This window comes from Siphateles boraxobius, unplaced genomic scaffold (assembly GCF_051911475.1).
Source record: "Siphateles boraxobius isolate OS27281-9 unplaced genomic scaffold, OSU_SipBor_1 110, whole genome shotgun sequence".
NCBI lineage: Eukaryota > Metazoa > Chordata > Actinopteri > Cypriniformes > Leuciscidae > Siphateles > Siphateles boraxobius.
Genome location: NW_027508712.1, coordinates 522,335 through 810,692, shown reverse-complemented (window position 1 = coordinate 810,692; position 288,358 = coordinate 522,335). Strand labels below are relative to the sequence as shown.

The 288,358-nt window shown below is 41.0% G+C and overlaps 8 protein-coding genes and 2 long non-coding RNA genes across 12 annotated transcripts in view; 5 read left to right on the top strand and 5 right to left on the bottom strand.

The window, feature by feature from the left end:
• The window catches only part of LOC143704978 (syntaxin-12-like), a 12,242-nt gene extending 686 nt beyond the window's left edge, over nt 1-11,556 (top strand). The window contains exons 2-5 of the mRNA XM_077197456.1: nt 23-119; nt 10,081-10,153; nt 10,249-10,331; nt 10,416-11,556. Coding sequence (XP_077053571.1) covers nt 39-119; nt 10,081-10,153; nt 10,249-10,331; nt 10,416-10,508 — 330 coding nt within the window. The 5' untranslated portion in view covers nt 23-38 and the 3' untranslated portion in view covers nt 10,509-11,556. The remainder of the gene's footprint in view (nt 1-22; nt 120-10,080; nt 10,154-10,248; nt 10,332-10,415) is intronic.
• Nucleotides 11,557-22,628: 11,072 nt separating this feature from the next.
• On the top strand, nt 22,629-30,465 carry popdc3 (popeye domain cAMP effector 3). Its single transcript, XM_077197473.1, has 3 exons — nt 22,629-23,289; nt 29,034-29,142; nt 29,217-30,465. Exons 1-3 carry the CDS (start codon nt 22,790-22,792, stop codon nt 29,508-29,510), a joined length of 903 nt encoding a protein of 300 aa, XP_077053588.1. The 5' UTR covers nt 22,629-22,789; the 3' UTR covers nt 29,511-30,465.
• Nucleotides 30,466-30,831: 366 nt separating this feature from the next.
• Nucleotides 30,832-71,540, top strand: LOC143705198 (popeye domain-containing protein 1). 2 transcript variants are annotated; one of them, XM_077197471.1, is made up of 8 exons: nt 30,832-31,080; nt 31,940-32,155; nt 40,308-40,432; nt 45,039-45,226; nt 45,313-45,421; nt 46,905-47,072; nt 57,637-57,778; nt 65,490-71,540. In XM_077197471.1, exons 2-8 carry the CDS (start codon nt 31,948-31,950, stop codon nt 65,600-65,602), a joined length of 1,053 nt encoding a protein of 350 aa, XP_077053586.1. In that variant the 5' UTR covers nt 30,832-31,080; nt 31,940-31,947; the 3' UTR covers nt 65,603-71,540. The 2 variants fall into 2 exon arrangements, with proteins under 2 accessions (XP_077053586.1, XP_077053587.1); XM_077197472.1 differs by lacking the exon at nt 65,490-71,540 and adding an exon at nt 59,824-59,852 and having other exon boundaries at nt 30,833-31,080.
• A 3,149-nt stretch (nt 71,541-74,689) lies between these two features.
• Nucleotides 74,690-264,590, bottom strand: LOC143705368 (NACHT, LRR and PYD domains-containing protein 12-like). Its single transcript, XM_077197483.1, has 8 exons — nt 263,518-264,590; nt 257,954-258,127; nt 255,183-255,353; nt 174,976-175,149; nt 171,969-172,139; nt 90,780-90,808; nt 86,766-86,907; nt 74,690-74,943 (listed from the first exon to the last, which is right to left on the bottom strand). Exons 1-8 carry the CDS (start codon nt 264,588-264,590, stop codon nt 74,865-74,867), a joined length of 2,013 nt encoding a protein of 670 aa, XP_077053598.1. The 3' UTR covers nt 74,690-74,864.
• LOC143705256 (popeye domain-containing protein 1-like) lies at nt 138,493-146,834 on the top strand. The gene is made up of 3 exons (XM_077197476.1): nt 138,493-138,684; nt 144,639-144,780; nt 146,806-146,834. The coding sequence occupies exons 1-3, from the start codon at nt 138,493-138,495 to the stop codon at nt 146,826-146,828; spliced, it is 357 nt and encodes a 118-aa protein (XP_077053591.1). The 3' UTR covers nt 146,829-146,834.
• On the bottom strand, nt 161,672-163,182 carry LOC143705182 (uncharacterized). Of its 2 annotated transcripts, XR_013192125.1 has the most exons (3): nt 163,112-163,182; nt 162,807-162,980; nt 161,672-161,925 (listed from the first exon to the last, which is right to left on the bottom strand). It is a non-coding gene; the product is annotated as an uncharacterized LOC143705182 (long non-coding RNA). The 2 variants fall into 2 exon arrangements; XR_013192119.1 differs by lacking the exon at nt 161,672-161,925 and having other exon boundaries at nt 162,524-162,980.
• LOC143705240 (popeye domain-containing protein 1-like) lies at nt 220,864-236,465 on the top strand. Its single transcript, XM_077197475.1, has 3 exons — nt 220,864-221,055; nt 227,010-227,151; nt 234,921-236,465. The coding sequence occupies exons 1-3, from the start codon at nt 220,864-220,866 to the stop codon at nt 235,031-235,033; spliced, it is 447 nt and encodes a 148-aa protein (XP_077053590.1). The 3' UTR covers nt 235,034-236,465.
• Nucleotides 264,591-267,399: 2,809 nt separating the features above from the next.
• Nucleotides 267,400-269,043, bottom strand: LOC143705352 (uncharacterized). Its single transcript, XM_077197482.1, has 4 exons — nt 268,702-269,043; nt 268,569-268,590; nt 268,380-268,466; nt 267,400-267,719 (listed from the first exon to the last, which is right to left on the bottom strand). Exons 1-4 carry the CDS (start codon nt 269,041-269,043, stop codon nt 267,400-267,402), a joined length of 771 nt encoding a protein of 256 aa, XP_077053597.1.
• LOC143705336 (verrucotoxin subunit beta-like) lies at nt 269,027-274,512 on the bottom strand. Its single transcript, XM_077197481.1, has 4 exons — nt 274,451-274,512; nt 273,869-273,888; nt 270,015-270,220; nt 269,027-269,980 (listed from the first exon to the last, which is right to left on the bottom strand). Exons 1-4 carry the CDS (start codon nt 274,510-274,512, stop codon nt 269,183-269,185), a joined length of 1,086 nt encoding a protein of 361 aa, XP_077053596.1. The 3' UTR covers nt 269,027-269,182.
• A 3,535-nt stretch (nt 274,513-278,047) lies between these two features.
• LOC143704967 (uncharacterized) lies at nt 278,048-278,649 on the bottom strand. The gene is made up of 3 exons (XR_013191910.1): nt 278,575-278,649; nt 278,336-278,435; nt 278,048-278,178 (listed from the first exon to the last, which is right to left on the bottom strand). It is a non-coding gene; the product is annotated as an uncharacterized LOC143704967 (long non-coding RNA).
• Between the last annotated feature and the right edge of the window lie 9,709 nt (nt 278,650-288,358).

Here is a 288,358-nt window from a genome sequence, read left to right as displayed (position 1 = left end):
CTGATTGAATTTATTTGAAAAGACATGAAGGGTGGCGAATGCAGACAGATGAGGAGCCTGTCACTGAAGAGGACCTGGAGCTTATTAAAGAGAGAGAGACCAATATACGTCAGCTGGAGGTGAGTGAGCACTTCATGTATGACATCAGCGTACCAAAATTATATCTTCTTCAAGACCCTTATGCATTCAAGATAATCTGGGATAAAATCAGTGGTGGATCGTCACAGCGTCCCCAACACTTATTTGGAAAATGGGAGAAGAATAATTTAATTTTTAATTCCTAGTTATTCATTTCATGTCTCAGAATGTGTACCATAAAATGTTACCGAATTACTCTTTTCTTTGATCGTGTCAGATATGCCAATGTAATTACAACCGTTCGGAAAATGATTCAATATGGCGAGTCTGAGTGAATAGAGAAGTGGACACTGGACAGGACACAAAATCAATAGCCAGATCTTTTTCCCTCCATTGGTAAAAAAAACAAATTATGGATTTTTTTTCCATTCATTTCTCCCATAGGGATTAAAAAAGCTAGCTAATAGGAGAATCACAACATTACAAACTTTGATTTGAAGCAAAACAAGTATTAGAAAATCTGAAAAAAATACAAAGATTTAAGACTGTGAACTTTTCAGAGCTTAGGAAGACTCGATTACGTCATTTGCAGTGCTTCGTGGGAGTGGGTGGAGCTAAAGAGCTCTTTTGACATGTTTTGCTTGTCACGACTCTCTGATTAGTGGAATTTTCTGTACTGCATCATGGGCAATGTAGTGTTTCACCATGAATTCTGCTGAAACATCTCTACCTTATGGTTTTGATAATTTGCCTGTCTTTTGGATTACGATCATGGATCGCCCTAATAATCAGGTGCATTTGGATCCTGAACCTGTGTGTCTCTGAGCAGTTTGTGACGGAAGACTTTGCCACAAATGGATTCAGCAGTCACTCTAGTCCGCCTTCGCAAAGGAACTCGCTCACTCAAGGACCACATCCTGGACTTTCTGGACATTGCTAATTTCACTGATTTCCCAGACTTTGCTCTCATTGATTATGCCTGCTATGGATTTAACAAGCCGTTACAATCTACGCTGATCTGTGATGCCACATCAGAGCCTTCAGCCGTCATGGATGCCACGCCAGAGTCTTCAGCCGTCATGGATGCCAAGCCAGAGTTCTCAACCGTCATGGATGCCAGGCCAGAGTTATCAGCCGTCATGGATGCCACGCCAGAGTCTTCAGCCGTCATGGATGCCAGGCCAGAGTTCTCAACCGTCATGGATGCCAGGCCAGAGTTATCAGCCGTCATGGATGCCACGCCAGAGTCTTCAGCCGTCATGGATGCCAGGCCAGAGTTCTCAACCGTCATGGATGACAGGCCAGAGTTATCAGCCGTCATGGATGCCACGCCAGAGTCTTCAGCCGTCATGGATGCCAAGCCAGAGTTCTCAACCGTCATGGATGCCACGCCAGAGTCTTCAGCCGTCATGGATGCCAGGCCAGAGTTCTCAACCGTCATGGATGCCAGGCCAGAGTTCTCAACCATCATGGATGCCAGGCCAGAATTCTCAACCGTCATGGATGCCAGGCCGGAGTCTTCAGTCATCATGGACACCAGGCCAGAGATCTCAACCGTCATGGATGCCAGGCCAGAGTTCTCAACTGTCATCATGGCCAGAGTTCAGGCCAGAGTTCTCAACCGCCATCATGGACGCCACGCCAGAGTTCTCAACCGTCATGGATGCCAGGTCAGAGTTCTCAACCGTTATAATGGACGCCAGGCCAGAGTTCTCATCCGCCATCATGGACGCAAGGCCAGAGTTCTCAACCGTCATGGATGCCAGGTCAGAGTTCTCAACCATCATCATGGACGCCAAGCCAGAGTTCTCAACCGTCATCATGGATGCCAGGCCAGAATTCTCAAGCATCATGGATGCCAGGCCAGAGTCTTCGGCCATCATGGACGCCAGGTTATCCCTGATCTCTCTGTCTGCCCTGATACAACCATGGAGGTTATCCCTGATCTCTCTGTCTGCCCTGATACAACCATGGAGGTTATCCCTGATCTCTCTGTCTGCCCTGATACAACCATGGAGGTTATCCCTGATCTCTCTGTCTGCCCTGATACAACCATGGAGGTTATCCCTGATCTCTCTGTCTGCCCTGATACTACCACAGTGGTTAACCCTGATCTCTCTGTCTACCCTGATACAACCATGGAGGTTATCGCTGATCTCTCTGTCTGCCCTGATACAACCATGGAGGTTATCCCTGATCTCTCTGTCTGCCCTGATACAACCATGGAGGTTATCCCTGATCTCTCTGTCTGCCCTGATACAACCATGGAGGTTATCCCTGATCTCTCTGTCTGCCCTGCTACTACCACAGTGGTTAACCCTGATCTCACTGTCTACCCTGATACAACCATGGAGGTTATCGCTGATCTCTCTGTCTGCCCTGATACAAGCATGGAGGTTATCCCTGATCTCTCTGTTTGCCTGATACAACCATGGAGGTTATCCCTGATCTCTCTGTATGCCCTGATACAACCATGGAGGTTATCCCTGATCTCTCTGTATGCCCTGATACAACCACAAAGGTTATCCCTTATCTCCCTGTATGCCCTGATACAACCACAGAGGTTATCCCTGATCTCTCTGTATCCCCTGATACAAGCATGGAGGTTATCCCTGATCTCTCTGTACGCCCTGATACAACCACAGAGGTTATCCCTGATCTCCCTGTATGCCCTGATACAACCACAGAGGTTATTCCTGATCTCTCTGTTTGCCCTGATACAACCATGGAGGTTATCCCTGATCTCTCTGTCTGCCCTGATACAACCATGGACGTTATCGCTGATCTCTCTGTCTGCCCTGATACAACCATGGAGGTTATCCCTGATCTCTCTGTCTGCTCTGATACTACCACAGTGGTTATCCCTGATCTCTCTGTCTGCCCTGATACAACCATGGAGGTTATCCCTGATCTCTCTGTCTGCCCTAATACAACCATGGAGGTTATCCCTGATCTCAATGTTTGCCCTGATACTACCATGGAGGTTATCCCTGATCTCTCTGTATGCCCTGATACAACCATGGAGGTTATCCCTGATCTCTCTGTATGCCCTAATACAACCACAGAGGTTATCCCTGATCTCTCTCTGTATGCCCTGTTACAACCACAGAGGTTATCCCTGATCTCCCTGTATACCCTGATACAACCATGGAGGTTATCCCTGATCTCTCTGTATGCCCTGATACAACCATGGAGGTTACCCCTGATCTCCCTGTATGCCCTGATACAGCCATGGAGGTTATCCCTGATCTCTCTATTTGCCCTGATACAACCATGGAGGTTATCCCTGATCTCTCTGTATGCCCTGATACAACCATGGAGATTATCCCTGATCTCTCTGTATGCCCTGATACAACCATGGAGGTTTTCCCTTATCTCTCTGTATGCCCTAATACAACCATGGAGGTTAATAATAATAAATAATACATCACACTTGTATCGCGCTTTTCAGGACACTCAAAGACGCTTCACATGAAGAATAAAAAGGGGATTTTAAGAAAAAGCTAGTTTGAACAGGTTGGTTTTGAGTACTGATTTGAATATTTGAAGTGAATCAGAGTTTCTTATGGATGTGGGTAGTGAGTTCCAAAGGGTGGGGGCAGCAATAGCAAAAGCTCGATCCCCCAAGGTCCGGCGGTTTGTGTGGATGATCGGGGTAAGGCGGTTTGTACCAGATGAACGGAGGTGGCGGGTGGATTGATACGGTACCAGAAGCTCAGTGAGGTAGGGCGGGGCCAGGTGATGGAGGGACTTGTAGGTGAGGAGGAGGAGCTAATATTTAATGCGGTAATGAACAGGTAGCCAATGGAGCTGCTGGAGAACGGGGGTGATGTGTTCCCGGGACCGGGTGTGGGTGAGGAGGTGGGCGGCTGAATTCTGAATGTATTGTAGTTTTTGTAGTTGATTGGTAGGAAGTCCGTAGAGAAGGCAATTGCAGTAGTCAAGTCTTGAAGTTATGAGGGCGTGAATTAGGATTTCAGCTGTTGACAGGGTGAGGGAGGGGCGAAAACGGGCAATGTTGCGGAGGTGGAAAAAGGATAGTTTGGTGATATGGTTGATGTGTGTTCGGTATGAGAGGGCGGAGTCCATTATGATACCAAGGTTTCGAAGGAGGGGGAGACATTCTGTCCGTCGATAAGGAGAGTAAAGTTCTGAATAGAAGAGAGGAATGATTTTGGGCCGGTGATAAGGAGTTCTGTTTTGTTGCTGTTGAGTTTAAGAAAGTTATTGTCCATCCAGGTCTTTATGTCGGAAATACAATCGGTGATGGTGGAGAGGATAGCCGGGGTGATGGATTTGGTGGATATGTAGAGTTGGGTATCATCGGCGTAGCAATGAAAATGGAGTCCATGGTGACGGATGATCTGACCGAGGGGAAGCCTGTAGATGGTGAAAAGGAGGGGACCGAGAACGTAACCTTGGGGGACGCCATGGGGTACAGGGGAGGTGTGCGAGTTGCAGTTGTTAACAGAGACAAAGTGGTGAAGGTCAGAGAGGTAGGAGGTGAGCCAAAGAAGTGCTGTGCCAGAGATGCCAATAGATATAAGACGATGGAGGAGGACAGTATGGTCTATAGTGTCAAATGCAGCGGAGGTCGAGGAGAAGGAGGATGGATATGGAACCAGAGTCGGCAGCAATGAGGAGATCATTCGTGACTTTAAGAAGGGCTGTTTCTGTGCTGTGGTGTGGACGGAATCTGGATTGAAATGTTTTGAAGAGTTGAGAGGAGTGGAGATATTGGTGGAGTTGTGTGATGATGGCGCGTTCCAGAATTTTTTAGAGTAACAGGAGATTGGAAATGGGTCTGAAGTTTTCCAGATTGTCAGTGTCCAGACCAGGTTTTTTTTAGGAGGGGTGTGATGGACGCAAGTTTTAGCAGAGATGGAACGGATCCAGACATGGGGGAAGTGTTAATGATAATGGTGATAAGAGTGTAATTTCTGTGGACCGGGATGTGTGGACACTTTGGTACATATGCTGTGGGGCTGTCCAGATGTGCAAAAATTCTGGGATGGGGTGCTTGATGTTTTGAAAAAGGCTTCGAGGATTTGTATCCCCAAAGATCCTGTTATTTTATTATTGAATGACAATTCTCAATATCCTCTATGTGAGAAGGTATGGAAATTCTGGTTAGTTGCCATGACTGCTGCAAAGAAGTTACTGGTTCAACGTTGGAAACCTCCACATGACCTTTCTATTAAACATTGGCCTCACTCCTTATTGGAGATATTATACCTGGAGCTGTCATCTGCACGGACCAATCACACTAACCCTAGGACTTTTTCGATGTGGAAGAACTGGATATCTACAGTCAAGAAATTCTTGTCTACTTAATCTGCAGCTACTTATGGGTGTTGTCATTAACCTTATTTTATTTGTCTTTCTCTAAATTAATTTTATTTTATCCCTTGTTAATCGGATACTGCTCAATGTCCCGAAGTGCAATGGGGTGGGTGCGGGAAGGGGTGGGGGTTAGAGGGGAATTAGTAGTTATATAAGTTTTTCTTTCTTATTTTACAAAATATTGTCAAACTTTTTCAAAATAAATAAAAACACTAAATTACAAAAATAAAAATAATGGTGATAAGAGGGATGAGGATTTGTTGACAGGTTTTAAAGAGGGGTGAGGGGATCGTGTCAAGCAGGCAGTTAGAGAATTTCATAGTTGAAAGGAGTTTGGAGGTGTCAGAGGTAGACCGAGGAGAGAAAGAGGAAAAACTGTGGAGTGTGAGGGGAGTAAGTTGATATTCAGGGAGAGCGGAAGTGGAGGAAGTGGATGTTAGTGTATGGTATGGATTTTGGTGTGGTAGGATGACAGGAAGTTATTGCATTTGTCTGTAGTGAATGTGGAGGTTATATTGTATATTGTTATATTGTGAATAGGTGAGGTCAGTTTTGCAAATGTGGAGAATAGGGTGCGGGCGTCGGAAGAATTTGAGTGGATGAGTTGTTAGTAGTTAGACCGGGCATTTTTGAGAGCAGAATTGTATGTGGTTATGGCGTGTTTATAGGCTTGGGGATGAACATTGAGACCGGATTTTTTATGGATCCTATCAAGTTGTCTTTTTTCTTCTTTGAGAATGTGCAGATCTGGGATGTACCAGGGTGCAGAGTTGGAGAAGGAGACTGAGGCAGTTTTAAGGGGGGCTATTTGGTTGAGGCAGGTGGAGTGTGTGTGGTTGTAGAAGTTGACTAGATCAAAGGCAATTGGATCAGAGGGAAGCGAAGAAGTAGAGATGGCATGGGATATGGAGGAGGTGAGAGAGATGGGACTAATGGATTTCAGGTTTCGAAATGTAGTTGTTCTAGTGTGTTTAATGGTAGGAGAGGGGGTAATGATATCCAAAGTGATGGCCAGATGATCAGAAATTGTGAGGTCGGTCAATGAAAGGTTTTGTATAGTGAGAGGGGGTGTGGAACAGACCAGGTCCAGGATATGTCCATGATTATGTGTAGGTGAAGTGACATGCTGAGTGAGGTTGAGGCAGTTTAAAATGTCCAAAAAGTCAGATGTGAATTTTGCTTCCGGAGAGTTGATATGAATGTTGAAGTCACCAATGAGGAGAACGGACGGTGAAATAGAGGACAGCTGAGTTACAAAGTAAGTGAAATTGGAAAGAAATGATGGGCAAGTTTTGGGAGGGTGGTAGATGACTGCCGCAGTGAGTGATTGGGAACCAGGAAGCCTGAAAGCCAAGTGTTCAAATGAGGATACAACCGGGATGGGGATGGGGTGGATCGAAATAACGCTGCGGTAAATCACTGCAATGCCACCTCCTCGCCGGTCCAGACGGGGGTTGAAAAATGAAGGAGTATCCAGGTGGGGTGGTCTGATTTAATGCAATGTAGTCCATGGGTTTGTGCCAGGTTTCAGTAACACAGAGAAAATCCAATTTATTGTCAATGATGAATTCACAGAGGAGCAGGCTTTTATTGTTGAGTGATCTAGTATTGAATAGCGCTGTCTTAAGAAGCTTTTGTTGTGAAATCCAAGTGGTGGAAGTTGTGACGGGCAGGAGGTTAGATGAAGTCACGTGAAGAGTGCGCGGATGACATATGCGGATGTTGTGGTTGCGCCGGTGTCCAGGCGGGAGTGAACTACGGCTGGACCAAAAAGATGGAATACTGTTTTCAGCACTGAAGTAGTAGGAAAGATTGCGACAGGAGCCTCGGTGGATATAAGGGCGACGACGGAGAAGACAATGTTGTTGCAAAGTAGAGATGATGTCCAGTGAAGGAGGTGCGCGGTGGTTGAATCTGAGAAGCTGCAACGACGTGTATCGAAGCGCCATGGTCAGAGCTGTAGATGACAAGAGCCACAGAGAGGCAAGCAGGAAGGTCATAAACAGTAGCCGCATAGCTGACAGGCTGCTCCGGAGTGCAGGCCGGCCAGTAGCCGGGCTGTAATCCACTGCTCGAGCAGAACACAGCGGGGATGGGCCAAAAGCAACCCCGGGAGCTGGCTAGTTGGTGGTCACAACAGAATCACAACGTGACAGGCAGCAGATGCGGCGACCAGGCAAAGACACAGTCCAGATCTTGAGGCAGGAACAGATACCATCGGTACCAAAGAAGTCAGTAGGTAAAACCGTTTTGTTGCAAACAAACTTTTTCGTCCAGAGTGAGAAGCGGCAGCCAAAAGGCGACAGCGTCCTCTCACCGGAAGTTTTTTTCCGGTGATTTCATCCCTGATTATTGTAGGTGATTATAGGTTATCCCTGATCTCCCTGTATGCCCTGATACAACCATGGAGATTATCCCTGATCTCTCTGTCTGCCCTGATACAACCATGGAGGTTATCCTTGATCTCTCTGTATGCCCTGATACAACCACAGAGGTTATCCCTGATCGTCCCTGTATGCCCTGATTCAACCACAGAGGTTATCCCTGATCTCTCTGTTTGCCCTGATACAACCATGGAGGTTATCCCTGATCGTCCCTGTATGCCCTGATACAACAACAGAGGTTATCCCGAATCTCTCTGTTTGCCCTGATACAACCATGGAGGTTATCCCTGATCTCTCTGTATGCCCTGATACAACCATGGAGATTATCCCTGATCTCTCTCTATGCCCTGATACAACCATGGAGGTTATCCCTGATCTCCCTGTATGGCCTGATACAACCATGGATGTTATCCCTGATCTCTCTGTCTGCCCTGATACAACCATGGAGGTTATCCCTGATCTCCCTGTATGCCCTGATACAACCACAGAGGTTATCCCTGATCTCTCTGTCTGCCCTGATACAACCATAGAGGTTTTCCCTGATCTCTCTGTATGCCCTGATACAACCATGGAGGTCGTCCATGATCTCCCTGCCTTTCCTGTAATGGCCACAGAGGCCATTACTGAACTCCCCGCCTACTTTGACACGCCCCCAGAGGCCAAACCCTAACCTCTCTGTGCTCTTTGCTCCAGTTCCGCCAGCTCTACTGTGGTGGTCACTAGTCCAGCCTGCTCCACTGTGGTTGTCCTCAGCTACACCTTGGTGGTCTACATCCCCGCCAGCTCTCCTTTAGTTGTCGCCACCTCCACCTGCTCCGCCGTGGTGGTCGTCTACTCTGCTGTGTTGATGTCCTGCTCTGCTGTTGGAATCTGCAGTACCATCTTCTCTGCTGTGGTGGTCATCTGCTCCACGTTGGTAGTCACCAGTCCCATGGACCTGGCCCTCGGGCCCCCCTCTGCTCCACCTCCCTCTTGGATGTCTGTCACTGTTTGAGGAGCGTCTGGAATACTCTCGTTAAGGTGTGGCTATGTCTCATCCACCGGCTGGAGTGTCCATAATCTCCACCAGAGGGCACTCCTCTCGACTCCTGGGTTATCTCATCATGAACTTCCCATTACTTCCCATTGCTTGGACTTATTTTGTTCTCTGCCAATGTAGCCTCATGTTTTCTCTCACTCATTTCTCACTGAGTGCTCGCTCTGGTTTCCCGTGTCATGGTTTTTGATCTTCTGTCTGGTTTTCTGGATTTTCCTGTTTTTCCTGTGTTTTCTACCCTGTTGTTATCTGGATTGTTTGCCCTATGGTTTTGAAAATGTGCCTGTCTTTTGGATTATGATTTTGGATTGCCCCAATAAACAGCTGCATTTGGATCCTCAACCTGTGTGTCTCTGAGCAGTTTGTGACAGGTATATAAACCACCAACTTAGCAACTTTTCAGACCCCTTTAGTGACAAATTTTTGTTAAAAAGACTACCCAGACAGCAACATAGTGTCGGCCCAGAATCCCAGATACATGTGGATTCCGTGTGTACCAGATGTGGGCCGGATCTGGGCTGACACTATGTTGCTGTCTGGGTAGTCGCTTTAAAAAAAAAAAAAAAGTCAGACACTGTCTGGTAAATTGAAAATCTAGCAAAATTTTGAACTGCTGGTTAACATGTAGTCAATCACTATATCATAATTGTTCCGTTGTCTGACAGAAAATAGGCAAATGATAACAGCTTTATTGTAGATTCGGCTATAATATTAAAATACAGTATATGAGCACAGATTAGCAGAGAAAACGGTTGCTGCACTGCGTCATCTAGAGACATTTAACGACTTTTTGAGCAGGCTTTAGCCTTTTGAAAATAGTTGGCCACACTGATCAGCCAATCAGCATAGAGACGTTATTTACGTGATAATAGTTTGCACTGCTCTCACTGATAATCTAGCAACTATCGTACAACTACTGTAAATAAAAAAAATTGTAAATTAGTCAATTTACCAAGCAGCCCCTACTAATTAAAAATAAATGAAGACCCCACCCAGACAGCAACATAGTGTCGGCCCAGATCCGGCCCACATCTGGTACGCGTGGAATCCACATGTATGTTGCTGTCTGAGCAAGTTTAAACAGCTGCATTTGGATCCTCAACCTGTGTGTCTCTGAGCAGTAACAATATAACTTGGTGTTATTTTAACGCACACTTCAATACACTGTCGTCACTTATTGATAATGGTAATTGAGTGATGATTGTACAATGTCTCAACTGCCTTCTGCTCTTGATTCAGTCAGACATCATGGATGTGAATCAGATCTTCAAGGATCTCGCAGTCATGATCCATGACCAAGGTGACATGATAGGTGGGTTAGACTAGTTCTCTCTCTCTTCATTTTTCTGCACAGGTTCAGTCGTTCACACATGTTAAAGCCTGCTTTCCTTATGTCATCATACACAGATAGCATTGAAGCTAACGTGGAGAGCGCAGAGGTGCATGTGGAGCGAGGGACCGAGCAGATCCAACACGCCGCGTACTATCAGGTATGACCATCACACAAGATGCTATGTTAACGTCTCCGTGCTGGTAGAGACTGTTCATGACTGTGTGTTTTTTTTCCTTTTAAGAGAAAATCCCGCAAGAGGATGTGTATTCTGGCTCTTGTCATGTCGCTAGTGGCAACCATCTTTGCTATAATCATTTGGCAAGCAATCAGATAAGATGAGAGCTGAAGCTGACAGGAGTACTGGATCCTGCTCCGGTGTTGTGTGTGAGTGTGTGTGTGTGTGTGTGTGTGTGTGTGTGTGTGTGTGTGTGTGTGTGTGTGTGTGTGTGTGTGTGTGTGTGTGTGTGTGTGTGTGTGTGTGTGTGTGTGTGTGTGTGAAAGTGAGAGTGTCACACCTCTCTGGGACAGTCTTGATTATGATTGCAGCGGCTGAAGTGTGTGTAGAGGGAGTGTGTAGGAGTTGGAGACTCTGCATTGTTTCTTAGCTCAAGCCTTAGTTTGATACTTCACACGTGCACAAATTTTGTTAATTCCTTCATTTTACATAGTTATAAAATAAAATCATTGTGTCTTTAAGAGAACAAAGATAGTCATCATAAGAGAGAGAGAGAGAGAGAGAGAGAGAGAGAGAGAGAGACTATACTTTTCCCTTCAATCTTTTTCATTTCCTGCTCCAGAGATAATTTTTGCAGAAAACATGAGAACAAAGAAAATGTGAGTTGGTGGTCCTGAAATGTGTGTGTGTGTGTGTGTGTGTGTGTGTGTGTGTGTGTGTGTGTGTGTGTGTGTGTGTGTGTGTGTGTGTGTGTGTGTGTGTGTGTGTTTGTGTGTGTGTGTGTGTGTGTGTGTGTGTGTGTGTGTGTGTGTGTGTGTGTGTGTGTGTGTGTGTGTGTGTGTGTGTGTGTGTGTGTGTGTGTGTGTGTGTGTGTAAATCTGCACTCATGTGTTAAACACTGATAGTAAGAGAACAGTTTATATATAATATGTTTGTCTGTGAATTGTATGGAGCAAATACAGTACAGCATTAAAACAAGATTCAGTTTGCATGAATGTAATTCCTTTTACAACTTGTATTTTGTTGCAGGTCTTGGTAAATTTTTCTCTGAAATTATGCAAAATACACACTCTTAAGAAATATTTATTTCTTTAAATTAACTAAAAGAAACTGTTTTAATGTTGTGTATGATTTGATGACAGTGCTTTGATTCTCACAAGTAAATGTATTTCTTGGTATTACATAATAAAGATCAAATAAGTTTTAATACATTGTTCTTCAGCTCTTATCTACTTATGTGTATTTCAGTTGATCAGAGAAAGAAATGTTGTTGATGATCCTGACTTTACACTCCAAAAGTGCCATTATAAAGTAGAAACGAAATAAATAACAATATAGCATTTTAAAGTTTGGGGTCATATATATATATATATACTTTTATTCATCAAGATGCTGTTCTTTTGAACTTTCTGTTTATCAAAGTATGACGTTTTCCACAAAAATCTGAAGCAGCATAACTGTTTTCAACATTGATAATAATCATACATGTTTCTTGAGCATCAAATCATCATATTATAGTGATTTCTGAAGGATCATGTGACACTGAAGACTGGAGTAATGATGCTGAAAATTCAGCTTTGATCACAGGAATAAATGACACTTTACTATATATTCACATAGAAAACAGCTGATTTACATTATAATAATATTTTACTATTTTTACAGTATTTGTGAATAAATGCAGCTTTGGTGAGCAGAAGAGACTCTTTCAAAAATCTCACTTTTGAAAAGAAGTGCAGGTTATATCCTTCAAATATGGGTTTTACTTGTAATGCTTTTATTTCCAAGGCCTCCATAAGCTTTACAAATCAGAAAAATATATTATTATTTACATGATAAATAATAATAAAAAATGTCTTGGTCCTATATTCTTAGAAATGAACTGATGTAAGTAGGACAGCAAAGCGCCATATAACTGTTCAGCCACCAGGTGGCGCACAATAGACATCAGTGACCGGCTCCTCAGGGGTCAAAGGTCACCATTACTCAAGTTGTGCTCTGTTGCTCAGATCTGTTTCAGCATCACAAATTATAATAATAACTGAAGTTAATGCTGATTTGAAGAGCCTGTTGAAGTTATTTTCGAGTGGTTCTTGTGCGTCATTAATAATATGCATGATCAGTCGAACACCCCCACTGTCCTCCACTGATTAACACCACTGACCCTCACACTCCTCACACACGGCATTCTGGGACAGTCTTGATTATGATTGCAGCGGCTGAAGTGTGTGTAGAGGGAGTGTGTAGGAGTTGGAGACTCTGCATTGTTTCTTAGCTCAAGCCTTAGTTTGATACTTCACACGTGCACAAATTTCCTTAATTTCATGTAAAATTATTTTCATTTGACCTCTGACCATTTCAACATTTATATCAGCCATCAGATTTCAGGAATAGGGAATTGGTTTGGCTGTGACTCATTTTACACAGTTATAAAATAACATCATTGTGTCTTTAAGAGAACAAAGATAGTCATCATAAGAGAGAGAGAGAGAGAGAGAGAGAGAGAGAGACTATACTTTTCCCTTCAATCTTTTTCATTTCCTGCTCCAGAGATTTTGCAGAAAACATGAGAACAAAGGAAATGTGAGTCGGTGGTCCTGAAATGTGTGTGTGTGTTTTGTGTGTGTGTGTGTGTGTGTGTGTGTGTGTGTGTGTGTGTGTGTGTGTGTGTGTGCGCGTGCGCGTGCGCGTGTGCGTGTGCGTGTGTGTGTGCGCGTGCGCGTGCGCGTGCGCGTGCGCGTGCGTGTGCGTGTGTGTGTGTGTGTGTGTGCGCGTGCGCGTGCGCGTGTGCGTGTGCGTGTGCGTGTGCGTGTGTGTGTGTGTGTGTGTGTGTGTGTGTGTGTGTGTGTGTGTGTGTGCGCGTGCGCGTGCGTGTGTGCGTGTGCGTGTGTGCGCGGATGTGAGTTTAATTAAGTTATTCCAAATAAAAACTACAGATTTTTAAATCGATGTTACATTAAATGAGACAAAGTAAAATTAAAATTAATATGCAGCATATATTCCAGGCTTATCGTACCATTTCCCCCTCAATTGCATGCTAGTAAAACCATTAATTTGATACCATATTGTTACCCATTTCATTATGTGTATCACTGTATGAATACGCAGGATTTACTCATTTGAAGTGTGTTTCTCTGAGGAAGATCATCAGTACATCAGCTTGAGATCATGTGTCATGAAGAGTGGCATGGGTTACACACACACACACACACACACTCTTGTACATCTATCTTTATGAGGACATTCATTGACACAATGCAATCTCTACCCGCTTACCCTAACCCACAACTAAGTGCTTAACCCGAACCCTTACCCTAAACCTAATTATAACCTAATTATAACCTTATCCCTAAACCCAAGTCTTGACCCTCAGACAGGTGTTTAAAGGGGTCTCAGAAAGTGAGGACCGGCCAAAATGTCCTCACTTTACTCTCTTTGTCCTCACTCCAATGGTCTAAAACTCAAACTGGTCCTCACAAAGATAGTTGTACACGTACACACACACACACACACACACATCTGTGTGATGGTGTCGTGTTGTATTATATTCACACACTCTTGTCTAAACTCAACACATGTGTCTCCGACTCTGACACAAAACTTCACTGTGCAACAGAAATATGACCGAGCAAACATTGCAATATTACGGTCAAGGTTTGTGTAAATGAAGCTCATATGCCAAAAGGGGAAAACATCAAGCGGGACAAATTACGCTATTATATTTCCAATGTCCATGATCACAGTATATCTCTAATTGAATGTCATTATATGTGTATATCAGGGTTATTATAGTAAAAAGATAAAAATAACTTTCATTATTTTCATTACTCGAAATAGTCTTTAACTGAAATAAAATAAAATACGAAAAAAACTTAAATATTTCTAATTTTCAAAAATAATAATAAAAACTATAAAAACTAATAAAAAAAAGACATTTAAAAAATTTAAAACATAAAAATATGATTAATATATACAGAAACTAATAGTAACTCAATGACACTAAAATCACACGGTTGTAAACACATATACCATACAAAGGTACATGGGAAAAGATTTTCTCATTTTGCCATATCCAGGCGTGTATTAAAGCATTATTCGGCAGAGACGCTCCACTTGCGCTGTCAGAGATATTTTAGGACATGATAAGATGTGATGTAAGAAACACTGAGGATCGCACAGGTTTCAGGGTGGTGTTGTATTTCTCTCTCAGCGAAGGTGTCCTCGGTCCCGAGACTCAGAGCTGTTCTGTAGATTAATGACCGAACAGGTGCTTCATCTGTCACTGAAACACACACACACACACACACACACACACACACACACACACACACACACACACACACACACACACACACACACACACACACACACACACACACACACACACACACATACACACACACACACACACACTCTGATGCTGCCGAAGTGTTTCATTATCATGGAAGTTCTGGATACAATTTGCAGACCTCACATCACAATTGCTATGCATACACACACACACACACACACACACACACACACACACACACACACACACACACACACACACACACACACACACACACACACAGGATCTATGACCTCTGGAAGCATCTCTTTCAGTAGTTTAGTCGGTATAGGGTCTAACATACATGTTGTCGATTTAGATGATTTGACGAGTTGAGAAAATTCTTCCTCTCCTATAGCAATAAATGAATCTAATGTTTCGTCAGTGAGACTACACTGCACTGCCTGATGCGAGACTGTAGTAGACGGTTGCATAGTTATAATTTTCTCCCTGATATTATCAATCTTATAAGTAAGACGTTTATAAAGTCATTACTGCTGTGCTGCTTGGAAACGTCTGGGCTAGAAGTTTAGCCACTGTTTCAAATAAATACTTTTTTTTTTTTTTTGTTTATATTCTTCTAATAGGGTTGAAAAATAAGCAGATCTAGCAGCTTTTAAAGCCTCTCTATAAGCAATCATGCTCTCTTTCCATGAAATGCAAACACCTCTAGTTTTGTTTTCTTCCAGTTGCGCTCCATTTTTCTGGCTGCTCTCTTAAGGGATCACTCTATTCTATTATGCTCTAAGGAATATTATTAATACATTTATTAAGAAAAGGTTTGCTAAAAACACCTGTGATTCTTATATGTTCCAACAGAATATTGTAAGGGACATATATGCTGCAAAATCCACATATATAAATTGCATAATATTAATGTATTTTTAATCATATATGTCATATACTGTATGTCCTATGTACAAAAGCCATATTTTATTGATGTAAAAATTTAGTTGATGTAAAAAATAATGCTAATTTAAGATTCATGTCCAGCATATATCTTAATGTATTAAAGTATTAGCTCACTTTCAAACTCACCCTGATGTCATCAAAGATATCCATGTCTCTCTTTCTCAAAATTTTTCTACACAGAATGGACTTCAATGGCAACCAACTATTCAAATGTTCAAAGTTTCAAAAGTTTCAAATGTATATATATATATTTTTTTTTTTTAGAAAATGACCGATCGTTTCACTGGATAAGACCCTTATTTCTCGACTGGGATCGTGTCGAGACTTTGAAGCTACATTGAGACGGACATTTGAATCTTCTTTGAACATTTGAATATTTGGTTACCATTGAAGTCCATTCTGTGTAGAAAAATCCTAGAAAAATTTATTTTCGACTGAAGAAAGAAAGACATGGGTATCTTTGAATGACATCAGGGTGAGTAAATTATCAGAATGTTTTTTTTTATTTTTAAAGTGAACTAATAAAACACAGTGCAGTTTACCAATCAGTGTAAGGCTGCAGTTCATGCTCTTGCTCTTATCTTGTGGAGCCTTTGCCAAGTCAATCATGGTCATATACTGTTAATCAACATTAGATGAAACACAACATTTAAAACTACACACACAAGCACACATTTTAATTACAAAAAATATTTATTAGAGTGTATTCTACAAGATACAGTTGAATATTTTACATATCAATAGTTTTTTATTTTAAATTCTGCATCACTAGATTTCATTTTCATTTGTGACAATTTCTCTAAACTTTATCACAGTACTAAGTACTTCTTAACCTAGTACGAACATAAAACTTTGCACCGAGTGGCTAAGGCTAACCAGGCTTGGTGTTTAAAGACTGTACAGACTAGAACCTGGTGATAATAAGATTTAACAGATAACATGAGAGAATCATGGGCACAAACATAAAAAATAATTATAGCTTTGTTGCTATTTGGTATAACTAGATTTTCTGTGTTTCTTACCACTCATTTTGAATTTGTCCAGTCAAATTACTTTACAAAAGAAATTTTTATTTTTATTTTTTACTTAAAATTAGTTTTCAAACCAATTGTTTTCATGATTTGACAGGTAGATGTTTTCTTGCTGTTTAATTTTCTAATCACCTGTCCAACATCACAGCCACAAAAAGGGAACACATATTCTTCCGGCGGCTGACTATTAGTGAGATTTCTTAAGGTGGGTGTCTTAATTTATTCTTAAAGGGTTAGTTCACCCAAAATGGAAATTCTGTCATTAATTACTCACCCTCATGTCGTTCCAAACATGTAAGAATTTCTTTCATCTTCACAACACAAATGAAGATATTTGACTACTGTTAGCAACTTGACACAACTGATCCACTCGTATCCTGCAACTCTTCTTCATCAGCTGAATGTTGTTGACTCGAGCACTGCTGTACTGTTGCAGAGTCGAAGGTACTGAATCAACTTCACTGACACAGGACTTACATTCACTGACATGTTCAGGATTTGAAGTATTACAGACCATTTGATAAGCAGCTTTCATATAATTCTGATGACAGAAACGCCTATAGTGTGCATTCATTGTTTATTTTAAAGGTTAACCTATGATGTAAAGGGGCTTGTTCGTTAATAAAATAAATAGTTTGTTAAAACCACTGTTTGCATTTTGCCTTTATTTTTTACTTTACAATGAACAGAATTCCGCTATAATCCCAGACTAAGGTTACGATTTAACTTTCTGGATTGTTTTGAAATAAAGTTTTGAAAGAGTAATATAGAGTGATGTGTTTATTTCAAAGTGAATTTATTCTTTTCAGATTAAATGATTTGTCAATTTATTTTACAGTTCTTTAAAGTATGTAATGCAGAACCCTAATAAGAAAAACTGGTAACTCCTTTAGTGTTGTTTTTCTTTGTAAAAAGGTATTCTATCAACACCAGGATGGTGTAATACTCGACTCCTAAGGCTGAGAAGAATTCCATGATGAATGATTTTCATCTTCTTTTAAAGTGTTAGGTCGACACCCGAACAGTGTAGAACTGTAACTCTGCCAGTGTTTGCTACAAAGCTGCACCCAGCTCTGTAACAGTGTTGTTGTTCTCTGCATTGGTGGTCATATTTTACTCTTATTGTTCATATTGTAACACTGTGTTGCGAGAGGAAACACTTTTGAAAGTGTTGAGATTTCAAATTTACTGTCCAAATCCTGAAGGAAAATGACCAGTCCTCATAAAGGACAGAGATATTTTGACACTACATCCTCCAACCAGCTTCTGCACTGTACAATTTCCAAATTTTCAAACTTCATATAAGTGATGTTGGTCATCTAAACATGAAATCTGTATGATACACTTTATATAACACGTATAAAAAAATGACACAAAATGTGTATAAATCCTATATGACTTTAATTTGACTAGCATATGATTCAATATAAGAACTTTAAATGATTTGTGTATGAATATCGGTGTTTTCTATTAATACCATACACAACTGCATACTTTTGTCATGTACAACTCATATAAGACTTTTTACAGTATTCATATATGACGCAAAAATCCCCTATAAGTTGTATGTGTGTCTGATTTTGTATAGGACATGTATTGGTCTTACATGAAACACATAAGGTAATTCTGACCAATTTAAGTAAGGAGGATATATGGTTAGTGTATATGAACCATGCAGGTTTTTTTTCATATGGGAAGCGATCTTTAGTGGCAGAAGTGATAGGTCTAACATATTTGTAACACGGAGTTGGCTTTGCTGTCTTGGCTAAATGAAGTTTACACGAGACTAGATAATGATCTGAGATGTCGTCGCTCTGCTGCAGAATTTCAACAGCATCAACATTGATTCCATGTGACAATATTAGATCTAAAGTATGATTACGACAATGAGTAGGTCCTGACACGTGTTGGCTAACTCCAATAGAGTTAAGAATGTCTTTAAATGCCAATCCCAATGCATCTTTTTCATTATCTACATGTATATTAAAATCCCCAACAATTAGGACTTTATCTGCAGCCAGTATTTGTTACAGAACAGAGGACCCAGAGACAGAAGAACAGGTGATAGTTTATTTTGCATCAATGGGCAAACAAACAGGTAAATGGCCAACACAAGGGAGAGGAGAGCCCAGGACACAGACGCTGGAGAGGATCGATGGAGAAGAACGTAGAAGATGATCGCTGGAGGTACACAGAAAAAGACACGGGAGATAAAGGTCCTACAGGTTTCACAAACTCGGGTAAAACGAGACTAGACCATGAGGGAAGGTGAGTGGTTTTATGGTGAAGTTAATGAGGGAGGTCGCTGACAGGTGCAGGTGATTGTGAAGGAGGTGCAGGTGTGGGCAAAGGAGGACTCTGACAGGACTAACTCTGATAGAAAATCAGCAAATTCTTTGATAAAGTCTGTATGGTGCCCTGGTGGCCTGTATACAGTAGCCAGCACAAATGTCCAGCGGGATTTTTCATTTACACTAGAAGTGTTACATTAAGCACCAACACTTCAAAATAATTATATTTAAAACAAGACTTCTCAGTAATTACAGCAACACCTCCCTCTTTCAGATGAGACTCATGTTTACAACAGTAATCTTGGGGGGAGGACTCATTTATAGTAATGTAATCGTTTGGTTTTAGCCAGTTTCTGTCAAACACAGCACATCTACAGTAGGTTATAATCTGTAATCATATCATATCATTAACAATTAGCGCTTTTGAAGTAAGGGATCGAATATTTAGCAACCCGAGCTTTATCATTTGTTCATCTGTATTATATCTGTTTTTTATTTGTTGAACATCAATTACGTTCTTACCCTTAAATGGGTTTGGGAGGTTTTTGGGGGACAGACACAGTCTCTATATGATGATATCTAGGTGAAAGAGTCTATGTGATGGGATTTATCTGACTAAATCCCTCATTGCTGACAGAGAATGCTATACTATACATGTGACACAAAGTGCAAGTGACAATAACAAGAGAAGACATTACTCACTGTGTTTGTTGACTGATCCTACTCACCACAGTTGTTTAATAGACTAATTCAATAGGCGCGAGTGCGCAAGAGAAAAAAAGACGATTTAGTTAAAAGCTAGCGATGTCAGATTAATGTGATAGGCAATATTAGACAATATCTAATATATGTTGATGAGTAAATTATATTTAGCAATATAAACAACAAGGAATGATAGTAAAATAGAGATTCAAAACAGAAAGTTACGGAGCATACAGACACAAACCAGCAGCAAGGCAGACACACACAAACACACTCTCTCTCTCACACACACACACACACACACACACACACACACACACACACACACACACACACACACACACACACACACACACACACACACACACACACACACACACACACACACACATATACTCTCTCTCTCTCACACACACACACACACACACACACACACACACACACACACACACACACACACACACACACACACAAAAGGGTGTGGGGTGAGGATCTATATATAGATGTGCTGGTGTCTAATAGCCAGTTCATGTCTGACCCTCCAACACACTCTCTCAACAACACACTCAGCTCTGAACAACACACTCTACTACGATCTCCATGTTCATACAGAGGAAAAGCACAGAGATTCAGAGAATGCCATGTTTATTAGCACTTCCGCTGATCCCTGAGTCTGTAGAGACGGTTTGTCCTCAATTTCCTCCTCAGGTGAAGTGTGTTTTACCCCAGAATGTGAATGAAGGGCACCTTCAGCTGCCAGACAGTGGAGTGGGGTGTGTGTGTGTGTCCTGTTAACCAGGAGTTATTTTCAAACCAGAACAAAACCGAAACACCCTGATGTGTCTCTCAAGGAGAAAAGTAGCGTCCCGGTGTCATGATCTCATGCCTCATTACTGAGATGTTTCAGCCAAAAACACTGCCTGACATTCTCCTTTACACCTGAAGCAAAGTCCTTGAAAAATGTTGAATTGTACATCCAACCTTTATTAACAAACAAATGTGTTTATATGTTTTGTATGTAATTTTGGGGGTATAAAGCACTCGATTTACTTCATTACTATTCTCAAGTAGCCTATTTGGGGAATTGGGAATATTTTGTGATGTAAATTCCATTCCAAATCGATGAATTGTTGAATAATACTTAACAATTACAAAAAGGTTTTGTCAGTTGAAAAGGTTTTAAATGTAATATATTAAGGGTTTCAGGCATGGGACCATAACAGTTTTTGTTTTATTCTCAGAAAATCTCATGGATCTTTCTTTATATAGACACCAAAAGAAATTTAAATAACCATGGGCATGAAATATTCCATTATTTTTAATAGAGCAAGGAATTCATTAAAGTCACAAAAATTAAAGTCCCCTAGAGTCAATCATTTTATCCCTTAAAACTCATCTCTGATCACCAAAATTATATATTTAAAACCTTCATGCCTTAAAATATCTTGAATGTAACTCGACACCCTTGCCTCATTTAGTATGCACGGTTCTATTTATATGCAAATGAGCCCCGCCTCCACTCAGTCACTCACTCAGAGATCCACTCGTTGACGATCACACGTTGATCTGATTGGTTACAAGGTAGTTTGTGACGTCAGAAACACCAGCGATTTCAAACCTTGTTTTTGAGACTGTCTTTGGTTCACTGCAGTTTTAAGGAGAAAATACTCAGCAATGCTGTCGACTTATGAACTTACACATGGTTTGTCTTAAAGCATATTAAAAACACCACATAGACACATAAACAACATTAAAAGCTGGATTTTTACCACAGGGGGACTTTAAGAATGAATAAACCCATGTTGTTGGCTATCAATAAGATTAAGATAATAGAGTAACTAGTCATTTTGTTTATTCTAAATTAGAACATTAACCATAAGCATGATTTTTTGATGCACTTTGTTAAACAACAACAGACAAATCGTCCAAGGGTTTCGCATGTCTGATTGACGGTATGCGAACGCCTCTCCGTGAGCCGGTGTCTGAAGCATGTGTGCAACACACCGATGAAACTGGCCTTCGAAGTGGCCATGTGATGACAGGTCAGCGAGTTCGCGAGACTAGAAAACAGACACACGAACACACACAATCAGACTTTAATTGTCTGAAGGAAGACACACAGGTGTGTGTGCGGTATGGCAAAGCAATGCAGCATTGAGTTCCCTTCTCAGGGAACCAGAAGCAAACTTTGTTGTATTATTGGGCCGACAACTTTACAATGGACAATGGAATTGGGCCGACACTTTATCAAAAATAAATTATAGGCTAAATAATCATGAACACAATGACGGGGTGAAATGGGCTGTAATGCATGGGGCACCAGGTAAAATCACAATGAAAATAGTATTTTCTTTATTTGTCTTTATTTATTATATTTGCAATGAACGGGTACATTTACATCATTAAAAATGGGTGTCTCAACTGCATGGTACTGTCTCAACTGTACCACATACAGTTGAGACAAAGTTGAGACAAAAAGCATCTTATTTTTATGAGCTAATTGTGGTAAATATAAACTACTTATGGGTATTATTGATTGATAATATCTTAGTCTACAAGCTAATGAAATGTCATGTGGCATGTCATGTGGAAATTCACTTTTCAGTATTTATCTATTTTTGTGTGAAAAATACTATTTTGTAGTATTTCGAATTAATGGTCTTAAAATATTATTAGTTTAAAAAAAATCCCAAAAATAAATAAATCACTTGTTCACATTTGGAGCCCCTATTGAGTGGCGCCCCTAGCATTTGCCTATTCGCCTATGCCACGGGCTGGCCCTGTTGACAGCCCTATAACTTCATTCACTGCTACATAATTCAAGCTGATTTAAATCATGCCATCATACTAAAATTAGATCTAATATTCCAAAAGTATTCACAACTTTTGGGATTTCAGGAGAAACATCTCAGACAGTCACACACACTCGAACAACTGAGAACTTGAAATCCATTACGTTTCCAAAAATGTGCGCAGTAAAACTGTCCTGTGTGTGTCTGCAGGCTCGGGTTTCTGTGTGTGTGTGTGTGTGTGTGTGTGTGGGTCTGTGTACAGCAGACCAAATATCTGAGAGAGAGAGAGAGAGAGAGAGAGAGAGAGAGAGAGAGAGAGAGAGAGAGAGAGAGAGAGAGAGAGAAATATATACAGCGCGCGTGTTGATTCTTCTTTCCCATCATGGATCCTTTGACTAATTTCCCAGAGAATAACGCGACCGAGTCTCTGGAATATCCAGTGTGCTCAGAATGGAAGGAAAATCCCGAAGGATCAATGTTTCATCTCGCTCATATCCTGCTGGTTTTAGGGTTCATGGGAGGCAGTGGCTTTTATGGATTACTCTACATGTTCTGCTTCTTATCGCTGGGGTTTTTGTGCTGCTCGATCTGGTCGTGGTCCGACCCGTGCACGAGCGACTCGTTCTCGTGGACCTTCGCGCTCTTCGCCTTCAGTCTCGCGCAGGTCGTGCACGTGTCCTACCGACTGAGAAGAGTCACTTTCGAGAAGGAGTTTCAGGATCTCTACGATTACATGTTCAAAAAGCTGGGGGTGTCCTTAATTAACTTTGGGAAGATCGTTGAGTGTTGTGACGGCGATATCCACACTATAGACAAAGAGCAATGCTTCGCCATAGAGGGCAAAACCCCGATCGACAAACTCTCAGTTCTGCTCTCAGGCAGGTGAGTATTAAAGGAGTAGTTCGCTTTAAAATGAACATTAGCCCATGATTTACTCTCCCTCAAGTCATCTGTATATGACTTTCTTCTTTCAGACTAATACAATCAGAGTTGTATTAATAAACACCCTGACGCTTCCGAGCTTTATAATGGCAGTGGATTACAACCATTGCAACCATCAGATTGAAGCTTAAAAGAGTGCATCTATCCATGATAAAAGTCCACCTGTCCATCATAAAAGTGTATCTATCATCATAAAAGTGCATCTGTCCATCATAAAAGTGCATCTATCTATCATAAAAGTGCATCTATCCATCATAAAAGTGCATCTGTCCATCATAAAAGTGTATCTATCCATCATAAAAGTGCATCTATCCATCATAAAAGTGCATCTGTCCATCATAAAAGTGCATCTGTCCATCATAAAAGTGCATCTATCCATCATAAAAGTGCATCTGTCCATCATAAAAGTGCATCTATCCATCATAAAAGTGCATCTATCCATCATAAAAGTGCATCTATTCATCATAAAAGTGCATCTGTGCATCACAAAAATTGCATCTATCCATCATAAAAGTGCATCTATCCATCATAAAAGTGCATCTGTCCATCATAAAAGTGAATCTATCATCATAAAAGTGCATCTATCCATCATAAAAGTGCATCTATCTATCATAAAAGTGCATCTGTCCATCATAAAAGTGCATCTGTCCATCATAAAAGTGCATCTATCCATCATAAAAGTGCATCTATCTATCATAAAAGTGCATCTATCCATCATAAAAGTGCATCTATCTATCATAAAAGTGCATCTGTCCATCATAAAAGTGCATCTATCCATCATAAAAGTGCATCTGTCCATCATAAAAGTGCATCTGTCCATCATAAAAGTGCATCTGTCCATCATAAAAGTGCATCTATCCATCATAAAAGTGCATCTATCCATCATAAAAGTGCATCTATCTATCATAAAAGTGCATCTGTCCATCATAAAAGTGCATCTATCCATCATAAAAGTGCATCTATCCATCATAAAAGTGCATCTGTCCATCATAAAAGTGCATCTATCTATCATAAAAGTGCATCTGTCCATCATAAAAGTGTATCTATCCATCATAAAAGTGCATCTATCCATCATAAAAGTGCATCTGTCCATCATAAAAGTGCATCTGTCCATCATAAAAGTGCATCTATCCATCATAAAAGTGCATCTGTCCATCATAAAAGTGCATCTATCCATCATAAAAGTGCATCTATCCATCATAAAAGTGCATCTATTCATCATAAAAGTGCATCTGTGCATCACAAAAATTGCATCTATCCATCATAAAAGTGCATCTATCCATCATAAAAGTGCATCTGTCCATCATAAAAGTGAATCTATCATCATAAAAGTGCATCTATCCATCATAAAAGTGCATCTATCTATCATAAAAGTGCATCTGTCCATCATAAAAGTGCATCTGTCCATCATAAAAGTGCATCTATCCATCATAAAAGTGCATCTATCTATCATAAAAGTGCATCTATCCATCATAAAAGTGCATCTGTCCATCATAAAAGTGCATCTGTCCATCATAAAAGTGCATCTATCCATCATAAAAGTGCATCTGTCCATCATAAAAGTGCATCTATCCATCATAAAAGTGCATCTGTCCATCATAAAAGTGCATCTATCTATCATAAAAGTGCATCTGTCCATCATAAAAGTGCATCTATCCATCATAAAAGTGCATCTGTCCATCATAAAAGTGCATCTGTCCATCATAAAAGTGCATCTGTCCATCATAAAAGTGCATCTATCCATCATAAAAGTGCATCTGTCCATCATAAAAGTGCATCTATCCATCATAAAAGTGCATCTATCCATCATAAAAGTGCATCTGTCCATCATAAAAGTGCATCTGTCCATCATAAAAGTGCATCTATCCATCATAAAAGTGCATCTGTCCATCATAAAAGTGCATCTATCCATCATAAAAGTGCATCTATCCATCATAAAAGTGCATCTATTCATCATAAAAGTGCATCTGTGCATCACAAAAATTGCATCTATCCATCATAAAAGTGCATCTATCCATCATAAAAGTGCATCTGTCCATCATAAAAGTGAATCTATCATCATAAAAGTGCATCTATCCATCATAAAAGTGCATCTGTCCATCATAAAAGTGCATCTGTCCATCATAAAAGTGCATCTATCCATCATAAAAGTGCATCTATCTATCATAAAAGTGCATCTATCCATCATAAAAGTGCATCTATCTATCATAAAAGTGCATCTGTCCATCATAAAAGTGCATCTATCCATCATAAAAGTGCATCTGTCCATCATAAAAGTGCATCTGTCCATCATAAAAGTGCATCTGTCCATCATAAAAGTGCATCTATCCATCATAAAAGTGCATCTATCCATCATAAAAGTGCATCTATCTATCATAAAAGTGCATCTGTCCATCATAAAAGTGCATCTATCCATCATAAAAGTGCATCTATCCATCATAAAAGTGCATCTGTCCATCATAAAAGTGCATCTATCTATCATAAAAGTGCATCTGTCCATCATAAAAGTGCATCTATCCATCACAAAAGTGCATCTGTCCATCATAAAAGTGCATCTATCTATCATAAAAGTGCATCTCTCCATCATAAAAGTGCATCTATCCATCATAAAAGTGCATCTATCCATCATAAAAGTGCATCTATCCATCATAAAAGTGCATCTATCCGTCATAAAAGTGCATCTGTCCATCATAAAAGTGCATCTGTCCATCATAAAAGTGCATCTGTCCATCATAAAAGTGCATCTATCCATCATAAAAGTGCATCTGTTCATCATAAAAGTGCATCTGTTCATCATAAAAGTGCATCTATCCATCATAAAAGTGCATCTGTCCATCATAAAAGTGCATCTGTTCATCATAAAAGTGCATCTGTCCATCATAAAAGTGCATCTATCCATCATAAAAGTGCATCTATCCATCATAAAAGTGCATCTATCCATCATAAAAGTGGATCTGTCCATCATAAAAGTGCATATGTCATCATAAAAGTGGATCTGTCCATCATAAAAGTGCATATGTCATCATAAAAGTGGATCTGTCCATCATAAAAGTGCATCTATCCGTCATAAAAGTGCATCTATCCATCATAAAAGTGCATCTATCCATCATAAAAGTGGATCTGTCCATCATAAAAGTGCATATGTCATCATAAAAGTGGATCTGTCCATCATAAAAGTGCATATGTAATCATAAAAGTGGATCTGTCCATCATAAAAGTGCATATGTCATCATAAAAGTGCATCTGTCCATCATAAAAGTGCATCTATCCGTCATAAAAGTGCATTTGTCCATCATAAAAGTGCATCTGTCCATCATAAAAGTGCATCTGTCCATCATAAAAGTGCATCTGTCCATCATAAAAGTGCATATGTCCATCATAAAAGTGCATATGTCCATCATAAAAGTGCATCTGTCCATCATAAAACTGCTCCACAGGCACGGGGGGGTTAATAAAGGTCTTCTGAAGAGAAGTCATGCGTTTGCGTAAGCAAAATATCCATATTTATCACATTACAAAGTAAATTTCTAGCTTCCGGCCAAACGAACATACACAGTCTTCTTTACGCTTAAAGCGCAACTTACGCAACTAGGGGCGTAAAGTGAAAGTGAAAGTGACACATGATGGCCAAGTATGGTAACCCATACTTGCAATTTGACCTCTGCATTTAACCCATCCAAGTAAGTGCACACACATTAGGAGCAGAGTAGTGAGAAGTGAACACACACACTGCAAACGTGGATACACACACCCGGAGCAGCGGGCAGCCTTGAGTGGCGCCCGGGGAGCGATTGGGGGTTAGGTGCCTTGCTCAAGGACACCTCAGTCATATTCCTGCCGGTACTGGAATCGAACCAGCAACCAGTCCAACTCTGTTACCATTAGGCCATGACTGCCCCACTGGTAACGATACCCTCATGTCACGATTCGAGACATATCACGATACTGAACTCATGATACGATATTATTGCGATACTCCAAGACATATGATAAAAGTTTAACAAAACATTTACTGTTGATTAAATGAATAGGATGGACTTGGTGCTGAATCCCAAAGCACAGGACAATAGAGACACCAGAATAAACATATTCATGATTCTGAAGCTGAAAACACAGAATTATTTTAGACGAATATGCTTGCACTCTGTCACTCACTAGATATATTTAAAATAATGTAGGCCATTTATTACTGGTAACATCAGACATCTGACATTATCAGGACCCACTAATATTCCCCCATTACATTATTATACATTATATTCAACATTATATATAGAAGATTAATGTAGTACTGACACTAAAACTCTTTAAAAAAACTAAAACACTTTTTTCTAATTTTCTAATTTTCATATTGAGTGAACTATACACAATACAGATTGTCACTATCCACGATACGTATTGTTGCCTTTTTGTATTGCGATATATTGTTACACCCCTATACGCAACTCATGATGTCAGAAGTAGTGTAGTGTAGGTCATGGCGTATTGAAATATCAGCACTGCGTCACATTACTCGTTTAGGGGTGTTGGATATTGACAAAAAATTGTATCTTCATATTTTCTTTGGATTTTATCGATAACAATAGTTAGACTATATTTTGCTGTGTGTGTTTATTGTATTGGTACTTTGACAGGTTTAGGACTGCTGTGAACAGATCCTTAAGTTTTTTATATTCCTCATATTGTGTGCGGTGGTCAGTTTGGAGCAGTGACAGAAATCATCTTTTCCAATAAGTTTAAATCGCTTTTTTACCTTTTATAGGATTTATTTTTTACCTTTTTAAAGATATTTTTTAACCTATTTAAAAGAATGCATCATATTTTGTGTCAAATTCTTACATTTAATCAGTTAAGACACAATAGGACGGTTACAGCAACATAGTGTCGGCCCAGATGTGGCCCGGATCTGGGCCGACACTATGTTGCTGTCTAGGAAATGAAATCAGTATCAACAAAATTCATCTTTGCAATGCACAGCATTTCCACAGACTGTTTAATTTATTTATTTACTTATTTATTTACCATTTAACCTGCAGTTACACATGCATAAATAATGTTTTGATGTTTTAAACATAAAACGTTGAATATTAATATATTGAAATGATTTAAAAACAACTACAAAAATACTATAAAAGTGAAATTAAAACCGCCAGTAGATGGCAGCAAGTCACTGTTAATGAGTGAGTCATTGAATCGTTCATTCAGTAATGAAACACAGAAACAGTCCTGTGTCTTTGTTTGGAACTAATTCCGTTGGTGAAATAGAGCAAAAACAGGCGATATTGTGTCTAGAATGTAAGTCAATTCTTGTTTATTAACTTCTTGTTTATTGAACTGTTGGATAAAATTAATATAAATCATGCTGATACTATCTGGAGACAAAAACGGCACTCTTTTTGTGATTTCGGTTAACTATATTAAATGATATAAATATATACAGAGGTATTTTTGCCCCTTATCTTGAATATTGGGTGCATTTAAATGCATTTTAATAGACTAGATCACAGTGAAAGTGTGCACTCTCATGCGCAAGCACAAACCTATACTAGACATCATGTAGTGTATGCGTGCGCGCTCTAGGTGTGTTTCTGTAAAGTATAGCCTACATACTCGATAATGACACATCACTCATTGTTAAAACAACTATCATTATAGTATTATAGTATAATCTCTCTCTACAATAGGATCCGGGTGACGGTGAACGGGGAGTTCTTGCACTTCATCCATCCATTTCAGTTCCTGGACTCGCCCGAGTGGGATTCCCTCAGACCCTCAGAAGAAGGATTTTTCCAGGTGAATGATTATTAAGTAGCTGATATTATGCGTTCCCACTGTGTGGTTTGTAACGGCCGTGTTGTGTTGTTCAGGTGACGTTGCGTGCGGACACGCGCTCCAGGTTCGTGTCGTGGCGAAGGAAGAAGCTGTACCTGCTGTTCGCGCGCCACCGCTACATCGCCAAGATCTTCGCGCTGCTCGTGCGCAACGACATCGCGGAGAAACTCTTCTCTCTGAACGACAGGGCTTTCGACGCGCGCGGGTTCCGCTATGATCTGCGGTTACCGAGCTTCTGTCACGCGCCAGAGCCGGCAGGAGAAGACACGGGTGAATCCTGTCGAGTGCTGGAAGAGAGTGAAGCCAAACCGGTGCAGAGAGACTCATGAGAAGCGCGCGCGCCACATTTATATACAGTAGTCTTAATCGATGGTCGTTATTACTTTCGGTCATGCATTGTTTTGTTTTGTTTTTTAATCTTAAATGCACTTGGGATGTTTTCCCCAAATAATCTTGTCCTTGTTGTTTATTGTTTAGATTGTTTCTCAGAAATCATTTACTGCACCTTTAAAGCGACAAAAATGATTCAGTCAAGTGGTTTTCTCTTTGTCTTTTGTACTTTAATTAAAGGTGCTCGAAGCGATGTCACGCGTTTTTTAGGGCAAAACATTTTTTGTCACATACAACAACCATCTCCTCACTATCCGCTAGCTGCCTGTCCCCTGAACACACTGTAAGAAAACACGGTCTCTGCAGACACCCCAGGCTCCACAAGCGGCAACAAAAACAAACTGGGCTTACCCGCACCACGAAACATAACAAACTGTTCCAGCCAATAACCGACAGGAAGGGTTTGGGGGCGGGGTTTGGGGGGTTAGTGCACGGATGAGGAGGAGGGAGGGTCTAGCTAGCCTTCGTTTTGTTTGACAATTCTTTAAACGTCAACAAGAAGTGATGTCACCCGACATCGCTTAGAGCACCTTTAACATTAATGACACAGACAGCAGTAAGTTAATTAGGCTGCTGTCACTTTAAGACCTGACACGCATCCGATTATCTCTATTTTAAGGCTATTTTAAGATTATTTTTTTTCAAGGAAACAGCTTTTAATATGTCATTCTGATGATCAAATATGAGTTTCATGGGATGCACTTTGGATGTTTTCCCCCCAAAAAAGTTGTCCTTGTTTTATTTAATTGTAAAATTATAACCATCACGAGAATCAGCTGTTCTGAAGGAGAAGTGGTTGCGCGTTGTGTGTCTGTATTTGTGGAAACGTTGTGTTTGGATGGATGAGATTCACTTTCAGCATTTAGCTGAATATATTTATAAGCTCTAAAATTAGTTTCCTCTGTGTTATACATCATCTAACGTCCGTCATATGAAACGGAACACTGTAACTGATTTGAGATTGTTCTGTTTCACTAGTTTTTTGTTTTTGCTTTACACACGAACTGTGCTTTTCAGGACTGACTTGAAAATTGCGTTGGGTGTGTGTGAGAGAGTGTGAGCGTGTTTCATGAATGTGAGAGAGTGTGTTGGGGGTAGTGTATGTGTGTGTGAGAGAGAGTGTGTGTTTGGGGGGGGGGGGGCTGAGTGTGTGGGCCTGTTGGTTAGTATGTATGTGTGTGTGAGAGAGAGAGTGTGTGTTTGGGGGGGGGGGGCTGAGTGTGTGGGCCTGGGGGTTAGTATGTATGTGTGTGTAAATTAGATTAGATAAACCTACTAAATAGTCTATTGAGGAAAAACAGACGCCCTCTAGCGGCGGAGTCGCGTGCACGCGCAGAGGAGTGGCCGCTTGGTTTGTGCCCATTTTAAGTCAATGCCTGTCATTGCGCTCCTCTCACACACACATACACACACACACACACACACACACACACACACACACACACACTGTTATCTTCTGCTGGACATTCCTCCAGACCGCGCACATTACAGCTTCAACCGACAACTCCGGTGAGTAGACAATACTGTAATTAATATTATAATAACATATTTTAAAGTGCCATCGATCTTCCTTTAACTGGATCTGTGTGAAATTCACACGGAGTACAGCAGATAAACGTGCGTGTCCGTAGAGAGTTTACTACTAGAGGTCAGTGACTGTGGCATTGCTCGATCGGCAAATCTCCAGGATAGTTCTCTGCGCGTTCTCGGTTTGTGACTTTTCACGTCACTAATTATTGCGGTGCGCAGACTGTCATTTATAGCATTATGCACGCAAGATAAATGTTTGCTAAGTTGAATCAATTTATACCAAGCAACGAGAACAATTTAACATGAAACGCACACTCTTGTATAATATTCATTACTTCAATGAGCTCAATGTCTCTGCCTTAAATTATTACATTGTTTAAATTAATATATTTTTAGTTAACTGTGATTTTGTACATTTCTGAAATTCATGATTTAGACAGTTACCTCTGATAACAGATCACTAAATTGTATTGTGGACTCATGCATTTTCTGTAAAGCTGCTTTGAAACGATGTGTACTGTGAAAAGCGCTATACAAATAAATGTGAATTGAATAAAAGTACCACCTTAAATCCAACGAAACCTCTTCTGTAAGGGACCATGTCGTGTTTTTTGCTTCATGAATGTGTCAGTTGTAAATATATGTGTGTTATCCACGGAAGATAAATGTTTGCGAAGTTGAATCAATTTAGATCAAGCCACGAGAACCATTTAACACGAAACACACACTCTTGTGTAATAAAACGCACCATAAAACCACTTCTGTAAGGAACCATTCTGATGTGTTTTGTGCTTTATGCATGTGTGAGTTGTAACAGTTTTCTGCATCTCCTCTCCAGCTCGAGAGATGTCCGTGTCTCTGTCCTACACTTCATCTCCACTGCTCTCCAGCGTGCCCGCGCTCGCCGGTGACGCGAACGCCACGTCATGCCAGGACTGGGACCAGTCTCATCACCTGCTGTTCCACCTGGCCCACCTGAGCCTCGGGGCGGGTCTGCTGATCCCCACCACCCTCACACTGCACATGATCCTGCTCAGACTGCTGCTGATCACGGGTACAGCGCGCGCTCCCGTGCACACAACTTACAACACTGCACGCTCCCGTGCATACGACACTACTTTCTGAAGTTAGAACATTGCATTTTATTAACATGAAAATCAAAAATGCCATTCAAATGCACTAAAACAATTTTATAATTTAGAAGTAAAATATAGTAAAAGGGATAGTTCACCCCAAAAATGAAAATTAGCCCATGATTTACTCGCCCTCAAGTCATCCTTGGTGTATATAACATCCTCTCAGACGAATACAATCACAGTTATATTAAAAAATGTCCTGGCTCTTCCGAGCTTTATAATGGCAGTGAATGGGCGTTTTTGTTTTGAAGTCCATAAAAGTGCATCTGTCCATCATAAAAGTGCATCTATCCATCATAAAAGTGCATCTATCCATCATAAAAGCGCATCTATCCGTCATAAAAGTGCATCTATCCGTCATAAAAGCGCATCTATCCATCATAAAAGTGCATCTATCCATCATAAAAGCGCATCTATCCATCATAAAAGTGCATCTATCCATCATAAAAGCGCATCTATCCATCATAAAAGTGCATCTATCCGTCATAAAAGCGCATCTATCCATCATAAAAGTGCATCTATCCATCATAAAAGCGCATCTATCCGTCATAAAAGTGCATCTATCCATCATAAAAGCGCATCTATCCATCATAAAAGTGCATCTATCCATCATATAAGTGCATCTATCCGTCATAAAAGTGCATCTATCCATCATAAAAGTCTATCTATCCATCATAAAAGCGCATCTATCCATCATAAAAGTGCATCTATCCATCATAAAAGCGCATCTATCCATCATAAAAGTGCATCTATCCATCATATAAGTGCATCTATCCGTCATATAAGTGCATCTATCCATCATAAAAGTGCATCTATCCATCATAAAAGTCTATCTATCCATCATAAAAGCGCATCTATCCATCATAAAAGTGCATCTATCCGTCATAAAAGTGCATCTATCCATCATAAAAGTCTATCTATCCATCATAAAAGCGCATCTATCCATCATAAAAGTGCATCTATCCGTCATAAAAGTGCATCTATCCATCATAAAAGCGCATCTATCCGTCATAAAAGCGCATCTATCCATCATAAAAGTGCATCTATCCATCATAAAAGTGCATCTATCCATCATAAAAGCGCATCTATCCATCATAAAAGTGCATCTATCCGTCATAAAAGCGCATCTATCCATCATAAAAGCACATCTATCCGTCATAAAAGCGCATCTATCCATCATAAAAGCGCATCTATCCATCATAAAAGCGCATCTATCCATCATAAAAGTGCATCTATCCATCATAAAAGTGCATCTATCCGTCATAAAAGCACATCTATCCGTCATAAAAGCGCATCTATCCATCATAAAAGCACATCTATCCGTCATAAAAGCGCATCTATCCATCATAAAAGCGCATCTATCCATCATAAAAGCGGATCTATCCATCATAAAAGCGCATCTATCCATCATAAAAGTGCATCTCTCCATCATAAAAGTGCATCTATCCATCATAAAAGTGCATCTATCCATCATAAAAGCACATCTATCCGTCATAAAAGCGCATCTATCCATCATAAAAGCGCATCTATCCATCATAAAAGCGCATCTCTCCATCATAAAAGTGCATCTATCCATCATAAAAGCGCATCTATCCATCATAAAAGTGCATCTATCCGTCATAAAAGCGCATCTATCCATCATAAAAGTGCATCTATCCGTCATAAAAGTGCATCTATCCATCATAAAAGTGCATCTATCCATCATAAAAGCGCATCTATCCGTCATAAAAGTGCATCTATCCATCATAAAAGTGCATCTATCCGTCATAAAAGTGCATCTATCCGTCATAAAAGTGCATCTGTCCATCATAAAATTGCATCTATCCATCATAAAAGTGCATCTATCCATCATAAAAGTGCATCTATCCGTCATAAAAGTGCATCTATCCATCATAAAAGTTCATCTGTCCATCATAAAAGTGCATCTATCCATCATAAAAGTGCATCTATCCGTCATAAAAGTGCATCTATCCGTCATAAAAGCGCATCTATCCATCATAAAAGTGCATCTGTCCATCATAAAAGTGCATCTATCCATCATAAAAGTGCATCTATCCGTCATAAAAGCGCATCTATCCATCATAAAAGTGCATCTGTCCATCATAAAAGTGCATCTATCCATCATAAAAGTGCATCTATCCATCATAAAAGTGCATCTATCCGTCATAAAAGTGCATCTATCCGTCATAAAAGTGCATCTGTCCATCATAAAATTGCATCTATCCATCATAAAAGTGCATCTATCCATCATAAAAGTGCATCTATCCGTCATAAAAGTGCATCTATCCGTCATAAAAGCGCATCTATCCATCATAAAAGTGCATCTATCCATCATAAAAGTGCATCTATCCATCATAAAAGCGCATCTATCCATCATAAAAGTGCATCTATCCATCATAAAAGTGCATCTATCCGTCATAAAAGTGCATCTGTCCATCATAAAAGCGCATCTATCCGTCATAAAAGTGCATCTATCCATCATAAAAGTGCATCTATCCATCATAAAAGTGCATCTATCCGTCATAAAAGTGCATCTATCCATCATAAAAGTGCATCTATCCATCATAAAAGCGCCTCTATCCATCATAAAAGTGCATCTATCCATCATAAAAGTGCATCTATCCATCATAAAAGTGCATCTATCCGTCATAAAAGTGCATCTATCCATCATAAAAGTGCATCTATCCATCATAAAAGTGCATCTATCCGTCATAAAAGTGCATCTATCCATCATAAAAGCGCATCTATCCGTCATAAAAGCGCATCTATCCATCATAAAAGTGCATCTATCCATCATAAAAGTGCATCTATCCATCATAAAAGCGCATCTATCCGTCATAAAAGTGCATCTATCCATCATAAAAGTGCATCTATCCATCATAAAAGTGCATCTATCCATCATAAAAGTGCATCTATCCGTCATAAAAGTGCATCTATCCATCATAAAAGCGCATCTATCCGTCATAAAAGTGCATCTATCCATCATAAAAGTGCATCTATCCATCATAAAAGTGCATCAATCCGTCATAAAAGTGCATCTGTCCATCATAAAAGTGCATCTATCCGTCATAAAAGTGCATCTGTCCATCATAAAAGTGCATCTATCCGTCATAAAAGTGCATCTATCCGTCATAAAAGCGCATCTATCCGTCATAAAAGCGCATTTGTCCATCATAAAATTGCATCTATCCATCATAAAAGTGCATCTATCCATCATAAAAGTGCATCTATCCATCATAAAAGCGCATCTATCCGTCATAAAAGCGCATCTATCCATCATAAAAGTGCATCTGTCCATCATAAAAGCGCATCTATCCGTCATAAAAGCGCATCTATCCATCATAAAAGTGCATCTGTCCATCATAAAAGCGCATCTATCCATCATAAAAGTGCATCTATCCGTCATAAAAGTGCATCTATCCATCATAAAAGCGCATCTATCCGTCATAAAAGCGCATCTATCCATCATAAAAGCGCATCTATCCGTCATAAAAGCGCATCTATCCATCATAAAAGTGCATCTATCCATCATAAAAGCGCATCTATCCATCATAAAAGTGCATCTATCCATATTTAACACGTTACAAAGTAAAATTCTAGCTTCCGGCCAAACGAACATACACAGTCTACTGAAACAGTTTTATTATTTAGAAATAATAAAATATAGTAAAGGCTCTTTCACACCAAGGACGATAACGATAAAGATATAGTTCTAAAAATCGTTCTCAATATTAAAGAATAGCAGAGTTCACACCACAGCTATAACGATTACGATATAGAGAAACAAAATCTTTGGGATCACTTTCAGAACGCTTTTCTCCAGCTTTCAAACGATAAAACACTGACAGCCAATCAGAATTGATTCTAATTTAAAGGGCTCGCGCATTTAAAATGACAGATGAAATTGTGGAGAAATTAATCGTCGAGATGCAGAAAAATCGAGAAGTCCAGCACTGTTTGACAAGTCAAGCCCCTTTTCAAGAAAATGGATACTGAAAACAATCGTTAATACCCTCTGAATGAACAGAAGCAGGGGTGCCGCTAAGGGGGGAAAAGTTAGGACGATTCTAAGGGCCCACACACTTTTGGGGCCCCCAGAGATCGATTTTATTAATGGAATGGGTGGGGTAGGGGGCCCAACCTCATATTCTTTCATAGGGCCCAACATTTCTAGCCGCGCCCCTGAAAAGAAGTATTACCTCAGGTATCAGCGCTCGTTTACACTACATTGTCTTGCTTCCTTTGCAGTTGCGGTGAAGAAGACTAACGTTAGGTGTTGTTTTTATTCCACTATATTGACTTAATTCACTGTTAGATTATTAGCTCGATTACACTAGCGTCACTCAAAACACAGCATGCTGAGGACATCCGTGGGTTAAAACCGTGTAAATGCAACAAGAACAGCAAAAACATGTTCAATGACGTTTTACACACTGGAACATGCAAAGATAGTTATTGTTATAGTTATCGTTCTTGGTGTGAACGCCCCTTAAGAGGTTTAGATATGATTCCGGCTCGCTGCAGAACATTATAGTTCCATAAGGTTTATTGCAGGTAATTTCATTTAATTCAGATTAATCGTGAACAGATCATCTTTAAATGTACTTTTAAAAACATGTGATAGTATAAGGTGAGGGAATACACAAAACTAGTAACAATTATGTTTTCAGTAATTGAAATAAACTGAAATGAAATAAAGAAAATATTAATATTAATTAGAAAAAATATTTACATGTAATATACAAATATTAACATTAACATATTTTGAAAGTCTAAATGAATGTTACAATACAAAATTCATTTGTATTAATGGAAAAAAGTATGTCCCTTTAATAAAAAAAGAAAAGTGTATTTCCTATGCAAGCTTTGTAGTCTGATGAGGTTTTCTCAGAGGTGTGTATCTGATCATGTATCTCTGATGCTGTGTCTCTGAGGGTGTGTGTCTCTGATGGTGTGTGTCTCTGATGCTGTGTCTCTGATGGTGTGTGTCTCTGATGGTGTGTGTCTCTGATGCTGTGTCTCTGATGGTGTGTGTCTCTGATGGTGTGTGTATCTGATGGTGTGTGTCTCTGATGCTGTGTCTCTGAGGGTGTGTGTCTCTGATGGTGTGTGTCTCTGATGGTGTGTGTCTCTGATGGTGTGTGTCTCTGATGGTGTGTGTCTGATGGTGTGTGTCTCTGATGGTGTGTGTATCTGATGCTGTGTCTCTGATGGTGTGTGTCTCTGATGGTGTGTGTCTCTGATGGTGTGTGTCTCTGATGGTGTGTGTCTCTGATGGTGTGTGTCTGATGGTGTGTGTCTCTGATGGTGTGTGTCTCTGATGGTGTGTGTCTCTGATGGTGTGTGTCTCTGATGGTGTGTGTCTCTGATGGTGTGTGTCTCTGATGGTGTGTGTCTCTGAGGGTGTGTGTCTCTGATGGTGTGTGTCTGATGGTGTGTGTCTCTGATGGTGTGTGTCTCTGATGGTGTGTGTCTGATGGTGTGTGTCTCTGATGGTGTGTGTCTCTGATGGTGTGTGTATCTGATGGTGTGTGTCTCTGATGGAGTGTGTCTGATGGTGTGTGACTCTGATGGTGTGTGTCTCTGATGGTGTGTCTCTGATGGTGTGTGTCTCTGATGGTGTGTGTATCTGATTGTGTGTGTCTCTGATGGAGTGTGTCTGATGGTGTGTGTCTCTGATGGTGTGTGTCTCTGATGGTGTGTGTCTCTGATGGTGTGTGTATCTGATGCTGTGTGTCTGATGGAGTGTGTCTGATGGAGTGTGTCTGATGGTGTGTGTCTCTGATGGTGTGTGTCTCTGATGGTGTGTGTCTCTGATGGTGTGTGTCTCTGATGGTGTGTGTATCTGATGCTGTGTGTCTGATGGAGTGTGTCTCTGATGGTGTGTCTCTGATGGTGTGTGTCTCTGATGGTGTGTCTCTGATGGTGTGTCTCTGATGGTGTGTGTCTCGATGGTGTGTGTCTGATGGAGTGTGTCTCTGATGGAGTGTCTCTGATGGTGTGTCTCTGATGGAGTGTGTATCTGATGGAGTGTGTGTCTGATGGTGTGTGTCTCTGATGGTGTGTGTCGATGGTGTGTGTCTCTGATGGTGTGTGTCTCTGATGGTGTGTGTCTCTGATGGTGTGTGTCTCTGATGGTGTGTGTCTGATGGTGTGTGTCTCTGATGGTGTGTGTCTCTGATGGTGTGTATCTAATGGTGTGTATCTGATGGTGTGTGTCTCTGATGGTGTGTCTCTGATGGTGTGGTCTCTGATGGTGTGTATCTGATGGTGTGTGTATCTGATGGTGTGTGTCTCTGATGGTGTGTGTCTCTGATGGTGTGTGTCTGATGGTCTGTGTGTCTGATGGTGTGTGTGTCTGATGGTGTGTGGCTCTGATGGTGTGTGTCTCTGATGGTGTGTGTCTCTGATAGTGTGTGTCTCTGATAGTGTGTGTCTCTGATTGTGTGTGTCTCTGATGGTGTGTATCTGATGGTGTGTGTCTCTGATGGTGTGTATCTGATGGTGTGTGTCTCTGATGGTGTGTATCTGATGGTGTGTGTCTCTGATGGTGTGTATCTGATGGTGTGTATCTGATGGTGTGTGTATCTGATGGTGTGTCTCAGACGGTGTGTGTATCTGATGGTGTGTCTCTGATGGTGTGTGTATCTGATGGTGTGTATCTGATGGTGTGTATCTGATGGTGTGTATCTGATGGTGTGTCTCTGATGGTGTGTGTATCTGATGGTGTGTGTCTCTGATGGTGTGTCTCTGATGGTGTGTGTCTCTGATGGTGTGTGTCTCTGATGGTGTGTGTCTGATGGAGTGTGTCTCTGATGGTGTGTATCTGATGGTGTGTGTCTCTGATGGTGTGTATCTGATGGTGTGTGTCTCTGATGGTGTGTATCTGATGGTGTGTATCTGATGGTGTGTGTCTGATGGTGTGTGTCTCTGATGGTGTGTATCTGATGGTGTGTGTCTCTGATGGTCTGTATCTGATGGTGTGTGTCTCTGATGGTGTGTATCTGATGGTGTGTATCTGATGGTGTGTGTATCTGATGGTGTGTCTCAGACGGTGTGTGTATCTGATGGTGTGTCTCTGATGGTGTGTGTATCTGATGGTGTGTATCTGATGGTGTGTATCTGATGGTGTGTATCTGATGGTGTGTCTCTGATGGTGTGTGTATCTGATGGTGTGTGTCTCTGATGGTGTGTGTATCTGATGGTGTGTGTCTCTGATGGTGTGTGTCTCTGATGGTGTGTCTCTGATGGTGTGTGTCTCTGATGGTGTGTGTCTCTGATGGTGTTTGTATCTGATGGTGTGTGTCTCTGATGGTGTGTCTCTGATGGTGTGTGTATCTGATGGTGTGTGTCTCTGATGGTGTGTCTCTGATGGTGTGTGTCTCTGATGGTGTGTCTCTGATGGTGTGTGTCTCTGATGGTGTGTGTATCTGATGGTGTGTATCTGATGGTGTGTGTGTGTCTGATGGTGTGTGTCTCTGATGGTGTGTGTCTCTGATGGTGTGTGTCTCTGATGGTGTTTGTATCTGATGGTGTGTGTATCTGATGGTGTGTGTCTCTGATGGTGTGTCTCTGATGGTGTGTGTCTCTGATGGTGTGTGTATCTGATGGTGTGTGTCTCTGATGGTGTGTATCTGATGGTGTGTGTCTCTGATGGTGTGTGTCTCTGATGGTGTGTCTCTGATGGTGTGTGTATCTGATGGTGTGTATCTGATGGTGTGTGTATCTGATAGTGTGTATCTGATGGTGTGTGTGTCTGATGGTGTGTATCTGATGGTGTGTGTATCTGATGGTGTGTGTATCTGATAGTGTGTATCTGATGGTGTGTGTGTCTGATGGTGTGTATCTGATGGTGTGTGTCTCTGATGGTGTGTGTATCTGATGGTGTGTATCTGATGGTGTGTGTATCTGATAGTGTGTATCTGATGGTGTGTGTGTCTGATGGTGTGTCTCTGATGGTGTGTCTCTGATGGTGTGTGTATCTGATGGTGTGTATCTGATGGTGTGGGTGTCTGATGGTGTGTATCTGATGGTGTGTGTATCTGATGGTGTGTGTGTGTCTGATCTCAGGCTGTGCTCTGCTCATCGCCTGGGCCTCGCTCTACAGGTGCACTCTGGATGTGATGGTGTGGAACGTGGTGTTCCTGCTGGTCAACTTCATGCACTTCTTCTTTCTGCTTTATAAACGCAGACCGGTGAGTTTAAGCTTGATATCACTGATACACTCACAGCTTCTTTTATCCCATCACATTATATTTATTAATAAATTAGGTATTATTCGAAGGCTTAAACCCTCAGTATTCATCCTGTTAACACTGATTTAAAACGGTACATTAAAGGGATATATTTCACCCAAAAAATATACAATTCTTTCAGTAATTACTCTCCCTCATGTTGTTCAACCCCGTAAGACCTTCGTTCATCTTCGCAACACAAATTAAGATATTTGTGATTAAATCTGAGAGCTGGATCACTCCTCCATAGGCTTCTAAGGGATTGAAACTTGTTCCCCGAAAAGTTATTAAAGACATCGTTAAAATAGTCCGAGTGACTACAGTGGCTCAATCTTAAGTTTATCAAACGACGAGAATACTTTTTGTGCGCAAAAACCAACAAAAATAACGACTTTATATCAACTATTCATTTCCTTCTCTGTGGGCGTCGAGTGAGTTCACTAGTGTAACAGCGCAGCGCTTCTGTGTTGTACGTCTGACACACATCACACACATGATCAGCGTCGTCCAATAGTGAGCCTACGTGTGACGTAGAACTACGCAATCACACTACGCAATCACACTACGCTATCACACTACGCTATCACACTACGCTATCACACTACGCTATCACACTACGCAATCACACTACGCTATCACACTACGTTATCACACTACGCTATCACACTACGCTATCACACTACGCTATCACACTACACTATCGCACTACGCTATCACACTACACTATCACACTACGCTATCACACTACGCTATCACACTACGCTATCACACTACGTTATCACACTACGCTATCACACTACACTATCACACTACGCTATCACACTACGTTATCACACTACCCTATCACACTATGCTATCACACTACACTATCGCACTACGCTATCACACTACACTATCACACTACGCTATCACACTACGCTATCACACTACGCTATCACACTACGTTATCACACTACGCTATCACACTACGCTATCACACTACCCTATCACACTAAGCTATCACACTACGCTATCGCACTACGCTATCACACTACCCTATCACACTAAGCTATCACACTACGCTATCACACTACGCTATCACACTACGCTATCACACTAAGCTATCACACTACGCTATCACACTACGCTATCACACTACGTTATCACACTACGCTATCACACTACCCTATCACACTAAGCTATCACACTACGCTATCACACTACGCTATCACACTACGCTATCACACTACGCTATCACACTACGCAATCACACTACGCTATCACACTATGCTAACTGACTCGAGGTCCACAGAGAAGGAAATGAATAGTTGAAATAAAGTCGTTATTTTTGCATCATTTTTTGCGCTCTCTACCTCTCTGTCATGCGCGCGCTGTTTGAACATACATATTCACATAGACTTGTGAAAACCGGGACATATTCACATAGCCATTTGAAAACCGGGACATATTCACATAGCCATTTGAAAACCGGGACATATTCACATAGCCATTTGAAAACCGGGACATTCAGTGTCCCGGGAGAGTGTATAAATTTCCCGGCAGCTGGTTTAGTCCAAAAATGCGCAGTTCTTTGGGAGTTGGGTCTGTTCGAGGCTGGATCACGTTATCACCAAGCGGGTAATCCATCAGCCGGAAACTGAAGCCTCGCGGGAGCCGCCATTGTAGGAGACCATCACCTGCTGTTAGCATTCCATTGACTCCCATTCATTATGGCGTCATTTTGACAGCGAATAACTTTACATCTGAGGTGTCCAAAGACTTCATTTGTCCATTATTTATTTCTAAAGAAACACGACAATGTATAAAAGGCTCCATTACTTTGTATCTTACATTATGGCCCCGTAGAAGCCGTTTTTGTAAAAATAGGCTAACGATTGCGTCATAACCACGCGACTCTCTGTCGCACTTTAGAGACATTACCGTATAGACAGGAGAAGCTCGCAGGCAATCTTTTACTGTCTATGAGGCAATCGGGGGGAGATAGAGGCATAAAGTCAAGGGAGAAGCCCATAGATAGAGAGTCCATAAAAGCAACGGGACAAAACATTTCAACAACGTTTTTGAGGAATTAGGTGATTCAGATTTGTCTTGGCACAGCTAGTAGAAGATGTAAACTGTCAGACTGTCGTCAATCTCAGTTTGAGCCTGCGCAGTCGCTCAGACATCAGGAAGTGAGTGCACTAATCGGGCTTCAGATTTCTCCGTTGAAATCAAGGGGGTCGCTGTGTCTATTTCTTTTACTGTCTATGGTTATTACCACAAACGAACCGCTCCAGAGTTCGTTTGAAAGCGTACCGAGAATTCAGAGATTCAGAGAAACACGTGATCAACGAAAAACGAAGGCTCGCTTTTTTTCCAGTAACGTGAATGCTTCACTTTGCGTGTCAGAATGTTTGAACCCAGACCACGACTCTACAGGTTTGTGGAAGTTTAAGTCCATGTACTATCATTTTTTAAAGATATAAATGAGCTTATAGCCTATGTGATCATATATTCTGCCATATACACAGCATAGAAACCATAAAATAATTATACCACCATTTACTTGCATAAAGCAACTCTGTTGGTATTTTTATAATAAGTATTAATATAATTGTTACATTTAATTTATTGCCACACCTTAATATGTGAATTATATTATCAGAAAACTCGGTTATATGGCTGCTGTAAATTTCACCTGCCACAAGATGGCGCTGTTTTTGACACTCTTGATGCTTCGAATCTTTCGAAAGCCTCAGTGCTTTATGCGGCTTCAGTTGCCGATCCCTACAACAAACTCTAGTGCGATTCCCCCGAACTAAATGAGTCAGGTGTGAAAGCACCCTCAGAAACACCAAACCAACATTAGAGATGCTGCGATGTGATTGGTCCGCTGGTTACTCCAGTTATCCAATCACAGCTGACGCTGAGGCAAAGTCACATGAGTTTGTTGTTGCTAATCAAGGGAAATATTCGGTAAATGTTTCCACCATAGTTTATGTGCATGTCTTCTTATCAGATAAAAAAAATGATCTGCCCCAATTGATTGCATACGTTATTTATGCGCATTATTAAATCTATCTTGGCATTTCCATCCAGCGTTTTTCTTATTTAATGCGATATCCCAAAATTAGCACAAAAATAGGTGGATGGAAACCTGGCTAATGTAAGTTTGCAGAAATAAATTTTGCGATTATTTTAAGAGTATCTAATGCTATAATCTAATGTAACCGTTAATGGAAAGCATTAGGGGTGTGTGATATGTATTGTCTTTGATAGTATTGTAATTATTGTTTAATGATATGTGACCTGACATTATTGAGAGTGCATGCTTTCACTGCCGTTAGAATTACTCCACAATTCAAGATATACAGGGATTTTCCCCAATGAGATAAAAAAATGTATCCGCTTCAAGTTGTTCATACGCATTTTTAAGTTTATGTGCATCTTGACGTTTCCATCCTGCGTTTTTATGCTATATACCAAAATGAGCATAAAAACCCAGACCGAAATATGGTGTCGGCCCAGATCCGGCCCACATCCGGTATGTGGACGGATCTGGGAATAGGTGGATTGAAACAGAGCTTATGTCTCTCTTCATGAGTGGGAATTACAATTTCTGTACAGTAGCTGGATAGCAGTGGTGTAACAATAAATCACAATACAAAAATTCATCAATATGTGTCGTGGATAGTGACAATATGTATTGAACTATACTCCCAAAATAAAAGTTTTCAGAGTTTTTGTATCAGTACTACATTAAACTACTATAAAATAATGTTGTATATAATGTATAATAATGCAATGAGGGAATATTTGTGGGCCCTGATAATGCCAAATATCTGATGTTGCCAGTAAAAAGTGGCCGACATTATTTTAAATATTCAGTCAGGCCAATCACAGGCGTATCTGTTGAGCGCATGAACGCAACGGCCAATCACAGGTGTTTAAATTAGTCATACGTTTCTGACTGAGATTTGGTCTTCTTATAGCAAACGGTAAATACACAATGTAAAGAAGAGACTAGGGCTGTAACAATATATCGCAATACAAATATGCAGCCATATGTATCGTGGATAGGGACAATATGTATTGTGTATCGTTCACACAAAATAAAAATTACAGTGAGAGAAAAAATTCAACTTTTCAAAGTTTTAATGTCAGTACTACATTAAACAACTATAAATATAATGTTGAATATAATGTATAAGAATGCAGTGGGGGAATATTAGTGTGTCCCGATAATGTCAGATGTCTGATGTTACCAGTAAAAAGTGTCCGACATTATTTTAAATATATCCAGTCAGAGTGCAAGCATATTCGTCTAAAATAATTCTGTATTTTCAGCTTCAGAATCATGAATATGTTTATTCTGGTGTCTCTATTGTCCTGTTCATTGGGTTTCCAGCACCAAACACACACAATGTAAAACCAAATTTAGCATTTTAATCAACCGTACATTTTTTGTCAACCTTTTATCATATGTCTTGGAGTCTCGCAATACTATGGTATTGTGAGTTCAGTATCGAGATGTTCCCTGTGAGTGATTCTGCTGAACTCTACATGTTTGTCTGCGGCTTCCCTCCAGATTAAGATCGACCGGGAGCTGAAGTCGGTGTACAAGCGCATGTTCGAGCCTCTACACGTACGAGAAGCTCTGTTTCAGAGACTCACCGGCCAGTTCTGCACCATCCAGACCCTGAAGAAGAGCCAGATCTACGCCGCTGAAGACAAGACGTCTGTGGACGAGCGCCTCAGCATCCTCCTCAAGGGAAAGTGCGTGCGTTACTGCACTACCAGTGTAGAATCCTATAAAACTGTATGTTGCATGACGTATGTCCACGTTTCCACACTCCACACAGGATGAAGGTTTCGTACCGCGGGCATTTCCTGCACAATATTTACACCAACGCCTTCATCGACTCTCCTGAGTTCAGGTCGACTCAGTTGAACAGGGGAGAGAGGTTTCAGGTAAGACTGATATTTAAATATAACATTGAATCTGTGCTTCTTGTTATTACCACAGCATTTGGCAGTTTGCAGTCAAACCAAAAACTATTCAGACACCAGATATAATTTTTTATATTGTTTTACTAGTGTGTGCAGGACACTATAGTTCATTTATGTAAGTGACAAGAGCAAAATAAAGTAAACTGTGACATATTATACACAAAAATTCTTCATTCAGTGACTACCAGTAACATTTGTAAATATTTGGGACCAAAAATGATTGGGACACTTTGAGCTGATCATGTTTTGCTGAAGTGTTTTTTCTTTAATAACTAATGCAGCTTTTTACACCACAGACTGAACAACATGAAGCATTGCTTGGTAACTGGTTGAGCTAAACTGGTATTATCTAATTGTGTAGTTAAATTTAACAGCTGACAGATATTCAACATAATTCATGTGTGAGACAGTCTAACAGAAGGATGATTTAATAACTCTTGAGTTCTTGTCATATTTTATTACCATTTTCTAAACTATAGCGAATAAACTGTTATGTCTGAATAAATTTGGTTTAACTGTATGTATCATATTGCATAATATATATTGTAAAAGAACCCAGACAGCAACATAGTGTCGGCCCAGATCCGGCCCACATCTGGTATGCGTGGAATCCGCATGTGGGCCGGCACTATATATATATGTATATATATATATACACATATACATATGTGACGGTATCATATTCCTAACATTTCTGGTCATTTTGAGGAAGAGGAAACTAATACCAGGGTTCGTACAGATTCTGTAAAATAAAATTGCAGGACTTTCAAGAGTTTTCAAGCACTACTTTTCTGGTTTTGCAGGACTACAATCAGAGATGTCACTTATTAAATAATAACTTTATTATCTTTCAAATTCTAAAAAAGTAAATGGATAAATGAAAATAAACTAATAAAACAAAATGGTACAAATAAAGTGCAGCACATGCAATAACAGTGGTAACTTTAACCATTGACAGGACACTATGACAAAGATATCGCTTTCTTATTCAAACTGATTGTTTTTCTCATGAATATATGATTGACCTGAAGAATGAAAGCTGTATCATATACTTGGTTATTTATGAGCAAAATCACACTCATAGCCATGCGAAATGGCTCTATATCTATATCAGACGGGCTCCAGCGTTCATTTTGCATGAAAAGATTGTTTTATCGATAAAATTAAACTCTAATTTCACATATATATTTTCTTTCAATAAATCAAGCACTTTTCAAGTACCTTTTTTATAAATATAGTTGTTTTCAAGGGTTTTCCAAGACTTCAGTTTCAAAAAGTCAAATTCAAGCACTGTACGCACCCTGTAATACACACTCATTATAATGATCTGTCACGTGACTGTCCAGGACCCTGTAATACACACTCATTATAATGATCTGTCATGTGACTGTCCAGGACCCTGTAATACACACTCATTATAATGATCTGTCACGTGACTGTCCAGGTGACGATCAGCGCGGAGGAAAACTGCAAGCTCCTGTGCTGGTCGAGGGAGCGCCTGACGTACTTCCTGGAGTCCGAGTCGTTTCTGAACGAGGTCTTCCGCTACCTCATCGGCAAAGACATCACCAACAAGCTCTACTCGCTCAATGACCCAACCCTGAGCGACAAGGTCAGGGCAGATTCACTTACTGGAATCATACATTTTTTTTAAATGTTTTTATTAAAGAGGTCTGTTATTCTGATTTATCTGATAAAAAAATACAGTAAAAATGTTTAAATATTAAAAGCTGTTTTCTATGTGAATATATAGTAAAGTGTAATTTATTCCTGTGATCAAAGCTGAATTTTCAGCATCATTACTCCAGTCTTCAGTGTCACATTGTAACGTGGAGTCAGAGGCGTTCAGATCCATTTGCAGCACTTTATTTAAACACACAAGAAGACAGAGATGAGCAGACATAAATCTCAGGCAGACAATGAATTAAAGGGACAATCCTGAACTCGTAGTCGTTTAACAGGCAGAGGTCGAGGCAGGCAGCAAACGTTAGTACACAGAGTCCAGGGAACAGGCAAAGATCAGGGAGCCAGGGAAATCAGATACGTGGCAAAACAAGACTTCAGAAATCAGTATAATATGATGATTTGATGCTCAAGAAACATTTCTCATTATTATCAGTGTTGAAAACAGTTTTATTCAGTATACCCAGGGGGCAAAGGGGGTTTAGCAGACATGAGCTGCTGTAAAAGGTTGTCATATAAAAATGAAATCTATGATGTCTGAGGATCACAACCAGGATGGACAACCCGGTCAACAAGCTGCTGGAAACTTGTAATTAGGGGCAAAACAATGCTACCTCAAATTCTGCTCCCCGGAATCACCCAATAGTCCAGTCATTTTATGAAAAAAGGTTGAACAAATTGCAACTGAAGCAAACTCAACTGATTTTGAATCCTCAATATATACTGAGTAAGGGAAAAAAGCCCTGAAGAATCCCATTTGGGGAAAGTTTAGAAAAAGACCCAAATATAGTCTATTCATTCGCCTATTCATTTTTTTCTCACGTGAATAGGGTACAAATTTTAACCTTTAAATATCACCATGAAAATTACTGAGTTGATTACTTACATCAAGACAAACAAAAAATGTATTACAAGTTTTTTTGAAATTGTTTGTTAACATGGACAGGGCTTTTTTCCCCTTACTCAGTATATATTGTGGATACAAAATCAGTTGAGTTTGCTTCAGTTGCAATTTGTTCAACCTTTTTTCATAAAATGACTGGACTATTGGGTGATTCCGGGGAGCAGAATTTGAGGTAGCATTGTTTTGACCCTAATTACAAGTTTCCAGCAGCTTGTTGAACGGGTTGTCCACCCAGGTTGTGATACTCAGACATCTGTCACGATGAGGTGGAAGCAAGGAGGAAGCAGGATCCAATTGCAGCACACTTTATTTAATAAACTCAAACTACATAAAGACTCTGGCTAGGGCACAAGACTCAGGAACAGAACCACCAACATCAAGGTACAACAACAAGAACTCACAAAGACTGGACTGAAACACAGGGCTTAAATACAAGGCCAAACAAGCTAAACAAGATAACAAGGTGGCGTGGTATACATGAACACAAACGAGGAGCGGGAAAACTGAACAGGACTGAACCAAAAGCACAAAGACCGGGGGAACACAGACAGACATTACAACATAGCCCCCCCTCTATGGGCGGCTCCCGACGCCCATCAAAACTAGAGACATAGTTCGGGAGGGTGGTGGAGGCGGACCTGGGCCATGGAACATGGGCGGAGCTGGACGAACAGACTGCCAGGGCGGAGCAGGCTGTGGGCGTGTCCACGACGGAGCAGGCTGAGGGCGAGGCCACGGCGGAGCAGGCTGAGGGCGTGACCAGGGCGGAGCAGGCTGAGGGCGTGACCAGGGCGGAGCAGGCTGTGGACCCTCGGGCATCCAGGGCGAAGCTGTCGAACCCTCGGGCGTCCAGGGCGGAGCTGTCGGACCCTCGGGCGTCCAGGGCGGAGCTGTCGGACCCTCGGGCGTCCAGGGCGGAGCTGTCGGACCCTCGGGCATCCAGGGCGGAGCTGTCGGACCCTCGGGCGTCCAGGGCGGAGCTGTCGGACCCTCGGGCGTCCAGGGCGGAGCTGTCGGACCCTCGGGCGTCCTGGGCGGAGCAGACCCTTCGGGCGTCCAGGGCGGAGCTGTCGGACCCTCGGGCGTCCAGGGCGGTGAAGACCCCTCGGGCGGCCACGGCGGTGAAGACCCCTCGGGCGGCCACGGCGGTGAAGACCCTTCGGGCCGCCACGGCGGTGAAGACCCCTCGGGCGGCCACGGCGGTGAAGACCCTTCGGGCGGCCACGGCGGTGAAGACCCTTCGGGCGGCCACGGCGGTGAAGACCCTTCGGGCGGCCACGGCGGTGAAGACCCTTCGGGCGGCCACGGCGGTGAAGACCCTTCGGGCGGCCATGCTGGAGAGGACCCTTCGGGTGGCCATGGTGGTGGCCTACTGCCCCCCCCCAAAAAATTCTTGGGGGTAGCTACGGGGTCGTAGCCTGGAGAAGGCACCGGCTCAGGAGAAAGAGGCAGAAACAGCGGTGAAGAGGGCTTTAGGCTGGGCAGGACCAGCGGTGAAGGAAACTCTGGGCTGAACAGGACTGGCGCAGGATCAGCGGGCTCTGGTGCAGGATCAGCGGGCTCTGGCGCAGGATCAGCGGGCTCTGGCGCAGGATCAGCGGGCTCTGGCGCAGGATCAGCGGGCTCTGGCGCAGGATCAGCGGGCTCTGGCGCAGGATCAGCGGGCTCTGGCGCAGGATCAGCGGGCTCTGGCGCAGGATCAGCGGGCTCTGGCGCAGGATCAGCGGGCTCTGGCGCAGGATCAGCGGACACCGGCTCAAGTGTGTGCGTAGCCCACACACACCACATGGCTGTGGCCATAATGGCTAGTGTTGCGGTCACTGAGGGCTCAGGCGGCGCATGCGTGGCGGGATCAGTCTCTGACTGGGAAGACGTGACGAGAACAGTCTCTGGCTGGACGGTCTCTGGCTGGACGGTCTCTGGCTGGACGGTCTCTGGCTGGACGGTCCCTGGCTGGACGGTCCCTGGCTGGACGGTCCCTGGCTGGACGGTCCCTGGCTGGACGGTCTCTGGCTGGACGGGCTCTGGCTGGACGGGCTCTGGCTGGACGGGCTCTGGCTGGACGGGCTCTGGCTGGACGGGCTCTGGCTGGACGGGCTCTGGAACTGGTTTGACGGGACGAGATTCAGGCAGGACGGTGATCCTTGCAGACCGTACGGACCTTAGCGGGGAATCTGCCAAGCTGGACATCAGCCCTGAACGCCCATAGACCGATCCGGTGTCAGACCCGCTGACTGGCGTGACGCGGGGAAACTCAGGCTCTGCAAGTGCCGAACCGCCCAAGGAAAGGGCCAGATCAACAAACCCTTTCAGGGTCCAGCCAGTATGATCCTCCGGCATCACTTGAGCGATGTGCCAATCCAGCCCGCTACAAAACAGGTCCACGAGCTGGGCGTCATTTAGCGCTCCCAGATGACAACACGCCAAAAAGTCCCTCACATACCTCTCCAAGGGCTGGCCATCTTGAGACAGAGATGATAGGAATTTCCTTAAGGCCTGGTTGCTAACAACTGCTGGATCCATTGGCGGTGAGTTCTTCTGTCACGATGAGGTGGAAGCAAGGAGGAAGCAGGATCCAATTGCAGCACACTTTATTTAATAAACTCAAACTACATAAAGACTCTGGCTAGGGCACAAGACTCAGGAACAGAACCACCAACATCAAGGTACAACAACAAGAACTCACAAAGACTGGACTGAAACACAGGGCTTAAATACAAGGCCAAACAAGCTAAACAAGATAACAAGGGGGCGTGGTATACATGAACACAAACGAGGAGCGGGAAAACTGAACAGGACTGAACCAAAAGCACAAAGACCGGGGGAACACAGACAGACATTACAACAACATCATAGATTTCATTTTTATATGACAACCTTTTACAGCAGCCCATTTCTGATTTCCTAAAATACAGGTGTTTTGCCCTCTGGGTAGTTAGGATGCATTAAACTGATCAAAATACATTTGTAATGTTACAAAATATTTTAAAGATAAATGAATGTATTATGTATGATTTATTAAGCATCATGTGACACTGAAGACTGGAGTAATGATGCTGAAAATTGATCACAGAAATAAATTACATTTTACAATATATTAAAATGGACAAACTTGACTTTGTGTTTCTCATGATCTTAAATACCCACTTTTATAAAAAGTTATTTTTTTTAATTATTTTTGTTGACAAATATAATATGTGGCTACATACAAATTTGAATCTAATTCAAATGAGAATAAGTGAAGGATAACTAGTACAATTGTTAAAAACATATTAAAAACAAAACCAGTCCAATATTTAAAAGCATGGATGCTCCTCATAAAGTTGGTTGAGGAAGTGCACAGTTTGAGCTGGGATAAAGACAAAGAGGAATTTCAAATATAGTTTACTACATAATTCCATGCCATTAGTTATTTCACAATTTTAGCAACTAAAATATGGGAAATATTAATGAATGAGAACCAAACACTGACTGGTGATGTTCTTGTCTATTGTTTCAAGATGATTAAACACTTATCTGACTTTAGAGATTAATGAATTCATATATATAAAAAATTGGACACACATTTTTTAAATGTTACTTGTTTCATTATAAACATTCTAAAGTAACGATCCCAGAATGTTTGAAGAACGATGAAATGGGACGTTTCCTTAAAGTTCACATAACCAAGAAAAAAACTAGAGATGCACGATATATCGGTATTGTACGGAGACGCCCTAGTCCCACTTTGTCAAAAAAATTAATTATAACTATCTCATGGCCTCAAGATAGTAACTCGTGTCCTCAAGATAGTAACTCGTGGCGTCAAGATAGTAACTCGTGTCCTCAAGATAGTAACTCGTGTCCTCAAGATAAGTGTAAATAAAAGGAGAATGCACAATGGAGCAGCTTTTGATTGATTTGGGACTATATTGGGGGGGGGGGGTGCAGAGATATCACGCAACACCTGAAATAAAGCTTGCCACAAAGAACCGGCAAAAGTAATGATTATGCATGAAACATTTTAATTATTTATTAGTAAACTAGTGTTTTCTATGTCAGTGGCTGCAAAGATAATGTTGACGATGCAGACTCGCCATCTTCGCAGTATTAACACGCCTATAGAGAAAAATGCACACTTCATATGAATTAGCCTACATAAGCAGAGAGTAGCCAATTTCTTTTAGTTTTTAATTGTTTTGTTTAAAAGTAGACATTTCAAGCTTTCTATAGATATACTTCTCAGGTCTGAGTTTTGGTTCATTTATGAGACGCGCTCCAGTTCACGCGCCGGCAGCGCTGGACTGGGACTTAAAAATCGGCCCGGGCATTTTGGCCCAGACTGGCCCACTACATATAATCATAAACACAACCGATCTTTTCACGCCCCTGAATATATATACTAACTCCTATTAAAACCACTAATGCCATGTAGCCTAATGAGTGAGTAGGAATGAGTAAGAGTTAATAGATGAAATAACTACTATTTGTAAAATACAATCGAACTACTCCACAATGATGAATCCTAAAACAAGCCATAAGCTGCATTGGCATAGCAATACCAGTGTTTGACACAGGATTTTTGGTAAATCTGTGTTGGGTGGACCTCTGTCCCTTTAGGGGGGTTCGGGGGGGCCACCCTAAGGACAATTTGTGCTTTTTAATGTTAAATTCATCAATCTGGTGCACTTTGAGAGTTAAAAATTAAGAGCTGCAACCCATAATCAGTGTGGAAATTGAACAAAGAAAAACTCAAAACTCTTTTAGCTGTGATAGTGTCTGTCTGCATTACACTACTACATAATAATAGTTATAATGTTAATTCCATGACAGTAATAGCCATATATTGTAAAACAAAAGCATTGTATATAAAAGTTTTGTACTAATTTCTATACTTGAAAGAGATAAACACATGATCTTTTATTTTGGCGTAAAACATGGTTTACAAACACGTCTCATTACAATTCTAGTAAAATGCGTAATCATAAACTATGCAGATGTGTAAATAATGCGTAACTGGGTAATGGGTAACTGGGTAAAAACACTCATCGCCTCAGTGTTCTGAAAGTTAACTAGTTCTGCTTTCCACAGTTCTCTACACTCACTCATTCTCTCTGATCCTCCTCAATATCCTCATCAGACACTTGAAGGGCCCGTTTCTTTTTTTCACGCTATTTCTCTGCACATTCCTCTGCGTTTCTTCTCCATCTCTGACTATTTGGACAGATACACACTGACACTGCACGCTCACTCAGAGCCCAAAGGGGGAGGAGTTTAAAGATGTGATTGGACCAGCCCAGTGCCAATCAAGAAAATAACAAATGGGCCGCTGATCTACGTGTTTCATGGGCCGGTCTGTAGAAAAAAAAAAAACTTACGCTGACTTTTTTTGTCCAATGCATTACACCGGCACAAAGATTTCAGCGCCGGCAATTAAGCAAAACTAAACGAATGGGCCGCCAATGTAAAAGTATTATGAGTATTATGAGTAAATTGTTTTTATATTACTTTTAAAGAATGATCTGTATCGGCCCAAAAAGCACGTCGGCCCACCGGGCAAATGTCCGGTATGCCCGATGGCCAGTCCAGCCCTGCGCGCCAGTGCCTCCATGTCCTGATTATATTGTCTACTATATTTGCTTCTTATTTATCAATCCAGGCAAATTTGTTGATGAAACATTGATTAAAAGGAAAATACAATTTATACAAAAACTTTAAAGAAAGGCTTTCTACAAAACAAAACTTAATAAGTGGTCCAAATCATGTCTGACCCATTCCAAATGTTTTCCGATATATTGGTCATCTTATGATCCTATCTTATTCATCTCATTCGGTTCCCTTTTCATATAATCAACATAGATGAAATTAAAAAACAACATTATATTATTTAAACATAAATATGAAACTATGTAAAAAACTTAAGCATTCTTAAGTTTTTGAACTTATAACTAAGCGTCACACCGCTCCGCTTTGCTCACATGCTCTGGTGTGTAGCCTATACATGCATGTGTGCGTGCATGTGGTGGAGGGGTGCGATTTTCGAATAATAATCAAATAATATTATTATTAATTATTAGGAACACCTGTTCAATTTATCAATGCAATTATCTAATCAACCAATCACATGGCAGTTGCTTCAATGCATTTAGGGGTGTGGTCCTGGTCAAGACAATCTCCTGAACTCCAAACTGAATGTCAGAATGGGAAAGAAAGGTGATTTAAGCAATTTTGAGCGTGGCATGGTTGTTGGTGCCAGACGTGCCGGTCTGAGTATTTCCCAATCTGCTCAGTTACTGGGATTTTCACGCACAACCATTTCTAGGGTTTACAAAGAATGGTGTGAAAAGGGAAAAACATCCAGTATGCGGCAGTCCTGTGGGCGAAAATGCCTTGTTGATGCTAGAGGTCAGAGGAGAATGGGCCGACTGATTCAAGCTGATAGAAGAGCAACTTTGACTGAAATAACCACTCGTTACAACCGAAGTATGCAGCAAAGCATTTGTGAAGCCACAACACGCACAACCTTGAGACGGATGGGCTACAACAGAAGAAGACCCCACCGCGTACCACTCATCTCCACTACAAATAGGAAAAAGAGGCTACAATTTGCACAAGCTCACCAAAATTGGACAGTTGAAGACTGGAAAAATGTTGCCTAGTCTGATGAGTCTCGATTTCTGTTGAGACATTCAGATGGTAGAGTCAGAATTTGGGTTAAACAGAATGAGAACATGGATGTATCATGCCTTGTTACCACTGTGCAGGCTGGTGGTGGTGGTGTAATGGTGTGGGGGATGTTTTCTTGGCACACTTTAGGTCCCTTAGTGCCTAAAGGGCATCGTTTAAATGCCACGGCCTACCTGAGCATTGTTTCTGACCATGTCCATCCCTTTATGGCCACCATGTACCCATCCTCTGATGGCTACCTCCAGCAGGATAATGCACCATGTCACAAAGCTCGAATCATTTCAAATTGGTTTCTTGGACATTTCTTGAACATGACAAAGTTCACTAAAATGGCCCCCACAGTCACCAGATCTCAACTCAATAGAGCATCTTTGGGATGTGGTGGAACGGGAGCTTCGTGCCCTGGATGTGCAACCCACGATTCTCCATCAGCTGCAAGATGCTATCCTATCAATATGGGCCAACATTTCTAAAGAATGCTTTCAGCACCTTGTTGAATCAATGCCACGTAGAATTAAGGCAGTTCTGAAAGCGAAAGGGGTTCAAACACAGTATTAGTATGGTGTTCCTAATAATTCTTGAGTGTATAGTAGACCATATAATCAGGACACGGAGGCGTCGGCGCGTGAACTGGAGCGCGTCTCATAAATGAACCAAAACTCAGCGTATAAGATACTTGCCTCACAGACCTGAGAAATATATCTATAGAAAGCTTGAAATGTCTACTTTTAAACAAAACAATTAAAAACTACAAGAAATTGGCTACTCTCTGCTTATGTAGGCTAATTCATATGAAGTGTGCATTTCTCTCTATAGGCGTGTTAATACTGCGAAGATGGCGAGTCTGCATCGTCAACATTATCTTTGCAGCCACTGACATAGAAAACACTAGTCTACTAATAAACAATTAAAATGTTTCATGCATAATCATTACTTTTGCCGGTTCTTTGTGGCAAGCTTTATTTCAGGTGTTGCGTGATATATCTGCGTCCAAGTATCAGTGCTTCGCCTGCTACTTCGGCAGCGCTGCCAGACTAAGACAGTACATGCACTGAGACAAAAATGCATTTGCCCACCTATCTAAATGTTGGGGAGACAGTGAATAACCCCAATTTCAAAAAACGGTGGAGTGTTCCTTTAACTGCCTAAAACTGACAATAATCCCTTGCAAAGCAAGTGTGTTCAGTATATCCTGGTAACGCATCCCTAAATTAAAATACAACCTTATCAAATGCTCTCTATCCTTAGCTATTAGCCTACCAAGAAGTGCCTTAAGCGGGTGGCAGCTTTTTCGTGCACTTTCTGCTTTGGGGAGAAAAGCTGCTCGATTGTGCATTCTCCTTTTATATATAGGCTACTTATCTTGAAGCCATGAGTTACCATCTTGAGGCCACGAGTTACTATCTTGAGGCCACGAGATACTATCTTGAGGCCACGAGTTACTATCTTGAGGCCACGAGATACTATCTTGAGGCCACAAGTTACTATCTTGAGGCCACGAGATACTATCTTGAGGCCACGAGATACTATCTTGAGGCCACGAGTTACCATCTTGAGGCCACGAGTTACTATCTTGAGGCCACGAGTTACTATCTTGAAGCCATGAGTTACCATCTTGAGGCCACGAGATACTATCTTGAGGCCACAAGTTACTATCTTGAGGCCACGAGATACTATCTTGAGGCCACGAGATACTATCTTGAGGCCACGAGTTACCATCTTGAGGCCACGAGTTACTATCTTGAGGCCACGAGTTACCATCTTGAGGCCACGAGTTACTATCTTGAGGCCACGAGATACTATCTTGAGGCCACGAGTTACCATCTTGAGGCCACGAGTTACTATCTTGAGGCCACGAGTTACCATCTTGAGGCCACGAGTTACCATCTTGAGGCCACGAGTTACTATCTTGAGGCCACGAGTTACCATCTTGAGGCCACGAGTTACCATCTTGAGGCCACGAGTTACTATCTTGAGGCCACGAGTTACCATCTTGAGGCCACGAGTTACTATCTTGAGGCCACGAGATACTATCTTGAGGCCACGAGTTACTATCTTGAGGCCACGAGATACTATCTTGAGGCCACGAGTTACTATCTTGAGGCCACGAGATACTATCTTGAGGCCACGAGTTACCATCTTCAGGCCACGAGTTACTATCTTGAGGCCACGAAATACTATCTTGAGGCCACGAGTTACTATCTTGAGGCCACGAGTTACTATCTTGGGGCCACGAGATAGTTATAATTAATTTTTTTGACAAAGTGGGACTAGGGGGTGTCCGTAGTATTGGCTGATATATGATCCTTTTTTATTTTATCGTTATCAGCCTGATAAGAAAATTTGTCCGATGATTATTTCCATCGGCTGAGACTCTCCAGATTTTTATGTCATTTTTGAGCGCCTGATTACAAAAACAAAAGTCTCACCATTAAAAGCCATGACCCAAACACTATATACAATGTTCTTATTGTAATTTTATGTAGCCGATATGAAAGACTTGTGCTGCACATGTTGCACTGAACTGTATTTTCCTTTTTTGAAGGGATTCCATTCATTTTTCAAGCAATTCAAAATCATCATGTTGAACAGAGCGCATCTGAAGAGTCTCAGCTGAAGGAAATAATCATCGGACAAATTTTCTTATCAGGCTGATAACGATAAAATTAAAAATGATCATATATCGGCCAATACTGATATATTGTGCATCTCTGTTTTTTTCTTGGTTATGTGAACGTTAAGGAAACGTCCCATTTCATCGTTCTTCAAACATTCTGGGAGGGGGAAATATTCACCCGAAACTTTGGTGTAAACACACGAGAACCAGCCCAAAGTTCCTGCGTTGTAAAGCGGCTCATGTTGCTGTCTGTGTTCATGTGTGTGTCAGCTGGCACTGAGTGAAGTGATGTTGATTGTACCGTAGGCTGTGAAGAAGATGGACCGGCAGCCGAGCCTGTGCTCTCAGCTCTCCATGATGCAGATGAGGAACAGTATGGCGAGCACCAGCGACACCGACGACGTGCTCAACCAGATCCTGAGAGGCGGGTCCACCGGATCCTCGCTGCGTAAGTCTCTCGCGCTGCAGTATCACCACTAACCGCTGTATTTCAAGCACTAACCACTAGGGTTGGGAATCGAAAATCGATTCCAATTGACCCTTCGCAGTGAGTTTGATTGACAGACAGACTGACCAATCGTAATCCGCCATCCACCGAATCCACCATTTTTGTCCGCCAAAGCAGTCAAGAGAGTCAGGAGTGTACTGACGTCTTTCCGCGGTTAAAACAACATTCCTTCTGATGTTCATTCATGTTTATTTGATGCTATAAATTAACTAAAAGGAAGAGATGATCGGTTCACGAGCAGCTTTAACTGAGCGATCTGTCAGACACATTAAAGAGCCCAAAACGGTATTGATTGTTTAAATTTCTTTATAAAAATGACCAAATTTGAAAGTTGAGACTTTATTTCATATCAAAAGTAAGCTTTTCAGTCGTGTCTCTTTGCTCCGCAATGTATTTCTCACTGTGTGAGAACATGATGTGTGGTGTGAGAGAGGCGTGGCTTGTCAGACATAGCAACAGTAACTAAAGGCGGTCAGCCTAAGATCAAAGGGGGCGGGTCTTTGCGAACGATTCTGGAATCGAATACTTGAGGTCAGGAATCGGATACTTGTAATAAAATTACAATTTCGATTCGTTTGTGAGCATTTCAATATGACTTTAAACCATTCAAGCATGAGAGACTCTTTTTTCAGTTTTCATGTGTATCAGTATACTGGATCTGTGCAGCTCTTAAAGTGACAGCACTAATATTCCTGCTGTCTCTATAATAACACTAATCAAACAACAAAAGACAGAAAATTCACTCATTCTTGACTGAATAACTTTTGTAACTATATTTATTTTATTTATAAACTGCAGTGTTACTTTACATTTGATTACAGTTTCTGTACCTGAATACCTGAAAATCTTAAAACACTGTTAATTTCAATCGTATCTTTGTTCAGTTGTATCCTTTTTTGCGTTGGCTAATTTTTTCTTTAATTACTGAGTTTTTACTTTTCTTTAATAATGCTTGAAATGTATATTAGTTAGGCTAGTTGTTTTTTTGCTGTTTTTAAACCTCAGGCAAACGTTCCTTGTGTAAGTGTTCTTTAGCCTGATGATTTTTGTTTCATGATATTCAGCTACAATTAAATATTTTGCAATAAGACTAAATGTGAATGATTTTACCTTATTGGAATCGGAATCGTTAAAATTCAAACGATACCCAACCCTACTAACCTCTGTACACCCTGACATTAGACCCTTCATGCCCACAAATGCTTAAATAAACCACAACACACGTCTGTCATAAACTTCCCTAACGTTCACTCTTCATCTCCACCTGAACTGCATCTGTTCCAGCGTGAGCTCATAGATACTAAACTTGTGGAACGGACTACTTGCACTGACACACTTCCGTTTATATATAATACATCACAATTATGTCCGGTTATGTATATTTTCAATGTACTTGTAGTCATCGAGTCCAATCAAACTAAAAGTGTCTAAGAGGGTCTGCAAGAAGTTTTTTTTTTGTCATTTTCAGATGTCAGACATATCCTGATGATTACTGTGTACATAATTTTACAAACTCAACGGAACATGAGGTTTTAATTGTTTAATTAAAATAAATACATTTATTTGTATCGCGCTTTTCACAATACACATAATTTAAAAGCAGCTTTACAGAAAATGCATGAGTCCACATTACAATTTAGAGTGATCTGTAAAGTTATGTATTTCAGAAACGTACATATACAAAGTGTCACAGTCAGCTAAAAATGTAAATGTAATAATATAATGCAGAAACAATGAGCTCATTAAAGTAATGAATACTTGTTTGTTAACAAATGATTATGACATAAATGTAGTATTGGTGCATGTTGATTCAGATATTACAGTATACATAGTAATAATCTGCATTCTCATGTATGTATGTGCGCTGAACGCTGTTACCGGAAACTCTCGAGATGTAATAAATATAATGCAGAGGTAGTTGTGCAAGTAGTCCACTGTCAGTGTGTTAATCTGTGCTGATGTTTCTCCTCCTGTTCCTCCTCTAGCTGTGACCTCAGATCGGGCCTGACGGGCTGTAAGATGCTTTCTTTTTTATCTCACTGTCTTTCTCTTCCTCAACCCCAACAAAAGATGACCCAATTGTCATTTTGAACATAACCAGAAAGTAGATTAACTCTCTTCCAGTGCTCAGAACACGTGACTTCTGATAACCAGACCTGTTATGAAGTTAACCTTTAACACACGACAAACTGCATTTGATTTTTCCAATAACATCATGCCATAATTTTCACCTGAATTCACCTGGTCATGATATAATGAGCACTACACTGTACACTCACTTCAACAGTGGCCAGTGAGTGTGTTACATGTACATAGATAGTTTCACGTCTTTTCTATCACTCTTTTTTCAATTCACATCACTTCTTCATATCTTTATTAATGAGTATGATGAGGGATAATGTACAGTCAGCTTCTGCTGTTAATGTACTGTACATGTTCTTCAGCATATATAGAGTTGAGGTTTGCATACCCCTAAGTTTATAAAGCCCTTGCAGATTTAATTTAACTTTACTTTAATTTAGATTTACACCAAGCTTTTGCATGCAAAGACAGTTTCCTGGTGAACATGAAAGCTTTGAAAAATAATACAATATTTTTTTCCCAACACCATGTGCCATTACGGTTTGATACATTGCAGTAGGTATTTAATAGATATGACAATCGTAATATATTTTGTCATGGCAGACTAGATATACAAATTATCCACCAACAAAGAAGAGGACAAACAAGCATGAACACAACACAGAACATGCAGATCACACATTGCTGCTTAACACTGATCCAGTTCTGAAAGCAGTGACTGGCTGCTACTGGTTTTGTTGGGAATACATATAAATGAACAAGCGGTGGACGATCGACCCAGATTGATTATTGGCTTGTACCAGTGGTTCCCTCACCTAACACACCTGATTCAACTTATCAGCTCATTAGTACAGTGAATTAGGTGTGTCTGATGAGGGAAACATACAAAATGTGCAGTGGTGAGGGGTCCCTAGGACAGGTTTGAGAACCACTGGCTTATACGACAGCGCGACTTCAAGCTGGTCACGGATGCCAAGGTGATTCCATCTGAGACAACACCGGCGACTAGCCCTTGACCTCCGGCTGAACCTCGACCTCCGACCCCGCGCTCGACTTACCGGTCCTGAGATCGAGTGGTGGCGCCCGCCCGAGACGACAATACAACTGTCCGCCACGCTCAACACACACCAGCCTGTTGAAACACTCAAACATGACTAATGGTGCATTCACACCATACGCGAATAGAGCTTCTGGTGCGAGTGATTTCAATGTAAAGACGAGTTCACGTGTGTCTAGAGGTCCTGTGGCGTGAATGAGGCGTTTAGCGCGGTAGACGCAAATTCACTCATTACGCGCAAATGATTTTTTTTGGTGCATTCACGTTTGACGTGAATTCACTTCTGACGCCCAAGTTGAAAAATCTGAACTTTGGTGTCTGTTCCCACTGCGTTAACCAATCAGGAGCCTGCTTGCTGCGGTCACGTGGTGAAGTAAATATTTGACCACATAAAAACTTCAATATATGAGACATATTAATTTTGTATTGAATGCTATTTATTCTATATCTAATCTAGATTATATGAAACATTATTATTCTAATGTAAAGACAACCAACATACTTTAGTGCAAGAACATAGTTTGTGTCTGGACAGTGTTGTGTGAGAAAAAAAAATCACCGGACAGGTTAATCACTTTTGGAAACTGGCTGCATTTATCATCAAAACAAAAATAAATGGCAGATTAAGTGTGTGAGGGCGAGGGTGATCCTCGCTCTGATGCGGGACAACAGGTCAACAAACTGGCCGCGGGACAGGCGGGAGTACGCCGTTATCCAGGCGCAGCTCCTGGAGCAACTGGTGAAACTCGTCACACATGGGAATGCCTCCGGAGGGTCTGGTGGACCCCAGTACGGCGACGATGACCCCTACACCGCTGTTCTGCTCTCCAGAGCAAATACAGAGCGGTGACTCTCGATGAATGCTCGATCAACATCAGCCATCTTGCAAACAGACAACCGCATAGCACTCGCCCCTCCCCCAAGAAGCGGATTTCACATCAGACGCACATCAATTTTTTGCTTTTTATGCACGTCAATTTCGCTTTGGACGCGCGAATAGATTCAAAATGTTCAAGCGTCCAACTAGACGCGATAGACGTGAATTTGATGCTCTATTCGCGTTTGGTGTGAACTGTTGTAAACCTTTTTCTTCTTAAGTGTAGAAGACTTAGAACTAAAGAGCAGGAGACGTTGGGATATCTTTCAAAGCAGAAGTTACTCTTTATTGAGGACTTTGCTGTTGCAATGCTGTAGTCATCATCCAAGTCTGAAATCAATAGCTAAAACACAGTGTTTATATCTTTTCAAGGGGGAGGGATTTACATATAGATGGAGACAATCTGAACAAAGCATGTAAATGAAGTATACAGGTTTAGGAACCTGCCCCATACTGAGAGTGTTACCAATCATAATCCAATCAGCCTGATTGTATCACCCATACCTTCACATTATCATAGAGACAAAGACACCGCTGTATCTTGAGCTTAATGGCCAGGAAGTGCATACAGACAAAAGCTAATGTCAGACACCTGAATTGCTTGACTTAATCTTCTTTGAATCTCATCTATGCCTTGAAATGGAAAACAGTGTGCAGAACTTTCTCAGTTAAAATACAATTGTACTGGAACCTTAAATTAAATATTTTAATAAATTTGTAACACTACAGAACGCGACATCAGACGATCCGTGAGTGCCTCGATTGCGACCAAGCCAGGGCGATGATTCGTAGACAGGGAGGACTGGTGGTGGACCGACGAGCTACAAGAAGCTACAAAGCGAAGAAGGCCGCGTTCAAGTTGTGGCGTGTCTCACGGGTGGCCAATGACTGGCATGAGTGCAGACGACAGAAGTGGATAGCGAAGAAGGGCCGATCTTTATGTCCAGCTCGACACGCCTGAAGGAGCCAACCGGATCTACAAAATCCACGATGAATATATGAATATCAAAGACCAGCAAGTCCTCCGTGATCCCACCATCATTCTGCAACACTGGAAAGAGTACTGTGACTCGATGTGCAACAAGGAGTTCCCGCATCCACTGATCACAAGCGCCGCCTCATCCCTGGGCCGGTACCACAGATCAGTTCTGCCAAGGTTGAGCTTGCGGTCAAAAAGATAAAGAAAGGAAAGGGCCGGGACCCGACAACATTCCAGCTGAGGCGTGGAAGCTGTGACTGTCCTTGCCCGACTGTTTAATAAGATCATTGACGAGGGCACCACTCCCTCAACGTGAAGGCAAAGGCCTTCTCTGACATGTCTCCGGAAGATCGTCTCCCACAGTCCCAATCAGAGTGGATTTGTTAGAGGAAGCGGCTCTACTGATGCGATCCACACCGCTATACTGCTAGAGAAGAGCCAGCAAGTACACATGGCCTCGACCTCGAGAAGGCATTTGACCGTGTGCCCCGGGATCTGGCATACCCTCCGCTCCCATGGTGCCCCGAAGGTCCGGCTCCTCTACACCAACACCTCCAGCGTCGTCCGGTGCCCCGAAAGTCCAGCTTCTCTACACAAACACCTCCAGCGTCGTCCGGCACCCGAAGATCCAGCTCCTCTACACCAAAACCTCCAGCATCGTCCGGCGCCCCGAAGATCCAGCTCCTCTACACCAACACCTCCAGTGTCGTCCGGCGCCCTGAAGATCCAGCTCCTCTACACCAACACCTCCAGTGTCGTCCGGCGCCCTGAAGATCCAGCTCCTCTACACCAACACCTTCAGCGTAGTCCGGCGCCCTGAAGATCCAGCTCCTCTACACCAACACGTCCAGCGTCCTCCGGCGCACCGAAGATCCAGTTCCTCTACACCAACACCTCCAGCGTCGTCCGGTGCCCCGAAGATCCAGTTCCTCTTCACCAACACCTCCAGCGTCATCCAGCGCGGATTAGCGGCGTCTCAGCCCTGGTCACTTCTATTCCCGATGACATCTTCCAAGCTGATGAAGATGCTCCACTAGTCCCGCGTCATGAACAAAGATGTCCGAAGGCGCGTGGCGCCAATAGTTGATAAGATGCGTGAAGCCCAACTCCGCTGGTATGGCCACGTCATCAGAAGTGGCGATGAGACAGTGGTAAAATGGCTAATCATCTATCACCACCTGGACGACGGCTGCGCGGCCGGCTAAAGAAGCGGGCCAGGCTGATGATGCCCTGATCGAGCCAAGTGGTGAAGAGCATGCGAATAAGCGGACCCTATACAACTATGAGATACACACTAGGACAAAAACATATAAATGCTCAAATCTACTAATTGTAAACAAATGCATGAATTAGATCGCAATATTTAGGATTCATCAGATTGGATTCATTCCAATTGACGAAAATTAGAGCATGTAAAGATGCCTTATGTGTGCCCGAGCTGATATGTGTGGCATGATGGCATATAATGTTGAGCTGATAGATGGCAGAATACGACCTACTATCAGGAAAAAAATTTATTCAGAGGCCATGAATATAAAACTGCACTGAGCATTGTGTACAGGCTCTTGTTACATAAGACACTGGGTTCATGGTTTCTCCAGTTCAGCATTGGCTAGTGACAAACAATCCAACCAATTTCTTGAATATATGACATAAAAACGCCTTGTTTTCTGAACTTGTGTGATTTAATCAGGAGTGTTTCCCAAACCAGGGTTCGTACTGACACTGTAAAATCAAATTCTATGGCTCTATATCTATATCAGACGGGCTCCAGCGTTCATTTTGTGTGAAAAGATTGTTTTATCAATAAAATTTTAAATACATTTCCCATATATTGTCTTTCAATAATTCAAGCACTTTTCAAGTACTTCTTCATAAGTGCTGTTTTAAGGGTTTTCCGAGACTTCAATTTCAATTGCCAAAAGTAAACAGAACTTGCAACCATAGTTGGCTAACGATACTTTTGGCAGGGTTTGTACAAGGTGCTTGAATTTGTTACAAACATACTGTAGTTTAATGTCTCCTGAAACCACAGTTCCAACAAACATTTGCACAAAGCATCGCACACTTGCGTGGCTGGAGCGACAGCTCTCGAGCGCAAGCAAAGTTATAGATTATGACAGGGGTATGTAAACTAATGCACTCTAAAAGCATGTGTTTCAGACACTATTAATCAATGTCACTATAAAAATACTGCCACGGTCACACTAGGGGCATGCAGAATTACTTCAGACACTCCAACGGTCCAGTGAACCATAAATTCAGCATATAAAAGATAATATCTTCAATAAAAATACTATCTTCTCCACTTGCCTGCAATGCAATGCTAGGAATCTGCGTTCTCCGATCTCCCGCGTTCACATTCGTATGAATGGAACAAGTCAACAGAACAAAAAGTGTAGTGTGATATATAACATGCACAGAGTGTATTTAACAGAGTGGTAATTCTATTGTTTGAGTGATTTTATTCACAATACTGTGATGATATTGTTGAGCTGTGGAAACAGTTAATACCTTCTTAAGAGAATGATAAGACGTTTTGCCTCCAATGACTTTATGAAACCTTACACTTGAATCTTAATATGTAACCAGATACTGTTATCATGAAATAACTTTGAACATTGACAACTAGCGTTGTGTTTCTCTCTCTCTCCAGAGAAAAATCCTCTGCCAAAAGCCTCCACGACTATGAAGCCAATAGAAGAAGGATTGGAAGATGATGTTTTCGAGTCTGAATCCCACAACACTCGCCCGAGAGAAGACGTGTAAAGCGTTTCATCACCTCACGCTCGCAGACTTTAGCGCTTCACTGTACGTTCTTGAGAAATGAATGGAAAATGCATTGAAAAGGAAAATAATTCAGGCTCACGCTCAGATCACACTCTTCTGGATGGAGAATTCCTGATCAAATGAGAGTTGGTCTAGTATTACAGAATTAACATTGGATACTAACACATTTAATATAATATAGTCCTGAGCATTGTAAATGAAACTGCTTATTCAACATTTTAGAGAACAGAAATATCTTTACAATTTTTAAAGCAGACCTATTTTGCTCTTCTACAAAGTCTTGTTGTTTTCAGGCTCTACTAGAACAGGTTTTCCTGCTTGAATGTTGATTATTTTCCCATTGTTGCGGCTCCTACTCTTCCCAGTCTGTCAGTAACGCTCAGGACTGTGTTTCCCGTACAGTGACGTAACTCACTGCTTCACTACTATAGTGCGATGCATCGGTGAAGAAATCAACTAGCTAGTCACGACTGTTTCCCGAAACCATATTGTCGCAAACAGGTCGTTCAACCACTTTGGTTAATGATGTCACACACGTGTGGAGTAATAACTACTTTTAATGAAACCGTTTGAGATCAAATTAACGCTAGATGTTTTGCTATAAATTACAGACATGAAATCTGAGGACTATTTCTTATTTTTCTCAGTTATTTTGCTTTATTTCCAGATTCACTCATAGACTCGATCTTACGTACTAGAGCAGGATCACACATGCGCAGTCTTCAGAAACTACACTTTAAATCTCTTGAAAAACTAAAAGACGTAAATGACATTAGTACGAATTCTAAATAAAAGACACAGATTGTACTGAATGTCAGCTTGCTTCTGTTGCTCAAGATCAGGATTTATTGAGTCCACGTGTCATGAAAACAAGAAACTCTGCTTCTCCACAGGTCGAGAGCTGTCGTTTCAAAAACACACATTTGTGATGCTGCTTGCGAATGTTCGTTGGAACGATGGTTTCGGAAAACACCAACTCGTTGAACTGCTGATAACGACAGAACTTGCGAATATAGTTGGCTAACGATGCTTTCGGGAAACACACTCCTGTTTACTTCCTGTCTCTATGAAGCCCCTCCTTCTGAAAAGCACACTGTGCTTTGATTGGTCGGCTGGAGCAGTGGGTTGTGATTGGTCGAGCGCTTCGAGTGTGTTTGGGAAATGCTCCGCCCCTTACCATAACCACCAGTTTAACACACTGCTAACTAACTCAACCAGGCCCCGCCCCTTTATTCTGCGTATTAATTATTATAATGAGGAATATTGTGACGTGTTCGTTCCCGGAAGAACCTCAAGATACAATGGAGGCGTTTCAGGAGTTCAGAAACACTGACACTGATATAGAGAAGAACTGGAGCTTTCTCATGATCAAACACAACATTACACATAAACACAGATGAACACTACACACTAAACACAGATGAACACTACACACTAAACACTAATGGAAACAGCAGAATAGTGCTCTATTAAATTATTCAGAACAGGATTTAGGAATCTTTTTTCCCTTTATTTAAATATATATATATATATATATATTTCTTCTGAGAGCTTATTCAGTGTAAAGATGAATTAGATGCAGCTTTACTGGTAAAGATCCAGGCAACAACAAAATAATCTTTCGAAACTTTCTAAAAGATTATTGCAAGGCATAGCTGTACTAATGTACATGTAGAGCTCATCAGTGTTTCTCCTTCCATCAGTAAGATTTCCAGTTATCATATATAGTCATATATATATATATATATATATAGTTTCACGCACATATACAAGTACCATGTCATTTTTTCTTGTGTGATGTGTTAACGGTCAATATTACGTGAAATTGAATTGTATTAAGACACAAATACGTGGATTTTCTCACTGCAGTTTAAATTAGTGCATTTGAATTTATCGTATAATGAACTAAATGAAGAATGGGTCACATAGGGTTAAGCAATGATGAAGTGTTACATAGGCTTTATTGAATGTCTGGTTTGAAGCTAAATGTTTTTTTCTGTGATAATTGTGTTAATTTTCTTTAATTGTGTTAAAGTCATACAGATTCTTGAAAACACTTTTTTAAAATAAAGTTTGACCCAATGGACATGTTTCGTTATTTCAAGGAACAGAAACAAAATAATTCAAAGAAACACTGCTTATATATTCAAGCAGAAGATGATTTATTGTTAATTATTCTTATTTTAAGAGCATTTTAATATTACATTTTATTGTTCCTCGTTACTATTGATGAACATCAGATATACGAGCCCGTTCTCATCCTTTGGCGGCATATGTGACGCCATATGACAAAACGGCGAAATACTACGCACATGGCACCCTTTAGCGTGAATATAACACGCGAACCCAAGGCGTCATAAAGTTGACTGGCATCCTTTAGCGTGAATATGAGACGCAGACCCTACCCCACACCTAAACCTACCCATCACAGTGCATGTTATATTGACGATAAAGGGTGCCATGTGCGTAGTATTTCGCCGTTTTGTCATATGGCGTCACATATGACGCCAAAGGATGAGAATGCGTTGGATATACTGTAATAATTCCCGTGTACACTGTGCTGTCAAAATAATTACCTTATAGAAAATATGATGCCTCGCACACCAGAATCATTCAAAGATGCGTCGGATAAAAGTCCAATATGAACTCGAAACATTTATTAATCTCACACACTTATATCGTATCAAAATATTATTAGCTTAGCCCTTCCTCAGGCTTACTGCACAAGGATGGTTGATTGCAAAATTTTATCAGCTTAGCACTGTTAGCAATGTTAAAGTCGTCATGAAAGGAAAGATGAGCTTGTCTCTTCTCTCCTGTATTGTGTCGTGTATCGAGTGAAACGCTTCTGGAACAAGAACAAATGTGGGCGGGGCTTGATTGTATCTGTGGGGAATTGATTGGCTAGTTGTGGTTTGCTATTGGCTGATCTCATGTGAGTGACAGGTTAAAGCCCCGCCCTCATCATCATAGAAGAGAAGATGGAGAAAAAAATAAGAATTATTAATTACGTGAAAAAGCAGCAACAACATTCTTGAAAATATCTAATATAAACATGTACAGTATACATTGAGACTGTATATCGTAAGAGCCATGGGTTACGCCTGCAGGTCGTCAGCTTCTGCTTGAGGAAGAAGGTCCTATAATAATGTTGCAGCAATTTAGAGAAGCTTTTTGCCTTCATTCTGAAATGCACAGAGATACTCCTGTCTCGATCAGTGCGGTGTAGTCTTTTTCTTAAAGTGCCCCACTATGCTATTATAAAGTTTCCTAATGTTGTTTTGGAGTCTCCTGCAACAGGTTTACATGCATTACAGGTCAAAAAACTGTTTAATTTCCTCATAATATACATTTGCACATCTCCACATTTTCAATGATTCTCAAACGACTCAGATTAATCAATCTCTCTAAATCCCTCCTTTCCACGAGCTACTCTGCTCTGACTGGCCAGACAGCTCGGTTTGTTGTGATTGGTCTATTCTGCTCTGACTGGCCAGACAGTTCGGTTTGTTGTGATTGGTCCACTCTGCTCTGATTGGCCAGACAGCTCGGTCTGTTGTGTTTGGCCAGACAGCTCACTCTGTTGTTATTGGTCTATTCTGCTCTGACTGGCCAGACAGCTCAGTCTGTTGTGATTGGTCTACTCTGCTCTGATTGGCCAGACAGCTCAGTCTGTTGTGATTGGTCTATTCTGCTCTGATTGGTCAGACAGCTCAGTCTGTTGTGATTGGTCTATTCTGCTCTGACTGGCCAGACAGCTCGGTCTGTTGTGATTGGTCTACTCTGCTCTGACTGGCCAGACAGCTCAGTCTGTTGTGATTGGTCTATTCTGCTCTGACTGGCCAGACAGCTCGGTCTGTTGTGATTGGTCTACTCTGCTCTGACTGGCCAGACAGCTCAGTCTGTTGTGTTTGGTCAACTCTGCTCTGATTGGCCAGACAGTTGGCCAGACAGTTGTGTTTGGCCAGACAGCTCGGTCTGTTGTGATTGGTCTACTCTGCTCTGATTGGCCAGACAGCTCGGTCTGTTGTGATTGGTCTACTCTGCTCTGATTGGCCAGACAGCTCGGTCTGTTGTGATTGGTCTACTCTGCTCTGATTGGCCAGACAGCTCGGTTTGTTGTGATTGGTCTATTCTGCTCTGACTGGCCAGACAGTTCGGTTTGTTGTGATTGGTCCACTCTGCTCTGATTGGCCAGACAGCTCGGTCTGTTGTGTTTGGCCAGACAGCTCACTCTGTTGTTATTGGTCTATTCTGCTCTGACTGGCCAGACAGCTCAGTCTGTTGTGATTGGTCTACTCTGCTCTGATTGGCCAGACAGCTCAGTCTGTTGTGATTGGTCTATTCTGCTCTGATTGGTCAGACAGCTCAGTCTGTTGTGATTGGTCTATTCTGCTCTGACTGGCCAGACAGCTCGGTCTGTTGTGATTGGTCTACTCTGCTCTGACTGGCCAGACAGCTCAGTCTGTTGTGATTGGTCTATTCTGCTCTGACTGGCCAGACAGCTCGGTCTGTTGTGATTGGTCTACTCTGCTCTGACTGGCCAGACAGCTCAGTCTGTTGTGTTTGGTCAACTCTGCTCTGATTGGCCAGACAGTTGGCCAGACAGTTGTGTTTGGCCAGACAGCTCGGTCTGTTGTGATTGGTCTACTCTGCTCTGATTGGCCAGACAGCTCGGTCTGTTGTGATTGGTCTACTCTGCTCTGATTGGCCAGACAGCTCGGTCTGTTGTGATTGGTCTACCGCGTGCAGCGCGTGTCTAAAACAAAACCGCCCATTGCCATAGCAACATCAGCTCTGCGTGTCCTGAGGCTTCCTACACTGCAAACTAAACACAGTAACGAACAATGACGACGATTTTACCATATCAATCTGACGCGAGTGCGATGATGAAACACTGGAAGAACTAGTTATTCAAACCCGAACCTCAATTGCAAGGACGACTCGAGCGGGACGTTTCTCAGTGATACACTACTCAGTTTGAGGTACATTATGGGATGTTGCAACTAGGGATGCACCAATTGACCGGACATTAATTTGGAACTGGTTTTTTTTTTGTTTTTGTTTTTTGGCTATTTTTTCGGAAGTCGCCTGCGTGCACAGACTACATAACATTCACAATCTGATACAGACTACAATCATTCACGAAAATGTAATTTGTTTGTAAGCATTGTACTGGAAACGCAGAGGTAACTTTACCTGTCTGAGGCACAGATAAAGAGCAGCCGTTAGTGTAGCGGCCGCTTTCCTGCACTAGCGTAGACAGTGAACGTTTGTATTTTCAGCTCAGCTTCTCACGTGTTGATGAGAAACGTAACAGACTAACATGTTGTGACGATGTCATCATGAAATAAATAAATAAATTGCAATGAAAAGTTTATTTGTCCTACATTAATCAGTCATCATTCATCTGTAAAATAACTCTGAGATCATTATCCACAAATATCAAAAAATATCTATATTAAATGAATCTACAGTCATCATAAGATAAGTGCCCGAATCAAGATGGCGACGTCTTTAGTCCAGCCCCTAGTTAGGGTTAAGGGTTAGCAACCTTTATCTGGATGATGTGCTGCTCACAAAAAGATGGCCTTGCGAATTAGCCTGCACTGGATGACTGTTTGACGTGACTTGACTGTTGACTGTTTTCGATAGGGAAATTTTTCTTATTACATCTTTTCATCTTACTGACTGTTTGAACTATTTTAGCTGTGGATTACTGATTGTCTTTTGAACTGGACTAATTTTATTTCTTTTTTGTTGTCTGTTTTGTGGCAGGACAATTATTGAACAGAAATTTTTTTTCTTCTCTCTAACCAAAAAAAAAAGCAATTTTGAAATACTTGAAATTGTGCATCTTGTGATTATACATATTTGAATGCAATTATAAGTGTCCTGTCGTATTGAATGGTTTGTGTTCTATTTAATAGTGATTATATGGGTATTATTATTACATATATTATGTATTGATTACTGGTGTTTATCCTTATCTCATTAAGTGACGGGTTTTGTGAAAGAGAAATCAGACCACACACAATCTTTGTACGTTTTCTTTAACTGAAACTTAAATTAATGACAGAAATCCTGTCTGAGACCCTAGCATATAACAAGTGTGGGAAAACTTTACAACCTGACTAAGCTGAAATGCTTTTTTTTGTAAAGAAGAACTTGCATGCACTTTTGAAAAGCTAGAGGTAAACATTCTGTATAGGATGATCATTTTTGTGTTACCTTAAATTAACATTGATTTGATTTTAAAAAGACCTGCTGTAGCATCTTTGTTTTACTCGTTGCACTAAAGATTATTTGATTTAACATTTTAGAATAATTAATTGGTTTTGATTTTGTTTAGTTTCTCTGGTAAATACCTTCTTTCTTTACACCGAATTTAAAAACAAAACTAAATAAATAGCCAAACATCTTTTTTTGGATTGTTGAAAGTGTGTTGATTGTTTAGTGAACTGTGCAGTTGTTGCCATTAATTTCAGATGGTTAGTTATTATTTTTAACAGCCAAAAGCCAGTTTGGCCAGTTAAATATCAAATAAACATCTTGTTTATGTACACAGGTGCTGGTCATATAATTAGAATATCATCAAAAAGTTGATTTATTTCAGTAATCCATTCAAAAAGTGAAATTTGGATATTATATTCATTCATTACACACAGACTGATACATTTCAAGTGTTCATTCCTTTTAATTTTGATGATTATAACTGACAACTAATGAAAACCCCAAAATCAGTATCTCAGAAAATTAGAATATTGTGAAAAGGTTCAATATTGAAGACACTGGTGCCACACTCTAATCAGGCTTTGATCAACTCAAAACACCTGCAAAGGCCTTTAAATTGTCTCTCAGTCTAGTTCTGTAGGCTACACAATCATGGGGAAGACTGCTGACTTGACAGCTGTCCAAAAGACAACCATTGACATCTTGCACAAGGAGGGCACAAAAGGTCATTGCTAAAGAGGCTGGCTGTTCACAGAGCTCTGTGTCCAAGCACATTAATAGAGAGGAGAAGGGAAGGAAAAGATGTGGTAGAAAAAAGTCTACAAGCAATAGGGATAACTACACCCTGGAGAGGATTGTGAAACAAAACCCATTTAAAAAATGTGGGGGAGATTCACAAAGAGTGGACAGCAGCTGGAGTCAGTGCTTCAAGAACCACCACGCACAGACGTATCCAAGACATCGGTTTCAGCTGTCACATTCCTTGTGTCAAGCCACTCTTGAACAAGACACAGCGCCAGAAGCTTCTCGCCTGGGCTAAAGACAAAAAGGACTGGACTGCTGCTGAGTTGTCCAAAGTTATGTTCTCTGATGAAAGTAAATTTTGCATTTCCTTTGGAAATCAAGGTCCCAGAGACTGGAGGAAGAGAGGAGAGGCACAGAATCCACGTTGCTTGAAGTCCAGTGTAAAGTTTCCACAGTCAGTGATGGTTTGGGTGCCATGTCTTCTGCTGGTGTTGGTCCACTGTGTTTTCTGAGGTCCAAGGTCAACGCAGCCGTCTACCAGGAAGTTTTAGAGCACTTCATGCTTCCTGCTGCTGACCAACTTTATGGAGATGCAGATTTCATTTTCCAACAGGACTTGGCACCTGCACAGAGTGCCAAAGCTACCAGTACCTAGTTTAAGGACCATGGTATCCCTGTTCTTAATTGGCCAGCAAACTCGCCTGACCTTAACCCTATAGAAAATCTATGGGGTATTGTGAAGAGGAAGATGCGATACGCCAGAGCCAACAATGCAGAAGAGCTGAAGGGCACTATCAGAGCAACCTGGGCTCTCGTAACACCTGAGCAGTGCCACAGACTGATTTCAGCTGAAGAGAAACACTGACATCTGCTGCTGAGACTCAAACAATACAAATGTTCAAGCATCAAGTAATCATTGAGTTCAAGGGCTTTTTAGTTCACAATGTGCTTGGGTAACTCTTTCTGTGACTAATTTTTGATGGACCAAAATATTGACAGTCCTGTATCTGGTTACAGACCAGATATCAGATCATTTCTGCAGTCATACACACACCTCAGACTAATGCAGCAGGTCATTTTTTCTATTTTTTCTTTTAAGTTTCACTGTACATTTAGTTTGCAACAGTACACACATCAATGAAGAGAAGAATGACGCCTCAGGTTAAAATGAAAGAGCATATATTATATATTCAGAATTTATCTCTTACTAAGGCTTTACAAATATCAGAACTGAGCTGCTAAAAAAGTGAGACACAAGAAATTCATTTATATGATTAATTTAATGGTCTGGGCCAGAATAGATAACATTCTGTTCAAACAAAACTGTTCAAAATAACTTGCAATTAAATTAAGGTTAGACTAAAGTCCGTCCATCATGCATTATGTGATAATTTCTAGAATTATGAACAGGCAATTCAGGGAAACACCATCCAAGTGTGGTAATTGATCAGACTAGTTATATTTCTAAAGTCTAAGATCAAAGTCACATAAACAGTCTCAACAGTTATCACAAAAGTCAAAGCACATTTGTGTACTTTTTGAAGAAAGAGTACAAAACTAAAACTAACTTTACAGTGCTATATCTGTTAACATACATGTGTGGATTATATTGTAAATACGAAATTGTGAATTTGATCATTTATATTCTGAAATATTGAATTGTGATTAAACTCAGTTTTGCTTGAGTGAGCACTACTCACATTTCCTTCAGAACATGTACAAATCTAGTCTGATGTACTGAAATGAATTAATCATTTTGATATTTTAGTAAGTTTTGGTGTTTTGTCTTAACATATTCATGGGTATGCTATATACTGTATAATTTAGTTTTTAGAATTGTGGATGAGAGCTGTAAATATGAAACATCAAATCGGATGAGCACAGCATAGTAAAATTAGGCTGAGAGAGGGATAAAAAAAAACTAAACAAGCACTGCTGGTAAAATGAGCTAGATAATCCCAATTGTTTTATATTTAACATGTGTCTGTTAATACTGTGAACAAAAAAATAAACCTCAAACATTTAAAAGGATTTTTTTTCCATGTAGAACACAAATCAAGCATTAGACTATATATACAGAGACTGACAGATGTATAGTTTCACTTGTTTTTCATGAAAAAAAATCTATTTTTGACATCCATTTTTTTTAAACAACCACACAGCAGCAGAATAATGCCACTCACTCCAGTTTACCCAGTTTACACTGAGGATACTCCAGTTGCTTCACTCCTGAGTCTCTAAAGTAATTCTCACTCAGGTCCATCTATCTCAGAGACGGGTTTGATCTCAGAGCTGAACTCAGAACAGCACAACCTCTGTCACTGATATGACAAGATCTCAACCTGTTAGTGTGCCTGAGAAACAGATGAACCCTTTCAGTCAGAATACAGTGAGAATCAGATCATCAGACAATCACACAAAGACATAAAGATGTACAGTTATTACATTAACGAGTCCTTATCAACTATTAGAGTATCCAAGCAAGTCTGTCTATGTGGTTTATTTCTTCCCATTTGCTATTAAATAGATACATATTATACATGTTCAGTCCTGTTTATATTTATCACTGTATTATACTTTATTACAACATTTACTTTAAACGTATGAATATGGACACTAATGTAAAACAATCAACAAGCACATTTATTATGTATGTGTGTTCAGTGGGAATCACACCCATGATCTTAGGTCTTTAGCACTGTTCATTTGAATAATCTAATACTGATGTAGGCCCATGCAGCATTTCTGAGGACATTAATATAATTTAATAGTGTAATATAATGTAATGTGTATATATATATATATATATATATATATATATATATATATATATATATATATATATATATATAATGCTTTTAGCTCATTTCGGTTGCATTTTTATATTTTACACTAACACAAATACAAACACATATAAAAGCATATGATTTTTAGGATCTTGCTTAATATTTTTTTTTAACCAAGCTTTAGTAGTGCAGCTTTAAATCACAATTTAGGTATGATGTGACTTTTGTAGGGTTAATTATTGGTCATCTACACCTTATAGAACACTTTATCATAAATTCACTGTAAATGCTGGTAAAGGGGGGACTGAATCTCAGAGCTGATCTCAGAACAGCGCAGATACAGAAAATCAGAGACAATCATGAAGAAAAGAGTCTGTGTGGTGAATAATGTCTCACAACATGCATGGATTTACAATGCCAGAATTAGAAACATACCCCAATTTCTCCAGTTTACACCGAGGATCCTCTAGTAGATCTGAAAGCTGCTTTATTCCTGAATCTCTAATGTCATTCTCACTCAGGTCCAGCTCTCTCAGATGAGACGGGTTTGATCTCAGAGCTGAACTCAGATCAGCACAACCTCGGTTACTGATATAACAAGATCTCAACCTGTGAGTGTGAAGAAAACACATTAAATACTGATGTCTAGAAAAATGTATGGGGAAAACTACTATAACTAAAGATTATAGTACTTCCAGTCTTTACTGAAACACATATGAAATAAAGCCAGTGAAACTCACTCCAGTTTCTCCAGTTTACACTGTGGATGTTTCAGTAGATCTGAAAGCTGCTTTATTCCTGAATCTGTAATTGTCACAATCACTAGGCGGAAGCAAAGATGCAAGTAACTCTTTTATTAAATGGTCAGAAGACACAACAGTACAGGAACACGGGTGGGCTTGTGGCGCCGGGACTCGATGGTCAGCGTGCTGGTGCAGAGTGATGGTGGTGAATCCAGTGCAGGTGAACATCCAGACGAGACGAAAACCACGAAGACGCCATAGGCGGAGTTTCACTTTTGTGCGTGGGGGGCACCTACCGGCAGACCGCGAGCTCAGATTTTTTTTATATGGGCTACCATATTTAAAATGTAGCCTATATATCATACCATTTACATTTAAAATACATTTACAATGAACAAGGAGTGCTATACTAAGAATAGCGTTAAAAAACATATCTTACCTAATGCAGAAGAAGCCGCCTCTTTTTCCGTGTTGCATAGATGTCCACTATGTTTTCTTCTGATAAATTTGCAGTCAAGTCGTTCTCTATATGCAGTAGGGAAAGATTCGAGAATCTGTCCTGAGCCATTGCAGATCGGAGCCAGTTTCTGATTCTTCTCATAACTGAGAAACTTCTTTCTGACGTAGCAGAGGCAACTGGGAGTGTGAGTGCAAGCTGCAGCAGACGGTAAAAGTTTGGATATCTATCCTTCCGTACTTCATCTTGAAGTTTTATTAGGGTGATCGGCGATGCGATTGCACATTTCACAAGATCCATTTCAGCTGCCACAAGCTGAGGGTGAATCTTAAAGCTTGCTCGCATACATGCTTAGTAAAGGACCGATGCCGTTCTTGTCACAATTTAATACAGCATCACATGCCACACTCAGGGCCATTGCTTCAGTGGAAAATCGCCTGTCCAATTCAGCCAGCATAGTGTCTAAAACAGGGAGATACAAATTACATTTAAATGTCTGTGATTCTGATCTACATTGCATCTCATTTTCATCACGCTGTCCAAGTGTGGTTGGTACCAAGTACTGCGAAAGCCCGGGAGGTTGTCACGAAGTTCTTTTTCGTTTTCCTGCAGTTTGGGGGGCACTCTCTGCACAAAAACTAGCGACATCTTCACAAAACGTTTTCACCTGCTTCCACATTGCCTCCCAGGAACTCTCCTCTCTGCAGCGCTGGAGATGTGTTATCAGACTATTGACTGCTGAGGCCGCATCAGCCATGGTTGTACTTGCACCTTGCAGACGTTTGTGTGTTGCATGTACAACTCTGAGAACTTCCTCGAGAACAATTAAGGACGTCATGAATCGGAAACTTGTCATGTGATTATACAACCCACTTGCATCCACAGACACCCTTTTCTCCCTCTTCTTCCATCTCTTTCAAACAGCGAGTGATGGTAGCATATTGTGATTTGACAGCATAAACACACCTATATTTGCAAGCCCATCGTGTATCTCTTTGCTGTACTAGCTCTTTTGGTTTAAGAGCCAGTGTTTTCTGCATCATGAGAAATCTGCAATGGTTGCTTGGCTCTGCAAACAAGGAGTATAGTTTGTCAATGACATTTAGACACGTTTTAATGTCTCTGTTCACTGTGCATGATTCAACGAGTACGAGATTTAGTTTATGTGCCATGCAATGCACATACACAGCAAAGGGGAATTCCTCTCTGATCCGTTGCTGAACTCCACTCAAATGCCCCGACATTACAGCGGCTCCATCATATGCCTGATTAATTATGGGAATGTCCTTCAGCTCACACGACTGCTATCCTTCTTTAATGCCAGAAACAATCCCTGCAGCATCGCGAGAACTGGAACAGTCAACAAAGCAAATAAATCGCTCCTTGATCTGAAGTCCCTCTGTGTATCTAATGCAAACAGAAAGTTTCTCAGTCTTTGATGACTTTGCTTCATCAGCAATAACAGCAAGAAAACCAGTCTTGTGTACTTTCTTGGAAATTTCTTCACGAATGAGGTCTGCACACAATGCAATTATTTCATTCTGAAAGTCTCGGCTTGTGCAGCTAAAATATTTGGACTGCATGGATTCGAAATCAGGGTCGTATTTTGAAAACAAATTACAAATACTGTCCGCGGAAAGGGAGGCCTAATTTAGCAAGCAATTTTATAATATTAACGGATTTGTAGAGGTACTGTCTGTTTTTTTCTACTGTGCTTTGATGGCTGTGTGACAGCTGTGCTGCCACAGATCCCGATTCACCAGCCTGTTTGTAGCTCTCCCACATCGTCATGCTGTTTAAATGTACCTGTGACGAAGCGTGTTTTGTCAGCTTCTCTGACAGTTTTTTCCAGTTCCGAGCTCCCACTTTTGTAAATAGTTTGTCTGCGGCTGATCTTGCAATATTTGAAGAAAAGTGGCGACAGCAAAAACAAAAAACGGAATCCAGTGAAATTGAGTACTCCATCCATGGAAACTTGTGATAGTAAAATGTAGAGAAGGCACGATTAACATTTCCAATTAGGCGCTTAGGGAAAGAAGAAAGTATGGGCTGTTTCGGCCCAATATCTTTTTCACCGAGGTCAGTGTATCCAGATCCAGATGCGGCAGGTTGCGCGGGTAACGGTATCTCCGCTGACACGGTAGCGGTGCTGCTGGCTTTGTTCTCAGATGCGGCCTCGATTGCTGTGTCAGTAGCAGCAATGGAATTGATAGCTGAAGTGTCGAGAGTTAGAAAACTCCACACTAGTGGGCTTATTAAAAAACGACGAATGTCCATTTTGTTTATTTATCTGACTAAAGCGGGAACAGAACGAGAGTCCACTCACTTAGCTACCGCGATACTTTGAGATCCGCCAGTCGTGAGAAAATTAGCTTCTTTTTCAATACAGTAATTACAAATAATTTAGCCTTAACTTACTCATTATACCTGCAAAAATGATAAGAAAAGACAAATAAAATGAGAAAATATGAATTCAGTCATTTTTATTTATTTTTCAAAGCACAAGGCAGGCATTAATTGGCTTTGGTCTGGGGGGGCAGTGCCCCCCCTAGCCCCCCCCAGCCCCCCCCAAACTCCGCCTATGGAAGAAGCCGAACAGGAACTCGAACCAGAACAGGACTGCAGACAGGCACGCGATGACCAAACACAGAGAACACCAAGCCAACGATCTGACAAAGGGAGGAGAGTGAGATGAGTTGATATAGGTGAGTGAATTGGCAGCAGCTGGTGTGGGGAACGAGATCAGCTGGTCCGCTGATGAATGGAACGAGCGGTAACACCCACTACACACTCACAAAAACAGAACAACAATTACACGAGACACGAAGAAAACAGCGAATTCATGAATCGTGCCAGTACCCCCCCCCCCCCCCCCCCCCCTCCTAGGAACGTCTCCTGACGTCCCCAGACTCCCTTACCTGTTGATTGTAATCATCAATAAAGGAGTGATCCAGGATGTCTCTAGCAGGCACCCAACTTCTCTCCTCCGGACCGTAACCTTCCCAGTCCACTAAGTACTGGACTCCGCGTCCCCTCCGCCTTGAGTCCAGAATACGATTCACCGAAAAAGTGGGTTCCCCTTCTACGAGTCGCGGCGGTGGGGGAACCGGGGCTGGCGGATTAATGCGAGAATGAAATACGGGTTTGATTTTGGATACATGAAAAACGGGATGGATTCTCCTGTACACTGGAGGAAGATTGAGGCGGACTGCCACCGCCTCATGATCTTGGTGACAGTGAACGGGCCAATGAATTTGGGAGCAAGCTTATTAGAAACGGAGCGGAGAGGAATGTTCTTGGTAGAAAGCCACACTTTGGAACCGACGACGTATACGGGAGGTCTAGACCGGTGGCGATCGGCCTTGGCCTTGGTGAATGCTCCCACTTGGAGTAGAGTCTCACGGCCTCTAGTCCAAGTGCGACGACACCTCTGGACGAAAGCATGGGCGGAGGAGACCGTGACTTCGGATTCCAAACTAGGAAAAATTGGTGGATGGTAATATAGACTACACTTAAACGGAGATAGGCCCCTGGATGACACTGGTAACGAATTGTGGGCGTACTCCACCATTGACAGTTGTTGGCTCCATGAGGAAGGATTCTTGGAGACCAGACATCGCAACGTTCTCTCCAAATCCTGGTTGGCTCTCTCAGTTTGACCATTGCTCTGGGGGTGAAACCCTGATGACAGACTAACAGTCGCACCCAGTAATCTACAAAACTCTTGCCAAAATTTGGACACAAATTGGGGTCCTCTGTCGGAAACCAAGTCCGTCGGGAGGCCATGTAAGCGAAATACGTGGTTAACGAATGTTAACGCTGTCTCCTTGGCTGAGGGTAATTTGGGCAAGGGAATGAAGTGGGCCGCCTTCGAGAACCGGTCCAGCATGGTCAAAACTACCGTGTTACCCGGAGAGGGTGGGAGGGCGGTGACAAAATCTAGTACGATATGGGACAGGGGTCTCGAAGGGACCGGCAGCGATTGAAGGAGCCCATCTGGGGGTCGATTGGAAGTCTTACCAGAAGCACAAACTGAGCAAGCCAAAACAAAACTGTGAACATCGCGAGCCATGCGTGGCCACCAAAATCGTTGCTTGACTAAAGATGTAGTGCGACTAACTCCTGGATGACAAGCCACATTGGAACAATGCCCCCACTGAATGACGTCGGACCGTAATTTCTCTTGCACAAATAAATAGAAATATTTTCTAAACAGAAATAGTTCTGTGGACAACCTACCGGAGGCGTTAGCCCTTGTAAGGCCGTCTTGACCTTCTATTTGACCTCCCATGTGAGTATAGAGATAATTAAGGTCTCTGGAAAAATGCACTCGGGAGTAGACGGGCGATCGGAACGGTCAAAAATGCGCGATAAAGAATCGGGTTTGATGTTTTTAGAACCCGGGCGGTACGAGAGAGTAAAGTCAAAACGTCCGAAAAAAAGTGCCCACCGAGCCTGCCTAGAGTTTAATCTTTTAGCAGTTCTAATGTATTCCAGATTCTTATGGTCGGTCCAGACGATAAAAGGTATCCCCGACCCTTCTAACCAGTGGCGCCATTCCTCCAATGCTAACTTGATTGCCAACAACTCTCTATTACCAATATCATAGTTACGTTCGGCAGCGGACAAACGGTGAGACAAAAACGCGCATCGATACATTCTATCGTCTGCAGGAGAACGTTGGGATAACACTGCACCTACCCCCACCTCTGACGCATCGACCTCCACCATGAACTGAGGTGATGGATCAGGGGTAACCAAGATGGGGGCTGAAACAAAGCGGCCTTTCAGTTTGGCAAGCGCAGCCTCAGCTGCGTTTGACCACCTGAACGCAGTTCTGGGGGAGGTCAAGGCGGTCAGAGGCGAAGCTAGTTGGCTGAAATTGCGAACGAACCGCCGGTAAAAATTGGCGAACCCCAGAAACCTCTGTAGGGCCTTACGGGAATCTGGACTTGGCCAATCCACCACAGCCTTAAACTTCTCAGGATCCATAGGCATTCCCTCAGATGACACAATGTACCCTAAAAAAGGAACGGACTGCGCATGAAAAGCGCATTTCTCCGCCTTGACAAAAAGCCCATTCTCTAGCAGCCTCTGAAGCATTCGTCGAACGTGCTGCACGTGCTCCTGGAGAGAAGAAGAAAAAATCAATATGTCGTCCAAGTAGACATATATGAACTGGTCGACCATATCTCGCAGCACGTCATTAACAAGTGCCTGGAAGACTGCTGTGGAGTTGGACAGGCCGAAAGGCATGACCAAGTACTCAAGGTGCCCCCTGGGGGTATTAAAAGCAGTCTTCCATTCATCCCCCCTCCTGATGCGGACCAAATGATAAGCGTTACGTAAATCCAATTTCGTGAAGATGGACGCTCCCCGCAACCTCTCGAAGGCTGAAGACATCAGCGGCAAAGGATAAGTATTCTTTACCGTGATGCTGTTCAGCCCCCGGTAGTCAATACAAGGTCGCAGGGATCCGTCCTCCTTCCCCACAAAAAAGAACCCCGCCCCCGCTGGAGAAGAGGAGGGACGGATGAACCCCGCTGCTAGAGAATCAGAAATATATTTCTCCATAGCCTCTCTTTCTGGAACAGAAAGTGAATATAACTTGCCCTTAGGCGGAGACGTACCTGGCGGTAACTCTATAGTACAGTCATAGGGACGATGCGGAGGGAGGGAAGCAGCACGAGACTTACTGAACACCTCCTTCAGGTCTAGATACTCCGTGGGCACGCTTGACAAAACCACTGCTTCCTCCTGAAACGTAGAAACAGAAACAGACGGACAAGCAGACACAAGACAGTACTCATGACATTTACTGCTCCACTCTGATACAGATTTCTGCTGCCAGTCTATCTTGGGGTTGTGTGCAATGAGCCAAGGGTGTCCTAAAACAATGGGTGCCAGGGGGGAGTCTAGAATGTAGAAGGATATGGTTTCAGTGTGATTGCCAGATACGCTGAGTGTGATGGGTCCAGTGGTGAATAAAATGATGGGAAGCTCTTGGCCGTTGAGAGCGTGAACTGGGATGGTAGTGGTGAAAGGCAGAAGGGGAACCTGAATCTTGAGTGCAAATGTGTAGTCCATGAAATTACCTTCTGCCCCAGAGTCCAGTAGTGCTCGACAGTCGTGAGTGTGGGCTGACCACCTGAGTCTTAGCGGCAGGAGCATAGATGTTGTTGAGGTCTTCTCAGCGGAGATCCCACCCGACAGTAGCCTCAGATTTACTGCCGGGCTTGCCCTTTTACTGGGCAAGTATATATACAGGTCCTTCTCAAAAAATTAGCATATTGTGATAAAGTTCATTATTTTCCATAATGTAATGATAAAAATTAAACTTTCATATATTTCAGATTCATTGCACACCAACTGAAATATTTCAGGTCTTTTATTGTTCTAATACTGATGATTTTGGCATACAGCTCATGAAAACCCAAAATTCCTGTCTCAAAAAATTAGCATATTTCATCCGACCAATAAAAGAAGTGTTTTTAATACAAAAAAAAAAGTCAACCTTCAAATAATTATGTTCAGTTATGCACTCAATAGTCAATACTTGGTCGGGAATCCTTTTGCAGAAATGACTGCTTCAAAGCGGCGTGGCATGGAGGCAATCAGCCTGTGGCACTGCTGAGGTGTTATGGAGGCCCAGGATGCTTCGATAGCGGCCTTAAGCTCATCCAGAGTGTTGGGTCTTGCGTCTCTCAACTTTCTCTTCTCAATATCCCACAGATTCTCTATGGGGTTCAGGTCAGGAGAGTTGGCAGGCCAATTGAGCACAGTAATACCATGGTCAGTAAACCATTTACCAGTGGTTTTGGCACTGTGAGCAGGTGCCAGGTCGTGCTGAAAAATGAAATCTTCATCTCCATAAAGCTTTTCAGCAGATGGAAGCATGAAGTGCACCAAAATCTCATGATAGCTAGCTGCATTGACCCTGCCCTTTATAAAACACAGTGGACCAACACCAGCAGCTGACATGGCACCCCAGACCATCACTGACTGTGGGTACTTGACACTGGACTTCAGGCATTTTGGCATTTCCTTCTCCCCAGTCTTCCTCCAGACTCTGGCACCTTGATTTCCGAATGACATGCAAAACTGAGCAACAGTCCAGTGCTGCTTCTCTGTAGCCCAGGTCAGGTGCTTCTGCCGCTGTTTCTGATTCAAAAGTGGCTTGACCTGGGGAATGCGGCACCTGTAGCCCATTTCCTGCACACGCCTGTGCACGGTGGCTCTGGATGTTTCTACTCCAGACTCAGTCCACTGCTTCCGCAGGTCCCCAAGGTCTGGAATCGGTCCTTCTCCACAATCTTCCTCAGGGTCCGGTCACCTCTTCTCGTTGTGCAGCGGTTTTTGCCACACTTTTTCCTTCCCACAGACTTCCCACTGAGGTGCCTTGATACAGCACTCTGGGAACAGCCTATTTGTTCAGAAATTTCTTTCTGTGTCTTTCCCTCTTGCTTGAGGGTGTCAATGATGGCCTTCTGGACAGCAGTCAGGTCGGCAGTCTTACCCATGATTGCGGTTTTGAGTAATGAAACAGGCTGGGAGTTTTTAAAAGCCTCAGGAATCTTTTGCAGGTGTTTAGAGTTAATTAGTTGATTCAGATGATTAGGTTAATAGCTCGTTTAGAGACCCTTTTCATGATATGCTAATTTTTTGAGACAGGAATTTTGGGTTTTCATGAGCTGTATGCCAAAATTCACAGTATTAAAACAATAAAAGACCTGAAATATTTCAGTTGGTGTGCAATGAATCTAAAATATATGAAAGTTAATTTTTTATCATTACATTATGGATAATAATGAACTTTATCACAATATGCTAATTTTTTGAGAAGGACCTGTATATATATATATATATATATCTCATGTTGCCATTCTGTACACTGAGTTTTAGTAGCCTATATATTGATTTAACATTACATAAATACCTTGTGCGTGTGTATATTCATTGCACCTATCTGTTCTGTTCAATGTTATTTTCATATGGAAGTCCATGGTTATAATTCATAAGTATGCAGTGTCATATCTAGATCTCTGACGTTTATAACAAACCAAACCGTTTGAAAATCGGTAGAAAATGTAGCAAGTTATGGTTATTTAAAACGTACATGCACCATTAAAACACAATGTTACGAGTGAGCAAGCTGACTGTGACAAGATGGCCGCCAGGTGTGGACGTCGACCTCCATTGGCCAGCAGCGTGGACGAGACATCTAGCCTTTAATATGGATATCTATGGTTGTAACACTTCCAGACTTTACTAAAACCAATATATCAAATAAAGCCAATACCACTCACCCCAGTTTCTCCAGTTTACACTGAGGATCTGCCAGTAGATCTGAACACTGCTTCACTTCTGAATCTTTAATGTTACTCTCACTCAGGTCCAGCTCTCTCAGAGACCGGTTTGATCTCAGAGCTGAAATCAATATATTGGAACTATAGATGTTTTTGATACTGACAAGATCACAAGATCTCAACCTGTGTTTGTGAAGAAAACACATTAAATACTGATATAGGAAGTAAAGTATTAGGAAGAAGGTAACACTTTACAATAAGGTTTCATTAGTTAACATTAGTTAAATAGATTAGTTAACATGAACTAATAAAGAACAATACTTCTACAGCATTTATTAATCTATGTTAATTTCAAAATGTATTAATGCATTATTAAAATCAAAAGTTGTATTTGTTAACATTAGTGAATGCCCAGTGAACTAACATGAACAAACAATGAACAGCTGTATTTTTATTAACAAAGATTAACAAACACTGTAACAAATGTATTGCTCATTTTTAATTCATGTTAGTTAATACCTTAACTAATGATAGTTCTTCCAGTCTTTACTAAAACAAATAAAGCCAATGAGTCTCACCTCTGTTTCTCCAGTTTACACTGAGGATGTTTCAGTAGATCTGAAAGATGATCTACTCCTGAATATCTAAAGTCATTCTTACTCAGGTCCAGATCTCTCAGATGAGACAGGTTTAATCTCAGAGCTGAACTAAGAACAGCACAACCTCAATCACTGATACGACAAGATCTCAACCTGTGAGTGTGAAGAGAAGCATGTGTTAATGTCCTGTGAGAATCAAGATTCAAGTAATTATTGGGCTGTAATCTACAATAATGAGAACCAGGCAAGTTGGATTAAGTTCACCTGAAACAAACAGTTTATCTACTCTTCATTAAACCTCTTTTGTCTCTGTTGACCTGTTCCTTTGATATAATGAACAATGTGAATAAATCTTTATGTACTTCATGAAATTAGGGGTCAGAAACCTTTTTGTCATTAAGCGCCATTTATGTTTTTTCTAGTAAATCACTTGACACAAAAATTCTTCCTGCCTTATATCACATATACATTTATAATTATATAAATATATTGTATACAACTATTTTTAAAGGTTCAATTGTAATAGAAAAATCAACTAAATCTCAAACCGCAGATCACACTGTCCTTCACTCAATCACACAGAGTGACTGAACGAAACAGACGCGTGTGATTCCCACTGTAAGTACAGCTCTGCAACCTTGATCTGTGTCACTTTCAGCAGCTCATGATGTGCAGCGGTCGTGCAAAGGGTTTGTCAGTGTTTCCCAATCCTGGTCCCCTAACACTGCACACTGTCTATGCTTCTCTAATCTGACACACCCATCCGGGGCCTTTGAGTCTTTACTAACGAGTTGATCAGGTGTGTTTGATTTATGAGACGACAAAACTGTGCTGAGGGAACTCCAGGACCAGGATTGGGATCACTCTCGGAACTGCTTGCTTCTGCTGACTAACAGGTTATTTCACACACTTTAATGATGATGACGACGATACAGTTTATTTATATTGCGCTTTTCTCGAACCCAGAACGCTAAATAGTATTTATAGCTCACAAGTTAAGTTAGGCTGTGTGTCTATGAGAATAGATTAACTCTAAATGTATATCTAAATGAATACAGTACAGTTCTCTCACTATTACTCATGTGTCAGTGATTAACCCTCTGTGTGCTGATATTGGCATGTGTGCCACAGGTTGCCGACCCCGAGCTGTAAAGAAACTAATTGTTGATTCCATCTAAAACAGACAGTCTCTTAATTCTTCAACTCACTCCAGTTTCTGGTTCATTTGTTCTTCATTCAAACAAATATATAAAATAAAGCAAGTGATACTCACCCCAATTTCTCCAGTTTACACTGAGTATCTGCCAGTAGATCTGAAAGGATCTTCACTCCCAATTCTTTAATGACATTCTCACTCAGGTCCAGCTCTCTCAGAGACGGGTTTAATCTCAGAGCTGAACTCAGAACAGCACAACCTCTGTCTATGATATGACAAGATCTCAACCTGTTTTCAATAAATAAAGTGATAAGACAATGACAAACTCACTCAAAGAGCAAAGAAGTGCCTGTGTGGTAATATCAATGAATTTGCTCATGTCTCTACTTGTGTCCTTAAACCAAATCAGCATTTAAATCATAAACAGCTGTTAAATAAGACAAACAAAGAGTAAATAAAACCATAACTTCTGTTTATTATTTTATTATTATTTATTCATTATTTTAATCTGCAAACCGAAAACCGCCTGGTGGCAGCCAATCGCGGAGAGGTGCAGGTATTGACGTCTGTCATGTAGGCTATGTTTTTAAAAATCTGACGATTGTGCTGCATTTACTACATAAATGATATTGTTTACATAATCATGATATTTTATTTAGGTTTCTAATGCAATTGGACGCTATAATTGTGACTTAACTGTCTGAGTTAACAGAAGTGTATCAAGCATTCTGCGTTAGTTCAGGCAGGCCTCGAGGTCAACCACAGCTATCACCAACCCAGCCCATATCAGCTGATCCGATTCCTATGCACTCAATTGGCAACTCACAAACAGGGCGCCTTATTTACACACAGCTTCAGTCACCCTGATTGGCTGTTTCTGCTGCAGGCTGCTTGATCGCGGTGCTCATGAGATAATTAAAAAAGATGATTTTGGCATCATTAGGATTGTGCAATCGGGGATTTACAGAGAGGAATTCGTTCCCCACATGAATTTCACATCAGGTTTATTTTTCACGTTATATCAAGTGTACAGTTTCATTGATTGCATCTTGAAATAAATATTTACATGTTCAGTATCACTCCGTGTTGTGTTTGTTTCCTTTTTCTGTTTAGAAGAGAACTGAGCCTTTAAATCTGTTTTGTAAAAGCTTTATGAGGCACTTTAGATGAGCTCACAAAAATAGTTAACTGACAACTACTAAATGTTTTATAACTACCTAAATTAATCATGAATTACAGTAAAAATATGTGTTAATGAAGCATTTATTCACACACTGAGTTACTATTACTACGTCTAAATGTATAAGATTTATAAATGTACATTTAAATCGTTTAATCATTTACTTACACTTTCTAAATGATCTTATGGACCACTAACAACTCAACTAGATTGTAAATTATGTAATAGTTAATTTAGAAATGATAAATTGATCATTAAAAAAAGTATGAAAATACAATTATTAAACACATTATAGATATGCTTATAAATCAAGAATAAAGCATTTATAGCTGTATTTTAATGCTTTATAAATTATAAATTAACTACTTACTAATGCTTAACTAATGATTCATAGCATGCCATTATTATAAAGTGTTACCCAAAATTCTTTTGATAACTTTTTGCTGTGATGGTCTCTACATGATGCATGTCAAGGTTCGAGCAAATCAAACAAACGAGGAGTTCTAAAAGTAGATTTTTTTTTAAAAATAATCTCAAATATTTTTAAAGGAATTTATTTATTCTTGAGACAAAGTCATTCAGAATGAGGAGATTTAACATATATATAGGGTGATGTATAGGGTGTAAACTGTGATATCGCCACCCGGTGGCTGTTTTCTGTCAAACTTTGCATACACCTCTAGAACTGTGAGTCACACAGGCCCTGTTTTATTATTCCGATCGGCCTCCATTAACCTGGTCTAATAGGTGCTCAAACTTTATTGGCCAATGGCAGTTTTTTCACGATACATGAATATCCTTGTAAATCATTATGGCAACATGGACACTGCATGCCAATTTTCAAGTCAATTGGACTAACAGGTGCATAATTATAGCGGGTTTATGTTTTTCTTTTCCTATTACAGCGCCGCCAAGTGAATGGCCGCATTTTTTTTTTGCTCCATGACCACAGAATGAGCTCTTTCATAAGTATAACAAGTTTGGTGAATATATCTCATTGCGTTCAAGAGTTCTAGCCATTTTAATGAAAGTGGCCCTGCCTAATTCAAAAGTTTTAACATCGCGAGCGTGAATCACATATCAAAATTCTTTTAACAACTTTTTTTCATGAAGGTCTCTAGATGGTGTATGCCGAGTTTTGAGTGAATCAGACAAACGGCCAATTAGGAGTTTGAAAAAGTATATTTTTCAGAAAATCCAAGATGGCAGAAAAAATGGCATACCGGAAATTAAATCAATTAATTTTTCATATCTCCTGACCACTAGGTGGCACTGTGCTAAAACTGGGCAGGTAGCCTCAGTTCATGGTTCGCATAACACACACCAAGTTTGGTCAGAATACAGTAAAGCGTTACTGAGATATACCTTCACGTTTATTTTGGCGTGCTCTTCATCAAATTCTTTTGCGAGTTATCTGAGAACGGCATGACAAATGAACTTGAATTTCATTATATCTGTGTCCCTACTTTTATAACTTTGCCACAAGTGGTTCTATGGGCTGCCATAGACTCCCAGAACAGAAGAAGAAGAAACAGAAGAATAATAAAGAACACCAACGGATACAATTAGTTACTATACACATCTTCGGTTCTTAGCACACAATTACAATACGGTTTCAGCATATCATTACTGAACCCCTAAAAATACATTGAACAGTGATAGATTGTGTTATTTTGTATTAACAAATATGCACAATACCACTCACCCCAGTTTCTCCAGTTTACACTGAGGATGTTCCAGTAGAGCTGAAATATGTATCACTCCTGAATCTGTGATGTTATTCTCACTCAGGTCCAGCTCTCTCAGATGAGACGGGTTTGATCTCAGAGCTGAACTCAGAACAGCACAACCTCCGTCACTGATACGACAAGATCTCAACCTGTGAGTGCGAGAAATAAAAATATGGTGAAGTCAGAATACAATGAGAACCAGGTAATTATTAAAAACAATTGTTGAAAGGTATTTTAGAGACATACGTTCACTAAATTATTAGTAATAATTTATTGTTACTGCTATAATTTTTTTAAACATATTTGTTCTAAATTTTCTGAATTTTCTGATTTGAATGGTAAGGTGTTTTGACTGATACATATATGCAGATTTCATATCATAAAAAGTATCTACACTCATATTTTTTCAGTTTAGTAGTTTGTGTGTGTAATGGCCAGTGATCAGGGTCTGGAAAGTGACGGCAGCAGTGTTTCTCTAGGACACTCTCAGACCAGTTTCCTGCTATCCGCTCCAGTGGAATTAAAAAAGAAAAATGGAAATGTATCCATATTCCTAATATACTCAGCCAAAAAAGAAATGTCCTCTCACTTTCAACTGCTTTTAATTCCAGCAAATTTCTTATCATGTGTAAATACTTGAATGAACATTCAACAACTGAAACATAAAATGTAAAACATTTTACAGACATTTGACCAACAGAAATGGAATAACGAATCCCTGAACAGAGCGAGGGTCGATATCAAAATTAGTAGTCGATCAGTATGTGGTGTTTCCACCAGCTGATAAAGTCCTAAAAGTATATTTTTCATCTTCTCATCATATATATATATATATAATCTTCATGGACTGCAGCAAATTTGTGGAAAGTTTCATGACATTTTATACCAGTATATAATTTCAAACTATTATCATCCCTTATACCAAGTATAATTTTATTACAGTATACCAAGCTTCGTGACGCCCGCTCACAACCACTGTCCTAACACTTTTTACTCTTTTGTTGTTTTTCACAGCAAAATATAAACAACAAAAGTATTCCTTGTGAAAAATTCATGACAAAAACAATACCACTCTCCCCAGTTTCTCCAGTTTACACCGAGGATGTTCCAGTAGAGCTGAAATCTGTTTCACTTCTGATTCTGTGATGTTATTCTCACTCAGGTCCAGCTCTCTCAGATGAGACGGGTTTGATCTCAGAGCTGAACTCAGAACAGCACAACCTCCGTCACTGATACGACAAGATCTCAACCTGTGAGTGTGAAGAAAACACATTAAATTATAAAAGACAAATTACTTGTTAATCAGCACAAGCTTTGAGACCAATTCCACACTGATATATCTTGCAATCAGGTATTAACAAAAATGCATTAAAAAAGTCAACTCAAGTCAAGTCACCTTTATTTATATAGCGCTTTTACAATACAAATTGTTTCAAATCAGCTTTACAGAGATAACAGGAAAGTAAAGTTGTAATAGTATTGTTAAATTCAAAATTAAATGTTAAATGTCCCCAACTAAGCAAGCCAAAAGCCAATGGCAAATGAAGGCGAAAAAAAAGGCGTCAGTGAAGGAACCAAAACTCCATCAGGTGACAGAATGGAGAAAAAAACCTTGGGAGAACCCAGGCTCAGTCGGGGGACCAGTCCTCCTTTTGGCCAGAAAACGAACGGTGAATGATTATGATTTAGGCGGCATAATAGGTCAGAAGTCAGATTGGATCAGAACTTTCACAATATTTATTTATTTTAAAAGGCGTTCCGGGGAACGGTTGCATGTATTCCGGTGTTTTGTGAATGGCCGGAATACATGCAACCAGTGCTTTTCTATTGTCTCTATCAACTCATCCTTACAGAACCTTTGACTGAAAAAAGTTACACCAGCTCAATCAATGAGTTAATGAGACACATATTGAATGAAACCAGGTTCATAATCTCCAACACATACATGCAACGGATCCCAAAACACACAAGGGAGTCCAAACACGCACATCAAAACCACACATGAACACGTCAGTCCACAAATGCACTCAATTCACATATTCACTCACCGCAAGAATGCACAAATACTATTTGCTCACAATTCACAAATACACAAAATTAAGTGTCATTTAACACTTTCCTTTAAACCAAAAACAAGTATACTTCAGACTACTTGTTATGCATTTAGAAATATAATTCATGTACTTCTCAGAAATATACTTAAAATTGCACTTATGTATACGTGACTCACACTGACAAGTATTTGTCCTATACTTGTACTCAATCGTTTAATCGAGATATACTTAAAAGTATAATTAAGTATTCTAAGTATACTTGGCTTGTAGTTAGTTATTGAGTAGCCTATTAAGTTTTTAGGTTTTAACAGGTTAAACACATAGTTTTACATAATGTCTTATAAACTTACATTCTTTGAAAATATTACTGCAGTGGTTCATGTAACACTAATGTGAAAGCAGAAAGTGAGAGACTGTAAGTTTTGAAGACTTATATCTTCTGAATGTGAATTTACTCATTGTTTTGGAGCACACATAGATAACAGTAAGGCTGACATATTCATACTAAAAGCCAAAAAAATTCAATTTTGATTTCATGGCGACAATTATACTTGATAAAATGAATTTGAAGTATACTTATTTTTTGTAAGCGAATGCATGAATAAATACTGAGCAGCTTGTACTGCTCTTCTTCCTCAATATGTCTGTCTAAAGAAATATGATTTACTTGAAATAGTTTACAAACAATATTATGAAGACCGCTATATATTTTAAAGGGGTCATATAATGGCACATGGACTTTTGCAAGTTGGTTGTACTGAAATGTGTGTTGGCAGTGCCTGTACACAACCATCATATAATGATAAAAATCCATCCAGTGTTTTTGTTTTAATCTCCTTATATGTTTTCTCCTGCCTCAAATTGAGCCGTTCGATCTTGTGACGTCACTAGATCGAACGCCCCTCCCACGATTGATAATTAACAGCAGCGTTTGTTGAAGATTTTATTAGTTAGAAAATAAGTAATTTAGCTATACACAATTATTTCCTCTCTGTGTGACTTTGGATTTCCTCTGTGTGTGTGTGTGTGTGTGTGTGTGTGTGTGTGTGTGTGTGTGTGTGTGTGTGTGTGTGTGTGTGTGTGTGTGTGTGTGTGTGTGTGTGTGTGTGTGTGTGTGACTTTTGAAAGGCTTGGAATGTTGCTTGCTGAAGAAAAGTCTATTCTAAGAAGTCACGTGGGAAAGGACCTTCACCACAAATGATCTATCCACAGTATTCCTGCGCCCCATGACGCTTTGCACGGATTATGGGTGTAACTTCTGTTAAGCTGTAAACAATCAGTGAAAGACTAAGCTCTATGGACGCAATAATATATTTTTAAACCATGTACGATGACATTATATTACTCTACTCACCCTTCAACCATTGAACATTAAAAGGACATTTAAAAGTGTAAAAGCATCAACAAGGTACTTTCAACAGACCGTGAATAATCTCAAAAGCATCTTTCCACAGCAAAATCGGTCGGTTAAATATCACTGTAATCTGTATTATGTAACATACGTTGCCTTAATAAAAAAGTGTTTTACTTCAGCATTGCGTGATACTATTTTAAAGTGATTTCAGTCATTTTGACAGATAATAAATTGTATTTACCTGTGAAACCAAACCTGGAAAGAGACGTGAGGATCTGGCGAGGATTCCAGTGAATTATTAATGATATACATCGTAAATTAAATCGGGAGAACAGACTACAAATGTGCAGTATATATGTTGACCTTTGTCATACTATTACAGTGGAATTCAAAAGGAAAAAGAAAATAATCATGAGGAAAAGAATGCAGAGCTCTTACGTTAGATATTCTTGTTATAACATGTCATGTTAAAATACCAAGTGTTACGTTATTCTCATGTTATTCTTAGATAAAACATGAAAGAAAACTGATAGCTCATTAAGTCGAACTGATGGATCAGCTTTATTTGTAGGGCAACCTTATGATTTGAAATGATTTGTTTCAGTCTTTTTGAATGGAAGTTCCCCAAACCGGAAGTGCCGCCCATAATTCAAAACACAGTAAGCTCATCAGGAATAAGGTGGATAGATGTGTGACCATCTTTGTAAAAAGGCCTGGTATATAAGCACCAACGAAACAGACCTCTGGAGCGTGTCTTCTGCAGAGGACGTTAGGCTTTACTTGTTGGAAAATAAAGTCTGTTATTTCTGAAATCCAAGATCTATTAAGTTATTTCCAAAAAGATTAAAACCACAACACTTTCAACACAGCCCCGCCCTGAGCGAGCTGTCATCGACTCCGCCATTGTTGATACACTGGAGCAGAATGGCGTGTAAGCGATTGTGGTGTTCTGTTCTTGGCTGTAATAATAAACACAGAAATCATTTTAATGTTCCTAAACTCGAACCGCTGAAGACGCAGTGGCTGAGTTTTATTTTTGAAGGGAATATTCCCAACGATAAACGTAAATGCTTTTATGTTTGCGCGAATCATTTCTCACCAGACTGCTTTATAAACGAGGTTCAGTATAAATCTGGTTTTGCTAAGAAGCTGGTCCTGAAAACAGAACCGGTACCAACGACTCGTGTTCCTGCTGCACCTCCAGAAGAAGTGAGTGTATGTTTTATTAACCTTTAAATATTAATCTTTGCAAATCGCTTGCATGCTTCACGACGAATGCGGCTAATGTTTACACTCAGGGTATATTACGGCATGTTTTCTATGTAACGTTACGACGTTCTCAATATAATTCATAATCCCACGTTTATAATGAACAACGCGTTATGGTTACTGTGTTATTAAAAACTGTGTAAGCAGGTGTTAAAGTTAACGTGGTAACACTAAGTTACACCTGGTTTACTTGTCTGTTACTGATTAAGAAGTAATGTCAAAAAAACAGATGAAACTCCCGCTGCCATTCTTGTTCCAAAATATACCCTCAACTGTTGTCAAGGCAACACTCCGCGTGCCTGGTGTCAAAACACCCCACAGAACAGAGGGGCGGAGTCAGCAAAGCTCATTATCATTTAAAGGCATATGCAATGAAACGGCGTGCTGAAAACAGAGCTGTTTTTGACCAGGTAAAATGAGTGTTTTCTTACAATACTAATAAGAATTAAGGGTGTCACGATTTCGATTTTAAATCGAAGTCGATCGAAATTAATTCACAATCTCAAAAATCGAAATAAAAAATGGAATCGTCGATGCTGCCACGCCCCCATGTCGCGCCCGTGATGGAAAGTTCGGATGGTTTTACTGACTCTATTGTTCAATCTCGTTCATCAAAATTAACTAATCTTCTTTCTAGTCATTTCAGGGGCTTTAAATGTTATACTTTTAACAGGCAAATTCCCCGAACACATCCAACGCAATCTTGATCATATTCTGAATTAAGAAATCATTATAATGCAGTCAAAAGTAATTTACAGGGAACATTAATAATTACTTGACCTTCCGAGTCTTTTGTTCATTTGTCGCGTGACAGAGGCAATGAACGGATCGTTCATGAACGACTCATCACGGCGCGGGGAAAAAACACACATGTTGAAAGGCTGCGAGTCCTCTAACTTCGATTCTATGCCCGAGCCCCGAACTTGGCCGATATTTCCCGTCACTATCCTCGGGCCGGGCTCCTGATCTATAGACGTGCACTCCCAACGCAATAGAGTGCGGCGCGGGACTAGAATTGATGGCCGAGTGCGAGCGCGGGCGGTAATGCACTCACTCTGTGTGTGCGGGAGGATAAAAAGATTCGCGGGACTCCCGCAAACTAGAAATATCTATGAATAAAACATAAAAACGAATACATTTTTTTCATCTGTTGCAAAAAAGCAACAAGAACAACTAAAACAAAATAGAAACGATTTACAGGCCAGAGTTTCTATTTATAACATGTTTGCAGCGTTGAGCGATTTAGCCAATCACAGACATATGTGTTGATTTCTTGAACGCAATGGCCAATCAGAAGCATTTAAGATAGACTCCCCTCACCGCTCAAAACTGAATTTTTGTTCAGTGCTGAATTCTGTACGCTGGCAAATCCTCTAATTATAACAAACAAAGTGTAGGCTATATATTATTAAAGATTCATTGTGCAGTCAGTAATAACAGAGATGTGTGAGATTGCGATGAACTGATGTCAGCTTTTTAGGAGCAACAGCAACCTGCGCTTAAAAAAAAAAATCGAGAATCGAATCTAACCGTGACCTTAGAATCGAAAATGTAATCGAATCGAGGATTTGGAGAATCGTGACACCCCTAAAAAGTATATTACAAATGCTGCGTTCCAAACCGCATACTTCCCTACTATTTAGTATGGGAAAAGAGTAGGCGAGCGAAAAAGTATGTATTAATCCAAAAGAGTAGGCGAGAATTACCTGGGTGACGTACCAATTATCGTGAGATTTGGACTTAAGTGCGTTCGAATGTGCCTACTTTCCTACTATATAGTAGGCGAAAACAGTACGTGAAGGAAGCAGTACGTTCGAAACATCAGTATTCATAAAAGAGTAGGGGAGAAGTTCCCGGATGGCTTACTGCTTCCGGCCCGATTTTTGAGTGCTCAACCGATGGATACTCTTCTATCCCAGGAGGCCACGCGAGAGCATACGTCATTATCAAACATCACGGAGATTAGCGACGCCGGGGGGTTTCAAATGTGAGTAAACACGGTTCCTTATGTGTTAAACTACAATAGAGTAGACGTTTTAACTGTTGAAGGTGTAAAGTAGTTAGACAGTATAGTATAGTTGTGATTTTGCTGTAAAAACATGTTTTGTATAGCTAGCTAACAGGGGAGCTCTAAGCACACGTAACGTCTCTAAAGTGGATTTACATAACCATATACATCTTAAACACGCTTATTTAAAATGTCTATTTACATCTGAAAGGAAAATATTGTAAGTATTGACATATTGCAGATGAGCACATCACAACATGAAAAAGACATCTGAGTGATGTATGTGTGGCATTATCATAGGATAGGATAACGTTAATTCACTGTTGTCAACACTGTTCAGTGTTTCCCCTAGAATTTTTTCCAGCAGCGGTGCTGTTACGTGCCCGAGGTTGTTACCAAGCAAAGTTTTTTGACCAGGTAAAATGAGTGTTTTCTTACAATACTAATGAGAATTTTTAATAAAAGTATATTACAAAGTTTTCATTTAGACCCTAAAGACTCATATTAACTTGAGTATTAACTTCAATGGCATTATATGACCCCTTTCAGATTTATTTATGCTGCGTGAGGAAAATAGTAAGCGTGCTATTATAGGCTTTACATGGCTGATAGAACCAAATAAGAGCAATGTTTAAACACGGAATTAAAAATGTTACTGATGGGCTACAGTATATAATCAATACATTTTAAACATTTAGTCAGTTAATGGAAAGTTATTATTTTTATGCATTACACAGCTCATATGCATTTACTCACTCATGTTCTCCAGATGTTTTGAGCACTGGTCAAGGCTTCAGTTCCTGTGATTGATGATGTTTAAACTCCTCCAGCTTCTCTTCTGAGTTCAGCAGCACAATCATCAGAGCGGAGAACTCATCAGGAGAGAGTCCGAGTCCAGATTTCAGCCGTGTCTTTATCTCCTGGATTAGAGAACGCTCATCCAGCTCTTTCAAAGCATCTAACAAGAGACTGCTTTCGACTGCATTGTCTGAAGAGGAATTCATGATCATTGTTTTGATGTGTTGAATTATTTGACTGGATGGAGAGCTTCTTCTTCTCTGTGTCAGGAGGTCTTTTAAAGCAATCCGACTGGACTTCAGTCTGAAACCCAGTAAGAAGCAGAAGAAGAGATCCATCAGTTTTTGTAAAGTGCTGTCGAACACTTTCTGGAGTGAGTTATAGTGTGTGAAGCACTGCTCTCCGAGCTCAAGTTTCAGACTGGAGAGATCTCTGATATGGAGTGGGTTTCCTCCATTAATGACATCAGTCACATACAAAGCTGCCAGAAACTCCTGTGTTCTGTGATTCATGAAACTGAAGGACTTTCTTTTTTCATCTATCACTTTTATGATTGATGAGCTTGCTTTAACACGTTCAGCACTGAGTTCATAATCTTCATCACAGAAGAGAGATTTTCTGTTTATCAACAGGTCAAGTGTTATTTTCCCCAGAGCGATGATGGTCTCTCTTCTCTCTGGATTCAGTTCAGTCTGAGCTAACAGGAGTTTGCTGTACATCTGAGTGACAGTCTTGGGGAAATCTGAACCGGTCTCGTCTGTTCTGAACATTTCCTCTGGAATCGCTGCGATGATTCTGCAGTAATCTGGTGAATAACACATGCTGTTGATGCGTGGTGATTTCTGGATGTGACTGATTACTTTATTGGCCATAATCTGGTCACTGATGCTCTTTCTGAAATACTCCTCCTTCTGTTCATCATTAAAGCCCTGGATCTCTGTCACACGATCAATAAACCGCACAGGAATCTGATTGGCTGCTGCCGGTCTGCTGGTGATCCAGATCTGAGCGTTTGGAAGCAGATTTCCCATGATAAGGTTTGTCAGGAGATCAGAGACTGAGCTTGATTGGATCAAGGGCTGAAACGATTCCTCGAGTTACTCGATTACAAAAATTCCTCGAGGCAAAAACTCTGCCTCGAAGCCTCGTTAAATTCCTATGTAAATTGTTATTCACTATACGCGGATCTATACTATACCGCGTGATACATTTTGAATTTATTTGGCACGATGGCGGAGAGTAAAGATGTCCATAAACGGCAGAGAATGTCTAAAGTTTGGGATCATTACATACTTAAAAAGGAAGACAACAAGGTGTAATGTGTCTACTGCGAAGTAGACCTGGCATACCACAACAGTACGACTTCAATGATTCAGAATCTGAACCGAAAACATCCACTCCATGCTCTCACCAAGCGTCACTGAAACAGAACCTAATGGTCTGTTCACACCGAACGCGAATAGAGCGTCAAATAAGCGTCTATCGCGTCTAGTTAGACGCTTAAACATTCGCTCGAATAAACATTTTTCAACGTGCTCGGAAGACGTTCGGCGAATGATGCGTCTATTCGCGTCTTTGCACTGACTTTGTATAATCTACTCGCACAAATAATTAAAGTTGCGTTCGGTGTGTGAACCCCTTCACTTACACACTCACACAAACACACACACACACACGCATACACACACACACACATGCACCCTCGTCTCTCTCACGCGCCAGTCAGATCAATTGCGGCAATGCATCACATATGCTTAAACTTTCATGTAGCCACGCAACAATAATTTCAGCATGCATTCACTGTATACACCGCGACGTGATGGAGGAACACATATTGTATTGCAGTCTTTGCGAGACCTTGTTTGTATGTCACGTCTTCCAAATAGTTACAGACATCAACAAAAAATGAAATTCCCCAGCCTGCTTCTCCAAATCCACTCGTACTTTTGGGGAAGACATTTTTATTGCCTACCAAAGTATTTGAGCATAGAACATTGTTGGCACTTATACTAAATGGGTAAAAATAGCAATAAATAGGCCTAGTTTTGGAGCCAAATGTTGGAGTTGGAATAAAGAAATAAAAGCCAAATGCTTGATCATTTTACAGCCACATCATTTTCGTTATGCATTATTTGTTTTAGTTGTTTAAAAACACAAAAAAAATTATCCGATTACTCGATTAATCGATCGATTAAGTGCTAGATTAATCGATTACAAAAAGAATCGATAGCTGCAGCCCTAATTGGATCTTTAATCTTCTTTCTGGTTTGGAAAGCTAGAGGAACTTTAAACTCATTTAGTCCATCAAAGATCAGCATGATCCTAGACTCAGGATTCAGATGTTCAGTGTTTTCACAGCATCGCTGCAGAAGCTCCATGAAGCTGCACTCCTTCACAGTCTCTCTGATGATGTTCAGCTTCTGGAAAGGGATCAGAAATATATATTCGATGTCATTGTGGCGAACAGGACGGCCGAGGGACGTGAGAGAACGGCGCGAGGCCGGTGGTGCGATTGCTAATGAGCAACACCTGTGAAGCACACCGGTCTCGCATCTCTCACGGAGGAGCGGAAGCATAAAGGAGGAGCGACGACGTTGATGATCGAGAGAGGAACTGGCCTGATTTTAGTTGTTCTGGTTTTTGTATTTGTGTTTTATTTTAGCCAGCAGTCGTCCGCGAGGGGCTGCTGGCCGTTATGTTTATTTTGAGTAAGCCAGCAGTCGTCCGCGAGGGGCTGCTGGCGGTATTTTAGTTTGTTTATTTTATTTTAAATAAAGTTTGTTAAATGTTCTCCGGTTCCCGCCTCCTTCTTCCCTGAACATTGTTACACTGGTGCCGAAACCCGGGAAGAGGGAGGAACGCGCTGTCAGAGTCCTTGCCGCTGTGGGGAATCCGCGGTGCCATCGAGCATGGTGCGCGAGTCGCCGCCGCTCGCCGTGGGCCGGAGCCTGCTGCCATCCGCCGAACAAGGGGAGGAGCAGGGAGCGGGGGACTCGCGGCCATGGACGCTCGAGGCGGTGCGCTGGAGTGAGTTGCCGGTGGGATGGTCGAGCTCGCTGCCGGCCGCCTGGGAGTTGGAGGGGCGGCTGCCGTCCGGGAGGGAGCGGGGGAGTCGCCACCGCTCGCCGTGGGCCGGAGCCTGCTGCCATCCACCAGGAAAAGGGGAGGAGCAGGGAGCGGGGGACTCCTACCGTCTGCCCTAGAGCCCAAAGAGCCGTCGCCGTCCACCGGGCGGCGGAGGAGCGTCAAGCCGTCCACCGAGGGCTACCCAGCGTCACCGCCAGGCACCGCGGAGGAGATCGCCCAGCTGGTGGGGGACCAGATGGCAGCGCGTTGTGGGAACCGGACCAATTTTTTTTTCCTCTCTCCCCTCTCTCGATCTGTCGCTCCTCATGCTTCCGTCTCCGTTCCCCTCGGCTTGTCGGTCCATAACCCCCAGGGATCGCCGCCGCCGGTGGGGGGAGTAGGCACAGGCTCGTGGGTACCCCCCGGCCTGTGAGGGGCGATGGGGGTATGTGGCGAACAGGACGGCCGAGGGATGTGAGAGAACGGCGCGAGGCCGGTGGTGCGATTGCTAATGAGCAACACCTGTGAAGCACACCGGTCTCGCATCTCTCACGGAGGAGCGGAAGCATAAAGGAGGAGCGACGACGTTGATGATCGAGAGAGGAACAGGCCTGATTTTAGTTGTTCTGGTTTTTGTATTTGTGTTTTATTTTAGCCAGCAGTCGTCCGCGAGGGGCTGCTGGCCGTTATGTTTATTTTGAGTAAGCCAGCAGTCGTCCGCGAGGGGCTGCTGGCGGTATTTTAGTTTGTTTATTTTATTTTAAATAAAGTTTGTTAAATGTTCTCCGGTTCACGCCTCCTTCTTCCCTGAACATTGTTACAGTCATGTTTTAATTTCTCTTCAGCCCAGTCCAGGATGAACTTCTGCACAGCCACAGTTTTGCCAATGCCAGCTTCACCCTTCATAAAAACTGTCCTGATTTCGAAAATGTTGTTGCTTATGATTTCTTTATTATTATTGATGTGAGAATCTGGTTCCTCTGTGATGTGCCGCTCAATGAAGACATCATTCAGTAGTTGTCTTCGACCAGGTGATATTTCTTCATTCAGATACCGAAACTCCTCCATCAGTCTCAGTTTGAACGTCTCTGATACTACAGACACACAAACACAGTTCAGCTACTTTCACTTCAAATGCTTTTCATTTATCAATTTTACATCAGTAATATTATCTAGTCTATATTGAGAACTTTTTTCCCTAGAGACTAGGGAACATAAAACACTCAACACTGAACTAGAACCCTGTCACTTCTTTGCTACTAGAGTTTGGATAAAAGGCTGGAACAGGTGAGAACAGCCAACATATCTAAAGGAATGATCCATGTTCAAAACTGTATTACTTTCTTCTGTGAAACATGAAGATATTTTGAAAAATTACAACAACAAAAAAATGCTATGCAATTAAAATGTCACAGTGGTTTGATTTTTGTGTTCTACAGAAGAAAGTAAGTAAGTCATACAGAGTAAATGATGACAGAATGATCATTTTGGGGTTTACTTTCTCTTTAAGCTCTACTGACAGTATTTGTGGCCTACAATGCGAAGTAACAAGACTTTAACATCATAGGCTGTGTGTCAACATAGTGCCATAGACCTAGTCTGTGCAAAGTGATATCCAATTTATCAACTAATGTAATGCAATCTACCAAAGTAGGAGTGAACTAACCCACTGGAATTGTCTCTGTAACATAAGTTTATTCACCTAGAACGGTAGTTTCACCCCAAAAATGAAATTATGAAAAAGAGGCACATACACTGAAAAGATTTATGAGGTCCTGGAGACCAACAACTCTCGGAGGTTGTAAAAGAGATTGAGTGACCCTCTTCTTTAAAGTCAATGCCTGCAACATACACAAATACAACTGTTGTTGTTATTTACAGACCACCACAATTCAACAAAATGTAAAAAGAAAAAAGATGGGCAGGAAAAATATATGACTCACCAGTAATCAAACTGCCCTTTTTCTAGAGGAAATATTTGATAATAATTAAAAACCAAAATAAGAAGTTACCGATTACTCATTCTCACACAGCTTCTCATGTATTTTTTCTTCAGCTGATAAATTATCATCATACCTCTGTGACAATTTCAGTGACGTCACTGTATACGGTGTAGTTGAGTTTCCCCAGCGCTGCACATCTGATCTCATATACAGCTTCTTCTCTCAGATCAGTCTGAGTAACCGTGAGTTGATCCGTCAGCACATGTTTAGATGACCAGAATGAATCCTGCTTCCGTTTATACAGTAATCTGAGCTCCAATGTTTCAGGACATGATCGAGGAACCTTCAGAACCACATTATTATCTTTGATCTCTTCAGTGATTGGACAGGCTGGTTTAGATGGAGGAATGAAGCAAACAGCTTCATCACATTCACTTTCATACAGCAGAATACAGGAACCTGGATTATTCTTCATTTCCTTTGAGGACACAATGATCTTGGCTGATTTATGGTCTTTTGAATCAATCAAGTTCTTAAATATCTTCAAGTTGCTCCTCAGTGTCTTTTGGATTTCAGGAATGAGCCAAGACTTCTGCTCTGGATCAGGGCTGTTCTCATTTTTTCCTTTTGTAAAAGGATACAGATAGGCCTTTTGTTGAAGAAGCAGCATGTCTGCAGTTCAGTGATGTGAATGTGTAACAGACCATATTTCCAACTTCCATATCAATCGAAATCAGATCTATGTTGTCTTCTACCTGTGCACCAGCATCCTTCAGCTTTCTGAGCATTAGTTTAATGACATCAGACTCTCTTTCTCTCTCTTTCAGCCATTCTGCAAGGTCACTTTCGCTAAATGGAGATTGATAATTTTCTTGCAGAAGATCATTCAGGTCAGTTTCCCTCATCACGTCTCCATGAATGTTTGGCAGCAGAGAGCCGAGTTTCTCCATGAGTCTCAGTTTGTACATGTCGCAGTTTTGCTTCATTTGCAGGATTTTATCATGAAATTCAGTAAAAGTCGAGGCAGGCAAATCTTTCATAAGATCACTGCATTTCATCTCAGTTACATTCAAACTCTCAATCACTGATTCAATCGCCACGATTAGATCAATGCTGATGTCCTTCTGAAGTTTGGAAGCTTTTGAGAGAAGTTTGTCCAGAGGAAAAAGCCAAACTCTCAGAGGAACCGCCAGCTCTTTCTTTTCTCCCAGCAGGTTTGGAAGATCAGTGCAAACCTTCAACGCATCTTCAAAAGAGGTCGGGTTAGACGGTAACTGGAAGTCGCCATAAAACATGCATGTGAATTTTTGGACTGCGTTCTTCTGATCGTCATTCATGTTCAGAATAACATTTACGTCTACTGAAATTAATTTGAGCTTCTCAAAGGCCACTTTTGCTTCTCCTTCTACTGTCTTTATTTTTCTCATCTGAGGAAACTTCTCTATCAAACACAAAGCAGGCGTCTGCTCCATACAGCACTGCTGTCACCACGTGTGTCGCTACGTCATCATAAAGCACCTCATGATGAACTATATTTTCAGGTGCCAAGTGGTTCATGCTCAGTTCTTCAAACCTGCTGGTTGAATGATAATGTAGCGTCATTAGACTTTGTAGACTTTGCTTTAGCTGTTCTTGATCCCACAGTTTGATTCCTGCAAAAGTATAAAGTGTTTAATACAGTCAAGTCAATACTTATGTATATAAACACAATATTATTAAATTATCCCACTGTAAGGCTATGTGCATCTGTTGTAAAAAAAGAAGCTTTCTGAATTGTGCTTATAAGGTACATGCTCATTAGGGTCACTTTCCCTACCAATAGACACTGGAGAATGCATGATCAATCTCCTTTGAAATATGTGTCAACATAATTGGTCTTTGCCAGTTACAGCAATGCAGTAATTGATGTGCAGAAAAAGGAACTCTAGTTAACTGACAATCATTAATTTTGTCCACAATATGATGCATTTATTCACTGCTGCAAATTATATAATCTACAAAAAGTTTGCCCTAACATACCCAGAGTAAAAAGAAACTGGGTACAGCATCACAGACTAGAGTCATCCATAAAATTATCATTTATCGGGGTATACGATAGGATGGATAATTTTAAGTAGACTGTTGTATTTATGTTCCCTTTCAAAGGGGAACTCGCACTGTGTCGGACAAGACCTTATTGGGAATAAGAGAGCATTGAAGAAACCGTATTTAGCTCGTATCCATCGATTTCGGCATTCTAATTATGCAAATGTGGAGGGGATGCGTGAGCACTGATACATGTCGATGCCTCCCATTGAAGAGACGCTTGTGAGCTATCTCTCAAAGGAGGAAACATCATCACTGAAGGCTCCGACCCTGCTATCTAAGCTCCTTGGAACAACATCGCTTAAATGGCAGGGCATATGTGCTGCAAGCATAGCAAGCAGTTCTGCTGAGGGACCTGGACCAGGACCAGGGTCTTTCCCCTGATGCGATGGCTGAGCTGCTCCGCACCACAGATCTCGCTCTCTGGGCCAGTAAACAGACCGGTGCCGTGATCGGCAGATCGATGACAGCAATGGTGGCCACAGAAAGACAGGTCCGCGCCCGAACTGCCGAGGGGACTGGCCCAACTTGAGCTCACGATCGAAGACAGGACCAGAGGGTTAGTGTCGCTTTTTTCACCATTTAGCGCTACTGCTAGATGTTCCAAGTGGAATGGCTTTTAGTAAGCCCCTGATAGGATGGCTTCCTTAACACTAGCGTAGTCATGCCTCCTCTTATTCTAGAGAATTATCGAGTTAAGGCATTCACTATCTAGAGCTCTTTTCTTAAAACAAGCCTGTTGTTAGAATGTTGTTAGGCTTTCGCTCATCTATTGAGTGTTGTTCGGTTGAAGCCTCCACTCCCTTGAGCTAACCACTGGGATCGTGAATTTGAATGGCCTAGCTCACGGACAACCTATCAACTTGATCTCTAGGGCCCATATAGCAGTATTGTCTAGTGATGGGCTTTCAGCCTCATGGATGAACTGTTTTTTTTTTGGCCAAGTGCTCCCCTTGTTTGAGAGGGTAGGTATAGCTGAGTGCTTCGCTCCCTGGGGATAGTTAATGCTAGGTCTTCTGGGGCCTCATTTAACAACATAAAATTATGGACTTTCTGTAGCCCTCCTTGATAAACTAACTCCAGTGAGTCGGTCAGTTCTCCCCTTGCTCTAGAGAGTCATCATTTTCTCCACTCCCGTGGAGCTACTGTAGAGTTACAGAGTTACTCCCCTCGCATGGAGGGTCGATATGCTGTGTCTCGCTGCCATTCTTTCGGGCTGCCTGTCACGTCTCCTTCAGATGAAGAAGGGAATGACGTGTTCCTCAGGAGCCCTTTTATACTGACGGTCACACTGATAGAGACGTCATAGCTGAAGCGTTCCCACAGGGGTTCATACACCTTTTCCAAGGTCAAATTCAAGCACTTTTCAAGCACTTTCAAGATCCATTTTAAAGCCTTTTCCAGCACCTTACACCACCGTAAAGTACATACCAATACATAGTCAAAATTATTATTTAGTGTTTTTATCACATTAAAAGAGATAATGCTATAAACAGGCAAAATTGTGTTTCGTAATAGCAGAAGGATCACTGTCAAAGTAGATAATGCCTATGAATAACACTTTTCATTATATTAATGTCCAAATATTGCTTCCCAGATAATATGATTTTCAGGCTGTAAAACTGAAGTAATTTCAAGTGCTGAAAATATGAAGACAAGATTTGAACATAAATATTTTACTGGCCTTGGTTTTGGGACACATTCTTGATATAGACAAAGTTTGAACAAAATCTGAGATAGTGCAACAACTGTAATTCCATTTTAACCCAGAAGACTCTGACAGTGCACAGGCTTCTGCCTGATAAATAGCCTATATCAATAAAAAAAAAAGTATTTAATTGCCAAGACATGTACATTTATCTACTGGAATAGAGCAGTGTAAATATTGCATAAGGCCATCCTCAACCTCACAGTCGGCTACTTGTATGACACTCCATCTGACACGATTTCTGTTCAGCAATCAACGGTTGTTGTTATGCACTGAGCTAACGTTTGTAGGTTTTAATTTGCGGGTAGTTAACGATTCAGTTACTGTGCTGTAACTTTGGCTGTGTTCACTGCATATTCCACAAATTAACGTGTCATAACGGACATCCAATACAAACATTACATTATCACACCAAGTACTTTCAGTCACTGGCTGTTTACACCTGACCCCTTCATGTGTTTTCTGTGATCTGATAGCTATCCGATTGTGAAAAGACCAGGTGTAAATGCCCTCCGAAACGCATTCGAGACGGATTTGAATCCGCATTACTGCAGATGAGAAGCTGAGCATCTATCCATCAAGCCAACGAGCAAACTATCGCAAATCAAAGTGAAAGTAAGTCGCAGACGCTTAACACACAATCATCATCATTAAAAGTAAAGAAACGAAATGATCTCACCAGTGCTGTTGCCGCTCTCTCTTATTGCGGTCTTTGATTTAGATTTTAGCTGATGATCAATAAAATGCAGCTCATATCTGTTGCTTTCGGTGACGTGAACTCCATTAAATCTGCATATAGCGCGGGAATTGAGGATCGGATTTATATCCGTTTTGCGAAAACACATTTATGTGTCCAGGTGTAAATGGAATCGTTTTGATAAATCAGATAGCTATCCGATCTGAGAAAACGCATGAAGTGGCCAGGTGTAAACAGCCCCTAATGCCCCTTTCAGACAGGATGAGGAATGCGCTGCACTATGAAACCCATTTAATTCAATGGCTTGCGCCGCGCGAGGACGTTTTGTTGCCGAGTCGAAGAAAGCAGAGCGCAGCATTGGCGAGCTCGAGCGCACGTCGCGGTCAAAGTCAGAAATAGTTCAACTTTTGGTGCTGAGCTCTGTGGCGATTACCTGCACGGCCAATAGAAATGGGGCATCCAAACAAGCGCGGAAATCAAAACGAAAACTCCGCCTACTTTTGCTCTGGCCAGCGCAAATCGCTCTGTATCTGAAGGGCTAGATTTTATTTCTCCATTTAATAAACAAACTATTCAGTCAGATAGGTATTTGTTGTGAGAAAACAGTTACAATTTCAAGCATTTTCAAGCATTTTATCCAAAAATTTAAGCACTTTTCAAACCTTGAAAACACAACATCAAAATTCAAGCATTTTCAAGGATTTCAAGCGCCCGTACGAACCCTGCCCATAGCGTCTAATTATATATAGCGTCTCATTCCCCTTCTCATGGAACCTCTTTTACATTTGTAACCCAAGATGTTTTGTGTACCTGGTATTAGAGCATCTTTCCTGCAGTCATATCACATGATCACATTCAATCACATTCACTCCCACTGTAGCCATACTAAACACACAAACACACACCAGTTATTGATCCTGAACAAAATATTTTTATTCACTGACTACAATACCGCTGCAACATTAGGCATAGAATTAAAAAATGATCTCTACATTTCAGTTGCTGAATTTGAATTGAGGCGGCAAACAGGATGCAGAATTCCAATTCTAGCTTGAATTTAAGGATGCAGAATCACAATAAACTGAAATTAAAAGAATTTCATAAAACTAAAGTAAGTGTATGTAAAAAATGGAAATATGTCAAGACAAAGTTTGAAGAAAGGATTAATAAAGGCTTGTCTGAAAGTAAACAGAAGTATAAATAAATCATAAAGTTTGAAGGTTCTTCAGACCTTACAGACAGAACTGTTTGGTTGGCTGCTTCTATTCACTGTAAAAAATTATTGTTTGTGATTTTAATGGTAAAAATGCAACAGTTAAAAAAAGTATTATATATACAGATGTAGGGTACAACAGGGCTAAAGGCGTCTTTGACTAGGGCTGGGACGGTTACCGCATTACCGCAATACCGCGGTCACGTGACTCCGACCGCGGGTCTGAACTCGTCACCGTCATCACCGCAAAAAAAAAAAAAAAAAAAACTTGGCCTGCACATGTGTGCACGTTGTGTCTAATGACATGGATTCATTGATTCTAATGACATGGATTATGTCTAATGATATTGTGGCTTACATGGATTCAAGGTTTTCTAAACAAAACTTATCAAAAGATGGAGCAAATCCGACCTTTCGCGAGTTGAGGAGCGCAATGTTTCATGACGCATAATAACATTCCATTCGTATTAGAGATGCGCGGATGGGCTGGTTATTTAAACCGGTTATTTAGCTGGCTATTTAAAGCGGTTTACCGCCATACCGTGGTAAAATCTTGCTTTTCAACCGCGTTTAGAAAAAATCCATACCGCCCCAGCCCTATCTTTGACTTTATTCTTCTCTGATTCACTAGATGTACAAAAACTTGTCACAGCACTTTCCTAAACATCCGCTTTTCAAGATGCACATGGAGATTTGGCTGATCTGTGACGCGATCGAGAGCAGCAGCGCAAAGCTGATTCTGCGCTAATTTCATATAATATTTGATGTTTTTAAAAAGTTGTAGATTTAAGTAGCAAATGAGAATCTATAAAACTAATGTTTATATTTTGAGACAAAGGTCTTAATGGTTTTCAGTTTTCTTCAAGGTAAAGCAACAGTTTCCAATAACAGAAGACTATATAAAAGTATGGTATTTGGGGCAAAAGCACAATAATAAACATGGTTATAAATACCTGACTGACTTTTCCAGTTGTTGACATGAGATGGTTAGATTCAGATGGGAAATATCATATATTAAGTTGGGTGTCCACCTTAGAGATAATATCCATATTTATAATGAAACAATCGTATTTAAAAATATGATATCATGTCGTATAATTAAAATATAATGTATTGTTACTACTGTAAATCTATATTAAATTATTATCCTTCAATGCTTTCAAAATAGTTACTTTTTAAAATATATTGTTATTAACGTATTTTAATGACAGTATATTTATTGAAAAATGAATTATTTTATTTATCAAAAAAAAAAACCTGAAAATAGTACAAACTTAGCTAAAGTGATTGTTTTAAATAAATATATCAACTTGGACATCATTAAATACACATTATTCTAGCTGAAGTAATAGAGTACTGTGTGTCTTTTGACCCAGGCTGTTTTCCCCAGTGTGTCTGAGGGATACAAGACAAACATCCCACCTCATACATTTATAAGATTTTTAAACAAAATGAACCACTATGATTTATTTTAACACAAAATCTCTTGCTCCATCCTTTTTTTCTGCATTTGGGAATATTAAAAAACACATTTGTCCTAAGATGTGCCTTTATCCCTTATCCCCGCTGTACAGTATTTCAGTGAGGAATCTTTGAGCCAGTGTGTTTCTCTCTGAAACTAAATCTTCATAATGTCTGTTCGCTTACCCGTCGTGCTCTTCAGATCTCCCGCATCAGCTGATGGAGAACTAGATAGTTTACCTCGTGTTTGACGTCTATTTCTTTTTAAAGATATTTTAAAGATCTCCTCGGACTGTTTTGCTTTCTAAAGTGTCTTCAACACGTAACTAACAGCAGAAACTGAGGTGAAGTTTGACGCTTTCTGCTTCCCGTAGTGACGATCGAGCGGGAATTAGTCTTTTTTTGGGGGGGGGGGGGGGGGGGGCAAATAAATGATATACATTTATATATAATTTAGTACTTATTTACATAAAATACTTCTATTAGTAATTATTTTTTATATTATTTGATTAAAATCAGGTGACCACAGATATAATTAAAAAAACAATAAGCTACACTTTTTGACTTTATGAATTGAAATTATGAATTTGTACGTGTATAAAGGTAACTTATGAATGAGTATCCATGTTTGTTAAATAATGAAATATATCCACCTTTGTCCTGGTTAGCGAATTTACCCATGATTCATTAACAAGAATGGTCTACCAATGGTTGAGTTAGGGGATAACAGCTTACAGACCCAGGACCAGATATGAGGAAAGAAGACCAAGAGTCGTGATGTTCAATCAAATAAGTACAAATTTACTGAAGAATAGTTTGCAGTTTCAGCGAGGAGGTTGCAGGCCAGAGACTCTACCGTACACGAAATCTCACACCAGTTATAACATTTCCAAGGGCATGAATGACACCAGTACATACTGTACATGTTGGCTACTTCTGATTGGCTAAGAAAACAAAGTCTGAACAATTCTACACTTATGGATAGAGAGGAGGGTAAGTCGACATTAATCAAGATAATTGTCATCCGAGTCCAAGACTTGGTCCGGTGATGACCTCGGAGTCCGTAGAAATGCGTCTCGGGGTCTGTTGTTGCAAATCACAAGACCTGCACAGAGCATTCCACACACACACACACACACACACACACACACACACACACACACACACACACACACACACACACACACACACACACACACACACACACACACACACAAGGGAATCACAGTTGTAGAGGGCCTGAGCACAGACTACCAAAACATACTGAAACATTCCCTCCTCAGAAAGTAGTACAGATAATGTTCACTTTATTCATTAAAGAAATACACATATAAGTACAGTTCTGTGAATCCAATCACGCAAGTCACGTAGTGTTTGACCCCTGTAACCTGTAGTAACTTGGTCAGCAGAAAACAGACTGATGAGGGTCTTCTTCAGACTTGACCTCTTCTATTAGCTTATTAGTAAAGTTAGAAAGAAAGAAAGAATAGTTAGATGATTAAGTAGGCTTTTATGGCGCTTTTTCACTGCGTGGTACGGTTCGGTACGGCTCAGTACGGTTCGGCTCGGTACGGTTCGGCTCGGCTCAGTACGGTTCGGTACGGCTCAGTGCGGTTCGGCTCGGTACGGTTCGGCTCGGCTCGGTACGGTTTGGCTCGCTTCGCTTTTCCACTGTGTGGTTCGGTTCGGCTCAGTTCGGTACGGCTCAGTACGGTTTGGCTCAGCGCGGCACGGTTCGGCTCGCTTCGCTTTTCCACTGTGTGGTTCGGCGCGGCACGGCTCGGTACGGTTCGGCTCGCTTCTCCACTGCGTGGTACGACTCGGCTCGGCGCGGCACGGCTCAGTTCGCTTTAGCTCGTTTGCTTTTCCACTGCAGTTAGTGCCGCTTCAAAGTGGGTGGGATTACGACTGATCGTTATAGTTTATCCGCTCCTCGGCAACCAACAAGAGGAACGTCTGCGGTTCTCGTCCACTGACCACGATTCAGCCATTTCTATTTTGGAAGTTTTTTTTCTTCAAGCAAGTAGTTTTAAAACAGGTGCTACAGCGGTGGCTGTTACTGGCTATTTAAATCTAGCGGGTTTGATGTCTCGCAAATACAATGACGCTGGTAGTGACGATTCTGTCTGTCTGACCAATCAGTGATCTACAGTGCTTCCACGTCACATTTTAGTATCGGTACGGTACGCTTGGAACCTCAACAGAGGTGGTACCATTTAAAGCGAGCCGAAGCGAGCCGTACCGTACCATGCAGTGGAAAAACGCCAAAGCGTGCCGTACCGAACCGAACCGTACCATGCAGTGGAAAAGCGCCATTAGACTGGAACTGGTGGATTAAACGAATGTTCACTCTCCAGCAGCTGACACCAATCACTGCAAAACCCTGGATGGGTGTTTTCCGAGTAAAAGCCTTGCATTTCTCCTCGTTTTCCTCTTCCAACGTGACCTAAAGGATTCATAAGAAAATTCTGACAATATCCAAATGACCTTATAAGGTAATATCCAAACAGTACACATGGATGCAGCCACATGCAGACTATTCTTATTGCATTTTGTCATTAAGCACCGAGCAGTGATCACATTTTCCTTCATAATGTATACACCTGGTAAGCAGTTCTTGTAAATGTCATTGCCGTGTCTGCAGTGTGTACATCTGATAATATTCTTGACATGTCACAGACTTCTCTCTCCAATTTGATACACCTGTATATTTAAATTTGAGGAGCTTAAAAATGAGCATGATTAAAAAGAGAATAATTGAAGACCATGTAGCCATACCATTACATTTCTCAGTTACTATTTTAACCACATTTAAATCAAATGTGTAAAAGAAAGTAAATACTGTCATCCAGCAGGAGTGTGCCCTCCTCCTGAATGAGTCTGTATCCACCAGACTGCTAATTTTGCATGTAACTGAAAGATCTGCAAAAAGGACAAAAGATGAGGTGAGTTAATCATAACATGAATGAAATCTAAACGAAACAAGACTTTAAAATTTAACTAATTACATTGCACATACTATGATGATGTAGGTCAGGGGCATGACACAAGATGTGCCGACACTTAGGGCAATGCCAATAGCACCTCTTTTGTTGTCGGTGTAGGGTATGGACCAATCAGACACATACTAATTATTCATTATATACAAAGGTTTATGAAACTCCTCACACAGCCCAAATGAACAAACACAAGGGCAGAAACAGTGTCATGTTACAGGGCATGATAAGGAGATTTTACGACCTCTGAGGAATGTGGCCACATACTCAAGAGAGAGACTATGAAACAGAAACCCTCTTTAAAACAGACTTTGCTGCATTAATCATAGACTAACTGATCTATAAATGAACATGCATAAAACTGTGAAAGAAACAGTGTAAATGGTTTACTGTCTCGTGTACTATTAGGTATATATTATGGTATGTATCCTGGTATACAACCAACTAACGATCAATGTAACCTCACCTGTATCATGCCTCCTGCCTAATTAATCCTCATTTAATGACTCACACTTTGATGTACATCACCTTCTTCTAGAATGCAGTGTGGATGTGTTATAGCTATCTGAGCATTAATGAAGGTATAATCATGCTAGGGACAAAGATCTGTAAATCAACTAAGAGCCACTTTCCCTCTCAGACATGTCCCCTTTCTGATTGGTCGAGTTCAACCCTTAGGGGAGGATCTTCTCCAGGCCTTATTAGAGACAGTCCACATGTGACCTCTCTCTCTTAGTTCTTTCATCCAGCCGCAACACTGTTCTGGTGATTCTGGGGAACATAGAGACCAGATACACACTGATTCACGAACCGTTGAAATTTAAAACAATTTCGAAACAGCTATGACGCGTAACGAAGCCCAGTTTAATAAAATCACGTGACTTTAGCAGTGATACACATTACACACTCCGAATGATTTGAGACGAATGATTCACCCTGGTGTCAGAGCTTCACGAAGCACGTCTCATAAGAGGGTTAAACCACCCTCTTCTCTCTCTCTTTCTCTCTCTCGACCCCTTTCTCTTGGTTTCACTTTCAGATTGAAACCCAGATACTTTGGGTTTTTATTTGTGTTTCTTTTATTTTTTACTTAAATCTACCCCTATTTTATTTTGTGTATCTACACCTGTTGAGCCTGAATCGTCCTATTCAGTTAAGTTGAATTTAATTAAATTGGGAATTTAATTAATCAATTTGCTTATTCAAGTTCCCCCCTAGTTACCAGAGCTATGAGAACACACAATGTTTACATAATTTTTTTTTTATTTTATTTCAATTTAGTTATTTACTTTGGTTTCAGCCTGAATTCTTATATTCAGCTAAAGAAAAAAAAAGGGCTTAACTAAATTTGAAATTTAATTAAATTACTTGATACGCTTCCCTTTCCTTTTAGTTTTCTTAGAGCTATAAGGACGTTTTAACTTTACCTTTACCTTATTTTAGATCACTAGTCACTATCCTCATCTTCTCTCTCTCTATAGGATTACAATATCTAGCGACTGTTGTTTCCATAGTGAGTTACACAGGTCATTAATATCCTACTTCCTGTCTGTGTTTTACCCATCCTCACTCCTTAGCACCAAGCTAAATACATGAAGTACGGCTAAACACAAACGCACAGTAGGCCCCAGACAGAACTGGAAACACTTCCCATTGTTTCTTCTTCTTCTTTTGGACCTTGAGATGTCTGATGTGTCCCTGGTAGCTTAGTCTAACAGCAGCATAACCCATAAGTGACTCCTGTTTACCTATGTCTCCTAGCTAAACCTAAATAGGTAAAACACTCCTTTCTTCCTCTTCTTTTCTGGTTTCATCCTATTGTTTTATTTTGGTTTTGCTCTATCTGTTACTCTCGTAGCACAACATGTGAGAAGAACCATCAGCATTTTTGAGTAATAGGTTATGACATGTAAGAGCCAAGTCATCAGTCGATGCTTCTTAAAGCACGTCAACTAAGATACTCAAAACTTTTTTTTGTTGTTGTGTGTGCTCACCAACACTAAATTTTAGCTGCTCCACATAGCCATTCTCCCACACAGATAGCTCACCACCTCTGTAGAAACTTGCATTTGCCTGTGCCATTTCTCTCTCGTGTTCCCACAAGTGTGCCAGTAGGCCTCAGACACCCGGCCCTGCCACCAGGACCACCTGAAGACCCGGCAGAGCAGTGTCATGGACATCCTTCAGCCTGAAGCAGGCAACGACCTGCCACGGCAGAGGAAGGAACAGTTAGGCAACAATGAAAGCAGACGTCTAACACCCAGCCTGAGCCACCAAGAGCTGACCAGCATTATCTTCTCCTTCGCCATGCTCCCGCAGGCCTCAAACAGGAGGTAAATGAACTAACGCTGCCAGCCACAGGACTCCACAGAGAACGAACCCTGCTTAACGGGAGAAGGCACAGGACAGATGCAGGGACCCTGACAGCGTGGAGCAACTGAAAGAGATCACCAGTTTTCAAGCGGCTCTGACAGCTGCTGAGCACCTGCCAACAGACGAGAGAGGAACTGGTTGAACTCAAAGAGAGAGACGCTGAAGCCATCGGCTTGCAGCCAGAGCTGAAGTCCCAACACTGACTCAGCGATGCTGCAACATTATAGACCAGCTCGATGTGGTCCAAATAGAACTGAAACAGTCCAACCAACTGTAAATGGACCCCACGAGAAAGATGTACCCTGCTGAACTTCGCATCAGCAGTGTAGGCTTCCCCAGGCCTGCACAAAAGGGGGGGGGGGGGGGGGGACAAACCCCTCTGCTTAACATGTCATCAGACAATTTCCTTAAAGCTTCTGCAGCCGTGGAAGGAAAAGGATTGATTCAGAAGAATCTTGAAACGACGCGTGTAGTGACACTCAAAGACCTCAACCGAATGGCCAGACAAATCCCTGCATTTACACCAGAGCTTGCTAGACTCTATCTGATCTGGCTTTCTCGGCAGCCAGAAAACATCCAGTCTAACTACCAGCAGCTGGAACAAGCCATCACAACAGGATTCTCAGACTTAAGAGTCTGAATGTAGACTGGGCGCGGTCCCAGACACCAACCAGGGTAACCCTGAAAGTCCCTGTGCTACTACCACAGACATCAAGCGAGCTACCTCGGAGCGTGCAACGAACCTGTGATGGAGGAAGACACCAGCTTCAAGAACCTTTTGACTCTGAACTTCAAAACCTAGAAGACACACGGCATGACCACAATGCACGACTCTGCTACAAAGTTCCTAGTCAGCATAGGACATAAAACTTTTAAAGTAGATGAAAATGTGTTCTCAAAAGGAAGCAAAAGTTTGCATTAGTAAAATTTGAATTTTACTGATTTAAAGAAAATCTTGAATGCAGGTGTAAGCCTCACGTGCCAACAGACTATGCACTGGTTTTTGAAACATACAGACATTGTGCCACCCGCTGGGTGAAATATACACTGCTGCACATTAGTTTCCATGACAATGACTTGTTACAGAAAAAACACACTCCAAATAGGGCATTCGTCACCCTAATGCCAGATAGTAAGCAAACCACCTAAGCTGGGAAAACTAGCATGACCTAGAGCCCCTTCGTAACTACTGTTATCCTAAAAGTGCTTATTTGATCATTCCGATCCAAATGGGACATGATATGCGATACACATTTTGATCACTAGCTACTGGCTTGTCTAAATGCAGATAAAACGATAGCTGGAATTGACATCTCTACTTAAAATAATAATAATTTTAAAAAAAAGGGGTCTTAACTGGTATCTGTAATTTCAGCATTAAAGCCTAAGTCTGTTTGACAAAGGAATCTCATCTCAGCGGCATGCAAACTGTACCGGAATTTATTAGTCTGCTTTGGTTGAAGGAATCCAAATTGCAGTATTGCTTAATCTGTTTCTGACGAAGGAATCTCAGTACAGTGTTATATACACGTAGACTTGGGTGATGCTCCCCTTTCTACAAAGTAAAGACCTTACAAATTATTGTTAGATTGATGTAATTCACCTAAATTTTGGCTGCATCTACAAGCAGAGAGCTACCTAGCGATCAAAACTGTTCACTCGCTGAAAAGACAGTATTTATGCACGAGATGGACGTAACTATATAGGCTTAGACAAGCTTTGACTTTCAGCAAATCTATTTCCTTACTCTGTAAACAAATAGAATAAGTTGCGTAAAGTAAAGAGAAGAGTTCCATGAGTAAAATTTTCAAATGCCAAACCACATTTGCATTTTACTGAATGTAACTTCAAGTTCTTGAAAGACTTAAAGTATAGGCGCCCCCTTTTAACCCGTTTAAACATGCATAACTCATTTAAAATGTGCGGACATTCTTCATGGACTGTTGAATTGGTCTGACATGCACTGATTCCCCTGACAACGACTCGTCACAGGAAGTGCTAACTCGTGACGTCATTTTGTAAACAAACCAGCCTAGATGGCTAAGCTAACTTAACCTAGCGTCCATCCAGCTTAGGCTAAGCTAAGCTAACCTAGCATCCATCCAGCTTAGGTTAAGCTACATAATAACTTCTACAGTTAGCGGTTAGCATCATTTACTTGAAGCCTTAATTACAGCTTTTATGTATACAGCGCAAAGTATTCTAAAATACTTTCTTTAACCCCATTTAGAGTTTCTAATTTTTCTCTTTCCTTACTTTCAATTCTTCTCAGCTGAATTTCACCTTCACTAGTTTAGGCATAGTCCTTGCTGAGCGCTGTAGGCTAAATTTGCAGATCCCCTGTCAATTAAACCCAAGTTTAATTACATGTAAGCTGTGTAGCTAGAGAAGAATTCTTATAGTTATGAGAATTTTCATCAGCATGTTGACTAAACCTTTGGAGGGACACACACGGTGTGGTCTTAAACACGCAACAGCTGTGACCCACTCTGGAGTGTTGGTCCAGGCAAATCTAAAGGTTAGTCACTAGTGCTATTGATTACTCTCAATTTCAGATCATTCCCGCTGTTTTGATCACTTACTTAAGTCCTTTTTATTTTTATTTTACTTCGATAATAATAGCAGTCAGCTATTCACTTGTCTATTCTGTCATGTATATGATTTATTTCCATTTCCTCTCTTGTTCAAATGTGGTTCCATTTCCCATAGGGCCCAGAAAGGAACCAGAGACACCTTTATTTGTGATTTTGTTTATTTGCAACGAGTGCACTAATTTTTATGACCCTGCAACACAAGTAATTTCAACGATTACTAGGGCATAACTATAGTCCTGAGGATTGATAATAAGCATAATTTGAATAGGAAAGCTGTCCTTTTTTCTCCTATTCTTCACTTCGTCAAGCCGTAGTGAACCACCAGTTAAGTCCAGAGAAATATTTTAGTCATAAGAACCATCTTAAGTCATTTATTTCATCTCGGCTATGCCCTTTCCAGGAAATACTCTCGGAACCACACAAGTCTTAGCCTCCTAACATCCATAGCTAAGATGACAAGGATACAATACACACCTCACTAGCTAGCTACACATGAAATACCTAGCTTTATGCTACATATCTAGCGAACCCATTAAACCGTGGCTCTGAACTTTCTAGGGTCATGCATTAGTCTCTCACCACAGGTGTGCCAAAATGTTGCAGATCCTCTGCTTAACCTGACCTTAACCGGTTAGGAGACCGAAAAGACTGACAAGCCATCGCGAGGAACACTGTTCCACCCATGGCTGCTGACATCCGACGGCACCGGAGCCAACGGAACTGCACCATGAGAGAAGAGGACAAACAACCCATGACCCAAGCCAGAGTTACAGCCAAACCGGGGTGATCAAGATTCTCATCTCCTTACCCCACCTTATGGGTATAAAACAGAAGGTAAACAACCTCACATAATAGATCACAGCGTCCCACAAGGAGCGGACCTGTGCCCAAAGCCTTACAGACCAGCTAGACACTGAGGTTCGAACCAGATTCAATGCAGCTGGACTGAGCATGCCCAGGACCAGCACAGAACTGTCACTATGGCAACAACCCAGGTACCAGCCAAGCCCCTTGGAGAAGCCATGGAGGACAGCACCCTCAACCTGCAAACACCACAGGAAGACCAACGGCTGTCAACGACAGCATCCTCTTCCATACCCTTCACACAGGTGTCAATCTGAGGCTCCGCAAGGACAGCTGGACGCACCTGCCTCAGAGTTACTGGAACCGCTGACACACGCAAAATAGCTCCCTGCACAGGACTCACCCGAGGAGTCCTGTAAGGTACAAGCTTCCGACTCCTTGCCCACCCCAGCTTAGGCAAGCTTGCGTCGGCACCACCATAAGGACAGAACAACACTTCAATCCTTCAGACCTCTAGTGACTGAGAGGCTAACAACCACCTTCTGACCTCCGGCCACCAGCACCAGGTCAGCTTGAAAACCTCTCTATGCTACATAGAGGCCTAACCACTTCCTGCAACCACAAGGAAACACCTGCCCCAAAACTAATGAACTTCAGAATGCCCCAACACCTGCTGCCTCAACACCTGCTGCAGAGACCTGGACTTGGCTACTGTCCACATCACCAGCCGTGGAACGACCACCGCTCCAGAAGACACGAGCAACCAGAGGCCACCATGGCCTTCCAGCCTTCTATGACAAGTGTGTGTCTGATCTCTCTGCACTTCCAACTTCGCTCGTGGTTGTCCTTGAGGGGGGACAACAACGATCGAAAGGGGGGATCTGTAGGGTATTGACCAATCAGACACATACTAATTATTCATTATATACAAAGGTTTATGAAACTCCTCACACAGCCCAAATGAACAAACACAAGGGCAGAAACAGTGTCATGTTACAGGGCATGATAAGGAGATTTTACGACCTCTGAGGAATGTGGCCACATACTCAAGAGAGAGACTATGAAACAGAAACCCTCTTTAAAACAGACTTTGCTGTATTAATCATAGACTAACTGATCTATAAATGAACATGCATAAAACTGTGAAAGAAACAGTGTAAATGGTTTACTGTCTCGTGTACTATTAGGTATATATTATGGTATGTATCCTGGTATACAACCAACTAACGATCAATGTAACCTCACCTGTATAATGCCTCCTACCTAATTAATCCTCATTTAATGACTCACACTTTGATGTACATCACCTTCTTCTAGAATGCAGTGTGGATGTGTTATAGCTATTTGAGCATTAATGAAGGTATAATCATGCTAGGGACAAAGATCTGTAAATCAACTAAGAGCCACTTTCCCTCTCAGACATGTCCTCTTTCTGATTGGTCGAGTTCAACCCTTAGGGGAGGATCTTCTCCAGGCCTTATTAGAGACAGTCCACATGTGACCTCTCTCTCTTAGTTCTTTCATCCAGCCGCAACACTGTTCTGGTGATTCTGGGGAACCCCCTCCCCCTCCACGGGGGCCCCAGGGCCCAGCAGGCCTCGATTCCAACCAGATATGGGCTCAGGCAGGAGAGAGATGACTCTCTCACAAAGAACCAAGGACAATCTCAAGTGTTTTGGAACAAAGACTCCAACCAACAACGACTCCAATCACCCATCCTTCCGACTTCCTCACTTCTCCTGGGTGCTCGGCGTGGCCTCAACAGAGTCCCAGGCCTTGCCCAAACCAGCCATGCGTTCCTGGAGAAAGAGAACGCTCAACCAACTTCCACTTGACACTGCCGGAACCATCAACGACTTCAATTTTCAACAACTTCAAGAATTGTTCCCATTACAAATGCAAGTACGAGTCTTGTATATCCTACAATAAAAGGATTTGATTTGATTTGATTTGAAGTATTCAATTCAATGAAATGTGAAAATTAAATTCTGATGGTTCTTCTCATAGACCCTCTTCCGGTTTCCAATTTCATTCTATCACTAACCTATTTATGTATTCATGTGTGTATGTTGTTTAGTTTATTTATATTCATATAAATATCTATATTTAGTTAATAAAACTTGTACATAATGTGTATTTGGTTCTGTTTTGTTTGCAATACATGTCACTTTACGATCCCGTTTTTTGCTACTGGCTCAAAGTACTGTACATGCGAAGAAATAATTATTCTTCGGTGGCCATGAAATATTCCCTTTTCTTAGAATAAATTAATAATCAAAAGAGTTCGTTGGAAGAACTGATTAATTGATTGTAATATTAATTCAGCCACATCAAGTTAATCCAATTAACTGACCCAAATATTTATAATTAATAATAACAAGAAATTATTGATTATTAATATTTCCAAAAGCTGAGTTCCTTACACCTCCCTGGTCAGAGTTCTGGCCGCTGGAAGTTTTTCAATAAAGTACTCCCGGTTATTTTCCGGGGCACAAAACTGTGCGTTTTTACGTAAAAAAATGATTTGCGTTTCAAAGCTTGATTAATTTACCACACAAAAAACACTATTTTCTTTCCATTTCTATCAATCCGCGCTGCTGTCAACGTCAACAGTGCGCACGTTCCGATCAGCTGTTCCATAGTGTTTACACAATCGATTGACAACGACATAAAAAGTATTAAATTAACAATGGTGCGAACTTGTAAATTCCCAGGCTGTGACCACAAGGATGTGCCGGGATCAAAGTTCAGATTCCATCGTTTTCCTGTTTCGAATATAACTATGAGACAGCTTTGGCTGGCTGCCATCGGCTACTCTGCGGGAGCTAAAATATCCAGAATCAAGGATTTTCGTGTGTGTAGTGCTCACTTCAGCGAAGACGATTACATCCCCAACCAAGGAAAAAAAGGAAAATTAAAGAGTTTTGCTGTACCAGTACCACGGGTAAGCTCTATTTACTAACTTTATGATCCCATGTCTAAACTGTACGGTAAACAAGCTGATGTTTAGATTCCATTATAAAACACGTCAAAAGATGTCTAATATAAAAACAGTATATAGGGATATTGGTACAATTTGCTGAGAAAACTATTTGATTGAACACACACACAATTGAGGTTTTGTGTTGCAATCAATAACATTTGATTTGATCTTGTATACTCCGGTTCATAAAGGTGTCCCTTTGTCGTTGTGCTAAAATTACTTTCATCATCTGATCCGTCTGACATTGTACTAAAATTGGTTTCATCATCAGAAGTTTCGTAGTCAGACATGTTGTCAGCGAGTCGCGCTATCAACAGCTGATCGGAACGTGCGCACTGTTGACGTTGACAGCAGCGCGGATTGATAGAATGGAAAGAAAATAGTGCCGATTAAAACTGAGGTATGAATTTTGACCGGCGTGTTTTTTGTGTGGTAAATTAATCAAGCTTTGAAACGCAAATCATTTTTTCACGTAAAAACGCACAGTTTTGAGTCCCCGGAAACTAACCGGGAGTACTTTCTTGAAAAACTTCCAGCGGCCAGAACTCTGACCAGGGAGGTGACAACAGAGTGGGTCAGTGTGTATGCACTATAGTGCTGGTAAGGATTGCATACAACTTCATGTCTTAAATGGGTGAACTAACCCTTTAAATGATTTAAATAAAGTCTTAAATTAACGTAGAGATTTGTGAGAAAATGGGACGCGTGTCAGATCGCGTCTCTGTCAGCAGCGGCTGGTCTTAAAGTGTTACTAATGTTAATCAAAGAACAAAGGTAAGAGAGTAAATTACTCACTCAGACACGGAGCCAGGATGATTATTATACCGGTAGCCTAATAATCACGAATGCACTCCGCTGCTCTTTAACACATCTCAGGCGAGCGGCTTCTTCACGCAAAAGAAAAACTCTTCATGAAGTGCAGTGAAATTCAGCAATATATGGCGTTTCCTGATGGATCATGTTTATTCCTTAACTTCATTTTATACGTGCAACTCACGTAGCCTACAAGGACACTGACAACGCGCTGACAGACAGGACCGAGCAGGTAATATTTAATATGAAACAAAGTCTCAACTTTCAAATTTGGTCAGTCAAAGAAAATGAAACAATAAATAGGCCTACCGTTTTGTGGCTCTAATGTGTCGTGACGTGAGAGATTGCCTCAGTTAAAGCCAAGTTCAAATCCACTGACGGTAATCTACTAACTCTCCTGACTGCTTTGTCGGACAAAATATGGTGGATTATGATTTGTCAGATCGCATCAAACTCCATGCGAAGGATGAATTGACACTAATTTAAAAGTGAAGTGCACACTGCTGCATCAGCTTTTTATAAGCGATATAAAAAAAAAATTTAGTTTCGTTTTCAAATTAGCGCCAATTCAGCGCACAATAACAAACCAGCGTTGCTCCGCACGACCACCAATTATGCCTGTGCAAACGCGCGCATTTTACGTTTACCTTTAAATTAGTGATTTAAAAGCCCCCGCCGGTGATACCAGTATTGCCGGTGTTGTCAAACGTTGATTAACCGGTGGGAAAATATCCTCACCGTCACATCCCTTCCACACACTGAACCTCATCACAGTTCCTTAAGCTAAAAACTTTATTTCTCATTGCTATTTCTTCTATCAAGAGAATTCGAGATCTGTAAGCCTTGTCGGTTGCTCCTTTGTGCCTGGAATTTGCACTTGGCATGGTGAAGGATTTTCTTCACCCTAGGCTGGGTTATGTTCCTAAGGTCCCTACTAATGTTTCGGGCCCAATCGTGCTGCAGGCCTTTTATACTCCACTTTTTATTACACCAGATCAGGAAAGAATTAATCTGCTGTGCCCAGTTCAGCCTTCGGATGCTTATGTTCACAGAGCTGCCCTGTGGCGTAATTCGGACCAACTATTTGTCTTTTTCGGATCACCTAGAAAAGGTTACCCTGCTTCCAAGCAGATATTGAGCAAGTGCGTAGTCGAGGCTATCTCACTTGCTTATGAAGCGGATTTTTATCCATACATCAACGGCTTATTGATCACTATAGGTGTTATCAATCATTTATTTGTTGTTGCTAGTTTGAGTTGAGAAATACACATTTCAGCATTATCACTAATCTGTGTGTGCATTTTCCTTGAGAACCAAGCAAGTTGACTCATGAAACCATTTGTTTATTATATCGCAATCGCAATATGAAATTTTCCCCAAATCGTGCAGCCCTAATTAAGATCCACTTCTCCTCTCTTGCCTGCCCCGCCATAACGAAGTGCAGGACCTAAAGAGCAATATGGATTGAGCAGCAGTTTCCCTCCATCTCGAGGACCAACTTCTGTCCCTTTATTAAGGGGGTCGTTCGCTGGGATGAGGGAGAGTTGAAGATGTGCTTTTGGAGTGGGCTGGACGACCACCGGATGTTACCAGTTGCTCGCTCCTCCAATATAGTGGCTGACTGGTTCCCGCTGAAAACAACTGGGAAAATCCGCTATCCTCAAGAAAGAAATGCTTTGATGGACACAGAGTTTCATGAGGACGCCTGCTTCACCTTCCTTCCCTTCCTCGCTGTAACAACAGTATGCTGTACTAAAGATGCACATATTACATACATAAAGTACATATGTTTAGGTCACTGTAATTAAGAATCGAAGGTGCATGATGGTCCTTGGTCTGATTTCCAGTGTCTAATGTAGTTACCTATTATCTGCCGTCCCTCTCACTGGTACACTACCTGACCTCTGAACTCTTCCTTCAGCCCGACTCGAACCACGCATGCTCTAATATCTGCTCTAACGTCGGACTCTTGATTTGATAGTAGTCCAGACACTGCTTTATCAGATCACAGCATTCTGAATGAGTTTTCACAGAGGAAAGAGCTGGTTAGTCATGTACGCTCTTCTTTATGATGATGAATGTTGTCATGTATGAAATTAGCTTCTATAATGCATAGTAGGGCTGTCAAGTAAAAAATTGAATGTAAAGTGTTCGTCGAATTGTTTAAAAAAACCACATTCGAATGCAAAAGTTAAGCGTCTGGTGTTTTTGACGAACACTATGTATGTGTGTTTAACAGTGTTGTTGTGATCTCACCTTTGGATAAAGTTGGCCGCAATGGATCAAGTTTCCCGGAATGAAGAACATTCAAGGGCTGGGATCCGCTCACTATCTCTAAAAGCACTCTTCCCAGAGACCAGACTGTCGATCTCACCGCCCATTCACGACCTGAGTTGGGAGAAAGAGATCATTTCATTAGCTAAAGTCATCAGAGAGCCATTAGTCTACTTTTAGATTACATTTGAGCAAACCTATAAAAACGATAATGGCATCCAATTCAACACATGCTATTGTGGGAACAACAGGGTTCGTACAGATACTGTAAAACAAAATATCAGGACTTTCAAGAGTTTTCAAACACTACTTTTCTGGTTTTGCATGACTACAATCAGAGATCTCACTTATTAAATAATAACTTTATTATCTTTCAAATTCTAAAAAATGTAAATGGATAAATAAAAATAAACTAATGAAACAATATGTTACAAATAAAGTGCAGCACATGCAATAACAGTGGTAACTTTAACCATTGACAGGACACTATGACAAAGATATCGCTTTCTTATTCAAACAGATTTTTTTTTCTCATGAATATATGATTGACCTGAAGAATGAAAGCTGTATCATATACTTGGATATTTATGAGCAATATCACACTCATAGCCATGTGAAATGGCTCTATATCAGACGGGCTCCAGCGCTAATTCTGCACGAAAAGATTGTTTTATCAATAAAATTAAACACTAATTTCACATATATTTTCTTTCAATAATTCAAGCACTTTTAAAGTACCTTTTAAAAAATATGGTTGTTTTCAAGGGTTTTCTGGGACTTCAATTTCAAAAAGTCAAATTCAAGCACCTTGTACGAACCCTGGAACAATAAGCTTGAATAATGTACAATATCTAATGGTTAACTCACCTTCACAGGTCTTAAAAAGTTCACAACAGCCAAAGTCAATGAATGTGAGCTGCAGCGTCTCTGTGTTGACCAGAATGTTGTCGGTCTTGATGTCTTTGTGGAAGACGCCCCGGTCGACGCAGTGTTCGGCTGCAAGCACCGCTTGGCGCATTAATCCACGGGCCACGGCTTCGTCCAGGGAACCTCCGTTGCGCAGGCAGAATTTGAGCAAGGTCTCGCACGGATGCGGATACTCCATTATTAGGACGAACTGTTCCGGCTCAGCAAACCAATCCAACATTTGCACGATGTGCGGGCTTTTCTGAGATTTGCGCATCAGCAGATTCACAGCCACTTCCATAAGCAGAGGTTTGGTGGATCCTGGCTGGAGAAACGTGTTTGACAAAAGATCAGCTGGGACTTTTCACCTTTATATTGAGACACCAGAGTCTACAAGTCTGAGACCACATCAATTTGGCATTTTAATTCTATTATTCCATTACAAATTATATCATCGAAACATTAGATTTTCGGACCCAAATACGTGTTTAAAGATGCATGAATGCTAGAGGTGCGACGGATCAGGCCCCGCGGTTCGGCACGCATGTGATTCGCGGATTATCTGCTAAATTTAACCATCATTGAGTGAAAGTTTATCATTTGGATGTGTTTTGTCTTGGTAATTTACATATTCAAACAATTTTAAACGCGGAAGAAGAAGCGAAAAAAGGGGATTTGCGCGTTATCTGTGAGAGAGAATTTATTCCTCTTTCGCATTTCCTTGCCCTTGAATGAACACATACACACAAAAATTATGTCTAAATACCCGTCTCGGCAAGTATTCTCTCGGTTCTGTCACGAGTGAACAGTTGAGAAAGAAACCGGATGTTTGTCTGTTTTCTCGGTCTTAAAGTGACATCGGCCTAATATATTCCTGCTGTTGTCTGTGTCATTAATGTTAATAAAACAACAAAATACAGCTTTAACAAAGATGAAACTATATTTAATTTCTACAGTGAACAAATAAGTGTTAGTTTACATTTAGACTTAATTGTTAATTTCTGTACCTGAATACTACTGTTAGACTTTGTAACTTTGTTATTTAGTATTCATCTCTGCTTGTAATTTGTGTATTTGTTCTTATTTTATTACTGATTGTTCACTTGTTTTTAATAATGTTCAAACTCGATCAGGTAGGCTAGTAGTTTTTGATGTATATAATACATATATATATATATATATATATATAAAAAAACAATTTTTTGCTGATCCGAAAAATGATCATGCAAATTTAGAAATTTTGTGATCCGATGCACCGCTAATGAATACATGTGTCAGGGTTCTGTCACTTCTGTCTAGTCTATTTCTTGGTTTTGTGACAGAGCCCTGACACTCCTGTTTTGTCTTGTCTGTGTGTCTTGTTTCATGTAGTTTTATGTCATGTTTTGTCTTGTGTTTTACACTAGCTGTGTGCTTTCACGTTCTCATGTTTTGTGTGAACACGTGGCTTATGAGTGTTCTCATTGGCTGCGTGTTCATGTCTCGTTTTATGTGAGCACATGGCTTGCGATTTGTTTTACTGGCCATGTGCTTGTGTTTTTTGTCAAGTTTGGTGTGAGCACATGGCTTGTCATGCGTTTCCTTATGCCATGTGCTCACCTGTCCATTGTCCACCTGACAGAATGTAAAGATGCATGCAAGTCTTGCCAACTTACCAGATTAGTAAACTTGTCCCAGTACTTCTTAGGTCGAAATTTGATAGCAACCTGCAAGAAAACACACAGTTTCTTCAGATCAAAATAATCAGCAATGATCTACATTTTACTTTCCCAAAAATAGAGACAAGAAACCATGTTTAGTGATTAAAGCAAGAGTAGGTTACCTTCTGGCCATCACATCTACGCGTCCCTTCACACACCGTGCCGAAGCCTCCCGTTCCCAGCACTGCTTTCACTTCATAAAAGGAGGAAAACCCTCCTGAAAAAACACATGCAAAAGATCAGATTACGATTCCTACATATGCTCAAAAAAACTAGAACCATCAGAATCCAGTAGCAAAAATACTTACTATCTAAGTACAAATGACCTTTAAAGAAATGTTCATTCATCAGTGTATAATGTTACCATTAGAGATGCGCGCATTAACCGTCGCCGAGTCCACTGTTGAAGGTGACGATCATCCATTTATAATCACGCGTAACACAGAATAATTGTAATTTGACCATCGGGTGCGGATACTTAAATCAGAGAGCATTATTGGGGCGGGTGGATGATCTGTTTTTGGCTGCGGGTTCGGGTGACGTTGGAGCTCATCCGCTCACTCTAAAGCAGTCAGACTCTGCAGGCGTTACAGCTCGCGGTGAAAACGGCTAACGTGGTTTAGCAAGTTAGAGGTATACCTCCTGCATATTCTATTTGTGCGCGACATGAGGGCACACAGCGCGTGTCTTCTCCAGGTCGTTCTCACCAGGTTGTTCATAAAAGCCGAAATGTGCCCAGATGTAGGCTTTAAAGTAGTTGGAGCATTTTTAATTAGTCACACTCACGTCTCGCCTCCCTCTGCCATTGTATGCTACCGCGACAAAGCACACACGACAAATGACGTCAGAAAAGCGTCAGTACAATTATAATCGGTTATGGTCTATTACTGAACCGATACCGAATCGTCTTCGTCTGCATCGCGATGCATCGTAGAAACGATTAATTTCGACACAATTAATGCTTACTATCTAGGTACACATGTGAATGAATGACAGTAGACGCACCTGTAGCTGACCATAAACCAGATGCTCCTGGGACGGGTTTGGGCTCAGGATCGGCCAGCTTGAGACTGGATGAACTGGGAACAGGCGTAACCTCGTGACTGGACGGTCCCAGGATAAACGATAACTCTGAAAGAAGATCGGATAGACTTGGATCAAGCGATGAATCGAGGCTGAGTGAACTTGACTGGGAACCAGGGTAAGATGGACCTGAGAAGGGTAACGTGTCAGAACTGATCTCGCAGTGAGATGGACCTGAGAAGGGTAACGGGTCAGAACTGATCTCGCAGTGAGATGGACCTGAGAAGGGTAACGGGTCAGAACTGATCTCGCAGTGAGATGGACCTGAGAAGGGTAACGGGTCAGAACTGATCTCGCAGTGAGATGGACCTGAGAAGGGTAACGGGTCAGAACTGATCTCGCAGTGAGATGGACCTGAGAAGGGTAACGGGTCAGAACTGATCTCGCAGTGAGATGGACCTGAGAAGGGTAACGGGTCAGAACTGATCTCGCAGTGAGATGGACCTGAGAAGGGTAATGGGTCAGAACTGATCTCGCAGTGAGATGGACCTGAGAAGGGTAACGGGTCAGAACTGATCTCGCAGTGAGATGGACCTGAGAAGGGTAACGGGTCAGAACTGATCTCGCAGTGAGATGGACCTGAGAAGGGTAACGGGTCACAACTGATCTCGCAGTAAGATGGACCTGGGTCGGTTAACTCCCAGGCGAGGACAGATATTCGTGGCTGTAGATCTGCTGGATCTGGGTCCACTGTGTCGTCCCCGTAACAACAAAGAGCGGAAACCTTTATAGTCTTCCATGTTCGTTGGATGAATGAGCTGATGTCTTTCTTCACCCTCCTTTTTGATTGTTTTTCTAAAAAAAAGAAAAAAATGGAAAAATAAATTAAATTACGCCACGCCAAGTTCGGACAGAACAAAGACGACTAAGGCGAATCATGTAAAGGCAATAAAACGGCAAAAAGTGATGGACTTATAATAGCTTGTGATTGTGTCATGGGATACAGTAGAGAATCACAAAATAATTTTCATATTAATAAATGCCTTATAAACATATCACTACAACCCACACACAAAAATATCTTTTCAATTGTCCCTTAAAGATAAAATACGGATTACAGTGCAGGAAAAAATCATTTCATACACACATTTCATAAATCGATTTTGTGTTAGACTTTAACTTCGCAGTTCTACTTAAAGTTACTTAAAGTTAATCACAATAAGTGTGTAGCTCTCTTTCACAGCTACACACACACACACACACACACACACACACACACACACACACACACACACACACACAACTGCGTCAAAATGCACATCGGATGTGTAACTATATTCATGCATTCATTCTTAAAGGGACAGCAGCCTCATAAACTGGTGCCATACGTTTCATTAATGTTAATAAAAAACACTCACTGCTTTTGACTGAATCACCTTTTTAGACTACAGTTTTATTTTTTACATTTGATTATTCAATTTCGGTAGTATTTCTTACTACATGTTTAATAAACATAGGCTACCGTACATGACAAACCTAAAGTTTATTTAATTTGTATATTTTTTCTATTATATTTGTCCTATTGTTTGTAATTTGCTTCTTTGTTCCTATTTTTAATATAAAAGATAAAATTGCCTGCCTTGCTTTAATACAGAAGACTGTGTGTAATGATTGTAGTCAGCTTCATTTGTTTTATAATATTGGGTGGACTAAACTGGGAAGAAAAACTAAATACATTTCAAGGTTCACATTTAATTCAGTAGGATTTTCTTTTCTTCTAGAGCTATTAAACTGTGTACCGCAGTCAAATAAGAACACACAACAGTAAACTACAATCAAAATGCTCATATCAAATCGAAATTTGATTCACAATCGAGAATCGATTCGAATCGTGAGGAACCAAAAGATTCCCACCGCTAGATTATAGTGAAAAATAAAATAGAGATAGATCCCAACATGCTAAATGTTGAACACTAATAAAGGGGAACCAGAATAATATAAACCGCAGACTAGAGCAAAAGTATAAATAAAACTATAACGAAAAGAATGACAGTAGAATAATAATAGACTTACCAACAGCCGGCGCTATCCCAGAATCCAGTGTGGATGGACTGGAGACGGATAATGGCCTGAGATCTGCTGGATCCTGGTTATCCACCGGCTCATCAGCAAACCAGTCTGAGGCAGATTTGACAGAACACTTTATAGCCCTCCATTTCCTGCGGAGAAACACACGCATGGTGTCTTTCTTCTTCTTCTGCTTCTTTGTCCGGTTTTCAGCAAACCAGTCAAACGCTGAGGGAAGACATCATGAAGAAAGAACACAATTGTAAGGTGAGACAACTGGAAAAGTGGGACATGAAGCTTAATCGTCTAAAAAAAGGATTAGACAAAGAAGTAGCATAAACTCTTAAAGTCTCCCTGTGGTGAAAATCCAGCTTTTAATGTTGTTTATGTGTCTATGTGGTGTTATTAATATGCTTTAAGACAAACCATGTGTAAATTCATAAGTCGACAGCATTGCTGAGTATTTTCTCCTTAAAACTGCAGTGAACCAAAGACGTGTGATCGTCAACGAGCGAATCTCTGAGTGAGTGAGTGAGTGAGTGGAGACGGGGCTCATTTGCATATTCATAGAACCGCGCATACTAAATGAGGCAAGGGTGTCGCGTTACATTCAAGATATTTTAAGGCGTGGCGGATTGTTTTTCAAGGAAAAAAACTTTAAATGTCATTTTTGGTGATCAAAGATGAGTTTTGAGGAATGAAATGATTGACCACGGGGGGACTTTAATAATTAGGCACAGAAGACGAAAACAACATAACTCGGTATAATGAAAGTACTGACAGTAATAATAATGACCATAGACTCACCAAAAGCCCCTAAACCAGATGGATCTGGGATCTCAGAATCCGGTGCCGATGGACCCGGGACAGACGATGGGTCGGGATGGTCCTGACTGGGGTCCGGTGTCAGCTCGATACTAGAGAAGCTGGATAATCCTGAGACAGATATCAGCTCTAGATCTGGTGCCGACTCTGGGTCCAGGACAGATGAACCGGAGACAGACGACGGCTCGGGATCATCCGGATCGCCATTAACCGGCAGCTCGAGAGTCGATATATCGGAGACCGACATCAGCTCTAAGAGGGATTCAACGGAGACAGACGACGGCTCGGGATCATCCGGATCGGCATTAACTGGCAGCTGGAGACTCGATACATCGGAGACCGACATCAGCTCTAAGAGGGATTCAACGGAGACAGACGACGGCTCGGGATCATCCGGATCGGCATTAACTGGCAGCTGGAGACTCGATACATCGGAGACCGACATCAGCTCTAAGAGGGATTCAACGGAGACAGACGACGGCTCGGGATCATCCGGATCGGCATTAACCGGCAGCTCGACTCCAGATGGACACGGATCCACTGATGACGCCCAGTCAAGCCCGGATAAATCCTGCTGGACATCCGTGGGATCGCAGTGGGGAAATGTGGACACTATATCGACATCACTGCAGCCGAGGGTGGGAAGCTTTACAGCCTTCCCTATTCTCCGTAAGAAAGCACAGATGCCTTTCTTCTTCTTCCTTTTCTTTGGCTTTTCTAAAGAAAGGTAAAAACATTCACACAAGAAACCGTAAATACTGAGACTTGACATCATGAAGAAAGAAGAACATGGGATGAAAACAGTTAAAGATGTTCATCCCAATCATCCCAGCGTCCGATTACACACACACACACACACACACACACACACACACACACACACACACACATGCTTTGTTTTTCATTTCTCCCTTACAATTACAATTACAGCTATACAATAGTGGCCACAAGTGATGTCCGGCCCAGGAAATCTGACATCTGCACCCTTCATTTAAATATGATTATAAATGTGTTAAAGATGTTGTAGTCATATTGCATAGTTAAGCTTGGAGTCGATTGTTTAATTTGTGATAATAATGCAATAAAACATGATAAATTTTGTGACATCATTTCTGTCCAGGCTGTCATTTAAAGAAATTAAAAACACATGCAAAACCAAGAGAACCAACCAAATATTAATAACTGATTATGTTGTAGTCAATGTTTGCTTTTCCTGTCAGCTTTGTTGTTTTTCTGTGCATTTAATTTTTTTGCATTGTAAAATAAAACATGTAGCTGTAGTTTGCCAGTTTTTGTTTTGTTTCTTTTTTTACCAAATAACCTAACGTTAAGCCAAATTTAGTTTTTGGATTTTGTCGCTTATTTTAAAAAAACATTTTCCTCATATGTTGAGGAAATAACCCCTCTGGACATCAGTTTTGGCCACTACAGAAAATACTAACAATCACAGAACTGAGTTAGCAGCAAAGAAAACGAACAAGCCGCAGTTTTGCAATTTTTTTCTGATTGGTTTGTTCTACATTAAATCCATAAATGAAAAAAGTTACATTTTCACTCATTATTAATTCTTGTTAAGTTACAACCGTTAAGTTAGTTAACGTACACGGTTAAGTTAGTTAGTAACGTTACGGCAAACAGTTTTCCTTTCTGATTTGACCGTTAGTTTGAGTCTCTTACCGGTCGGGTTGTTCTCCTCTTGTTCGGAAGAAGCTGATGTTGGGTCGGTGGTGTTCCTTCCAGAGTCACTGGATATCAGCACAACATCTGTGTGTTCAGAGTCACTGGACATCAGCTCAACATCTGCTGAATCTGGACTGCTGGTTCTGATCGCCACAGACTCCATCGCAGGAGAAGCGCGAGAACAAACTACACCGCTGACAAACTCTCCGTGTGTTTGAGCGAGTGTAAATATACTAAATAGCTGTCAGACTTTCAGTAAGTTTGTTCGTGTGTAGATATACTATATCGCTGTCAAACTTTCGGTGTGTTTGCCGGCTTTCAGAAGAAGAGATTCTGCTCAGGTGATTCTCACTGAACTAAGTGACCGTTAGAGCGCGCCCGTGACGTGTTCTCCAGTGTGACGTCACAGTCGCTGCGGGTTTTTTTATTGAAGAGCGACTTTTAAATTTCTCGCGTCCATTTTAGGCTCAGGATGTACATTTACAGTATATTGTTTATATTGCTATTTATTTTTATTCCATTTTATCCGAATTAGGTCACAATTTTTCCACCACATTTTTCTACATTTTTTAAACACCAAATATGAGGGGTTTTTTTCTCAATTGATGTGGCTGAGCCTTATATTTCATATCAAAGTTATCGACAAATTAAGAAATTGTGTTACTATGAGATTTTTTTAGATTAAAACAAGTCAAAAAATAAGAGTTTCTCACAAGTACCCAGGTCTGATTATACCGTTTCTGCCACAATTAACTCCTATACAGGGGCGAAAATTTCATCAAAATGTTGGGGGGACAATAAACATAACAATTCTCAAGAGCAATTTTTGAAGGGGACACCAATAATACAGGCAAAATTGTACTTGCAAGGATACGTGTACACAGAGGAAAGCCTTACTACTATTATTAGTGTAGCATGGAGACGTTCCATTATCCTTCTTAAAATTTCTTTCTGGTTTAATGAAAAAGCGGACTAAATTGACCAAAAAATTCTTTAAAACCATAATTTTTTTTGTAAATAAGTTGTTTACACAATCAAGCCACCAATGGAATTTGAACTTAACTTCAACTTTTATTTATTTATATATCACATTTAATAGCAACGTTGTTGCATCACAGTTATAATTACAGTTATATAGTATAAATACAGTTCTTATTTACATCTACACACATAGAAACATTACAAATGCATTCAAGCAGACAGAGTGTAACTGTAGTAATTACATTTTTATTAGATTTCAAAATACATTTAAAAGATTTTATTTTAAAGTGTTATTATTTTAAAATAAACTTTCTAGAATGGTCTGCAAGGAAAAGGAAGACAAACTGAGGATTGTTTATTGCACCAAAAGACATTTGAGAGGAATCAGTGTAAATACAAAAAATGTGGAATATTAGTGCAATGCAGAGATGGGCCCTTATGACTTGGTCACTTGGACTCGAGTCGCTATTTTTATGACAAAGATGGAGAGACTCAAGAAGTGACAACACGTAGAAGCAACAGGACGTTTCTGAAGGGTTAGTTGATGAATTTATTTATCTGATGTGGAGATAACTATCTTCAAGTCTGTGATTAGCATATTCTGTCATGATAATCTATAAAATTGCTCGTGTGGGAACTGTTGTAAGATGCACACAGAGTGACTTTCTATTGCATGTGAAAAGACGGATGCGACAGCTTGAGCTTGAACTCACAAATGTGCTCATCTACAACAACTCTTCCTCTCCTCAACATGGACTGCATGTTCCCGGGGGCGGGGCCTATGTAAATGTTAGGGTTTGTGATGTCACTAAACCGTGAGGAAGCTCGTGTAGTTCTACCAGCCGTTTGTTGTAGTCCTTAAAAGGCGATTTCTGTAAAACTAAAAGAAAATATCTCCCTTTGCTTTGAGAGTCGTAACTTTGCAGATGTTGTTTATGCTCAAACGGCAACATTACACACTAACTACAGTTAGAAAAGTGGAATCATAATCAATCATCCAAGAGAGCGCTGACAGACGACACACGAGAATAAGGTTATGTTTTTAAATCTCTACATAATAAATCACTGTCTTATCTTTCAGATGCAATTTCCATCCATAAACCAAACAGGTCCTTGAGATCCTGTAATCCTGGTGTGCTTTCGATCGCTAGAACGAGCCTTCGCTGTCGTTGGTCCTAGTCTTTGGAATAAAATGCTTCTCTACCACGTTTAAAGTATCTGTGTCAATTTGTGTCAACCTTGAGTTGCATTGAAAGTGCTTAATAATAAATAAAAAATGTAAAAAGGTTGTATTTAAAGTTTACAACACGACCACTAGAGGGACAAGAATATAGAAATTGTTAATATATCAATATTTGACGTTCTTGATTATTTTTTTTGTTGTTAGGATGACAAAACAATAAAAAATGATTTAGACAGCCAATCAGATTCGTTAAAACTGATTTGCCGAAATCAAAACCCGTGCAGTGAAAGGGATTTGCCAGTAGCGCGAGTCCGGATCGAGCCGGGAGCGGCCAGACAGCAGAAGATTCACAATGATTTGTCCCAAAAGAATAATTAATTCTCAATGTAGAGTTTGTTATGCGTATGGTCTGCTGCGCGTGAGGGAGCGCTGTGATTGGATGATGACCGGTGTCGTGATCATTCTCTTGTGTCGTGTTGCTGTTGTATCAGTCAGTGGTTAGATCAGCGTAGCACTCAATAAACGGGACAAATAAATTAGGCCCAATATGCGGGACGTCCCGGCTAATACGGGACAGTTGGCAACCCTAGTATCAGTATATTGGATCCGTGCGGCTCTTAAAGTGACAGCAGTCTAATAATCCTTCTTAAACAACGAGACAGAGATAAAATCACTCACTGCTGTCAATTTGCGATATTTCAATAATGTTAATATACCGTGCAGCCCTAATACCGAAGTCGACCTGTTTGCCTCGAGAATCAACACCCACTGCAAATTGTTCTTCTCGAAGGACAGGGACGCGCTGGCCCATGTCTGGCCCAACCGTCTCCTTTATGCCTTTCGCCCCCGTCTCGATGATTCCAAAAGTCATCAAACGGGTCAGAGAGAGTGGGTGCCCAGTCCTTCTGGTGGCCCCTCTCTGGAAAACCAGACCGTGGTTCCCGGAACTGGTTCAGTTATCGGACACAATCCCATGGCCTGTCCCACTGAGGAAAGACCTCCTCACACAGGCGAACAGGACATTATGGCATCCGAGACCCGATTTATGGGCCCTCCATGTTTGGCCCCTCAACGGGTACCCAAGGACCTTCCTGAGAAGGTCTTAAGCACTATATCTGAAGCCAGGGCCCAGTCGACTCGGCGCCTTTATGCTTTGAAATGGTCAGGTTTTTCCAGCTGGTGTTCGAAAAATCAGGCTGACCCAGAGTCATGTGAGATATCTGTGGTTCTCTCATTCTTACAGGAGCTGCTGGACGCGGGTTGCTCCCCGTCCACGCTCAAAGTGTATGTGGCAGCCATAGCAGCACATCATGTTCTGACGGCTGGCCAGTCACTGGGAAAAAACGACCTGGTCGTGAGATTCCTTAAAGGTGCTAGGAGAATGAACCCCTCCAGACCTCCGTCTGTGCCGTCTTGGGACCTCTCCATGGTCCCGAGGGCTCTGAAAGGTCCGCCTTTTGAACCGCTCCAATCGATTGATCTAAAAACCCTCTCGCTGAAGACCGCTCTCCTTATGGCGTTGGCATCTATCAAGCGAGCGGGAGATCTGCAGGCGCTCTCTGTGAGCCTTGCATGTTTGGAGTTGGGTCCAGATGACTCCAGAGTCATCCTCAAGCCCAGACATGGTTACGTTCCTAAAGTGCTCTCAACATTGTTCAGAGCAAAGGTGGTGACATTATCAGCCCTCCCTCCTTCTGCAGAGGATGGAGAGGTTAATCTTCTCTGCCCTGTCAGAGCGCTGAGAATCTATCTGGAGCGTTCTGCGTCCTTTAGACAATCAGAACAGCTTTTTGTCTGCTTTGGTGGTAGATCCAAGGGGGATCCAGTCACTAAGCAAAGACTGTCTAGATGGATAGTGGATGCTATTCTATGGCTTATACCGCAGCGGGTCAAGTTTGCCCTATCGGCATCAAGGCCCATTCGACCAGAGGTATGGCCTCGTCATGGGCTTGGTCATCTGGCATTCCCATTAGTGATATTTGTGAGGCGGCCGGCTGGTCCTCGCCGTCAACATTTATGAATTTCTATAATGTGGAAGTGCCTTCCCTGCAGGCGAAGGTGTTTTCGGTATGATTAAGACCCGTCGGTGGCCGGTCCTGTCATGTATTACTGTGCACAATCACATTCACATATATATATATATTAAACCCGCTGCTGGCCGGTTGTATTCATGCATAAACCCGCTGTTGCCGGTTAAATTCACATATATAGAAAACCCGCTTTTGGCTGGTTATATGAGATATATAAAACCCGCTTTTGCAGGTTATATTCCATACATATATAGATCAGCTTTGGCCGGTTATAGTTCATATATAAACCCATGTAATATTTTAGACCTGATGGTATCTGGTCTATTTATACATAATTATGCAGTTATGGCTTGTTCTGTATGCTCAGGGGTCCTGAGTTGCAGTTGCAGCCAGTTACTCAGTGCGGCGTTTTGCATGGCGTCCCCACTGCGTATAGCTACGCAATACGAAGTGACCGTTCGAAAGGGAACTACTCGGTTATTCACGTAACCTCAGTTCCCTGAGTTAGGGAACGAGTATTGCGTAGCCAGCCGCACTATAGTAACATGGCAAGTTGTCGCTTCAGTCGTTAAACCTGCTATAATGGCGAATTCGGGGACTATTATAGACTGAGGTCACGCCCCCTCGGAGGGCTCTGACGTGTATGACGCAGGGTGATCTCATTGGTCGCACGTCAGAGGCGCCCGCGCCATCTAGCTGTGCAGCTGCAAATGCGCTTTACATAAAGGCTTCAGTAAATCGAGGAAAAGGAGTTTCCCCACTGCGTATAGCTACGCAATACTCGTTCCCTAACTCAGGGAACTGAGGTTATGTGAGTAACCGAGTAGTTCATTTATGTAAGTGAGAAGAGCAAAATAAAGTAAACTGTGACATATTATACACAAAAATTCTTCATACAGTGACTACCAGTAAAATTTATAAAAAGTTGGGACCAAAAATGATTCAGACACTTTGAACTGATCATGTTTTGCTGAAGTGTTTTTACTTTAATAACTAATGCACCTTTTTACACCACAGACTGAACAACATGAAGCATTGCTTGGTAACTGGTTGAGCTAAACTGGCATTATCTAATTGTGGCATTATCTAATTGTCTAATTGTGTATATTCAACATAATTCATGTGTGAGACAGTCTAACAGAAGGATGATTTAATAACTCTGAGTTCTTGTCATATTTTATTACCATTTTCTAAACTATAGCGAATAAACTGTGATGTCTGAATAAATTTGGTTTAACTGTATGTATCATATTGCATAACATAAGAACCCAGACAGCAACATAGTGTCGGCCCAGATCCGGTATGCGTGGAATCCGCATTTGGGCCGGCACTATATATATATATATATATATATATATATATATATACACACATATACATATGTGATGGTTTTACATTCCTAACATTTCTGGTAATTTTGAGGAAGAGGAAACAAATAACAGATCCTGGTTCGTACAGATTCTGTAAATTAAAATTGCAGGACTTTCAAGACTGTTCAAGCACTACTCTTTTGTTTTTTGCAGGACTACAATCAGAGATTTCACTTATTAAACAATCTTTATTATCTTTCAAATTCTAAAAAAGTAAATGGATAAATGAAAATAAACTAATAAAAACAAAATGGTACAAATAAAGTGCAGCATGACAAATATATCGCTTTCTTATTCAAACTGATTTTTTTTCTCATGAATATATGATTGACCTGAAGACTGAAAGCTGTATCATATACTTGGATATTTATGAGCAATATCACACTCATAGCCATGTGAAATGACTCTATATCTGTATCAGACGGGCTCCAGCGTTCATTTTGCATGAAAAGATTGTTTTATCGATAAAATTAAACTCTAATTTCACATATATTTTCTTTCAATAATTCAAGCACTTTTCAAGTAACTTTTTTATAAATATAGTTGTTTTCAAGGGTTTTCCAAGACTTCAGTTTCAAAAAGTCAAATTCAAGCACTGTACGCACCCTGTAATACACACTCATTACAATGATCTGTCATGTGACTGTCCAGGACCCTGTAATACACACTCATTATAATGATCTGTCACGTGACTGTCCAGGTGACGATCAGCGCGGAGGAAAACTGCAAGCTCCTGTGCTGGTCGAGGGAGCGCCTGACGTACTTCCTGGAGTCCGAGTCGTTTCTGAACGAGGTCTTACGCTACCTCATCGGCAAAGACATCACCAACAAGCTCTACTCGCTCAATGACCCAACCCTGAGCGACAAGGTCAGGGCAGATTCACTTACTGGAATCATACATTTTTTTAAATGTTTTTATTAAAGAGGTCTGTTATTCTGATTTATCTGATAAAAAAATACAGTAAAAATGTTTAAATATTAAAAGCTGTTTTCTGTGTGAATATATAGTAAAGTGTAATTTATTCCTGTGATCAAAGCTGAATTTTCAGCATCATTACTCCAGTCTTCAGTGTCACATTGTAACGTGGAGTCAGAGGCGTTCAGATCCATTTGCAGCACTTTATTTAAACACACAAGAAGACAGAAATGAGCAGACATAAATCTCAGGCAGACAATGAATTAAAGGGACAATCCTGAACTCGTAGTCGTTTAACAGGCAGAGGTCGAGGCAGGCAGCAAACGTTAGTACACAGAGTCCAGGGAACAGGCAAAGATCAGGGAGCCAGGGAAATCAGATACTTGGAAACGCTCAGGAATGCTTGGAAATGTCTGCGTGGCAAAACAAGGCTTCAGAAATCAGTATAATATGATGATTTGATGCTCAAGAAACATTTCTCATTATTATCAGTGTTGAAAACAGTTTTATTCAGTATACCCAGGGGGCAAAGGGGGTTTAGCAGACATGAGCTGCTGTAAAAGGTTGTCATATATAAATGAAATCTATGATGTCTGAGGATCACAACCAGGATGGACAACCCGGTCAACAAGCTGCTGGAAACTTGTAATTAGGGGCAAAACAATGCTACCTCAAATTCTGCTCCCCGGAATCACCCAATAGTCCAGTCATTTTATGAAAAAAGGTTGAACAAATTGCAACTGAAGCAAACTCAACTGATTTTGAATCCTCAATATATACTGAGTAAGGGAAAAAAAGCCCTGAAGAATCCCATTTGGGGAAAGTTTAGAAAAAGACCCAAATATAGTCTATTCATTCGCCTATTCATTTTTTTCTCACGTGAATAGGGTACAAATTTTAACCTTTTAACCTTTAAATATCACCATGAAAATTACTGAGTTATGTTATGTTAATTCCATGACAGTAATAGCCATATATTGTAAAACAAAAGCATTGAAAAATAAAAGTTTTGTACTAATTTCTATACTTGAAAGAGATAAACACATGATCTTTTATTTTGGCGTAAAACATGGTTTACAAACACGTCTCATTACAATTCTAGTAAAATGCGTAATCATAAACTATGCAGATGTGTAAATAATGCGTAACTGGGTAATGGGTTCCTACACTCATCGCCTCAGTGTTCTGAAAGTTATCTAGTTCTGCTTTCCACAGTTCTCTACACTCACTCATTCTCTCCTGATCCTCCTCAATATCCTCATCAGACACTTGAAGGGCCCGTTTCTTTTTTCACGCTATTTCTCTGCACATTCCTCTGCGTTTCTTCTCCATCTCTGACTATTTGGACAGATACACACTGACACTGCATGCTCGCTCAGAGCCCAAAGGGGGAGGAGTTTAAAGATGTGATTGGACCAGCCCAGTGCCAATCAAGAAAATAACCAATGGGCCGCTGATCTACTTGTTTCATGGGCCGGTCTGTAGAAAAAAAAAAAACTTACGCTGACTTTTTTTGTCCAATGCATTACACCGGCACAAAGATTTCAGCGCCGGCAATTAAGCAAAACTAAACGAATGGGCCGCCAATGTAAAAGTATTATGAGTATTATGAGTAAATTGTTTTTATATTTCTTTTAAAGAATGATCTGTATCGGCCCAAAAAGCACGTCGGCCCACCGGGCAAATGTCCGGTATGCCCGATGGCCAGTCCAGCCCTGCGCGCCAGTGCCTCCATGTCCTGATTATATTGTCTACTATATTTGCTTCTTATTTATTAATCCAGGCAAATTTGTTGATGAAACATTGATTAAAAGGAAAATACAATTTATACAAAACGAAATTCACTTTAAAGAAAGGCTTTCTACAAAACAAAACTTAATAAGTGGTCCAAATCATGTCTGACCCATTCCAAATGTTTTCCGATATATTGGTCATCTTATGATCCTATCTTATTCATCTCATTCGGTTCCCTTTTCATATAATCAACATACATGAAATTAAAAAACAACATTATATTATTTAAACATAAATATGAAACTATGTAAAAAACTTAAGCATGCTTAAGTTTTTGAACTTATAACTAAGCGTCACACCGCTCCGCTTTGCTCACATGCTCTGGTGTGTAGCCTATACATGCATGTGTGCGTGCATGTGGTGGAGGGGTGCGATTTTCAAATAATAATCAAATAATATTATTATTAATTATTAGGAGCACCTATTCAATTTCTCATTAATGCAATTATCTAATCAACCAATCACATGGCAGTTGCTTCAATGCATTTAGGGGTGTGGTCCTGGTCAAGACAATCTCCTGAACTCCAAACTGAATGTCAGAATGGGAAAGAAAGGTGATTTAAGCAATTTTGAGCGTGGCATGGTTGTTGGTGCCAGACGTGCCGGTCTGAGTATTTCACAATCTGCTCAGTTACTGGGATTTTCACGCACAACCATTTCTAGGGTTTACTAAGAATGGTGTGAAAAGGGAAAACATCCAGAATGCGGCAGTCCTGTGGGCGAAAATGCCTTGTTGATGCTAGAGGTCAGAGGAGAATGGGCCGACTGATTCAAGCTGATAGAAGAGCAACTTTGACTGAAATAACCACTCGTTACAACCGAGGTATGCAGCAAAGCATTTGTGAAGCCACAACACGCACAACCTTGAGACGGATGGGCTACAACAGAAGAAGACCCCACCGCGTACCACTCATCTCCACTACAAATAGGAAAAAGAGGCTACAATTTGCAAGAGCTCATCAAAATTGGACAGTTGAAGACTGGAAAAATGTTGCCTGGTCTGATGAGTCTCGATTTCTGTTGAGACATTCAGATGGTAGAGTCAGAATTTGGGTTAAACAGAATGAGAACATGGATCCATCATGCCTTGTTACCACTGTGCAGGCTGGTGGTGGTGGTGTAATGGTGTGGGGGATGTTTTCTTGGCACACTTTAGGTCCCTTAGTGCCAATTGGGCATCGTTTAAATTCCACGGCCTACCTGAGCATTGTTTCTGACCATGTCCATCCCGTTATGGCCACCATGTACCCATCCTCTGATGGAGCAGGATAATGCACCATGTCACAAAGCTCGAATCATTTCAAATTGGTTTCTTGAACATTTCTTGAACATGACAAAGTTCACTAAAATGGCCCCCACAGTCACCACATCTCAACTCAATAGAGCATCTTTGGGATGTGGTGGAACGGGAGCTACGTGCCCTGGATGTGCATCCCACAAATCTCCATCAGCTGCAAGATGCTATCCTATCAATATGGGCCAACATTTCTAAAGAATGCTTTCAGCACCTTGTTGAATCAATGCCACGTAGAATTAAGGCAGTTCTGAAAGCGAAAGGGGTTCAAACACAGTATTAGTATGGTGTTCCTAATAATTCTTGAGTGTATAGTAGACCATATAATCAGGACACGGAGGCGTCGGCGCGTGAACTGGAGCGCGTTTCATAAATTAACCAAAACTCAGCGTATAAGATACTTGCCTCACAGACCTGAGAAATATATCTATAGAAAGCTTGAAATGTCTACTTTTAAACAAAACAATTAAAAACTAAAAGAAATTGGCTACTCTTTGCCTATGTAGGCTAATTCATATGAAGTGTGCATTTTTCTCTATAGGCGTGTTAATACTGCGAAGATGGCGAGTCTGCATCGTCAACATTATCTTTGCAGCCACTGACATAGAAAACACTAGTCTACTAATAAACAATTAAAATGTTTCATGCATAATCATTACTTTTGCCGGTTCTTTGTGGCAAGCTTTATTTCAGGTGTTGCGTGATATATCTGCGTCCAAGTATCAGTGCTTCGCCTGCTACTTCGGCAGCGCTGCCAGACTAAGACAGTACATGCACTGAGACAAAAATGCATTTGCCCACCTATCTAAATGTTGGGGAGACATTGAATAACCCCAATTTCAAAAAACGGTGGAGTGTTCCTTTAACTGCCTAAAACTGACAATAATCCCTTGCAAAGCAAGTGTGTTCAGTATATCCTGGTAACGCATCCCTAAATTAAAATACAACCTTATCAAATGCTCTCTATCCTTAGCTATTAGCCTACTAAGAAGTGCCTTAAGCGGGTGGCAGCTTTTTCGTGCACTTTCTGCTTTGGGGAGAAAAGCTGCTCGATTGTGCATTCTCCTTTTATATATAGGCTACTTATCTTGAAGCCATGAGTTACCATCTTGAGGCCACGAGATACTATCTTGAGGCCACGAGTTACTATCTTGAGGCCACGAGTTACTATCTTGAAGCCATGAGTTACCATCTTGAGGCCACGAGATACTATCTTGAGGCCACGAGTTACTATCTTGAGGACACGAGTTACTATCTTGAAGCCACAAGTTACTATCTTGAGGCCACGAGATACTATCTTGAGGCCACGAGTTACTATCTTGAGGCCACGAGTTACTATCTTGAGGCCACGAGTTACTATCTTGAGGCCACGAGATACTATCTTGAGGCCACGAGATACTATCTTGAGGCCACGAGTTACTATCTTGAAGCCACGAGTTACTATCTTGAAGCCATGAGTTACCATCTTGAGGCCACGAGATACTATCTTGAGGCCACGAGTTACTATCTTGAGGACACGAGTTACTATCTTGAGGCCACGAGTTACTATCTTGAAGCCACAAGTTACTATCTTGAGGCCACGAGATACTATCTTGAGGCCACGAGTTACTATCTTGAGGCCACGAGTTACTATCTTGAGGCCACGAGTTACTATCTTGAGGCCACGAGATACTATCTTGAGGCCACGAGATACTATCTTGAGGCCACGAGTTACTATCTTGAAGCCACGAGTTACTATCTTGAAGCCATGAGTTACCATCTTGAGGCCACGAGATACTATCTTGAGGCCACGAGTTACTATCTTGAGGACACAAGATACTATCTTGAAGCCACGAGTTACCATCTTGAGGCCACGAGATACTATCTTGAGGCCACGAGTTACTATCTTGAGGCCACGAGATACTATCTTGAGGACACGAGATACTATCTTGAGGCCACGAGTTACTATCTTGAGGACACGAGTTACTATCTTGAAGCCACGAGTTACTATCTTGAGGCCACGAGATACTATCTTGAGGCCACGAGTTACTATCTTGAGGCCACGAAATACTATCTTGAGGCCACGAGATACTATCTTGAGGCCACGAGTTACTATCTTGAGGCCACGAGATAGTTATAATTAATTTTTTTGACAAAGTGGGACTAGGGGGTGTCCGTAGTATTGGCTGATATATGATCCTTTTTAATTTTATCGTTATCAGCCTGATAAGAAAATTTGTCCGATGATTATTTCCATCGGCTGAGACTCTTCAGATGGCCAATAAATCTAAATCCAGATTTTTATGTCATTTTTGAGCGCCTGATTACAAAAACAAAAGTCTCACCATTAAAAGCCATGACCCAAACACTATATATAATGTTCTTATTGTAATTTTATGTAGCCGATATGACAGACTTGTGCTGCACATGTTGCACTGAACTGTATTTTCCTTTTTTGAAGGGATTCCATTCATTTTTCAAGCAATTCAAAATCATCATGTTGAACAGAGCGCATCTGAAGAGTCTCAGCAGAAGGAAATAATCATCGGACAAATTTTCTTATCAGGCTGATAACGATAAAATTAAAAATTATCATATATCGGCCAATACTGATATATCGTGCATCTCTGTTTTTTTCTTGGTTATGTGAACATTAAGGAAACGTCCCATTTCATCGTTCTTCAAACATTCTGGGAGGGGGAAATATTCCCCCGAAACTTCAGTGTAAACACACGAGAACCAGCCCAAAGTTCCTGCGGTGTAAAGCGGCTCATGTTGCTGTCTGTGTTCATCTCTGTGTCAGCTGGCACTAACTGAAGTGATGTTGATTGTACCGTAGGCTGTGAAGAAGATGGACCGGCAGCCGAGCCTGTGCTCTCAGCTCTCCATGATGCAGATGAGGAACAGTATGGCGAGCACCAGCGACACCGACGACGTGCTCAACCAGATCCTGAGAGGCGGGTCCACCGGATCCTCGCTGCGTAAGTCTCTCGCGCTGCAGTATCACCACTAACCGCTGTATTTCAAGCACTAACCACTAGGGTTGGGAATCGATAATCGATTCCAATTGACCCTTCGCAGGGAGTTTGATTGACAGACGAACTGACCAATCGTAATCCGCCATCCACCGAATCCACCATTTTTGTCCGCCAAAGCAGTCAGGAGAGTCAGGAGTGTACTGACGTCTTTCCGCGGTTAAAACAACATTCCTTCTGATGTTCATTCATGTTTATTTGATGCTATAAATTAACTAAAAGGAAGAGATGATCGGTTCACGAGCAGCTTTAACTGAGCGATCTGTCAGACACATTAAAGAGCCCAAAACGGTATTGATTGTTTAAATTTCTTTATAAAAATGACCATATTTGAAAGTTGAGACTTTATTTCATATCAAAAGTAAGCTTTTCAGTCGTGTCTCTTTGCTCCGCAATGTATTTCTCACTGTGTGAGAACATGATGTGTGGTGTGAGAGAGGCGTGGCTTGTCAGACATAGCAACAGTAACTAAAGGCGATCAGCCTAAGATCAAAGGGGGCGGGTCTTTGCGAACGATTCTGGAATCGAATACTTGAGGTCAGGAATCGGATACTTGTAATAAAATTACAATTTCGATTCCTTTGTGAGCATTTCAATATGACTTTAAACCATTCAAGCATGAGAGACTCTGTTTTCAGTTTTCATGTGTATCAGTGTACTGGATCTGTGCAGCTCTTAAAGTGACAGCACTAATATTCCTGCTGTCTCTATAATAACACTAATCAAACAACAAAAGACAGAAAATTCACTCATTCTTGACTGAATAACTTTTTTAACTATATTTATTTTATTTATAAACTGCAGTGTTATTTTACATTTGATTACAGTTTCTGTACCTGAATACCTGAAAATCTTAAAACACTGTTAATTTCAATCGTATCTTTGTTCAGTTGTATCCTTTTTTGCGTTGGCTAATTTTTTCTTTAATTACTGAGTTTTTACTTTTCTTTAATAATGCTTGAAATGTATATTAGTTAGGCTAGTTGTTTTTTATGCTGTTTTTAAACCTCAGGCAAACGTTCCTTGTGTAAGTGTTCTTTAGCCTGATGATTTTTGTTCATGATATTCAGATACAATTAAATATTTTGCAATAAGACTAAATGTGAATGATTTTACCTTATTGGAATCGGAATCGTTAAAATTCAAACGATACCCAACCCTACTAACCTCTGTACACCCTGACATTAGAGCCTTCATGCCCACAAATGCTTAAATAAACCACAACACACGTCTGTCATAAACTTCCCTAACGTTCACTCTTCATCTCCACCTGAACTGCATCTGTTCCAGCGTGAGCTCATAGATACTAAACTTGTGGAACGGACTACTTGCACTGACACACTTCCGTTTATACATAATACATCTCAATTATGTCCGGTTATGTATATTTTCAATGTACTTGTAGTCATCGAGTCCAATCAAACTAAAAGTGTCTAAGAGGGTCTGCAAGAAGTTTTTTTTGTTGTTGACATTTTCAGATTTCAGACATATTCTGATGATTACTGTGTACATAATTTTCCAAACTCAACGGAACATGGTTTTAATTGTTTAATTAAAATAAATACATTTATTTGTATCGCGCTTTTCACAATACACATAATTTAAAAGCAGCTTTACAGAAAATGCATGAGTCCACATTACAATTTAGAGTGATCTGTAAAGTTATGTATTTCAGAAACGTACATATATCCGTAAATGTAATAATATAATGCAGAAACAATGAGCTCATTGAAGTAATGAATACTTGTTTGTTAACAAATGATTATGACATAAATGTAGTATTGGTGCATGTTGATTCAGATATTACAGTATACATAGTAATAATCTGCATTCTCATGTATGTATGTGCGCTGAACGCTGTTACCGGAAACTCTCGAGATGTAATAAATATAATGCAGAGGTAGTTGTGCAAGTAGTCCACTGTCAGTGTGTTAATCTGTGCTGATGTTTCTCCTCCTGTTCCTCCTCTAGCTGTGACCTCAGATCGGGCCTGACGGGCTGTAAGATGCTTTCTTTTTTATCTCACTGTCTTTCTCTTCCTCAACCCCAACAAAAGATGACCCAATTGTCATTTTGAACATAACCAGAAAGTAGATTAACTCTCTTCCAGTGCTCAGAACACGTGACTTCTGATAACCAGACCTGTTATGAAGTTAACCTTTAACACACGACAAACTGCATTTGATTTTTCCAATAACATCATGCCATAATTTTCACCTGAATTCACCTGGTCATGATATAATGAGCACTACACTGTACACTCACTTCAACAGTGGCCAGTGAGTGTGTTACATGTACATAGATAGTTTCACGTCTTTTCTATCACTCTTTTTTCAATTCACATCACTTCTTCATATCTTTATTAATGAGTATGATGAGGGATAATGTACAGTCAGCTTCTGCTGTTAATGTACTGTACATGTTCTTCAGCATATATAGAGTTGAGGTTTGCATACCCCTAAGTTTATAAAGCCCTTGCAGATTTAATTTAACTTTACTTTAATTTAGATTTACACCAAGCTTTTGCATGCAAAGACAGTTTCCTGGTGAACATGAAAGCTTTGAAAAATAATACAATATTTTTTTCCCAACACCATGTGCCATTACGGTTTGATACATTGCAGTAGGTATTTAATAGATATGACAATCGTAATATATTTTGTCATGGCAGACTAGATATACAAATTATCCACCAACAAAGAAGAGGACAAACAAGCATGAACACAACACAGAACATGCAGATCACACATTGCTGCTTAACACTGATCCAGTTCTGAAAGCAGTGACTGGCTGCTACTGGTTTTGTTGGGAATACATATAAATGAACAAGCGGTGGACGATCGACCCAGATTGATTATTGGCTTGTACCAGTGGTTCCCTCACCTAACACACCTGATTCAACTTATCAGCTCATTAGTACAGTGAATTAGGTGTGTCTGATGAGGGAAACATACAAAATGTGCAGTGGTGAGGGGTCCCTAGGACAGGTTTGAGAACCACTGGCTTATACGACAGCGCGACTTCAAGCTGGTCACGGATGCCAAGGTGATTCCATCTGAGACAACACCGGCGACTAGCCCTTGACCTCCGGCTGAACCTCGACCTCCGACCCCGCGCTCGACTTACCGGTCCTGAGATCGAGTGGTGGCGCCCGCCCGAGACGACAATACAACTGTCCGCCACGCTCAACACACACCAGCCTGTTGAAACACTCAAACATGACTAATGGTGCATTCACACCATACGCGAATAGAGCTTCTGGTGCGAGTGATTTCAATGTAAAGACGAGTTCACGTGTGTCTAGAGGTCCTGTGGCGTGAATGAGGCGTTTAGCGCGGTAGACGCAAATTCACTCATTACGCGCAAATGATTTTTTTTGGTGCATTCACGTTTGACGTGAATTCACTTCTGACGCCCAAGTTGAAAAATCTGAACTTTGGTGTCTGTTCCCACTGCGTTAACCAATCAGGAGCCTGCTTGCTGCGGTCACGTGGTGAAGTAAATATTTGACCACATAAAAACTTCAATATATGAGACATATTAATTTTGTATTGAATGCTATTTATTCTATATCTAATCTAGATTATATGAAACATTATTATTCTAATGTAAAGACAACCAACATACTTTAGTGCAAGAACATAGTTTGTGTCTGGACAGTGTTGTGTGAGAAAAAAAAATCACCGGACAGGTTAATCACTTTTGGAAACTAGCTGCATTTATCATCAAAACAAAAATAAATGGCAGATTAAGTGTGTGAGGGCGAGGGTGATCCTCGCTCTGATGCGGGACAACAGGTCAACAAACTGGCCGCGGGACAGGCGGGAGTACGCCGTTATCCAGGCGCAGCTCCTGGAGCAACTGGTGAAACTCGTCACACATGGGAATGCCTCCGGAGGGTCTGGTGGACCCCAGTACGGCGACGATGACCCCTACACCGCTGTTCTGCTCTCCAGAGCAAATACAGAGCGGTGACTCTCGATGAATGCTCGATCAACATCAGCCATCTTGCAAACAGACAACCGCATAGCACTCGCCCCTCCCCCAAGAAGCGGATTTCACATCAGACGCACATCAATTTTTTGCTTTTTATGCACGTCAATTTCGCTTTGGACGCGCGAATAGATTCAAAATGTTCAAGCGTCCAACTAGACGCGATAGACGTGAATTTGATGCTCTATTCGCGTTTGGTGTGAACTGTTGTAAACCTTTTTCTTCTTAAGTGTAGAAGACTTAGAACTAAAGAGCAGGAGACGTTGGGATATCTTTCAAAGCAGAAGTTACTCTTTATTGAGGACTTTGCTGTTGCAATGCTGTAGTCATCATCCAAGTCTGAAATCAATAGCTAAAACACAGTGTTTATATCTTTTCAAGGGGGAGGGATTTACATATAGATGGAGACAATCTGAACAAAGCATGTAAATGAAGTATACAGGTTTAGGAACCTGCCCCATACTGAGAGTGTTACCAATCATAATCCAATCAGCCTGATTGTATCACCCATACCTTCACATTATCATAGAGACAAAGACACCGCTGTATCTTGAGCTTAATGGCCAGGAAGTGCATACAGACAAAAGCTAATGTCAGACACCTGAATTGCTTGACTTAATCTTCTTTGAATCTCATCTATGCCTTGAAATGGAAAACAGTGTGCAGAACTTTCTCAGTTAAAATACAATTGTACTGGAACCTTAAATTAAATATTTTAATAAATTTGTAACACTACAGAACGCGACATCAGACGATCCGTGAGTGCCTCGATTGCGACCAAGCCAGGGCGATGATTCGTAGACAGGGAGGACTGGTGGTGGACCGACGAGCTACAAGAAGCTACAAAGCGAAGAAGGCCGCGTTCAAGTTGTGGCGTGTCTCACGGGTGGCCAATGACTGGCATGAGTGCAGACGACAGAAGTGGATAGCGAAGAAGGGCCGATCTTTATGTCCAGCTCGACACGCCTGAAGGAGCCAACCGGATCTACAAAATCCACGATGAATATATGAATATCAAAGACCAGCAAGTCCTCCGTGATCCCACCATCATTCTGCAACACTGGAAAGAGTACTGTGACTCGATGTGCAACAAGGAGTTCCCGCATCCACTGATCACAAGCGCCGCCTCATCCCTGGGCCGGTACCACAGATCAGTTCTGCCAAGGTTGAGCTTGCGGTCAAAAAGATAAAGAAAGGAAAGGGCCGGGACCCGACAACATTCCAGCTGAGGCGTGGAAGCTGTGACTGTCCTTGCCCGACTGTTTAATAAGATCATTGACGAGGGCACCACTCCCTCAACGTGAAGGCAAAGGCCTTCTCTGACATGTCTCCGGAAGATCGTCTCCCACAGTCCCAATCAGAGTGGATTTGTTAGAGGAAGCGGCTCTACTGATGCGATCCACACCGCTATACTGCTAGAGAAGAGCCAGCAAGTACACATGGCCTCGACCTCGAGAAGGCATTTGACCGTGTGCCCCGGGATCTGGCATACCCTCCGCTCCCATGGTGCCCCGAAGGTCCGGCTCCTCTACACCAACACCTCCAGCGTCGTCCGGTGCCCCGAAAGTCCAGCTTCTCTACACAAACACCTCCAGCGTCGTCCGGCACCCGAAGATCCAGCTCCTCTACACCAAAACCTCCAGCATCGTCCGGCGCCCCGAAGATCCAGCTCCTCTACACCAACACCTCCAGTGTCGTCCGGCGCCCTGAAGATCCAGCTCCTCTACACCAACACCTCCAGTGTCGTCCGGCGCCCTGAAGATCCAGCTCCTCTACACCAACACCTTCAGCGTAGTCCGGCGCCCTGAAGATCCAGCTCCTCTACACCAACACGTCCAGCGTCCTCCGGCGCACCGAAGATCCAGTTCCTCTACACCAACACCTCCAGCGTCGTCCGGTGCCCCGAAGATCCAGTTCCTCTTCACCAACACCTCCAGCGTCATCCAGCGCGGATTAGCGGCGTCTCAGCCCTGGTCACTTCTATTCCCGATGACATCTTCCAAGCTGATGAAGATGCTCCACTAGTCCCGCGTCATGAACAAAGATGTCCGAAGGCGCGTGGCGCCAATAGTTGATAAGATGCGTGAAGCCCAACTCCGCTGGTATGGCCACGTCATCAGAAGTGGCGATGAGACAGTGGTAAAATGGCTAATCATCTATCACCACCTGGACGACGGCTGCGCGGCCGGCTAAAGAAGCGGGCCAGGCTGATGATGCCCTGATCGAGCCAAGTGGTGAAGAGCATGCGAATAAGCGGACCCTATACAACTATGAGATACACACTAGGACAAAAACATATAAATGCTCAAATCTACTAATTGTAAACAAATGCATGAATTAGATCGCAATATTTAGGATTCATCAGATTGGATTCATTCCAATTGACGAAAATTAGAGCATGTAAAGATGCCTTATGTGTGCCCGAGCTGATATGTGTGGCATGATGGCATATAATGTTGAGCTGATAGATGGCAGAATACGACCTACTATCAGGAAAAAAATTTATTCAGAGGCCATGAATATAAAACTGCACTGAGCATTGTGTACAGGCTCTTGTTACATAAGACACTGGGTTCATGGTTTCTCCAGTTCAGCATTGGCTAGTGACAAACAATCCAACCAATTTCTTGAATATATGACATAAAAACGCCTTGTTTTCTGAACTTGTGTGATTTAATCAGGAGTGTTTCCCAAACCAGGGTTCGTACTGACACTGTAAAATCAAATTCTATGGCTCTATATCTATATCAGACGGGCTCCAGCGTTCATTTTGTGTGAAAAGATTGTTTTATCAATAAAATTTTAAATACATTTCCCATATATTGTCTTTCAATAATTCAAGCACTTTTCAAGTACTTCTTCATAAGTGCTGTTTTAAGGGTTTTCCGAGACTTCAATTTCAATTGCCAAAAGTAAACAGAACTTGCAACCATAGTTGGCTAACGATACTTTTGGCAGGGTTTGTACAAGGTGCTTGAATTTGTTACAAACATACTGTAGTTTAATGTCTCCTGAAACCACAGTTCCAACAAACATTTGCACAAAGCATCGCACACTTGCGTGGCTGGAGCGACAGCTCTCGAGCGCAAGCAAAGTTATAGATTATGACAGGGGTATGTAAACTAATGCACTCTAAAAGCATGTGTTTCAGACACTATTAATCAATGTCACTATAAAAATACTGCCACGGTCACACTAGGGGCATGCAGAATTACTTCAGACACTCCAACGGTCCAGTGAACCATAAATTCAGCATATAAAAGATAATATCTTCAATAAAAATACTATCTTCTCCACTTGCCTGCAATGCAATGCTAGGAATCTGCGTTCTCCGATCTCCCGCGTTCACATTCGTATGAATGGAACAAGTCAACAGAACAAAAAGTGTAGTGTGATATATAACATGCACAGAGTGTATTTAACAGAGTGGTAATTCTATTGTTTGAGTGATTTTATTCACAATACTGTGATGATATTGTTGAGCTGTGGAAACAGTTAATACCTTCTTAAGAGAATGATAAGACGTTTTGCCTCCAATGACTTTATGAAACCTTACACTTGAATCTTAATATGTAACCAGATACTGTTATCATGAAATAACTTTGAACATTGACAACTAGCGTTGTGTTTCTCTCTCTCTCCAGAGAAAAATCCTCTGCCAAAAGCCTCCACGACTATGAAGCCAATAGAAGAAGGATTGGAAGATGATGTTTTCGAGTCTGAATCCCACAACACTCGCCCGAGAGAAGACGTGTAAAGCGTTTCATCACCTCACGCTCGCAGACTTTAGCGCTTCACTGTACGTTCTTGAGAAATGAATGGAAAATGCATTGAAAAGGAAAATAATTCAGGCTCACGCTCAGATCACACTCTTCTGGATGGAGAATTCCTGATCAAATGAGAGTTGGTCTAGTATTACAGAATTAACATTGGATACTAACACATTTAATATAATATAGTCCTGAGCATTGTAAATGAAACTGCTTATTCAACATTTTAGAGAACAGAAATATCTTTACAATTTTTAAAGCAGACCTATTTTGCTCTTCTACAAAGTCTTGTTGTTTTCAGGCTCTACTAGAACAGGTTTTCCTGCTTGAATGTTGATTATTTTCCCATTGTTGCGGCTCCTACTCTTCCCAGTCTGTCAGTAACGCTCAGGACTGTGTTTCCCGTACAGTGACGTAACTCACTGCTTCACTACTATAGTGCGATGCATCGGTGAAGAAATCAACTAGCTAGTCACGACTGTTTCCCGAAACCATATTGTCGCAAACAGGTCGTTCAACCACTTTGGTTAATGATGTCACACACGTGTGGAGTAATAACTACTTTTAATGAAACCGTTTGAGATCAAATTAACGCTAGATGTTTTGCTATAAATTACAGACATGAAATCTGAGGACTATTTCTTATTTTTCTCAGTTATTTTGCTTTATTTCCAGATTCACTCATAGACTCGATCTTACGTACTAGAGCAGGATCACACATGCGCAGTCTTCAGAAACTACACTTTAAATCTCTTGAAAAACTAAAAGACGTAAATGACATTAGTACGAATTCTAAATAAAAGACACAGATTGTACTGAATGTCAGCTTGCTTCTGTTGCTCAAGATCAGGATTTATTGAGTCCACGTGTCATGAAAACAAGAAACTCTGCTTCTCCACAGGTCGAGAGCTGTCGTTTCAAAAACACACATTTGTGATGCTGCTTGCGAATGTTCGTTGGAACGATGGTTTCGGAAAACACCAACTCGTTGAACTGCTGATAACGACAGAACTTGCGAATATAGTTGGCTAACGATGCTTTCGGGAAACACACTCCTGTTTACTTCCTGTCTCTATGAAGCCCCTCCTTCTGAAAAGCACACTGTGCTTTGATTGGTCGGCTGGAGCAGTGGGTTGTGATTGGTCGAGCGCTTCGAGTGTGTTTGGGAAATGCTCCGCCCCTTACCATAACCACCAGTTTAACACACTGCTAACTAACTCAACCAGGCCCCGCCCCTTTATTCTGCGTATTAATTATTATAATGAGGAATATTGTGACGTGTTCGTTCCCGGAAGAACCTCAAGATACAATGGAGGCGTTTCAGGAGTTCAGAAACACTGACACTGATATAGAGAAGAACTGGAGCTTTCTCATGATCAAACACAACATTACACATAAACACAGATGAACACTACACACTAAACACAGATGAACACTACACACTAAACACTAATGGAAACAGCAGAATAGTGCTCTATTAAATTATTCAGAACAGGATTTAGGAATCTTTTTTCCCTTTATTTAAATATATATATATATATATATATTTCTTCTGAGAGCTTATTCAGTGTAATGATGAATTAGATGCAGCTTTACTGGTAAAGATCCAGGCAACAACAAAATAATCTTTCGAAACTTTCTAAAAGATTATTGCAAGGCATAGCTGTACTAATGTACATGTAGAGCTCATCAGTGTTTCTCCTTCCATCAGTAAGATTTCCAGTTATCATATATAGTCATATATATATATATATATATATAGTTTCACGCACATATACAAGTACCATGTCATTTTTTCTTGTGTGATGTGTTAACGGTCAATATTACGTGAAATTGAATTGTATTAAGACACAAATACGTGGATTTTCTCACTGCAGTTTAAATTAGTGCATTTGAATTTATCGTATAATGAACTAAATGAAGAATGGGTCACATAGGGTTAAGCAATGATGAAGTGTTACATAGGCTTTATTGAATGTCTGGTTTGAAGCTAAATGTTTTTTTCTGTGATAATTGTGTTAATTTTCTTTAATTGTGTTAAAGTCATACAGATTCTTGAAAACACTTTTTTAAAATAAAGTTTGACCCAATGGACATGTTTCGTTATTTCAAGGAACAGAAACAAAATAATTCAAAGAAACACTGCTTATATATTCAAGCAGAAGATGATTTATTGTTAATTATTCTTATTTTAAGAGCATTTTAATATTACATTTTATTGTTCCTCGTTACTATTGATGAACATCAGATATACGAGCCCGTTCTCATCCTTTGGCGGCATATGTGACGCCATATGACAAAACGGCGAAATACTACGCACATGGCACCCTTTAGCGTGAATATAACACGCGAACCCAAGGCGTCATAAAGTTGACTGGCATCCTTTAGCGTGAATATGAGACGCAGACCCTACCCCACACCTAAACCTACCCATCACAGTGCATGTTATATTGACGATAAAGGGTGCCATGTGCGTAGTATTTCGCCGTTTTGTCATATGGCGTCACATATGACGCCAAAGGATGAGAATGCGTTGGATATACTGTAATAATTCCCGTGTACACTGTGCTGTCAAAATAATTACCTTATAGAAAATATGATGCCTCGCACACCAGAATCATTCAAAGATGCGTCGGATAAAAGTCCAATATGAACTCGAAACATTTATTAATCTCACACACTTATATCGTATCAAAATATTATTAGCTTAGCCCTTCCTCAGGCTTACTGCACAAGGATGGTTGATTGCAAAATTTTATCAGCTTAGCACTGTTAGCAATGTTAAAGTCGTCATGAAAGGAAAGATGAGCTTGTCTCTTCTCTCCTGTATTGTGTCGTGTATCGAGTGAAACGCTTCTGGAACAAGAACAAATGTGGGCGGGGCTTGATTGTATCTGTGGGGAATTGATTGGCTAGTTGTGGTTTGCTATTGGCTGATCTCATGTGAGTGACAGGTTAAAGCCCCGCCCTCATCATCATAGAAGAGAAGATGGAGAAAAAAATAAGAATTATTAATTACGTGAAAAAGCAGCAACAACATTCTTGAAAATATCTAATATAAACATGTACAGTATACATTGAGACTGTATATCGTAAGAGCCATGGGTTACGCCTGCAGGTCGTCAGCTTCTGCTTGAGGAAGAAGGTCCTATAATAATGTTGCAGCAATTTAGAGAAGCTTTTTGCCTTCATTCTGAAATGCACAGAGATACTCCTGTCTCGATCAGTGCGGTGTAGTCTTTTTCTTAAAGTGCCCCACTATGCTATTATAAAGTTTCCTAATGTTGTTTTGGAGTCTCCTGCAACAGGTTTACATGCATTACAGGTCAAAAAACTGTTTAATTTCCTCATAATATACATTTGCACATCTCCACATTTTCAATGATTCTCAAACGACTCAGATTAATCAATCTCTCTAAATCCCTCCTTTCCACGAGCTACTCTGCTCTGACTGGCCAGACAGCTCGGTTTGTTGTGATTGGTCTATTCTGCTCTGACTGGCCAGACAGTTCGGTTTGTTGTGATTGGTCCACTCTGCTCTGATTGGCCAGACAGCTCGGTCTGTTGTGTTTGGCCAGACAGCTCACTCTGTTGTTATTGGTCTATTCTGCTCTGACTGGCCAGACAGCTCAGTCTGTTGTGATTGGTCTACTCTGCTCTGATTGGCCAGACAGCTCAGTCTGTTGTGATTGGTCTATTCTGCTCTGATTGGTCAGACAGCTCAGTCTGTTGTGATTGGTCTATTCTGCTCTGACTGGCCAGACAGCTCGGTCTGTTGTGATTGGTCTACTCTGCTCTGACTGGCCAGACAGCTCAGTCTGTTGTGATTGGTCTATTCTGCTCTGACTGGCCAGACAGCTCGGTCTGTTGTGATTGGTCTACTCTGCTCTGACTGGCCAGACAGCTCAGTCTGTTGTGTTTGGTCAACTCTGCTCTGATTGGCCAGACAGTTGGCCAGACAGTTGTGTTTGGCCAGACAGCTCGGTCTGTTGTGATTGGTCTACTCTGCTCTGATTGGCCAGACAGCTCGGTCTGTTGTGATTGGTCTACTCTGCTCTGATTGGCCAGACAGCTCGGTCTGTTGTGATTGGTCTACTCTGCTCTGATTGGCCAGACAGCTCGGTTTGTTGTGATTGGTCTATTCTGCTCTGACTGGCCAGACAGTTCGGTTTGTTGTGATTGGTCCACTCTGCTCTGATTGGCCAGACAGCTCGGTCTGTTGTGTTTGGCCAGACAGCTCACTCTGTTGTTATTGGTCTATTCTGCTCTGACTGGCCAGACAGCTCAGTCTGTTGTGATTGGTCTACTCTGCTCTGATTGGCCAGACAGCTCAGTCTGTTGTGATTGGTCTATTCTGCTCTGATTGGTCAGACAGCTCAGTCTGTTGTGATTGGTCTATTCTGCTCTGACTGGCCAGACAGCTCGGTCTGTTGTGATTGGTCTACTCTGCTCTGACTGGCCAGACAGCTCAGTCTGTTGTGATTGGTCTATTCTGCTCTGACTGGCCAGACAGCTCGGTCTGTTGTGATTGGTCTACTCTGCTCTGACTGGCCAGACAGCTCAGTCTGTTGTGTTTGGTCAACTCTGCTCTGATTGGCCAGACAGTTGGCCAGACAGTTGTGTTTGGCCAGACAGCTCGGTCTGTTGTGATTGGTCTACTCTGCTCTGATTGGCCAGACAGCTCGGTCTGTTGTGATTGGTCTACTCTGCTCTGATTGGCCAGACAGCTCGGTCTGTTGTGATTGGTCTACCGCGTGCAGCGCGTGTCTAAAACAAAACCGCCCATTGCCATAGCAACATCAGCTCTGCGTGTCCTGAGGCTTCCTACACTGCAAACTAAACACAGTAACGAACAATGACGACGATTTTACCATATCAATCTGACGCGAGTGCGATGATGAAACACTGGAAGAACTAGTTATTCAAACCCGAACCTCAATTGCAAGGACGACTCGAGCGGGACGTTTCTCAGTGATACACTACTCAGTTTGAGGTACATTATGGGATGTTGCAACTAGGGATGCACCAATTGACCGGACATTAATTTGGAACTGGTTTTTTTTTTGTTTTTGTTTTTTGGCTATTTTTTCGGAAGTCGCCTGCGTGCACAGACTACATAACATTCACAATCTGATACAGACTACAATCATTCACGAAAATGTAATTTGTTTGTAAGCATTGTACTGGAAACGCAGAGGTAACTTTACCTGTCTGAGGCACAGATAAAGAGCAGCCGTTAGTGTAGCGGCCGCTTTCCTGCACTAGCGTAGACAGTGAACGTTTGTATTTTCAGCTCAGCTTCTCACGTGTTGATGAGAAACGTAACAGACTAACATGTTGTGACGATGTCATCATGAAATAAATAAATAAATTGCAATGAAAAGTTTATTTGTCCTACATTAATCAGTCATCATTCATCTGTAAAATAACTCTGAGATCATTATCCACAAATATCAAAAAATATCTATATTAAATGAATCTACAGTCATCATAAGATAAGTGCCCGAATCAAGATGGCGACGTCTTTAGTCCAGCCCCTAGTTAGGGTTAAGGGTTAGCAACCTTTATCTGGATGATGTGCTGCTCACAAAAAGATGGCCTTGCGAATTAGCCTGCACTGGATGACTGTTTGACGTGACTTGACTGTTGACTGTTTTCGATAGGGAAATTTTTCTTATTACATCTTTTCATCTTACTGACTGTTTGAACTATTTTAGCTGTGGATTACTGATTGTCTTTTGAACTGGACTAATTTTATTTCTTTTTTGTTGTCTGTTTTGTGGCAGGACAATTATTGAACAGAAATTTTTTTTCTTCTCTCTAACCAAAAAAAAAAGCAATTTTGAAATACTTGAAATTGTGCATCTTGTGATTATACATATTTGAATGCAATTATAAGTGTCCTGTCGTATTGAATGGTTTGTGTTCTATTTAATAGTGATTATATGGGTATTATTATTATATATATTATGTATTGATTACTGGTGTTTATCCTTATCTCATTAAGTGACGGGTTTTGTGAAAGAGAAATCAGACCACACACAATCTTTGTACGTTTTCTTTAACTGAAACTTAAATTAATGACAGAAATCCTGTCTGAGACCCTAGCATATAACAAGTGTGGGAAAACTTTACAACCTGACTAAGCTGAAATGCTTTTTTTTGTAAAGAAGAACTTGCATGCACTTTTGAAAAGCTAGAGGTAAACATTCTGTATAGGATGATCATTTTTGTGTTACCTTAAATTAACATTGATTTGATTTTAAAAAGACCTGCTGTAGCATCTTTGTTTTACTCGTTGCACTAAAGATTATTTGATTTAACATTTTAGAATAATTAATTGGTTTTGATTTTGTTTAGTTTCTCTGGTAAATACCTTCTTTCTTTACACCGAATTTAAAAACAAAACTAAATAAATAGCCAAACATCTTTTTTTGGATTGTTGAAAGTGTGTTGATTGTTTAGTGAACTGTGCAGTTGTTGCCATTAATTTCAGATGGTTAGTTATTATTTTTAACAGCCAAAAGCCAGTTTGGCCAGTTAAATATCAAATAAACATCTTGTTTATGTACACAGGTGCTGGTCATATAATTAGAATATCATCAAAAAGTTGATTTATTTCAGTAATCCATTCAAAAAGTGAAATTTGGATATTATATTCATTCATTACACACAGACTGATACATTTCAAGTGTTCATTCCTTTTAATTTTGATGATTATAACTGACAACTAATGAAAACCCCAAAATCAGTATCTCAGAAAATTAGAATATTGTGAAAAGGTTCAATATTGAAGACACTGGTGCCACACTCTAATCAGGCTTTGATCAACTCAAAACACCTGCAAAGGCCTTTAAATTGTCTCTCAGTCTAGTTCTGTAGGCTACACAATCATGGGGAAGACTGCTGACTTGACAGCTGTCCAAAAGACAACCATTGACATCTTGCACAAGGAGGGCACAAAAGGTCATTGCTAAAGAGGCTGGCTGTTCACAGAGCTCTGTGTCCAAGCACATTAATAGAGAGGAGAAGGGAAGGAAAAGATGTGGTAGAAAAAAGTCTACAAGCAATAGGGATAACTACACCCTGGAGAGGATTGTGAAACAAAACCCATTTAAAAAATGTGGGGGAGATTCACAAAGAGTGGACAGCAGCTGGAGTCAGTGCTTCAAGAACCACCACGCACAGACGTATCCAAGACATCGGTTTCAGCTGTCACATTCCTTGTGTCAAGCCACTCTTGAACAAGACACAGCGCCAGAAGCTTCTCGCCTGGGCTAAAGACAAAAAGGACTGGACTGCTGCTGAGTTGTCCAAAGTTATGTTCTCTGATGAAAGTAAATTTTGCATTTCCTTTGGAAATCAAGGTCCCAGAGACTGGAGGAAGAGAGGAGAGGCACAGAATCCACGTTGCTTGAAGTCCAGTGTAAAGTTTCCACAGTCAGTGATGGTTTGGGTGCCATGTCTTCTGCTGGTGTTGGTCCACTGTGTTTTCTGAGGTCCAAGGTCAACGCAGCCGTCTACCAGGAAGTTTTAGAGCACTTCATGCTTCCTGCTGCTGACCAACTTTATGGAGATGCAGATTTCATTTTCCAACAGGACTTGGCACCTGCACAGAGTGCCAAAGCTACCAGTACCTAGTTTAAGGACCATGGTATCCCTGTTCTTAATTGGCCAGCAAACTCGCCTGACCTTAACCCTATAGAAAATCTATGGGGTATTGTGAAGAGGAAGATGCGATACGCCAGAGCCAACAATGCAGAAGAGCTGAAGGGCACTATCAGAGCAACCTGGGCTCTCGTAACACCTGAGCAGTGCCACAGACTGATTTCAGCTGAAGAGAAACACTGACATCTGCTGCTGAGACTCAAACAATACAAATGTTCAAGCATCAAGTAATCATTGAGTTCAAGGGCTTTTTAGTTCACAATGTGCTTGGGTAACTCTTTCTGTGACTAATTTTTGATGGACCAAAATATTGACAGTCCTGTATCTGGTTACAGACCAGATATCAGATCATTTCTGCAGTCATACACACACCTCAGACTAATGCAGCAGGTCATTTTTTCTATTTTTTCTTTTAAGTTTCACTGTACATTTAGTTTGCAACAGTACACACATCAATGAAGAGAAGAATGACGCCTCAGGTTAAAATGAAAGAGCATATATTATATATTCAGAATTTATCTCTTACTAAGGCTTTACAAATATCAGAACTGAGCTGCTAAAAAAGTGAGACACAAGAAATTCATTTATATGATTAATTTAATGGTCTGGGCCAGAATAGATAACATTCTGTTCAAACAAAACTGTTCAAAATAACTTGCAATTAAATTAAGGTTAGACTAAAGTCCGTCCATCATGCATTATGTGATAATTTCTAGAATTATGAACAGGCAATTCAGGGAAACACCATCCAAGTGTGGTAATTGATCAGACTAGTTATATTTCTAAAGTCTAAGATCAAAGTCACATAAACAGTCTCAACAGTTATCACAAAAGTCAAAGCACATTTGTGTACTTTTTGAAGAAAGAGTACAAAACTAAAACTAACTTTACAGTGCTATATCTGTTAACATACATGTGTGGATTATATTGTAAATACGAAATTGTGAATTTGATCATTTATATTCTGAAATATTGAATTGTGATTAAACTCAGTTTTGCTTGAGTGAGCACTACTCACATTTCCTTCAGAACATGTACAAATCTAGTCTGATGTACTGAAATGAATTAATCATTTTGATATTTTAGTAAGTTTTGGTGTTTTGTCTTAACATATTCATGGGTATGCTATATACTGTATAATTTAGTTTTTAGAATTGTGGATGAGAGCTGTAAATATGAAACATCAAATCGGATGAGCACAGCATAGTAAAATTAGGCTGAGAGAGGGATAAAAAAAAACTAAACAAGCACTGCTGGTAAAATGAGCTAGATAATCCCAATTGTTTTATATTTAACATGTGTCTGTTAATACTGTGAACAAAAAAATAAACCTCAAACATTTAAAAGGATTTTTTTTCCATGTAGAACACAAATCAAGCATTAGACTATATATACAGAGACTGACAGATGTATAGTTTCACTTGTTTTTCATGAAAAAAAATCTATTTTTGACATCCATTTTTTTTAAACAACCACACAGCAGCAGAATAATGCCACTCACTCCAGTTTACCCAGTTTACACTGAGGATACTCCAGTTGCTTCACTCCTGAGTCTCTAAAGTAATTCTCACTCAGGTCCATCTATCTCAGAGACGGGTTTGATCTCAGAGCTGAACTCAGAACAGCACAACCTCTGTCACTGATATGACAAGATCTCAACCTGTTAGTGTGCCTGAGAAACAGATGAACCCTTTCAGTCAGAATACAGTGAGAATCAGATCATCAGACAATCACACAAAGACATAAAGATGTACAGTTATTACATTAACGAGTCCTTATCAACTATTAGAGTATCCAAGCAAGTCTGTCTATGTGGTTTATTTCTTCCCATTTGCTATTAAATAGATACATATTATACATGTTCAGTCCTGTTTATATTTATCACTGTATTATACTTTATTACAACATTTACTTTAAACGTATGAATATGGACACTAATGTAAAACAATCAACAAGCACATTTATTATGTATGTGTGTTCAGTGGGAATCACACCCATGATCTTAAGTCTTTAGCACTGTTCATTTGAATAATCTAATACTGATGTAGGCCCATGCAGCATTTCTGAGGACATTAATATAATTTAATAGTGTAATATAATGTAATGTGTATATATATATATATATATATATATATATATATATATATATATATATATATATATATATATATAATGCTTTTAGCTCATTTCGGTTGCATTTTTATATTTTACACTAACACAAATACAAACACATATAAAAGCATATGATTTTTAGGATCTTGCTTAATATTTTTTTTTAACCAAGCTTTAGTAGTGCAGCTTTAAATCACAATTTAGGTATGATGTGACTTTTGTAGGGTTAATTATTGGTCATCTACACCTTATAGAACACTTTATCATAAATTCACTGTAAATGCTGGTAAAGGGGGGACTGAATCTCAGAGCTGATCTCAGAACAGCGCAGATACAGAAAATCAGAGACAATCATGAAGAAAAGAGTCTGTGTGGTGAATAATGTCTCACAACATGCATGGATTTACAATGCCAGAATTAGAAACATACCCCAATTTCTCCAGTTTACACCGAGGATCCTCTAGTAGATCTGAAAGCTGCTTTATTCCTGAATCTCTAATGTCATTCTCACTCAGGTCCAGCTCTCTCAGATGAGACGGGTTTGATCTCAGAGCTGAACTCAGATCAGCACAACCTCGGTTACTGATATAACAAGATCTCAACCTGTGAGTGTGAAGAAAACACATTAAATACTGATGTCTAGAAAAATGTATGGGGAAAACTACTATAACTAAAGATTATAGTACTTCCAGTCTTTACTGAAACACATATGAAATAAAGCCAGTGAAACTCACTCCAGTTTCTCCAGTTTACACTGTGGATGTTTCAGTAGATCTGAAAGCTGCTTTATTCCTGAATCTGTAATTGTCACAATCACTAGGCGGAAGCAAAGATGCAAGTAACTCTTTTATTAAATGGTCAGAAGACACAACAGTACAGGAACACGGGTGGGCTTGTGGCGCCGGGACTCGATGGTCAGCGTGCTGGTGCAGAGTGATGGTGGTGAATCCAGTGCAGGTGAACATCCAGACGAGACGAAAACCACGAAGACGCCATAGGCGGAGTTTCACTTTTGTGCGTGGGGGGCACCTACCGGCAGACCGCGAGCTCAGATTTTTTTTATATGGGCTACCATATTTAAAATGTAGCCTATATATCATACCATTTACATTTAAAATACATTTACAATGAACAAGGAGTGCTATACTAAGAATAGCGTTAAAAAACATATCTTACCTAATGCAGAAGAAGCCGCCTCTTTTTCCGTGTTGCATAGATGTCCACTATGTTTTCTTCTGATAAATTTGCAGTCAAGTCGTTCTCTATATGCAGTAGGGAAAGATTCGAGAATCTGTCCTGAGCCATTGCAGATCGGAGCCAGTTTCTGATTCTTCTCATAACTGAGAAACTTCTTTCTGACGTAGCAGAGGCAACTGGGAGTGTGAGTGCAAGCTGCAGCAGACGGTAAAAGTTTGGATATCTATCCTTCCGTACTTCATCTTGAAGTTTTATTAGGGTGATCGGCGATGCGATTGCACATTTCACAAGATCCATTTCAGCTGCCACAAGCTGAGGGTGAATCTTAAAGCTTGCTCGCATACATGCTTAGTAAAGGACCGATGCCGTTCTTGTCACAATTTAATACAGCATCACATGCCACACTCAGGGCCATTGCTTCAGTGGAAAATCGCCTGTCCAATTCAGCCAGCATAGTGTCTAAAACAGGGAGATACAAATTACATTTAAATGTCTGTGATTCTGATCTACATTGCATCTCATTTTCATCACGCTGTCCAAGTGTGGTTGGTACCAAGTACTGCGAAAGCCCGGGAGGTTGTCACGAAGTTCTTTTTCGTTTTCCTGCAGTTTGGGGGGCACTCTCTGCACAAAAACTAGCGACATCTTCACAAAACGTTTTCACCTGCTTCCACATTGCCTCCCAGGAACTCTCCTCTCTGCAGCGCTGGAGATGTGTTATCAGACTATTGACTGCTGAGGCCGCATCAGCCATGGTTGTACTTGCACCTTGCAGACGTTTGTGTGTTGCATGTACAACTCTGAGAACTTCCTCGAGAACAATTAAGGACGTCATGAATCGGAAACTTGTCATGTGATTATACAACCCACTTGCATCCACAGACACCCTTTTCTCCCTCTTCTTCCATCTCTTTCAAACAGCGAGTGATGGTAGCATATTGTGATTTGACAGCATAAACACACCTATATTTGCAAGCCCATCGTGTATCTCTTTGCTGTACTAGCTCTTTTGGTTTAAGAGCCAGTGTTTTCTGCATCATGAGAAATCTGCAATGGTTGCTTGGCTCTGCAAACAAGGAGTATAGTTTGTCAATGACATTTAGACACGTTTTAATGTTTCTGTTCACTGTGCATGATTCAACGAGTACGAGATTTAGTTTATGTGCCATGCAATGCACATACACAGCAAAGGGGAATTCCTCTCTGATCCGTTGCTGAACTCCACTCAAATGCCCCGACATTACAGCGGCTCCATCATATGCCTGATTAATTATGGGAATGTCCTTCAGCTCACACGACTGCTATCCTTCTTTAATGCCAGAAACAATCCCTGCAGCATCGCGAGAACTGGAACAGTCAACAAAGCAAATAAATCGCTCCTTGATCTGAAGTCCCTCTGTGTATCTAATGCAAACAGAAAGTTTCTCAGTCTTTGATGACTTTGCTTCATCAGCAATAACAGCAAGAAAACCAGTCTTGTGTACTTTCTTGGAAATTTCTTCACGAATGAGGTCTGCACACAATGCAATTATTTCATTCTGAAAGTCTCGGCTTGTGCAGCTAAAATATTTGGACTGCATGGATTCGAAATCAGGGTCGTATTTTGAAAACAAATTACAAATACTGTCCGCGGAAAGGGAGGCCTAATTTAGCAAGCAATTTTATAATATTAACGGATTTGTAGAGGTACTGTCTGTTTTTTTCTACTGTGCTTTGATGGCTGTGTGACAGCTGTGCTGCCACAGATCCCGATTCACCAGCCTGTTTGTAGCTCTCCCACATCGTCATGCTGTTTAAATGTACCTGTGACGAAGCGTGTTTTGTCAGCTTCTCTGACAGTTTTTTCCAGTTCCGAGCTCCCACTTTTGTAAATAGTTTGTCTGCGGCTGATCTTGCAATATTTGAAGAAAAGTGGCGACAGCAAAAACAAAAAACGGAATCCAGTGAAATTGAGTACTCCATCCATGGAAACTTGTGATAGTAAAATGTAGAGAAGGCACGATTAACATTTCCAATTAGGCGCTTAGGGAAAGAAGAAAGTATGGGCTGTTTCGGCCCAATAGCTTTTTCACCGAGGTCAGTGTATCCAGATCCAGATGCGGCAGGTTGCGCGGGTAACGGTATCTCCGCTGACACGGTAGCGGTGCTGCTGGCTTTGTTCTCAGATGCGGCCTCGATTGCTGTGTCAGTAGCAGCAATGGAATTGATAGCTGAAGTGTCGAGAGTTAGAAAACTCCACACTAGTGGGCTTATTAAAAAACGACGAATGTCCATTTTGTTTATTTATCTGACTAAAGCGGGAACAGAACGAGAGTCCACTCACTTAGCTACCGCGATACTTTGAGATCCGCCAGTCGTGAGAAAATTAGCTTCTTTTTCAATACAGTAATTACAAATAATTTAGCCTTAACTTACTCATTATACCTGCAAAAATGATAAGAAAAGACAAATAAAATGAGAAAATATGAATTCAGTCATTTTTATTTATTTTTCAAAGCACAAGGCAGGCATTAATTGGCTTTGGTCTGGGGGGGCAGTGCCCCCCCTAGCCCCCCCCAGCCCCCCCCAAACTCCGCCTATGGAAGAAGCCGAACAGGAACTCGAACCAGAACAGGACTGCAGACAGGCACGCGATGACCAAACACAGAGAACACCAAGCCAACGATCTGACAAAGGGAGGAGAGTGAGATGAGTTGATATAGGTGAGTGAATTGGCAGCAGCTGGTGTGGGGAACGAGATCAGCTGGTCCGCTGATGAATGGAACGAGCGGTAACACCCACTACACACTCACAAAAACAGAACAACAATTACACGAGACACGAAGAAAACAGCGAATTCATGAATCGTGCCAGTACCCCCCCCCCCCTCCTAGGAACGTCTCCTGACGTCCCCAGACTCCCTTACCTGTTGATTGTAATCATCAATAAAGGAGTGATCCAGGATGTCTCTAGCAGGCACCCAACTTCTCTCCTCCGGACCGTAACCTTCCCAGTCCACTAAGTACTGGACTCCGCGTCCCCTCCGCCTTGAGTCCAGAATACGATTCACCGAAAAAGTGGGTTCCCCTTCTACGAGTCGCGGCGGTGGGGGAACCGGGGCTGGCGGATTAATGCGAGAATGAAATACGGGTTTGATTTTGGATACATGAAAAACGGGATGGATTCTCCTGTACACTGGAGGAAGATTGAGGCGGACTGCCACCGCCTCATGATCTTGGTGACAGTGAACGGGCCAATGAATTTGGGAGCAAGCTTATTAGAAACGGAGCGGAGAGGAATGTTCTTGGTAGAAAGCCACACTTTGGAACCGACGACGTATACGGGAGGTCTAGACCGGTGGCGATCGGCCTTGGCCTTGGTGAATGCTCCCACTTGGAGTAGAGTCTCACGGCCTCTAGTCCAAGTGCGACGACACCTCTGGACGAAAGCATGGGCGGAGGAGACCGCGACTTCGGATTCCAAACTAGGAAAAATTGGTGGATGGTAATATAGACTACACTTAAACGGAGATAGGCCCCTGGATGACACTGGTAACGAATTGTGGGCGTACTCCACCATTGACAGTTGTTGGCTCCATGAGGAAGGATTCTTGGAGACCAGACATCGCAACGTTCTCTCCAAATCCTGGTTGGCTCTCTCAGTTTGACCATTGCTCTGGGGGTGAAACCCTGATGACAGACTAACAGTCGCACCCAGTAATCTACAAAACTCTTGCCAAAATTTGGACACAAATTGGGGTCCTCTGTCGGAAACCAAGTCCGTCGGGAGGCCATGTAAGCGAAATACGTGGTTAACGAATGTTAACGCTGTCTCCTTGGCTGAGGGTAATTTGGGCAAGGGAATGAAGTGGGCCGCCTTCGAGAACCGGTCCAGCATGGTCAAAACTACCGTGTTACCCGGAGAGGGTGGGAGGGCGGTGACAAAATCTAGTACGATATGGGACAGGGGTCTCGAAGGGACCGGCAGCGATTGAAGGAGCCCATCTGGGGGTCGATTGGAAGTCTTACCAGAAGCACAAACTGAGCAAGCCAAAACAAAACTGTGAACATCGCGAGCCATGCGTGGCCACCAAAATCGTTGCTTGACTAAAGATGTAGTGCGACTAACTCCTGGATGACAAGCCACATTGGAACAATGCCCCCACTGAATGACGTCGGACCGTAATTTCTCTTGCACAAATAAATAGAAATATTTTCTAAACAGAAATAGTTCTGTGGACAACCTACCGGAGGCGTTAGCCCTTGTAAGGCCGTCTTGACCTTCTATTTGACCTCCCATGTGAGTATAGAGATAATTAAGGTCTCTGGAAAAATGCACTCGGGAGTAGACGGGCGATCGGAACGGTCAAAAATGCGCGATAAAGAATCGGGTTTGATGTTTTTAGAACCCGGGCGGTACGAGAGAGTAAAGTCAAAACGTCCGAAAAAAAGTGCCCACCGAGCCTGCCTAGAGTTTAATCTTTTAGCAGTTCTAATGTATTCCAGATTCTTATGGTCGGTCCAGACGATAAAAGGTATCCCCGACCCTTCTAACCAGTGGCGCCATTCCTCCAATGCTAACTTGATTGCCAACAACTCTCTATTACCAATATCATAGTTACGTTCGGCAGCGGACAAACGGTGAGACAAAAACGCGCATCGATACATTCTATCGTCTGCAGGAGAACGTTGGGATAACACTGCACCTACCCCCACCTCTGACGCATCGACCTCCACCATGAACTGAGGTGATGGATCAGGGGTAACCAAGATGGGGGCTGAAACAAAGCGGCCTTTCAGTTTGGCAAGCGCAGCCTCAGCTGCGTTTGACCACCTGAACGCAGTTCTGGGGGAGGTCAAGGCGGTCAGAGGCGAAGCTAGTTGGCTGAAATTGCGAACGAACCGCCGGTAAAAATTGGCGAACCCCAGAAACCTCTGTAGGGCCTTACGGGAATCTGGACTTGGCCAATCCACCACAGCCTTAAACTTCTCAGGATCCATAGGCATTCCCTCAGATGACACAATGTACCCTAAAAAAGGAACGGACTGCGCATGAAAAGCGCATTTCTCCGCCTTGACAAAAAGCCCATTCTCTAGCAGCCTCTGAAGCATTCGTCGAACGTGCTGCACGTGCTCCTGGAGAGAAGAAGAAAAAATCAATATGTCGTCCAAGTAGACATATATGAACTGGTCGACCATATCTCGCAGCACGTCATTAACAAGTGCCTGGAAGACTGCTGTGGAGTTGGACAGGCCGAAAGGCATGACCAAGTACTCAAGGTGCCCCCTGGGGGTATTAAAAGCAGTCTTCCATTCATCCCCCCTCCTGATGCGGACCAAATGATAAGCGTTACGTAAATCCAATTTCGTGAAGATGGACGCTCCCCGCAACCTCTCGAAGGCTGAAGACATCAGCGGCAAAGGATAAGTATTCTTTACCGTGATGCTGTTCAGCCCCCGGTAGTCAATACAAGGTCGCAGGGATCCGTCCTCCTTCCCCACAAAAAAGAACCCCGCCCCCGCTGGAGAAGAGGAGGGACGGATGAACCCCGCTGCTAGAGAATCAGAAATATATTTCTCCATAGCCTCTCTTTCTGGAACAGAAAGTGAATATAACTTGCCCTTAGGCGGAGACGTACCTGGCGGTAACTCTATAGTACAGTCATAGGGACGATGCGGAGGGAGGGAAGCAGCACGAGACTTACTGAACACCTCCTTCAGGTCTAGATACTCCGTGGGCACGCTTGACAAAACCACTGCTTCCTCCTGAAACGTAGAAACAGAAACAGACGGACAAGCAGACACAAGACAGTACTCATGACATTTACTGCTCCACTCTGATACAGATTTCTGCTGCCAGTCTATCTTGGGGTTGTGTGCAATGAGCCAAGGGTGTCCTAAAACAATGGGTGCCAGGGGGGAGTCTAGAATGTAGAAGGATATGGTTTCAGTGTGATTGCCAGATACGCTGAGTGTGATGGGTCCAGTGGTGAATAAAATGATGGGAAGCTCTTGGCCGTTGAGAGCGTGAACTGGGATGGTAGTGGTGAAAGGCAGAAGGGGAACCTGAATCTTGAGTGCAAATGTGTAGTCCATGAAATTACCTTCTGCCCCAGAGTCCAGTAGTGCTCGACAGTCGTGAGTGTGGGCTGACCACCTGAGTCTTAGCGGCAGGAGCATAGATGTTGTTGAGGTCTTCTCAGCGGAGATCCCACCCGACAGTAGCCTCAGATTTACTGCCGGGCTTGCCCTTTTACTGGGCAAGTATATATATATATATATATATATATATCTCATGTTGCCATTCTGTACACTGAGTTTTAGTAGCCTATATATTGATTTAACATTACATAAATACCTTGTGCGTGTGTATATTCATTGCACCTATCTGTTCTGTTCAATGTTATTTTCATATGGAAGTCCATGGTTATAATTCATAAGTATGCAGTGTCATATCTAGATCTCTGACGTTTATAACAAACCAAACCGTTTGAAAATCGGTAGAAAATGTAGCAAGTTATGGTTATTTAAAACGTACATGCACCATTAAAACACAATGTTACGAGTGAGCAAGCTGACTGTGACAAGATGGCCGCCAGGTGTGGACGTCGACCTCCATTGGCCAGCAGCGTGGACGAGACATCTAGCCTTTAATATGGATATCTATGGTTGTAACACTTCCAGACTTTACTAAAACCAATATATCAAATAAAGCCAATACCACTCACCCCAGTTTCTCCAGTTTACACTGAGGATCTGCCAGTAGATCTGAACACTGCTTCACTTCTGAATCTTTAATGTTACTCTCACTCAGGTCCAGCTCTCTCAGAGACCGGTTTGATCTCAGAGCTGAAATCAATATATTGGAACTATAGATGTTTTTGATACTGACAAGATCACAAGATCTCAACCTGTGTTTGTGAAGAAAACACATTAAATACTGATATAGGAAGTAAAGTATTAGGAAGAAGGTAACACTTTACAATAAGGTTTCATTAGTTAACATTAGTTAAATAGATTAGTTAACATGAACTAATAAAGAACAATACTTCTACAGCATTTATTAATCTATGTTAATTTCAAAATGTATTAATGCATTATTAAAATCAAAAGTTGTATTTGTTAACATTAGTGAATGCCCAGTGAACTAACATGAACAAACAATGAACAGCTGTATTTTTATTAACAAAGATTAACAAACACTGTAACAAAATGTATTGCTCATTTTTTAATTAATGTTAGTTAATACCTTAACTAATGATACTACTTCCAGTCTTTACTAAAACAAATAAAGCCAATGAGTCTCACCTCAGTTTCTCCAGTTTGAGGATGTTTCAGTAGATCTAAAAAGTAATTATTGGGCTGTAATCTACAATAATGAGAACCAGGCAAGTTGGATTAAGTTCACCTGAAACAAACAGTTTATCTACTCTTCATTGAACCTCTTTTGTCTCTGTTGACCTGTTGCTTTGATATAATGAACAATGTGAATAAATCTATATGTACTTCATGAAATTAGGGGTCAGAAACCTTTTTGTCATTAAGCGCCATTTATGTTTTTTCTAGTAAATCACTTGACACAAAAATTCTTCCTGCCTTATATCACATATACATTTATAATTATATAAATATATTGTATACAACTATTTTTAAAGGTTCAATTGTAATAGAAAAATCAACTAAATCTCAAACCGCAGATCACACTGTCCTTCACTCAATCACACAGAGTGACTGAACGAAACAGACGTGTGTGATTCCCACTGTAAGTACAGCTCTGCAACCTTGATCTGTGTCACTTTCAGCAGCTCATGATGTGCAGCGGTCGTGCAAAGGGTTTGTCAGTGTTTCCCAATCCTGGAGCCCCAACACTGCACACTGTCTATGCTTCTCTAATCTGACACACCCATCCGGGTCCTTTGAGTCTTTACTAACGAGTTGATCAGGTGTTTGATTTATGAGACAATAAAACTGTGCTGAGGGAACTCCAGGACCAGGATTGGGAAACACTCTCGGAACTGCTTGCTTCTGCTGACTAACAGGTTATTTCACACACTTTAATGATGATGACGACGACACAGTTTATTTATATTGCGCTTTTCTCGAACTCAGAACGCTAAATAGTATTTATAGCTCACAAGTTAAGTTAGGCTGTGTGTCTATGAGAATAGATTAATTCTAAATGTATATCTAAATGAATACAGTACAGTTCTCTCACTATTACTCATGTGTCAGTGATTAACCCTCTGTGTGCTGATATTGGGATGTGTGCCACAGGTTGCCGACCCCGAGCTGTAAAGAAACTAATTGTTGATTCCATCTAGAACAGACAGTCTCTTAATTCTTCAACTCACTCCAGTTTCTGGTTCATTTGGTCTTCATTCAAACAATTATATAAAATAAAGCAAGTGATACTCACCCCAATTTCTCCAGTTTACACTGAGGATCTGCCAGTAGATCTGAAAGGATCTTCACTCCCAATTCTTTAATGACATTCTCACTCAGGTCCAGCTCTCTCAGAGAAGGGTTTAATCTCAGAGCTGAACTCAGAACAGCACAACCTCCGTCACTGATATGACAAGATCTCAACCTGTTTTCAATAAATAAAGTGATAAGACAATGACAAACTCACTCAAAGAGAAAAGAAGTGCCTGTGTGGTAATATCAATGAATTTGCTCATGTCTCTACTTGTGTCCTTAAACCAAATCAGCATTTAAATCATAAACAGCTGTTAAATAAGACAAACAAAGAGTAAATAAAACCATAACTTCTGTTTATTATTTTATTATTATTTATTCATTATTTTAATCTGCAAACCGAAAACCGCCTGGTGGCAGCCAATCGCGGAGAGGTGCAGGTATTGACGTCTGTCATGTAGACTATGTTTTAAAAAACCTGACGATTGTGCTGGATTTACTACATAAATGATATTGTTTACATAATCATGATATTTTATTTAGGTTTCTAATGCAATTGGACGCTATAATTGTGACTTAACTGTCTGAGTTAACAGAAGTGTATCAAGCATTCTGCGTTAGTTCAGGCAGCCCTCGAGGTCAACCACAGCTATCACCAACCCAGCCCATATCAGCTGATCCGATTCCTATGCACTCAATTGGCAACTCACAAACAGGGCGCCTTATTTACACACAGCTTCAGTCACCCTGATTGGCTGTTTCTGCTGAAGGCTGCTTTGGTCGCGGTGCTCATGAGATAATTAAAAAAGACGATTTTGGCATCATTAGGATTGTGCAATCGGGGATTTACAGAGAGGAATTCGTTCCCCACATGAATTTCACCTCAGGTTTATTTTTCACGTTATATCAAGTGTACAGTTTCATTGATTGCATCTTGAAATAAATATTTACATGTTCAGTATCACTCCGTGTTGTGTTTGTTTCCTTTTTCTGTTTAGAAGAGAACTGAGCCTTTAAATCTGTTTTGTAAAAGCTTTATGAGGCACTTTAGATGAGCTCACAAAAATAGTTAACTGACAACTACTAAATGTTTTATAACTACCTAAATTAATCATGAATTACAGTAAAAATATGTGTTAATGAAGCATTTATTCACACACTGAGTTACTATTACTACGTCTAAATGTATAAGATGTATAAATGTACATTTAAATCGTTTAATCATTTACTTACACTTTCTAAATGATCTTATGGACCACTAACAACTCAACTAGATTGTAAATTATGTAATAGTTAATTTAGAAATGATAAATTGATCATTAAAAAAAGTATGAAAATACAATTATTAAACACATTATAGATATGCTTATAAATCAAGAATAAAGCATTTATAGCTGTATTTTAATGCTTTATAAATTATAAATTAACTACTTACTAATGCTTAACTAATGATTCATAGCATGCTGTTATTATAAAGAGTTACCCAAAATTCTTTTGATAACTTTTTGCTGTGATGGTCTCTACATGATGCATGTCAAGGTTCGAGCAAATCAAACAAACGAGGAGTTCTAAAAGTAGATTTTTTTTTAAAATAATCTCAAATATTTTTAAAGGAATTTATTTATTCTTGAGACAAAGTCATTCAGAATGAGGAGATTTAACATATATATAGGGTGATGTATAGGGTGTAAACTGTGATATCGCCACCCGGTGGCTGTTTTCTGTCAAACTTTGCATACACCTCTAGAACTGTGAGTCACACAGGCCCTGTTTTATTATTCCGATCGGCCTCCATTAACCTGGTCTAATAGGTGCTCAAACTTTATTGGCCAATGGCAGTTTTTTCACGATACATGAATATCCTTGTAAATCATTATGGCAACATGGACACTGCATGCCAATTTTCAAGTCAATTGGACTAACAGTTGCATAATAATAGCGGGTTTTTCTTTTCCTATTACAGCGCCGCCAAGTGAATGGCCGCATTTTTTTTTTGCTCCATGACCACAGAATGAGCTCTTTCATAAGTATAACAAGTTTGGTGAATATATCTCATTGCGTTCAAGAGTTCTAGCCATTTTAATGAAAGTGGCCCTGCCTAATTCAAAAGTTTTAATGTCGCAAGCGTGAATCACAGATCAAAATTCTTTTAACAACTTTTTTTCATGAAGGTCTCTAGATGGTGTATGCTGAGTTTTGAGTGAATCAGACAAACGGCCAATTAGGAGTAAACATATTTGTTCTAAATTTTCTGATTTGAATGGTAAGGTGTTTTGACTGATACATATATGCAGATTTCATATCATAAAAAGTATCTACACTCATATTTTTTCAGTTTAGTAGTTTGTGTGTGTAATGGCCAGTGATCAGGGTCTGGAAAGTGACGGCAGCAGTGTTTCTCTAGGACACTCTCAGACCAGTTTCCTGCTATCCGCTCCAGTGGAATTAAAAAACAAAAATGGAAACGTATCCATATTCCTAATATACTCAGCCAAAAAAGAAATGTCCTCTCACTTTCAACTGCTTTTAATTCCAGCAAATTTCTTATCATGTGTAAATACTTGAATGAACATTCAACAACTGAAACATAAAATGTAAAACATTTTACAGACATTTGACCAACAGAAATGGAATAACGAATCCCTGAACAGAGCGAGGGTCGATATCAAAATTAGTAGTCGATCAGTATGTGGTGTTTCCACCAGCTGATAAAGTCCTAAAAGTATATTTTTCATCTTCTCATCATATATATATATATATAATCTTCATGGACTGCAGCAAATTTGTGGAAAGTTTCATGACATTTCCCCCTTTATACCAGTATATAATTTCAAACTATTATCATCCCTTATACCAAGTATAATTTTATTACAGTATACCAAGCTTCGTGACGCCCGCTCACAACCACTGTCCTACCACTTTTTACTCTTTTGTTGTTTTTCACAGCAAAATATAAACAACAAAAGTATTCCTTGTGAAAAATTCATGACAAAAACAATACCACTCACCCCAGTTTCTCCAGTTTACACCGAGGATGTTCCAGTAGAGCTGAAATCTGTTTCACTTCTGATTCTGTGATGTTATTCTCACTCAGGTCCAGCTCTCTCAGATGAGACGGGTTTGATCTCAGAGCTGAACTCAGAACAGCACAACCTCCGTCACTGATACGACAAGATCTCAACCTGTGAGTGTGAAGAAAACACATTAAATTATAAAAGACAAATTACTTGTTAATCAGCACAAGCTTTGAGACCAATTCCACACTGATATATCTTGCAATCAGGTATTAACAAAAATGCATTAAAAAAGTCAACTCAAGTCAAGTCACCTTTATTTATATAGCGCTTTTACAATACAAATTGTTTCAAATCAGCTTTACAGAGATAACAGGAAAGTAAAGTTGTAATAGTATTGTTAAATTCAAAATTAAATGTTAAATGTCCCCAACTAAGCAAGCCAAAAGCCAATGGCAAATGAAGGCGAAAAAAAAGGCGACAGTGAAGGAACCAAAACTCCATCAGGTGACAGAATGGAGAAAAAAACCTTGGGAGAACCCAGGCTCAGTCGGGGGGGCAGTCCTCCTTTTGGCCAGAAAACGAACGGTGAATGATTATGATTTAGGCGGCATAATAGGTCAGAAGTCAGATTGGATCAGAACTTTCACAATATTTATTTATTTTAAAAGGCGTTCCGGGGAACGGTTGCATGTATTCCGGTGTTTTGTGAATGGCCGGAATACATGCAACCAGTGCTTTTCTATTGTCTCTATCAACTCATCCTTACAGAACCTTTGACTGAAAAAAGTTACACCAGCTCAATCAATGAGTTAATGAGACACATATTGAATGAAACCAGGTTCATAATCTCCAACACATACATGCAACAGATCCCAAAACACACAAGGGAGTCCAAACACGCACATCAAAACCACACATGAACACGTCAGTCCACAAATGCACTCAATTCACATATTCACTCACCGCAAGAATGCACAAATACTATTTGCTCACAATTCACAAATACACAAAATTAAGTGTCATTTAACACTTTCCTTTAAACCAAAAACAAGTATACTTCAGACTACTTGTTATGCATTTAGAAATATAATTCATGTACTTCTCAGAAATATACTTAAAATTGCACTTATGTATACGTGACTCACACTGACAACTATTTGTCCTATACTTGTACTCAATCGTTTAATCGAGATATACTTAAAAGTATAATTAAGTATTCTAAGTATACTTGGCTTGTAGTTAGTTATTGAGTAGCCTATTAAGTTTTTAGGTTTTAACAGGTTAAACACATAGTTTTACATAATGCCTTATAAACTTACATTCTTTGAAAATATTACTGCAGTGGTTCATGTAACACTAATGTGAAAGCAGAAAGTGAGAGACTGTAAGTTTTGAAGACTTATATCTTCTGAATGTGAATTTACTCATTGTTTTGGAGCACACATAGATAACAGTAAGGCTGACATATTCATACTAAAAGCCAAAAAAATTCAATTTTGATTTCATGGCGACAATTATACTTGATAAAATGAATTTGAAGTATACTTATTTTTTGTAAGCGAATGCATGAATAAATACTGAGCAGCTTGTACTGCTCTTCTTCCTCAATATGTCTGTCTAAAGAAATATGATTTACTTGAAATAGTTTACAAACAATATTATGAAGACCGCTATATATTTTAAAGGGGTCATATAATGGCACATGGACTTTTGCAAGTTGGTTGTACTGAAATGTGTGTTGGCAGTGCCTGTACACAACCATCATATAATGATAAAAATCCATCCAGTGTTTTTGTTTTAATCTCCTTATATGTTTTCCCCTGCCTCAAATTGAGCCGTTCGATCTTGTGACGTCACTAGATCGGACGCCCCTCCCACGATTGATAATTAACAGCAGCGTTTGTTGAAGATTTTATTAGTTAGAAAATAAGTAATTTAGCTATACACAATTATTTCCTCTCTGTGTGACTTTGGATTTCCTCTGTGTGTGTGTGTGTGTGTGTGTGTGTGTGTGTGTGTGTGTGTGTGTGTGTGTGTGTGTGTGTGTGTGTGTGTGTGTGTGTGTGTGTGTGTGTGTGTGTGTGTGTGTGTGTATGTGTGTGTGTGTGTGTGTGTGACTTTTGAAAGGCTTGGAATGTTGCTTGCTGAAGAAAAGTCTATTCTAAGAAGTCACGTGGGAAAGGACCTTCACCACAAATGATCTATCCACAGTATTCCTGCGCCCCATGACGCTTTGCACGAATTATGGGTGTAACTTCCGTTAAGCTGTAAACAATCAGTGAAAGACTAAGCTCTATGGACGCAATAATATATTTTTAAACCATGTACGATGACATTACATTACTCACCCTTCAACCATTGAACATTAAAAGGACATTTAAAAGTGTAAAAGCATCAACAAGGTACTTTCAACAGACCATGAATAATCTCAAAAGCATCTTTCCACAGCAAAATCGGCCGGTTAAATATCACTGTAATCTGTATTATGTAACATACGTTGCCTTAATAAAAAAGTGTTATACTTCAGCATTGCGTGATACTATTTTAAAGTGATTTCAGTCATTTTGACAGATAATAAATTGTATTTACCTGTGAAACCAAACCTGGAAAGAGACGTGAGGATCTGGCGAGGATTCCAGTGAATTATTAATGATATACATCGTAAATTAAATCGGGAGAACAGACCACAAATGTGCAGTATATATGTTGACCTTTGTCATACTATTACAGTGGAATTCAAAAGGAAAAAGAAAATAATCATGAGGAAAAGAATGCAGAGCTCTGACTATAGATATTCTTGTTATAACATGTCATGTTAAAATACCAAGTGTTACGTTATTCTCATGTTATTCTTAGATAAAACATGAAAGAAAACTGATAGCTCATTAAGTCGAACTGACGGATCAGCTTTATTTGTAGGGCAACCTTGTGATTTGAAATGATTTGTTTCAGTCTTTTTGAATGGAAGTTCCCCAAACCAGAAGTGCCACCCATAATTCAAAACGCAGTAAGCTCATCAGGAATAAGGTGGATAGATGTGTGACCATCTTTGTAAAAAGGCCTGGTATATAAGCACCAACGAAACAGACCTCTGGAGCGTGTCTTCTGCAGAGGACGTTAGGCTTTATTAGTTGGAAAATAAAGTCTGTTATTTCTGCAATCCAAGATCTATTAAGTTATTTCCAAAAAGATTAAAACCACAACACTTTCAACACAGACCCGTCCTGAGCGAGCTGTCATCGACTCCACCATTGTTGATACACTGGAGCAGAATGGCATGTAAGCGATTGTGGTGTTCTGTTCTTGGCTGTAATAATAAACACAGCAGTCATTTTAATGTTCCTAAATTCGAACCGCTGAAGACGCAGTGGCTGAGTATTATTTTTGAAGGGAATATTCCCAACGATAAACGTAAATGCTTTTATGTTTGCGCGAATCATTTCTCACCAGACTGCTTTATAAACGAGTGTCAGTGTAAATCTGGTTTTGCTAAGAAGCTGGTCCTGAAAACAGAACCGGTACCAACGACTCGTGTTCCTGCTGCACCTCCAGAAGAAGTGAGTGTATGTTTTATTAACCTTTAAATATTAATCTTTGCAAATCGCTTGCATGCTTCACGACGAATGCGGCTAATGTTTACACTCAGGGTATATTACGGCATGTTTTCTATGTAACATTACGACGTTCTCAATATAATTCATAATCCCACGTTTATAATGAACAACGCGTTATGGTTAATGTGTTATTAAAAACTGTGTAAGCAGGTGTTAAAGTTAACGTGGTAACACTAAGTTACACCTGGTTTACTTGTCTGTTACTGATTAAGAAGTAATGTCAAAAAAACAGATGAAACTCCCGCTGCCATTCTTGTTCCAAAATATACCCTCAACTGTTGTCAAGGCAACACTCCGCGTGCCTGGTGTCAAAACGCCCCACAGAACAGAGGGGCGGAGTCAGCAAAGCTCATTATCATTTAAAGGCATATGCAATGAAACGGCGTGCTGAAAACAGAGCTGTTTTTGACCAGGTAAAATGAGTGTTTTCTTACAATACTAATGAGAATTTTTAATAAAAGTATATTACAAAGTTTTCATTTAGACCCTAAAGACTCATATTAACTTGAGTATTAACTTAAATGGCATTATATGACCCCTTTCAGATTTATTTATGCTGCGTGAGGAAAATAGTAAGCGTGCTATTATAGGCTTTACATGGCTGATAGAACCAAATAAGAGCAATGTTTAAACACGGAATTAAAAATGTTACTGATGGGCTACAGTATATAATCAATACATTTTAAACATTTAGTCAGTTAATGGAAAGTTATTATTTTTATGCATTACACAGCTCATATGCATTTACTCACTCATGCTCTCCAGATGTTTTGAGCACTGGTCGAGGCTTCAGTTCCTGTGATTGATGATGTTTAAACTCCTCCAGCTTCTCTTCTGAGTTCAGCAGCACAATCATCAGAGCGGAGAACTCATCAGGAGAGAGTCCGAGTCCAGATTTCAGCCGTGTCTTTATCTCCTGGATTAGAGAACGCTCATCCAGCTCTTTCAAAGCATCAAACAAGAGACTGCTTTCGACTGCAATGTCTGAAGAGGAATTCATGATCATTGTTTTGATGTGTTGAATTATTTGACTGGATGGAGAGCTTCTGCTTCTCTGTGTCAGAAGGTCTTTTAAAGCAATCCGACTGGACTTCAGTCTGAAACCCAGTAAGAAGCAGAAGAAGAGATCCATCAGTTTTTGTAAAGTGCTGTCGAACACTTTCTGGAGTGAGTTATAGTGTGTGAAGCACTGCTCTCCGAGCTCAAGTTTCAGACTGGAGAGATCTCTGATATGGAGTGGGTTTCCTCCATTAATGACATCAGTCACATACAAAGCTGCCAGAAACTCCTGTGTTCTGTGATTCATGAAACTGAAGGACTTTCTTTTTTCATCTATCACTTTTATGATTGATGAGCTTGCTTTAACACGTTCAGCACTGAGTTCATAATCTTCATCACAGAAGAGAGATTTTCTGTTTATCAACAGGTCAAGTGTTATTTTCCCCAGAGCGATGATGGTCTCTCTTCTCTCTGGATTCAGTTCAGTCTGAGCTAACAGGAGTTTGCTGTACATCTGAGTGACAGTCTTGGGGAAATCTGAACCGGTCTCGTCTGTTCTGAACATTTCCTCTGGAATCGCTGCGATGATTCTGCAGTAATCTGGTGAATAACACATGCTGTTGATGCGTGGTGATTTCTGGATGTGACTGATTACTTTATTGGCCATAATCTGGTCACTGATGCTCTTTCTGAAATACTCCTCCTTCTGTTCATCATTAAAGCCCTGGATCTCTGTCACACGATCAATAAACCGCACAGGAATCTGATTGGCTGCTGCCGGTCTGCTGGTGATCCAGATCTGAGCGTTTGGAAGCAGATTTCCCATGATAAGGTTTGTCAGGAGATCAGAGACTGAGCTTGATTGGATCAAGGGCTGAAACGATTCCTCGAGTTACTCGATTACAAAAATTCCTCGAGGCAAAAACTCTGCCTCGAAGCCTCGTTAAATTCCTATGTAAATTGTTATTCACTATACGCGGATCTATACTATACCGCGTGATACATTTTGAATTTATTTGGCACGATGGCGGAGAGTAAAGATGTCCATAAACGGCAGAGAATGTCTAAAGTTTGGGATCATTACATACTTAAAAAGGAAGACAACAAGGTGTAATGTGTCTACTGCGAAGTAGACCTGGCATACCACAACAGTACGACTTCAATGATTCAGAATCTGAACCGAAAACATCCACTCCATGCTCTCACCAAGCGTCACTGAAACAGAACCTAATGGTCTGTTCACACCGAACGCGAATAGAGCGTCAAATAAGCGTCTATCGCGTCTAGTTAGACGCTTAAACATTCGCTCGAATAAACATTTTTCAACGTGCTCGGAAGACGTTCGGCGAATGATGCGTCTATTCGCGTCTTTGCACTGACTTTGTATAATCTACTCGCACAAATAATTAAAGTTGCGTTCGGTGTGTGAACCCCTTCACTTACACACTCACACAAACACACACACACACACGCATACACACACACACACATGCACCCTCGTCTCTCTCACGCGCCAGTCAGATCAATTGCGGCAATGCATCACATATGCTTAAACTTTCATGTAGCCACGCAACAATAATTTCAGCATGCATTCACTGTATACACCGCGACGTGATGGAGGAACACATATTGTATTGCAGTCTTTGCGAGACCTTGTTTGTATGTCACGTCTTCCAAATAGTTACAGACATCAACAAAAAATGAAATTCCCCAGCCTGCTTCTCCAAATCCACTCGTACTTTTGGGGAAGACATTTTTATTGCCTACCAAAGTATTTGAGCATAGAACATTGTTGGCACTTATACTAAATGGGTAAAAATAGCAATAAATAGGCCTAGTTTTGGAGCCAAATGTTGGAGTTGGAATAAAGAAATAAAAGCCAAATGCTTGATCATTTTACAGCCACATCATTTTCGTTATGCATTATTTGTTTTAGTTGTTTAAAAACACAAAAAAAATTATCCGATTACTCGATTAATCGATCGATTAAGTGCTAGATTAATCGATTACAAAAAGAATCGATAGCTGCAGCCCTAATTGGATCTTTAATCTTCTTTCTGGTTTGGAAAGCTAGAGGAACTTTAAACTCATTTAGTCCATCAAAGATCAGCATGATCCTAGACTCAGGATTCAGATGTTCAGTGTTTTCACAGCATCGCTGCAGAAGCTCCATGAAGCTGCACTCCTTCACAGTCTCTCTGATGATGTTCAGCTTCTGGAAAGGGATCAGAAATATATATTCGATGTCATTGTGGCGAACAGGACGGCCGAGGGACGTGAGAGAACGGCGCGAGGCCGGTGGTGCGATTGCTAATGAGCAACACCTGTGAAGCACACCGGTCTCGCATCTCTCACGGAGGAGCGGAAGCATAAAGGAGGAGCGACGACGTTGATGATCGAGAGAGGAACTGGCCTGATTTTAGTTGTTCTGGTTTTTGTATTTGTGTTTTATTTTAGCCAGCAGTCGTCCGCGAGGGGCTGCTGGCCGTTATGTTTATTTTGAGTAAGCCAGCAGTCGTCCGCGAGGGGCTGCTGGCGGTATTTTAGTTTGTTTATTTTATTTTAAATAAAGTTTGTTAAATGTTCTCCGGTTCCCGCCTCCTTCTTCCCTGAACATTGTTACACTGGTGCCGAAACCCGGGAAGAGGGAGGAACGCGCTGTCAGAGTCCTTGCCGCTGTGGGGAATCCGCGGTGCCATCGAGCATGGTGCGCGAGTCGCCGCCGCTCGCCGTGGGCCGGAGCCTGCTGCCATCCGCCGAACAAGGGGAGGAGCAGGGAGCGGGGGACTCGCGGCCATGGACGCTCGAGGCGGTGCGCTGGAGTGAGTTGCCGGTGGGATGGTCGAGCTCGCTGCCGGCCGCCTGGGAGTTGGAGGGGCGGCTGCCGTCCGGGAGGGAGCGGGGGAGTCGCCACCGCTCGCCGTGGGCCGGAGCCTGCTGCCATCCACCAGGAAAAGGGGAGGAGCAGGGAGCGGGGGACTCCTACCGTCTGCCCTAGAGCCCAAAGAGCCGTCGCCGTCCACCGGGCGGCGGAGGAGCGTCAAGCCGTCCACCGAGGGCTACCCAGCGTCACCGCCAGGCACCGCGGAGGAGATCGCCCAGCTGGTGGGGGACCAGATGGCAGCGCGTTGTGGGAACCGGACCAATTTTTTTTTCCTCTCTCCCCTCTCTCGATCTGTCGCTCCTCATGCTTCCGTCTCCGTTCCCCTCGGCTTGTCGGTCCATAACCCCCAGGGATCGCCGCCGCCGGTGGGGGGAGTAGGCACAGGCTCGTGGGTACCCCCCGGCCTGTGAGGGGCGATGGGGGTATGTGGCGAACAGGACGGCCGAGGGATGTGAGAGAACGGCGCGAGGCCGGTGGTGCGATTGCTAATGAGCAACACCTGTGAAGCACACCGGTCTCGCATCTCTCACGGAGGAGCGGAAGCATAAAGGAGGAGCGACGACGTTGATGATCGAGAGAGGAACAGGCCTGATTTTAGTTGTTCTGGTTTTTGTATTTGTGTTTTATTTTAGCCAGCAGTCGTCCGCGAGGGGCTGCTGGCCGTTATGTTTATTTTGAGTAAGCCAGCAGTCGTCCGCGAGGGGCTGCTGGCGGTATTTTAGTTTGTTTATTTTATTTTAAATAAAGTTTGTTAAATGTTCTCCGGTTCACGCCTCCTTCTTCCCTGAACATTGTTACAGTCATGTTTTAATTTCTCTTCAGCCCAGTCCAGGATGAACTTCTGCACAGCCACAGTTTTGCCAATGCCAGCTTCACCCTTCATAAAAACTGTCCTGATTTCGAAAATGTTGTTGCTTATGATTTCTTTATTATTATTGATGTGAGAATCTGGTTCCTCTGTGATGTGCCGCTCAATGAAGACATCATTCAGTAGTTGTCTTCGACCAGGTGATATTTCTTCATTCAGATACCGAAACTCCTCCATCAGTCTCAGTTTGAACGTCTCTGATACTACAGACACACAAACACAGTTCAGCTACTTTCACTTCAAATGCTTTTCATTTATCAATTTTACATCAGTAATATTATCTAGTCTATATTGAGAACTTTTTTCCCTAGAGACTAGGGAACATAAAACACTCAACACTGAACTAGAACCCTGTCACTTCTTTGCTACTAGAGTTTGGATAAAAGGCTGGAACAGGTGAGAACAGCCAACATATCTAAAGGAATGATCCATGTTCAAAACTGTATTACTTTCTTCTGTGAAACATGAAGATATTTTGAAAAATTACAACAACAAAAAAATGCTATGCAATTAAAATGTCACAGTGGTTTGATTTTTGTGTTCTACAGAAGAAAGTAAGTAAGTCATACAGAGTAAATGATGACAGAATGATCATTTTGGGGTTTACTTTCTCTTTAAGCTCTACTGACAGTATTTGTGGCCTACAATGCGAAGTAACAAGACTTTAACATCATAGGCTGTGTGTCAACATAGTGCCATAGACCTAGTCTGTGCAAAGTGATATCCAATTTATCAACTAATGTAATGCAATCTACCAAAGTAGGAGTGAACTAACCCACTGGAATTGTCTCTGTAACATAAGTTTATTCACCTAGAACGGTAGTTTCACCCCAAAAATGAAATTATGAAAAAGAGGCACATACACTGAAAAGATTTATGAGGTCCTGGAGACCAACAACTCTCGGAGGTTGTAAAAGAGATTGAGTGACCCTCTTCTTTAAAGTCAATGCCTGCAACATACACAAATACAACTGTTGTTGTTATTTACAGACCACCACAATTCAACAAAATGTAAAAAGAAAAAAGATGGCCAGGAAAAATATATGACTCACCAGTAATCAAACTGCCCTTTTTCTAGAGGAAATATTTGATAATAATTAAAAACCAAAATAAGAAGTTACCGATTACTCATTCTCACACAGCTTCTCATGTATTTTTTCTTCAGCTGATAAATTATCATCATACCTCTGTGACAATTTCAGTGACGTCACTGTATACGGTGTAGTTGAGTTTCCCCAGCGCTGCACATCTGATCTCATATACAGCTTCTTCTCTCAGATCAGTCTGAGTAACCGTGAGTTGATCCGTCAGCACATGTTTAGATGACCAGAATGAATCCTGCTTCCGTTTATACAGTAATCTGAGCTCCAATGTTTCAGGACATGATCGAGGAACCTTCAGAACCACATTATTATCTTTGATCTCTTCAGTGATTGGACAGGCTGGTTTAGATGGAGGAATGAAGCAAACAGCTTCATCACATTCACTTTCATACAGCAGAATACAGGAACCTGGATTATTCTTCATTTCCTTTGAGGACACAATGATCTTGGCTGATTTATGGTCTTTTGAATCAATCAAGTTCTTAAATATCTTCAAGTTGCTCCTCAGTGTCTTTTGGATTTCAGGAATGAGCCAAGACTTCTGCTCTGGATCAGGGCTGTTCTCATTTTTTCCTTTTGTAAAAGGATACAGATAGGCCTTTTGTTGAAGAAGCAGCATGTCTGCAGTTCAGTGATGTGAATGTGTAACAGACCATATTTCCAACTTCCATATCAATCGAAATCAGATCTATGTTGTCTTCTACCTGTGCACCAGCATCCTTCAGCTTTCTGAGCATTAGTTTAATGACATCAGACTCTCTTTCTCTCTCTTTCAGCCATTCTGCAAGGTCACTTTCGCTAAATGGAGATTGATAATTTTCTTGCAGAAGATCATTCAGGTCAGTTTCCCTCATCACGTCTCCATGAATGTTTGGCAGCAGAGAGCCGAGTTTCTCCATGAGTCTCAGTTTGTACATGTCGCAGTTTTGCTTCATTTGCAGGATTTTATCATGAAATTCAGTAAAAGTCGAGGCAGGCAAATCTTTCATAAGATCACTGCATTTCATCTCAGTTACATTCAAACTCTCAATCACTGATTCAATCGCCACGATTAGATCAATGCTGATGTCCTTCTGAAGTTTGGAAGCTTTTGAGAGAAGTTTGTCCAGAGGAAAAAGCCAAACTCTCAGAGGAACCGCCAGCTCTTTCTTTTCTCCCAGCAGGTTTGGAAGATCAGTGCAAACCTTCAACGCATCTTCAAAAGAGGTCGGGTTAGACGGTAACTGGAAGTCGCCATAAAACATGCATGTGAATTTTTGGACTGCGTTCTTCTGATCGTCATTCATGTTCAGAATAACATTTACGTCTACTGAAATTAATTTGAGCTTCTCAAAGGCCACTTTTGCTTCTCCTTCTACTGTCTTTATTTTTCTCATCTGAGGAAACTTCTCTATCAAACACAAAGCAGGCGTCTGCTCCATACAGCACTGCTGTCACCACGTGTGTCGCTACGTCATCATAAAGCACCTCATGATGAACTATATTTTCAGGTGCCAAGTGGTTCATGCTCAGTTCTTCAAACCTGCTGGTTGAATGATAATGTAGCGTCATTAGACTTTGTAGACTTTGCTTTAGCTGTTCTTGATCCCACAGTTTGATTCCTGCAAAAGTATAAAGTGTTTAATACAGTCAAGTCAATACTTATGTATATAAACACAATATTATTAAATTATCCCACTGTAAGGCTATGTGCATCTGTTGTAAAAAAAGAAGCTTTCTGAATTGTGCTTATAAGGTACATGCTCATTAGGGTCACTTTCCCTACCAATAGACACTGGAGAATGCATGATCAATCTCCTTTGAAATATGTGTCAACATAATTGGTCTTTGCCAGTTACAGCAATGCAGTAATTGATGTGCAGAAAAAGGAACTCTAGTTAACTGACAATCATTAATTTTGTCCACAATATGATGCATTTATTCACTGCTGCAAATTATATAATCTACAAAAAGTTTGCCCTAACATACCCAGAGTAAAAAGAAACTGGGTACAGCATCACAGACTAGAGTCATCCATAAAATTATCATTTATCGGGGTATACGATAGGATGGATAATTTTAAGTAGACTGTTGTATTTATGTTCCCTTTCAAAGGGGAACTCGCACTGTGTCGGACAAGACCTTATTGGGAATAAGAGAGCATTGAAGAAACCGTATTTAGCTCGTATCCATCGATTTCGGCATTCTAATTATGCAAATGTGGAGGGGATGCGTGAGCACTGATACATGTCGATGCCTCCCATTGAAGAGACGCTTGTGAGCTATCTCTCAAAGGAGGAAACATCATCACTGAAGGCTCCGACCCTGCTATCTAAGCTCCTTGGAACAACATCGCTTAAATGGCAGGGCATATGTGCTGCAAGCATAGCAAGCAGTTCTGCTGAGGGACCTGGACCAGGACCAGGGTCTTTCCCCTGATGCGATGGCTGAGCTGCTCCGCACCACAGATCTCGCTCTCTGGGCCAGTAAACAGACCGGTGCCGTGATCGGCAGATCGATGACAGCAATGGTGGCCACAGAAAGACAGGTCCGCGCCCGAACTGCCGAGGGGACTGGCCCAACTTGAGCTCACGATCGAAGACAGGACCAGAGGGTTAGTGTCGCTTTTTTCACCATTTAGCGCTACTGCTAGATGTTCCAAGTGGAATGGCTTTTAGTAAGCCCCTGATAGGATGGCTTCCTTAACACTAGCGTAGTCATGCCTCCTCTTATTCTAGAGAATTATCGAGTTAAGGCATTCACTATCTAGAGCTCTTTTCTTAAAACAAGCCTGTTGTTAGAATGTTGTTAGGCTTTCGCTCATCTATTGAGTGTTGTTCGGTTGAAGCCTCCACTCCCTTGAGCTAACCACTGGGATCGTGAATTTGAATGGCCTAGCTCACGGACAACCTATCAACTTGATCTCTAGGGCCCATATAGCAGTATTGTCTAGTGATGGGCTTTCAGCCTCATGGATGAACTGTTTTTTTTTTGGCCAAGTGCTCCCCTTGTTTGAGAGGGTAGGTATAGCTGAGTGCTTCGCTCCCTGGGGATAGTTAATGCTAGGTCTTCTGGGGCCTCATTTAACAACATAAAATTATGGACTTTCTGTAGCCCTCCTTGATAAACTAACTCCAGTGAGTCGGTCAGTTCTCCCCTTGCTCTAGAGAGTCATCATTTTCTCCACTCCCGTGGAGCTACTGTAGAGTTACAGAGTTACTCCCCTCGCATGGAGGGTCGATATGCTGTGTCTCGCTGCCATTCTTTCGGGCTGCCTGTCACGTCTCCTTCAGATGAAGAAGGGAATGACGTGTTCCTCAGGAGCCCTTTTATACTGACGGTCACACTGATAGAGACGTCATAGCTGAAGCGTTCCCACAGGGGTTCATACACCTTTTCCAAGGTCAAATTCAAGCACTTTTCAAGCACTTTCAAGATCCATTTTAAAGCCTTTTCCAGCACCTTACACCACCGTAAAGTACATACCAATACATAGTCAAAATTATTATTTAGTGTTTTTATCACATTAAAAGAGATAATGCTATAAACAGGCAAAATTGTGTTTCGTAATAGCAGAAGGATCACTGTCAAAGTAGATAATGCCTATGAATAACACTTTTCATTATATTAATGTCCAAATATTGCTTCCCAGATAATATGATTTTCAGGCTGTAAAACTGAAGTAATTTCAAGTGCTGAAAATATGAAGACAAGATTTGAACATAAATATTTTACTGGCCTTGGTTTTGGGACACATTCTTGATATAGACAAAGTTTGAACAAAATCTGAGATAGTGCAACAACTGTAATTCCATTTTAACCCAGAAGACTCTGACAGTGCACAGGCTTCTGCCTGATAAATAGCCTATATCAATAAAAAAAAAAGTATTTAATTGCCAAGACATGTACATTTATCTACTGGAATAGAGCAGTGTAAATATTGCATAAGGCCATCCTCAACCTCACAGTCGGCTACTTGTATGACACTCCATCTGACACGATTTCTGTTCAGCAATCAACGGTTGTTGTTATGCACTGAGCTAACGTTTGTAGGTTTTAATTTGCGGGTAGTTAACGATTCAGTTACTGTGCTGTAACTTTGGCTGTGTTCACTGCATATTCCACAAATTAACGTGTCATAACGGACATCCAATACAAACATTACATTATCACACCAAGTACTTTCAGTCACTGGCTGTTTACACCTGACCCCTTCATGTGTTTTCTGTGATCTGATAGCTATCCGATTGTGAAAAGACCAGGTGTAAATGCCCTCCGAAACGCATTCGAGACGGATTTGAATCCGCATTACTGCAGATGAGAAGCTGAGCATCTATCCATCAAGCCAACGAGCAAACTATCGCAAATCAAAGTGAAAGTAAGTCGCAGACGCTTAACACACAATCATCATCATTAAAAGTAAAGAAACGAAATGATCTCACCAGTGCTGTTGCCGCTCTCTCTTATTGCGGTCTTTGATTTAGATTTTAGCTGATGATCAATAAAATGCAGCTCATATCTGTTGCTTTCGGTGACGTGAACTCCATTAAATCTGCATATAGCGCGGGAATTGAGGATCGGATTTATATCCGTTTTGCGAAAACACATTTATGTGTCCAGGTGTAAATGGAATCGTTTTGATAAATCAGATAGCTATCCGATCTGAGAAAACGCATGAAGTGGCCAGGTGTAAACAGCCCCTAATGCCCCTTTCAGACAGGATGAGGAATGCGCTGCACTATGAAACCCATTTAATTCAATGGCTTGCGCCGCGCGAGGACGTTTTGTTGCCGAGTCGAAGAAAGCAGAGCGCAGCATTGGCGAGCTCGAGCGCACGTCGCGGTCAAAGTCAGAAATAGTTCAACTTTTGGTGCTGAGCTCTGTGGCGATTACCTGCACGGCCAATAGAAATGGGGCATCCAAACAAGCGCGGAAATCAAAACGAAAACTCCGCCTACTTTTGCTCTGGCCAGCGCAAATCGCTCTGTATCTGAAGGGCTAGATTTTATTTCTCCATTTAATAAACAAACTATTCAGTCAGATAGGTATTTGTTGTGAGAAAACAGTTACAATTTCAAGCATTTTCAAGCATTTTATCCAAAAATTTAAGCACTTTTCAAACCTTGAAAACACAACATCAAAATTCAAGCATTTTCAAGGATTTCAAGCGCCCGTACGAACCCTGCCCATAGCGTCTAATTATATATAGCGTCTCATTCCCCTTCTCATGGAACCTCTTTTACATTTGTAACCCAAGATGTTTTGTGTACCTGGTATTAGAGCATCTTTCCTGCAGTCATATCACATGATCACATTCAATCACATTCACTCCCACTGTAGCCATACTAAACACACAAACACACACCAGTTATTGATCCTGAACAAAATATTTTTATTCACTGACTACAATACCGCTGCAACATTAGGCATAGAATTAAAAAATGATCTCTACATTTCAGTTGCTGAATTTGAATTGAGGCGGCAAACAGGATGCAGAATTCCAATTCTAGCTTGAATTTAAGGATGCAGAATCACAATAAACTGAAATTAAAAGAATTTCATAAAACTAAAGTAAGTGTATGTAAAAAATGGAAATATGTCAAGACAAAGTTTGAAGAAAGGATTAATAAAGGCTTGTCTGAAAGTAAACAGAAGTATAAATAAATCATAAAGTTTGAAGGTTCTTCAGACCTTACAGACAGAACTGTTTGGTTGGCTGCTTCTATTCACTGTAAAAAATTATTGTTTGTGATTTTAATGGTAAAAATGCAACAGTTAAAAAAAGTATTATATATACAGATGTAGGGTACAACAGGGCTAAAGGCGTCTTTGACTAGGGCTGGGACGGTTACCGCATTACCGCAATACCGCGGTCACGTGACTCCGACCGCGGGTCTGAACTCGTCACCGTCATCACCGCAAAAAAAAAAAAAAAAAAAACTTGGCCTGCACATGTGTGCACGTTGTGTCTAATGACATGGATTCATTGATTCTAATGACATGGATTATGTCTAATGATATTGTGGCTTACATGGATTCAAGGTTTTCTAAACAAAACTTATCAAAAGATGGAGCAAATCCGACCTTTCGCGAGTTGAGGAGCGCAATGTTTCATGACGCATAATAACATTCCATTCGTATTAGAGATGCGCGGATGGGCTGGTTATTTAAACCGGTTATTTAGCTGGCTATTTAAAGCGGTTTACCGCCATACCGTGGTAAAATCTTGCTTTTCAACCGCGTTTAGAAAAAATCCATACCGCCCCAGCCCTATCTTTGACTTTATTCTTCTCTGATTCACTAGATGTACAAAAACTTGTCACAGCACTTTCCTAAACATCCGCTTTTCAAGATGCACATGGAGATTTGGCTGATCTGTGACGCGATCGAGAGCAGCAGCGCAAAGCTGATTCTGCGCTAATTTCATATAATATTTGATGTTTTTAAAAAGTTGTAGATTTAAGTAGCAAATGAGAATCTATAAAACTAATGTTTATATTTTGAGACAAAGGTCTTAATGGTTTTCAGTTTTCTTCAAGGTAAAGCAACAGTTTCCAATAACAGAAGACTATATAAAAGTATGGTATTTGGGGCAAAAGCACAATAATAAACATGGTTATAAATACCTGACTGACTTTTCCAGTTGTTGACATGAGATGGTTAGATTCAGATGGGAAATATCATATATTAAGTTGGGTGTCCACCTTAGAGATAATATCCATATTTATAATGAAACAATCGTATTTAAAAATATGATATCATGTCGTATAATTAAAATATAATGTATTGTTACTACTGTAAATCTATATTAAATTATTATCCTTCAATGCTTTCAAAATAGTTACTTTTTAAAATATATTGTTATTAACGTATTTTAATGACAGTATATTTATTGAAAAATGAATTATTTTATTTATCAAAAAAAAAAACCTGAAAATAGTACAAACTTAGCTAAAGTGATTGTTTTAAATAAATATATCAACTTGGACATCATTAAATACACATTATTCTAGCTGAAGTAATAGAGTACTGTGTGTCTTTTGACCCAGGCTGTTTTCCCCAGTGTGTCTGAGGGATACAAGACAAACATCCCACCTCATACATTTATAAGATTTTTAAACAAAATGAACCACTATGATTTATTTTAACACAAAATCTCTTGCTCCATCCTTTTTTTCTGCATTTGGGAATATTAAAAAACACATTTGTCCTAAGATGTGCCTTTATCCCTTATCCCCGCTGTACAGTATTTCAGTGAGGAATCTTTGAGCCAGTGTGTTTCTCTCTGAAACTAAATCTTCATAATGTCTGTTCGCTTACCCGTCGTGCTCTTCAGATCTCCCGCATCAGCTGATGGAGAACTAGATAGTTTACCTCGTGTTTGACGTCTATTTCTTTTTAAAGATATTTTAAAGATCTCCTCGGACTGTTTTGCTTTCTAAAGTGTCTTCAACACGTAACTAACAGCAGAAACTGAGGTGAAGTTTGACGCTTTCTGCTTCCCGTAGTGACGATCGAGCGGGAATTAGTCTTTTTTTGGGGGGGGGGGGGGGGGGGGCAAATAAATGATATACATTTATATATAATTTAGTACTTATTTACATAAAATACTTCTATTAGTAATTATTTTTTATATTATTTGATTAAAATCAGGTGACCACAGATATAATTAAAAAAACAATAAGCTACACTTTTTGACTTTATGAATTGAAATTATGAATTTGTACGTGTATAAAGGTAACTTATGAATGAGTATCCATGTTTGTTAAATAATGAAATATATCCACCTTTGTCCTGGTTAGCGAATTTACCCATGATTCATTAACAAGAATGGTCTACCAATGGTTGAGTTAGGGGATAACAGCTTACAGACCCAGGACCAGATATGAGGAAAGAAGACCAAGAGTCGTGATGTTCAATCAAATAAGTACAAATTTACTGAAGAATAGTTTGCAGTTTCAGCGAGGAGGTTGCAGGCCAGAGACTCTACCGTACACGAAATCTCACACCAGTTATAACATTTCCAAGGGCATGAATGACACCAGTACATACTGTACATGTTGGCTACTTCTGATTGGCTAAGAAAACAAAGTCTGAACAATTCTACACTTATGGATAGAGAGGAGGGTAAGTCGACATTAATCAAGATAATTGTCATCCGAGTCCAAGACTTGGTCCGGTGATGACCTCGGAGTCCGTAGAAATGCGTCTCGGGGTCTGTTGTTGCAAATCACAAGACCTGCACAGAGCATTCCACACACACACACACACACACACACACACACACACACACACACACACACACACACACACACACACACACACACACACACACACACACACACACACACACACACACACACACACACAAGGGAATCACAGTTGTAGAGGGCCTGAGCACAGACTACCAAAACATACTGAAACATTCCCTCCTCAGAAAGTAGTACAGATAATGTTCACTTTATTCATTAAAGAAATACACATATAAGTACAGTTCTGTGAATCCAATCACGCAAGTCACGTAGTGTTTGACCCCTGTAACCTGTAGTAACTTGGTCAGCAGAAAACAGACTGATGAGGGTCTTCTTCAGACTTGACCTCTTCTATTAGCTTATTAGTAAAGTTAGAAAGAAAGAAAGAATAGTTAGATGATTAAGTAGGCTTTTATGGCGCTTTTTCACTGCGTGGTACGGTTCGGTACGGCTCAGTACGGTTCGGCTCGGTACGGTTCGGCTCGGCTCAGTACGGTTCGGTACGGCTCAGTGCGGTTCGGCTCGGTACGGTTCGGCTCGGCTCGGTACGGTTTGGCTCGCTTCGCTTTTCCACTGTGTGGTTCGGTTCGGCTCAGTTCGGTACGGCTCAGTACGGTTTGGCTCAGCGCGGCACGGTTCGGCTCGCTTCGCTTTTCCACTGTGTGGTTCGGCGCGGCACGGCTCGGTACGGTTCGGCTCGCTTCTCCACTGCGTGGTACGACTCGGCTCGGCGCGGCACGGCTCAGTTCGCTTTAGCTCGTTTGCTTTTCCACTGCAGTTAGTGCCGCTTCAAAGTGGGTGGGATTACGACTGATCGTTATAGTTTATCCGCTCCTCGGCAACCAACAAGAGGAACGTCTGCGGTTCTCGTCCACTGACCACGATTCAGCCATTTCTATTTTGGAAGTTTTTTTTCTTCAAGCAAGTAGTTTTAAAACAGGTGCTACAGCGGTGGCTGTTACTGGCTATTTAAATCTAGCGGGTTTGATGTCTCGCAAATACAATGACGCTGGTAGTGACGATTCTGTCTGTCTGACCAATCAGTGATCTACAGTGCTTCCACGTCACATTTTAGTATCGGTACGGTACGCTTGGAACCTCAACAGAGGTGGTACCATTTAAAGCGAGCCGAAGCGAGCCGTACCGTACCATGCAGTGGAAAAACGCCAAAGCGTGCCGTACCGAACCGAACCGTACCATGCAGTGGAAAAGCGCCATTAGACTGGAACTGGTGGATTAAACGAATGTTCACTCTCCAGCAGCTGACACCAATCACTGCAAAACCCTGGATGGGTGTTTTCCGAGTAAAAGCCTTGCATTTCTCCTCGTTTTCCTCTTCCAACGTGACCTAAAGGATTCATAAGAAAATTCTGACAATATCCAAATGACCTTATAAGGTAATATCCAAACAGTACACATGGATGCAGCCACATGCAGACTATTCTTATTGCATTTTGTCATTAAGCACCGAGCAGTGATCACATTTTCCTTCATAATGTATACACCTGGTAAGCAGTTCTTGTAAATGTCATTGCCGTGTCTGCAGTGTGTACATCTGATAATATTCTTGACATGTCACAGACTTCTCTCTCCAATTTGATACACCTGTATATTTAAATTTGAGGAGCTTAAAAATGAGCATGATTAAAAAGAGAATAATTGAAGACCATGTAGCCATACCATTACATTTCTCAGTTACTATTTTAACCACATTTAAATCAAATGTGTAAAAGAAAGTAAATACTGTCATCCAGCAGGAGTGTGCCCTCCTCCTGAATGAGTCTGTATCCACCAGACTGCTAATTTTGCATGTAACTGAAAGATCTGCAAAAAGGACAAAAGATGAGGTGAGTTAATCATAACATGAATGAAATCTAAACGAAACAAGACTTTAAAATTTAACTAATTACATTGCACATACTATGATGATGTAGGTCAGGGGCATGACACAAGATGTGCCGACACTTAGGGCAATGCCAATAGCACCTCTTTTGTTGTCGGTGTAGGGTATGGACCAATCAGACACATACTAATTATTCATTATATACAAAGGTTTATGAAACTCCTCACACAGCCCAAATGAACAAACACAAGGGCAGAAACAGTGTCATGTTACAGGGCATGATAAGGAGATTTTACGACCTCTGAGGAATGTGGCCACATACTCAAGAGAGAGACTATGAAACAGAAACCCTCTTTAAAACAGACTTTGCTGCATTAATCATAGACTAACTGATCTATAAATGAACATGCATAAAACTGTGAAAGAAACAGTGTAAATGGTTTACTGTCTCGTGTACTATTAGGTATATATTATGGTATGTATCCTGGTATACAACCAACTAACGATCAATGTAACCTCACCTGTATCATGCCTCCTGCCTAATTAATCCTCATTTAATGACTCACACTTTGATGTACATCACCTTCTTCTAGAATGCAGTGTGGATGTGTTATAGCTATCTGAGCATTAATGAAGGTATAATCATGCTAGGGACAAAGATCTGTAAATCAACTAAGAGCCACTTTCCCTCTCAGACATGTCCCCTTTCTGATTGGTCGAGTTCAACCCTTAGGGGAGGATCTTCTCCAGGCCTTATTAGAGACAGTCCACATGTGACCTCTCTCTCTTAGTTCTTTCATCCAGCCGCAACACTGTTCTGGTGATTCTGGGGAACATAGAGACCAGATACACACTGATTCACGAACCGTTGAAATTTAAAACAATTTCGAAACAGCTATGACGCGTAACGAAGCCCAGTTTAATAAAATCACGTGACTTTAGCAGTGATACACATTACACACTCCGAATGATTTGAGACGAATGATTCACCCTGGTGTCAGAGCTTCACGAAGCACGTCTCATAAGAGGGTTAAACCACCCTCTTCTCTCTCTCTTTCTCTCTCTCGACCCCTTTCTCTTGGTTTCACTTTCAGATTGAAACCCAGATACTTTGGGTTTTTATTTGTGTTTCTTTTATTTTTTACTTAAATCTACCCCTATTTTATTTTGTGTATCTACACCTGTTGAGCCTGAATCGTCCTATTCAGTTAAGTTGAATTTAATTAAATTGGGAATTTAATTAATCAATTTGCTTATTCAAGTTCCCCCCTAGTTACCAGAGCTATGAGAACACACAATGTTTACATAATTTTTTTTTTATTTTATTTCAATTTAGTTATTTACTTTGGTTTCAGCCTGAATTCTTATATTCAGCTAAAGAAAAAAAAAGGGCTTAACTAAATTTGAAATTTAATTAAATTACTTGATACGCTTCCCTTTCCTTTTAGTTTTCTTAGAGCTATAAGGACGTTTTAACTTTACCTTTACCTTATTTTAGATCACTAGTCACTATCCTCATCTTCTCTCTCTCTATAGGATTACAATATCTAGCGACTGTTGTTTCCATAGTGAGTTACACAGGTCATTAATATCCTACTTCCTGTCTGTGTTTTACCCATCCTCACTCCTTAGCACCAAGCTAAATACATGAAGTACGGCTAAACACAAACGCACAGTAGGCCCCAGACAGAACTGGAAACACTTCCCATTGTTTCTTCTTCTTCTTTTGGACCTTGAGATGTCTGATGTGTCCCTGGTAGCTTAGTCTAACAGCAGCATAACCCATAAGTGACTCCTGTTTACCTATGTCTCCTAGCTAAACCTAAATAGGTAAAACACTCCTTTCTTCCTCTTCTTTTCTGGTTTCATCCTATTGTTTTATTTTGGTTTTGCTCTATCTGTTACTCTCGTAGCACAACATGTGAGAAGAACCATCAGCATTTTTGAGTAATAGGTTATGACATGTAAGAGCCAAGTCATCAGTCGATGCTTCTTAAAGCACGTCAACTAAGATACTCAAAACTTTTTTTTGTTGTTGTGTGTGCTCACCAACACTAAATTTTAGCTGCTCCACATAGCCATTCTCCCACACAGATAGCTCACCACCTCTGTAGAAACTTGCATTTGCCTGTGCCATTTCTCTCTCGTGTTCCCACAAGTGTGCCAGTAGGCCTCAGACACCCGGCCCTGCCACCAGGACCACCTGAAGACCCGGCAGAGCAGTGTCATGGACATCCTTCAGCCTGAAGCAGGCAACGACCTGCCACGGCAGAGGAAGGAACAGTTAGGCAACAATGAAAGCAGACGTCTAACACCCAGCCTGAGCCACCAAGAGCTGACCAGCATTATCTTCTCCTTCGCCATGCTCCCGCAGGCCTCAAACAGGAGGTAAATGAACTAACGCTGCCAGCCACAGGACTCCACAGAGAACGAACCCTGCTTAACGGGAGAAGGCACAGGACAGATGCAGGGACCCTGACAGCGTGGAGCAACTGAAAGAGATCACCAGTTTTCAAGCGGCTCTGACAGCTGCTGAGCACCTGCCAACAGACGAGAGAGGAACTGGTTGAACTCAAAGAGAGAGACGCTGAAGCCATCGGCTTGCAGCCAGAGCTGAAGTCCCAACACTGACTCAGCGATGCTGCAACATTATAGACCAGCTCGATGTGGTCCAAATAGAACTGAAACAGTCCAACCAACTGTAAATGGACCCCACGAGAAAGATGTACCCTGCTGAACTTCGCATCAGCAGTGTAGGCTTCCCCAGGCCTGCACAAAAGGGGGGGGGGGGGGAGACAAACCCCTCTGCTTAACATGTCATCAGACAATTTCCTTAAAGCTTCTGCAGCCGTGGAAGGAAAAGGATTGATTCAGAAGAATCTTGAAACGACGCGTGTAGTGACACTCAAAGACCTCAACCGAATGGCCAGACAAATCCCTGCATTTACACCAGAGCTTGCTAGACTCTATCTGATCTGGCTTTCTCGGCAGCCAGAAAACATCCAGTCTAACTACCAGCAGCTGGAACAAGCCATCACAACAGGATTCTCAGACTTAAGAGTCTGAATGTAGACTGGGCGCGGTCCCAGACACCAACCAGGGTAACCCTGAAAGTCCCTGTGCTACTACCACAGACATCAAGCGAGCTACCTCGGAGCGTGCAACGAACCTGTGATGGAGGAAGACACCAGCTTCAAGAACCTTTTGACTCTGAACTTCAAAACCTAGAAGACACACGGCATGACCACAATGCACGACTCTGCTACAAAGTTCCTAGTCAGCATAGGACATAAAACTTTTAAAGTAGATGAAAATGTGTTCTCAAAAGGAAGCAAAAGTTTGCATTAGTAAAATTTGAATTTTACTGATTTAAAGAAAATCTTGAATGCAGGTGTAAGCCTCACGTGCCAACAGACTATGCACTGGTTTTTGAAACATACAGACATTGTGCCACCCGCTGGGTGAAATATACACTGCTGCACATTAGTTTCCATGACAATGACTTGTTACAGAAAAAACACACTCCAAATAGGGCATTCGTCACCCTAATGCCAGATAGTAAGCAAACCACCTAAGCTGGGAAAACTAGCATGACCTAGAGCCCCTTCGTAACTACTGTTATCCTAAAAGTGCTTATTTGATCATTCCGATCCAAATGGGACATGATATGCGATACACATTTTGATCACTAGCTACTGGCTTGTCTAAATGCAGATAAAACGATAGCTGGAATTGACATCTCTACTTAAAATAATAATAATTTTAAAAAAAAGGGGTCTTAACTGGTATCTGTAATTTCAGCATTAAAGCCTAAGTCTGTTTGACAAAGGAATCTCATCTCAGCGGCATGCAAACTGTACCGGAATTTATTAGTCTGCTTTGGTTGAAGGAATCCAAATTGCAGTATTGCTTAATCTGTTTCTGACGAAGGAATCTCAGTACAGTGTTATATACACGTAGACTTGGGTGATGCTCCCCTTTCTACAAAGTAAAGACCTTACAAATTATTGTTAGATTGATGTAATTCACCTAAATTTTGGCTGCATCTACAAGCAGAGAGCTACCTAGCGATCAAAACTGTTCACTCGCTGAAAAGACAGTATTTATGCACGAGATGGACGTAACTATATAGGCTTAGACAAGCTTTGACTTTCAGCAAATCTATTTCCTTACTCTGTAAACAAATAGAATAAGTTGCGTAAAGTAAAGAGAAGAGTTCCATGAGTAAAATTTTCAAATGCCAAACCACATTTGCATTTTACTGAATGTAACTTCAAGTTCTTGAAAGACTTAAAGTATAGGCGCCCCCTTTTAACCCGTTTAAACATGCATAACTCATTTAAAATGTGCGGACATTCTTCATGGACTGTTGAATTGGTCTGACATGCACTGATTCCCCTGACAACGACTCGTCACAGGAAGTGCTAACTCGTGACGTCATTTTGTAAACAAACCAGCCTAGATGGCTAAGCTAACTTAACCTAGCGTCCATCCAGCTTAGGCTAAGCTAAGCTAACCTAGCATCCATCCAGCTTAGGTTAAGCTACATAATAACTTCTACAGTTAGCGGTTAGCATCATTTACTTGAAGCCTTAATTACAGCTTTTATGTATACAGCGCAAAGTATTCTAAAATACTTTCTTTAACCCCATTTAGAGTTTCTAATTTTTCTCTTTCCTTACTTTCAATTCTTCTCAGCTGAATTTCACCTTCACTAGTTTAGGCATAGTCCTTGCTGAGCGCTGTAGGCTAAATTTGCAGATCCCCTGTCAATTAAACCCAAGTTTAATTACATGTAAGCTGTGTAGCTAGAGAAGAATTCTTATAGTTATGAGAATTTTCATCAGCATGTTGACTAAACCTTTGGAGGGACACACACGGTGTGGTCTTAAACACGCAACAGCTGTGACCCACTCTGGAGTGTTGGTCCAGGCAAATCTAAAGGTTAGTCACTAGTGCTATTGATTACTCTCAATTTCAGATCATTCCCGCTGTTTTGATCACTTACTTAAGTCCTTTTTATTTTTATTTTACTTCGATAATAATAGCAGTCAGCTATTCACTTGTCTATTCTGTCATGTATATGATTTATTTCCATTTCCTCTCTTGTTCAAATGTGGTTCCATTTCCCATAGGGCCCAGAAAGGAACCAGAGACACCTTTATTTGTGATTTTGTTTATTTGCAACGAGTGCACTAATTTTTATGACCCTGCAACACAAGTAATTTCAACGATTACTAGGGCATAACTATAGTCCTGAGGATTGATAATAAGCATAATTTGAATAGGAAAGCTGTCCTTTTTTCTCCTATTCTTCACTTCGTCAAGCCGTAGTGAACCACCAGTTAAGTCCAGAGAAATATTTTAGTCATAAGAACCATCTTAAGTCATTTATTTCATCTCGGCTATGCCCTTTCCAGGAAATACTCTCGGAACCACACAAGTCTTAGCCTCCTAACATCCATAGCTAAGATGACAAGGATACAATACACACCTCACTAGCTAGCTACACATGAAATACCTAGCTTTATGCTACATATCTAGCGAACCCATTAAACCGTGGCTCTGAACTTTCTAGGGTCATGCATTAGTCTCTCACCACAGGTGTGCCAAAATGTTGCAGATCCTCTGCTTAACCTGACCTTAACCGGTTAGGAGACCGAAAAGACTGACAAGCCATCGCGAGGAACACTGTTCCACCCATGGCTGCTGACATCCGACGGCACCGGAGCCAACGGAACTGCACCATGAGAGAAGAGGACAAACAACCCATGACCCAAGCCAGAGTTACAGCCAAACCGGGGTGATCAAGATTCTCATCTCCTTACCCCACCTTATGGGTATAAAACAGAAGGTAAACAACCTCACATAATAGATCACAGCGTCCCACAAGGAGCGGACCTGTGCCCAAAGCCTTACAGACCAGCTAGACACTGAGGTTCGAACCAGATTCAATGCAGCTGGACTGAGCATGCCCAGGACCAGCACAGAACTGTCACTATGGCAACAACCCAGGTACCAGCCAAGCCCCTTGGAGAAGCCATGGAGGACAGCACCCTCAACCTGCAAACACCACAGGAAGACCAACGGCTGTCAACGACAGCATCCTCTTCCATACCCTTCACACAGGTGTCAATCTGAGGCTCCGCAAGGACAGCTGGACGCACCTGCCTCAGAGTTACTGGAACCGCTGACACACGCAAAATAGCTCCCTGCACAGGACTCACCCGAGGAGTCCTGTAAGGTACAAGCTTCCGACTCCTTGCCCACCCCAGCTTAGGCAAGCTTGCGTCGGCACCACCATAAGGACAGAACAACACTTCAATCCTTCAGACCTCTAGTGACTGAGAGGCTAACAACCACCTTCTGACCTCCGGCCACCAGCACCAGGTCAGCTTGAAAACCTCTCTATGCTACATAGAGGCCTAACCACTTCCTGCAACCACAAGGAAACACCTGCCCCAAAACTAATGAACTTCAGAATGCCCCAACACCTGCTGCCTCAACACCTGCTGCAGAGACCTGGACTTGGCTACTGTCCACATCACCAGCCGTGGAACGACCACCGCTCCAGAAGACACGAGCAACCAGAGGCCACCATGGCCTTCCAGCCTTCTATGACAAGTGTGTGTCTGATCTCTCTGCACTTCCAACTTCGCTCGTGGTTGTCCTTGAGGGGGGACAACAACGATCGAAAGGGGGGATCTGTAGGGTATTGACCAATCAGACACATACTAATTATTCATTATATACAAAGGTTTATGAAACTCCTCACACAGCCCAAATGAACAAACACAAGGGCAGAAACAGTGTCATGTTACAGGGCATGATAAGGAGATTTTACGACCTCTGAGGAATGTGGCCACATACTCAAGAGAGAGACTATGAAACAGAAACCCTCTTTAAAACAGACTTTGCTGTATTAATCATAGACTAACTGATCTATAAATGAACATGCATAAAACTGTGAAAGAAACAGTGTAAATGGTTTACTGTCTCGTGTACTATTAGGTATATATTATGGTATGTATCCTGGTATACAACCAACTAACGATCAATGTAACCTCACCTGTATAATGCCTCCTACCTAATTAATCCTCATTTAATGACTCACACTTTGATGTACATCACCTTCTTCTAGAATGCAGTGTGGATGTGTTATAGCTATTTGAGCATTAATGAAGGTATAATCATGCTAGGGACAAAGATCTGTAAATCAACTAAGAGCCACTTTCCCTCTCAGACATGTCCTCTTTCTGATTGGTCGAGTTCAACCCTTAGGGGAGGATCTTCTCCAGGCCTTATTAGAGACAGTCCACATGTGACCTCTCTCTCTTAGTTCTTTCATCCAGCCGCAACACTGTTCTGGTGATTCTGGGGAACCCCCTCCCCCTCCACGGGGGCCCCAGGGCCCAGCAGGCCTCGATTCCAACCAGATATGGGCTCAGGCAGGAGAGAGATGACTCTCTCACAAAGAACCAAGGACAATCTCAAGTGTTTTGGAACAAAGACTCCAACCAACAACGACTCCAATCACCCATCCTTCCGACTTCCTCACTTCTCCTGGGTGCTCGGCGTGGCCTCAACAGAGTCCCAGGCCTTGCCCAAACCAGCCATGCGTTCCTGGAGAAAGAGAACGCTCAACCAACTTCCACTTGACACTGCCGGAACCATCAACGACTTCAATTTTCAACAACTTCAAGAATTGTTCCCATTACAAATGCAAGTACGAGTCTTGTATATCCTACAATAAAAGGATTTGATTTGATTTGATTTGAAGTATTCAATTCAATGAAATGTGAAAATTAAATTCTGATGGTTCTTCTCATAGACCCTCTTCCGGTTTCCAATTTCATTCTATCACTAACCTATTTATGTATTCATGTGTGTATGTTGTTTAGTTTATTTATATTCATATAAATATCTATATTTAGTTAATAAAACTTGTACATAATGTGTATTTGGTTCTGTTTTGTTTGCAATACATGTCACTTTACGATCCCGTTTTTTGCTACTGGCTCAAAGTACTGTACATGCGAAGAAATAATTATTCTTCGGTGGCCATGAAATATTCCCTTTTCTTAGAATAAATTAATAATCAAAAGAGTTCGTTGGAAGAACTGATTAATTGATTGTAATATTAATTCAGCCACATCAAGTTAATCCAATTAACTGACCCAAATATTTATAATTAATAATAACAAGAAATTATTGATTATTAATATTTCCAAAAGCTGAGTTCCTTACACCTCCCTGGTCAGAGTTCTGGCCGCTGGAAGTTTTTCAATAAAGTACTCCCGGTTATTTTCCGGGGCACAAAACTGTGCGTTTTTACGTAAAAAAATGATTTGCGTTTCAAAGCTTGATTAATTTACCACACAAAAAACACTATTTTCTTTCCATTTCTATCAATCCGCGCTGCTGTCAACGTCAACAGTGCGCACGTTCCGATCAGCTGTTCCATAGTGTTTACACAATCGATTGACAACGACATAAAAAGTATTAAATTAACAATGGTGCGAACTTGTAAATTCCCAGGCTGTGACCACAAGGATGTGCCGGGATCAAAGTTCAGATTCCATCGTTTTCCTGTTTCGAATATAACTATGAGACAGCTTTGGCTGGCTGCCATCGGCTACTCTGCGGGAGCTAAAATATCCAGAATCAAGGATTTTCGTGTGTGTAGTGCTCACTTCAGCGAAGACGATTACATCCCCAACCAAGGAAAAAAAGGAAAATTAAAGAGTTTTGCTGTACCAGTACCACGGGTAAGCTCTATTTACTAACTTTATGATCCCATGTCTAAACTGTACGGTAAACAAGCTGATGTTTAGATTCCATTATAAAACACGTCAAAAGATGTCTAATATAAAAACAGTATATAGGGATATTGGTACAATTTGCTGAGAAAACTATTTGATTGAACACACACACAATTGAGGTTTTGTGTTGCAATCAATAACATTTGATTTGATCTTGTATACTCCGGTTCATAAAGGTGTCCCTTTGTCGTTGTGCTAAAATTACTTTCATCATCTGATCCGTCTGACATTGTACTAAAATTGGTTTCATCATCAGAAGTTTCGTAGTCAGACATGTTGTCAGCGAGTCGCGCTATCAACAGCTGATCGGAACGTGCGCACTGTTGACGTTGACAGCAGCGCGGATTGATAGAATGGAAAGAAAATAGTGCCGATTAAAACTGAGGTATGAATTTTGACCGGCGTGTTTTTTGTGTGGTAAATTAATCAAGCTTTGAAACGCAAATCATTTTTTCACGTAAAAACGCACAGTTTTGAGTCCCCGGAAACTAACCGGGAGTACTTTCTTGAAAAACTTCCAGCGGCCAGAACTCTGACCAGGGAGGTGACAACAGAGTGGGTCAGTGTGTATGCACTATAGTGCTGGTAAGGATTGCATACAACTTCATGTCTTAAATGGGTGAACTAACCCTTTAAATGATTTAAATAAAGTCTTAAATTAACGTAGAGATTTGTGAGAAAATGGGACGCGTGTCAGATCGCGTCTCTGTCAGCAGCGGCTGGTCTTAAAGTGTTACTAATGTTAATCAAAGAACAAAGGTAAGAGAGTAAATTACTCACTCAGACACGGAGCCAGGATGATTATTATACCGGTAGCCTAATAATCACGAATGCACTCCGCTGCTCTTTAACACATCTCAGGCGAGCGGCTTCTTCACGCAAAAGAAAAACTCTTCATGAAGTGCAGTGAAATTCAGCAATATATGGCGTTTCCTGATGGATCATGTTTATTCCTTAACTTCATTTTATACGTGCAACTCACGTAGCCTACAAGGACACTGACAACGCGCTGACAGACAGGACCGAGCAGGTAATATTTAATATGAAACAAAGTCTCAACTTTCAAATTTGGTCAGTCAAAGAAAATGAAACAATAAATAGGCCTACCGTTTTGTGGCTCTAATGTGTCGTGACGTGAGAGATTGCCTCAGTTAAAGCCAAGTTCAAATCCACTGACGGTAATCTACTAACTCTCCTGACTGCTTTGTCGGACAAAATATGGTGGATTATGATTTGTCAGATCGCATCAAACTCCATGCGAAGGATGAATTGACACTAATTTAAAAGTGAAGTGCACACTGCTGCATCAGCTTTTTATAAGCGATATAAAAAAAAAATTTAGTTTCGTTTTCAAATTAGCGCCAATTCAGCGCACAATAACAAACCAGCGTTGCTCCGCACGACCACCAATTATGCCTGTGCAAACGCGCGCATTTTACGTTTACCTTTAAATTAGTGATTTAAAAGCCCCCGCCGGTGATACCAGTATTGCCGGTGTTGTCAAACGTTGATTAACCGGTGGGAAAATATCCTCACCGTCACATCCCTTCCACACACTGAACCTCATCACAGTTCCTTAAGCTAAAAACTTTATTTCTCATTGCTATTTCTTCTATCAAGAGAATTCGAGATCTGTAAGCCTTGTCGGTTGCTCCTTTGTGCCTGGAATTTGCACTTGGCATGGTGAAGGATTTTCTTCACCCTAGGCTGGGTTATGTTCCTAAGGTCCCTACTAATGTTTCGGGCCCAATCGTGCTGCAGGCCTTTTATACTCCACTTTTTATTACACCAGATCAGGAAAGAATTAATCTGCTGTGCCCAGTTCAGCCTTCGGATGCTTATGTTCACAGAGCTGCCCTGTGGCGTAATTCGGACCAACTATTTGTCTTTTTCGGATCACCTAGAAAAGGTTACCCTGCTTCCAAGCAGATATTGAGCAAGTGCGTAGTCGAGGCTATCTCACTTGCTTATGAAGCGGATTTTTATCCATACATCAACGGCTTATTGATCACTATAGGTGTTATCAATCATTTATTTGTTGTTGCTAGTTTGAGTTGAGAAATACACATTTCAGCATTATCACTAATCTGTGTGTGCATTTTCCTTGAGAACCAAGCAAGTTGACTCATGAAACCATTTGTTTATTATATCGCAATCGCAATATGAAATTTTCCCCAAATCGTGCAGCCCTAATTAAGATCCACTTCTCCTCTCTTGCCTGCCCCGCCATAACGAAGTGCAGGACCTAAAGAGCAATATGGATTGAGCAGCAGTTTCCCTCCATCTCGAGGACCAACTTCTGTCCCTTTATTAAGGGGGTCGTTCGCTGGGATGAGGGAGAGTTGAAGATGTGCTTTTGGAGTGGGCTGGACGACCACCGGATGTTACCAGTTGCTCGCTCCTCCAATATAGTGGCTGACTGGTTCCCGCTGAAAACAACTGGGAAAATCCGCTATCCTCAAGAAAGAAATGCTTTGATGGACACAGAGTTTCATGAGGACGCCTGCTTCACCTTCCTTCCCTTCCTCGCTGTAACAACAGTATGCTGTACTAAAGATGCACATATTACATACATAAAGTACATATGTTTAGGTCACTGTAATTAAGAATCGAAGGTGCATGATGGTCCTTGGTCTGATTTCCAGTGTCTAATGTAGTTACCTATTATCTGCCGTCCCTCTCACTGGTACACTACCTGACCTCTGAACTCTTCCTTCAGCCCGACTCGAACCACGCATGCTCTAATATCTGCTCTAACGTCGGACTCTTGATTTGATAGTAGTCCAGACACTGCTTTATCAGATCACAGCATTCTGAATGAGTTTTCACAGAGGAAAGAGCTGGTTAGTCATGTACGCTCTTCTTTATGATGATGAATGTTGTCATGTATGAAATTAGCTTCTATAATGCATAGTAGGGCTGTCAAGTAAAAAATTGAATGTAAAGTGTTCGTCGAATTGTTTAAAAAAACCACATTCGAATGCAAAAGTTAAGCGTCTGGTGTTTTTGACGAACACTATGTATGTGTGTTTAACAGTGTTGTTGTGATCTCACCTTTGGATAAAGTTGGCCGCAATGGATCAAGTTTCCCGGAATGAAGAACATTCAAGGGCTGGGATCCGCTCACTATCTCTAAAAGCACTCTTCCCAGAGACCAGACTGTCGATCTCACCGCCCATTCACGACCTGAGTTGGGAGAAAGAGATCATTTCATTAGCTAAAGTCATCAGAGAGCCATTAGTCTACTTTTAGATTACATTTGAGCAAACCTATAAAAACGATAATGGCATCCAATTCAACACATGCTATTGTGGGAACAACAGGGTTCGTACAGATACTGTAAAACAAAATATCAGGACTTTCAAGAGTTTTCAAACACTACTTTTCTGGTTTTGCATGACTACAATCAGAGATCTCACTTATTAAATAATAACTTTATTATCTTTCAAATTCTAAAAAATGTAAATGGATAAATAAAAATAAACTAATGAAACAATATGTTACAAATAAAGTGCAGCACATGCAATAACAGTGGTAACTTTAACCATTGACAGGACACTATGACAAAGATATCGCTTTCTTATTCAAACAGATTTTTTTTTCTCATGAATATATGATTGACCTGAAGAATGAAAGCTGTATCATATACTTGGATATTTATGAGCAATATCACACTCATAGCCATGTGAAATGGCTCTATATCAGACGGGCTCCAGCGCTAATTCTGCACGAAAAGATTGTTTTATCAATAAAATTAAACACTAATTTCACATATATTTTCTTTCAATAATTCAAGCACTTTTAAAGTACCTTTTAAAAAATATGGTTGTTTTCAAGGGTTTTCTGGGACTTCAATTTCAAAAAGTCAAATTCAAGCACCTTGTACGAACCCTGGAACAATAAGCTTGAATAATGTACAATATCTAATGGTTAACTCACCTTCACAGGTCTTAAAAAGTTCACAACAGCCAAAGTCAATGAATGTGAGCTGCAGCGTCTCTGTGTTGACCAGAATGTTGTCGGTCTTGATGTCTTTGTGGAAGACGCCCCGGTCGACGCAGTGTTCGGCTGCAAGCACCGCTTGGCGCATTAATCCACGGGCCACGGCTTCGTCCAGGGAACCTCCGTTGCGCAGGCAGAATTTGAGCAAGGTCTCGCACGGATGCGGATACTCCATTATTAGGACGAACTGTTCCGGCTCAGCAAACCAATCCAACATTTGCACGATGTGCGGGCTTTTCTGAGATTTGCGCATCAGCAGATTCACAGCCACTTCCATAAGCAGAGGTTTGGTGGATCCTGGCTGGAGAAACGTGTTTGACAAAAGATCAGCTGGGACTTTTCACCTTTATATTGAGACACCAGAGTCTACAAGTCTGAGACCACATCAATTTGGCATTTTAATTCTATTATTCCATTACAAATTATATCATCGAAACATTAGATTTTCGGACCCAAATACGTGTTTAAAGATGCATGAATGCTAGAGGTGCGACGGATCAGGCCCCGCGGTTCGGCACGCATGTGATTCGCGGATTATCTGCTAAATTTAACCATCATTGAGTGAAAGTTTATCATTTGGATGTGTTTTGTCTTGGTAATTTACATATTCAAACAATTTTAAACGCGGAAGAAGAAGCGAAAAAAGGGGATTTGCGCGTTATCTGTGAGAGAGAATTTATTCCTCTTTCGCATTTCCTTGCCCTTGAATGAACACATACACACAAAAATTATGTCTAAATACCCGTCTCGGCAAGTATTCTCTCGGTTCTGTCACGAGTGAACAGTTGAGAAAGAAACCGGATGTTTGTCTGTTTTCTCGGTCTTAAAGTGACATCGGCCTAATATATTCCTGCTGTTGTCTGTGTCATTAATGTTAATAAAACAACAAAATACAGCTTTAACAAAGATGAAACTATATTTAATTTCTACAGTGAACAAATAAGTGTTAGTTTACATTTAGACTTAATTGTTAATTTCTGTACCTGAATACTACTGTTAGACTTTGTAACTTTGTTATTTAGTATTCATCTCTGCTTGTAATTTGTGTATTTGTTCTTATTTTATTACTGATTGTTCACTTGTTTTTAATAATGTTCAAACTCGATCAGGTAGGCTAGTAGTTTTTGATGTATATAATACATATATATATATATATATATATATATAAAAAAACAATTTTTTGCTGATCCGAAAAATGATCATGCAAATTTAGAAATTTTGTGATCCGATGCACCGCTAATGAATACATGTGTCAGGGTTCTGTCACTTCTGTCTAGTCTATTTCTTGGTTTTGTGACAGAGCCCTGACACTCCTGTTTTGTCTTGTCTGTGTGTCTTGTTTCATGTAGTTTTATGTCATGTTTTGTCTTGTGTTTTACACTAGCTGTGTGCTTTCACGTTCTCATGTTTTGTGTGAACACGTGGCTTATGAGTGTTCTCATTGGCTGCGTGTTCATGTCTCGTTTTATGTGAGCACATGGCTTGCGATTTGTTTTACTGGCCATGTGCTTGTGTTTTTTGTCAAGTTTGGTGTGAGCACATGGCTTGTCATGCGTTTCCTTATGCCATGTGCTCACCTGTCCATTGTCCACCTGACAGAATGTAAAGATGCATGCAAGTCTTGCCAACTTACCAGATTAGTAAACTTGTCCCAGTACTTCTTAGGTCGAAATTTGATAGCAACCTGCAAGAAAACACACAGTTTCTTCAGATCAAAATAATCAGCAATGATCTACATTTTACTTTCCCAAAAATAGAGACAAGAAACCATGTTTAGTGATTAAAGCAAGAGTAGGTTACCTTCTGGCCATCACATCTACGCGTCCCTTCACACACCGTGCCGAAGCCTCCCGTTCCCAGCACTGCTTTCACTTCATAAAAGGAGGAAAACCCTCCTGAAAAAACACATGCAAAAGATCAGATTACGATTCCTACATATGCTCAAAAAAACTAGAACCATCAGAATCCAGTAGCAAAAATACTTACTATCTAAGTACAAATGACCTTTAAAGAAATGTTCATTCATCAGTGTATAATGTTACCATTAGAGATGCGCGCATTAACCGTCGCCGAGTCCACTGTTGAAGGTGACGATCATCCATTTATAATCACGCGTAACACAGAATAATTGTAATTTGACCATCGGGTGCGGATACTTAAATCAGAGAGCATTATTGGGGCGGGTGGATGATCTGTTTTTGGCTGCGGGTTCGGGTGACGTTGGAGCTCATCCGCTCACTCTAAAGCAGTCAGACTCTGCAGGCGTTACAGCTCGCGGTGAAAACGGCTAACGTGGTTTAGCAAGTTAGAGGTATACCTCCTGCATATTCTATTTGTGCGCGACATGAGGGCACACAGCGCGTGTCTTCTCCAGGTCGTTCTCACCAGGTTGTTCATAAAAGCCGAAATGTGCCCAGATGTAGGCTTTAAAGTAGTTGGAGCATTTTTAATTAGTCACACTCACGTCTCGCCTCCCTCTGCCATTGTATGCTACCGCGACAAAGCACACACGACAAATGACGTCAGAAAAGCGTCAGTACAATTATAATCGGTTATGGTCTATTACTGAACCGATACCGAATCGTCTTCGTCTGCATCGCGATGCATCGTAGAAACGATTAATTTCGACACAATTAATGCTTACTATCTAGGTACACATGTGAATGAATGACAGTAGACGCACCTGTAGCTGACCATAAACCAGATGCTCCTGGGACGGGTTTGGGCTCAGGATCGGCCAGCTTGAGACTGGATGAACTGGGAACAGGCGTAACCTCGTGACTGGACGGTCCCAGGATAAACGATAACTCTGAAAGAAGATCGGATAGACTTGGATCAAGCGATGAATCGAGGCTGTGTGAACTTGACTGGGAACCAGGGTAAGATGGACCTGAGAAGGGTAACGTGTCAGAACTGATCTCGCAGTGAGATGGACCTGAGAAGGGTAACGGGTCAGAACTGATCTCGCAGTGAGATGGACCTGAGAAGGGTAACGGGTCAGAACTGATCTCGCAGTGAGATGGACCTGAGAAGGGTAACGGGTCAGAACTGATCTCGCAGTGAGATGGACCTGAGAAGGGTAACGGGTCAGAACTGATCTCGCAGTGAGATGGACCTGAGAAGGGTAACGGGTCAGAACTGATCTCGCAGTGAGATGGACCTGAGAAGGGTAACGGGTCAGAACTGATCTCGCAGTGAGATGGACCTGAGAAGGGTAATGGGTCAGAACTGATCTCGCAGTGAGATGGACCTGAGAAGGGTAACGGGTCAGAACTGATCTCGCAGTGAGATGGACCTGAGAAGGGTAACGGGTCAGAACTGATCTCGCAGTGAGATGGACCTGAGAAGGGTAACGGGTCACAACTGATCTCGCAGTAAGATGGACCTGGGTCGGTTAACTCCCAGGCGAGGACAGATATTCGTGGCTGTAGATCTGCTGGATCTGGGTCCACTGTGTCGTCCCCGTAACAACAAAGAGCGGAAACCTTTATAGTCTTCCATGTTCGTTGGATGAATGAGCTGATGTCTTTCTTCACCCTCCTTTTTGATTGTTTTTCTAAAAAAAAGAAAAAAATGGAAAAATAAATTAAATTACGCCACGCCAAGTTCGGACAGAACAAAGACGACTAAGGCGAATCATGTAAAGGCAATAAAACGGCAAAAAGTGATGGACTTATAATAGCTTGTGATTGTGTCATGGGATACAGTAGAGAATCACAAAATAATTTTCATATTAATAAATGCCTTATAAACATATCACTACAACCCACACACAAAAATATCTTTTCAATTGTCCCTTAAAGATAAAATACGGATTACAGTGCAGGAAAAAATCATTTCATACACACATTTCATAAATCGATTTTGTGTTAGACTTTAACTTCGCAGTTCTACTTAAAGTTACTTAAAGTTAATCACAATAAGTGTGTAGCTCTCTTTCACAGCTACACACACACACACACACACACACACACACACACACACACACACACACACACACACAACTGCGTCAAAATGCACATCGGATGTGTAACTATATTCATGCATTCATTCTTAAAGGGACAGCAGCCTCATAAACTGGTGCCATACGTTTCATTAATGTTAATAAAAAACACTCACTGCTTTTGACTGAATCACCTTTTTAGACTACAGTTTTATTTTTTACATTTGATTATTCAATTTCGGTAGTATTTCTTACTACATGTTTAATAAACATAGGCTACCGTACATGACAAACCTAAAGTTTATTTAATTTGTATATTTTTTCTATTATATTTGTCCTATTGTTTGTAATTTGCTTCTTTGTTCCTATTTTTAATATAAAAGATAAAATTGCCTGCCTTGCTTTAATACAGAAGACTGTGTGTAATGATTGTAGTCAGCTTCATTTGTTTTATAATATTGGGTGGACTAAACTGGGAAGAAAAACTAAATACATTTCAAGGTTCACATTTAATTCAGTAGGATTTTCTTTTCTTCTAGAGCTATTAAACTGTGTACCGCAGTCAAATAAGAACACACAACAGTAAACTACAATCAAAATGCTCATATCAAATCGAAATTTGATTCACAATCGAGAATCGATTCGAATCGTGAGGAACCAAAAGATTCCCACCGCTAGATTATAGTGAAAAATAAAATAGAGATAGATCCCAACATGCTAAATGTTGAACACTAATAAAGGGGAACCAGAATAATATAAACCGCAGACTAGAGCAAAAGTATAAATAAAACTATAACGAAAAGAATGACAGTAGAATAATAATAGACTTACCAACAGCCGGCGCTATCCCAGAATCCAGTGTGGATGGACTGGAGACGGATAATGGCCTGAGATCTGCTGGATCCTGGTTATCCACCGGCTCATCAGCAAACCAGTCTGAGGCAGATTTGACAGAACACTTTATAGCCCTCCATTTCCTGCGGAGAAACACACGCATGGTGTCTTTCTTCTTCTTCTGCTTCTTTGTCCGGTTTTCAGCAAACCAGTCAAACGCTGAGGGAAGACATCATGAAGAAAGAACACAATTGTAAGGTGAGACAACTGGAAAAGTGGGACATGAAGCTTAATCGTCTAAAAAAAGGATTAGACAAAGAAGTAGCATAAACTCTTAAAGTCTCCCTGTGGTGAAAATCCAGCTTTTAATGTTGTTTATGTGTCTATGTGGTGTTATTAATATGCTTTAAGACAAACCATGTGTAAATTCATAAGTCGACAGCATTGCTGAGTATTTTCTCCTTAAAACTGCAGTGAACCAAAGACGTGTGATCGTCAACGAGCGAATCTCTGAGTGAGTGAGTGAGTGAGTGGAGACGGGGCTCATTTGCATATTCATAGAACCGCGCATACTAAATGAGGCAAGGGTGTCGCGTTACATTCAAGATATTTTAAGGCGTGGCGGATTGTTTTTCAAGGAAAAAAACTTTAAATGTCATTTTTGGTGATCAAAGATGAGTTTTGAGGAATGAAATGATTGACCACGGGGGGACTTTAATAATTAGGCACAGAAGACGAAAACAACATAACTCGGTATAATGAAAGTACTGACAGTAATAATAATGACCATAGACTCACCAAAAGCCCCTAAACCAGATGGATCTGGGATCTCAGAATCCGGTGCCGATGGACCCGGGACAGACGATGGGTCGGGATGGTCCTGACTGGGGTCCGGTGTCAGCTCGATACTAGAGAAGCTGGATAATCCTGAGACAGATATCAGCTCTAGATCTGGTGCCGACTCTGGGTCCAGGACAGATGAACCGGAGACAGACGACGGCTCGGGATCATCCGGATCGCCATTAACCGGCAGCTCGAGAGTCGATATATCGGAGACCGACATCAGCTCTAAGAGGGATTCAACGGAGACAGACGACGGCTCGGGATCATCCGGATCGGCATTAACTGGCAGCTGGAGACTCGATACATCGGAGACCGACATCAGCTCTAAGAGGGATTCAACGGAGACAGACGACGGCTCGGGATCATCCGGATCGGCATTAACTGGCAGCTGGAGACTCGATACATCGGAGACCGACATCAGCTCTAAGAGGGATTCAACGGAGACAGACGACGGCTCGGGATCATCCGGATCGGCATTAACCGGCAGCTCGACTCCAGATGGACACGGATCCACTGATGACGCCCAGTCAAGCCCGGATAAATCCTGCTGGACATCCGTGGGATCGCAGTGGGGAAATGTGGACACTATATCGACATCACTGCAGCCGAGGGTGGGAAGCTTTACAGCCTTCCCTATTCTCCGTAAGAAAGCACAGATGCCTTTCTTCTTCTTCCTTTTCTTTGGCTTTTCTAAAGAAAGGTAAAAACATTCACACAAGAAACCGTAAATACTGAGACTTGACATCATGAAGAAAGAAGAACATGGGATGAAAACAGTTAAAGATGTTCATCCCAATCATCCCAGCGTCCGATTACACACACACACACACACACACACACACACACACACACACACACACACATGCTTTGTTTTTCATTTCTCCCTTACAATTACAATTACAGCTATACAATAGTGGCCACAAGTGATGTCCGGCCCAGGAAATCTGACATCTGCACCCTTCATTTAAATATGATTATAAATGTGTTAAAGATGTTGTAGTCATATTGCATAGTTAAGCTTGGAGTCGATTGTTTAATTTGTGATAATAATGCAATAAAACATGATAAATTTTGTGACATCATTTCTGTCCAGGCTGTCATTTAAAGAAATTAAAAACACATGCAAAACCAAGAGAACCAACCAAATATTAATAACTGATTATGTTGTAGTCAATGTTTGCTTTTCCTGTCAGCTTTGTTGTTTTTCTGTGCATTTAATTTTTTTGCATTGTAAAATAAAACATGTAGCTGTAGTTTGCCAGTTTTTGTTTTGTTTCTTTTTTTACCAAATAACCTAACGTTAAGCCAAATTTAGTTTTTGGATTTTGTCGCTTATTTTAAAAAAACATTTTCCTCATATGTTGAGGAAATAACCCCTCTGGACATCAGTTTTGGCCACTACAGAAAATACTAACAATCACAGAACTGAGTTAGCAGCAAAGAAAACGAACAAGCCGCAGTTTTGCAATTTTTTTCTGATTGGTTTGTTCTACATTAAATCCATAAATGAAAAAAGTTACATTTTCACTCATTATTAATTCTTGTTAAGTTACAACCGTTAAGTTAGTTAACGTACACGGTTAAGTTAGTTAGTAACGTTACGGCAAACAGTTTTCCTTTCTGATTTGACCGTTAGTTTGAGTCTCTTACCGGTCGGGCTGTTCTCCTCTTGTTCGGAAGAAGCTGATGTTGGGTCGGTGGTGTTCCTTCCAGAGTCACTGGATATCAGCACAACATCTGTGTGTTCAGAGTCACTGGACATCAGCTCAACATCTGCTGAATCTGGACTGCTGGTTCTGATCGCCACAGACTCCATCGCAGGAGAAGCGCGAGAACAAACTACACCGCTGACAAACTCTCCGTGTGTTTGAGCGAGTGTAAATATACTAAATAGCTGTCAGACTTTCAGTAAGTTTGTTCGTGTGTAGATATACTATATCGCTGTCAAACTTTCGGTGTGTTTGCCGGCTTTCAGAAGAAGAGATTCTGCTCAGGTGATTCTCACTGAACTAAGTGACCGTTAGAGCGCGCCCGTGACGTGTTCTCCAGTGTGACGTCACAGTCGCTGCGGGTTTTTTTATTGAAGAGCGACTTTTAAATTTCTCGCGTCCATTTTAGGCTCAGGATGTACATTTACAGTATATTGTTTATATTGCTATTTATTTTTATTCCATTTTATCCGAATTAGGTCACAATTTTTCCACCACATTTTTCTACATTTTTTAAACACCAAATATGAGGGGTTTTTTTCTCAATTGATGTGGCTGAGCCTTATATTTCATATCAAAGTTATCGACAAATTAAGAAATTGTGTTACTATGAGATTTTTTTAGATTAAAACAAGTCAAAAAATAAGAGTTTCTCACAAGTACCCAGGTCTGATTATACCGTTTCTGCCACAATTAACTCCTATACAGGGGCGAAAATTTCATCAAAATGTTGGGGGGACAATAAACATAACAATTCTCAAGAGCAATTTTTGAAGGGGACACCAATAATACAGGCAAAATTGTACTTGCAAGGATACGTGTACACAGAGGAAAGCCTTACTACTATTATTAGTGTAGCATGGAGACGTTCCATTATCCTTCTTAAAATTTCTTTCTGGTTTAATGAAAAAGCGGACTAAATTGACCAAAAAATTCTTTAAAACCATAATTTTTTTTGTAAATAAGTTGTTTACACAATCAAGCCACCAATGGAATTTGAACTTAACTTCAACTTTTATTTATTTATATATCACATTTAATAGCAACGTTGTTGCATCACAGTTATAATTACAGTTATATAGTATAAATACAGTTCTTATTTACATCTACACACATAGAAACATTACAAATGCATTCAAGCAGACAGAGTGTAACTGTAGTAATTACATTTTTATTAGATTTCAAAATACATTTAAAAGATTTTATTTTAAAGTGTTATTATTTTAAAATAAACTTTCTAGAATGGTCTGCAAGGAAAAGGAAGACAAACTGAGGATTGTTTATTGCACCAAAAGACATTTGAGAGGAATCAGTGTAAATACAAAAAATGTGGAATATTAGTGCAATGCAGAGATGGGCCCTTATGACTTGGTCACTTGGACTCGAGTCGCTATTTTTATGACAAAGATGGAGAGACTCAAGAAGTGACAACACGTAGAAGCAACAGGACGTTTCTGAAGGGTTAGTTGATGAATTTATTTATCTGATGTGGAGATAACTATCTTCAAGTCTGTGATTAGCATATTCTGTCATGATAATCTATAAAATTGCTCGTGTGGGAACTGTTGTAAGATGCACACAGAGTGACTTTCTATTGCATGTGAAAAGACGGATGCGACAGCTTGAGCTTGAACTCACAAATGTGCTCATCTACAACAACTCTTCCTCTCCTCAACATGGACTGCATGTTCCCGGGGGCGGGGCCTATGTAAATGTTAGGGTTTGTGATGTCACTAAACCGTGAGGAAGCTCGTGTAGTTCTACCAGCCGTTTGTTGTAGTCCTTAAAAGGCGATTTCTGTAAAACTAAAAGAAAATATCTCCCTTTGCTTTGAGAGTCGTAACTTTGCAGATGTTGTTTATGCTCAAACGGCAACATTACACACTAACTACAGTTAGAAAAGTGGAATCATAATCAATCATCCAAGAGAGCGCTGACAGACGACACACGAGAATAAGGTTATGTTTTTAAATCTCTACATAATAAATCACTGTCTTATCTTTCAGATGCAATTTCCATCCATAAACCAAACAGGTCCTTGAGATCCTGTAATCCTGGTGTGCTTTCGATCGCTAGAACGAGCCTTCGCTGTCGTTGGTCCTAGTCTTTGGAATAAAATGCTTCTCTACCACGTTTAAAGTATCTGTGTCAATTTGTGTCAACCTTGAGTTGCATTGAAAGTGCTTAATAATAAATAAAAAATGTAAAAAGGTTGTATTTAAAGTTTACAACACGACCACTAGAGGGACAAGAATATAGAAATTGTTAATATATCAATATTTGACGTTCTTGATTATTTTTTTTGTTGTTAGGATGACAAAACAATAAAAAATGATTTAGACAGCCAATCAGATTCGTTAAAACTGATTTGCCGAAATCAAAACCCGTGCAGTGAAAGGGATTTGCCAGTAGCGCGAGTCCGGATCGAGCCGGGAGCGGCCAGACAGCAGAAGATTCACAATGATTTGTCCCAAAAGAATAATTAATTCTCAATGTAGAGTTTGTTATGCGTATGGTCTGCTGCGCGTGAGGGAGCGCTGTGATTGGATGATGACCGGTGTCGTGATCATTCTCTTGTGTCGTGTTGCTGTTGTATCAGTCAGTGGTTAGATCAGCGTAGCACTCAATAAACGGGACAAATAAATTAGGCCCAATATGCGGGACGTCCCGGCTAATACGGGACAGTTGGCAACCCTAGTATCAGTATATTGGATCCGTGCGGCTCTTAAAGTGACAGCAGTCTAATAATCCTTCTTAAACAACGAGACAGAGATAAAATCACTCACTGCTGTCAATTTGCGATATTTCAATAATGTTAATATACCGTGCAGCCCTAATACCGAAGTCGACCTGTTTGCCTCGAGAATCAACACCCACTGCAAATTGTTCTTCTCGAAGGACAGGGACGCGCTGGCCCATGTCTGGCCCAACCGTCTCCTTTATGCCTTTCGCCCCCGTCTCGATGATTCCAAAAGTCATCAAACGGGTCAGAGAGAGTGGGTGCCCAGTCCTTCTGGTGGCCCCTCTCTGGAAAACCAGACCGTGGTTCCCGGAACTGGTTCAGTTATCGGACACAATCCCATGGCCTGTCCCACTGAGGAAAGACCTCCTCACACAGGCGAACAGGACATTATGGCATCCGAGACCCGATTTATGGGCCCTCCATGTTTGGCCCCTCAACGGGTACCCAAGGACCTTCCTGAGAAGGTCTTAAGCACTATATCTGAAGCCAGGGCCCAGTCGACTCGGCGCCTTTATGCTTTGAAATGGTCAGGTTTTTCCAGCTGGTGTTCGAAAAATCAGGCTGACCCAGAGTCATGTGAGATATCTGTGGTTCTCTCATTCTTACAGGAGCTGCTGGACGCGGGTTGCTCCCCGTCCACGCTCAAAGTGTATGTGGCAGCCATAGCAGCACATCATGTTCTGACGGCTGGCCAGTCACTGGGAAAAAACGACCTGGTCGTGAGATTCCTTAAAGGTGCTAGGAGAATGAACCCCTCCAGACCTCCGTCTGTGCCGTCTTGGGACCTCTCCATGGTCCCGAGGGCTCTGAAAGGTCCGCCTTTTGAACCGCTCCAATCGATTGATCTAAAAACCCTCTCGCTGAAGACCGCTCTCCTTATGGCGTTGGCATCTATCAAGCGAGCGGGAGATCTGCAGGCGCTCTCTGTGAGCCTTGCATGTTTGGAGTTGGGTCCAGATGACTCCAGAGTCATCCTCAAGCCCAGACATGGTTACGTTCCTAAAGTGCTCTCAACATTGTTCAGAGCAAAGGTGGTGACATTATCAGCCCTCCCTCCTTCTGCAGAGGATGGAGAGGTTAATCTTCTCTGCCCTGTCAGAGCGCTGAGAATCTATCTGGAGCGTTCTGCGTCCTTTAGACAATCAGAACAGCTTTTTGTCTGCTTTGGTGGTAGATCCAAGGGGGATCCAGTCACTAAGCAAAGACTGTCTAGATGGATAGTGGATGCTATTCTATGGCTTATACCGCAGCGGGTCAAGTTTGCCCTATCGGCATCAAGGCCCATTCGACCAGAGGTATGGCCTCGTCATGGGCTTGGTCATCTGGCATTCCCATTAGTGATATTTGTGAGGCGGCCGGCTGGTCCTCGCCGTCAACATTTATGAATTTCTATAATGTGGAAGTGCCTTCCCTGCAGGCGAAGGTGTTTTCGGTATGATTAAGACCCGTCGGTGGCCGGTCCTGTCATGTATTACTGTGCACAATCACATTCACATATATATATATATTAAACCCGCTGCTGGCCGGTTGTATTCATGCATAAACCCGCTGTTGCCGGTTAAATTCACATATATAGAAAACCCGCTTTTGGCTGGTTATATGAGATATATAAAACCCGCTTTTGCAGGTTATATTCCATACATATATAGATCAGCTTTGGCCGGTTATAGTTCATATATAAACCCATGTAATATTTTAGACCTGATGGTATCTGGTCTATTTATACATAATTATGCAGTTATGGCTTGTTCTGTATGCTCAGGGGTCCTGAGTTGCAGTTGCAGCCAGTTACTCAGTGCGGCGTTTTGCATGGCGTCCCCACTGCGTATAGCTACGCAATACGAAGTGACCGTTCGAAAGGGAACTACTCGGTTATTCACGTAACCTCAGTTCCCTGAGTTAGGGAACGAGTATTGCGTAGCCAGCCGCACTATAGTAACATGGCAAGTTGTCGCTTCAGTCGTTAAACCTGCTATAATGGCGAATTCGGGGACTATTATAGACTGAGGTCACGCCCCCTCGGAGGGCTCTGACGTGTATGACGCAGGGTGATCTCATTGGTCGCACGTCAGAGGCGCCCGCGCCATCTAGCTGTGCAGCTGCAAATGCGCTTTACATAAAGGCTTCAGTAAATCGAGGAAAAGGAGTTTCCCCACTGCGTATAGCTACGCAATACTCGTTCCCTAACTCAGGGAACTGAGGTTATGTGAGTAACCGAGTAGTTCATTTATGTAAGTGAGAAGAGCAAAATAAAGTAAACTGTGACATATTATACACAAAAATTCTTCATACAGTGACTACCAGTAAAATTTATAAAAAGTTGGGACCAAAAATGATTCAGACACTTTGAACTGATCATGTTTTGCTGAAGTGTTTTTACTTTAATAACTAATGCACCTTTTTACACCACAGACTGAACAACATGAAGCATTGCTTGGTAACTGGTTGAGCTAAACTGGCATTATCTAATTGTGGCATTATCTAATTGTCTAATTGTGTATATTCAACATAATTCATGTGTGAGACAGTCTAACAGAAGGATGATTTAATAACTCTGAGTTCTTGTCATATTTTATTACCATTTTCTAAACTATAGCGAATAAACTGTGATGTCTGAATAAATTTGGTTTAACTGTATGTATCATATTGCATAACATAAGAACCCAGACAGCAACATAGTGTCGGCCCAGATCCGGTATGCGTGGAATCCGCATTTGGGCCGGCACTATATATATATATATATATATATATATATATATATACACACATATACATATGTGATGGTTTTACATTCCTAACATTTCTGGTAATTTTGAGGAAGAGGAAACAAATAACAGATCCTGGTTCGTACAGATTCTGTAAATTAAAATTGCAGGACTTTCAAGACTGTTCAAGCACTACTCTTTTGTTTTTTGCAGGACTACAATCAGAGATTTCACTTATTAAACAATCTTTATTATCTTTCAAATTCTAAAAAAGTAAATGGATAAATGAAAATAAACTAATAAAAACAAAATGGTACAAATAAAGTGCAGCATGACAAATATATCGCTTTCTTATTCAAACTGATTTTTTTTCTCATGAATATATGATTGACCTGAAGACTGAAAGCTGTATCATATACTTGGATATTTATGAGCAATATCACACTCATAGCCATGTGAAATGACTCTATATCTGTATCAGACGGGCTCCAGCGTTCATTTTGCATGAAAAGATTGTTTTATCGATAAAATTAAACTCTAATTTCACATATATTTTCTTTCAATAATTCAAGCACTTTTCAAGTAACTTTTTTATAAATATAGTTGTTTTCAAGGGTTTTCCAAGACTTCAGTTTCAAAAAGTCAAATTCAAGCACTGTACGCACCCTGTAATACACACTCATTACAATGATCTGTCATGTGACTGTCCAGGACCCTGTAATACACACTCATTATAATGATCTGTCACGTGACTGTCCAGGTGACGATCAGCGCGGAGGAAAACTGCAAGCTCCTGTGCTGGTCGAGGGAGCGCCTGACGTACTTCCTGGAGTCCGAGTCGTTTCTGAACGAGGTCTTACGCTACCTCATCGGCAAAGACATCACCAACAAGCTCTACTCGCTCAATGACCCAACCCTGAGCGACAAGGTCAGGGCAGATTCACTTACTGGAATCATACATTTTTTTAAATGTTTTTATTAAAGAGGTCTGTTATTCTGATTTATCTGATAAAAAAATACAGTAAAAATGTTTAAATATTAAAAGCTGTTTTCTGTGTGAATATATAGTAAAGTGTAATTTATTCCTGTGATCAAAGCTGAATTTTCAGCATCATTACTCCAGTCTTCAGTGTCACATTGTAACGTGGAGTCAGAGGCGTTCAGATCCATTTGCAGCACTTTATTTAAACACACAAGAAGACAGAAATGAGCAGACATAAATCTCAGGCAGACAATGAATTAAAGGGACAATCCTGAACTCGTAGTCGTTTAACAGGCAGAGGTCGAGGCAGGCAGCAAACGTTAGTACACAGAGTCCAGGGAACAGGCAAAGATCAGGGAGCCAGGGAAATCAGATACTTGGAAACGCTCAGGAATGCTTGGAAATGTCTGCGTGGCAAAACAAGGCTTCAGAAATCAGTATAATATGATGATTTGATGCTCAAGAAACATTTCTCATTATTATCAGTGTTGAAAACAGTTTTATTCAGTATACCCAGGGGGCAAAGGGGGTTTAGCAGACATGAGCTGCTGTAAAAGGTTGTCATATATAAATGAAATCTATGATGTCTGAGGATCACAACCAGGATGGACAACCCGGTCAACAAGCTGCTGGAAACTTGTAATTAGGGGCAAAACAATGCTACCTCAAATTCTGCTCCCCGGAATCACCCAATAGTCCAGTCATTTTATGAAAAAAGGTTGAACAAATTGCAACTGAAGCAAACTCAACTGATTTTGAATCCTCAATATATACTGAGTAAGGGAAAAAAAGCCCTGAAGAATCCCATTTGGGGAAAGTTTAGAAAAAGACCCAAATATAGTCTATTCATTCGCCTATTCATTTTTTTCTCACGTGAATAGGGTACAAATTTTAACCTTTTAACCTTTAAATATCACCATGAAAATTACTGAGTTATGTTATGTTAATTCCATGACAGTAATAGCCATATATTGTAAAACAAAAGCATTGAAAAATAAAAGTTTTGTACTAATTTCTATACTTGAAAGAGATAAACACATGATCTTTTATTTTGGCGTAAAACATGGTTTACAAACACGTCTCATTACAATTCTAGTAAAATGCGTAATCATAAACTATGCAGATGTGTAAATAATGCGTAACTGGGTAATGGGTTCCTACACTCATCGCCTCAGTGTTCTGAAAGTTATCTAGTTCTGCTTTCCACAGTTCTCTACACTCACTCATTCTCTCCTGATCCTCCTCAATATCCTCATCAGACACTTGAAGGGCCCGTTTCTTTTTTCACGCTATTTCTCTGCACATTCCTCTGCGTTTCTTCTCCATCTCTGACTATTTGGACAGATACACACTGACACTGCATGCTCGCTCAGAGCCCAAAGGGGGAGGAGTTTAAAGATGTGATTGGACCAGCCCAGTGCCAATCAAGAAAATAACCAATGGGCCGCTGATCTACTTGTTTCATGGGCCGGTCTGTAGAAAAAAAAAAAACTTACGCTGACTTTTTTTGTCCAATGCATTACACCGGCACAAAGATTTCAGCGCCGGCAATTAAGCAAAACTAAACGAATGGGCCGCCAATGTAAAAGTATTATGAGTATTATGAGTAAATTGTTTTTATATTTCTTTTAAAGAATGATCTGTATCGGCCCAAAAAGCACGTCGGCCCACCGGGCAAATGTCCGGTATGCCCGATGGCCAGTCCAGCCCTGCGCGCCAGTGCCTCCATGTCCTGATTATATTGTCTACTATATTTGCTTCTTATTTATTAATCCAGGCAAATTTGTTGATGAAACATTGATTAAAAGGAAAATACAATTTATACAAAACGAAATTCACTTTAAAGAAAGGCTTTCTACAAAACAAAACTTAATAAGTGGTCCAAATCATGTCTGACCCATTCCAAATGTTTTCCGATATATTGGTCATCTTATGATCCTATCTTATTCATCTCATTCGGTTCCCTTTTCATATAATCAACATACATGAAATTAAAAAACAACATTATATTATTTAAACATAAATATGAAACTATGTAAAAAACTTAAGCATGCTTAAGTTTTTGAACTTATAACTAAGCGTCACACCGCTCCGCTTTGCTCACATGCTCTGGTGTGTAGCCTATACATGCATGTGTGCGTGCATGTGGTGGAGGGGTGCGATTTTCAAATAATAATCAAATAATATTATTATTAATTATTAGGAGCACCTATTCAATTTCTCATTAATGCAATTATCTAATCAACCAATCACATGGCAGTTGCTTCAATGCATTTAGGGGTGTGGTCCTGGTCAAGACAATCTCCTGAACTCCAAACTGAATGTCAGAATGGGAAAGAAAGGTGATTTAAGCAATTTTGAGCGTGGCATGGTTGTTGGTGCCAGACGTGCCGGTCTGAGTATTTCACAATCTGCTCAGTTACTGGGATTTTCACGCACAACCATTTCTAGGGTTTACTAAGAATGGTGTGAAAAGGGAAAACATCCAGAATGCGGCAGTCCTGTGGGCGAAAATGCCTTGTTGATGCTAGAGGTCAGAGGAGAATGGGCCGACTGATTCAAGCTGATAGAAGAGCAACTTTGACTGAAATAACCACTCGTTACAACCGAGGTATGCAGCAAAGCATTTGTGAAGCCACAACACGCACAACCTTGAGACGGATGGGCTACAACAGAAGAAGACCCCACCGCGTACCACTCATCTCCACTACAAATAGGAAAAAGAGGCTACAATTTGCAAGAGCTCATCAAAATTGGACAGTTGAAGACTGGAAAAATGTTGCCTGGTCTGATGAGTCTCGATTTCTGTTGAGACATTCAGATGGTAGAGTCAGAATTTGGGTTAAACAGAATGAGAACATGGATCCATCATGCCTTGTTACCACTGTGCAGGCTGGTGGTGGTGGTGTAATGGTGTGGGGGATGTTTTCTTGGCACACTTTAGGTCCCTTAGTGCCAATTGGGCATCGTTTAAATTCCACGGCCTACCTGAGCATTGTTTCTGACCATGTCCATCCCGTTATGGCCACCATGTACCCATCCTCTGATGGAGCAGGATAATGCACCATGTCACAAAGCTCGAATCATTTCAAATTGGTTTCTTGAACATTTCTTGAACATGACAAAGTTCACTAAAATGGCCCCCACAGTCACCACATCTCAACTCAATAGAGCATCTTTGGGATGTGGTGGAACGGGAGCTACGTGCCCTGGATGTGCATCCCACAAATCTCCATCAGCTGCAAGATGCTATCCTATCAATATGGGCCAACATTTCTAAAGAATGCTTTCAGCACCTTGTTGAATCAATGCCACGTAGAATTAAGGCAGTTCTGAAAGCGAAAGGGGTTCAAACACAGTATTAGTATGGTGTTCCTAATAATTCTTGAGTGTATAGTAGACCATATAATCAGGACACGGAGGCGTCGGCGCGTGAACTGGAGCGCGTTTCATAAATTAACCAAAACTCAGCGTATAAGATACTTGCCTCACAGACCTGAGAAATATATCTATAGAAAGCTTGAAATGTCTACTTTTAAACAAAACAATTAAAAACTAAAAGAAATTGGCTACTCTTTGCCTATGTAGGCTAATTCATATGAAGTGTGCATTTTTCTCTATAGGCGTGTTAATACTGCGAAGATGGCGAGTCTGCATCGTCAACATTATCTTTGCAGCCACTGACATAGAAAACACTAGTCTACTAATAAACAATTAAAATGTTTCATGCATAATCATTACTTTTGCCGGTTCTTTGTGGCAAGCTTTATTTCAGGTGTTGCGTGATATATCTGCGTCCAAGTATCAGTGCTTCGCCTGCTACTTCGGCAGCGCTGCCAGACTAAGACAGTACATGCACTGAGACAAAAATGCATTTGCCCACCTATCTAAATGTTGGGGAGACATTGAATAACCCCAATTTCAAAAAACGGTGGAGTGTTCCTTTAACTGCCTAAAACTGACAATAATCCCTTGCAAAGCAAGTGTGTTCAGTATATCCTGGTAACGCATCCCTAAATTAAAATACAACCTTATCAAATGCTCTCTATCCTTAGCTATTAGCCTACTAAGAAGTGCCTTAAGCGGGTGGCAGCTTTTTCGTGCACTTTCTGCTTTGGGGAGAAAAGCTGCTCGATTGTGCATTCTCCTTTTATATATAGGCTACTTATCTTGAAGCCATGAGTTACCATCTTGAGGCCACGAGATACTATCTTGAGGCCACGAGTTACTATCTTGAGGCCACGAGTTACTATCTTGAAGCCATGAGTTACCATCTTGAGGCCACGAGATACTATCTTGAGGCCACGAGTTACTATCTTGAGGACACGAGTTACTATCTTGAAGCCACAAGTTACTATCTTGAGGCCACGAGATACTATCTTGAGGCCACGAGTTACTATCTTGAGGCCACGAGTTACTATCTTGAGGCCACGAGTTACTATCTTGAGGCCACGAGATACTATCTTGAGGCCACGAGATACTATCTTGAGGCCACGAGTTACTATCTTGAAGCCACGAGTTACTATCTTGAAGCCATGAGTTACCATCTTGAGGCCACGAGATACTATCTTGAGGCCACGAGTTACTATCTTGAGGACACGAGTTACTATCTTGAGGCCACGAGTTACTATCTTGAAGCCACAAGTTACTATCTTGAGGCCACGAGATACTATCTTGAGGCCACGAGTTACTATCTTGAGGCCACGAGTTACTATCTTGAGGCCACGAGTTACTATCTTGAGGCCACGAGATACTATCTTGAGGCCACGAGATACTATCTTGAGGCCACGAGTTACTATCTTGAAGCCACGAGTTACTATCTTGAAGCCATGAGTTACCATCTTGAGGCCACGAGATACTATCTTGAGGCCACGAGTTACTATCTTGAGGACACAAGATACTATCTTGAAGCCACGAGTTACCATCTTGAGGCCACGAGATACTATCTTGAGGCCACGAGTTACTATCTTGAGGCCACGAGATACTATCTTGAGGACACGAGATACTATCTTGAGGCCACGAGTTACTATCTTGAGGACACGAGTTACTATCTTGAAGCCACGAGTTACTATCTTGAGGCCACGAGATACTATCTTGAGGCCACGAGTTACTATCTTGAGGCCACGAAATACTATCTTGAGGCCACGAGATACTATCTTGAGGCCACGAGTTACTATCTTGAGGCCACGAGATAGTTATAATTAATTTTTTTGACAAAGTGGGACTAGGGGGTGTCCGTAGTATTGGCTGATATATGATCCTTTTTAATTTTATCGTTATCAGCCTGATAAGAAAATTTGTCCGATGATTATTTCCATCGGCTGAGACTCTTCAGATGGCCAATAAATCTAAATCCAGATTTTTATGTCATTTTTGAGCGCCTGATTACAAAAACAAAAGTCTCACCATTAAAAGCCATGACCCAAACACTATATATAATGTTCTTATTGTAATTTTATGTAGCCGATATGACAGACTTGTGCTGCACATGTTGCACTGAACTGTATTTTCCTTTTTTGAAGGGATTCCATTCATTTTTCAAGCAATTCAAAATCATCATGTTGAACAGAGCGCATCTGAAGAGTCTCAGCAGAAGGAAATAATCATCGGACAAATTTTCTTATCAGGCTGATAACGATAAAATTAAAAATTATCATATATCGGCCAATACTGATATATCGTGCATCTCTGTTTTTTTCTTGGTTATGTGAACATTAAGGAAACGTCCCATTTCATCGTTCTTCAAACATTCTGGGAGGGGGAAATATTCCCCCGAAACTTCAGTGTAAACACACGAGAACCAGCCCAAAGTTCCTGCGGTGTAAAGCGGCTCATGTTGCTGTCTGTGTTCATCTCTGTGTCAGCTGGCACTAACTGAAGTGATGTTGATTGTACCGTAGGCTGTGAAGAAGATGGACCGGCAGCCGAGCCTGTGCTCTCAGCTCTCCATGATGCAGATGAGGAACAGTATGGCGAGCACCAGCGACACCGACGACGTGCTCAACCAGATCCTGAGAGGCGGGTCCACCGGATCCTCGCTGCGTAAGTCTCTCGCGCTGCAGTATCACCACTAACCGCTGTATTTCAAGCACTAACCACTAGGGTTGGGAATCGATAATCGATTCCAATTGACCCTTCGCAGGGAGTTTGATTGACAGACGAACTGACCAATCGTAATCCGCCATCCACCGAATCCACCATTTTTGTCCGCCAAAGCAGTCAGGAGAGTCAGGAGTGTACTGACGTCTTTCCGCGGTTAAAACAACATTCCTTCTGATGTTCATTCATGTTTATTTGATGCTATAAATTAACTAAAAGGAAGAGATGATCGGTTCACGAGCAGCTTTAACTGAGCGATCTGTCAGACACATTAAAGAGCCCAAAACGGTATTGATTGTTTAAATTTCTTTATAAAAATGACCATATTTGAAAGTTGAGACTTTATTTCATATCAAAAGTAAGCTTTTCAGTCGTGTCTCTTTGCTCCGCAATGTATTTCTCACTGTGTGAGAACATGATGTGTGGTGTGAGAGAGGCGTGGCTTGTCAGACATAGCAACAGTAACTAAAGGCGATCAGCCTAAGATCAAAGGGGGCGGGTCTTTGCGAACGATTCTGGAATCGAATACTTGAGGTCAGGAATCGGATACTTGTAATAAAATTACAATTTCGATTCCTTTGTGAGCATTTCAATATGACTTTAAACCATTCAAGCATGAGAGACTCTGTTTTCAGTTTTCATGTGTATCAGTGTACTGGATCTGTGCAGCTCTTAAAGTGACAGCACTAATATTCCTGCTGTCTCTATAATAACACTAATCAAACAACAAAAGACAGAAAATTCACTCATTCTTGACTGAATAACTTTTTTAACTATATTTATTTTATTTATAAACTGCAGTGTTATTTTACATTTGATTACAGTTTCTGTACCTGAATACCTGAAAATCTTAAAACACTGTTAATTTCAATCGTATCTTTGTTCAGTTGTATCCTTTTTTGCGTTGGCTAATTTTTTCTTTAATTACTGAGTTTTTACTTTTCTTTAATAATGCTTGAAATGTATATTAGTTAGGCTAGTTGTTTTTTATGCTGTTTTTAAACCTCAGGCAAACGTTCCTTGTGTAAGTGTTCTTTAGCCTGATGATTTTTGTTCATGATATTCAGATACAATTAAATATTTTGCAATAAGACTAAATGTGAATGATTTTACCTTATTGGAATCGGAATCGTTAAAATTCAAACGATACCCAACCCTACTAACCTCTGTACACCCTGACATTAGAGCCTTCATGCCCACAAATGCTTAAATAAACCACAACACACGTCTGTCATAAACTTCCCTAACGTTCACTCTTCATCTCCACCTGAACTGCATCTGTTCCAGCGTGAGCTCATAGATACTAAACTTGTGGAACGGACTACTTGCACTGACACACTTCCGTTTATACATAATACATCTCAATTATGTCCGGTTATGTATATTTTCAATGTACTTGTAGTCATCGAGTCCAATCAAACTAAAAGTGTCTAAGAGGGTCTGCAAGAAGTTTTTTTTGTTGTTGACATTTTCAGATTTCAGACATATTCTGATGATTACTGTGTACATAATTTTCCAAACTCAACGGAACATGGTTTTAATTGTTTAATTAAAATAAATACATTTATTTGTATCGCGCTTTTCACAATACACATAATTTAAAAGCAGCTTTACAGAAAATGCATGAGTCCACATTACAATTTAGAGTGATCTGTAAAGTTATGTATTTCAGAAACGTACATATATCCGTAAATGTAATAATATAATGCAGAAACAATGAGCTCATTGAAGTAATGAATACTTGTTTGTTAACAAATGATTATGACATAAATGTAGTATTGGTGCATGTTGATTCAGATATTACAGTATACATAGTAATAATCTGCATTCTCATGTATGTATGTGCGCTGAACGCTGTTACCGGAAACTCTCGAGATGTAATAAATATAATGCAGAGGTAGTTGTGCAAGTAGTCCACTGTCAGTGTGTTAATCTGTGCTGATGTTTCTCCTCCTGTTCCTCCTCTAGCTGTGACCTCAGATCGGGCCTGACGGGCTGTAAGATGCTTTCTTTTTTATCTCACTGTCTTTCTCTTCCTCAACCCCAACAAAAGATGACCCAATTGTCATTTTGAACATAACCAGAAAGTAGATTAACTCTCTTCCAGTGCTCAGAACACGTTACTTCTGATAACCAGACCTGTTATGAAGTTAACCTTTAACACACGACAAACTGCATTTGATTTTTCCAATAACATCATGCCATAATTTTCACCTGAATTCACCTGGTCATGATATGAGCACTACACTGTACACTCACTTCAACAGTGGCCAGTGAGTGTGTTACATGTACATAGATAGTTTCACGTCTTTTCTATCACTCTTTTTTCAATTCACATCACTTCTTCATATCTTTATTAATGAGTATGATGAGGGATAATGTACAGTCAGCTTCTGCTGTTAATGTACTGTACATGTTCTTCAACATATATAGAGTTGAGGTTTGCATACCCCTAAGTTTATAAAGCCCTTGCAGATTTAATTTAACTTTACTTTAATTTAGATTTACACCAAGCTTTTGCATGCAAAGACAGTTTCCTGGTGAACATGAAAGCTTTGAAAAATAATACAATATATTTTTCCCAACACCATGTGCCATTACGGTTTGATACATTGCAATAGGTATTTAATAGATATGACAATCGTAATATATTTTGTCATGGCAGACTAGATATACAAATTATCCACCAACAAAGCAGAGGACAAACAAGCATGAACACAACACAGAACATGCAGATCACACACTGATCCACTGAAAGCAGTGACTGGCTGCTACTGGTTTTGTTGGGAATACATATAAATGAACAAGCGGTGGGCGATCGACCCAGATTGGCTTGTACCAGTGGTTTTCAAACCTGTCCCAGGGACCCCTCGCCACTGCACATTTTGCATGTCTCCCTCACCTAACACACCTGATTCAACTTATCAGCTCATTAGTACAGTGAATTAGGTGTGTCTGATGAGGGAGACATACAAAATGTGCAGTGGTGAGGGGTCCCTAGGACAGGTTTGAGAACCACTGGCTTATACGACAGCGCGACTTCAAGCTGGTCACGGATGCCAAGGTGATTCCATCTGAGACAACACCGGCGACTAGCCCTCGACCTCCGGCTGAACCTTGACCTCCGACCCCGCGCTCGACTTACCGGTCCTGAGATCGAGTGGTGGCGCCCGCCCGAGACGACAATACAACTGTCCCCCACGCTCAACACACACCAGCCTGTTGAAACACTCAAACATGACTAATGGTGCATTCACACCAAACGCGAATAGAGCTTCTGGCGCGAGTGATTTCAATGTAAAGACGAGTTCACGTGTGTCTAGAGGTCCTGTGGCATGAATGAGGCCTTTAGCGCGGTAGACGCAAATTCACTCATTACGCGCAAATGATTTTTTTTGGTGCATTCACGTTTGACGTGAATTCGCTTCTGACGCCCAAGTTGAAAAATCTGAACTTTGGCGTCTGTTCCCACTGCATTAACCAATCAGGAGCCTGCTTGCTGCGGTCACGTGGTGAAGTAAATATTTGATCACATAAAAACTTCAATATATGAGACATATTAATTTTGTATTGAATGCTATTTATTCTATATCTAATCTAGATTATATGAAACATTATTATTCTAATGTAAAGACAACCAACATACTTTAGTGCAAGAACATAGTTTGTGTCTGGACAGTGTTGTGTGAGAAAAAAAAATCACCGGACAGGTTAATCACTTTTGGAAACTGGCTGCATTTATCATCAAAACAAAAATAAATGGCAGATTAAGTGTGTGAGGGCGAGGGTGATCCTCGCTCTGATGCGGGACAACAGGTCATCAAACTGGCCGCGGGACAGGCGGGAGTACGCCGTTATCCAGGCGCAGCTCCTGGAGCAACTGGTGAAACTCGTCACACATGGGAATGCCTCCGGAGGGTCTGGTGGACCCCAGTACGGCGACGATGACCCCTACACCGCTGTTCTGCTCTCCAGAGCAAATACAGAGCGGTGACTCTCGATGAATGCTCGATCAACATCAGCCATCTTGCAAACAGACAACCGCATAGCACTCGCCCCTCCCACAAGAAGCGGATTTCACATCAGACGCACATCAATTTTTTGCTTTTTACGCACGTCAATTTCGCTTTGGACGCGCGAATAGATTCAAAATGTTCAAGCGTCCAACTAGACGCGATAGACGTGAATTTGATGCTCTATTCGCGTTTGGTGTGAACTGTTGTAAACCTTTTTCTTCTTAAGTGTAGAAGACTTAGAACGAAAGAGCAGGAGACGTTGGGATATCTTTCAAAGCAGAAGTTACTCTTTATTGAGGACTTTGCTGTTGCAATGCTGTAGTCATCATCCAAGTCTGAAATCAATAGCTAAAACACAGTGTTTATATCTTTTCAAGGGGGAGGGATTTACATATAGATGGAGACAATCTGAACAAAGCATGTAAATGAAGTATACAGGTTTAGGAACCTGCCCTATACTGAGAGTGTTACCAATCATAATCCAATCAGCCTGATTGTATCACCCATTCCTTCACATTATCATAGAGACAAAGACACCGCTGTATCTTGAGCTTAATGGCCAGGAAGTGCATACAGACAAAAGCTAATGTCAGATACCTGAATTGCTTGACTTAATCTTCTTTGAATCTCATCTATGCCTTGAAATGGAAAACAGTGTGCAGAACTTTCTCAGTTAAAATACAATTGTATTGGAACCTTAAATTAAATATTTTAATAAATTTGTAACACTACAGAACGCGACATCAGACGATCCGTGAGTGCCTCGATTGCGACCAAGCCAGGGCGATGATTCGTAGACAGGGAGGACTGGTGGTGGACCGACGAGCTACAAGAAGCTACAAAGCGAAGAAGGCCGCGTTCAAGTTGTGGCGTGTCTCACGGGTGGCCAATGACTGGCATGAGTGCAGACGACAGAAGTGGATAGCGAAGAAGGGCCGATCTTTATGTCCAGCTCGACACGCCTGAAGGAGCCAACCGGATCTACAAAATCCACGATGAATATATGAATATCAAAGACCAGCAAGTCCTCCGTGATCCCACCATCATTCTGCAACACTGGAAAGAGTACTGTGACTCGATGTGCAACAAGGAGTTCCCGCATCTACTGATCACAAGCGCCGCCTCATCCCTGGGCCGGTACCACAGATCAGTTCTGCCAAGGTTGAGCTTGCGGTCAAAAAGATAAAGAAAGGAAAGGGCCGGGACCCGACAACATTCCAGCTGAGGCGTGGAAGCTGTGACTGTCCTTGCCCGACTGTTTAATAAGATCATTGACGAGGGCACCACTCCCTCAACGTGAAGGCAAAGGCCTTCTCTGACATGTCTCCGGAAGATCGTCTCCCACAGTCCCAATCAGAGTGGATTTGTTAGAGGAAGCGGCTCTACTGATGCGATCCACACCGCTATACTGCTAGAGAAGAGCCAGCAAGTACACATGGCCTCGACCTCGAGAAGGCATTTGACCGTGTGCCCCGGGATCTGGCATACCCTCCGCTCCCATGGTGCCCCGAAGGTCCGGCTCCTCTACACCAACACCTCCAGCGTCGTCCGGTGCCCCGAAAGTCCAGCTTCTCTACACAAACACCTCCAGCGTCGTCCGGCACCCGAAGATCCAGCTCCTCTACACCAAAACCTCCAGCATCGTCCGGCGCCCCGAAGATCCAGCTCCTCTACACCAACACCTCCAGTGTCGTCCGGCGCCCTGAAGATCCAGCTCCTCTACACCAACACCTCCAGTGTCGTCCGGCGCCCTGAAGATCCAGCTCCTCTACACCAACACCTCCAGTGTCGTCCGGCGCCCTGAAGATCCAGCTCCTCTACACCAACACCTTCAGCGTAGTCCGGCGCCCTGAAGATCCAGCTCCTCTACACCAACACGTCCAGCGTCCTCCGGCGCACCGAAGATCCAGTTCCTCTACACCAACACCTCCAGCGTCGTCCGGTGCCCCGAAGATCCAGTTCCTCTTCACCAACACCTCCAGCGTCATCCAGCGCGGATTAGCGGCGTCTCAGCCCTGGTCACTTCTATTCCCGATGACATCTTCCAAGCTGATGAAGATGCTCCACTAGTCCCGCGTCATGAACAAAGATGTCCGAAGGCGCGTGGCGCCAATAGTTGATAAGATGCGTGAAGCCCAACTCCGCTGGTATGGCCACGTCATCAGAAGTGGCGATGAGACAGTGGTAAAATGGCTAATCATCTATCACCACCTGGACGACGGCTGCGCGGCCGGCTAAAGAAGCGGGCCAGGCTGATGATGCCCTGATCGAGCCAAGTGGTGAAGAGCATGCGAATAAGCGGACCCTATACAACTATGAGATACACACTAGGACAAAAACATATAAATGCTCAAATCTACTAATTGTAAACAAATGCATGAATTAGATCGCAATATTTAGGATTCATCAGATTGGATTCATTCCAATTGACGAAAATTAGAGCATGTAAAGATGCCTTATGTGTGCCCGAGCTGATATGTGTGGCATGATGGCATATGATGTTGAGCTGATAGATGGCAGAATACGACCTACTATCAGGAAAAAAATTTATTCAGAGGCCATGAATATAAAACTGCACTGAGCATTGTGTACAGGCTCTTGTTACATAAGACACTGGGTTCATGGTTTCTCCAGTTCAGCATTGGCTAGTGACAAACAATCCAACCAATTTCTTGAATATATGACATAAAAACGCCTTGTTTTCTGAACTTGTGTGATTTAATCAGGAGTGTTTCCCAAACCAGGGTTCGTACTGACACTGTAAAATCAAATTCTATGGCTCTATATCTATATCAGACGGGCTCCAGCGTTCATTTTGTGTGAAAAGATTGTTTTATCAATAAAATTTTAAATACATTTCCCATATATTGTCTTTCAATAATTCAAGCACTTTTCAAGTACTTCTTCATAAGTGCTGTTTTAAGGGTTTTCCAAGACTTCAATTTCAATTGCCAAAAGTAAACAGAACTTGCAACCATAGTTGGCTAACGATACTTTTGGCAGGATTTGTACAAGGTGCTTGAATTTGTTACAAACATACTGTAGTTTAATGTCTCCTGAAACCACAGTTCCAACAAACATTTGCACAAAGCATCGCACACTTGCGTGGCTGGAGCGACAGCTCTCGAGCGCAAGCAAAGTTATAGATTATGACAGGGGTATGTAAACTAATGCACTCTAAAAGCATGTGTTTCAGACACTATTAATCAATGTCACTATAAAAATACTGCCACGGTCACACTAGGGGCATGCAGAATTACTTCAGACACTCCAACGGTCCAGTGAACCATACATTCAGCATATAAAAGATAATAACTTCAATAAAAATACTATCTTCTCCACTTGCCTGCAATGCAATGCTAGGAATCCGCATTCTCCGATCTCCCGTGTTCACATTCGTATGAATGGAACAAGTCAACAGAACAAAAAGTGTAGTGTGATATATAACATGCACAGAGTGTATTTAACAGAGTGGTAATTCTATTGTTTGAGTGATTTTATTCACAATACTGTGATGATATTGTTGAGCTGTGGAAACAGTTAATACCTTCTTAAGAGAATGATACAACGTTTTGCCTCCATATGACTTTATGAAACATTACACTTGAATCTTAATATGTAACCAGATACTGTTATCATGAAATAACTTTGAACATTGACAACTAGCGTTGTGTTTCTCTGTTTCTCTCTCTCCAGAGAAAAATCCTCTGCCAAAAGCCTCCACGACTATGAAGCCAATAGAAGAAGGATTGGAAGATGATGTTTTCGAGTCTGAATCCCACAACACTCGCCCGAGAGAAGACGTGTAAAGCGTTTCATCACCTCACGCTAGCAGACTTTAGCGCTTCACTGTACGTTCTAGAGAAATGAATGGAAAATGCATTGAAAAGGAAAATAATTCAGGCTCACGCTCAGATCACACTCTTCTGGATGGAGAATTCCTGATCAAATGAGAGTTGGTCTAGTATTACAGACTTAACATTGGATACTAACACATTTAATATAATATAGTCCTGAGCATTGTAAATGAAACTGCTTATTCAACATTTTAGAGAACAGAAATATCTTTACAATTTTTAAAGCAGACCTATTTTGCTCCTTTACGAAGTCTCCTAGAACAGGTTTTCCTGCTTGAATGTTGATTATTTTCCCATTGTTGCGGCTCCTCTCTTCCCAGTCTGTCAGTAACGCTCAGGACTGTGTTTCCCGTACAGTGACTTAACTCACTGCTTCACTACTATAGTGCGATGCATCGGTGAAGAAATCAACTAGCTAGTCACGACTGTTTCCCGAAACCATATTGTCGCAAACAGGTCGTTCAACCACTTTGGTTAATGATGTCACACACGTGTGGAGTAATAACTACTTTTAATGAAACCGTTTGAGATCAAATTAACGCTAGATGTTTTGCTATAAATTACTAACATGAAATCTGAGGACTATTTCTCATTTTTCTCAGTTATTTTGCTTTATTTCCAGATTCACTCATAGACTCGTTCTTACGCACTAGAGCATGTTCACACATGCGCAGTCTTCAGAAACTACACTTTAAATCTCTTGAAAAACTAAAAGACGTAAATTACATTAGTACGAATTCTAAATAAAAGACACAGATTGTACTGAATGTCAGCTTGCTTCTGTTGCTCAAGATCAGGATTTATTGAGTCCACATGTCATTAAGAAACTCTTCTTCTAACCACAGGTCGAGATCTGTCGCTCAAACACACAACTCTGCGATGCTGTTTGCGAATGTTGGTTGGAACGATGGTTTCGGAAAACACCAACTCGTTGAACTGCTGATAACGACAGAACTTGCGAATATAGTTGGCTAACGATGCTTTCGGGAAACACACTCCTGTTTACTTCCTGTCTCTATGAAGCCCCTCCTTCTGAAAAGCACACTGTGCTCTGATTGGTCGGCTGGATCAGTGTGTTGTGATTGGTCGAGCGCTTCGAGTGTTTGGGAAATGTCCCGCCCCTTACCATAACCGCCAGTTTAACACACTACTAACTAACTCAACCAGGCCCCGCCCCTTTATTCTGCATATTAATTATTATAATGAGGAATATTGTGACGTGTTCGTTCCCGGAAGAAACTCAAGATACAATGGAGGCGTTTCAGGAGCTCAGAAACACTGACACTGATATAGAGAAGAACTGGAGCTTTCTCATGATCAAACACAACATTACACATAAACACAGATGAACACTACACACTAAACACAGATGAACACTACACACTAAACACTAATGGAAACAGCAGAATAGTGCTCTATTAAATTATTCAGAACAGGATTTAGGAATCTTTTTTCCCTTTATTTAAATATATATATATATATATATATATATATATATATATATATATATATATATATATTTCTTCTGAGAGCTTATTCAGTGTAATGATGAATTAGATGCAGCTTTACTGGTAAAGATCCAGGCAACAACAAAATAATCTTTCGAAACTTTCTAAAAGATTATTGCAAGGCATAGCTGTACTAATGTACATGTAGAGCTCATCAGTGTTTCTCTTTCCATCAGTAAGATTTCCAGTTATCATATACATATATAGTTTCACGCACATATACAAGTACCATGTCATTTTTTCTTGTGTGATGTGTTAACGGTCAATATTACGTGAAATTGAATTGTATTAAGACACAAATACGTGGATTTTCTCACTGCAGTTTAAATTAGTGCATTTGAATTTATCGTATAATGAACTAAATGAAGAATGGGTCACATAGGGTTAAGCAATGATGAAGTGTTACATAGGCTTTATTGAATGTCTGGTTTGAAGCTAAATGTTTTTTTCTGTGATAATTGTGTTAATTTTCTTTAATTGTGTTAAAGTCATACAGATTCTTGAAAACACTTTTTTAAAATAAAGTTTGACCCAATGGACATGTTTCGTTATTTCAAGGAACAGAAACAAAATAATTCAAAGAAACACTGCTTATATATTCAAGCAGAAGATGATTTATTGTTAATTATTCTTATTTTAAGAGCATTTTAATATTACATTTTATTGTTCCTCGTTACTATTGATGAACATCAGATATACGAGCCCGTTCTCATCCTTTGGCGGCATATGTGACGCCTTATGACAAAACGGCGAAATACTACGCACATGGCACCCTTTAGCGTGAATATAACACGCGAACCCAAGGCGTCATAAAGTTGACTGGCATCCTTTAGCGTGAATATGAGACGCAGACCCTACCCCACACCTAAACCTACCCATCACAGTGCATGTTATATTGACGATAAAGGGTGCCATGTGCGTAGTATTTCGCCGTTTTGTCATATGGCGTCACATATGACGCCAAAGGATGAGAATGCGTTGGATATACTGTAATAATTCCCGTGTACACTGTGCTGTCAAAATAATTACCTTATAGAAAATATGATGCCTCGCACACCAGAATCATTCAAAGATGCGTCGGATAAAAGTCCAATATGAACTCGAAACATTTATTAATCTCACACACTTATATCGTATCAAAATATTATTAGCTTAGCCCTTCCTCAGGCTTACTGCACAAGGATGGTTGATTGCAAAATTTTATCAGCTTAGCACTGTTAGCAATGTTAAAGTCGTCATGAAAGGAAAGATGAGCTTGTCTCTTCTCTCCTGTATTGTGTCGTATATCGAGTGAAACGCTTCTGGAACAAGAACAAATGTGGGCGGGGCTTGATTGTATCTGTGGGGAATTGATTGGCTAGTTGTGGTTTGCTATTGGCTGATCTCATGTGAGTGACAGGTTAAAGCCCCGCCCTCATCATCATAGAAGAGAAGATGGAGAAAAAAATAAGAATTATTAATTACGTGAAAAAGCAGCAACAACATTCTTGAAAATATCTAATATAAACATGTACAGTATACATTGAGACTGCATTTTGTAAGAGCCATGGGTTACGCCTGCAGGTCGTCAGCTTCTGCTTGAGGAAGAAGGTCCTAATAATGTCGCAGCAATTTAGAGAAGCTTTTTGCCTTCATTCTGAAATGCACAGAGATACTCCTGTCTCGATCAGTGCGGTGTAGTCTTTTTCTTAAAGTGCCCCACTATGCTATTATAAAGTTTCCTAATGTTGTTTTGGAGTCTCCTGCAACAGGTTTACATGCATTACAGGTCAAAAAACTGTTTAATTTCCTCATAATATACATTTGCACATCTCCACATTTTCAATGATTCTCAAACGACTCAGATTAATCAATCTCTCTAAATCCCTCCTTTCCACGAGCTACTCTGCTCTGACTGGCCAGACAGCTCGGTTTGTTGTGATTGGTCTATTCTGCTCTGACTGGCCAGACAGTTCGGTTTGTTGTGATTGGTCCACTCTGCTCTGATTGGCCAGACAGCTCGGTCTGTTGTGTTTGGCCAGACAGCTCACTCTGTTGTTATTGGTCTATTCTGCTCTGACTGGCCAGACAGCTCAGTCTGTTGTGATTGGTCTACTCTGCTCTGATTGGCCAGACAGCTCAGTCTGTTGTGATTGGTCTATTCTGCTCTGATTGGTCAGACAGCTCAGTCTGTTGTGATTGGTCTATTCTGCTCTGACTGGCCAGACAGCTCGGTCTGTTGTTGTGATTGGTCTACTCTGCTCTGACTGGCCAGACAGCTCAGTCTGTTGTGATTGGTCTATTCTGCTCTGATTGGTCAGACAGCTCACTCTGTTGTTATTGGTCTATTCTGCTCTGACTGGCCAGACAGCTCAGTCTGTTGTGATTGGTCTACTCTGCTCTGATTGGCCAGACAGCTCGGTCTGTTGTGTTTGGCCAGACAGCTCACTCTGTTGTTATTGGTCTATTCTGCTCTGACTGGCCAGACAGCTCAGTCTGTTGTGATTGGTCTACTCTTCTCTGATTGGCCAGACAGCTCGGTCTGTTGTGTTTGCCCAGACAGCTCAGTCTGTTGTGATTGGTCTATTCTGCTCTGACTGGCCAGACAGCTCAGTCTGTTGTGTTTGGTCAACTCTGCTCTGATTGGCCAGACAGTTGGCCAGACAGTTGTGTTTGGCCAGACAGCTCGGTCTGTTGTGATTGGTCTACTCTGCTCTGATTGGCCAGACAGCTCGGTCTGTTGTGATTGGTCTACTCTGCTCTGATTGGCCAGACAGCTCGGTCTGTTGTGATTGGTCTACCGCGTGCAGCGCGTGTCTAAAACAAAACCGCCCATTGCCATAGCAACATCAGCTCTGCGTGTCCTGAGGCTTCCTACACTGCAAACTAAACACAGTAACGAACAATGACGACGATTTTACCATATCAATCTGACGCGAGTGCGATGATGAAACACTGGAAGAACTAGTTATTCAAACCCGAACCTCAATTGCAAGGACGACTCGAGCGGGACGTTTCTCAGTGATACACTACTCAGTTTGAGGTACATTATGGGATGTTGCAACTAGGGATGCACCAATTGACCGGACATTCATTTGGAACTGGTTTTTTTTTGTTTTTGTTTTTTGTTTTTTGGCTATTTTTTCGGAAGTCGCCTGCGTGCACAGACTACATAACATTCACAATCTGATACAGACTACAATCATTCACGAAAATGTAATTTGTTTGTAAGCATTGTACTGGAAACGCAGAGGTAACGTTACCTGTCTGAGGCACAGATAACGAGCAGCCGTTAGTGTAGCGGCCGCTTTCCTGCACTAGCGTAGACAGTGAACGTTTGTATGTTCAGCTCAGCTTCTCACGTGTTGATGAGAAACGTAACAGACTAACATCTTGTGACGATGTCATCATGAAATAAATAAATAAATTGCAATGAAAAGTTTATTTGTCCTACATTAATCAGTCATCATTCATCTGTAAAATAACTCTGAGATCATTATCCACAAATATCAAAAAATATCTATATTAAATGAATCTACAGTCATCATAAGATAAGTGCCCGAATCAAGATGGCGACGTCTTTAGTCCAGCCCCTAGTTAGGGTTAAGGGTTAGCAACCTTTATCTGGATGATGTGCTGCTCACAAAAAGATGGCCTTGCGAATTAGCCTGCACTGGATGACTGTTTGACGTGACTTGACTGTTGACTGTTTTCGATAGGGAAATTTTTCTTATTACATCTTTTCATCTTACTGACTGTTTGAACTATTTTAGCTGTGGATTACTGATTGTCTTTTGAACTGGACTAATTTTATTTCTTTTTTGTTGTCTGTTTTGTGGCAGGACAATTATTGAACAGAATTTTTTTTTCTTCTCTCTAACCAAAAAAAAAGCAATTTTGAAATACTTGAAATTGTGCATCTTGTGATTATACATATTTGAATGCAATTATAAGTGTCCTGTCGTATTGAATGGTTTGTGTTCTATTTAATAGTGATTATATGGGTATTATTATTACATATATTATGTATTGATTACTGGTGTTTATCCTTATCTCATTAAGTGACGGGTTTTGTGAAAGAGAAATCAGACCACACACAATCTTTGTACGTTTTCTTTAACTGAAACTTAAATTAATGACAGAAATCCTGTCTGAGACCCTAGCATATAACAAGTGTGGGAAAACGTTACAACGTGACTAAGCTGAAATGCTTTTTTTTGTAAAGAAGAACTTGCATGCACTTTTGAAAAGCTAGAGGTAAATGTAAGTTCTGTATAGGATGATCATTTTTGTGTTACCTTAAAAGTACATTGATTTGATTTTAAAAAGACCTGCTGTAGCATCTTTGTTTTACTCGTTGCACTAAAGATTATTTGATTTAACATTTTAGAATAATTAATTGGTTTTGGTTTTGTTTAGTTTCTCTGGTAAATACCTTCTTTCTTTACACCGAATTTAAAAACAAAAAGTAAATAAATAGCCAAACATCTTTTTTTGGATTGTTGAACGTGTTTTGATTGTTTAGTGAACTGTGCAGTTGTTGCCGTTAATTTCAGATGGTTAGTTATTATTTTTTAACAGCCAAAAGCCAGTTTGGCCAGTTAAATATCAAATAAACATCTTGTTTATGTACACAGGTGCTGGTCGTATAATTAGAATATCATCAAAAAGTTGATTTATTTCAGTAATCCATTCAAAAAGTGAAATTTGGATATTATATTCATTCATTACACACAGACTGATATATTTCAAGTGTTCATTCCTTTTAATTTTGATGATTATAACTGGCAACTAATGAAAACCCCAAAATCAGTATCTCAGAAAATTAGAATATTGTGATAAGGTTCAATATTGAAGACACCTGGTGCCACACTCTAATCAGGCTTTGATCAACTCAAAACACCTGCAAAGGCCTTTAAATGGTCTCTCAGTCTAGTTCTGTAGGCTACACAATCATGGGGAAGAATGCTGACTTGACAGCTGTCTAAAAGACAACCATTGACATCTTGCACACGGAGGGCAAGACACAAAAGGTCATTGCTAAAGAGACTGGCTGTTCACAGAGCTCTGTGTCCAAGCACATTAATAGAGAGGAGAAGGGAAGGAAAAGATGTGGTAGAAAAAAGTCTACAAGCAATAGGGATAACTACACCCTGGAGAGGATTGTGAAACAAAACCCATTCAAAAATGTGGGGGAGATTCACAAAGAGTGGACTGCAGCTGGAGTCAGTGCTTCAAGAACCACCACGCACAGACGTATGCAAGACATGTCTTTCAGCTGTCGCATTCCTTGTGTCAAGCCACTCTTGAACAAGACACAGCGCCAGAAGCGTCTCGCCTGGGCTAAAAACAAAAAGGACTGGACTGCTGCTGAGTGGTCTAAAGTTATGTTCTCTGATGAAAGTAAATTTTGCATTTCCTTTGGAAATCAAGGTCCCAGAGACTGGAGGAAGAGAGGAGAGGCACAGAATCCACGTTGCTTGAAGTCCAGTGTAAAGTTTCCACAGTCAGTGATGGTTTGGGGTGCCATGTCATCTGCTGGTGTTAGTCCACTGTGTCTTCTGAGGTCCAAGGTCAACGCAGCCGTCTACCAGGAAGTTTTAGAGCACTTCATGCTTCCTGCTGCTGACCAACTTTATGGAGATGCAGATTTCATTTTCCAACAGGACTTGGCACCTGCACAGAGTGCCAAAGCTACCAGTACCTGGTTTAAGGACCATGGTATCCCTGTTCTTAATTGGCCAGCAAACTCGCCTGACCTTAACCCTATAGAAAATCTATGGGGTATTGTGAAGAGGAAGATGCGATACGCCAGAGCCAACAATGCAGAAGAGCTGAAGGGCACTATCAGAGCAACCTGGGCTCTCGTAACACCTGAGCAGTGCCACAGACTGATTTCAGCTGAAGAGAAACACTGACATCTGCTGCTGAGACTCAAACAATACAAATGTTCAAGCATCAAGTAATCATTGAGTTCAAGGGCTTTTTAGTTCACAATGTGTTTGGGTAACTCTTTCTGTGACTAATTTTTGATGGACCAAAATATTGACAGTCCTGTATCTGGTTACAGACCAGATATCAGATCATTTCTGCAGTCATACACACACCTCAGACTAATGCAGCAGGTCATTTTTTTCTATTTTTTCTTTTAAGTTTCACTGTACATTTAGTTTGCAACAGTACACACATCAATGAAGAGAAGAATGACGCCTCAGGTTAAAATGAAAGAGCATATATTATATATAATATAATATATATATATATGCTAAAAAAAGTGAGACACAAGAAATTCATTTATGTGATTAATTTAATGGTCTGGGCCAGAATAGATAACATTCTGTTCAAACAAAACTGTTCAAAATAACTTGCAATTAAATTAAGGTTAGACTAAAGTCCCTCCATCATGCATTATGTGATAATTTCTAGAATTATGAACAGGCAATTCAGGCAAACACCATCCAAGTGTGGTAATAGATCAGACTAGTTATATTTCTAAAGTCTAAGATCAAAGTCACATAAACAGTCTCAACAGTTATCACAAAAGTCAAAGCACATTTGTGTACATTTTTGAAGAAAGAGTACAAAACTAAAACTAACTTTACAGTGCTATATCTGTTTAACATACATGTGTGGATTATATTGTAAATACGAAATTATGAATTTGAACATTTATATTCTGAAATGTTGAATTGTGATTAAACTCAGTTTTGCTTGAGTGAGCACTACTCACATTTCCTTCAGAACATGTACAAATCTAGTCTGATGTACTGAAATGAATTAATCATTTTGATATTTTAGTAAGTTTTGGTGTTTTGTCTTAACATATTCATGGGTATGCTATATACTGTATAATTTAGTTTTTAGAATTGTGGATGAGAGCTGTAAATATGAAACATCAAATCGGATGAGCACAGCATAGTAAAATTAGGCTGAGAGAGGGATAAAAAAAAATAAACAAGCACTGCTGGTAAAATGAGCTAGATAATCCCAATTGTTTTATATTTAACATGTGTCTGTTAATACTGTGAACAAAAAAATAAACCTCAAACATTTAAAAGGATTTTTTTCCATGTAGAACACAAATCAAGCATTAGACTATATATACAGAGACTGACAGATGTATAGTTTCACTTGTTTTTCATGAAAAAAAATCTATTTTTGACATCCATTTTTTTTAAACAACCACACAGCAGCAGAATAATGCCACTCACTCCAGTTTACCCAGTTTACACTGAGGATACTCCAGTTGCTTCACTCCTGAGTCTCTAAAGTAATTCTCACTCAGGTCCATCTATCTCAGAGACGGGTTTGATCTCAGAGCTGAACTCAGAACAGCACAACCTCTGTCACTGATATGACAAGATCTCAACCTGTTAGTGTGCCTGAGAAACAGATGAACCCTTTCAGTCAGAATACAGTGAGAATCAGATCATCAGACAATCACACACACACAGACATAAAGATGTACAGTTATTACATTAACGAGTCTTTATCAACTATTAGAGTATCCAAGCAAGTCTGTCTATGTGGTTTATTTCTTCCCATTTGCTATTAAATAGATACATATTATACATGTTCAGTCCTGTTTATATTTATCACTGTATTATACTTTATTACAACATTTACTTTAAACGTATGAATATGGACACTAATGTAAAACAATCAACAAGCACATTTATTATGTATGTGTGTTCAGTGGGAATCACACCCATGATCTTAAGTCTTTAGCACTGTTCATTTGAATAATCTAATACTGATGTAGGCCCATGCAGCATTTCTGAGGACATTAATATAATTTAATAGTGTAATATAATGTAATGTGTATATATATATATATATATATATATATATATATATATATATATATATATATATATATATATATAATGCTTTTAGCTCATTTCGGTTGCATTTTTATATTTTACACTAACACAAATACAAACACATATAAAAGCATATGATTTTTAGGATCTTGCTTAATATTTTTTTTTAACCAAGCTTTAGTAGTGCAGCTTTAAATCACAATTTAGGTATGATGTGACTTTTGTAGGGTTAATTATTGGTCATCTACACCTTATAGAACACTTTATCATAAATTCACTGTAAATGCTGGTAAAGGGGGGACTGAATCTCAGAGCTGATCTCAGAACAGCGCAGATACAGAAAATCAGAGACAATCATGAAGAAAAGAGTCTGTGTGGTGAATAATGTCTCACAACATGCATGGATTTACAATGCCAGAATTAGAAACATACCCCAATTTCTCCAGTTTACACCGAGGATCCTCTAGTAGATCTGAAAGCTGCTTTATTCCTGAATCTCTAATGTCATTCTCACTCAGGTCCAGCTCTCTCAGATGAGACGGGTTTGATCTCAGAGCTGAACTCAGATCAGCACAACCTCGGTTACTGATATAACAAGATCTCAACCTGTGAGTGTGAAGAAAACACATTAAATACTGATGTCTAGAAAAATGTATGGGGAAAACTACTATAACTAAAGATTATAGTACTTCCAGTCTTTACTGAAACACATATGAAATAAAGCCAGTGAAACTCACTCCAGTTTCTCCAGTTTACACTGTGGATGTTTCAGTAGATCTGAAAGCTGCTTTATTCCTGAATCTGTAATTGTCACAATCACTAGGCGGAAGCAAAGATGCAAGTAACTCTTTTATTAAATGGTCAGAAGACACAACAGTACAGGAACACGGGTGGGCTTGTGGCGCCGGGACTCGATGGTCAGCGTGCTGGTGCAGAGTGATGGTGGTGAATCCAGTGCAGGTGAACATCCAGACGAGACGAAAACCACGAAGACGCCATAGGCGGAGTTTCACTTTTGTGCGTGGGGGGCACCTACCGGCAGACCGCGAGCTCAGATTTTTTTTATATGGGCTACCATATTTAAAATGTAGCCTATATATCATACCATTTACATTTAAAATACATTTACAATGAACAAGGAGTGCTATACTAAGAATAGCGTTAAAAAACATATCTTACCTAATGCAGAAGAAGCCGCCTCTTTTTCCGTGTTGCATAGATGTCCACTATGTTTTCTTCTGATAAATTTGCAGTCAAGTCGTTCTCTATATGCAGTAGGGAAAGATTCGAGAATCTGTCCTGAGCCATTGCAGATCGGAGCCAGTTTCTGATTCTTCTCATAACTGAGAAACTTCTTTCTGACGTAGCAGAGGCAACTGGGAGTGTGAGTGCAAGCTGCAGCAGACGGTAAAAGTTTGGATATCTATCCTTCCGTACTTCATCTTGAAGTTTTATTAGGGTGATCGGCGATGCGATTGCACATTTCACAAGATCCATTTCAGCTGCCACAAGCTGAGGGTGAATCTTAAAGCTTGCTCGCATACATGCTTAGTAAAGGACCGATGCCGTTCTTGTCACAATTTAATACAGCATCACATGCCACACTCAGGGCCATTGCTTCAGTGGAAAATCGCCTGTCCAATTCAGCCAGCATAGTGTCTAAAACAGGGAGATACAAATTACATTTAAATGTCTGTGATTCTGATCTACATTGCATCTCATTTTCATCACGCTGTCCAAGTGTGGTTGGTACCAAGTACTGCGAAAGCCCGGGAGGTTGTCACGAAGTTCTTTTTCGTTTTCCTGCAGTTTGGGGGGCACTCTCTGCACAAAAACTAGCGACATCTTCACAAAACGTTTTCACCTGCTTCCACATTGCCTCCCAGGAACTCTCCTCTCTGCAGCGCTGGAGATGTGTTATCAGACTATTGACTGCTGAGGCCGCATCAGCCATGGTTGTACTTGCACCTTGCAGACGTTTGTGTGTTGCATGTACAACTCTGAGAACTTCCTCGAGAACAATTAAGGACGTCATGAATCGGAAACTTGTCATGTGATTATACAACCCACTTGCATCCACAGACACCCTTTTCTCCCTCTTCTTCCATCTCTTTCAAACAGCGAGTGATGGTAGCATATTGTGATTTGACAGCATAAACACACCTATATTTGCAAGCCCATCGTGTATCTCTTTGCTGTACTAGCTCTTTTGGTTTAAGAGCCAGTGTTTTCTGCATCATGAGAAATCTGCAATGGTTGCTTGGCTCTGCAAACAAGGAGTATAGTTTGTCAATGACATTTAGACACGTTTTAATGTCTCTGTTCACTGTGCATGATTCAACGAGTACGAGATTTAGTTTATGTGCCATGCAATGCACATACACAGCAAAGGGGAATTCCTCTCTGATCCGTTGCTGAACTCCACTCAAATGCCCCGACATTACAGCGGCTCCATCATATGCCTGATTAATTATGGGAATGTCCTTCAGCTCACACGACTGCTATCCTTCTTTAATGCCAGAAACAATCCCTGCAGCATCGCGAGAACTGGAACAGTCAACAAAGCAAATAAATCGCTCCTTGATCTGAAGTCCCTCTGTGTATCTAATGCAAACAGAAAGTTTCTCAGTCTTTGATGACTTTGCTTCATCAGCAATAACAGCAAGAAAACCAGTCTTGTGTACTTTCTTGGAAATTTCTTCACGAATGAGGTCTGCACACAATGCAATTATTTCATTCTGAAAGTCTCGGCTTGTGCAGCTAAAATATTTGGACTGCATGGATTCGAAATCAGGGTCGTATTTTGAAAACAAATTACAAATACTGTCCGCGGAAAGGGAGGCCTAATTTAGCAAGCAATTTTATAATATTAACGGATTTGTAGAGGTACTGTCTGTTTTTTTCTACTGTGCTTTGATGGCTGTGTGACAGCTGTGCTGCCACAGATCCCGATTCACCAGCCTGTTTGTAGCTCTCCCACATCGTCATGCTGTTTAAATGTACCTGTGACGAAGCGTGTTTTGTCAGCTTCTCTGACAGTTTTTTCCAGTTCCGAGCTCCCACTTTTGTAAATAGTTTGTCTGCGGCTGATCTTGCAATATTTGAAGAAAAGTGGCGACAGCAAAAACAAAAAACGGAATCCAGTGAAATTGAGTACTCCATCCATGGAAACTTGTGATAGTAAAATGTAGAGAAGGCACGATTAACATTTCCAATTAGGCGCTTAGGGAAAGAAGAAAGTATGGGCTGTTTCGGCCCAATATCTTTTTCACCGAGGTCAGTGTATCCAGATCCAGATGCGGCAGGTTGCGCGGGTAACGGTATCTCCGCTGACACGGTAGCGGTGCTGCTGGCTTTGTTCTCAGATGCGGCCTCGATTGCTGTGTCAGTAGCAGCAATGGAATTGATAGCTGAAGTGTCGAGAGTTAGAAAACTCCACACTAGTGGGCTTATTAAAAAACGACGAATGTCCATTTTGTTTATTTATCTGACTAAAGCGGGAACAGAACGAGAGTCCACTCACTTAGCTACCGCGATACTTTGAGATCCGCCAGTCGTGAGAAAATTAGCTTCTTTTTCAATACAGTAATTACAAATAATTTAGCCTTAACTTACTCATTATACCTGCAAAAATGATAAGAAAAGACAAATAAAATGAGAAAATATGAATTCAGTCATTTTTATTTATTTTTCAAAGCACAAGGCAGGCATTAATTGGCTTTGGTCTGGGGGGGCAGTGCCCCCCCTAGCCCCCCCCAGCCCCCCCCAAACTCCGCCTATGGAAGAAGCCGAACAGGAACTCGAACCAGAACAGGACTGCAGACAGGCACGCGATGACCAAACACAGAGAACACCAAGCCAACGATCTGACAAAGGGAGGAGAGTGAGATGAGTTGATATAGGTGAGTGAATTGGCAGCAGCTGGTGTGGGGAACGAGATCAGCTGGTCCGCTGATGAATGGAACGAGCGGTAACACCCACTACACACTCACAAAAACAGAACAACAATTACACGAGACACGAAGAAAACAGCGAATTCATGAATCGTGCCAGTACCCCCCCCCCCCCCCCCCCCCTCCTAGGAACGTCTCCTGACGTCCCCAGACTCCCTTACCTGTTGATTGTAATCATCAATAAAGGAGTGATCCAGGATGTCTCTAGCAGGCACCCAACTTCTCTCCTCCGGACCGTAACCTTCCCAGTCCACTAAGTACTGGACTCCGCGTCCCCTCCGCCTTGAGTCCAGAATACGATTCACCGAAAAAGTGGGTTCCCCTTCTACGAGTCGCGGCGGTGGGGGAACCGGGGCTGGCGGATTAATGCGAGAATGAAATACGGGTTTGATTTTGGATACATGAAAAACGGGATGGATTCTCCTGTACACTGGAGGAAGATTGAGGCGGACTGCCACCGCCTCATGATCTTGGTGACAGTGAACGGGCCAATGAATTTGGGAGCAAGCTTATTAGAAACGGAGCGGAGAGGAATGTTCTTGGTAGAAAGCCACACTTTGGAACCGACGACGTATACGGGAGGTCTAGACCGGTGGCGATCGGCCTTGGCCTTGGTGAATGCTCCCACTTGGAGTAGAGTCTCACGGCCTCTAGTCCAAGTGCGACGACACCTCTGGACGAAAGCATGGGCGGAGGAGACCGCGACTTCGGATTCCAAACTAGGAAAAATTGGTGGATGGTAATATAGACTACACTTAAACGGAGATAGGCCCCTGGATGACACTGGTAACGAATTGTGGGCGTACTCCACCATTGACAGTTGTTGGCTCCATGAGGAAGGATTCTTGGAGACCAGACATCGCAACGTTCTCTCCAAATCCTGGTTGGCTCTCTCAGTTTGACCATTGCTCTGGGGGTGAAACCCTGATGACAGACTAACAGTCGCACCCAGTAATCTACAAAACTCTTGCCAAAATTTGGACACAAATTGGGGTCCTCTGTCGGAAACCAAGTCCGTCGGGAGGCCATGTAAGCGAAATACGTGGTTAACGAATGTTAACGCTGTCTCCTTGGCTGAGGGTAATTTGGGCAAGGGAATGAAGTGGGCCGCCTTCGAGAACCGGTCCAGCATGGTCAAAACTACCGTGTTACCCGGAGAGGGTGGGAGGGCGGTGACAAAATCTAGTACGATATGGGACAGGGGTCTCGAAGGGACCGGCAGCGATTGAAGGAGCCCATCTGGGGGTCGATTGGAAGTCTTACCAGAAGCACAAACTGAGCAAGCCAAAACAAAACTGTGAACATCGCGAGCCATGCGTGGCCACCAAAATCGTTGCTTGACTAAAGATGTAGTGCGACTAACTCCTGGATGACAAGCCACATTGGAACAATGCCCCCACTGAATGACGTCGGACCGTAATTTCTCTTGCACAAATAAATAGTTCTGTGGACAACCTACCGGAGGCGTTAGCCCTTGTAAGGCCGTCTTGACCTTCGATTTGACCTCCCATGTGAGTATAGAGATAATTAAGGTCTCTGGAAAAATGCACTCGGGAGTAGACGGGCGATCGGAACGGTCAAAAATGCGCGATAAAGAATCGGGTTTGATGTTTTTAGAACCCGGGCGGTACGAGAGAGTAAAGTCAAAACGTCCGAAAAAAAGTGCCCACCGAGCCTGCCTAGAGTTTAATCTTTTAGCAGTTCTAATGTATTCCAGATTCTTATGGTCGGTCCAGACGATAAAAGGTATCCCCGACCCTTCTAACCAGTGGCGCCATTCCTCCAATGCTAACTTGATTGCCAACAACTCTCTATTACCAATATCATAGTTACGTTCGGCAGCGGACAAACGGTGAGACAAAAACGCGCATCGATACATTCTATCGTCTGCAGGAGAACGTTGGGATAACACTGCACCTACCCCCACCTCTGACGCATCGACCTCCACCATGAACTGAGGTGATGGATCAGGGGTAACCAAGATGGGGGCTGAAACAAAGCGGCCTTTCAGTTTGGCAAGCGCAGCCTCAGCTGCGTTTGACCACCTGAACGCAGTTCTGGGGGAGGTCAAGGCGGTCAGAGGCGAAGCTAGTTGGCTGAAATTGCGAACGAACCGCCGGTAAAAATTGGCGAACCCCAGAAACCTCTGTAGGGCCTTACGGGAATCTGGACTTGGCCAATCCACCACAGCCTTAAACTTCTCAGGATCCATAGGCATTCCCTCAGATGACACAATGTACCCTAAAAAAGGAACGGACTGCGCATGAAAAGCGCATTTCTCCGCCTTGACAAAAAGCCCATTCTCTAGCAGCCTCTGAAGCATTCGTCGAACGTGCTGCACGTGCTCCTGGAGAGAAGAAGAAAAAATCAATATGTCGTCCAAGTAGACATATATGAACTGGTCGACCATATCTCTCAGCACGTCATTAACAAGTGCCTGGAAGACTGCTGTGGAGTTGGACAGGCCGAAAGGCATGACCAAGTACTCAAAGTGCCCCCTGGGGGTATTAAAAGCAGTCTTCCATTCATCCCCCCTCCTGATGCGGACCAAATGATAAGCGTTACGTAAATCCAATTTCGTGAAGATGGACGCTCCCCGCAACCTCTCGAAGGCTGAAGACATCAGCGGCAAAGGATAAGTATTCTTTACCGTGATGCTGTTCAGCCCCCGGTAGTCAATACAAGGTCGCAGGGATCCGTCCTCCTTCCCCACAAAAAAGAACCCCGCCCCCGCTGGAGAAGAGGAGGGACGGATGAACCCCGCTGCTAGAGAATCAGAAATATATTTCTCCATAGCCTCTCTTTCTGGAACAGAAAGTGAATATAACTTGCCCTTAGGCGGAGACGTACCTGGCGGTAACTCTATAGTACAGTCATAGGGACGATGCGGAGGGAGGGAAGCAGCACGAGACTTACTGAACACCTCCTTCAGGTCTAGATACTCCGTGGGCACGCTTGACAAAACCACTGCTTCCTCCTGAAACGTAGAAACAGAAACAGACGGACAAGCAGACACAAGACAGTACTCATGACATTTACTGCTCCACTCTGATACAGATTTCTGCTGCCAGTCTATCTTGGGGTTGTGTGCAATGAGCCAAGGGTGTCCTAAAACAATGGGTGCCAGGGGGGAGTCTAGAATGTAGAAGGATATGGTTTCAGTGTGATTGCCAGATACGCTGAGTGTGATGGGTCCAGTGGTGAATAAAATGATGGGAAGCTCTTGGCCGTTGAGAGCGTGAACTGGGATGGTAGTGGTGAAAGGCAGAAGGGGAACCTGAATCTTGAGTGCAAATGTGTAGTCCATGAAATTACCTTCTGCCCCAGAGTCCAGTAGTGCTCGACAGTCGTGAGTGTGGGCTGACCACCTGAGTCTTAGCGGCAGGAGCATAGATGTTGTTGAGGTCTTCTCAGCGGAGATCCCACCCGACAGTAGCCTCAGATTTACTGCCGGGCTTGCCCTTTTACTGGGCAAGTATATATATATATATATATATATATCTCATGTTGCCATTCTGTACACTGAGTTTTAGTAGCCTATATATTGATTTAACATTACATAAATACCTTGTGCGTGTGTATATTCATTGCACCTATCTGTTCTGTTCAATGTTATTTTCATATGGAAGTCCATGGTTATAATTCATAAGTATGCAGTGTCATAACTAGATCTCTGACGTTTATAACAAACCAAACCGTTTGAAAATCGGTAGAAAATGTAGCAAGTTATGGTTATTTAAAACGTACATGCACCATTAAAACACAATGTTACGAGTGAGCAAGCTGACTGTGACAAGATGGCCGCCAGGTGTGGACGTCGACCTCCATTGGCCAGCAGCGTGGACGAGACATCTAGCCTTTAATATGGATATCTATGGTTGTAACACTTCCAGACTTTACTAAAACCAATATATCAAATAAAGCCAATACCACTCACCCCAGTTTCTCCAGTTTACACTGAGGATCTGCCAGTAGATCTGAACACTGCTTCACTTCTGAATCTTTAATGTTACTCTCACTCAGGTCCAGCTCTCTCAGAGACCGGTTTGATCTCAGAGCTGAAATCAATATATTGGAACTATAGATGTTTTTGATACTGACAAGATCACAAGATCTCAACCTGTGTTTGTGAAGAAAACACATTAAATACTGATATAGGAAGTAAAGTATTAGGAAGAAGGTAACACTTTACAATAAGGTTTCATTAGTTAACATTAGTTAAATAGATAAGTTAACATGAACTAATAAAGAACAATACTTCTACAGCATTTATTAATCTATGTTAATTTCAAAATGTATTAATGCATTATTAAAATCAAAAGTTGTATTTGTTAACATTAGTGAATGCCCAGTGAACTAACATGAACAAACAATGAACAGCTGTATTTTTATTAACAAAGATTAACAAACACTGTAACAAATGTATTGCTCATTTTTTAATTTATGTTAGTTAATACCTTAACTAATGATAGTACTTCCAGTCTTTACTAAAACAAATAAAGCCAATGAGTCCCACCTCAGTTTCTCCAGTTTGAGGATGTTTCAGTAGATCTAAAAGTAATTATTGGGCTGTAATCTACAATAATGAGAACCAGGCAAGTTGGATTAAGTTCACCTGAAACAAACAGTTTATCTACTCTTCATTAAACCTCTTTTGTCTCTGTTGACCTGTTCCTTTGATATAATGAACAATGTGAATAAATCTTTATGTACTTCATGAAATTAGGGGTCAGAAACCTTTTTGTCATTAAGCGCCATTTATGTTTTTTCTAGTAAATCACTTGACACAAAAATTCTTCCTGCCTTATATCACATATACATTTATAATTATATAAATATATTGTATACAACTATTTTTAAAGGTTCAATTGTAATAGAAAAATCAACTAAATCTCAAACCGCAAATCACACTGTCCTTCACTCAATCACACAGAGTGACTGAACGAAACAGACGTGTGTGATTCCCACTGTAAGTACAGCTCTGCAACCTTGATCTGTGTCACTTTCAGCAGCTCATGATGTGCAGCGGTCGTGCAAAGGGTTTGTCAGTGTTTCCCAATCCTGGAGCCCCTAACACTGCACACTGTCTATGCTTCTCTAATCTGACACACCCATCCGGGTCCTTTGAGTCTTTACTAACGAGTTGATCAGGTGTGTTTGATTTATGAGACGACAAAACTGTGCTGAGGGAACTCCAGGACCAGGATTGGGAAACACTCTCGGAACTGCTTGCTTCTGCTGACTAACAGGTTATTTCACACACTTTAATGATGATGACGACGACACAGTTTATTTATATTGCGCTTTTCTCGAACCCAGAACGCTAAATAGTATTTATAGCTCACAAGTTAAGTTAGGCTGTGTGTCTATGAGAATAGATTAACTCTAAATGTATATCTAAATGAATACAGTACTAGGGTGACCAGATTTCTCGGAGTGGAATGCGGGACAGATACAGAACGCATGCGTATAGAGGGAATGCACGTGACGTCACCGTTGGCCGGAGTGACTGCAGTTACGCCCACAAGTGGCAAAAAGACTGAGCGGCAGCATTGGTTTTCAGTGTGAATGCTGCGGAAAAACACACAAAACGCGTCTAAAACGGGAAAGAGCTTTGAGACTGACTGTACAACTAGATTTGACAAGAAATATGAGGAATATTTTTACAGACTACCTAAAGCTACAGAACAGAGAAGCAAATAGATCGCTACAATTCATAGAAACAACTGGACTCCAGGCAGCGAAAGGTGGATTTGCAGTTATCCTTTTTGTGTCAATATGCTGAATTTAGTGGTAAAATCATTCTCTATATATTGTATTGTTATATATTGCAGTGACAACTCATCAATCAAATATTTACCACTGTATATTCTGTATAATTTGACATTTTTAAATAAACACCGACAAAAAACTATACAAGTTTTAAGTCTCTAGACGATATGATGATATATATAACATTGATAAGTGATCACCTGGATTTAGACCTGCCTATTTTGTATTTATATAAAGCATTCACAGGCAAATTTGCTGTATGTATTTCCCTGGTGTCGAAATCAGGCACATATAAATGTCAGAAACACGATTCCTGGCTGCATGTTAATATCCATGGATCACTGGATCTTTAGTAAGTTGTAAGGAACACTATATTGAGTCCAATCTTTAGTTTAAACTGATAATCGTTTGTTTTACTTGCGTTTTCGCAGTTTCCCCTATTAAATCCAGTCACGCAGCAGCTCTTCTGCCACTCAGTCCGGCTGAGGGGGCGTGTTCCCGCGGGAAAGTGACGTTAATGCATTCCCTCTATTAATGCGTCTTACATGCGCTTCATTAGGCACACTAGCACACACACACAAGGTCTCTCCCTCTCTGTCATGCGCGCGCTACACGGTTTGAACGTAACATATATATTCACTTAGCCTTTCGGAAACGAAACCTATTATATATAAAATATATATATATATATATATATATATATATATATATATATATATATATATATATATATATTAACGATGAAATAAGGGACAAAACATGATTTTTTCAGAATAAGTCGGGACGCTAAAATTAGAGTGGAAATACGGGGCTGTCCCGGGAAAAACGGGACGTCTGGTCACCCTATACAGTACAGTTCTCTCACTATTACTCATGTGTCAGTGATTAACCCTCTGTGTGCTGATATTGGCATGTGTGCCACAGGTTGCCGACCCCGAGCTGTAAAGAAACTAATTGTTGATTCCATCTAGAACAGACAGTCTCTTAATTCTTCAACTCACTCCAGTTTCTGGTTCATTTGGTCTTCATTCAAACAATTATATAAAATAAAGCAAGTGATACTCACCCCAATTTCTCCAGTTTACACTGAGGATCTGCCAGTAGATCTGAAAGGATCTTCACTCCCAATTCTTTAATGACATTCTCACTCAGGTCCAGCTCTCTCAGAGACGGGTTTAATCTCAGAGCTGAACTCAGAACAGCACAACCTCCGTCACTGATATGACAAGATCTCAACCTGTTTTCAATAAATAAAGTGATAAGACAATGACAAACTCACTCAAAGAGAAAAGAAGTGCCTGTGTGGTAATATCAATGAATTTGCTCATGTCTCTACTTGTGTCCTTAAACCAAATCAGCATTTAAATCATAAACAGCTGTTAAATAAGACAAACAAAGAGTAAATAAAACCATAACTTCTGTTTATTATTTTATTATTATTTATTCATTATTTTAATCTGCAAACCGAAAACCGCCTGGTGGCAGCCAATCGCGGAGAGGTGCAGGTATTGACGTCTGTCATGTAGGCTATGTTTTTAAAAATCTGACGATTGTGCTGGATTTACTACATAAATGATATTGTTTACATAATCATGATATTTTATTTAGGTTTCTAATGCAATTGGACGCTATAATTGTGACTTAACTGTCTGAGTTAACAGAAGTGTATCAAGCATTCTGCGTTAGTTCAGGCAGCCCTCGAGGTCAACCACAGCTATCACCAACCCAGCCCATATCAGCTGATCCGATTCCTATGCACTCAATTGGCAACTCACAAACAGGGCACCTTATTTACACACAGCTTCAGTCACCCTGATTGGCTGTTTCTGCTGAAGGCTGCTTTGGTCGCGGTGCTCATGAGATAATTAAAAAAGACGATTTTGGCATCATTAGGATTGTGCAATCGGGGATTTACAGAGAGGAATTCGTTCCCCACATGGAATTTCACATCAGGTTTATTTTTCACGTTATATCAAGTGTACAGTTTCATTGATTGCATCTTGAAATAAATATTTACATGTTCAGTATCACTCCGTGTTGTGTTTGTTTCCTTTTTCTGTTTAGAAGAGAACTGAGCCTTTAAATCTGTTTTGTAAAAGCTTTATGAGGCACTTTAGATGAGCTCACAAAAATAGTTAACTGACAACTACTAAATGTTTTATAACTACCTAAATTAATCATGAATTACAGTAAAAATATGTGTTAATGAAGCATTTATTCACACACTGAGTTACTATTACTACGTCTAAATGTATAAGATTTATAAATGTACATTTAAATCGTTTAATCATTTACTTACACTTTCTAAATGATCTTATGGACCACTAACAACTCAACTAGATTGTAAATTATGTAATAGTTAATTTAGAAATGATAAATTGATCATTAAAAAAAGTATGAAAATACAATTATTAAACACATTATAGATATGCTTATAAATCAAGAATAAAGCATTTATAGCTGTATTTATAAATTGCTTAATGTCTATTAATGCTTTATAAATTATAAATTAACTACTTACTAATGCTTAACTAATGATTCATAGCATGCCATTATTATAAAGTGTTACCCAAAATTCTTTTGATAACTTTTTGCTGTGAGGGTCTCTACATGATGCATGTCAAGGTTCGAGCAAATCAAACAAACGAGGAGTTCTAAAAGTAATTTTTTTTAAAAAATAATCTCAAATATTTTTAAAGGAATTTACTTATTCTTGAGACAAAGTCATTCAGAATGAGGAGATTTAACATATATATAGGGTGATGTATAGGGTGTAAACTGTGATATCGCCACCCGGTGGCTGTTTTCTGTCAAACTTTGCATACACCTCTAAAACTGTGAGTCACACAGGCCCTGTTTTATTATTCCGATCGGCCTCCATTAACCTGGTCTAATAGGTGCTCAAACTTTATTGGCCAATGGCAGTTTTTTCACGATACATGAATATCCTTGTAAATCATTATGGCAACATGGACACTGCATGCCAATTTTCAAGTCAATTGGACTAACAGGTGCATAATTATAGCGGGTTTATGTTTTTCTTTTCCTATTACAGCGCAGCCAAGTGAATGGCCGCATTTTTTTTTTTGCTCCATGACCACAGAATGAGCTCTTTCATAAGTATAACAAGTTTGGTGAATATATCTCATTGCGTTCAAGAGTTCTAGCCATTTTAATGAAAGTGGCCCTGCCTAATTCAAAAGTTTTAACATCGCGAGCGTGAATCACATATCAAAATTCTTTTAACAACTTTTTTTCATGAAGGTCTCTAGATGGTGCATGCCGAGATTTGAGTGAATCAGACAAACGGCCAATTAGGAGCTTGAAAAAGTATATTTTTCAGAAAATCCAAGATGGCAGAAAAAATAGCATACCGGAAATTAAATCAATTAATTTTTCATATCTCCTGACCACTAGGTGGCACTGTGCTAAAACCGGGCAGGTAGCCTCAGTTCATGGTTCGCATAACACACACCAAGTTTGCTCAGAATACAGTAAAGCGTTACTGAGATATACCTTCACGTTTATTTTGGCGTGCTCTTCATCAAATTCTTTTGCGAGTTATCTGAGAACGGCATGACAAATGAACTTGAATTTCATTATATCTGTGTCCCTACTTTTATAACTTTGCCATAGACTCCCAGAACAGAAGAAGAAGAAACAGAAGAATAATAAAGAACACCAACGGATACAATTAGTTACTAGCCTACACATCTTCGGTTCTTAGCCCACAATTACAATAGGGTTTCAGCATATCATTACTGAACCCCTAAAAATACATTGAACAGTGATAGATTGTGTTATTTTGTATTAACAAATATGCACAATACCACTCACCCCAGTTTCTCCAGTTTACACTGAGGATTTTCAGGTAGATCTGAAATATGCATCACTCCTGAATCTGTAATGTCATTCTCACTCAGGTCCAGCTCTCTCAGATGAGACGGGTTTGATCTCAGAGCTGAACTCAGAACAGCACAACCTCCGTCACTGATATCACAAGATCTCAACCTGTGAGTGCGAGAAATAAAAATATGGTGAAGTCAGAATACAATGAGAACCAGGTAATTATTAAAAACAATTGTTGAAAGATATTTTAGAGACATAAGTTCACTAAATTATTAGTAATAATTTATTGTTACTGCTATATTTTTTTTAAACATATTTGTTCTAAATTTTCTGAATTTTCTGATTTGAATGGTAAGGTGTTTTGACTGATATATATATATATATATATATATATATATATATATATATATATATATATATATATATATATATACAGTATATATATATATATATATATATTTGCAGATTTCATATCATAAAAAGTATCTAAACTCATATTTTTTCAGTTTAGTAGTTTGTGTGTGTAATGGCCAGTGATCAGGGTCTGGAAAGTGACGGCAGCAGTGTTTCTCTAGGACACTCTCAGACCAGTTTCCTGCTATCCGCTCCAGTGGAATTAAAAAACAAAAATGGAAACGTATCCATATTCCTAATATACTCAGCCAAAAAAGAAATGTCCTCTCACTTTCAACTGCTTTTAATTCCAGCAAATTTCTTATCATGTGTAAATATTTGAATGAACATTCAACAACTGAAACATAAAATGTAAAACATTTTACAGACATTTGACCAACAGAAATGGAATAACGAATCCCTGAACAGAGCGAGGGTCGATATCAAAATTAGTAGTCGATCAGTATGTGGTGTTTCCACCAGCTGATAAAGTCCTAAAAGTATATTTTTCATCTTCTCATCATATATATATATATATAATCTTCATGGACTGCAGCAAATTTGTGGAAAGTTTCATGACATTTCCCCCTTTATACCAGTATATAATTTCAAACTATTATCATCCCTTATACCAAGTATAATTTTATTACAGTATACCAAGCTTCGTGACGCCCGCTCACAACCACTGTCCTAACACTTTTTACTCTTTTGTTGTTTTTCACAGCAAAATATAAACAACAAAAGTATTCCTTGTGAAAAATTCATGACAAAAACAATACCACTCTCCCCAGTTTCTCCAGTTTACACCGAGGATGTTCCAGTAGAGCTGAAATCTGTTTCACTTCTGATTCTGTGATGTTATTCTCACTCAGGTCCAGCTCTCTCAGATGAGACGGGTTTGATCTCAGAGCTGAACTCAGAACAGCACAACCTCCGTCACTGATACGACAAGATCTCAACCTGTGAGTGTGAAGAAAACACATTAAATTATAAAAGACAAATTACTTGTTAATCAGCACAAGCTTTGAGACCAATTCCACACTGATATATCTTGCAATCAGGTATTAACAAAAATGCATTAAAAAAGTCAACTCAGGTCAAGTCACCTTTATTTATATAGCGCTTTTACAATACAAATTGTTTCAAATCAGCTTTACAGAGATAACAGGAAAGTAAAGTTGTAATAGTATTGTTAAATTCAAAATTAAATGTTAAATGTCCCCAACTAAGCAAGCCAAAAGCCAATGGCAAATGAAGGCGAAAAAAAAGGCGACAGTGAAGGAACCAAAACTCCATCAGGTGACAGAATGGAGAAAAAAACCTTGGGAGAAGCCAGGCTCAGTCGGGGGGGCAGTCCTCCTTTTGGCCAACAAACGAACGGTGAATGATTATGATTTAGGCGGCATAATAGGTCAGAAGTCAGATTGGATCAGAACTTTCACAATATTTATTTATTTTAAAAGGCGTTCCGGGGAACGGTTGCATGTATTCCGGTGTTTTGTGAATGGCCGGAATACATGCAACCAGTGCTTTTCTATTGTCTCTATCAACTCATCCTTACAGAACCTTTGACTGAAAAAAGTTACACCAGCTCAATCAATGAGTTAATGAGACACATATTGAATGAAACCAGGTTCATAATCTCCAACACATACATGCAACAGATCCCAAAACACACAAGGGAGTCCAAACACGCACATCAAAACCACACATGAACACGTCAGTCCACAAATGCACTCAATTCACATATTCACTCACCGCAAGAATGCACAAATACTATTTGCTCACAATTCACAAATACACAAAATTAAGTGTCATTTAACACTTTCCTTTAAACCAAAAACAAGTATACTTCAGACTACTTGTTATGCATTTAGAAATATAATTCATGTACTTCTCAGAAATATACTTAAAATTGCACTTATGTATACGTGACTCACACTGACAAGTATTTGTCCTATACTTGTACTCAATCGTTTAATCGAGATATACTTAAAAGTATAATTAAGTATTCTAAGTATACTTGGCTTGTAGTTAGTTATTGAGTAGCCTATTAAGTTTTTAGGTTTTAACAGGTTAAACACATAGTTTTACATAATGCCTTATAAACTTACATTCTTTGAAAATATTACTGCAGTGGTTCATGTAACACTAATGTGAAAGCAGAAAGTGAGAGACTGTAAGTTTTGAAGACTTATATCTTCTGAATGTGAATTTACTCATTGTTTTGGAGCACACATAGATAACAGTAAGGCTGACATATTCATACTAAAAGCCAAAAAAATTCAATTTTGATTTCATGGCGACAATTATACTTGATAAAATGAATTTGAAGTATACTTATTTTTTGTAAGCGAATGCATGAATAAATACTGAGCAGCTTGTACTGCTCTTCTTCCTCAATATGTCTGTCTAAAGAAATATGATTTACTTGAAATAGTTTACAAACAATATTATGAAGACCGCTATATATTTTAAAGGGGTCATATAATGGCACATGGACTTTTGCAAGTTGGTTGTACTGAAATGTGTGTTGGCAGTGCCTGTACACAACCATCATATAATGATAAAAATCCATCCAGTGTTTTTGTTTTAATCTCCTTATATGTTTTCTCCTGCCTCAAATTGAGCCGTTCGATCTTGTGACGTCACTAGATCGGACGCCCCTCCCACGATTGATAATTAACAGCAGCGTTTGTTGAAGATTTTATTAGTTAGAAAATAAGTAATTTAGCTATACACAATTATTTCCTCTCTGTGTGACTTTGGATTTCCTCTGTGTGTGTGTGTGTGTGTGTGTGTGTGTGTGTGTGTGTGTGTGTGTGTGTGTGTGTGTGTGTGTGTGTGTGTGTGTGTGTGTGTGTGTGTGTGTGTGTGTGTGTGTGTGTGTGTGTGTGTGTGTGTGTGTGACTTTTGAAAGGCTTGGAATGTTGCTTGCTGAAGAAAAGTCTATTCTAAGAAGTCACGTGGGAAAGGACCTTCACCACAAATGATCTATCCACAGTATTCCTGCGCCCCATGACGCTTTGCACGAATTATGGGTGTAACTTCCGTTAAGCTGTAAACAATCAGTGAAAGACTAAGCTCTATGGACGCAATAATATATTTTTAAACCATGTACGATGACATTACATTACTCACCCTTCAACCATTGAACATTAAAAGGACATTTAAAAGTGTAAAAGCATCAACAAGGTACTTTCAACAGACCATGAATAATCTCAAAAGCATCTTTCCACAGCAAAATCGGCCGGTTAAATATCACTGTAATCTGTATTATGTAACATACGTTGCCTTAATAAAAAAGTGTTATACTTCAGCATTGCGTGATACTATTTTAAAGTGATTTCAGTCATTTTGACAGATAATAAATTGTATTTACCTGTGAAACCAAACCTGGAAAGAGACGTGAGGATCTGGCGAGGATTCCAGTGAATTATTAATGATATACATCGTAAATTAAATCGGGAGAACAGACCACAAATGTGCAGTATATATGTTGACCTTTGTCATACTATTACAGTGGAATTCAAAAGGAAAAAGAAAATAATCATGAGGAAAAGAATGCAGAGCTCTGACTATAGATATTCTTGTTATAACATGTCATGTTAAAATACCAAGTGTTACGTTATTCTCATGTTATTCTTAGATAAAACATGAAAGAAAACTGATAGCTCATTAAGTCGAACTGACGGATCAGCTTTATTTGTAGGGCAACCTTGTGATTTGAAATGATTTGTTTCAGTCTTTTTGAATGGAAGTTCCCCAAACCAGAAGTGCCACCCATAATTCAAAACGCAGTAAGCTCATCAGGAATAAGGTGGATAGATGTGTGACCATCTTTGTAAAAAGGCCTGGTATATAAGCACCAACGAAACAGACCTCTGGAGCGTGTCTTCTGCAGAGGACGTTAGGCTTTACTTGTTGGAAAATAAAGTCTGTTATTTCTGCAATCCAAGATCTATTAAGTTATTTCCAAAAAGATTAAAACCACAACACTTTCAACACAGACCCGTCCTGAGCGAGCTGTCATCGACTCCACCATTGTTGATACACTGGAGCAGAATGGCATGTAAGCGATTGTGGTGTTCTGTTCTTGGCTGTAATAATAAACACAGAAATCATTTTAATGTTCCTAAATTCGAACCGCTGAAGACGCAGTGGCTGAGTATTATTTTTGAAGGGAATATTCCCAACGATAAACGTAAATGCTTTTATGTTTGCGCGAATCATTTCTCACCAGACTGCTTTATAAACGAGTGTCAGTGTAAATCTGGTTTTGCTAAGAAGCTGGTCCTGAAAACAGAACCGGTACCAACGACTCGTGTTCCTGCTGCACCTCCAGAAGAAGTGAGTGTATGTTTTATTAACCTTTAAATATTAATCTTTGCAAATCGCTTGCATGCTTCACGACGAATGCGGCTAATGTTTACACTCAGGGTATATTACGGCATGTTTTCTATGTAACATTACGACGTTCTCAATATAATTCATAATCCCACGTTTATAATGAACAACGCGTTATGGTTAATGTGTTATTAAAAACTGTGTAAGCAGGTGTTAAAGTTAACGTGGTAACACTAAGTTACACCTGGTTTACTTGTCTGTTACTGATTAAGAAGTAATGTCAAAAAAACAGATGAAACTCCCGCTGCCATTCTTGTTCCAAAATATACCCTCAACTGTTGTCAAGGCAACACTCCGCGTGCCTGGTGTCAAAACGCCCCACAGAACAGAGGGGCGGAGTCAGCAAAGCTCATTATCATTTAAAGGCATATGCAATGAAACGGCGTGCTGAAAACAGAGCTGTTTTTGACCAGGTAAAATGAGTGTTTTCTTACAATACTAATGAGAATTTTTAATAAAAGTATATTACAAAGTTTTCATTTAGACCCTAAAGACTCATATTAACTTGAGTATTAACTTAAATGGCATTATATGACCCCTTTCAGATTTATTTATGCTGCGTGAGGAAAATAGTAAGCGTGCTATTATAGGCTTTACATGGCTGATAGAACCAAATAAGAGCAATGTTTAAACACGGAATTAAAAATGTTACTGATGGGCTACAGTATATAATCAATACATTTTAAACATTTAGTCAGTTAATGGAAAGTTATTATTTTTATGCATTACACAGCTCATATGCATTTACTCACTCATGCTCTCCAGATGTTTTGAGCACTGGTCGAGGCTTCAGTTCCTGTGATTGATGATGTTTAAACTCCTCCAGCTTCTCTTCTGAGTTCAGCAGCACAATCATCAGAGCGGAGAACTCATCAGGAGAGAGTCCGAGTCCAGATTTCAGCCGTGTCTTTATCTCCTGGATTAGAGAACGCTCATCCAGCTCTTTCAAAGCATCAAACAAGAGACTGCTTTCGACTGCAATGTCTGAAGAGGAATTCATGATCATTGTTTTGATGTGTTGAATTATTTGACTGGATGGAGAGCTTCTGCTTCTCTGTGTCAGAAGGTCTTTTAAAGCAATCCGACTGGACTTCAGTCTGAAACCCAGTAAGAAGCAGAAGAAGAGATCCATCAGTTTTTGTAAAGTGCTGTCGAACACTTTCTGGAGTGAGTTATAGTGTGTGAAGCACTGCTCTCCGAGCTCAAGTTTCAGACTGGAGAGATCTCTGATATGGAGTGGGTTTCCTCCATTAATGACATCAGTCACATACAAAGCTGCCAGAAACTCCTGTGTTCTGTGATTCATGAAACTGAAGGACTTTCTTTTTTCATCTATCACTTTTATGATTGATGAGCTTGCTTTAACACGTTCAGCACTGAGTTCATAATCTTCATCACAGAAGAGAGATTTTCTGTTTATCAACAGGTCAAGTGTTATTTTCCCCAGAGCGATGATGGTCTCTCTTCTCTCTGGATTCAGTTCAGTCTGAGCTAACAGGAGTTTGCTGTACATCTGAGTGACAGTCTTGGGGAAATCTGAACCGGTCTCGTCTGTTCTGAACATTTCCTCTGGAATCGCTGCGATGATTCTGCAGTAATCTGGTGAATAACACATGCTGTTGATGCGTGGTGATTTCTGGATGTGACTGATTACTTTATTGGCCATAATCTGGTCACTGATGCTCTTTCTGAAATACTCCTCCTTCTGTTCATCATTAAAGCCCTGGATCTCTGTCACACGATCAATAAACCGCACAGGAATCTGATTGGCTGCTGCCGGTCTGCTGGTGATCCAGATCTGAGCGTTTGGAAGCAGATTTCCCATGATAAGGTTTGTCAGGAGATCAGAGACTGAGCTTGATTGGATCAAGGGCTGAAACGATTCCTCGAGTTACTCGATTACAAAAATTCCTCGAGGCAAAAACTCTGCCTCGAAGCCTCGTTAAATTCCTATGTAAATTGTTATTCACTATACGCGGATCTATACTATACCGCGTGATACATTTTGAATTTATTTGGCACGATGGCGGAGAGTAAAGATGTCCATAAACGGCAGAGAATGTCTAAAGTTTGGGATCATTACATACTTAAAAAGGAAGACAACAAGGTGTAATGTGTCTACTGCGAAGTAGACCTGGCATACCACAACAGTACGACTTCAATGATTCAGAATCTGAACCGAAAACATCCACTCCATGCTCTCACCAAGCGTCACTGAAACAGAACCTAATGGTCTGTTCACACCGAACGCGAATAGAGCGTCAAATAAGCGTCTATCGCGTCTAGTTAGACGCTTAAACATTCGCTCGAATAAACATTTTTCAACGTGCTCGGAAGACGTTCGGCGAATGATGCGTCTATTCGCGTCTTTGCACTGACTTTGTATAATCTACTCGCACAAATAATTAAAGTTGCGTTCGGTGTGTGAACCCCTTCACTTACACACTCACACAAACACACACACACACACGCATACACACACACACACATGCACCCTCGTCTCTCTCACGCGCCAGTCAGATCAATTGCGGCAATGCATCACATATGCTTAAACTTTCATGTAGCCACGCAACAATAATTTCAGCATGCATTCACTGTATACACCGCGACGTGATGGAGGAACACATATTGTATTGCAGTCTTTGCGAGACCTTGTTTGTATGTCACGTCTTCCAAATAGTTACAGACATCAACAAAAAATGAAATTCCCCAGCCTGCTTCTCCAAATCCACTCGTACTTTTGGGGAAGACATTTTTATTGCCTACCAAAGTATTTGAGCATAGAACATTGTTGGCACTTATACTAAATGGGTAAAAATAGCAATAAATAGGCCTAGTTTTGGAGCCAAATGTTGGAGTTGGAATAAAGAAATAAAAGCCAAATGCTTGATCATTTTACAGCCACATCATTTTCGTTATGCATTATTTGTTTTAGTTGTTTAAAAACACAAAAAAAATTATCCGATTACTCGATTAATCGATCGATTAAGTGCTAGATTAATCGATTACAAAAAGAATCGATAGCTGCAGCCCTAATTGGATCTTTAATCTTCTTTCTGGTTTGGAAAGCTAGAGGAACTTTAAACTCATTTAGTCCATCAAAGATCAGCATGATCCTAGACTCAGGATTCAGATGTTCAGTGTTTTCACAGCATCGCTGCAGAAGCTCCATGAAGCTGCACTCCTTCACAGTCTCTCTGATGATGTTCAGCTTCTGGAAAGGGATCAGAAATATATATTCGATGTCATTGTGGCGAACAGGACGGCCGAGGGACGTGAGAGAACGGCGCGAGGCCGGTGGTGCGATTGCTAATGAGCAACACCTGTGAAGCACACCGGTCTCGCATCTCTCACGGAGGAGCGGAAGCATAAAGGAGGAGCGACGACGTTGATGATCGAGAGAGGAACTGGCCTGATTTTAGTTGTTCTGGTTTTTGTATTTGTGTTTTATTTTAGCCAGCAGTCGTCCGCGAGGGGCTGCTGGCCGTTATGTTTATTTTGAGTAAGCCAGCAGTCGTCCGCGAGGGGCTGCTGGCGGTATTTTAGTTTGTTTATTTTATTTTAAATAAAGTTTGTTAAATGTTCTCCGGTTCCCGCCTCCTTCTTCCCTGAACATTGTTACACTGGTGCCGAAACCCGGGAAGAGGGAGGAACGCGCTGTCAGAGTCCTTGCCGCTGTGGGGAATCCGCGGTGCCATCGAGCATGGTGCGCGAGTCGCCGCCGCTCGCCGTGGGCCGGAGCCTGCTGCCATCCGCCGAACAAGGGGAGGAGCAGGGAGCGGGGGACTCGCGGCCATGGACGCTCGAGGCGGTGCGCTGGAGTGAGTTGCCGGTGGGATGGTCGAGCTCGCTGCCGGCCGCCTGGGAGTTGGAGGGGCGGCTGCCGTCCGGGAGGGAGCGGGGGAGTCGCCACCGCTCGCCGTGGGCCGGAGCCTGCTGCCATCCACCAGGAAAAGGGGAGGAGCAGGGAGCGGGGGACTCCTACCGTCTGCCCTAGAGCCCAAAGAGCCGTCGCCGTCCACCGGGCGGCGGAGGAGCGTCAAGCCGTCCACCGAGGGCTACCCAGCGTCACCGCCAGGCACCGCGGAGGAGATCGCCCAGCTGGTGGGGGACCAGATGGCAGCGCGTTGTGGGAACCGGACCAATTTTTTTTTCCTCTCTCCCCTCTCTCGATCTGTCGCTCCTCATGCTTCCGTCTCCGTTCCCCTCGGCTTGTCGGTCCATAACCCCCAGGGATCGCCGCCGCCGGTGGGGGGAGTAGGCACAGGCTCGTGGGTACCCCCCGGCCTGTGAGGGGCGATGGGGGTATGTGGCGAACAGGACGGCCGAGGGATGTGAGAGAACGGCGCGAGGCCGGTGGTGCGATTGCTAATGAGCAACACCTGTGAAGCACACCGGTCTCGCATCTCTCACGGAGGAGCGGAAGCATAAAGGAGGAGCGACGACGTTGATGATCGAGAGAGGAACAGGCCTGATTTTAGTTGTTCTGGTTTTTGTATTTGTGTTTTATTTTAGCCAGCAGTCGTCCGCGAGGGGCTGCTGGCCGTTATGTTTATTTTGAGTAAGCCAGCAGTCGTCCGCGAGGGGCTGCTGGCGGTATTTTAGTTTGTTTATTTTATTTTAAATAAAGTTTGTTAAATGTTCTCCGGTTCACGCCTCCTTCTTCCCTGAACATTGTTACAGTCATGTTTTAATTTCTCTTCAGCCCAGTCCAGGATGAACTTCTGCACAGCCACAGTTTTGCCAATGCCAGCTTCACCCTTCATAAAAACTGTCCTGATTTCGAAAATGTTGTTGCTTATGATTTCTTTATTATTATTGATGTGAGAATCTGGTTCCTCTGTGATGTGCCGCTCAATGAAGACATCATTCAGTAGTTGTCTTCGACCAGGTGATATTTCTTCATTCAGATACCGAAACTCCTCCATCAGTCTCAGTTTGAACGTCTCTGATACTACAGACACACAAACACAGTTCAGCTACTTTCACTTCAAATTCTTTTCATTTATCAATTTTACATCAGTAATATTATCTAGTCTATATTGAGAACTTTTTTCCCTAGAGACTAGGGAACATAAAACACTCAACACTGAACTAGAACCCTGTCACTTCTTTGCTACTAGAGTTTGGATAAAAGGCTGGAACAGGTGAGAACAGCCAACATATCTAAAGGAATGATCCATGTTCAAAACTGTATTACTTTCTTCTGTGAAACATGAAGATATTTTGAAAAATTACAACAACAAAAAAATGCTATGCAATTAAAATGTCACAGTGGTTTGATTTTTGTGTTCTACAGAAGAAAGTAAGTAAGTCATACAGAGTAAATGATGACAGAATGATCATTTTGGGGTTTACTTTCTCTTTAAGCTCTACTGACAGTATTTGTGGCCTACAATGCGAAGTAACAAGACTTTAACATCATAGGCTGTGTGTCAACATAGTGCCATAGACCTAGTCTGTGCAAAGTGATATCCAATTTATCAACTAATGTAATGCAATCTACCAAAGTAGGAGTGAACTAACCCACTGGAATTGTCTCTGTAACATAAGTTTATTCACCTAGAACGGTAGTTTCACCCCAAAAATGAAATTATGAAAAAGAGGCACATACACTGAAAAGATTTATGAGGTCCTGGAGACCAACAACTCTCGGAGGTTGTAAAAGAGATTGAGTGACCCTCTTCTTTAAAGTCAATGCCTGCAACATACACAAATACAACTGTTGTTGTTATTTACAGACCACCACAATTCAACAAAATGTAAAAAGAAAAAAGATGGCCAGGAAAAATATATGACTCACCAGTAATCAAACTGCCCTTTTTCTAGAGGAAATATTTGATAATAATTAAAAACCAAAATAAGAAGTTACCGATTACTCATTCTCACACAGCTTCTCATGTATTTTTTCTTCAGCTGATAAATTATCATCATACCTCTGTGACAATTTCAGTGACGTCACTGTATACGGTGTAGTTGAGTTTCCCCAGCGCTGCACATCTGATCTCATATACAGCTTCTTCTCTCAGATCAGTCTGAGTAACCGTGAGTTGATCCGTCAGCACATGTTTAGATGACCAGAATGAATCCTGCTTCCGTTTATACAGTAATCTGAGCTCCAATGTTTCAGGACATGATCGAGGAACCTTCAGAACCACATTATTATCTTTGATCTCTTCAGTGATTGGACAGGCTGGTTTAGATGGAGGAATGAAGCAAACAGCTTCATCACATTCACTTTCATACAGCAGAATACAGGAACCTGGATTATTCTTCATTTCCTTTGAGGACACAATGATCTTGGCTGATTTATGGTCTTTTGAATCAATCAAGTTCTTAAATATCTTCAAGTTGCTCCTCAGTGTCTTTTGGATTTCAGGAATGAGCCAAGACTTCTGCTCTGGATCAGGGCTGTTCTCATTTTTTCCTTTTGTAAAAGGATACAGATAGGCCTTTTGTTGAAGAAGCAGCATGTCTGCAGTTCAGTGATGTGAATGTGTAACAGACCATATTTCCAACTTCCATATCAATCGAAATCAGATCTATGTTGTCTTCTACCTGTGCACCAGCATCCTTCAGCTTTCTGAGCATTAGTTTAATGACATCAGACTCTCTTTCTCTCTCTTTCAGCCATTCTGCAAGGTCACTTTCGCTAAATGGAGATTGATAATTTTCTTGCAGAAGATCATTCAGGTCAGTTTCCCTCATCACGTCTCCATGAATGTTTGGCAGCAGAGAGCCGAGTTTCTCCATGAGTCTCAGTTTGTACATGTCGCAGTTTTGCTTCATTTGCAGGATTTTATCATGAAATTCAGTAAAAGTCGAGGCAGGCAAATCTTTCATAAGATCACTGCATTTCATCTCAGTTACATTCAAACTCTCAATCACTGATTCAATCGCCACGATTAGATCAATGCTGATGTCCTTCTGAAGTTTGGAAGCTTTTGAGAGAAGTTTGTCCAGAGGAAAAAGCCAAACTCTCAGAGGAACCGCCAGCTCTTTCTTTTCTCCCAGCAGGTTTGGAAGATCAGTGCAAACCTTCAACGCATCTTCAAAAGAGGTCGGGTTAGACGGTAACTGGAAGTCGCCATAAAACATGCATGTGAATTTTTGGACTGCGTTCTTCTGATCGTCATTCATGTTCAGAATAACATTTACGTCTACTGAAATTAATTTGAGCTTCTCAAAGGCCACTTTTGCTTCTCCTTCTACTGTCTTTATTTTTCTCATCTGAGGAAACTTCTCTATCAAACACAAAGCAGGCGTCTGCTCCATACAGCACTGCTGTCACCACGTGTGTCGCTACGTCATCATAAAGCACCTCATGATGAACTATATTTTCAGGTGCCAAGTGGTTCATGCTCAGTTCTTCAAACCTGCTGGTTGAATGATAATGTAGCGTCATTAGACTTTGTAGACTTTGCTTTAGCTGTTCTTGATCCCACAGTTTGATTCCTGCAAAAGTATAAAGTGTTTAATACAGTCAAGTCAATACTTATGTATATAAACACAATATTATTAAATTATCCCACTGTAAGGCTATGTGCATCTGTTGTAAAAAAAGAAGCTTTCTGAATTGTGCTTATAAGGTACATGCTCATTAGGGTCACTTTCCCTACCAATAGACACTGGAGAATGCATGATCAATCTCCTTTGAAATATGTGTCAACATAATTGGTCTTTGCCAGTTACAGCAATGCAGTAATTGATGTGCAGAAAAAGGAACTCTAGTTAACTGACAATCATTAATTTTGTCCACAATATGATGCATTTATTCACTGCTGCAAATTATATAATCTACAAAAAGTTTGCCCTAACATACCCAGAGTAAAAAGAAACTGGGTACAGCATCACAGACTAGAGTCATCCATAAAATTATCATTTATCGGGGTATACGATAGGATGGATAATTTTAAGTAGACTGTTGTATTTATGTTCCCTTTCAAAGGGGAACTCGCACTGTGTCGGACAAGACCTTATTGGGAATAAGAGAGCATTGAAGAAACCGTATTTAGCTCGTATCCATCGATTTCGGCATTCTAATTATGCAAATGTGGAGGGGATGCGTGAGCACTGATACATGTCGATGCCTCCCATTGAAGAGACGCTTGTGAGCTATCTCTCAAAGGAGGAAACATCATCACTGAAGGCTCCGACCCTGCTATCTAAGCTCCTTGGAACAACATCGCTTAAATGGCAGGGCATATGTGCTGCAAGCATAGCAAGCAGTTCTGCTGAGGGACCTGGACCAGGACCAGGGTCTTTCCCCTGATGCGATGGCTGAGCTGCTCCGCACCACAGATCTCGCTCTCTGGGCCAGTAAACAGACCGGTGCCGTGATCGGCAGATCGATGACAGCAATGGTGGCCACAGAAAGACAGGTCCGCGCCCGAACTGCCGAGGGGACTGGCCCAACTTGAGCTCACGATCGAAGACAGGACCAGAGGGTTAGTGTCGCTTTTTTCACCATTTAGCGCTACTGCTAGATGTTCCAAGTGGAATGGCTTTTAGTAAGCCCCTGATAGGATGGCTTCCTTAACACTAGCGTAGTCATGCCTCCTCTTATTCTAGAGAATTATCGAGTTAAGGCATTCACTATCTAGAGCTCTTTTCTTAAAACAAGCCTGTTGTTAGAATGTTGTTAGGCTTTCGCTCATCTATTGAGTGTTGTTCGGTTGAAGCCTCCACTCCCTTGAGCTAACCACTGGGATCGTGAATTTGAATGGCCTAGCTCACGGACAACCTATCAACTTGATCTCTAGGGCCCATATAGCAGTATTGTCTAGTGATGGGCTTTCAGCCTCATGGATGAACTGTTTTTTTTTTGGCCAAGTGCTCCCCTTGTTTGAGAGGGTAGGTATAGCTGAGTGCTTCGCTCCCTGGGGATAGTTAATGCTAGGTCTTCTGGGGCCTCATTTAACAACATAAAATTATGGACTTTCTGTAGCCCTCCTTGATAAACTAACTCCAGTGAGTCGGTCAGTTCTCCCCTTGCTCTAGAGAGTCATCATTTTCTCCACTCCCGTGGAGCTACTGTAGAGTTACAGAGTTACTCCCCTCGCATGGAGGGTCGATATGCTGTGTCTCGCTGCCATTCTTTCGGGCTGCCTGTCACGTCTCCTTCAGATGAAGAAGGGAATGACGTGTTCCTCAGGAGCCCTTTTATACTGACGGTCACACTGATAGAGACGTCATAGCTGAAGCGTTCCCACAGGGGTTCATACACCTTTTCCAAGGTCAAATTCAAGCACTTTTCAAGCACTTTCAAGATCCATTTTAAAGCCTTTTCCAGCACCTTACACCACCGTAAAGTACATACCAATACATAGTCAAAATTATTATTTAGTGTTTTTATCACATTAAAAGAGATAATGCTATAAACAGGCAAAATTGTGTTTCGTAATAGCAGAAGGATCACTGTCAAAGTAGATAATGCCTATGAATAACACTTTTCATTATATTAATGTCCAAATATTGCTTCCCAGATAATATGATTTTCAGGCTGTAAAACTGAAGTAATTTCAAGTGCTGAAAATATGAAGACAAGATTTGAACATAAATATTTTACTGGCCTTGGTTTTGGGACACATTCTTGATATAGACAAAGTTTGAACAAAATCTGAGATAGTGCAACAACTGTAATTCCATTTTAACCCAGAAGACTCTGACAGTGCACAGGCTTCTGCCTGATAAATAGCCTATATCAATAAAAAAAAAAGTATTTAATTGCCAAGACATGTACATTTATCTACTGGAATAGAGCAGTGTAAATATTGCATAAGGCCATCCTCAACCTCACAGTCGGCTACTTGTATGACACTCCATCTGACACGATTTCTGTTCAGCAATCAACGGTTGTAGTTATGCACTGAGCTAACGTTTGTAGGTTTTAATTTTCGGGTAGTTAACGATTCAGTTACTGTGCTGTAACTTTGGCTATGTTCACTGCATATTCCACAAATTAACGTGTCATAACGGACATCCAATACAAACATTACATTATCACACCAAGTACTTTCAGTCACTGGCTGTTTACACCTGACCCCTTCATGTGTTTTCTGTGATCTGATAGCTATCCGATTGTGAAAAGACCAGGTGTAAATGCCCTCCGAAACGCATTCGAGACGGATTTGAATCCGCATTACTGCAGATGAGAAGCTGAGCATCTATCCATCAAGCCAACGAGCAAACTATCGCAAATCAAAGTGAAAGTAAGTCGCAGACGCTTAACACACAATCATCATCATTAAAAGTAAAGAAACGAAATGATCTCACCAGTGCTGTTGCCGCTCTCTCTTATTGCGGTCTTTGATTTAGATTTTAGCTGATGATCAATAAAATGCAGCTCATATCTGTTGCTTTCGGTGACGTGAACTCCATTAAATCTGCATATAGCGCGGGAATTGAGGATCGGATTTATATCCGTTTTGCGAAAACACATTTATGTGTCCAGGTGTAAATGGAATCGTTTTGATAAATCAGATAGCTATCCGATCTGAGAAAACGCATGAAGTGGCCAGGTGTAAACAGCCCCTAATGCCCCTTTCAGACAGGATGAGGAATGCGCTGCACTATGAAACCCATTTAATTCAATGGCTTGCGCCGCGCGAGGACGTTTTGTTGCCGAGTCGAAGAAAGCAGAGCGCAGCATTGGCGAGCTCGAGCGCACGTCGCGGTCAAAGTCAGAAATAGTTCAACTTTTGGTGCTGTGCTCTGTGGCGATTACCTGCACGGCCAATAGAAATGGGGCATCCAAACAAGCGCGGAAATCAAAACGAAAACTCCGCCTACTTTTGCTCTGGCCAGCGCAAATCGCTCTGTATCTGAAGGGCTAGATTTTATTTCTCCATTTAATAAACAAACTATTCAGTCAGATAGGTATTTGTTGTGAGAAAACAGTTACAATTTCAAGCATTTTCAAGCATTTTATCCAAAAATTTAAGCACTTTTCAAACCTTGAAAACACAACATCAAAATTCAAGCATTTTCAAGGATTTCAAGCGCCCGTACGAACCCTGCCCATAGCGTCTAATTATATATAGCGTCTCATTCCCCTTCTCATGGAACCTCTTTTACATTTGTAACCCAAGATGTTTTGTGTACCTGGTATTAGAGCATCTTTCCTGCAGTCATATCACATGATCACATTCAATCACATTCACTCCCACTGTAGCCATACTAAACACACAAACACACACCAGTTATTGATCCTGAACAAAATATTTTTATTCACTGACTACAATACCGCTGCAACATTAGGCATAGAATTAAAAAATGATCTCTACATTTCAGTTGCTGAATTTGAATTGAGGCGGCAAACAGGATGCAGAATTCCAATTCTAGCTTGAATTTAAGGATGCAGAATCACAATAAACTGAAATTAAAAGAATTTCATAAAACTAAAGTAAGTGTATGTAAAAAATGGAAATATGTCAAGACAAAGTTTGAAGAAAGGATTAATAAAGGCTTGTCTGAAAGTAAACAGAAGTATAAATAAATCATAAAGTTTGAAGGTTCTTCAGACCTTACAGACAGAACTGTTTGGTTGGCTGCTTCTATTCACTGTAAAAAATTATTGTTTGTGATTTTAATGGTAAAAATGCAACAGTTAAAAAAAGTATTATATATACAGATGTAGGGTACAACAGGGCTAAAGGCGTCTTTGACTAGGGCTGGGACGGTTACCGCATTACCGCAATACCGCGGTCACGTGACTCCGACCGCGGGTCTGAACTCGTCACCGTCATCACCGCAAAAAAAAAAAAAAAAAAAACTTGGCCTGCACATGTGTGCACGTTGTGTCTAATGACATGGATTCATTGATTCTAATGACATGGATTATGTCTAATGATATTGTGGCTTACATGGATTCAAGGTTTTCTAAACAAAACTTATCAAAAGATGGAGCAAATCCGACCTTTCGCGAGTTGAGGAGCGCAATGTTTCATGACGCATAATAACATTCCATTCGTATTAGAGATGCGCGGATGGGCTGGTTATTTAAACCGGTTATTTAGCTGGCTATTTAAAGCGGTTTACCGCCATACCGTGGTAAAATCTTGCTTTTCAACCGCGTTTAGAAAAAATCCATACCGCCCCAGCCCTATCTTTGACTTTATTCTTCTCTGATTCACTAGATGTACAAAAACTTGTCACAGCACTTTCCTAAACATCCGCTTTTCAAGATGCACATGGAGATTTGGCTGATCTGTGACGCGATCGAGAGCAGCAGCGCAAAGCTGATTCTGCGCTAATTTCATATAATATTTGATGTTTTTAAAAAGTTGTAGATTTAAGTAGCAAATGAGAATCTATAAAACTAATGTTTATATTTTGAGACAAAGGTCTTAATGGTTTTCAGTTTTCTTCAAGGTAAAGCAACAGTTTCCAATAACAGAAGACTATATAAAAGTATGGTATTTGGGGCAAAAGCACAATAATAAACATGGTTATAAATACCTGACTGACTTTTCCAGTTGTTGACATGAGATGGTTAGATTCAGATGGGAAATATCATATATTAAGTTGGGTGTCCACCTTAGAGATAATATCCATATTTATAATGAAACAATCGTATTTAAAAATATGATATCATGTCGTATAATTAAAATATAATGTATTGTTACTACTGTAAATCTATATTAAATTATTATCCTTCAATGCTTTCAAAATAGTTACTTTTTAAAATATATTGTTATTAACGTATTTTAATGACAGTATATTTATTGAAAAATGAATTATTTTATTTATCAAAAAAAAAAAACTGAAAATAGTACAAACTTAGCTAAAGTGATTGTTTTAAATAAATATATCAACTTGGACATCATTAAATACACATTATTCTAGCTGAAGTAATAGAGTACTGTGTGTCTTTTGACCCAGGCTGTTTTCCCCAGTGTGTCTGAGGGATACAAGACAAACATCCCACCTCATACATTTATAAGATTTTTAAACAAAATGAACCACTATGATTTATTTTAACACAAAATCTCTTGCTCCATCCTTTTTTTCTGCATTTGGGAATATTAAAAAACACATTTGTCCTAAGATGTGCCTTTATCCCTTATCCCCGCTGTACAGTATTTCAGTGAGGAATCTTTGAGCCAGTGTGTTTCTCTCTGAAACTAAATCTTCATAATGTCTGTTCGCTTACCCGTCGTGCTCTTCAGATCTCCCGCATCAGCTGATGGAGAACTAGATAGTTTACCTCGTGTTTGACGTCTATTTCTTTTTAAAGATATTTTAAAGATCTCCTCGGACTGTTTTGCTTTCTAAAGTGTCTTCAACACGTAACTAACAGCAGAAACTGAGGTGAAGTTTGACGCTTTCTGCTTCCCGTAGTGACGATCGAGCGGGAATTAGTCTTTTTTTGGGGGGGGGGGGGGGGGGGGGGCAAATAAATGATATACATTTATATATAATTTAGTACTTATTTACATAAAATACTTCTATTAGTAATTATTTTTTATATTATTTGATTAAAATCAGGTGACCACAGATATAATTAAAAAAACAATAAGCTACACTTTTTGACTTTATGAATTGAAATTATGAATTTGTACGTGTATAAAGGTAACTTATGAATGAGTATCCATGTTTGTTAAATAATGAAATATATCCACCTTTGTCCTGGTTAGCGAATTTACCCATGATTCATTAACAAGAATGGTCTACCAATGGTTGAGTTAGGGGATAACAGCTTACAGACCCAGGACCAGATATGAGGAAAGAAGACCAAGAGTCGTGATGTTCAATCAAATAAGTACAAATTTACTGAAGAATAGTTTGCAGTTTCAGCGAGGAGGTTGCAGGCCAGAGACTCTACCGTACACGAAATCTCACACCAGTTATAACATTTCCAAGGGCATGAATGACTCCAGTACATACTGTACATGTTGGCTACTTCTGATTGGCTAAGAAAACAAAGTCTGAACAATTCTACACTTATGGATAGAGAGGAGGGTAAGTCGACATTAATCAAGATAATTGTCATCCGAGTCCAAGACTTGGTCCGGTGATGACCTCGGAGTCCGTAGAAATGCGTCTCGGGGTCTGTTGTTGCAAATCACAAGACCTGCACAGAGCATTCCACACACACACACACACACACACACACACACACACACACACACACACACACACACACACACACACACACACACACACACACACACACACACACAAGGGAATCACAGTTGTAGAGGGCCTGAGCACAGACTACCAAAACATACTGAAACATTCCCTCCTCAGAAAGTAGTACAGATAATGTTCACTTTATTCATTAAAGAAATACACATATAAGTACAGTTCTGTGAATCCAATCACGCAAGTCACGTAGTGTTTGACCCCTGTAACCTGTAGTAACTTGGTCAGCAGAAAACAGACTGATGAGGGTCTTCTTCAGACTTGACCTCTTCTATTAGCTTATTAGTAAAGTTAGAAAGAAAGAAAGAATAGTTAGATGATTAAGTAGGCTTTTATGGCGCTTTTTCACTGCGTGGTACGGTTCGGTACGGCTCAGTACGGTTCGGCTCGGTACGGTTCGGCTCGGCTCAGTACGGTTCGGTACGGCTCAGTGCGGTTCGGCTCGGTACGGTTCGGCTCGGCTCGGTACGGTTTGGCTCGCTTCGCTTTTCCACTGTGTGGTTCGGTTCGGCTCAGTTCGGTACGGCTCAGTACGGTTTGGCTCAGCGCGGCACGGTTCGGCTCGCTTCGCTTTTCCACTGTGTGGTTCGGCGCGGCACGGCTCGGTACGGTTCGGCTCGCTTCTCCACTGCGTGGTACGACTCGGCTCGGCTCGGCACGGCTCAGTTCGCTTTAGCTCGTTTGCTTTTCCACTGCAGTTAGTGCCGCTTCAAAGTGGGTGGGATTACGACTGATCGTTATAGTTTATCCGCTCCTCGGCAACCAACAAGAGGAACGTCTGCGGTTCTCGTCCACTGACCACGATTCAGCCATTTCTATTTTGGAAGTTTTTTTTCTTCAAGCAAGTAGTTTTAAAACAGGTGCTACAGCGGTGGCTGTTACTGGCTATTTAAATCTAGCGGGTTTGATGTCTCGCAAATACAATGACGCTGGTAGTGACGATTCTGTCTGTCTGACCAATCAGTGATCTACAGTGCTTCCACGTCACATTTTAGTATCGGTACGGTACGCTTGGAACCTCAACAGAGGTGGTACCATTTAAAGCGAGCCGAAGCGAGCCGTACCGTACCATGCAGTGGAAAAACGCCAAAGCGTGCCGTACCGAACCGAACCGTACCATGCAGTGGAAAAGCGCCATTAGACTGGAACTGGTGGATTAAACGAATGTTCACTCTCCAGCAGCTGACACCAATCACTGCAAAACCCTGGATGGGTGTTTTCCGAGTAAAAGCCTTGCATTTCTCCTCGTTTTCCTCTTCCAACGTGACCTAAAGGATTCATAAGAAAATTCTGACAATATCCAAATGACCTTATAAGGTAATATCCAAACAGTACACATGGATGCAGCCACATGCAGACTATTCTTATTGCATTTTGTCATTAAGCACCGAGCAGTGATCACATTTTCCTTCATAATGTATACACCTGGTAAGCAGTTCTTGTAAATGTCATTGCCGTGTCTGCAGTGTGTACATCTGATAATATTCTTGACATGTCACAGACTTCTCTCTCCAATTTGTTACACCTGTATATTTAAATTTGAGGAGCTTAAAAATGAGCATGATTAAAAAGAGAATAATTGAAGACCATGTAGCCATACCATTACATTTCTCAGTTACTATTTTAACCACATTTAAATCAAATGTGTAAAAGAAAGTAAATACTGTCATCCAGCAGGAGTGTGCCCTCCTCCTGAATGAGTCTGTATCCACCAGACTGCTAATTTTGCATGTAACTGAAAGATCTGCAAAAAGGACAAAAGATGAGGTGAGTTAATCATAACATGAATGAAATCTAAACGAAACAAGACTTTAAAATTTAACTAATTACATTGCACATACTATGATGATGTAGGTCAGGGGCATGACACAAGATGTGCCGACACTTAGGGCAATGCCAATAGCACCTCTTTTGTTGTCGGTGTAGGGTATGGACCAATCAGACACATACTAATTATTCATTATATACAAAGGTTTATGAAACTCCTCACACAGCCCAAATGAACAAACACAAGTGAAAGAAACAGTGTCATGTTACAGGGCATGATAAGGAGATTTTACGACCTCCGAGGAATGTGGCCACATACTCAAGAGAGAGACTATGAAACAGAAACCCTCTTTAAAACAGACTTTGCTGCATTAATCATAGACTAACTGATCTATAAATGAACATGCATAAAACTGTGAAAGAAACAGTGTAAATGGTTTACTGTCTCGTGTACTATTAGGTATATATTATGGTATGTATCCTGGTATACAACCAACTAACGATCAATGTAACCTCACCTGTATCATGCCTCCTGCCTAATTAATCCTCATTTAATGACTCACACTTTGATGTACATCACCTTCTTCTAGAATGCAGTGTGGATGTGTTATAGCTATCTGAGCATTAATGAAGGTATAATCATGCTAGGGACAAAGATCTGTAAATCAACTAAGAGCCACTTTCCCTCTCAGACATGTCCCCTTTCTGATTGGTCGAGTTCAACCCTTAGGGGAGGATCTTCTCCAGGCCTTATTAGAGACAGTCCACATGTGACCTCTCTCTCTTAGTTCTTTCATCCAGCCGCAACACTGTTCTGGTGATTCTGGGGAACCCCCTCCCCCTCCACGGGGGCCCCAGGGCCCAGCAGGCCTCGATTCCAACCAGATATGGGCTCAGGGAGGAGAGAGATGACTCTCTCACAAAGAACCAAGGACAATCTCAAGAGTTTTGGAACAAAGACTCCAACCAACAACGACTCCAATCACCCATCCTTCCGACTTCCTCACTTCTCCTGGGTGCTCGGCGTGGCCTCAACAGAGTCCCAGGCCTTCACCAAACCAGCCATGCGTTCCTGGAGAAAGAGAACGCTCAACCAACTTCCACTTGACACTGCCGTAACCATCAACGACTTCAATTTTCAACAACTTCAAGAATTGTTCCCATTACAAATGCAAGTATTCAATTCAATGAAATGTGAAAATTAAATTCTGATGGTTCTTCTCATAGACCCTCTTCCGGTTTCCAATTTCATTCTATCACTAACCTATTTATGTATTCATGTGTGTATGTTGTTTAGTTTATTTATATTCATATAAATATCTATATTTAGTTAATAAAACTTGTACATAATGTGTATTTGGTTCTGTTTTGTTTGCAATACAAGTCACTTTACGATCCCGTTTTTTGCTACTGGCTCAAAGTACTGTACAGGCGAAGAAATAATTATTCTTCGGTGGCCATGAAATATTCCCTTTTCTTAGAATAAATTAATAATCAAAAGAGTTCGTTGGAAGAACTGATTAATTGATTGTAATATTAATTCAGCCACATCAAGTTAATCCAATTAACTGACCCAAATATTTATAATTAATAATAACAAGAAATTATTGATTATTAATATTTCCAAAAGCTGAGTTCCTTACATATATGGTGGAGAATTTTAAGGCATCGTATTAAACATTGTATGCAAGCAGACAGTAATCAATCATATGTTGTCCCATAAGTTTTTATTAACATCTCATACATGCACGTACAAGTTTCTGGGTAAATCAGCAAAACTATAGCTTGAATATGCCTTCCTACGAATGGCAGAAAGTTCACAAATGCTATAATGCATATTTAAATCGTACGATAAGAAACTCCTGATATTAGCGAAGAAAGCCTAATTTCAGATATAAATCGAGCATAAGCCTTCTCTGACGAAGAAATCTCAGATTAGCCGCGCGCATAAATGGTACCAGAACAAATTAACCTGATATAGACGAAGAAATCTCCATTTTCAGCATTTTTGAATGTGATCTGAGCGATGTTCCTCAATCACCGATTAAGGCCTTATTATGCGTTACGTCATTGTATTCATATTAAACCGCTGAAGCGCTCATATGAAACAATCGCGTCGAATTCGTATTAGAACAATCAGCTAACTATTAATGTGCCATTGTCTGTGAAAGAACGGTGCTGTTTTGATTTGTTAAAAAGATTCACTCACACGCAACGTCGTGTCTAAGCGATAGACTCAGTGCAAACTGTCAGCACAGCTCGTATGCTGCTCCGGCCGATCTGTGTTGTTGGTTGGCATTGCGTCCGGAACGCGAGCAGGCGTTCCTATCTAGTTTCTCTGACAACAGCACCAATCTCACAGACCCTCGTGTAAACAAGCGACGGTTGTAGCCAATAGCTCCCTCAATCCTAACTTACAAGTAAAACCCTCTAACTTACCTCGAGTTATAGTTTTAGCACCGCCTAAAAACTTAGACACGTTAGAGCGTAAAGTGTAACCTTAAACCAAAGACTATAGATTTTGCGTGATTTGAACTGAGTGATTTGAACACGAGTAATGAGAGTCAAAGCTCTTCGAGGCTTTGAATCAAAGGAGTCAACTGCGTCACAAATGATTCTTTGTTTGAAGCGCCCTCGCTGGCGACCCCTGCTGGTCAAAACAGTGGAAGTGTAGCGGAAACTCAAATCAACGGAACATCTTTTACAGACCAATCGCAAAGGTTTTATCAAAAGGTGTAATCAGGTAATGGCAATCCGCGAGCTACCTAATATCGTTTAATATGAAGTGTCTTTCAAGACACAATATCTTAGTAAACTGTAGGGCTCGTTTTATGAAAGCTTGACTTGAAAGTCAATCAGACCCTTTTTCAAATGCGTCATTAAATGTGTACGAATCTATAAAGTGATACGAGATCACATAGAGACCAGATACACACTGATTCACCAACCGTTGAAATTTAAAACAATTTCGAAACAGCTATGACGCGTAACGAAGCCCAGTTTAATAAAATCACGTGACCTTAGCAGTGATACACATTACACACTCCGAATGATTTGAGACGAATGATTCACCCTGGTGTCAGAGCTTCACGAAGCACGTCTCATAAGAGGGTTAAACCACCCTCTTCTCTCTCTCTTTCTCTCTCTCGACCCCTTTCTCTTGGTTTCACTTTCAGATTGAAACCCAGATACTTTGGGTTTTTATTTGTGTTTCTTTTATTTTTTACTTAAATCTACCCCTATTTTATTTTGTGTATCTACACCTGTTGAGCCTGAATCGTCCTATTCAGTTAAGTTGAATTTAATTAAATTGGGAATTTAATTAATCAATTTGCTTATTCAAGTTCCCCCCTAGTTACCAGAGCTATGAGAACACACAATGTTTACATAATTTTTTTTTTTATTTTATTTCAATTTAGTTATTTACTTTGGTTTCAGCCTGAATTCTTATATTCAGCTAAAGAAAAAAAAAGGGCTTAACTAAATTTGAAATTTAATTAAATTACTTGATACGCTTCCCTTTCCTTTTAGTTTTCTTAGAGCTATATGGACGTTCTAACTTTACCTTTACCTTATTTTAGATCACTAGTCACTATCCTCATCTTCTCTCTCTCTATAGGATTACAATATCTAGCGACTGTTGTTTCCATAGTGAGTTACACAGGTCATTAATATCCTACTTCCTGTCTGTGTTTTACCCATCCTCACTCCTTAGCACCAAGCTAAATACATGAAGTACGGCTAAACACAAACGCACAGTAGGCCCCAGACAGAACTGGAAACACTTCCCATTGTTTCTTCTTCTTCTTTTGGACCTTGAGATGTCTGATGTGTCCCTGGTAGCTTAGTCTAACAGCAGCATAACCCATAAGTGACTCCTGTTTACCTATGTCTCCTAGCTAAACCTAAATAGGTAAAACACTCCTTTCTTCCTCTTCTTTTCTGGTTTCATCCTATTGTTTTATTTTGGTTTTGCTCTATCTGTTACTCTCGTAGCACAACATGTGAGAAGAACCATCAGCATTTTTGAGTAATAGGTTATGACATGTAAGAGCCAAGTCATCAGTCGATGCTTCTTAAAGCACGTCAACTAAGATACTCAAAACTTTTTTTTGTTGTTGTGTGTGCTCACCAACACTAAATTTTAGCTGCTCCACATAGCCATTCTCCCACACAGATAGCTCACCACCTCTGTAGAAACTTGCATTTGCCTGTGCCATTTCTCTCTCGTGTTCCCACAAGTGTGCCAGTAGGCCTCAGACACCCGGCCCTGCCACCAGGACCACCTGAAGACCCGGCAGAGCAGTGTCATGGACATCCTTCAGCCTGAAGCAGGCAACGACCTGCCACGGCAGAGGAAGGAACAGTTAGGCAACAATGAAAGCAGACGTCTAACACCCAGCCTGAGCCACCAAGAGCTGACCAGCATTATCTTCTCCTTCGCCATGCTCCCGCAGGCCTCAAACAGGAGGTAAATGAACTAACGCTGCCAGCCACAGGACTCCACAGAGAACGAACCCTGCTTAACGGGAGAAGGCACAGGACAGATGCAGGGACCCTGACAGCGTGGAGCAACTGAAAGAGATCACCAGTTTTCAAGCGGCTCTGACAGCTGCTGAGCACCTGCCAACAGACGAGAGAGGAACTGGTTGAACTCAAAGAGAGAGACGCTGAAGCCATCGGCTTGCAGCCAGAGCTGAAGTCCCAACACTGACTCAGCGATGCTGCAACATTATAGACCAGCTCGATGTGGTCCAAATAGAACTGAAACAGTCCAACCAACTGTAAATGGACCCCACGAGAAAGATGTACCCTGCTGAACTTCGCATCAGCAGTGTAGGCTTCCCCAGGCCTGCACAAAAGGGGGGGGGGGGAGACAAACCCCTCTGCTTAACATGTCATCAGACAATTTCCTTAAAGCTTCTGCAGCCGTGGAAGGAAAAGGATTGATTCAGAAGAATCTTGAAACGACGCGTGTAGTGACACTCAAAGACCTCAACCGAATGGCCAGACAAATCCCTGCATTTACACCAGAGCTTGCTAGACTCTATCTGATCTGGCTTTCTCGGCAGCCAGAAAACATCCAGTCTAACTACCAGCAGCTGGAACAAGCCATCACAACAGGATTCTCAGACTTAAGAGTCTGAATGTAGACTGGGCGCGGTCCCAGACACCAACCAGGGTAACCCTGAAAGTCCCTGTGCTACTACCACAGACATCAAGCGAGCTACCTCGGAGCGTGCAACGAACCTGTGATGGAGGAAGACACCAGCTTCAAGAACCTTTTGACTCTGAACTTCAAAACCTAGAAGACACACGGCATGACCACAATGCACGACTCTGCTACAAAGTTCCTAGTCAGCATAGGACATAAAACTTTTAAAGTAGATGAAAATGTGTTCTCAAAAGGAAGCAAAAGTTTGCATTAGTAAAATTTGAATTTTACTGATTTAAAGAAAATCTTGAATGCAGGTGTAAGCCTCACGTGCCAACAGACTATGCACTGGTTTTTGAAACATACAGACATTGTGCCACCCGCTGGGTGAAATATACACTGCTGCACATTAGTTTCCATGACAATGACTTGTTACAGAAAAAACACACTCCAAATAGGGCATTCGTCACCCTAATGCCAGATAGTAAGCAAACCACCTAAGCTGGGAAAACTAGCATGACCTAGAGCCCCTTCGTAACTACTGTTATCCTAAAAGTGCTTATTTGATCATTCCGATCCAAATGGGACATGATATGCGATACACATTTTGATCACTAGCTACTGGCTTGTCTAAATGCAGATAAAACGATAGCTGGAATTGACATCTCTACTTAAAATAATAATAATTTTAAAAAAAAGGGGTCTTAACTGGTATCTGTAATTTCAGCATTAAAGCGTAAGTCTGTTTGACAAAGGAATCTCATCTCAGCGGCATGCAAACTGTACCGGAATTTATTAGTCTGCTTTGGTTGAAGGAATCCAAATTGCAGTATTGCTTAATCTGTTTCTGACGAAGGAATCTCAGTACAGTGTTATATACACGTAGACTTGGGTGATGCTCCCCTTTCTACAAAGTAAAGACCTTACAAATTATTGTTAGATTGATGTAATTCACCTAAATTTTGGCTGCATCTACAAGCAGAGAGCTACCTAGCGATCAAAACTGTTCACTCGCTGAAAAGACAGTATTTATGCACGAGATGGACGTAACTATATAGGCTTAGACAAGCTTTGACTTACAGCAAATCTATTTCCTTACTCTGTAAACAAATAGAATAAGTTGCGTAAAGTAAAGAGAAGAGTTCCATGAGTAAAATTTTCAAATGCCAAACCACATTTGCATTTTACTGAATGTAACTTCAAGTTCTTGAAAGACTTAAAGTATAGGCGCCCCCTTTTAACCCGTTTAAACATGCATAACTCATTTAAAATGTGCGGACATTCTTCATGGACTGTTGAATTGGTCTGACATGCACTGATTCCCCTGACAACGACTCGTCACAGGAAGTGCTAACTCGTGACGTCATTTTGTAAACAAACCAGCCTAGATGGCTAAGCTAACTTAACCTAGCGTCCATCCAGCTTAGGCTAAGCTAAGCTAACCTAGCATCCATCCAGCTTAGGTTAAGCTACATAATAACTTCTACAGTTAGCGGTTAGCATCATTTACTTGAAGCCTTAATTACAGCTTTTATGTATACAGCGCAAAGTATTCTAAAATACTTTCTTTAACCCCATTTAGAGTTTCTAATTTTTCTCTTTCCTTACTTTCAATTCTTCTCAGCTGAATTTCACCTTCACTAGTTTAGGCATAGTCCTTGCTGAGCGCTGTAGGCTAAATTTGCAGATCCCCTGTCAATTAAACCCAAGTTTAATTACATGTAAGCTGTGTAGCTAGAGAAGAATTCTTATAGTTATGAGAATTTTCATCAGCATGTTGACTAAACCTTTGGAGGGACACACACGGTGTGGTCTTAAACACGCAACAGCTGTGACCCACTCTGGAGTGTTGGTCCAGGCAAATCTAAAGGTTAGTCACTAGTGCTATTGATTACTCTCAATTTCAGATCATTCCCGCTGTTTTGATCACTTACTTAAGTCCTTTTTATTTTTATTTTACTTCGATAATAATAGCAGTCAGCTATTCACTTGTCTATTCTGTCATGTATATGATTTATTTCCATTTCCTCTCTTGTTCAAATGTGGTTCCATTTCCCATAGGGCCCAGAAAGGAACCAGAGACACCTTTATTTGTGATTTTGTTTATTTGCAACGAGTGCACTAATTTTTATGACCCTGCAACACAAGTAATTTCAACGATTACTAGGGCATAACTATAGTCCTGAGGATTGATAATAAGCATAATTTGAATAGGAAAGCTGTCCTTTTTTCTCCTATTCTTCACTTCGTCAAGCCGTAGTGAACCACCAGTTAAGTCCAGAGAAATATTTTAGTCATAAGAACCATCTTAAGTCATTTATTTCATCTCGGCTATGCCCTTTCCAGGAAATACTCTCGGAACCACACAAGTCTTAGCCTCCTAACATCCATAGCTAAGATGACAAGGATACAATACACACCTCACTAGCTAGCTACACATGAAATACCTAGCTTTATGCTACATATCTAGCGAACCCATTAAACCGTGGCTCTGAACTTTCTAGGGTCATGCATTAGTCTCTCACCACAGGTGTGCCAAAATGTTGCAGATCCTCTGCTTAACCTGACCTTAACCGGTTAGGAGACCGAAAAGACTGACAAGCCATCGCGAGGAACACTGTTCCACCCATGGCTGCTGACATCCGACGGCACCGGAGCCAACGGAACTGCACCATGAGAGAAGAGGACAAACAACCCATGACCCAAGCCAGAGTTACAGCCAAACCGAGGTGATCAAGATTCTCATCTCCTTACCCCACCTTATGGGTATAAAACAGAAGGTAAACAACCTCACATAATAGATCACAGCGTCCCACAAGGAGCGGACCTGTGCCCAAAGCCTTACAGACCAGCTAGACACTGAGGTTCGAACCAGATTCAATGCAGCTGGACTGAGCATGCCCAGGACCAGCACAGAACTGTCACTATGGCAACAACCCAGGTACCAGCCAAGCCCCTTGGAGAAGCCATGGAGGACAGCACCCTCAACCTGCAAACACCACAGGAAGACCAACGGCTGTCAACGACAGCATCCTCTTCCATACCCTTCACACAGGTGTCAATCTGAGGCTCCGCAAGGACAGCTGGACGCACCTGCCTCAGAGTTACTGGAACCGCTGACACACGCAAAATAGCTCCCTGCACAGGACTCACCCGAGGAGTCCTGTAAGGTACAAGCTTCCGACTCCTTGCCCACCCCAGCTTAGGCAAGCTTGCGTCGGCACCACCATAAGGACAGAACAACACTTCAATCCTTCAGACCTCTAGTGACTGAGAGGCTAACAACCACCTTCTGACCTCCGGCCACCAGCACCAGGTCAGCTTGAAAACCTCTCTATGCTACATAGAGGCCTAACCACTTCCTGCAACCACAAGGAAACACCTGCCCCAAAACTAATGAACTTCAGAATGCCCCAACACCTGCTGCCTCAACACCTGCTGCAGAGACCTGGACTTGGCTACTGTCCACATCACCAGCCGTGGAACGACCACCGCTCCAGAAGACACGAGCAACCAGAGGCCACCATGGCCTTCCAGCCTTCTATGACAAGTGTGTGTCTGATCTCTCTGCACTTCCAACTTCGCTCGTGGTTGTCCTTGAGGGGGGACAACAACGATCGAAAGGGGGGATCTGTAGGGTATTGACCAATCAGACACATACTAATTATTCATTATATACAAAGGTTTATGAAACTCCTCACACAGCCCAAATGAACAAACACAAGGGCAGAAACAGTGTCATGTTACAGGGCATGATAAGGAGATTTTACGACCTCTGAGGAATGTGGCCACATACTCAAGAGAGAGACTATGAAACAGAAACCCTCTTTAAAACAGACTTTGCTGTATTAATCATAGACTAACTGATCTATAAATGAACATGCATAAAACTGTGAAAGAAACAGTGTAAATGGTTTACTGTCTCGTGTACTATTAGGTATATATTATGGTATGTATCCTGGTATACAACCAACTAACGATCAATGTAACCTCACCTGTATAATGCCTCCTACCTAATTAATCCTCATTTAATGACTCACACTTTGATGTACATCACCTTCTTCTAGAATGCAGTGTGGATGTGTTATAGCTATTTGAGCATTAATGAAGGTATAATCATGCTAGGGACAAAGATCTGTAAATCAACTAAGAGCCACTTTCCCTCTCAGACATGTCCTCTTTCTGATTGGTCGAGTTCAACCCTTAGGGGAGGATCTTCTCCAGGCCTTATTAGAGACAGTCCACATGTGACCTCTCTCTCTTAGTTCTTTCATCCAGCCGCAACACTGTTCTGGTGATTCTGGGGAACCCCCTCCCCCTCCACGGGGGCCCCAGGGCCCAGCAGGCCTCGATTCCAACCAGATATGGGCTCAGGCAGGAGAGAGATGACTCTCTCACAAAGAACCAAGGACAATCTCAAGTGTTTTGGAACAAAGACTCCAACCAACAACGACTCCAATCACCCATCCTTCCGACTTCCTCACTTCTCCTGGGTGCTCGGCGTGGCCTCAACAGAGTCCCAGGCC

Excerpts from the sequence above, each read along its gene's own strand:
- popdc3 (XM_077197473.1), top strand. The coding sequence starts at position 22,790 with ATGGATCCTTTGACTAATTTCCCAGAGAATAACGCGACCGAGTCTCTG. Across the intron at positions 23,290-29,033 it reads TCAGTTCTGCTCTCAGGCAG|GATCCGGGTGACGGTGAACG; the intron begins GTGAGTATTAAA and ends TCTCTACAATAG. Across the intron at positions 29,143-29,216 it reads CAGAAGAAGGATTTTTCCAG|GTGACGTTGCGTGCGGACAC; the intron begins GTGAATGATTAT and ends TGTGTTGTTCAG.
- LOC143705198 (XM_077197471.1), top strand. The coding sequence starts at position 31,948 with ATGTCCGTGTCTCTGTCCTACACTTCATCTCCACTGCTCTCCAGCGTG. Across the intron at positions 40,433-45,038 it reads TGCTTTATAAACGCAGACCG|ATTAAGATCGACCGGGAGCT; the intron begins GTGAGTTTAAGC and ends GCTTCCCTCCAG. Across the intron at positions 47,073-57,636 it reads ACCCAACCCTGAGCGACAAG|GCTGTGAAGAAGATGGACCG; the intron begins GTCAGGGCAGAT and ends ATTGTACCGTAG.
- LOC143705256 (XM_077197476.1), top strand. The coding sequence starts at position 138,493 with ATGATCTGTCACGTGACTGTCCAGGTGACGATCAGCGCGGAGGAAAAC. Across the intron at positions 138,685-144,638 it reads ACCCAACCCTGAGCGACAAG|GCTGTGAAGAAGATGGACCG; the intron begins GTCAGGGCAGAT and ends ATTGTACCGTAG. Across the intron at positions 144,781-146,805 it reads GTCCACCGGATCCTCGCTGC|CTGTGACCTCAGATCGGGCC; the intron begins GTAAGTCTCTCG and ends TTCCTCCTCTAG.
- LOC143705240 (XM_077197475.1), top strand. The coding sequence starts at position 220,864 with ATGATCTGTCACGTGACTGTCCAGGTGACGATCAGCGCGGAGGAAAAC. Across the intron at positions 221,056-227,009 it reads ACCCAACCCTGAGCGACAAG|GCTGTGAAGAAGATGGACCG; the intron begins GTCAGGGCAGAT and ends ATTGTACCGTAG. Across the intron at positions 227,152-234,920 it reads GTCCACCGGATCCTCGCTGC|AGAAAAATCCTCTGCCAAAA; the intron begins GTAAGTCTCTCG and ends CTCTCTCTCCAG.
- LOC143705368 (XM_077197483.1), bottom strand. The coding sequence starts at position 264,590 with ATGGGAAATCTGCTTCCAAACGCTCAGATCTGGATCACCAGCAGACCG. Across the intron at positions 86,908-90,779 it reads TTGTCGTATCAGTGACGGAG|GTTGTGCTGTTCTGAGTTCA; the intron begins GTTGTGCTGTTC and ends TCATAGACAGAG. Across the intron at positions 74,944-86,765 it reads TGTAAACTGGAGAAATTGGG|GTTGAGATCTTGTCATATCA; the intron begins GTGAGTATCACT and ends GCACACTAACAG.
- LOC143705352 (XM_077197482.1), bottom strand. The coding sequence starts at position 269,043 with ATGAAGAATAATCCAGGTTCCTGTATTCTGCTGTATGAAAGTGAATGT. Across the intron at positions 268,591-268,701 it reads TCACTGAAATTGTCACAGAG|AAAAAGGGCAGTTTGATTAC; the intron begins GTATGATGATAA and ends TATTTCCTCTAG. Across the intron at positions 268,467-268,568 it reads AAAGGGCAGTTTGATTACTG|GCATTGACTTTAAAGAAGAG; the intron begins GTGAGTCATATA and ends TGTATGTTGCAG.
- LOC143705336 (XM_077197481.1), bottom strand. The coding sequence starts at position 274,512 with ATGACGGTGACGAGTTCAGACCCGCGGTCGGAGTCACGTGACCGCGGT. Across the intron at positions 273,889-274,450 it reads CGCGGTATTGCGGTAATGCG|GAAAGATGCTCTAATACCAG; the intron begins GTAACCGTCCCA and ends ATATGACTGCAG. Across the intron at positions 270,221-273,868 it reads GAAAGATGCTCTAATACCAG|GAATCAAACTGTGGGATCAA; the intron begins GTACACAAAACA and ends ATACTTTTGCAG.